The 288,358-nt window shown below is 46.4% G+C and overlaps 3 protein-coding genes and 1 long non-coding RNA gene across 13 annotated transcripts; 2 read left to right on the top strand and 2 right to left on the bottom strand.

The window, feature by feature from the left end:
- The first annotated feature begins 110,231 nt into the window (after positions 1–110,231).
- On the top strand, positions 110,232–112,385 carry GJA8 (gap junction protein alpha 8). Its single transcript, XM_002715651.5, has one exon. The coding sequence runs from the start codon at positions 110,232–110,234 to the stop codon at positions 111,549–111,551; it is 1,320 nt and encodes a 439-aa protein (XP_002715697.1). The 3' UTR covers positions 111,552–112,385.
- Positions 112,386–139,415: 27,030 nt separating this feature from the next.
- On the top strand, positions 139,416–206,874 carry LOC100358013 (Golgi pH regulator). Of its 3 annotated transcripts, none has more exons than XM_002715650.5 (14): positions 139,416–139,748; positions 147,672–147,731; positions 150,573–150,676; positions 154,523–154,629; positions 155,050–155,151; positions 162,702–162,822; positions 164,116–164,196; positions 189,734–189,843; positions 192,558–192,646; positions 193,839–193,931; positions 199,830–199,925; positions 203,957–204,046; positions 206,112–206,177; positions 206,301–206,874. In XM_002715650.5, the coding sequence occupies exons 1-14, from the start codon at positions 139,707–139,709 to the stop codon at positions 206,505–206,507; spliced, it is 1,368 nt and encodes a 455-aa protein (XP_002715696.1). In that variant the 5' UTR covers positions 139,416–139,706; the 3' UTR covers positions 206,508–206,874. The 3 variants fall into 3 exon arrangements, with proteins under 3 accessions (XP_002715696.1, XP_051713287.1, XP_008262776.1); XM_008264554.4 differs by having other exon boundaries at positions 139,589–139,777; XM_051857327.2 differs by lacking the exon at positions 206,112–206,177 and having other exon boundaries at positions 139,552–139,748.
- A 442-nt stretch (positions 206,875–207,316) lies between these two features.
- Positions 207,317–261,393, bottom strand: PDZK1 (PDZ domain containing 1). Of its 8 annotated transcripts, none has more exons than XM_051856002.2 (10): positions 245,310–245,433; positions 244,641–244,722; positions 226,237–226,469; positions 223,974–224,223; positions 221,951–222,087; positions 219,623–219,818; positions 216,677–216,873; positions 209,887–210,111; positions 208,982–209,269; positions 207,317–207,793 (listed from the first exon to the last, which is right to left on the bottom strand). In XM_051856002.2, the coding sequence occupies exons 3-10, from the start codon at positions 226,444–226,446 to the stop codon at positions 207,740–207,742; spliced, it is 1,557 nt and encodes a 518-aa protein (XP_051711962.2). In that variant the 5' UTR covers positions 226,447–226,469; positions 244,641–244,722; positions 245,310–245,433; the 3' UTR covers positions 207,317–207,739.
- A 9,428-nt stretch (positions 261,394–270,821) lies between these two features.
- LOC127493566 (uncharacterized) lies at positions 270,822–274,514 on the bottom strand. The gene is made up of 3 exons (XR_007923884.2): positions 273,467–274,514; positions 271,914–272,002; positions 270,822–271,819 (listed from the first exon to the last, which is right to left on the bottom strand). It is a non-coding gene; the product is annotated as an uncharacterized lncRNA (long non-coding RNA).
- Positions 274,515–288,358: the final 13,844 nt, after the last annotated feature.

Genomic DNA, 288,358 nt, shown 5'->3' with positions numbered 1-288,358 from the left:
ACATCTAGGAAGATGAGGACAGAGGGAATAACAACTTCTAACATAAATGTAGCAAATACGCACAGCACTTCCTACGCGTCAAACACTCCCCCTTCTTTATGTATATGCAATGTATAAATTTATGCAAGCAGTGTGCACAACAGCCTGAAGAGGTAACTCCTGTCATTATCTCCTCTTTATAGAGGGGGAAACTGAGGCATACAGCAGCTAGGCAACTTCTCGAGATTATAAACAAGGGAGTGGCAGGGCCGGGACCCCCCAGGCCAGCTCCAGAGTTCAGCTCCACCCCGCCAAATTAAATTTATTTATTTATTTGAAAGGCAGAGTTACAGAGAGAAAAGGAGACAGAGAGAGGTCCTCCAGCAGCTGGTTTACTCCCCAAAAGGCCTCAACGGCCAGGGCTGGGCCAGGCCAAAGCCGGGAGCCAGCGACTTCATGGGTGACAGCTTTTACCCACTAGGCCACAACGCCAGTCCCCGGAGTCCAGCTTCTCATGCAAGGAGGAGCTCAGAGGAACATCAGCGATGCTGTTGAAGTCTCAGAGGCAGAAGTAGCGGAGGCCCTGCTTTGTGATCCCGCAAGCCCTCGCGGGGGTGCCTGGGAGAAGCCAGCGATCCCTGGAACCTCTCTGTTTACCCTGCCCGGTTCTAAGACTCCTGGCCAAAGCTGCCATAACTGCTTTATTTGGCCCTTTTTTGATTTGTTTGTTTCTTTGTTCTTTGTCTACTTGATTGTTTTTTTTTTTTTTTGAGATTTTATTATGAAAAGCCTCAAACATTGGCAAAAGTAATCAAAATAATAAAATATCCCCCATGTACCCACCAACAATTATCAACAAATATTAGTCCCTGTGTTTTTTCAAAAACCATTTATTTCATTATTCTAAAATACTTTTCTACATTGCATAATGTATTTAATATAGTAACTTCATCATATTCTTTATAATTTATAGATAAGTAAACAAACATGGCGAGCATGTTCAAACGTGAGGCTAAAAAAAGCGTGGCTATTCGTGATCTGGGGATATAGCCAACCTGTCTGAACAGAAATAGAGGCAGACAGTCTGGGTTCAGGTTCCGGCCCTGCTGCTCACTCGCTCAGCCACTCACCCCAGTTATCTCACTTCCCTGAGCCTTGTTGTTCTCATCCATGAAATGGGGTCGTAATTCTACCTACCTCCCGGGGTTGTTGTGTTGGTCAAATGGGATCAGAGACTGAAAGACTTTGCACACGGTACAGAGTCACAAAAAGGCAAGAAATCAGAAGGGGGCACGTGTTCAGTGCAGCAGTTAATCCAATGCTTGGGCCACCTGCATCCCCTGTTGCAGGGACTGGACTTGAGTCCCAGGTCTGGTCTCCATCCCAGCTCCCTGCTAATGTGTATCCTGTAGGGCAGCGGAGGGGATGGCTCAAGCCTTTGGGTCCTGTAACTCATGTGCAAGACCTGAATGGAGTTCTGGGCTCCCGGCTTCAACCTGGCTCAGCCCCGCCTGTTCTGGGCTTTGGGGAGTGAACCAGTGGATCTCTCTCTCTGTCTCTATAAATGCGAGTTGGGGGCAGGGGGAGGGCTGTCTTGGGCACTGACATTGAAAATGGAAACCCAAGGTCAGGAAGGTCAGTCACTGACCCCAGGGAGCGCGAGAGAAGAGGCACCAGGTGGAGAATCAGCTGCCGACTGAAGGAGCCCCCGCAGGCTCTCGGGTCCCTCAGTCTCCCTCTGAACTCAGCCTCCTGCCCTACTGGGTTGTAGGGTGGCTGAGGCCCAGAGCCCGGGCTTCACTGTATCTTTTAGCCTCCCTTCTTTTCTTATCTGGATGTCTTCATTAGCTGACATCCCCCCAAAACCCTAGGCAGGGAGCTCCCTCTCAACAACTGGCTCTCCCCACGTCTCCTGGCCAGCCATGGGGAATCCAGTGACTGTGGGTTCTAGTGCTTAAACCATACGTATAGCGTGTGCCCACTGGCTGTCCTCAGGGCACTGTGTCTTGTTAGATCATTGACTCTCCTCCCCTGCCTTTCCAAGGCCACTGCAGAGGAGGACCAGAGGGTAAGACAGCACCAAGGCCGGCTTCCAGGCTCAGTGGAAAGCCACCAGTACTGCCTCCCAGGCAATACCAGTCCCACCTGCTGCTGCTTGCCCCCTTCCCCGGCCTCCCCGAGAGGGGCAGTTGCTCCTTGACAAGAGGCCCCAGCAGGCTCAGGACTGCTTCAGTTCTAAGGGCTTCTTGTCTCGCGTGGAGGAGACGGAGGGAGACAAATGCAGTACCTTTGAATAATCACAAGTCAAAGCAACAAATAAACACAGACAGCCCAGCTGCTACAGCACATGGACGCCTGGAGTAATTGAATGTGTACACGTTTTATAAGCCACTCAGAGAATATTTTTAAATTGGGATATTTCTGCCCCAGTCACCCTGGGGACTTTGCTCCTCGACGTGTCTGACGCCTGAGAGTGGCAACTTTCCAAGGAGACTGGTGTGCTGGGGTTACAAGGCCACATACTCTATGCATTTCTCTGGTGATCCAGGCCCTCAGAACCTAAAATGGCTGTAATAAGCCCACAGGGCCCTGCCCAGTTATATGCGTTTAGGGCTCTGGGTGGCCTATTTTTGCCATATTGGGACATGGGATTTCTCTGCTACCCTAAAGGGAGAATTGCATATCCCCTCAAGTATGGAGATTGTAGCCTCTGGGCTATTTGATCCATGTCCCCTTAATCGCAGGTGTTATTCTTATCTGCATATATACTTGTTTGATGCATATTTATATCTCAGGTTCTGAAAACAAAATCAGACTGAACACACATATGACAGATGGAAAAAAACAGCCTTTTAGGACTTAAACAATTAGGAGCTCCTTATAGCATGCACTACAGCTTTTAAATGTAGAATTTAAAAGTCCATCTTTCAGACTGGGTGTTAGGCTAGCAGCTAAGATGCCAGTTAAGACACCATGTTCCACATAGTAATAATACCTGAGTTCAAAACCTGGCTCCTGCTTCTTGCTGGTGCAGGCCCTGGGAGGCAGCAGGTGATGGTTCAACTAACTGGGTCCCTGCCACCCATGTGGGAAACTTGGATTGAGTTCCCTGTTCCCTGGCTTTGGCGTGGCTCAGCCTTGGTTGTTGTGGGCCTTTGCAAAGTAAATCAGCACATGGGAGCTCCCTCTGTCCATCTGTCTGTCTGCCTTTCAGACAAATAAAAATATAATATGAAATAAGTAAACAAAAGCACGGTTTCCTTTATTATCAGCAGGAGATGCTTAGTTCTCAGCAGCACAACACCCAAGCAGCGACAGCGTGAACGAGTGCCTGCCGAGGTTAGGAAGACACAGTCCAGCCATCAGGCAGCTCCTGGCCCGGCGTAGAAACAGACGACGAAGCTGTCGTTTCAGTACACAGAGAAAAAACACCGTTCTAAAGTTCTGTGATCCCCTGAACAGGGTGACCAAGCAGGATCCGGGCATCGGGGAAGGCTTCCCAGAGGAAGTAATGATTAAGGGCTGATACAATGGGGCAGGAAGGGCCGCAGGAACACCTTGTGCAACTGCATTCAAGTGAGCTGCCGGGGCGCGGGCCAGTGCAGAGGGGGCGAGAGCCGAGGTGAGGGAGGCCAGCAGAGACCAGGTTGAGAAGGGCCCGAGGTTAGGATGTGGCATCTCACCGTGCTCCGTCTCTAACAGCTGCTCGTCAGACTACCACTGCTGCGCGCTTGCCCTGCAACTGTGGCCTCAGGCTGTGTCTCCTTGGCCCCCTCATGCGGCCCACCAGAGTCCACCCTGAAACCTCTCCAGCACAGCAGCCCTGCAGTGGCCACTGCTTTCCAGCCTTCCCGGGCAGTTTCTTGCATGTGACAGGAGCCACGGGATTTTTAGCAGAGTAGGGAGCTGATTTAACCCAAAATCTACCACCCGACAAACCACCGGCAGCAGCCTTGGGAAATCCGGAACTTCAGGACTGCCCCCGGCTCCCAGGTGCCTTAATGGAAATTAGAAAAAGGTGCCCCATCCTCAAAATGCTTTGTTTCTCAGATGTCAGAAAACTATGACAACACACACTGTCGTCCTGAGGAAGATACTTTATTGCTGCCTACCAGAAAATCATCCTAAATATACAAATCCAGAATGTGTAAAATGTGAATGGAACCCCCTAAATGTGGCACCGATGCAGTGTACAACCTGCTCAGCCGTACTCAGCCATCCGACTTTGGAGAAACGTTGCTCTGCTTTCCTAAAAATGAGGCTACGGTAAACAGGCTGAGGTCCACCATGGTGGGTGGTGGGGGTATGAAGGAAAGAGACCTGCCACCTGGTCCTATCAAAAACCTCATGAGCACAGAATTTGTTTTGTTTCTCTGATATCTCCAGGGACTGAGCATAGAAGAGAGGGGCCGGCGCTGTGGTGCAGTGGGTTAAAGCCCTGGCCTAGCTACGCTGGCATCCTATATGGGCGCCGGTTCAAGTCCCGGCTGCTCCTCCTCCCATCCAGCTCTCTGCTATGGCCTGGGAAAGCAGTAGAAGATGGTCCAAGTCCTTGGGCCCCTGCACCCACATGGGAGACCCAGAAGAAAATCCTGGCTCTTGGCTTCAGATCAGTGCAGCTCCAGCCATTGCGGCCAACTGGGGAGTGAACCAGCGGATAGAAGACCTCTCTCTCTGTCCACCTCTCTCTGTGACTCTGTCTTTCAAATAAAATAAAAAAAGAAGTGAGGCTGTGGCCCCAGTCTCTGCTCCTTGCCCACTCTCACCCCTACCTCCTCACCTCCTCTGGTTTGGGCTCACATATCACCTTCTTGGATATTCTCGAAAACTTTGCTTAAAATTACAAACCCTAGCAACCCTCTTCCCAACTTCCTCTGCCTTGGACACTTTTTGGCACACTTTATGTCTGCTTTGTTTGTTACAGGTATGAGCTGTCTCTCCCCGCCAGAACCTAAACACCATGAGGGCGAGAGTCGGATGATCTCAGTTCCCTGCCGGAGCTGGGCCCTAGGAGCACTGCCTGGCCCACACGCGGCACTCAGATAGGAGCTGAATGAATTCACCGTCTTCCTTTTGGCCACTCCCTTCCCTGTCTCAGAGGCCTGCCCGGCTTAGCTTTGTTTATTCCGTAAGGTCTTGTTCTGATTCACACAGTGTGATTTGCACATGACCTTGAACCATCCTGCGCCTCCGTGGAGTAAGGTGCTGGGCCCCATGAGAATGTCTCTGGAGGAGACAGTAGGTTAAACGATGTCCATGACCAGTGCTTTCGGGTGACTAGTGGATGAAACTCCTCCCCGTAATCGTGTGATGTCACAACAGCTGTTTAGTGAATACTGTTACAATTCCTCATCTTAAACATTCAGGAGCATGCCCAAGACCCCACAGGTAGAAAGTGTTAAAGCCAGGATTCAAATCCAGAACCCTCTAAGCCCAGAGCCTGGAGTCGGCTGGCCATGCACTGTTTCCAACAGCCAACAGTGGTGCTGCCCACCAAGTAGTCACTGTGCCTGAAATCCAGAGTCCATACTAACCATGAGGGCTCGAGTTCTCTCTCTGCTGCATAGAATTCCAGTGATAAATCATTTTCAGCGACGCAGATGGTTTCTTACCCGGGGAATTGTAAGCAGGGAAACCAAAACAAAATCTGTCACTGTTTGACTTGAACTTGAGAAAAAAATTGGATGGAGTAAGTTTTAGCCATTTAGATAGTCCTTTGAGTGGATCTGCTTTTCTCTCTAGGGAAGTAACTCAGTAGAGAGCTATATTCTGAGTTGTACCTGATTCCTTAATGTTTAACCAATTGTTAAGTTAAAGAAAAATGGGGGACAGGTATGTTCAAAGTAGAAGGCACTGGCCTTGGAGAAGTGATTCACAGTGAGGCATTGTGGACAAGCTATGTCAGGCACAGCACCAGGCACCTGAGCCAAACTCATTCACTCTTTGATCAATGACGGAGATTTAACCAGAGTGCACATATACAAGAGTATGTATGCCTTGTGCAGAACCAAGTCCTGCCCAAACTCAACTCCAGAACCAGGAGTAAAAGAATCGTAGGACACACAGGATCCAGGCCCAACACCCAGAGGGTTTTGAGAACACTTAAAGCATGTATTTCATCCTTGCTAGGGGGCGAGGACTGTGTTGGCTTGACTGCATGGTAGATGGTGAGCAGACTTATATGCAGGTGCGAATCTTACCGTGGCCACCTCATGATGTCTCCCAACCTTTTTGTAAAGTATTGGTGACAACCACCTCCATTCAGATGGACCTAGATTTACCTCCTCCCTCCCTTACCCACTGACCCATTCCCACATGGTCTACTCTCTTTGTCCCAAGCATCAGCTAGGGCGGCAATCACTTCCATTTGTCACAGCTCTATTACTGTTTTCAGGAAAGTCCCACGCTCTTCCGCTGCAGTCTGGTCTGACAGCCCCCCGAGAACAGAGACTGCACCCTCACTATGACAAGGAGGGTTTTGATCCCTCTCACGAGTGTGGTAAGCCATTCACCATTACCCTTTCATGACCTTGGTTTCCATCTTTCTCTCAGCCTGCTTGTCCTCTGCCACCACACTCTGAGTTGTCCTACCTGGGAGGCGGCACTGGGTGGGGACCTTGCATGGCTGTTCTTTTTGGCAAAAAGATTCACCTACAGGTTGGTCAGGGCTCAACATAAATTCTGTGTGATCGCCACTGCCCCTTGGCTGGGGCACCCATATGGCCACGTTCATTTCTCTGACCATTTCACGACCGACAGTGTGTGGCCCGCACACGCTGTGCCCAAACTCTGGAGATACAAAGATGAGTAAGACCCAGCCCTACCCTCAAGGAGCTCGTCATCTATTAGGAAAGACACAGAGGAAGCAGGTGATGGCAATCCAAGGTGCTGAGAGGGAGATGGCTCACTGCCCGGGGCAGAAGGAAGAAGAAACTTTGAAACCGAACAGCTTGGGATGAAGACTTCTCCACCATCCCAGTTCCGCCTAAGACCTAGGGGGCTGATTGCTGCTTTAGCAAGAAGCGGTTTGTAGCTTCCGTCCCCTCTAAGCTCGCTGTTCCCAGACATCAGAAACAACACAGACTGTTCCTGGGCCTCATCTCGTAATAGTCCTGACATCTGCCTTCAGTCACTCTTTGCCAATCAGATGGCAAAGTCAGGAATGCAGACATGTAAATAAATTAAATGAGTTTCTCCATGTGGGAATGTCTCCGTGAGATGGAGGGTGAGCATCAGGACAAATTGGTTCCCAAAACACACTTGGAAAGTTGACAAAAATGACTTCAGGCCACTGAGTGGTTCTCAGACCAGGAGTAGGAGCAGTGATGACCACGCGTGGCCAGTTTCCACCTAAATCTGGTGTCATGCAAGGACGCAAGTCTAAACTCCAGTATTCTTTTTGCTTAAAAACAGATTGATTTATTTATTTGAAAGGCAGAGTTACAGAGAGGAAGGGAAAGACAAAGGAGAAGAGAGAGGGAGAGGGAAAGGGAGAGGGAGAGAGAGAGAATCTTCTATCTGCTGTTTCACTCCCCAAATGGCTGCAACAGGCTGGAGCCAGGAGCCGGGAGCTTCTTCTGGGTCTCCCGCATGGGTGCAGGGACCCAAGCACTTGGACCATCCTCTGCTGCTTTTCCCAGGCACATTAGCAGGGAGCTGGATTGGAAGTGAAGCAGCCAGGACACAAACTGGCACCCATATGGGATGCTGGCACTGCAGGCGGAGGATTAACCCACAGTGCCAGCCCCTCCAGCTTTCTCCTTAAGACAGGGGGGTAATGGGAGTAACTCTCCATTTCCTCTGCATTTCTGTAGGTGACTGGGAAATCAGAATCAGTCTGGGAAACAGAAGTTCTGCTCCTGAGCTATGTTCTTCCTTCGAGAAAATCAATCGGCCGGCGTGAGATTAGCTTGCACGCTAGGATGTTGGAAACCAGGGCCTCTCCTACATCCTTCACAGGATGCGATTGTTAGGCTGCTAAGCAAAAACTTGACGTGAAATACTTGCAGTGGGAATCGATATGTATCCGGAAATCACCTTCCTCTGCCCACAGTGCAAACGCTGGAAATGGAGGCAGCCGCTGGGGTTCAGCCGCCAGCTCTGCCATCGCCTGCCTATGTGGGCAGGTCACCCAGCATCTTTGTCCCTAGGTTCAATCACCTGTAAGGTAGCAGTAGCATTATTATTTACCAGGAAGTTTTCGTTTTAGAAAATCCCTCGTGTATTCCTCTCACATTTATTGAGCTCCTACTAAGTGCTACATCGTGAGAGGCAGTGTATTTTTGAGGCTGGGAATGAACAGGGTTCACCACAGACTAGCTGAGTGACTCCAGGCAAGCCAGCTAGCATCTTCTTGCCTTAGTTTTCTCATCTGTGAAATGGAAATAGCAATAGTACTTGCCTCACAGAGTTGATACAGAAGTATTACGTTTAAAAAAAAATGACAAGTAGAGTTATAGACAGTGAGAGAAAGACAGAGAGAAAGGTCTTCCTTCCGTTGGTTCACTCCCCAAATGGCCACTACGGCTGGAACTGCACCAATCCGAAGCCAGGAGCCAGGTGCTTCCTCCTGGTCTCCCATGCGGGTGCAGGGCCCAAGGACTTGGGCCATCCTCCACTGCCTTCCCTGGCCACAGCAGAGAGCTGGACTAGAAGAGGACCAGCTGGGACTAGAACCTGGCGCCCATATGGGATGACGGCACCGCAGGTGGAGGATTAAACAAGTGAGCCACAACGCCGGCCCAGTATTACATTTTTTTCACAGGTGCTCAGAATAGGGCCTGGAACACAACTCTACATAGGTATTAGCTATTTTTCTAAGTATTGTGCTCATGGTTGGAACCTATACTCAGTGGATGGAGGGCAAAATATAAATTACTTAGTGTCAGAAGGTGATAAATGCTGTAGGAGGAAACTAGACACAGAAAGCAAAATTGAGAGAGCGCGAGGGTGGGCCACGGTCTTTACCATCACGGTCAGCATAGGCCTCGTGGAGAAGGAGACGCCAAGGTGAGGAGGAGCTGGGACCAGAAGGTGACAGCACCAGGTGGTGCCAGGACAGCTCGTGGGCCCGCGTGAGGACTTGGACACTGAGAAACAGGGCACCACTGCAAGACTCCAGCAGAAGAGGGGCGCGGTCGGCCCTACTTTCTGGAAAGATGTTTGCCTACGATGCTGACACTAGACGGTTGAGAGCCAGAGTGGAAGCAGAACGGACAGTGTGGAAGCTGTGGCAGTGATGCAGAAGAGAGGTAACAAAGGTGCAGGCGCGGGACGGTGAGCAGTGCTCAAGGCCCGGTGTGTTTTGAAGACAGAGCCCACAGAACCTCCTGAAGGATTGGATGTGGGGTATAAAGACCGGGGAGAAGAAAAGAGATGGCTCCACAGAGAGACAGCGTTGCCATCCATCAAGTGGGGAAGCGCGAGGGTGGAACAGGTTTGTTGAGAAGGACTTGAGTTTCAGGTGTTGCTTAGATGTGCTTGTGTCAAGTGGGTCGCTAGATAGAAATATAGACGATAGAGATACAGAGAAGTTGGGAAGAAAGGTGAACGTAGTCACCAGAGAAGTGAGTGCGGAGGACAGAGGACCACATTGCTGATCTTCAGAGATCTGGAGGAAGACGAGGGAGCCGCAGAGGAGAATGAAAAGGAGGAAAACCCAAAGACAGGCGTCCTGCACGGCCAGTACAGAAAGTCTGCTGCAGCCCCATGGTCATTTTAAGTTAGACAACCACTGAGAAGTAACCATGGGATTTGGTGATGTGGAACTGCTGTGGCTTAACTGTCGTAACACCTGAGCTGAGGTGTGCCTGTCAATGTAAGCTGTTATTGTTACCCCCATCAGCAGGTTGTATTGCACAGCCAACTGTACCGGTCTCCCTGGTGATCTGCCCAACACTGAGGAGTGAGAAGCCCAGGTTTGCCCAAGAAGAGCTGCATCCAGCAAGCACTGGACCGAAAGAGAAACTGAGTCCCGGGCCCTCGGAGACAGCGGGGCAGGCTGAACTCACAGAAGCAGAAAAAGGAGTCTGAGGAAGTCAAGTTAGAGGTCAGAGGGCACGGGGTCAGACCAAAGACAAATGGAAAATGAGCCAGAGCGGCCCTGGGAGATCTAGGCAAATACTTCGCTTAGCCTTGGGCCTGGAAGGTCCCAAGGGGGCAGGGTTCGCACATGGTTGAATACTTTCAAAGGGCTAGGGGCAGGCAGATAGCGCAGACACAGTCCTCTCTGGTCCTCCCTCTCTTAAGACAGAAAACAGAATCGGGGCTGATGCTGTGATGCAGCAAGTTGAGCTGCCACTTGCAACACTGGCGTTTGACATTGGAGTGGCGGTTCGAGACTCTGGTGCTCCACTTCTGAACCAGCTCCCTGCTAATGGGCCCAGAAAGGCAGTGGAAGAAGGCCCAAGTGCTTGAGACCCTGCCACATACATAAGAGACCCAGGTGGGGGTCCTGGCTCCTGGCTTCAGCCTGGCCCAATCTTGGTCATTGAGGCCATTTGGGGAGTAAAATAATAAATAGAAGATCCTTTACTCACTATCAGTCCCTGTGTCTCTTTCAAATAAGTAAGCAAATCTTTTAAAAATTAAATGTGTGGAGTTCCACTGCATAGTTTATTATACATGATCTATTTGTCATTGGCCAAGTCATGTGCCCAAAAATAATAATGACTAACTCAAAGGCATGCTGGACCCTGAAGCCTCTCTTAGCCTCACTCGTAATGCTCAGTACAGAAGTTCTGAGGGACTGCAGCCTTAGGAGTGTGTGCCAACAGTCAGCGGCATGGCGGGATGAGGGAGCCACTGCTCACTCTGCTGAAAATCCTCTCCTACAGTTGTCTGCTAGGGGTTTCCCCTAAGACTTGGCCTTCTCTTGGTTCAGACAGGATTAACTGTAGTACCTTCCTTATAGGGTAGCTACAAGGATCAAGTGACATACGTCATACATGTCCAGTGCCTGGCACATAAGAACGCCAGGAAATGATGGTGGAGGTGCAGGTTTGGATGCAGATGTGCCTGGACCAATAAATGTACTCCTGGGGTAGAGGAAGCCTACCAAAAAGGGTCTGCAGGGGCTGTGGAGTCAGCGGAAGGGCACACAGGAAGCACTGGGGGAAAGGCTTCAAAAGCAAAACTGCTGGGGTGGTACCAGGACCTGGTCTTGCTCTCCAGTGGCCTTGGCATTTTAACCTCTTGTGTTCATACTACACCCCTCTATATAACATCTGCTGTATCTCTCCAGACCGTCTCTTCATTCCCCACTTAGACTCCAGCTCACAATTCAGCTGAACCCAACTCCTTGTGGTTCTGGGAGACGACCTGGCAGCTCTTGCCTCACGCTGTCCCTTTCCTTAGCCCGCTCCCACTTGCGCATGTCTGAAAGTCTTCTAAATCATTCCTCCCAGGCTGAGCCTTGAGCTCTCATCTGTGTGACACATCCCTGTAGTTACTGAGAGCGCACAGTCACATGATCTCTTTCCACGCTCTCTTCCACAAGGGCTGAAGACCCTCTAGCAACGTGCCTTCCTCGCCTCACTCCCCAGCCCTGGCACGGCGGCTGGCAGGCAGGAGGCCCCACTAGATGTGGCCGTGCTCACGTTTCTGGTATAAAGCAAACTACTTGGCACCTTCTGGAATGAAGAATGGGAAGGAAATGACCAGGAGAGGTTTGGAAATAACAAGAACAAGAGATTAAATTTTATCTTTTATCATTCTAGAAAGAGTTCACAGAGAAGAGAATTTTTAATAGTCATTTGGAAGGAAATGGGAGACAAAACGCTCTCTCAGCAATGGAAGTGGAGTGGAGTAGGGTTGGGGGAGGGAGGAGGGAGAAGAGAAGAGGATCACAGTCTACCTGCTTTTCGGGGGAGGGCTCAGCTGGAAAACCAAGTCCAACCTTGTACCCGAATTATTCGGGATCATCACAGGAACGTCTTGGTCTATCACTCTTTCATAAGATCACATGATGGCCGGTGCCACGGCTCACTAGGCTAATCCTCCGCCTTGCGGCGCTGGCACACCAGGTTCTAGTCCCGGTCGGGGTGCCGGATTCTGTCCCGGTTGCCCCTCTTCCAGGCCAGCTCTCTGCTGTGGCCAGGGAGTACAGTGGAGGATGGCCCAAGTACTTGGGCCCTGCACCCCATGGGAGACCAGGAGAAGTACCTGGCTCCTGCCATCAGATCAGCGCGGTGCGCCGGCCGCAGCGACCATTGGAGGGTGAACCAATGGCAAAAGGAAGACCTTTCTCTCTCTCTCTCACTGTCCACTCTGCCTGTCAAAAAAAAAAAAAAAATCACATGAAAGCAAGTGGTGTGTGGCACGCTGCCTGGGAGGCTGCCAGACCTGCAATCTGGATTTTGCCTCTTCTCTGGTTTGGGCTCCTAGGCAAGCTGCTTGACTTTGCTAGGCCCCAGCTTCCTCACCTGCAAAACCGGCCTGAGAATACCCACCCATAGGGAAGAACTGGGGCGACCATCACATGAGCTGACATTTAAGGTGTTTAGTACAGATACTGGTTATTTTGGTCAGATTGTACTACAACAAATAACTCCCAATTCAGGGTGATTGGCAAGCACAAACGTTTCTTTCTTGAGGGCCAAGGATTGGCTTTGGCTCTGCTGGATTCTGCGGGTCTCTACTTGCCCCCTGTGATGAAGGAGCCGTCATTCTCCGAGGCAAGCTGTTCTCACTGTAATCAGACTCCAACAGGATCCGAGTCAAACTGCACCATTGCATTAAAGTCTTCACTTGTCCGCTCCCTCCCCTGGCCACAAGAAGTCCCATGGCCCAGCCAAAGCCAGCAGGGCTATCTACTGCCTCCCCAGGAAGCAAGGCAAGCCCAGGGGAGAAACATGTGGTTGTCAGCCAGTAAGGTAGTCCACACCATGGCCTTCTAGTAGCCACTGCCCTTGCGTGCGTGAGTAGACCCGTGGGCACCTGAGACACAGGTGGGCTTAGGGCACAGCGGAGGTGCAGTGCTCAGAGAGTACGAAAGCTGTTCTCATCCCTCCCCGTCACCTCCCCCAAATCTACTCTATTGCTCCAAATTCCTTGCCCTGGAAACGAATGGGTGATACTGTTTTTTTCATATATTTTTTGGCCACTTGCAATTCTTTAGAAAAATGTCTGTGTAGATCCTTTGCCCATTTCTTAACCGGATGAATGTGTTATTGAATTCCTTGAGTTCCTTACATATTCTGGATATTAATGTGAAATGCAAACTAGTACAGCAGTTCTGGAGAAGAGTATGGTAGTTTCTCAAAAAAACCAAAAAAAAGATCTACCATATGATCCAGCTATCGTGCTTCTGGGGCTGTATCCAAAGGAAATGAAATCAGCATAGGAAACAGATACCTGCACTCCCACATTAATTGAGGTGCTATTCATAATGACCAAGATGTGGGACCAACCTAGATGCCCACCAGTGGATGAAGGGAGAAAGAAAGAAAATGTGGTGGTCTATAGATATAATAGAATATTACTCAGCCATAACAAAGAATAAAATCCTAACATTTGCCACAAAGTGGACAGACCTGGAGATCATTATGTTAAGAGAAATCAGCCAGGCATAGAAAGACAAATAGCACACATTTTCTCTCAAATGTAGAAGTTAAAAATATGTACATATATTTGATACATATACATAATGCTTGATATGAATGTAAAATAGTGGCAGCTAGAGGGGCGGGGGGAGAGCTTGTGTAACTACCAGCGTGGAGTCAGTGGGGGCCTGGTCCTGGTGCTCTGTGGAGGAGCAGAGTAATTGTGAGGACGGAGATGGACAGGCCAATCTCCCAAGGGGCTTCGTGTCCGCTGTGTATATCTAGTGACCTACTGCACCATACCCCATACCATGTGTAGGCAGGTCATGTAACCCAAAGTTTTTAAAATTGAGCTTTTAACAGAACACCTTTTTAAAAGATTTCTTCATTTGTTTTGAAAGGCAGAGTTACAGAGGGAGAGGGAGAGGGAGAGGGAGAGAAAGAGAGAGAAAGGAAGAAAGAAACATCCGTCTGCTGATTCACTCCCCAGATGGCCACAATACCAGGAGCCAGGAGCTTCATCTGGGTCTCCCACATGTGATGCCCAAGGAGTTGGGCCATCTTCTACTGCTTTCCCAGGCACATTAGCTGGATAGTATGGATCGGAAGGGGAGCAACCAGGATACTGGTGTTGTAGGCAGCTGCTTAACCTGCTACGCCACAACACGAGTCCAGGAACACACTTTTTTGTATGACCCGTTGGTTTATTTTGCCACAGCCAAAAGGCAAACATGCTAATGGATCTGATTTTATCATTCCTCAATGCATAATGCATCAAAACATCACGTTCTACCCCACAAATATATATACATACATATATTACTTATCAAAAAACCAAATCAAATTTTAAAAAGACAATGAAAGGAATGGGTGCAAAAGGAATTGGTTTGCTTAAAGGAGTTCATGATAATAATGTCATAAAAATTATTTTTCTTAAATGTATTAAAGTAGAGAGAACAGATTTCATGAGCTTCATAGATAGGATTCCAAGAATACAATAATACTTTCCTGTCCTCTCACTCACTTCTCACCAGCCATTCTGACATCCTAGATAGTCTGCAAACCACTAAGCATGCTGCCACCGCAGGGCCTTTGCACTTACTGTTCCATGTGCTCGAACATTCTGCCTCAGATCTTCCTGATCTAATTTCTTACTTTCTCAGGTCTCCACTCAAATGGCCCATTGTCAGACAGACCTGCCCTGGCCAAACTGCATGGACTAACACTGCTCCACCATCCCCTGTTGCCCTTGGCCTTAAATTGTGTTCTTCACAGCACGTATCACAACCTGGCATGTGACACATTTACTTATTGTTGTTGTTATTTATGATCTATCTCCCCGCTTCAGTGCTAGGAAAGCAGTGCGTTGTTCACCTCTGTGTAAGCAACACCTACTTGCAGAATGGTGAGTGATTCACAATGGGTCGTAATGAAATATTTGCTGAATTAATTCAGCAAACAAGCACCATGTGCTTTATAGAATAAATCTCATTTTAATCTTCATAGGAAGTATACACCAGGTCAGCAGCATGCAGCAGGACCCCTGCACCCTGCGGGGCCAGCAGAGTCGCACGCCCACCCAGGTTACTCTGCCCCCCAGGGCGCTAGGGAGGAGAGGTGGGGAGGCTGGTGCTGGGGGGAGGAGGAAGGGGCCACTGGCCTGTGCCCTGTAACCAGCAGGAAGAGGCTGAGCCCGGAACACATCAGCAGCACCTTCTTGACTTTTAACGCATTCTCATCACCTCTCCGCACGCGGCATCTCTGATAAAATGCCACAGCTTGTGGAATCTCCGCAGGCCTCCTGTGGGCGTCCTGCCCCCATGCCGCCGCTCCTCTGCTCAGCCCCCGAGGATACTGTCCACCGACGAAGACCTTGAAGGAGCTGCGTGCGCCCTGGACCCTCTGGGCACAGAGGGAGCCTAGGGAATGCCCCAGCAGGGCTGCCCCTTTCAAGGCTGACACCAGGTGCTTTCCCCTCCACTGTCCCCTGCAGCAAGCCCTTGCGCTCAAGCCTGGCATTGCGATGTAGCTGGGTACGCTGCGCCTCGAGTCCCAGCTATCCTGTGCTTCTGCTCTAGCTTCCTGCTACTGAACCTGGGCGGCAGCAGATGATGGCCCAAGTCCTTGGGTTCCTGCACCCACGTGGGAGACCCGGAAGAAGCTCCTGGCTTCAGATCGGCACAGCTCTGCACACTGCAGCCATTTAAGGAGTGAACCATTGGATGGAAGACCTTTCTCTCTGTCTTTCCCTTTCAAATAAACAATAAATAAAATCTTTTTAAAAATAAATAAATAGGCTGGTGCTGTGGTGCAGCAGGTTAATGCCCTGGCCTGAAGCGCTGGCATCCCATATGGGCGCCGGTTCAAGACCCAGCTACCCCTCTTCTGATCCAGCTCTCTGTTGTGGCCTGGGAAAGCAGTAGAAGATGGCCCAAGTCCTCGGGCCCCTGCACCCATGTGGGAGACCCGGAAGAAGCTCCTGGCTCCTGGCTTTGGGTCAGTGCAGCTCCGGCCATTGCAGCCAGTTAGGGAGTAAATCAGTGGATGGAAGATCTCTCTCTCTCTCTCTCTCTCTCTCTCTCTGCTTCTCCTCTCTTAGTGTAACTCTGCCTTTCAAATAAATAAATCTTTAAAATAAATAAATAAATAAATAAACCTTTAAAAACAACCTGCATTCATCCCTCCCTGAGTCCTTTCCCTTATCGGTAGCCCTCAACTGAGCATTATCGGAACAGGAGATCATGACTCCAGTTATTCACCCCATATGCCCATTGCAAACACCAGCTTGGGGCTGCCCTGGCGTCTGCAGAGCTCACAGGATAACAGGACACAGAGCACCCAGCGCTTGGACAGCCCCACGCCCTTCCTCGGATGTCAGCCGGCAGGCACCGCCCTCCCGGCCCATGCACACACCCTGCTGCAATGACCCAGATGGAAACAGCAGATCCATCCGTCCCTCGCGCTGACTCTTCACCTGCAACTGAACCGGCAGTGCCCAGAGAGCCTGCCAGGCGAGAGCCCCCAGCAGAGTTCACCCCAGGGGCAGCCCTTGAGAGGCTCGGGATGCCTGTGGCCCTCTTACCCCCTGCCAGCTGTCCTCCAACCCCTCAGAACAGTGCCTCACACACTGCAAATCACAGCCCACTCGTGAGTCATGAAATGAGTGGGGTGCGCTGCCATTAATGTGTGTGTTTGCGCACGCGCTCCGTATGGAGTATTAATTATAATTTTTACTTGGATATGACATGGAGTCCACGCACCCATTATGAGCTATGGCAGAGGGGCTTTCACAGTCGCTGCAGATCCTACCCACTTTTTTTTTTTTTTTTTTTTTTTGACAGGCAGCATGGACAGTGAGAGAGACAGAGAGAAAGGTCTTCCTTTTGCCGTTGGTTCACCCCCCAAAATGGCCACTACGTCTGGTGCACTGCGGCTGGCCCACCGTGGTGATCCAAAGCCAGGAGCCAGGTGCTTCCTCCTGGTCTCCCATGGGGAGCAGGGCCCAAGTACTTGGGCCATCCTCCACTGCACTCCCTGGCCACAGCAGAGAGCTGGCCTGGAAGAGGAGCAACCGGGACAGAATCCAGCGCCCTGACCGGGACTAGAACCTGGGATGCCGGCGCCTCAGGCGGAGGATTAGCCTAGTGAGCCGTGGCACCAGCCCTCTATCCACTTTTCAAAGGCAAGCTAGGGCTTATGAATTAGCTGTGGGCTCCATGGGGGTGCTTTTTTGATTTGAAAGTAAGAATGAGCAGAGGGTTCCAGTGGAGAGAAGACCCTTACTGCTGGGTGTAGGGACAAAGCTGAGGGGCCAGAGGCAGCTGAATGGAGTCTGGTGCACAGATTACTCCAAGGAGGAAGGCTTCCGTCAGGCTGTCAACGCTCCATACTAACACACAGCACCCTGAAAGGTACTGTGAAGTTCAAAGGAGCAAGAGGGCCCTTGGCCTGAATGCATCCACTGCACGGCAGAGCTGAACATCAAACAGACCTGAACCGCTGGGGTGTGCGTTGTGGCGCAACACTTGGGACACCCACAGCCCATATTGCCAGTCCAAGTCCTACGCTGCTTCCCATCCCACTCCTTGCTAATGCATCTGAGAAGCAGCAGATGGTGGTTCAAGTGCTTCAGTTCCTGCCACCCATGTGGGAGACCCACATGGCTCCTAGATGAAGCCTGTCCCAGCTCAGCCTGCTGCAACCATTTGGGAAGGAAGCCAGCAAATGGAAGATCTCAATCTCTCAATCTCTCAATCTCTCTCTCTCTCTCTCTCTCTGCTCTTTCTCTCTCTGTCTTCACCTTTCTCTCTGTCTCCATCATTCTGCCTTTCAAATAAATAGAAGAATCTTTACACAGATCTGAACTGGCAATGGGTACACATGTGCAAGACTGTCAAGAGTACCCCTTCTGGGTATGAACCGCAGGAGCAACAGGAGGACAGCAGCAGAGAGGGTGTGAGGGCTGGAGGGGACCGAGTGCTCACAGGGGGTGGGGTGGCGACTGAGCAGGGCGCGGAAGGATGAGGAGTTGGAACAACAGAGTGGGAAGGTGATTCGAGGCCTAGAGAAATGGAGTGAAGATGCGGGGCCCTCTGTCAGCGTTCCGTGTCCTTGGATTACACCGACATCAGCCTGGCTGGGGCAGAGGTAGAGCCTGGCTCCACGGGGGAAGGCAAGGTTATGGAGAGTCAAGGAAATGGATTTGAGATGGTAAATAAAATAAAAATCTAGCATAACCCAAATGTCAACCGCAGGGACCCTGCCACTTGAGATCCAGATAAGATAGGCTCAGATCTCCACTCTGCATCCTGTGGAAAGTTCAGTGCCCCCCGCCTCCCCTCAAAATGCCTGCACTTTCTCAGGGCACTTACATTTTTGTGGTCTCCTCTGGTTCTGGAATTAGTTCAGTTTATCAGTGCTCTCGCCTTCCGGTGCCGGCCACTCCTCTCCTTACCCAGTCCCTTAGGTGACACTCTTGAAACCTGGTGCCTTTCCTTGATACACACACACACACACACACACACACACATCTTATAAGGCCTGTGCTGACATTTTGAGGAAAATGGAGGGAGCATTTACCTTGCAGCGATGGAAATGAATTGAAGTTTAATATTAAAAAGTTTGTGTTCTTAAAGAGCCCTGCACAATTCGCTGGTTTTCTTCCCCTTACATTGCTGACCCCTCCCTTTCCTCCCTTCTCTCTCGCCTCCCCCCTGCCCAAGCCCAAGCAGCTCTCATGCATGCACAGCCCTTTACCCTCACTGGGTTTGCTCGTTTCCTGCCAGCCTCAGGAGCGCCCCTTCCACTGGCCAGTGCCTCCCCGTGGATTTTTTTTTTTTAACGTAAAGACAGCTTCCTTCCTAATAGGAATTCTGATGCCAGCTATTAAGATAATTTGTTTTATTCTTTTTCACTAAGAATGTTACAGATGAAGAGAGGCAGGTGTAAGTGACAGAACAGGAGGTAGGGATGCTATGGCAGAGGGAGAGTGGGAGAAAGGAGTGAACAGGAGGGCATGGAGATGATTTTGTGATTTTCGACATTGTCAAAGGATGGGAGAGACACAGAGGCTCGGGAAATCCAACGAAGCCACAGTGTACTCACTGGTGTTTACTGCGTTGGTGCTGCGAGATTCGGCACTAAGGCTGGTGGGAAGGAAGAGTTTGGAGAGCTGGATGACCCGTGGATACTGCAGCTCCAGCCAGAAAGTAACCTGAATTGGAAGCCGCATTCTGCCCCTAACTTGCAGCTCGATCTTGTTTAAATCACTTCCTGCTTTGAGTCTCAGTTTCTGTGTATAGCAGAACGTCAGACAGGTGATTCTTTCCCTGTTTCATCACCAGACCTTCAATTATGTTTTCAGTTCATTTTTATTGAAGCTGGATTGTTGCCTCTTTAATCAGGACTCCTCTTGACATCCCTCAAACTCAAAGACTCCCTGCTGTGTGCCCTGGGCTTCCCCCACCCTCGTAACTCCACTGGCCTATTCTTTAACACCAGGTTGCAGTCATAAAGGCCAGGTTACTAAATCACTATTTCTTTCTTTTCTTTTTTTTTTTTTTTTTTTTTTTTTTTTTTTGACAGGCAGAGTGGACAGTGAGAGAGAGACAGAGAGAAAGGTCTTCCTTTACCATTGGTTCACCTCCCAATGGCTGCTGCGGCCGGCACACTGCACTGATCCGAAGCCAGGAGCCAGGTGCTTCTCCTGGTCTCCCATGCGGGTGCAGGGCCCAAGGACCACAGCAGAGAGCTGGACAGGAAGAGGAGCGACCGGGACAGAATCCGGTGCCTCGACCCGGACTAGAACCCGCTGAGCCGCGGCACCGGCCTAAATCACTATTTCTTAAGTTGCTTCCACAAGCTTCACCACCAAGCTGCACTCGCAACTAGATGGAGACTGACCAGCTGAGCCGCGCATGCCCAGAACTGGAGTCGCGTTCCTCCGTGAAGCCAAAAACAATGGAGGATGAGCAGGGACAGAAGAGCCGGCCAGCTGTAGGAAGGAAGGGGTCTTCAGATTCCAACACGTACTCCCTGGGCCCCCTGAGAGCCCCGCGAGTCAAAAGCTGCCCTCTGGCGTGTCTGTGTCCAGACCTGCCTCTCCTGATCCCAGAAAACTTTCCGCAGGCCTCTGATGAGGGAGACAGATTTGAGGCTCACCCTTCTAGGTGCTGGCCAGTCGCACATATAGAACTTGTCTCCACAAGACCGGGAGGAAGCACCTGGCTCCTGGCTTCGGATCGGCACAGCGCGCCGGCCACAGCGCACCGGCCATAGCAGCCACTTGGGGGGTGAACCAACGGAAGACAGACCTTTCTCTCTGTCTCTCTCTCTCTCACTAACTCTGCCTGTCAATAAATAAATAAATAAATAAAAGCAAGCTTGTCTCCACAGACCAGTGTCACACATTGGGCTTGTGAGCCCTGGGGAAGGAACCCACCTCACTCAGTATCATTATCATCTTTGCACACTCTTGCTAAGGAGCCTTAACAGGAGTTCAATCATTGTGAAGGAGAACAGTCAGGACAGCAAAACTTCAGAAAATATAGAACTGAAAATATAAAATATAAACCTAAAATATAAAACTTCAGAAAATATAGAACTGAAGAGGTCAGAGTCGCTGACCGGCGCCGTCAGTTCCAACAGAGTGGTGCAGCGATTCCAGCAGAGTTCTATTTTAACAGGAAAATATGATGTTTAGTATAAATACACACTAAATGGTCTGGGACTCAGCTCTCCCTCCCTGGAAAAAACAAAGCCTGGCAGGCTAGCCCACACCATAATAAATAGGCTTCTCTGTTATCCTAGGGTCTCTTACCTCAACTCGAGATGTAGGGTCTAATGTCTACTGACTTGTTAGCCTTCGTAATGCTAACCTCTCATGGCAGAATGCTTCTCAACGTGTGTGCTGTTAATCACAAAGATCTTCTGAAAGTACAAGAAAAAAACAAAGAGCAACTTGTGTGGAAGACCAGAATAAGACACCCTAAAATATGCCTCTTTAGCATAAGGATTATTTTGAGAAACCGCAGGCATAGGGGAGGCTCTGGAGACACAGCGGAAGTTACCTTTTTGGAAGGAGCACCCCCCTGTGCGAGGCTGCTTCCCTCTTGGTACCAGGAAGAAAAGGATGCTTCTAAAACACTTAGTAAGGCTTAACAGATCTGGCACCAAAGGACGTCCAAGCGATCTTAACTTGGACTTAACCGGTCAAAGCGATTTAAGCATCAGTTGACCCAGTTGATCAGTTTTATCAGTGGAACAAGCTACCCTAGGAATAACAGTGCGATCCCACTTTAGAGCCCCTACTTAGTCTACATAACACATATCACCTTTGTTTGCCTTGCTTTTCCTGGGCATCTCCCCATAACCAGCTTCCCCAAACCCTTCCTTCCTTGATTCAGTGAAGCATGTTTTTTAAACCTGAGTTCAAAGCCACCTCTTTGAGGTTCATCTATTTCTCTGGGTATCTCTTCATGAGATATACATATCATTAAACTTCTGCTTCCTTTTCCCTTGTTAATCTGTCTTTTTCTATGGGAGTTCATGCCAACTAAACACTACGAGGGATAGAAATTATTTTTCCTCCCCTACACCTTGGGCACAGTTGAGTCTTTCTGAACTCCCACATACCCTAGGCTCATGAGACACTGCAAATTCTACACACAAACAGGGTGGCAAGAGAAGGCAAAGCCACATCCCTCCTCAGCTCCTGGGCATGCCCCATTGTCCTGTCAAATGGCACTTAAAAGCACAAGTTCAGGGACAGAAGTGCTAGATGATGACAGCAGAGTGTAAACCAAGAACATGCCTACGAAGCCAGCCCTGGCAAGGAAGCTTCTGGAAAAAGGTCTTCCACTCTTAGAATAGTCCTTCCCTCTGCTGCACATCATTGTGGCTGCACTTGGAACACATGGACTCCATTCTCCAGGCACAAGGAGAATCAGCCTGGGGACAAAGTGACAGGAGTGACGAAGGGTAGAAAGGATGGGTCTTCAAAGAGGTCATTGAGTGCCTGAATTAACCAGGTCTCGCAGCCACTTTGAGTCAGTTTTCTCTTATTTGCTTTTTTTAAAGATGTTATTTATTTATTTGAGAGTTAGAGTTACAGACAGTGAGAAGGAGAAACAGAAAGATCTTCCATCTGCTGGTTCACTCCCCAGATGGCGGCTACGGCCTGAGCTGAACTGATCTGAAGCCAGGAGCCAGGAGCTTCCTCCAGTCTCTCACATGGGTGCAGGGGCCCAAGGACTTGGGCCAAATTCTACTGCTTTCTCAGGCCATAGCAGAGAGCTGGATTGGAAGTGGAGCAGCCGGAACTAGAACTGGCGCCCACATGGGATGCCGGCACTTCAGGCCAGGGCATTAACCCACTGTGCCACAGCACCAGCCCTAGTTTTCTCTTATTTGTAGCTGAAAACATTCTAACTTGGCCCCAACCCAGGACTCCACATTTTTAACTAGCTCCTAGGTGATTCTGATGCAGATGTTCTAGGAACCACATTTTGAGAAACTCAGCTCTAGAATGGTGGCAAACATCCAGGCTGTGCTATCTCTCCGTGTATCAGACTCCCTCCATTGATTCAGCTGGGTCCCTCATGTGTGTGGCTCTTGCTTGTTTCAACTGTCAATACTGCCCTCATACAAAGTTCGCATGTCCTCTGCATTTAATAATAATTTTTTTAAAAAAAGTTATTTATGATTGCCTAACAGCCTGGAATTAAATAGCTGAAAATCTTGGTTTTCTATATTTTTTCTTTATCTTGTCCCTCCAAGGTAATGTGGGAGAATTTCTTGCTGTCTGCAATCCCTCGTGGAGAAAGTCCTCAGGATAAATGATGTTTAGAATCTCAGGACTCCCCAGGGGCTCACCCAATCGCTCAATGCCCATGCATTGATCCAAATAACCACAGCAGCTACTGCTGTGGTTCTTGCCTAACTTCCCCCCCGAGACAACAGGGGCACAGAGTTCTGACCTACACTGTCTTCATCGACCTTGGGCTGGGCAAAGGAACAGAGGCAGCCATAACTGGGAGTGTGGAGCAAATGAGGAAGAGAAATCAGCATACAGGGGTTAAAAAGAGGGCCTGTGACTCTGAGACAGACCAATTAAAGTGACCAACCCACGGTGTCTGATAAGAAAGACCTGGCCGTGGGAAAAACCAGCCCCCAGCCCCCCACAACAACAACAACAAAAAAAGCAAACTGGAAGTTGAGCTGGAAACATCCAGTCTCCCTTTAGGGGAGCCTGTGATTTCTCATAGAAGAGGAAGAACGGCACTAGATCATGTCCTGGCTACTCCACTTCTGGCCCAGTTCCCTGCTAATGGCCTGGGAAAAGCAGTGGAAGATGACCCAAGTGATTAGGCTCCTGCCATCCATGTGGGAAACCCAGATGAAGCTCCTGGCTTTGGTCTGGCCCAGCTCCAGCCATTGCGGCCATCAGGAGAGTGAATCAACTGATGGAAGATTCTCTCTCTCTCTCTCTTCCTCCCTCTCCCTCTTTAACTCTGACTGTAAAATAAATAAACAAATGTATTTTTTTTAAAAAAAGGAAGAGAAAGAAGTGTTGATGTCATTGAGCTGTTTTATTTCAGAGAAAAGGATACCACAAACTTCTCGGTAAACTCATATGTCTTGCAGCAGATCACAGATCTTCTGTATCACACATTAAAGATGACAGTCTCACTACAAGGGGCAGAAGGAACTGATAGATCCCTTTTAAGCTACACAGAGTGCTCCACGATGCACTATTTAGATTGCTATCCTACCACATCACAGAGGGGAATCACCTCCATCCCCTTGAGGTTTATGGCCTACTTGAAGGCACCAACCATATTTTACTCCTTGGTGTCACCACTTCATGGTAAATTTACAGCCCCATCGGGTGAACTGACTTGAGTTGAGCTATGTCACTTCTTTTTTTTTGTTAAGATTTATTTATTTATTTGAAAGTCAGAGATACAGAGAGAGAGAAAGAGAGAGAGAGAGAGAGATCTTCCATCAGCTGGATCACTCCTGAGATGGCCCCAATGGCTAGGGCTGGGCCAGACCAGAGTCAGGAGTCAGGAGCTTCATCCAGGCCTTTCATGTGGGTGGTAGAAGTCCAAACACTTAGACCATCTTATGCTGCTTTCCCATGGCATTACAGGAACCTGGATCAGAAGTAGAGCAGCCAGGACACAAATTGGCATCCACGTAGGATGCTGGCATCGCAGGCCTAGCCACAACACCGGCCCCACTACGCCACTTCTTAAATGAGCTATTTTGATTTTGAAGGCAATAAATGAAATCTGTGGAGGAAGAACAAGTATCACCACAAACAAGGTGTGGGCAAGTGGAGATTCTAATTCTACGCCCAGATGCCTTATTGTAGGTCACTAGTCTTTTGCAATGAAAGCAGGCAAGACGATACTAATATCGCTCCTCGTGTCCCCTAGTGTCTTCTCAAAAATTATCTCTAGAAATTCCCCCTTCCACAAGTCTCACAATGTCACCTTGGAGACTTGTTGCTTTGCATTAAGTATTGCCCTCACTAGGCCAACGTTTTAAAATGTAAATACCCCTGGGAGAAGAACACATTACATCTCTAGTACTTTTGTATAAATGCATTTAACCCAGGTGTCCCTCTTCATGGAGAGGGGGCAGGAGTGATGAAAACAGAGGAAAGCAGCAGCACTCAGAGAGCAGGCTGGATGGGGCAAGCAAGAACGCTGTGCAAATGGAACTTGGCCTCTCTCCCAATCTTGCAGAAGCCCAGCCTGAATAAAACCAATAATGGTGACTGTGGTGACTTTTATTGCTCATTATGTGAGACTCATTTCTTCTTCGTAAAACCCCTTCAACTTTAGGCTATTATCCCTTTGTAATTAAAACAATATATTGCATCCTACACTTGGGATTCCTTTGCAACAGCGTGTGCAACGCGCAACACAGCTCTGAAAGTTTTCATTCAGTTTCCCTGAAGTCAAACAGTCAGGAGAGTTTTTCTCACGGAGCTCACATGCAAGATACGGGAACACTAGGGAGATGCAAAGCTCTCCTTCTGCTGGGAAGAAGTTGCAAACATAAGGTCATCTCTGCAGCTGTCATCCGACCAAAGGTTGCGTCACCTGGGGATTCCCTGGGGGAGGAGTGAGGGCTGGGGGACCAGCAGGAAAGCAGCTCTATCACTTCTCAGCAAACCACTTTCCCTCCCCCCGCCCTTGTTGTAAATGTAATTTCTTTACAGGGACACCTTGCATAAAAGAAGTTTGGAACCTAAAAGATTCCACTGCTTGGATTTTCTTAGGGCCACTCACGGCGGCCTCAGCGTCCTTCTCCCTGAATGGGGTTAGTAGTGGCCTCCTCAGAGGGTAGTCCTGAGGACCAAATGAAGTTGGGTGTGAAGCATTGGCCGGAGCCAGGCTCCAGGGAAACACTGCATGGATATTAACTGCCTGCCCAACTTCTCAAGCTAACTGGGAGCCCAGAACTTACTTTGGGGAGCTACCGTGCCAAACCAGATCACAGTACTGACTCCTCCTAGACCGAGCTGAGCCACACGGCTGACAAGGAGCTGCCACCGCTCAGGGGTAAAACAACAGCAAGCATCTTGGTTTCCTATCTGTCTCAAAACTCTATTTCCCAAAACTCGATCTTTGTTGAGTTGCATGGCCTCATCATACAGATGGTTTCTTTCAGATATGTTAAGTCATTTATTTATGTGACAAGGTTTTCAAAGGCAAAGTAATTAGGCTACATTCAATTACGTATTTAAAGAACTATCTTTGTAAAGAATGAAATTACATCCAAAGACAGCAAATCTAGCAACAGAAAAAAGCAAAGTCAGCAAAAAACCAAACCAAAACAAAAAAACCTTGATTATCTGACACTGGGGCTGCTGGAAACACTAGAGTCATCGCAAGACTTTCTCTGTTTGCTGATCTCCGAGGGTTGTTAGAGTCAGTTGCCAACAATGCTACGTCCCAGTCGGTCATGGGTTGACCTTTCTTTGCCTAGCAGCCCGGAACATTTAGTCCTAGGTAGTGGGGGCTGCCTTCTCCTCAGTCCCCCAGACCTTGTGACACACACTCGGGGTGTTACTGAGCTGAGATGCCTGGGAAGTGGTCAGTGTGTTCAACTGATGGGAAAGAAGGGTGAAATCCTTCAAAACTAGCAACATAAACAGATGCAAGGTTGAGAACTAAGTCAAACGGCTGTACTGTTATTTTGCGTGTGGCCGTTTAATGCTGTGGCTTATTTCTGTCTCACTTCTTACATCGGTCAGCCAAAGCAAAAAGACCACTTGGTCCCTTTCCGGCCCCCTCATCTTCAGAGAGAAGCAGCTGTGTCTTCCAATAAACAGTTCAACTAGAAGACGCTCATTGAAAGAAAAGTATAGGTAATTACTGAATTAATACATTCAACACAGAAATCTAGGTAACCTGTCCAATCAATTCGCTTTGCTTAACACCATAGAGTTAGTCCTCACACCCACAGAGAACTCTCTACAGCTGCTCTCTCTTCCGCCCATGGAACAACCTCAGCTTGGCTTGTCTAAGGAGCACACTGATGCCCACCTCACCTGGTTCAAATCTCAAATTCTCCCCAATTTCTGGTTACATCTTATCTGCAACCAAAGCCAGCCCTTGACTTTAGCAAAATGTGTCTCAAATTCTTTTGTTTCTCCTATCATTTCTCACCACCACTGATTGCCCTGCTTTGGCACTTCCACCATGGCTACAGTGCCCAAGATCTTACCTATCTTTATTAGAATTAACTCTGAAGGGAATAAAATTTATATGGAATCTATACATGTAACACACACACACACACACAGCATCAGTTAAGTCCAAGGAGGTAGATCAGCTCCTGCCTCTGCATCCTACACAACAGGCCCTCAATTAACCATTTCCCTTCCCTTTTGGCCCTGTCCCACTTCTCAGATCCATGTCTGTAACAAATCACAGAGCCTGTCTGTAGAAGCATGCAGTAAATACGAACACTGTAGGGTTACTATGAGAAGAGAGATAATATGCATAAAAGGCTTAGTCCTGCCTTGTAGATGATGGGTGCTATAACGTTCTTGATTTAAACACTCTCACCCTCATGCCCTGACCTCTCCAGTCCTTGACTCTCACCTCAATCTGGTACTTAGGCTTTTTACAAGATTTTTTTAGGGGCTGGCACTGTGGTGTAGTAGGTTAAGCCTCCACCCACAGCGCTGGCATCCCGTATAGGCTCTGATTCGTGTCCTGGCTGCTCCACTTCCAAACTAGCTCTTTGCTTATGGCCTGGGAAAACAGTGAAAGATGACTCAAGTGCTTGGGTTCCTGTACCCATGTGGGAGACCTGGAAGAAGCTGACTCCTGGCTTCAGATTGGCCCAGCTCCGGCCGTTGTCGCCATTTGGGGAATGAACCAGCAGATGCAAGATCTCTCTCTCTCTCTCTCTCTCTCTCTCTCCCTCTTTAACTCTACCTCTCAAAAATATATTTTTAAGGTTTTATTTATTGATTTATTTGAAGGGCAGAGTGACAGAGCGAGAAGGATGGAGGAAGGGAGTGAGAAAGGGGAAGAGAGAGAGAGAGAGAGAGAGATCTTCCATCTTCTGGTTCACTCTCTAAATACCTGCAACAACCAGGGCTGGACCAGAACAAAGTCAGAAACCTGGAATTACATCCAGTTCTCCAATGTGAGATAGACATCTTAAATACTAGGTTAAATACCTGCCCCTAAAAGTATACATTTTAAAAAGATTTATTTTATTTATTAGAAAGAGTTTACAGAGAGTGAGAGGAGGAGAGAGATCTTCCATCTGTTGGTTTACTCCCTAAATGGCTGCAACAGCCAGCCCTGTGCCAGGCCAAAGCTAGGAGCCAGGAGCTTCCTCTGAATCTCTCATATAGCCCAAGCACTTGGGCCATCTTCTGCTGCATACCCAGGCCATTAGCAGGGAGGTGGATCAGAAGTGGAGCAACCGGGACCCAAACAGGTGCCCACATGGGATGCCAGCACTGCAGGTGGCAGCTTAACCCACTGTGCCAGAACACAGGCCCCAAAAGTATATTTTAAAAACATGATTTTGTTTCATGATCTGTGGTATATAATCAAAGTAGAAATAGTATTTGCATAGTGTACTATGCAAAAGAAACTCCAAAACGAGCATCCTTTCGCCCCTCTGCCTTGGTCCTTTGGGGCTGCTATGACAGCATGCCGCAGACTGGGTGGCTTATAAACAAATAGAAACGTATCGCTCACAGTGGGGAGGCGGGGCAGGCCAAGATGAAGGAGCCAGTGGATTCAGTGTCTGCCAAGGGCTACTTTCTGCTCCACCGTGGTGCCTTCCATCTGTGTGCACACCTGGCCAGGGAGTCGAGGGCACCCTCTGGGCCTCTTTCATTAGGGTGTTAACCCTATCCATGCGGGCTCCTTTTTTTCATGACCTAATCAGCTCCTAAAGGCCCCCACCTCCTAACGTCATCAGATTGGTCACTAGATTTCAACATATTGAATTGGGGGGGCTGGGACACAAACGTTCGTACCTGGAACCCTCCACCCTGACTCTTGTCTCTGAGTGCCACCGTATGTAAATCTGGAGCTCCCACCGACCCCCCCACTGGTCACTGCCAGTCACACTGTCGGTCACACTGGGCTAAACCTGGACTGGAGCCGCTCCCACAGCACTGTCCTGCTTTAAGGCTGATCCAAAGCTTGGCCCAGACTGAGGCAGCGCACACGGACAGTCTTTCTCCCATCCATGGGAAACCATCCTGTGGGTCTGGCTTCCCCTGTGACCAGCCACTGGGCCCCAGTCACTCCCACCATCCCAGCACCCCTTTGTCCAGTGTGTAAAGGAGTGGGGGACCCCAGCCATGAAGTCCTCTAGGTTTGGGTGTTGATGGGCTCCCATCTGCTGAGGCCCTTCCAGGCAGCAGAGCTAATCCACCCAGAAAGGACCTTCTTAAGCCAAAAAGGCCTCTCCTAGGCAGGTGGAGGAGGCCCCTTCAAGAGAGCTAAGAGACCTTCTTTCCTGTTCCGCAGCTCTCGCTACCCACCCCTCCCTCACTGAATTACCTACGGTCGCCTGCTACAACACCCGGAATCTGGAATCTGCGCACAAGGTATAGACATTCCATAGATTTTAACAACAAAGCAAAATAAAAGAACCTCCGCATGGGTGAGTGGTAAGAAGTTACCGATTGCAGACTCTCTCCTAGAATTTCACAGTAACATGCTATCGTCAACATCAGCAAGGATGAAGGCAGCCATCAGAAAAAGGGCAGAGTCAGCCTGGGAAGATGGCTCATTATCTCTGCTAATTACTTCTGTGCCTCTGTTTAAGCCATTCCCCAGCCTGGAAGGCCTTGTCCCGAACACACTCCCATCAATTAAAGTCTCACTCAGCCTTTAAAGCCCAGCTCAAATGCCACTTTCTCCAAGAAGCCTTTCCTAATCAATCCTCCAGTTAGAATTAACTGCTTCCCATCAATGTTCCTGTGACATTATATGATATTCCCATGTCATTAGAGCAACGTGTTGTGTAGCATTTATTATACGGTATCCCTATGTCATTATATTAAAATGTGATAATAAAGATAGATGGAAAATGATTAGCACACTGCCCAGCCTATAACCTGGCCTCAGCGAAGAGAAACTATTTTAAGATTATGAATTACTTTATATCTGGCCCATAAGTCAAGCTTTAAATGTACATAATGTGAGGAAAATACGAACCTCTTCAGCATCATGAATTACAAAACCCAGTTGTTCTGAGCACAAACTCGAAAGAAAATGCAGGCGTGAGGCACCCTTGCCCCTTCTTCTGTAGGGTTGTACACTTCCCTTTGCCCAAAAGTCTCAGAATTAAACAGGTCTGCCCACCCCACAGATGAGACATCACATCTTCCCACCATTTCAGCTGTGCTCAAACTCACTTCCACCCGAGGCCGTTCACACAACTTCTTACCAGCAACCGTCATGCAAACATCTGTCACTTGTGGAGCCTCTAGGTGTAGTGAACCCCATGCTTAGGGCTTTGGATCTCAGTCCTCACAGAAACAAAAGGGTAAAGTAAACTTGCCCAAAGGCATAGCTCTGAAGTGATATACTTGAGATTTGAACCAAGGCTTTCTACTAAGCTTATGGTCTTACTGTCATGCATTCCTGCTTCCTTGATTGATGGAAAGGCTTCCTAAATTTTATAATTTAGGTGGAAGCTGCCCCTTCCATCCACAGTAGTGTTTTACCGTTTGAAACTACCAAAACACAGCTAATTCGCCTTCCACTTCACCAGCTTGCAAATAATGAGAAAGATGTGGCCTAACTCTAAGACCTCAGGGTCCAGGCTGGACGTCCTTCAGCTGTTGTCCTTGCCATCAATGGGCTTCAAAACCCCCATGGCCTGGCTCCCACCTCTGCATGTGTTTCGCTTTCTCCCTGTGCTCTGCAAGAGCCAGGCCCAGAAGCAGCCCCCACTCTCCAGGTGTGGCCAGGGTAACAGCAAGCCCAAGAGAGCTCATGCTCACCCAAGCACCTCATACCCCTGCCTCAGGGTAAGTCTTCCCCAGTTGTGTTCACCTTATGCCAAGTAACCTCTAGCCTCCACATGGACAGCTGGCATTTAAGGGCTAGGAGTAAAACGTCACATTTATCCCTATTCAATCCCATCTTGTTGTATCTGGGACATCGCTTCAGTCTGCTGAGATCTCTCTGCATCCTGATCTTGTCATCCAACAGAGTGACTAACCCTTTCAGCAAATTTGATCCATGTGTTCCGTGAACCCATCCAAGTCATTAATAAAAATGTTGACTGGGACCCTGCAGCAAATGCCTAGAGACCGCCTTTAAAGTTGACACAGATTCATTAATCACCAGCCCTTGCATGTGACTGTTCAACCAATTACGAATCTGTCTCACTGTACCAGGCTCACAGGTCTCTATCCTGCTGAAACGCAGCAGCCTGGTAACCCCATCAACAAAGGAAATGAGTTTAGTCTGCCGTAACTGGTCTTGAGTGGGCTCCTGTTGTTTTATGAAGATTAGTCCGGCAGGGTGGATCCTGAACCCACACTGCTTCTCCTGATGGTGTCACAGTAACATGATAAATCACCTGTAATCACTCCTGGAACCGTAAGAGGCCTGGGCTCCCAAGTACCCACCGTAGCACAGATAACACACATGGGCCGAAGACTGGCCGAAAGCAGAGCTGCAGCGCTGAGCTTCGGTTTTGGGTCACTTCTGCCCTGAGCCCTCCCCTGTCTCGGGGTGAATTCTCTCCTGCCCAACATAAATCCCATGACCTCGGGGGCCCCTCTCGCTTCCCAAGGCTCCCCACATAGGTAATTTAGTTCATTCCTCTCCTCCCTGCGAGGTCCCAGGCTTCACAGTGAACTCTTCCTGAATTCCTCCCTCCTCCATCCTATTTTCTTCATGTACTCATCTCAGATAGACCCAAGGAAAGCAAACAACTGGATTGAAAGAATTTACATGGAAGTATGAGTGATTTTAATTGGCTGGCAAGAATGGTGGGGTTTTTGAAACAGAGGCATCATTAACCCCAGGTAATCTCTAATTGATGGATCTTGAAGCCATGTGACAAAATTTGGGTGAGGAATTTCAAGCAGAATTGGAAATCTCTTTTGCTGGGGGAGCTATTGTGTGAGTGAAGGCTCTTGAATTTCATAGAAACTTTGATTAACTTAATCAAAAAAGGGATTTAGAAAGGACATCATCAGAATGCATGAGGTAGCTTGGAAGTCAAACAGAGCCCAAGAAAGTCTGGGCAGCCAAGAACTCCTGTAGATCGTGCAACAAGAACACGCTGTCTAGAAAGCTGCAGCACGCTCTGCCATAGAGGGGCTCTCGCTTCTCACTTGACACCGAAGCCCTAGATCTAGAGCTGAATCTCTCCCCTGAGGCCTTAAACGTGTCTAGTTGCCTCCAAAGATTCAAACAGCAGGGCCGGGGCCAGCGCTGTGGTGTAGCAGGTAAAGCCGCTGCCTGCAGCACTGGCTTCCCATATGAGCGCCAGTTCTAGTCCCGTCTACTCCACTTCTGATCCAGCTCTCTGCTGTGGACTGGAAAGCAGTGGAAGATGGCCCAAGTTCTTGGGCCCCTGCACCCACATGGGAGACCTGGGAGAAGCCCCTGGCTCCTGGCTTTGGATCAGATTAGCCCAGCTCCAGCCATTGTAGCCATTTGGGGAGTGAACCAGCAATGGAAGACCTCTCTCTCTCTTTCTCTCTGCCTCTGTGTAAACTTGCCTTCCAAATAAATAAAATAAATCTTAAAAAAAAAAATTGAGGCAGGCGCCGTGGCTCAATAGGCTAGTCCTCCACCTGCGGCACCGGCACTCCAGGTTCTAGTCCTGGTCTGGAAGCCGGATTCTGTCCCGGTTGCCCCTCTTCCAGGCCAGCTCTCTGCTATGGCCCAGAAGTGCAGTGGAGGATGGCCCAAGTGCTTGGGCCCTGCACCCGCATGGGAGACCAGGAGAAGCACCTGGCTCCTGGCTTTGGATCAGCGCGGTGCGCCAGCCACGGCAGCCATTGGAGGGTGGAAAAGGAAGACCTTTCTCTCTGTCTCTCTCTCTCTCACTGTCCACTCTGCCCGTCAAAAAATAAAGTAAAATAAAATAGAAAAAAATTTTAAAAATTGAGGCCAAACAGGGGGGAAAAAAAGAGCAGGTCAAAGCCTGCATTGGCAAAGTTTGGGCCACACAGTGACTCCCCAGTGCCAAGCAACAGGAGACAAGTAGTCCCTCAACCTCCTTCCTTATTTTAGGATCCAAAAGTAGATTATCCAAGAGCATGAGAAATGTCTAGTACAAATCCTAGAACTCCTTAAGTTTTACTTGGGTCATCCTGGGTCTGCACCATGTACAGCCATTTGTTAGCACCGGGGGAACCCACTGCCTTCAAGAGTCATTGGGGATCTGAACGGCAAGATGGCGGAATAGGAAGGGAGCACACTGATAGTTCGGGAAGAGACAGTTTAATAAAAGTGGAGACACTGCAGGTTCAAGGAAGAGTAGGGGAAGAAACAGCAGAGGAAACTCTTCCAAAACTAGTGATTCACAGTGGACCTGCGTGGAGAGCGTGGGAGCCCAATGGTTTGGGACACCAGCTGCAGAATCAACACACCAGCGCTGGAACGCGAGGTGAGCCAAACCTCAATAGCCCAAGACACTGGCGGGCAAGCAGAAAGAGGAGACTAGAGGGAATGAGGCTTGAAACCCCGTGGGGAAAAGTTCACCAGGCTAACTAGAAGAGAGAGGGGGAAAAAAAACAAAAGTGACCGATACAGACATGAGTTTCTCTCTCCACTCACCTCTCAAAGGCAAGCAAGACAAAGAGCAGGCGCCATTTTGGACATATGTCATAAGCAGGGCAACCTCAGGGCTGCACCCACCCGCAGCCAAGCAGAAAAACCTGACTCTGGGAGGGGGTGAAATAACAGGAGATTAGGACCTAGTGAATGTGTGGTGCTAATGAACTGAGACTGTGAAAAAAGAGATGGTGGGGGAGAGAACTCACGGAATTCACGTGAATACTCTCCAGAGATGCTACAATTCAGGACCTTGGCAACCCAGTGGGAGACTGCAGAATTTGAGCCCACACTGAGGGCAGTACAGATTCCCTGTGTGGTCCTTGGGAAAGAGCTTCCAATCTCTGGCTCCTATGGGTATATCATTTGCCTGCTAACTACCTCCAATTCCGTTCAGCTGTGCAGAATTACTTCCCTTTTGAATCAAAAAAAGAAAGAGAGATTTGCCACGCCTAACCTGGGAGTGTCACCTTTGGCACACCCTTAACCCTGAGGAACCAAACAGAGCTCTCAGGCCACACCCATCTCAAGCCTCTAAGGCTCCTTCAAAACCAGACAGTCCACTTAATACAGTCATAGAACAACAAGAAAAAACACCACAGCGAGGGAAGAAGAATCCAAAGAACATCTCCACAATGCCAAGCAACAAACACAGAAACCGAGGAAACAAGAACAAGGAAGACATTATGACACCCACAAATGAACAACACACCCCAAGCCAAGATTATGAAGATGATGAGATGGAAGAAATGCAAGATACGGATTTCAAAAAATTTATGATAAGAAAAATCAGAAGTTTTCAAAAACAAATGCTTGAGGCCGGCGCCGCGGCTCACTAGGCTAATCCTCTGCCTAGCGGCGCCGGCACACCGGGTTCTAGTCCCGGTCGGGGCGCCAGATTCTGTCCCGGTTGGCCCTCTTCCAGGCCAGCCCTCTGCTGTGGCCAGGGAGTGCAGTGGAGGATGGCCTAGGTGCTTGGGCCCTGCACCCCATGGGAGACCAGGAAAAGCACCTGGCTCCTGGCTCCTGCCATCGGATCAGCGCGGTGCGCCGGCCGCAGCGCGCCGGCCGTGGCGGCCATTGGAGGGTGAACCAACGGCAAAGGAAGACCTTTCTCTCTGTCTCTCTCTCTCACTGTCCACTCTGCCTGTCAAAAAAAAAAAAAAAAAAAAAAAAAAAACAAACAAAAAAAAAACAAATGCTTGAGGTACGGAATTCCTTACTGGACAGGATAGAAAATCTCCTTCGAGAAAATCAAATCTTAAGGAGGAATCAAAATGAAATGCAGAAACTAGTAGAACAGGAAAGTGTGATAATGAAGAGAAATCAAAGTGAAATGAATAACTCAATAGATCAAATGACAAACACATTAGAGAGCCTTAAAAACAGAATCAGTGAAACAGAAGAGAGAATATCGGACTTAGAAGACAGAGCACAGGAAAGGATACAGTCAAACCGAAGAAAAGAAGAGGAAATTACTGCCTGTCAAAAAATAAAAAAAAAAAAAAAAAGAAATCTAAAAAATATTGTTGGGAATCTACAGGATACTATTAAAAAACCCAAACTTCGGGTTTTAGGAGTTCCTGAAGGCATGGAGAGAGAGAAAGGATTAGAAGGCCTTTTTAGTGAGATACTTGCAGAGAACTTCCCGGGTTTGGAGAAGGACAGAGACATCTTAGTACAGGAAGCTCATAGAACCCCTAGTAAGCATGACCAGAAGAGATCCTCAAAACAACACATTGTAATCAAACTCACCACAGTGAACACAAAGATTCTAAAATGTGCAAGAGAGAAATGTCAGATTACTCTCAGAGGATCTCCAATTAGACTCACAGCAGACTTCTCACCAGAAACCCTACAACCTAGAAGGGAATGGCGAGACATAGCCCACGTACTAAGAGAGAAAAACTGCCAGCCCAGAATATTAAATCCTGCAAAGCTCTCATTTGTGAATGAAGGTGAAATAAAGACCTTTCGTAGCAAACAGAAATTGAAAGAATTTGTGGCCACTCGTCCAGCCCTGCAAAAGATGCTTAAAGATGTGTTACACACAGAAACACAGAAACACGGTCGTCAATATGAAAGAAGGTAAAGGAAGGAAACCTCACAGCAAAAGATCACAGGGAGTTCAAAGCATATATTAGAAAATATTTGGCAAATGGTAGGGCAAAGTTACTACTTATCAATAGTCATATTGAACATTAATGGCCTCAACTGTCCAGTTAAAAGACACAGATTTGGCTGATTGGGTTAAGGAACAAAACCCATCTATTTGCTGCTTACAAGAAACACATCTTTCCAACAAAGATGCATGCAGACTGAAAGTGAAAGGCTGGGAAAAGATATACCATGCCAACAGAAATGAAAAAAGAGCAGTCGTAGCCATCTTAATATCGGACAACATAAACTTTAACATAAAAACTGTTAAGAGAGACAAAGAGGGGCACTATATAATGATTAAGGGATCAATTCAACAGGAAGATATAACGATTATCAATGTATATGCACCTAATTACAGGGCACCGGTTTATTTAAAAGATTTGTTAAGGGACTTAAAGGGAGACTTAGACTCCAATACAATAGTACTGGGGACTTCAATACTCCACTCTCAGAAATAGACAGATCATCCGGACAGAAGATCAACAAGGGGACAGTAGATTTAAATGACACTATAGCCCAGATGGATCTAACAGATATCTACAGAACTTTTCATCCTACACATAAAAAATTTACATTCTTCTCAGCAGTACATGGAACCTTCTCTAGGATTGACCACATACTAGGCCATAAAGCAAGTCTCAGCAAATTCAAAAGAATTAGAATCATACGATGCAGCTTCTCAGACCGTAAAGGAATGAAGTTGGAAATTAGCAACTCAGGAATCCCTAGAGCATATGCAAACACATGGAGATTGAACAACATGTTCCTGAATGAACAATGGGCCATAGAAGAAATCAAAAGAGAAATAAAAAATTTTCTGGAAGTAAATAAGGATAATAGCACAACATACCAAAACTTATGGGATACAGCAAAAGCAGTGTTAAGAGGAAAGTTTATAAGAATAGGTGTCTACATCAAGAAATTGGAAAGGCACCAAATAAATGAGCTTTCAATTCATCGCAAGGATCTAGAAAATCTGTAGCAAACCAGACCCAAATCTAGTAGGAGAAGAGAAATAATTAAAATCAGAGAAGAAATCAACAGGATTGAAACAAAAAAAACTACAAAAAATCAGCCAAATGAGGAGCTGCTTTTTTGAAAAAATAAACAAAATTGACACCCCATTGGCCCAACTAACTAAAAAAAGAAAAGACCCAAATCAATAAAATCAGAGATGAAAAAGGAAATGTAACAACAGACACCACAGAAATAAAAAGAATCAGCAGAAATTACTTCAAGGACTTGTATGCCAGCAAACAGGGAACTCTATCAGAAATGGATAGATTCCTGGACACATTCAACCTACCTAAATTGAACCAGGAAGACATAGAAAACCTAAACAAACCCATAACCGAGACAGAAATTGAAAGAGTAATAAAGGCCCTCCCAACAAAGAAAAGCCCAGGACCAGATGGATTCACTGCTGAATTCTACCAGACATTTAAACAAGAACTAACTTCAATTCTTCTCAAACTATTCAGAACAATCGAAAAAGAGGGAATCCTCCCAAATTCCTTTTATGAAGCCAGCATCATCTTAATTCCTAAGCCGGAAAAAGATGCATCATTGAAAGAGAATTACAGACCAATCTCCCTGATGAACATAGATGCAAAAATCCTCAATAAAATTCTGGCCAATAGAATGCAACAACACATCAGAAAGATCATCCACCCAGACCAAGTGGGATTTATCCCTGGTATGCAGGGATGGTTCAGTGTTCACAAAACAATCAATGTGATACACCACATTAACAGACTGCAGAAGAAAAACCATATGATTTTCTCAATAGATGCAGAGAAAGCATTTGATAAAATACAACACCCGTTCATGATGAAAACTCTAAGCAAACTGGGTATGGAAGGAACATTCCTCAATATAATTAAAGCAATTTATGAAAAACCCACGGCCAACATCCTATTGAATGGGGAAAAGTTGGAAGCATTTCCACTGAGATCTGGTACCAGACAGGGATGCCCACTCTCACCACTGCTATTCAATATAGTTCTCCAAGTTTTAGCCAGAGCTATTAGGCAAGAAAAAGAAATTAAAGGGATATAAATTGGGAAGGAAGAACTCAAACTATCCCTCTTTGCAGATGATATGATTCTTTATTTAGGGGATCCAAAGAACTCTACCAAGAGACTATTGGAACTCATAGAAGAGTTTGGCAAAGTAGCAGGATATAAAACCAATGCACAAAAATCAACAGCCTTTGTATACACAGGCAATGCCACGGCTGAGGAAGAACTTCTAAGATCAATCCCATTCACAATAGCTACAAAAACAATCAAATACCTTGGAATAAACTTAACCAAGGACGTTAAGGATCTCTACAATGAAAATTACAAAACCTTAAAGAAAGAAATAGAAGAGGATACCAAAAAAATGGAAAAATCTTCCATGCTCTTGGATTGGAAGAATCACTATCATCAAAATGTCCATTCTCCCAAAAGCAATTTATAGATTCAATGCAATACCAATCAAAATACCGAAGACATTCTTATCAGATCTGGAAAAAATTATGCTGAAATTCATATGGAGACACAGGAGACCTCGAATAGCTAAAGCAATCTTGTACAATAAAAACAAAGCCGGAGGCATCACAATACCAGATTTCAGGACATACTACAGGGCAGTTGTTATCAAAACAGCATGTTACTGGTACAGAAACAGATGGACAGACCAATGGAACAGAATAGAAACACCAGAAATCAACCCAAACATCTACAGCCAACTTCTATTTGATCAAGGATCCAAAACCATCCTGGAGTAAGGACAGTCTATTCAATAAATGGTACTGGGAAAATTGGATTTCCACGTGCAGAATCATGAAGCAAGGCCCCTACCTTTCACCTTACACAAAAATTCACTCAACATGGATTAAAGACTTAAATCTATGACCCAACACCATCAAATTATTAGAGAGCATTGGAGAAACCCTGCAAGATATAGGTACTGGCAAAGACTGCTTGGAAAAGACCCCAGAAGCACAGGCAGTCAAAGCCAAAATTAACATTTGGGATTGCATCAAATTGAGAAGTTTCTGTACTTCAAAAGAAACAGTCAGGAAAGTGAAGAGGCAACCAACAGAATGGGGAAAAATATTTGCAAACTATGTAACAGATAAAGGGTTGATAACCAGAATCTACAAAGAAATCAAGAAACTCCACAACATCAAAACAAACAACCCACTTAAGAGATGGGCCAAGGACCTAAATAGACATTTTTCAAAAGAGAAAATCCAAAGGGCCAACAGACACATGAAAAAATGTTCAAGATCACTAGCAATCAGGGAAATGCAAATCAAAACCACAATGAGGTTTCACCTCACCCCGGTTAGAATGGCTCACATTCAGAAATCTACCAACAATAGATGCTGGAGAGGATGTGGGGAAAAAGGGATGCTAATCCACTGTTGGTGGGAATGCAAACTGGTTAAGCCACTATGGAAGTCAGTCTGGAGATTCCTCAGAAACCTGAATATAACCCTACCATACAACCCAGCTATACCACTCCTTGGAATTTACCCAAAGGAAATTAAACTGGCAAACAAAAAAAGCTGTCTGCACATTAATGTTTATTGCAGCTCAATTCACAATAGCTAAGACCTGGAACCAACCCAAATGCCCATCAACAGTAGACTGGATAAAGAAATTATGGGACATGTATTCTATAGAATACCATACAGCAGTAAAAAAAAAAAAAAAATGAAATCCAGTCATTTACAACAAGATGGAGGAATCTGGAAAACATTATGCTGAGTGAATTAAGCCAGTCCCAAAGGGACAAATATCATATGTTCTCCCTGATCAGCGACAACTAACTGAGCACCAAAGGGGAAACCTGTTGAAGTGAAATGGACACTATGAGAAACAGTGACTTGATCAGCTCTTGTCCTGATTGTTGATGTACAATGTAATACTTTATCCATTTTAGTATTTTTTTGTTCTAGTACTATTGGTTGAACTCTGTAATTAACACACAATTATTCTTAGGTGTTTAAAAATTTTAACTGAAAAGTGATCCCTGTTAAATATAAGAGTGGGAATAAGAGAGGGAAGAGATGTGCAATTCGGGACATGCTCCATGGGACTTGCCCCAAATGGTGGAGTTAGAAATGTGCCAGGGGATTCCAATACAATCCCATCAAGGTGGCATGTACCAGTGCCATCTCACTAGTCCAAGTGATCAATTTCAGTTCACAATTGATCACACTGATAGGTCTAAGAGTCAAAGGAATCACACAAACAAGACTAGTGTCTGCTAATACTAACTGATAGAATCAAAAAGGGAGAGAATGATCCATCATGGGAAGCAGAATACACAGCAGACTCATAGAATGGCAGATGTCCTAAATAGCACTCTGGCCTCAGAATCAGCCCTTAAGGCATTCGGATATGGCTGAAGAGCCCATGAGAGTATTTTAGGCATGGAAAGCCAAGACACTCTGAAAAAAAAAAAAAGACCTAAATGAAGGATCTCTGTGAGTGAGATCCCAGTGGAAAGAATGGGGCCATCAAAGAAGGAGGTACCTTTCTCTGAAGGGAGAAGAGAACTTCCACTTTGACTATGACCCTGTCGGAATAAGATCGAAGTCGGCGAACTCAAAAGGCTTCCATAGCCTTGGCAACTCATGACTAGAGCCTAGGAAGATTACTGATGCCATAAACAAGAGTGTCAAATTGTTAAGTCAACAACAGGAGTCACTGTGTACTTACTCTTCATGTGGGATCTGTCCTTAATGTGTTGTCCAATGTGAAGTAATGCTATAACTAGTACTGAAACAGTATTTTACACTTTGTGTTTCTGTGTGGGTGCAAACTGATGAAATCTTTACTTGATATATACTAAATCGATCTTCTGTGTATAAAGATAATTGAAAATGAATCTTGATGTGAATGGAATGGGAGAGGGAGCGGGAAATGGGAGGGGTGCAAGTAGGAGGGAAATTATGGGGGGGGAAAGCCATTGTAATCCATAAACTGTACTTTGGAAATTTATATTTACTAAATTAAAAAAAAGTTTAAAAAAAGAGTCTACTATGGTAACACAGTCCTCTCATCTCGCCCCTTTCCCAAGCACAGCAGCCAAAATCTTGACAAACTAGTTTTTTAAAAAACAAAAACAAAATCAGACTTCGCTTTGACTAAAACACTCATACAGAAAAACACACAGATCACAGTGCGCGACACGGCAAAATTTCACAAAGTGAACACGACTCTTCAAGAAATATAAGCAGCATCCCAGGTGCCCACCCCATCTACATCAGTGTCCCTCCATAAGGCAAATTGACTCTGCTATCTAGCATAATCTATTTGTTTTCTTCACCTTTGAACTTAAAAGTAAAGAATCCTATGGTGTTTCCTTCTTAAGGCTGGACTCTTTCATTCAACTGCTTGTGGTTAAGATTCACCCACATAGTGTGAGTTAGTAGTTGATGGACTATTTTTAGAAAATTGCTGTCATGTAAGCTGGCTGTTCCTGGGGGCCCTGGAAGTTAGTAACATCGTATACTAAGATCAGGTCAGAACATAAAACCTGTAAACATTTGTTACATTCACAAGAAATTTGGACCCAACCACTGTTGGTTCTAATGAACTTGAACACCACTCTTTTGTTCTAACATGCTAAAAACCAGGTCCATCTGAGTAACAATAGTAGTGATAAGGATATAAAGAATACCTTTGATTTACAAATGTTTTATGTGAGCTTAAAATGCTCTAAGAAGTGAACTGAAATGCTTCCTGAAAATGCTTGCACCAGAAACAGAGTTCACTTTCACACATAGTTAAGGAACTTTGTTGTTTGAGAGTATGTGGAGTGCAGGGGCTGATGGACTTGTGACAGACAAGAACTGGCTGTGTCCTTGAATGTGCCCAAATTAGCCACATCTGTACTCAGAGCTGTGATTTCTAAATACTTGGGGCAAAGTAGGGTAAACTGGATTCAAAGGTAAACATGGTTGTGAGGGAGTTACTGATAGAGTGTGATGATATGAACAATTTTGGCTCCTCAAACTCATGCAGATGCTTAAACCTCAGAGTCCTATCATAACAGTTAATGGATGAATGTTAATGGATTAAGGATGGAGATGATCTGATTATGGCACCTGGGAGGTAGACCTAGTGGGAGGTCTCCCAGTCACTGGGTGCTTTCACACAGAAGGCAGCACTCTCAGGGGGGTAGAACATAGAAGACCAGTGTAGTTCCGATGTCTCTGCTTCCTGGCTTACCATATAGTTGCTCTTCCTCACAAGTTCCACCACTGCCAGCCTCCGTTAGATGCCAGACTAATGGGGCTCTTGATCTTGGACTGTGAACCTGCAAACTATCAACCAAAATAAGCCTTCTTCTCTCCTGAATGGCTCCTCTCAGGGATTTTAGTTAAGGTGATGAAAAATCTAACACGTGAACTTGAAATAATAAAAACAAGTTTGCAGGCAGACTGCTCATGGGGGTACATGGAGGATGCATTAATGGTGGCGCAGGCCATAGGCAGGACAAGGAATGCTGGATAATCAGACCTGAAATATTTCTGCTCTCCCAAAAATGTGCTCTGGAAACACAATCTCTTTGGATGAACGCCCTGAGGATCAAATTTCACCTCTCCGGAGGCCCCCACAGTCATCGGATAGTGCACTTGTGGCGTGGAGAGATCTAGAGGTGAGAAGCCAGAGGGAGGCCAGGGATGAATAGCGCTACTCTACAGAGAGGTAGAATTTTTGGCTCTCAGCTGTTTGTTCTGTAAATGGAAGAAGAAAGTACTCTGCATTCCATAGGTCTCTATGGATAAAGCCCTTACCATGAAAATGTCTCTGTGCTTGCTTCACTCATACCAGCAGGACAAAGCGACCAGTGCGTATGGGTGGGTACCGTGCAGTTAGTGAGAGACAGAGACAGGAGAGCAGTTAGAGGGGCTGGTCCTTCTCGGGCAGAACGTGTCTGCTTCTCGTTGCTTCTCATTCCCAGTCCAGTCCAACCCAGACCCAGACCCAGACCCAGAATCTTTTAGAGCGCTAGATGGTGATGGGGAGGGTCAAGCAGTGAGGAACAAGAGAAGGAAAAGAAGCAGAGAAGAAAGAACCTGAGCAAAAAAGGGAACTTGGAAAGACTGCCAGGACTATGGAGAGAAAGGATCCTGGGAGCGGAGGAAAGATGTCCTAGATGTCTTAACTCTCACTTCCCTAAAACCCACAAGTGGCCTGCAGGGAGGGTGGCAGGTGAGGGGAGGCCATGGAAAGACAGTGATGGGAGGCTGCGATACGCTGGGTGCTAAGGCTCTGACGTCACACTTCACTGCAGGTTCATTCCCATTCACCTGTCACGCTTCTTAGTCTGCTCAGGTGTTTTGAAGAGACATTAGAGACATTTGATCTTTCAGAGGGTGCTGAGCAAGTCTGTGGATGGACTGACAGACGCCTCCCCAGAAGCAGGAGCTGTCATATCCCCTGCTCTGGTCTGTTTCACATGGTAACCCATAAAGGCCATTCATACCGCAAGAAAAAAAAAAGAAACTAGATGTATAAAGTTGAATACTCTTTAAGTTAGGTCAAGATTCTCAGCAATGATCTGTATCTGTGTTATGAAGCACTATTAAAAGTTAGACGAGGGGCTGGCGCTGTGGTGTAGTGAGTAAAGCCGCCGCCTGCAGCACCAGCACCCCATTTGGGCGCCGGTTTGGGTCCCGGCTGCTCCACTTCTGATCCAGCTCTCTGCTGTGGCCTGGGAAAGCAGTAGAAGATGGCCCAAGTCCTTAGGCCCCTGCACCTTCGTGGAAGACCTGGAAGCAGCTCCTGGCTCCTGGCTTCAGATCAGCGCAGCTCCGGCTGTTGTGGCCAATTGGGGAGTGAACCGGTTGGACGAGATATGAAAATGAAACATGAACGTCTCTACTGGGGAGTGTAAGACATTTCATTAATAGCCGAAGGATGGTCGAAAATAAATAAGATTTAAGAAGCACTCCACTTACAACTGGTCTTGTTCGTTTTGCTCATGCTAATTAACAAACTTATATGTTTCAGAATTCAACTTCTGGGAGTAACTGGCCGTGCAGGGGACACAGAGACTGGTGGTGACCGAGACTGCTCCAGCTCAAGAAGCAAATTTGTTAGATGAGATAGACAGAGACTTCCAGACCCGAGACAGGCAGGGCCTGCACTACACCCCTCATAAGCAGCAGCTGTATAAGATATGGTGATTCTATGCTCTTCAACATCCCTTAGGATTAAAGCAATGGAGTCTCTGAGGAGGGAATGTTGTAGGCAGGCATGCAGAATAAAATTGATTAGGTTTGTGAGCTGGAAGGCCACGCCTTCACCACGCCCCTGTGTGACCTCATGCCCCTACCTGGCCACACCTGCGTGCCCACCTGCCAATCACTGTAACTAACCACTCCTCTTTGGAAGTGGATTAAAGGCCTGAGACATGGTGGGCCCCGCCCTTTTTCCCCTTTTGCCCTTAGACCTACTTGTGGCCCCTGTGCCTTTGGACGTGTGGCCTTCGTGCCACCGGCCCCAGACTTCCTGGCCCACGTGCTCCTCCACATGGCTGGCTCCTTAGTACTCGGTATGAATCCAGATCTCCCTCTCTCTTAGGTAGAGTCCTCGCTCTCCTATGCATTTCTCTCACTAAATAAAAAGCTTCAAACTTAAATAGAAATAAGATGGTGAGGGCCAGTGAATGGTGGGAACGTGCTTTTTAAAGGGATCAGGGGGCGTCTACGAGCAGACAGGATCTTTAAGAAGACCACTGAAGGATGGGAGGTGGAATGAGGTGTTCCAGAGAAAGAAACTCCTTAACCTACACCCGCAGGTGAAAACCCAGTGGCCATGTCTGAAGCATAACTGGTGATTCTCAAAGCTTAGAGGACTACAAGGAGGTAAGGTCAGAGGGAAGGAAAAAGTATAAAGGCATTGGAGTCTTGGAGTTTGGGCTTTATTTGGTAGGCAGTAGGGAGTCATTGGAGGTTTTTCTGCATGAGCATTCCATCAAGTTGCATTTTAAGAAGAATCATCTGCCAGCAAGGTGTGTGAGCAATGAGGATGGCAAGGAGTCCAATTAGAAGGCAACCGGGGTAGTCTCAAAGGAAGGTAACTGCCTAAACTAGGCTCTGGATGATGAAACTGGAAGGAAGGGGCAGATAATATAGACATATATATTTCACTTTTTTAAAGAAGTTTTATTTATTTACCTGCAAGGTGGAGACAAACAGCTTCCATCTGCTGATTCACTCCCCCAAATGCCTGCAACAGCCACTGGCTGGAGCCAAAGCCAGGAGCCAGGAACTCAGTTCAGGTCTCCCCAGTGGATGGCAGGAACCCAACTACCTGAGTCACCGCCACCGAATCCCAGTGTCTAGAATATCAGGAATCTACAATTAGGAGCTGGAGCTGGGAGCTGAAACCAGGCACCCCAGGGTGGGACACGGGCATCTTAACTGGCAGGCCAAACACTCATTTTATGAATATTTCATTCATAAAGCCCACACAACTTACTGTTGTAGTTGGAACAAGAGAGGAAGTAATGTCTCCAAAATCTGTGTCTAGAGATCAGAGAAGTAGATGCTGTCAATAACATAAATAGAAAAATCAGCTACCAAGAGGTGTGGGGGCAGGGGGAGGGCTTCATTTTTTGATGTATTGCAATGTCAGCAGGTTATCTAGATAAAATATCTATCAGGTAGTTGAAATACAAAAAATCAACTCAATATGTAGACATAATGACCGTCTTCCTAGCAACAGGTGTAATTGAAATCACCAACCATTATAATGCTGATGCAAAGCTAAGACCTCACTGTGTGTCAGGGAGTGTTCTAAGGTAATACCTGTACTACTTATATAAGCCTCAAAAAATGAAAAATCCCAGAAGGTGGATGATGTTATTATCTCCATTCACAGATGAGCATAACTGAGGTTTAGGGAAGCTAAGGAAAGTAAACCAGGATATGAATCCGTATAATCTGACTCCAAGCCCTACACTCTTGGGCAGCATGCTCGCCTGACCTGGAAGAGTGGTTTGCATAGAGCCAGTTTTGGAGGAACAAGGGAGTGATGGGGAAGTAGACACAGCAGGTGGAGCAAGATCACAGAACATGGCAATGCAGGACCAAGGAAGACAGATGTAGGACCTAAGCAGATTTGCAAATCTCAGCAGATCCTGAAGGGGAGCCCAGGAATGGCTAAATGGCATTGGAGAGCCCAGGAGAAGTTGGCAGGGATGACATTAGGAGGTCCAGGGAGGATTTAGCCTGGTAAAGGAAAAGAGGGACTTCTCTGGAACCAAGAAAAAGCAAAAAGGTGAAAATGCCAAGGAATTCTCTCAAAGAAGTGGCTGCCATGAGCTAAATTGTGTCTCCCAAAACAATGCTGAAGTCCTAATCCCAGTACCTGCAAAAGTGACCTAATCTGGAAATGAAGCATTTGTGATCAAGTCAACATGATGTCGTTAGAGTGGGCCCTAATCCATTATGACTATGTGCTTATAAAAGGGGGAATTTTGGATGCAGAGAAAGAGAGCCAGGGAGAATGCTATGTGAACGCAAAAGCAGCGATCAGGGTGATATGTCTACAAGCCAAAGAATGTCAAATATGATCATAAAAGTCAGCAGAAGGTAGGAGAAGGGCAGGGGATAGATTCTCTCACAGCCAACAGAAGGTTCAACTCCACAAGAACCTTGATTTTGGTCATGTAGCCTTCAGAACTGTGAGACAATAAGCCTCTCTTGTTTATGGCACTGTTTGTTCATGAGAATATAAAGAGAATGCAAATGAGTGCAGCCATTGTGGAAAACCATATGAAGATTCCTTTAAAAAAAAAAAAAACTAGAAATGGAACTAACATATATTCCAGCAATCCCACTTCTGGGTCTATATCCAAAGGAAATGATATCAGTGTGAGGTATCTCCACTCACGCGTTTATGACAGCACTATTGACAATAGCTTGTGGACACCTAGCAATGTAGATACCCATCAAAAGATGAATGGATAAAGAAAACATGGCATGTATGCACAATGCAGTATTAGTCAGTCATTATAAAGGACAAAATTCAGCAGAGTGAAACAATCAAAAGAGTGAAGAGACAACCTACAGCATGATTTTGCTAACTATTTGTCCTACAAGGGATTAATTCCAAAAATATAATAGGAACTCAAACAACTCAACAAAAAAATCAAATAATCAGATTTTTCAATGAGTGAATGGAGCAGAGGTTATGGCACAGCAGATTAAGCTGCTGCTTGGGATGCCCGCATCCCATAGCAGAGTACCTGGGATCAAATCTCACCTCCACTTCCCATCCAGCCACCTGCTACTGCGCACACTAGAAGGCAGCAGGTGAGAGCTCAAGTACTTGAGTCTATGCCAAGTATAGGAGAGACCCAGATGGAGGTTCTGGCTCCTAGTTTCAGCCTAGCCCAGCCCCCATTACTGCAAGCATTTGGGGAATGAACCAGCACATGGAAGATCTCTCTCTCTCTCTCTCTTTCAAGCTCACTCTCGCTCTCACTCTTGCTCTCACTCTTGCTGTCATTTTGCCTTTCAAAGAAATAAATAATAAATAAAATAAATGACCTGTATAGACATTTCATTTAGTCATTTGTTGCAACACAGGCAGACACTATGCTGAGTGATGTAAGTCAGGTACAGAAAGAAAAATGCCGCATGTTCTTATTCTATGTAGAACTAAAGTTGACCTCAATGCAGTAGAAATTAGAATAGTGGTTACTAGAACCTAGAAAAGGTGTGGGTGAGGGGGCAGTGGAGAGAGGATGGTTAATGGCTACAGAGATGCAGTAGGACAGGACGAATAAACTTTACTGTTCTATAGCACAGGAGGATACCAATGGGTGACAACAACTAATTGAATATTTCAAGATAATGAATAGAGGGGATTTTCAATGTTCCCAACAAAAGAAATGATAAACGTGTGAGGTGATTGATTGGCCAATTACCTTGATCCGGTCATGACACATTGTATACATGTATTAAAATGCCACAACTGTCCCCTGTAAATATGTACAATTAAATTTTTAATTAAAAATTTAAAATAGACAGCTATGTTCTCTCTAGCAGACAGCAGCCTCACAATGTGGTTAAATCATAATTTTTAGATCTGGGCTCCAGCCTCAGCTCTTCTACCTACTAACAAGAGACCTTGAACAAAAGGTGTTTAATCTCTCTGAGTTCTTTTTCCATAGCTGTAAATTAGGCATAATATTTCCTAGAATTATTCTGAGGGGAAAACACATGATTACATATGTAATAAAACTGCTTAGATTTATAAAGTGCTTAGATTTTGAAAAACAACAATGTATTTCCTATTGGAAAGTGAAAGAAATCTTAAACTTTCAAAAAGAAAGTTGTGGTGCACTGGAACCTGCTCATTGTACCCTCAGCTGCCTGCACCCAAGGAGAGTCTGTATCAGGAGGTTCCATCATCAAGACACCCGCTGTGGTCTGCAGACAGCAAGAGGATAATGACTGGTGGGAAAGGGGGATGACCTGTCCCCAAGGGGCTGGCCAAGCACAAGCAGGTGACAAAGGCACAGCTCACTGCCAGACATGTCCCTGGACACGTCTCATGACCACTGGCAAGAGCAACCCACCCAGCCGAGCACCTGCACACCACTGGACACTGAGGCCAAATGAGATAGAGCAATTTACTCGAGATCAAGGCAAATTGGAACCCAGGTTGATTGGACTCCCAATCCTGTGGGCTCAACCTATGCATTCCATGAATCAGTCATCTCTTAAGATTCAGGAACTGATTATAGAATTGCCAATTTTTGTCACAAGTATAAATATAATCTCTAACAGTCATCTCTTGTCATTCATTTATGCATTTTTTTCAATACATTTTCATTGGTGTCTACTACATACCAGGCACTGTCATAGAGATGGGGGCACAGCAGAAAATAGAGCCAATCCTCTGCATCATGTCATTGCCACTTTGTCACTTTGATGTCAAAGATGTTTTAACATTAAAAAGGCTCTTCACAATGCATTATTTTAAAAAATGGGCCTTGCAACATCATACATAGATAATAATTCTAAGCAGAAATAGTAACAACATAAAACATAAATAAAGGGATCAGAAACAATAACATCAAACATAATAAATGTACCAAGCACAGGAAAGAAGGTATTAGTTGAGAAATGGGCAAAGGACTTCAATAGACAGTTCTCAAAAGGAGAAATACAAATGGCCCACAAGTATATGAAAAAATGCTCAACATCACTAGCCATCAGGAAAATGCAAATCAAAACCACAATGAGATATCACCTCACCCTGTCAGAATGGCTAAAGTCCAAAATGCAGAGAGTGACAAATGCTTGGGAGAATGTGGACAAAGGGCAACACTTACACCCTGTTGGTGGGAATGTAAAATAGTGCAACCACTGTGGAAAACAGTGTGGAGATTTCTTTAAAAACTAGAAATAGACTTGCTATCTGACCCAGCAATCCCACTACGGGGTATACACCCAAAAGACTTGAATACAATGTATCAAAGAGACACCTGCACCACCATGTTCACAGCAGCACCATTCACAACAGCCAAGATTTGGAATCAACCAAGGTGGCCATCACCTGATGAATGGATACAGCAAGTGTGGCATAGAAACACAATAGAATATTGTTCAGCTATAAAAATGAATGAAATTCTACCGCTTGCAGCAAAATGGACTCTACTGGAGGACATCATGTTGAATGAAATAAGCCAGACCCAGAAAGACAAATACCGCAGATTCTCCTTTATATGTGGGAGCAAAAATTTTAAAAAACAGACAAAAAAAAAAAAAAAAAAGAAATGTCTGTGTGTATCAGTACTGCTGCAAATATAGTTTTGTAAAACTTTGTTTTATACTTTTATGAAACCAATGGTTAAGAATGTTACACTACTATAGTTTTAATGATCTGTGGTTAATTTAAAAATTTACTGAATATGGGTGAAATGATCATTTTTCCATTCAATTATTCTTTATAGCCATTGTCTATATTCTGACTAAACTAGAGTCTTTTTGCTTTTTACTTGTTAAACTTCTTATTCAGTGAAGTATTAAACCCTTTTACTGTAATGTAAATTTAAAATATGTTATCTCAAAAGCTAAAAAAAGACAGAAATGAAGAAGGAAGGTGGGAAGAAGAGAAGCAGAGGGAGTGAGGGAGGGAATATCATTATGTTCTTAGACTTGTATCTACAAAGCACACTGAATCTGTGAAAATCTAATTAAAATTGAAATTTAAAAAAATTTTAAAAGAGAAAACAAGGATATTTTAAGAAATGGGAAAGAAACAGAATAAAAATGGGTCTTCCCATGAGCAGACATTTAGAACATTATACCAACAAACCACAGAAAACATACAAGCTCAATTTCTATTTTATGATACTAAAGTGTCTAACTATTTGCAATTTGAAGATTAACATTCAATAGCGTAATAAGTGGGACCTATTAGACCAACTTGCTTTAGTAGCTCATTTCAAATAAACACTGCTTCTCCTATACCTCTGGAGGTAAAAAAAAAGGGGGGGGGGGCGGACATGAACTTCTCCCAATTTGGATGAAACAAACCTTCCTCCCCCTGACCCCTACCTTTATTCCCACCACCTCCCAGAGAGAAGTGGAGGCGGTGGGGGAACAGGAGGTAGAGCAGTTAGCCCTGAGGGGGCTCGGGGACCACCCATCTAGAAGCAGTCAAGCATTACTGTGAGCGGGATGCTGCAGACAGACCTGAAAGCCTTCCACCAAGACCAGCACAGCCCGAGACCATGCAGGGAAGCCTGCCCCAAATCAGTCTCCCAAAACCAGCCCACGGAGTTACTCATTTCTTTGAGGTCCAAAGAGCTTTTTCTCTCTTCAGAAGGCCTCTACTAAATGCAAATATTTCTGTAGGTGTTAAGCATATCAGCTAACACTTTTCTTATCAGTCATAGCACCTTTGTTATCAGCAAACACCTTGGCTTAAATTATTTGACAACTTTCAAAGTGTGTGTGGGAAAGAAAGACCCGGCTTTGTCCCTGGTAGGGGAAGGTGAAGGGTGGAGATAAGGGTTTGAGGAATGCAAAGTGAGAGGAGAGACTTGGTAAAGGAAACTAAAGATAAATCTCCACTAACCTGACCACTTGCTTTGCTTGCTCTGCCCTCATGGGAGAAGGGACAGAGGGAGGGAGGAGGGTGTGTGTGTGTGTGTGTGTTCTGTAAATTACATAAAAGGACTCTTGGGAAGCAGAAAACAAGTTCTGAGAAGGCCTGGCAGTTTCCACGGCTTGAGTAGAGTTGGCTCTGAGGGATGCCTGACCTGTTGCTTACACTGACTCATCAGAAAAAAAAATATATATATATATATATATATTATTACTAGCCAGCTGCTCTCCCAATAGCATATCTGCTCTTGTTTCTTTCCTAAAAGGTCGTTCAAAAATTTACCTACTCCAAAGCAGATCACTTTTAGCCCCCGGTAAGCAGTTGTACTGTAATAAGCTTGTTGACAGGTGTGAGATACTCTGTTATATGTAGCACCCGGCAGCTGGGGACCTTAAGCTATGACAGATGCAGACGTTAGGTGTCCTGTTGTGAGGAACTGACCACTGATACTAGGTCTTGCTCCCCAAACCCCACTCTCAGCTGTAAACGCATTAAGATGGCACCCATGCCTGCCCACTCTCACAATAACAGAATCAGTAGGATCTCAGCTGTGAGCTTCTCCTAGCTCTCACCATCCACTTTTCCTCCTAAATTCTAAATTCTTTTTTTTTTTTAAGATTTATTTTTTTGGCCGGCGCCATGGCTCATTTGGCTAATCCTCCACCTGCGGCGCCGGCACACCGGGTTCTAGTCCCAGTTGGGACCCCGGATTCTGTCCTGGATGCTCCTCTTCCAGTCCAGCTTTCTGCTGTGGCCTGGGAGGGCAGTGGAGGATGGCCCAAGTGCTTGGGTCCCTACACCCGCATGGGAGACCAGGATGAAGCACCCGGCTCCTGGCTTCGGATCAGCGCTGCGCCGGCCATGGTGGCCATTAGGGGAATGAACCAACGGAAGGAAGACCTTTCTCTCTGTCTCTCTCTCTCTCTCTCTCACTGTCTAACTCTGCCTGTCAAAAAAATAAAATAAAAATAAATAAAATTTTTTTTAAAAAGATTTTTTTTATTTTTCCATCTGCTGGTTCACTCTCCAAATGTCCACAATGGCCAAGGCTGGGCCAGGCCAGGCCAAAGCTAAGAATTCCATCCAGGTTTCCCACTTTGGGGGTAAGGGTCCAAGCATTCAGACCATCTTCTGCTGCTTTTCCAGGTGTATTGGAAGAGCTGGAATGGAAATGGAGCAGCCAGGTCTCAAACTGGCACCCACAGAGGATACTGGCATTGCAGGGGAGACTTAACCTGCTATGCCACAACTCTGGCCCCACTCCTAAATTCCTGTAGATATTTTCCATTAATATATTTTAATATCACTCCAGGGAATTAAAACAGCAAAGAAAACAATGACTTATTAAAAAATAATATCTTACTATTTAATGTTTCAGATAATTGGTCACAAGGATATGAAAGTTCTATGTGTAAAATATAAATTCAATGTTAACCCAATATTGAAAAAAATAAACTATATATATATAAAAAGAAAGATGGAAAATGTGCTGAAATACTTAGTTAATATCAACAATGGTTATCTCTGGGCACTGAGGTTGAGTATGACTTCTATTGCCTTTCAAATCCATCTATTTCTTTCCAGAGTCCAATCATCACCTACTCAAGTCACTATCATCTCTCACCTGGGATGCTAGATGAGCATCCTAATCGGTCTTCCACAGGTAGTCATGCCAGTTCACTTAGTAGGTAGTCAAGAGTGCTCTTTCTCATATTCAAATCTGGTGACCATGGAAACAGGATGACACACTAGCACCAGCTGCTGACTCCTCCCATTAAATCCAACCCTGGAGAGGGCCAATAAGCAAAACTGAGTGCGATAAACCCAATGTTTACTGCAAAAAATATTTATTTGTGTGTTTGTTGATTGGCTTATTGGAAGTCTGTGCAAGGACCTGGAAAACTGAAGAGACCAGGTGCCTGCCCCCAACGCACCCAGTGCACCCCACTCACAATGGTGAGGCAGGCAGAAGTTAATAGCTAGAGACATGCTGGTTCAAAACCGGGGAGGCCAGCGCTTCTCAGTTCTGGAACTGGGACAAATATCAGATTTTCTCTATTAAGTTTCAAGGCAAAGGAGCAAGTGCTGTAGCTCTCCAGCTTGTGGACTCTGCCCTGAGTCATCCGTGTATTGGGAAGGCAGCACGCGTTGGCCACTGAGTGGCTCTATTGGCCTACTTCCAGCTGGTAGCTGGGGTCCTCGTCCAAGCCTGGCAGAAAGAGCTAGAGCTGGAGGACAGTGAGAAGCACATATATTCAGGTGAGGAGATGGCAATGGTTTCATATGGGGCATTGATCAAGTAATTGACTATAGGAGTGATACTGAGGGGTCTTTGACCAGCAGGAAATGGAGTTACAACTATGGAAAATGAGAAAATTAAAATTAACTCCAATGTTGGATTAGAATTGCAGATTTCACCTTGCAATAAATATTGCTAGATACAGAATTTAATATGGAAGTAAGTATGTGTGTGTGTGTCTACATTTATTTTTTAACTCTGTCCAATGAGAGGTTCTTGAAGCAGCAACACCGCAACAGCAATAAACACACTATTATCCAGAACCTGGCTTCTAAATACCATTCTGTTCTTAAAGAACTAGATCTCCTTTGAGACCATGTAAGTTCCAGGATGGGACAGGGTAAATATAATATGAAATCTATTTTTTTTTTTTTTTGCCAGAAAGGAAGTACACAAGGAATGATAGGAATACATCAAAAGTGCACAATGCCAGCTTAAAGAGGCTGCCAATGGGCAAACTGGGAGCAATTAGAGCATCAAAATAAATAAAGTAACAGGTTATAATTCATTGAATAAAATAGGAAACCATGAAACCATATAGATATCAATAAATTAATAAATTAGAAAGTTGTTCATGATAGTTACATAGCTTCAAAGTTTTTTCGCACAAAATATTCCTTAGTTACAAAAAAATGAAGTTGTGACTGAGAACCCCTGTAGACATCATCTTAATAGAGTGACCACAGCGAACGTCAGCAGCAGCAGGAAAAACTGCAATTTTGGACCACCCGGAATAAGGCACCGAGACCAGAGCCTCGTCTCCATGCTATTCCTTCCGAAGATGAGAAGCTCAGGCGAGTCTGAAGAAAGAGCAGAAAAGCCACACTGAGAAACGCTCTGCAAAACACCTGGCCTGCAAAGCTTCGCAGGGGCGAGGCCGTCACAGAGACGGAGAGATAGGAGCCAGTCCATGGCATGAGAAAATCAGACTTGCCACATGCCAAGACTGAAGCATGTCATTCTCCAACTGGAGACCTTTGCTATAAAGAACATCATTGCACCACTGGACAAAAGTTTGAATGGCTTCTAATGACAGTAAGGTATCCAAGTTAACTTCCCAATTTTGTTGGCTGTATTGTAGTTATACAGAAAAAGTCTTTATTTATAGGAAAGATCACAAAGTTTTCAGGGTACCAATGAATCAGGGAGTGGGCATTTGGCACAGTGGTTAAGTCACCACGTGGGAGGCTCCCATCCCACATCGGAGAGCCTGGCTCGAGTCCCAGCTACTCCACTTCTGAGCCGACATCCTGTGAGGTAGTAGGGGATAGCTCAGATACTTCTGTCCCTATCACCCATATGGGAGACCTAGATTGAGTTCTGGGATCCTGAATTCAGCCTGGCTTAACCCCGGCTGTTGCATGCATTTGGAAATAGAACCAGTAGATAGACATAGACACACACACACACTCTCTCTCTCTCTCTCTTTCTCACTCCTGCCTTTTAAATAAAATGAGGATAAATAAAACTTTTTAAAAAACTGAATCAGGTTGGCAACTTATTCTCATATGGTTAAAGGAAAATAGTATCCCAACACCCACAAAAAAAAGATAAATGTCTGAATGATAAATATGCCAATTATCCTGATCTGGTCATTACACATTGTATAAATGCATTGAAATGCCACACTGTACCCCACAAATATGTATAATTACTGTATCTATTCAAATATATGAGCATTTAAAATAAAAAATCATATTAGCAAAAACAGTACTTCAAAATTTCATGGACAGTGGAATTAAAAGAAGTTTATTTTGGTGGAATACATGCATAGTTTTTTCCTTAATACAGATTTTACATGAACTTCTAATATTCATTCATAGCGTTTTTCAACTTTGCAATTCTTTCAAAAACATTTCAATAAAAGGTGTACTACAAATAAATTGGCTGTGGTTTGACTGCCCCTGGGCAGACTCTGGGTCATTTCAGGCATGGCCGGTGGAAATGGAAAGTGATGGCTTATTGCCTGTCTCAGGCAGGAGATGGGAAGGCCATTGTCACAGCAGCAGCTGCCAGAGTGACTCGTGGATTTCTGCTTTCAGTTCAGTAGCAAATCATTTTCAGTGTTCTCAAAATATTTGCCCCATCTTGTAACAGTCAGCCAAATCAAAGACCTGGATCTGGCTCTGAAATCTCTCACATTCTTTAGAGCACAAATCTCTGTGTGTCCCCGAATCTTCCTAAACCAGCCAGACATCTGGGCCTCCTCGGGAATGGATTTACTTGCTAGGATATGATGGGGAATGTGGCTGACTTTTGCAAGACATTTCCTGCCTTCTCTCAGCAAGTGACTAAACTGGTGACAGCTAATTCTGCTGGGAGGTAACCAGCTGTTTTTCCACAATCCTACAGCCATCTCCGTGAATTAATTCGGGAGCATTTAGACCCTTGAAAAGAAACAGAAGGCTCTGGTGCCTGATAGCTTTAGTAGGATTTAGCGTCCCCAGCAATGGACTGAATATAAAGAAACATGAAATCTATTAACAGCTGCTCCTGACAGCACTTGTGCAGTCCTGGGTGAGATAAAGAATCTCTCTGTTCTTATGGGCGATAAGATGCTAATACCACTAACCCATACACGTTGTCAAGGTGTGTGAGAGGATAAACAGAGTTCTGTATTAAGGGGCCATAGTGCAGGCATAGTACTGTATTTATTCTGTACTTAGTGGGAGGGGACAATCTAAAGTTCTAGCCCTGCCAAGTAAGATAAGATCTGTTATTATTCACAATTACACGTGGATGATAGCTGGAGCTTAGTCACTCATTGGCTTAGCACACATTTATTGGACATATACACTGTACTGGTCACCATACAGTGAACACATCCCCTTTGGAGATGGCTCAAAGGGTGCAATTGTGAAGAGGCACAGTCCCTGCCCTCAGGGAGCATAAAACCAAGTAGGGAGATAGGCACCTAGCCAGCACTTCCAAGGGTGAGGAGTCACAAAAAGAAAAAGCAATGGTTTTGGTTTTCGAGGAAAATGACTGTTATTATCGGGCAAGTTCTGCAAGTCAGAAAAGGACTTGAGACCCAGATCTGCTGCTTCCTGCTACGTGAGTACTTACGGGCCTTGATTTCATCGTGTTTTCTGAGAATAAGAAAAGCAACATCTACATACCCTCCTTGTGATGTTGCTCTGATGCCCAAATGAGATAATCAATGGGAAAACACTTAGGAACTCAGAGCCGTGAGTTGTTACTGTTGCAGGGGGTATTTATGCCACACTTGCAGAGGCTACTCCAGCCCGCTCTGACCACACTGAGTAGCAAATGCCAAGTTCGTTCATTTGTGGTTGCCAGGCATGTCCAGGCCAAGGGTACTGCAGGGTATGATTGTCCCCACGCAGTACTGATCCACCACGGCCTGCATGTGCCTGCTGGCTTCAGCCCTGTCCTGTCCCATATTTTTAACAATAAACTGGATGAGAACACCAGGAGATGTTTATCAATACACAGCATAAATGAAACTAGGAGCCAAAAAATACAAAGAATGACAATGTCAGTCCAAAATGATTTTGCTAGGAAACAAGATGAAATAGAACCAAGATAAAGCCCTGCATTTACATCATTCTGTTCACTGCACAGCAGCACAAAAACAAACTCAGAGCTACTTTGGCATTTCACGTATTAACAGTGTTTTGTTGTGCACAGACCACCTGCATCCATCTCAATTAATCATTTAGGAAGTTGATTTTCGTGAACCCAATTTGTTACATAAACATTACTCTGAGCTGTCCTTTTGGTTGCAAATCCAGTAGTTCCTGATTTAGGTTCATGTATGTTACCAAGTATTGCTGAGTTCTAATCCTTGTCGCACCTGAAGTTGTCCAGAGTATATATACCTTGCAGGATTAGCGAGGCTGAGGACAGACCTAAGATTACCTTCTCAGACCCAGAGTCCTGCCTTTTCTTTAATTTCTACCTTCTTTAAAAAAATCTTTGTGCAGTGTTCCAAGTTACAATTAATCATTTTATTTTCACCATATTGCCATATGCAGATGTGTGGGTAGGCATGCACACACATAGGACTGTTCACTGTCTTGAATTAGATTGTTATCCTGCACCAACCAGCCCACCCTGCCCAAACTCAACTCTAGATTATAGTCTCTTGAATGACAAGATCCATGCCTTAGCCTTTTCATATCTTCACTACTGTAGCAGGGACTTGCACATGGTGGGTCTCCATAAATGCTGGCCAACTTGAGTGGCTGTAACAGAGCACAGATTTGCAGCCACACCTGGATTCATATCACCGTTTAATTGTTCACTGAGCTACACTTAGTTCATTTTCCCTCTGAATTTTGTGGGTTTTATCTTTAAAATGGGCATAGTAATTAATGCCCACATCACAGGTCACTTCCTGAGTATCCGTAGGTTATAAATAAACATTTGTTCTCTTTTCCCTTCCACACATAACTCATTGGCTTTAGCGAGACCATGTTCCTTTAAATGGAATAATAAGAATTAAACACCCTGACACTAGACTTCCCAACTTCCTGTGCAGAGATCAGGTATCGGTGGCTTCTGGTCCCCAGTAGCCTCCAGCTCCTGCAGACCTCCCAGTCCTGACTAATCCCAGGAGCCACAGCAACACAGCTGTTCTCCAAGTGAGCCACACAGGGCTGTTGAGTAGCTTGGGTTTCTTTTCTCGGCCACCGCCCTACACAGTATCCCACGTGCACAGAACCTGGGCTCTCACAATTGTTTGCAATCCAACAAATGCTTAATTGCTTACTGTGTTCCATTGCTTACTGTGCAAAGGCCAAAGGAGATTTAAAAATTGACTAAGGCAGAATTCTACCCTTGGCCGGCGCCTAGGCTCAATAGGCTAATCCTCCACCTAGCGGCGCCGGCACACCGGATTCTAGTCCCGGTCGGGGTGCCGGATTCTGTCCCGGTTGCCCCTCTTCCAGGCCAGCTCTCTGCTGTGGCCCAGGAAGGCAGTGGAGGATGGCCCAAGTCCTTGGGCCCTGCACCCCATGGGAGACCAGGATAAGTACCTGGCTCCTGACTTCGGATCAGCGCGGTGCACAGGCCGCAGCCATGGCAGCCATTGGAGGGTGAACCAACGGCAAAAGGAAGACCTTTTTCTCTGTCTCTCTCTGTCCACTCTGCCTGTAAAAAAAAAAAAAAATTATACCCTCATGGAATTCAGTGTGCTGAGGGTTGGGGAATACACGTGTACAAGCTAGTCTCCCCTCAGAGAAGAGTGTGGTAACAGCCAATAAAGAGGTATGCACCCCGGGCCTCTCCAGGACTCCACAGTGAGAGGTCAGTTTCAGATCTGGTCAGGAAAGAATCCCCAGAACAGCGGCCTTTGAGCTGGGGAGAGGTATTACAGAGCTATGGAGGTAGAAGGGGCATTTGGGTAGAAGGAGTAACCTAAGTTAAGTCCCAGAGGTAGAAAGAACGGGAAGTATTTAAGTCACAGCCAGCACATACTTCAGGCAGAATCTAGGATAGCAGTCAAAATGCCTGGTATGGTAGGTGGCCTCGTAAATGGCGCCTCGCATCACCTGCTGATATTCACGCCCTCCCTTCCTAATCTCCTCTCAGCTCCCCCTTGAGCTGCCAGATGGAACAGCCCAATCGTCAAGAGCCAGAGCAGACTCAAAGCAACAGCCAGTAAGGAACTGAGGCTCAGGGCAACAGCCTACGAGCAGCTGAATCCTGCCGACAACCACTGGGTGACTTGGAAGCAGGTGTCACCCCAGGCAAACCTTGTACCCTCACTAAGTCTTTTGACTCCCTGTGCCGGAAGCCCTAGTTTAGCCACACCTGGAGATCTGACTCACAAAACTTAGGTGGTAAATCTGCACTGTTTTCAGCCACTCAGTTTTGAGATCATTTTTTTTTTAAAGATTTGTTTATTTATTTGAAAGGCAGAGTACAGAGAGGCAGAGAGAGAGAGAGAGAGAGAGAGAGAGAGGTCTTCTAACTGCTGGTTCACTCCCCAGGGCTGCAACAACTGGAGCTGTGCCAATCAAAAGCCAGGAGCCAGCAGCTTCTTCTGGGTCTCCCAGACAAGTGCAGGGGCCCAAGCACTTGGGCCATCTTCTACTGCTATCCCAGGCCATAGCAGAGAGCTGGATCAGAAGTGGAGCAGTGGGGCTGGTGCTGCAGCTCACTAGGCTAATCCTCCACCTGCGGCACCAGCACCCTGGGTTCTAGTCCCAGTTGGGGTGCCGGTTCTGTCCCAGTTGCTCCTCTTCCAGTCCAGCTCTCTGCTGTGGCCCGGGAAGGCAATGGAGGATGGCCCAAGTCCTTGGGCCCTGCACCCGCATGGGAAACCAGGAAGAGGCACCTGGCTCCTGGCTTCAGATCGGCTCAGCGCACCGGCCATAGCCTTTCTCTCTCTCTCTCTCTCTCTCTCTCTCTCACTAACTCTGCTTAACAAAAAAAAAAAAAAAAAAAAAAAAAAAAAAAGGAAGTGGAGCAGCTGGGACTCGAACCAGTGCCCATATGGGATGCTGGCACTGCCAGCAGTGGCTTTACCCACTATGTCGCAGCGCCAGCCCTGAGATGATTTTTTATGTAACAGTAGATAGCTAGTGCACCTGAAAAGGCTTAGAGACCACCTTCTGAAGACATTTAGTACCAGACTCATGCATCTCAACTATGACTGATAGGTGGGAACTTCAAAAAGTTCATGGAAAAATGAATTAAAAGATATTTATTTTGGTGCAAAATATCTTTTAAATCCCTACATAGTTTTTCTAGAATTCACATTTCCATAAATTTCTTGATACATGGGTTTCTTTTTTTAAAATTTTAAAAGATTTTATTTATTTATTTATTTATTTGAGAGGTAGTCACAGACAGTGAGAGGGAGAGACAGAAAGAAAGGCCTTCCTTCTGCTGGTTTTACTTCCCGAAAGGCCGCAACCGCCAGAGCTGTGTCCATCTGACACCAGGAGCCAGGAGCTTCCTCCCGGTCTCCCATGTGGGTGCAGGGGCTAAACACTTGGACCATCTTCCACTGTTTTCCCAGGCCATAGCAGAGAGCTAGACTGGAAGAGGAGCAGCCAGGACTAGAACCAGCACCCATATGGGATGCCAGCGCCACAGGCAGAGGATTAATCCACAGCATGGGCCCCAATGCACGGTTTCAAAAATGTTTTGACAAAACTTTGCATGGATTTCAAAAATATGTTGCACAAAAATAAACTTGTATTTCAAGTCTATTTTCCATGAACTTTTGTCCTCATGTATCTGGCCTGTAGCTGATAGGCAGTTGTGAGATCTTAAAGCTTGTGAGAAATGGCCATGATCAGAGGTCACTGGTCGGCGTTGGTGCCCTGCCAGAGTGGAGCAGAAAGTGAGAGACTTCCAAGTAAAGAAATTATGCAAAACTCTTGATGATCTCATGACTGATGGGAAACACAGAAGACTTGAACAATGGTGGCAATACAGGGGAGAGAGGAGTCAGAAGAGATGTAAATTGGACTCATCTGATGTTGGCTGTATTGGAAAGCGACAGTGAAGGAGGGGGATGAAATCAAAAGAAAACTCCCACAAATAAGGATTAGGAAGCTGGAAATACAGAAATGCCATTCACAGTGGTGACAATCGCAGAAGAAAAAGCAGATATGGGGGTGGGGGGATAGGAAGTCCAGGTAGGGACCTACTGAGTTTGAAGTGCAAGTGATACATCTTGATACATTTGACACTTGAGACTGAAGCTGAAACTCCAAGTATGGACATCCCCTCCATGAAGGTCAGAATTTTCCTTAATGAGGCCAGGGCTACAAGTCAGAGCTCTGGTGACCCAGCAACGACCTCAGACAGCATGAGAAGGTGAGGCTGCAGCTTGGGGATCACAGTCCTACACTTTCCATCTCGAAACCAAGGAGAGCAAAACGCAGAGGACTCATTAGCTTGTTGGCTAATGAGGCCAGGAGCCTGGAGCCTTGCTAGAGGACCTACAGCTCTGCACCGGAATCACTTGGCCATGATAATGTGTATATATTTTCTCGTATGAACATGCCAAAGACCATGCCAGATCCCATTCCAGATGAATATTCAAATCCATATTGTGTAAAGAAAAAGAGATTATTTCATAGAAACAAAGTAGCATGGTGGTTGCCAAGGACTCAAGGGAGGGAGAAAAGTAGAGTTGTTTAATGGATATAAAGTTTCCATCTTGCATGGTGAAAAGAATTCTGGAAATCGCTTGCACAACAATGTAGATATACTTCACAACACTGAAGTACACACGTAAATATCATTAAAATGGTAAATTTAATGTTAGGTGTATTTTACCACAATTATTTTATAAAGAGATTATCTAAGAATTTCTGGATATCTTATCAACAGACTTCTGGCATTATCAGAGAAAATTATAGAAACAGCTCCTATTTACTGACTAATTTCTACATGCCATGTGTTGGTAAGTTAATCCCCTTGAAAATCCAATGAGATAGGCTACTGTCAGCCTTAGAAAGCTTAAGAAATGCGCACAAGATAAACAGCTGATGAACAGCAGAATCAATATTTGGGACAAGAACTCTTTGATTCCAATAACTGCTACTACTATGCTACAATACCACTAGTCAAAATGTAGAAGAAAAATAAGCTTAAGATATAGAAGATAATGATAGGTGGGAGCATGGGACTAGGAGAATGTCACATGATTTTAGACAAAGAACTATATCTCATTCTTTATAATTTCCACAAAACCCAGCACAGTGCAATGTACATTGAGACCATCAAGAAATAATTTTGAGGACTGAGAATTTGACACAGTTAAAACTCTGCTTGAGAGGCCCACATCCCATATCAGAGTGCCTGCCTTTGGTCCCAGCTCCTCTGCTTTTGATCCAGCTTCCTGCTAACATGCACCCTGGGAGGCTTCAGTGACAGTTCATGAACTTGGATCCCTGACACCTGCCTGAGAGACTCAAATAGAATCCCTGGATCCCAGTTTCCTAATTGTTGTAGGCTTTTGGGGAGTGAACCAGAGGATGGACAATCTCTCTGTCTCTCTGCCTCTCTGCTTTTCAAATAAAATGAAAAAAAAAATTAAGTTTGAAGATTTTATGTATTTACTTATTTGAAAGGCTGAGTTACAGAGACACACACACACACACACACAGAGAGAGAGAGAGAGAGAGAGAAATCTTTCATCTGCTGGTTCACTCCCCAAATGGCCACAGTGGCCGGAGCTGAGCTGATCTGAAGCCAGAAGCCAGGAGCTTCTTCTGGGTCTCCCACGTGGGTTCAAGGATCCATGGACTTGGGCCATCTTCTGCTGCTTTTCCCAGGCCACTAGCAGGGAGCTGGATCGGAAGTGGAGCAGCCGAGACTTGAAACGGCACTCATATGGGATGCCAGTATTGCAGGTGGCAGCTTTACCTGCCATGCTACAATGCTGATGATCTAAAAACCAGTTAATCCAGAAACTTTCTCTCTATCTCTCCTTCTCTATATGTATTATTTGCCCTTCGATTAAATAAATCAATCTTCGAAAAAATTTTATATCCATTCCCTGCATTGCTGAAAATTAAAGTAAATGTTTTCTCCTGGATTTCAGCCAATCAAATAACATTTACTCGGAATTTTATAAAACCCCTGGGGACTTCCAGTCCCTGGTCCAACATGTCAGGAGCTTGGAAGTCATTACTCCCATTTTTACAATAACAAAAGTTGAAGAAACTGAAAATCAACAGCTCTTCTCAGACCCCTCAGAGGGCTGAGATCACAGAGCACTGGAGAGAAAATGGGCAGGTGCAGAGGGACTCAAGTATGCTGGAGCCAGCGCCAGGGGGAGCCCTTCCTTAACTACACTGAACAAATGGCTGGCTATTTCCTGTGGACTCCCTTGAGAGTTCAAACTTGAAGGGCTGGGGCCGGCGCTGTGGCTCACTAAGTTGATCCTCCACCTGCAGCGCCGGCATCCCATATGGGCGCCAGGTTCTAGTCCCAATTGCTCCTCTTCCCGGCCAGCTCTCTGCTGTGGCCCAGGAGGGCAGTGGAGGATGGCCCAAGTGCTTGGGCCCTGCACCTGCATGGGAGACCAGGAAGAAGCACCTGGCTCCTGGCTTCAGACTGGCGCAGTGCACCGGCCATGGCAGCCATTTGGGGAGTGAACCAACGGAGGGAAGACCTTTCTCTCTGTCTCTCTCTTTCACTGTCTATAACTCTACCTGTCAAAAAAAAAAAAAAAAAAAAAAAACCTTAAGGAGTCCCCTCAACACTCATCTGGGTTTTACCTCCAGGAATCCCACCAGATTCTCACTGGAAATTCAAGAAAAAGTTCCCTATGCTTCCAGCAGAGGTGCGGGAGTTTAAGGAAGTACCCATCGAAGAACATTCCCAGAGGTCTCTGTACCCTTCCGAAGGCCTGCCTTCAGGGGGCCAACGTCACCAGGCTCTGACCAACTAGGGGAGGAGAATGCCCAACCTGAGCCCTTTCTAGGCTTCCACGGCACCATTTAAGTGAGTCTCTAGGGAAACCCAAAGACGACAGGGGAAAGAAGAGCCAGGACAGTTGAGGCTGACCCTGCAGCCACAGCAAACACAGCCTAAATCCCAGGCTGAAAAACAAGCCTCAACCTCTACTGCACACTTCTGGGATTCTTGTTTTGTTTTGTTTATTTTTATTTGTTTGTTTTCTGGATGCATCATATGCAGGTTTCAAGAACAAGAAAAAAATTATAAGACATGCTAAAGGGGGCGAGGGCTGTGGCGTGGAAGGCTAAGCCTGTAGCACCTCCATCCCCTACATCCCATATGGGCACCAGTTGGAGAACCTGCTGCTCCATTCCAATCCAGCTCCCTGCTAATGCACCTGGGAAGCAGTGGAAGACGGCCCAAGTTCCTGGGCCCCTGCACCCACGTGGGAGACAGGGAAGAAGCTCCTAGCTCCTGGCTTTGTATTGACCCAGCTCAGACATTGCGGCCATTTTTTTTTTTTTTTTTTTTTGACAGGCAGAGTGGACAGTGAGAGAGAGAGAGACAGAGAGAAAGGTCTTCCTTTGCCGTTGGTTCACCCTCCAATGACCGCCACTGCTGGCACGCTGCGGCTGGCGCACCGCGCTGATCCGATGGCAGGAGCCAGGTGCTTCTCCTGGTCTCCCATGCAGGTGCAGGGCCCAAGCACTTGGGCCATCTTCCACTGCCTTCCCGGGCCACAGCAGAGAGCTGGCCTGGAAGAGGGGCAACCGGGACAGAATCCGGCACCCCGACAGGGACTAGAACCCGGTGTGCCAGTGCCACAAGGTGGAGGATTAGCCTAGTGAGCCATGGCGCCAGCCCAATTGTGACCATTTGAGGAGTGAACCAGTGATGGAAGATCTCTCTCTGCTCCTACCTCTGCCTCTCTGTAACTCTGTCTTCCAAATAAATAAATAAATCGAGAGAGAGAGAGAGAGGGAGGGAGAGAGAGGGAGAGAGTCAAAACAAAAGGTAAGCAATAGTCTGAAGAGACCAGGTGGGTGGGGTGGGCCTGGTGGGGTAGGGATTTGGAGAAAAGCCCCAAGGACTGGCGGGCTCCACTTCTTCAGGAGGGGCATGTCCTTCCTCATGCCTCTGGTCCTGGACAAGTTGCTATAAAGCTGGTCCTGCTGATTTCTTTCAACCCAAAGTCAGCCTCAGCCGTACTGTTCATTCCACCGCTGCACCCTCAATGGAGGTCCCCCTGAACCATTTGCATTGTTGAGTAGCCGTCTAACTGTTTTTCTGCTCCTTCCTTATGCCCCCTTCCCACCTGACACACCTTTCCTGAGGCCAGATCCTGCGTACTGCTTCTGCCCTTTGCCCTGTCTCATTCCTCTCCATTTGTCCAAGTATGGGCTGCCTTCCAGGCACAGCTCAGACTCTCCTCACCTCTGTAGCCACACCGTCCTCCACACTCCTGTAACCTCTGTTCTCTGCTCCTCATTTAAACTATATTATGTGGGGCCGGCACTGTGGCATAGCGGGTGAGGCTGCTGCCTGCAGTGCCGGCATCCCATATGGGTGCCGGTTTGAGTAGTGGCTGCTCTACTTCCGGTCCAGCGCTCTGCTATGGCCTGGGAATGCAGAAGATGGGCCAAGTCCTTGGGCCCCTGCGCCCACATGGGAGATCTGAAAGAAGCTCCTGCCTTCAGATTGGCATAGCTCCGGCCGTTGCAGCCATCTGGGGAGTGAACCAGCAGATGGAAGACCTCTCTCTCTCTTCCTCTCCTTCTCTCTCTGTGTAACTTGGACTTTGAAATAAATAAATAAATCATTTTTCTATTGTTCTGTCCTTATCTTTTAAGGAAAGTAACTTTGAAATAATCAATCCACTTTTTTTCTTTTTCTTTTTTTTTGTAATTTTAAAATTTTCTAAATGTATATAAGGTGAACAAATTTCATTCATTTCATAAAAACAGATTTAAGAGCATAGATACTTCCCACAGTACTCTCCCTCCTGCCTATACTCTGTCCTCCCTCCTTCTTCCTTGTTCTTTTAATTTTTTATTTTATTTTATTTTATTTTTTAACAGGCAGAGTTAGTGAGAGAGAGAGACAGAGAGAAAGGTCTTCCTTCCGTTGGTTCACCCTCCAATGGCCACTACGGCCAGTGCACCATGCTGATCCGAAGCCAGGAGCCAGGTGCTTCTCCTGGTCTCCCATGCGGGTGCAGGGCCCAAACACTTGGGCCATCCTCCACTGCACTCCCGGGCCACAGCAGAGAGCTGGACTGGAAGAGGAGCAACCAGGACAGAATCCGGCGCTCCGACTGGGACTAGAACCCAGGGTACTGGTGCTGCAGGAGGAAGATTAACCTAGTGAGCCACAGTAGCATATTTTCAGTTTATTTTATAATCATAAGCTTAACCTTCCACTAAGAATTTAACAAATAGTAAGAAGAAAAAAACACTGTTCCTCAACAGTAGAGACAAGTGCTGTGCACAATAATCAAATCTCAAAATGTCCATTTTGCTCATATTTATTACATGTTTTTTGTTCTCTATTAGTTGCCATAGATCAGAGAAAACATAAGACAATTGTCTTTTTAGGACTGGCGCATTTCACTAAGTATAATGGTTTCCAGTTTCATCCATTTTGTTGTGAAAGACAGGATTTCATTCTTTTTTATAGATGAGCAGTATTCCATAGTGTGTGTGTGAGTGTGTGTGTGTGTATACCACATTTTCTTTATCCATTCATCAGCTGATGGACATCTGGGTTGATCCCATATCTTAGCTACTGTGAACTGAGCTGCAGTAAACCTGGGGGTACAAACAACACTTTCATTGTGTATTTCATTTTGTTTGGGTAAATTCTCAAGCGTGGGATGGCTGGGTCATATGGTAGATCTATTTTCAGATCTCTGCGGTAGCTCCACACGGTCTTCTACAATGGCTGTACTAGTTTACATTCCCATCAACAGATTAGGGTACCTTTCCCCCCCACATCCTCACCAGCATTTATTATTCTTTGATTTCTGTATGAGAGCCATTATAACTGGGGTGAAGTAAAACCTCATTGTGGTTTTTATTTTCATTTCTCTGATGGCTAATGATCCTGAGCATGTTTTCATGTGTCTTCTGACCATTTGAATTTTATCTTTTGAAAAATGCCTTTTCAAGTCCTTTGCTCATTTCTTTCTGGATTGTTTTGTAATTGTTAAGTTTCTTGAGCTGTTTATAAATTCTGGATATTAATACTTTATCGGCCGGCGCCGCGGCTCACTAGGCTAATACTCTGCCTTGCGGTGCCGGCACACCGGGTTCTAGTCCCGGTCGGGGCGCCGGATTCTGTCCTGGTTGCCCCTCTTCCAGGCCAGCTCTCTGCTATGGCCAGGGAGTGCAGTGGAGGATGGCCCAAGTGCTTGGGCCCTGCACCCCATGGGAGACCAGGAGAAGCACCTGGCTCCTGCCATCAGATCAGCGCAGTGCGCCAGCCGCAGCGCGCTGGCCGCGGCGTGAACCAACAGCAAAGGAAGACCTTTCTCTCTGTCTCTCTCTCTCACTGTCCACTCTGCCTGTCAAAAAAAAAAAAAAAAAAAAAAAAAACCACTTTATCAGTTGCATAGTTTGCAAATATGTTTTCCCACTCTATCAGTTGCCTCTTCACTTTGTTGTGGAAAGAAGGAGGTCAAATTATCCCTGTTTGCAGATGACATGATTCATATGCAAACGAATCAAAAGACTCCACTAGGAGACTATTGGAACTCATAAGAGTTTGGGAAAGTTGCAGCATATAAAATCAACACAAAAAAAATCAATAGCCTTTGTATACTCAGACAATGCCATGGCTGAGAAAAACTTCTAAGATAAGTCCCAGTTGCAATAGCAACAAAAAAAATTTAAATACCTTGGAATAAATTTAACCTAGGATGTAAAATATCTCTACAATGAAAATTGCAAACCATTAAAGAAAGAAATAGAAGAAGATAGACAAAAATAAAGGAAAAAATTTCCATGTTCATGGATTGGAATAATTAATATCATCAAAATGTCCATACTACCAGAAAGCAATTTACAGATTCATTGTGATCCAAATCAAAATATTAATGACATTCTTCTCTGATCTAGAAAAAAGATGCTGAAATTCATATGGAAATACTGGAGACCCCAAATATCTAAAGTAATCTTAAAGAACAAAAACAAAGCCAAAAGCATCACAACATCAGATTTCAAGACACCCTACAGGGCAGTTATAATCAAAATAGCCTGGTACTGGCACAAAAATGGACATGTAAACCAATGGACCAGAATAGAAACCTCAGAAATCAATCCACACATCTACAACCAACCAATCTTAGACAACAGAGCTAAAATCAATCCCTGGAGAAAGGCCAGTCTCTTTAACAAATGATGCTGGGAAAATTGGATCTCTGTATGCAGAAGTATGAAACAAGAACCCTACCTTACACCTTATACAAAAATCAACTCAAAATGGATCAAGCGTCTAAATCTACAACCCAATACCATCACATTACTAGCGGAGAACATTGAGGAAACTCTGCAAGACATTGGCATAGGCAAAGACTTCTCAGAAAAGGCCCCAGAAGCACAGGCAATCAAAGCAAAAATAGACATATGGGGCAACATCAAGCTAAGAAGCTTCTGTGCTGCAAAGGAAACCAACCCACTTTTTATTCTTTTGTTTCTTTCTTTCTTCATCCTTTCTCCATAAAATCCACTTCTGCTCAGCCCAGTGTCACACATACACAGTTTTATGGAATGATGTGTTGCCTAATTCTGGAATCGACAATAAAGCCAATCAAATTCAATTGTTGCGGTTTTGTTCTTTGACATTATATGATGTAACTTTCCATTCACTTTGTCATTATTCAATCAACAGTCAGTCGTGGTGCACTCATTATGTACCGTGCCATACATTGTAGCATGTGTTGTGTTGTAAGAGAGCGAGAGATTAATTAGACACAAACCTAGACTTCAAGGAGCTGGGCGAAATGCATCATTTCTCTTTCTGAGAATTTTCTCTTTCCAAGCCCAGCGTAACTGTATCTGAACATAGCTAAAGACACTTCCCATCAGGTGATAAGTGCAGGAGGTCAAGGAGGGGCTCTCTCTTAAGCACTGCTATATTTTTAGTACTTTGAGCAATACCTCACACCTAGTAGTCTGAGAAGACACACTGTTTCTCTATTGGCTTACCCAACATTTCCAATTGGAAATGTGCAGGTTTTTTCACACCAAGCAATTCTCCAACTCTTTGAACACCAGCTGGGCATCCTACAATTTAATGCGATGTTGACACAAAGCATCATATCCCAGACGTGAAGGGCTCCTTCCCATGAGACTGCTCCAATTTCAGATGCCAGTCACAAGGCTGGCCGTCCTGTGCCTCTGACTGCCCAGCTGTGAGTCAGGGGTTTTCACAGCCTCCCCTTCGGAGGTGATAATTTGCTAAAAGAGCCCACAGAACTCAGAGAAATACCTTCCTTACATGTCCTTGTTTATTGTTATAAAAGATTGGGAGCTCAGCACAGAGCCAGGCGTGGGGGTGGAGGGTGGGACACACAGCATTTGCACGCCCCCTGGGGCACTCTCCCCTCCCAGCACCTCCAGGTGGACAGCAAGTTGAAAAAAGATCAAAACTCATTCAAGAGTTGCTAGAGACTCAAGCTCAGGCCCCTCTCCTCCTCCTATAGTCTCTTGGGATTCCTAGCAAGGAGCCCAGCCTGCATGTTGCTATAGACCTCATCCAAAGTGACCTCATTTGCATAAACACAGGTGTGATTGAAAGGGACTCATTCAGAAAAACAAAAGACAGTCCTGTCATTTAAGAAGTTCCACTGGTTTTGGAAATTCTGTGCCTGGAACCAGGGAGAAAGAACAAAACATATTTTTATTATTTTTAATATTTATTTATTTATTTGAAGGGCAGAGTTACAGAGAGGCAAAGGCAGAGGCAGAGAGGGTCTTCCATCTATTGATTCACTCTCCAAATGGCCGAAATGGCCAGAGCTGAGTCTCCCGTGTGGGTACAGAGGCCATCTTCTAGGCCATAGCAGAGGGCTGGATCAGAAGTGGAGCAGCCGGAACTCGAACCAGAGCCCATATGAGATGCCAGCACCACAGGCAGTGGCTTTGCCTGCTATGCCAGAGTGCTGGTCTCCATTTTTTAATATTTTTTTAAAAAGCTATTTATTTATTTGAAAGAATTAAAGGGGGGAAGGAGAGAGAGAGAGAGTTGCAATGGTTGCAATGGCCGAAGCCAGGAACTTCTTCAGGGTCTCTCACGTGGGTGTAGGGGCCCAAGCACTTGGGCCATCTTTTGCTGCTTTCCCAGGCCCATTATCAGGGTGCTGGATCAGAAGTGGAGCAGCCAGGACTCGAACTGGTGCCCAAATGGGATGCCGGCACTGCAGATGGAGGCTTAGCCTGCTGCACCACAGCACCAGCCCCTGTGAACAAGTGAATAAACAAGTGACTGACTGAAAAAAATATTAAAGTGGGAAGAGATGCAGAAGAAGAGGAGAGGGGAGAGACAAGGGATAAAGTTCTCCATTTCTATATAACAAGATTCCCTGGAGGCACTGTGCATAAATATAGCAGTTTAAAGCAAGAAGGAATTCAGTGCCATTGTGGCTGCTCAGCTGATGGATGGGAGTCAACTCGTTCCCATGGTGGCTCTCTGGCCCCCAGGGCTGGCTGATCGGCCCTGTACAATGTCCCCACTCCCACATCAGGAAGAGGAGACTTCAGATCCAGGGTTCCCAAGTTCAATAGCCTTTTCTCTTTTGCCTTAAAAAAATTGCTGAGGCATGAGATACTTCCGTTCTCCACTGGCATCTCTGCACTATGCCCAGAGAAACAATCATATCACATTCAGGAAGGCAAGGGCCTACCAGGCTGGGAAACAGGAACCGTCCCCACGGATGTCCTCCCCGGGGGGTGGCGGGGTGGGGGTGGGGAGACAGCCAGCTCCTGAGAACAAGCTCGGTGTGAAATGGAAAGCCAGATCTCACCGGGGGTTCCAGGCCGAGGGGCTGGCCCTTCCCAGCATCCAGCCTGACCCTCAAGCATGAGATCCGGGAACAGCTCAGTGTTCTCAAGCACACACACACTTTCCTCCCCAGCCCTATCTCCTCCCCTGCAGACCACCCCTCCCCCCAACACACACCAATGCTTAAATCTGACCGACACAGATTGTGTACTGCACAGCACAATTCAACTCCGTAGCCCAGAGGCCAGGCCATCACCAGAAAAGTGGCCATCTCTGAAAGCCCAGCTGTAGGCCGCCTGCTCTGCTCACTATCCCCAAACATGTGACAAGTCCAATCTCACCCTAATCCGTCCTTAATCCCTGCCACATACGCCCTTGCCTTCTTCTCTGGCGAACAGGGTCTTTCCCTTGATGGAGAGCATCTCACATAGTTACTCTCGCTTTCAAATTCCAGCAGCACTTCCTGTCCATAAATCAGTCCTTCCTCACCTTGCTCAGACCATAGGAAAATGATAACACTTTATATGTATGTAAAGCTGTTGTCAGCATGAGCAGCTGGCCCAGAGACTCCAGATGTCTGGAAGATGGAAAGATCATCGCTCAGGCCCACCTGTAATGCCTGCAAAGTCACTGTATGCATGACTAGCGGCCAAGCTCAAGTTTACAGCCCGAGTGTGCGACTCTGTCACAGGGCACTCTGCGAGCCAGCTGGGGACAAGCAAGGAGTTATGGAAGGAAGTCCTCACCTTCGACGAGTTTCCATTTTAGTGGAAGGAGTGGTAGACACCTGCATGTGGGAGTCATATTCACCCACACAATCATTTCTAGGTTCTTTATGTAACAGGAAGAACATTTCTTTTGGCACCAACAACATATGGAGGTGCAAATGCTGATTTTGCCACCCAGTTGTTGTATGAGTTCAGGTACGATGCTATCACCACTTTGACCTCCCTTTTCCCAGATGTAAAATAGGAATAATAAATACCTATCACGAGGTTGCAGGCTTCAGTCATCTTTACTGAAGTATAATTTACACACAATTAAGTTCCCCTGTGCAAGCATACGATTCAGTAAGTTTTCACAAAGGTATGCAGTCATGTAATCATCACCGCAATCAAGATACAGAACTTCTCTCATCCCCAAAAAGTTCCCTCTGACCTCTTCACAATCAATACTCACCCCCCCATTTCTTGTTGCCTGGCAACCATGGATCTAGTTCCATCACTGTAATTTTACCTTTTCTAGTTTTTCATACAAATGGAATCATAAACTCATAGTCCTTGGTGCCTGGCCTCTTTAACTTAGGACAATGCTTTTGAAATTCATTCATGCAGACGTGGTTTTGCTTCTTTTGAGGTTCTGGATGTTCAAGAGAAAACCTTATTATGAAAAAACTCTGCATGGATTTAAAAGTTTTTTGGCATCAAAATAAACTTATCTTTTAATTCCATTGTTCTACAAACGTTTTAAAGTGCCCTTTTATAAGAGTCAAATTATTGAGTTACTGAGTAGGTGCATGCTAACATTGTTTTTTTTTATATTTACTTATTGGAACCAGCATTGTGGTGTAGCTGGTAAAGCCACTGCCTGCAGTGCTGGCATCCCATATGGGTGCCGGTTCGAGTCCAACTCTCTGCTGTGGCCTGGGTAAAGCAGTAGAAGATGGCCCAAGTCCTTGGGCCCCTGTACCACCATGGGAGACCCGGAGGAAGCTCCTGGCTCCTGGCTTCAGATCAGCACAGCTTTGGCCGTTGCAGCCACCTGGAGAGTGAACCAGCGGATGGAAGATCTCTCTCTCTCTCTCTGCCTCTTTGTAACTCTGCCTTTCAAAAACAAATAAATAAATCTTTAGAAAATAAATAAATAGAAATTTACTTATTGATTTTAAAGGCAGAGTTACAGAGAGGAAGAGACAGAGAGAGATCTTCCAGTTGCTGGTTCATTCCCCAAATGGCCACAACAGCCAGAGCTGGGCCAGACTGAAGTCAAGAGCCAAGAGCTTCTTCCGGGTCTCTCACATGGTTGGCAGGGGCCCAAGCACTTGGGCCATCTTCCACTGCTTTCCCAGGTGCTTCAGCAGAGACCTGGGTTGGAAGTGTAGCAGCTGAGACTCGAACCCAGCTGTATTACTTTTCCAGGCTGGGAGTTAGTTTGCCACAAGAAAGAACAGTGCTAGGTGTGGATGCAGTGTGGCTCTTGATGGGGTCCTGCAGACAGCTCTGTGCCAACAAGGGATGAACACTGAGGTCCTGAGGAGCAAGCCTGCTCCACCTGTGCTCCCACAGGCAGCATTCAGGAACTTGAAAACAGCAGGGCCTCTCTGGCCTGGGCCTGCTTTAATTTTTTTTACTACTGGTTCCCTGTTACTCTCTATGGATGGCTTCAGTGCACAATCTGGAGACCTTTTAAGTAAAGGTATGAAGTATCAGCTCGGCCCCAGTCCATGAAGGAAGCAGTTTTGAGCAAAGGATTAAGAATTCACATTTGAAGAAATGCAGATCCTGAAAACCTGGTATCCCCTTTAACCACGGAAACATCAAGGGCTTTTATATCAGCAACGAGCATGCAACTTACCCTTTGAAAGGCAGCTGGCTGAATGCTCACGAGACAGAAAATTAAACAGCCCCACTATCAATAAATTTCTGCAAACCACACAAAAAAAAGAATTTCCAAATGCTATTGCCAAGGAATTGCATCATTTGAAAGTTTCACCACCCATGAATGTGAGTGCCAGTTACCAAGATTTGGTATCACTGATGTTTTAATTTTAGCCATTCTGATGGGCATGTAGTGATATTTTACTGCGGCTTTAATATGTATTTTTCTATACATATTTAATATATATTTTCATATACTCAACAGTCATTTATGTACCTTCTTTTGTGAAGTCTCTAATCAAGTCTTTTGCACATTCTATCTGTTAGATTATGTTAAATGGATGGTATGTATGAGTTTATATATATATATTGTATACATATATGTGAGAAATTCTTTGTCTGATATGTTTTGCAAATATCATTTTTTTCCCAGACCGTAGCTGGTCTTTCCATTTTCATGCCTTTTGATGAACATAAGTTGTAATTGTAATTCTCATTTATCAGCGTTTTCTCTTTTTGTATTAATTTGACAGTCAGAGAGACATAGAGAGAGCTCTCATCCACTGGTTCACTCCCACAATGCCCCCCAACAGCCTGGGCTGGGCCAGGCAGAAACCAGGGGCTCAGAACCCAATCTGGGTCTCTGATGTGTCAAGGTCCCAACTACTTGAGCCATCATTGCTGCTCCCAGGGTGCACATTAGCAACAAGTTGCAATTAGCAACAGAGCCAGGACTCAAACCCAGGCACTGTGATATGGGATGCGGGCGTCTTAACTGCTAGGCTGAATACCCGCCCCTTTTTCCTTTTTGTTAGTGTTTGTTATGATCTCTTTAAGAAAGATTTTCTATCCCAAGGTCACAAAAATATTTTCTTATGTTCTCTTCTAGAAGTTCTGTAGTTTTAAGTTTCATGTTTAGGTCTATGTTCTATCTCAAATTTATTTTGTGTACAATATGGGGTGAGGGTAAAGTTTTACTTCTTCATATATTTATCCAGTTATTTCAGCACTATTTAAGGAAAGATTGTTCTTTCAGCTGAGCCAACGGTTTGCCAAAAATCAGTTGCATTTATATATGTGAGTCTCTTTCTGGACTTGATAGTCTGTTCCTCTGGTCTATTTTTCTAGGCAATACTGCACTGTCTTAATTACTATAATTTTAAAATATTTATTTAATCAGATGATGGGAATCCTCCAAATTTGTTCTTTTTCCAAATTGTTTTGGCTATCCAAGTCTTTTGCATTCTGACATGAATTTTAGAATCAACATACCAATTTATATTTTTTAAAGATTTATTTATTTGAAAGGCAGTTACAGAGAGGCAATGGCAGAGAGAGAGAGAGGTCTTCTATCCACTGGTTCACTCCCCAAATGGCTGCAATGGCTGGAGCTGTGCCAATCAAAAGTCAGGAGCCAGGATCTTTTTCTGGGTTTCCCACATGGGTTCAGGGGCACAAGCACTTGGGCCATCCTCCACTGCTTTCCCAGGCTACAGCAGAGCTGGATCAGAAAGTGGAGCAGCCGGGACTCAGACTTGAACCAGTGCCCATATGAGATGCCATCACTGCAGACGGATGCTTAACCTACTATACCACAGCTCCGGCCCACTAATTTATACTTTTTATATCTGTTGACCTTTTCACTGACACTACACTGAATCTATCAGTTTGAAGAGAATGAGCACCTAAGTTAATACCGATTCTTCCAATTCAGGAACATGATATATCTCTTCATTTATCTATGCCTTCTTTAGTTTCTCTCCACAAGGTTTTGTTCTTCTCAGAACATTTTGCACTTCTATTATATTTATTCCTAATTATTTTATGTTATTGATGCTATTGTAATTATATTTTAAAATTTTCGCTGCCCAATTTTTTGCTGTTGGCATACAGAAATACAATTGATCTTTATATATTAGCTTTATATTCCATGATTTTAAAAACTCATTCATTTGGGGGCTGGCCTTGTGGCACGGAGGGTAAAGCCCATGACACCGGCATCCCCTATGGGCATCAGTTTGTGTCCCAGCTGCTCCACTTCCAATCCAACTCCCTGCTAATGACCTGGGAAAGCAGCAGATGATGGCCCAAGTGCCTGGGCCCCTGCACCCACAGGGGAGACCCAAATGAAGCTCTCATCTCCTGGCTTCAACCTGGCTCAGCCTTGGCTGTTGTGGCCACTTGGGGAATGGACCAGCAGTTGGAAGATCTCTCTCTGTCTCTGTCTCTCCATTTCTGACTCTCAAATAAATAAATATTTTTTTTTTAATTTCACTTAATTCAGTCTAGTAGTTTTTGATTCCTTAGAATTTTCTTCACACAAATCACTATCAAAGCACTTGGGAATAATGACAGTTTTACTTCTTCTTTGGCAATCTTTACACCATTTATTTCTTTTTCTTGCCCTACTGTACCAGCTAGGGCCTTCAGTACGAAGTTGAGCAGAAGATTTGCTTGTTTGTTTTAATCTCGGGGGAAAGCACCCAGTGTTCCCCTACTAAATAGAATGCTGGCTATAGAATTTTCCATAGATGCCCTTGTGTATGTTCTGCTTCTTCTCTGGGAAGCATTTTAATCATGAACAGTGTTGGATCTTTTTCAAGATTTTTTCTGGATTTGCTGAGTTGATCTTTGGCTTTTCTTCTTTATTCTATAAATGTGGTAAATTACACTGACCGGTTTTCAAATACTAACCTACCCTTCCTTTCTTTGGGAAAAATTTCAGTTGGCTTTAATATATTATCCTTTTTCCTTTATTTTTAATTGCCCCTTTTATAGGTTGCTCAATTCTGTGTGCCAATATTTTGTGGTGGTTTTAAAAATTTTTTTATTAATTTATTTGAGAGACTGAAAAAGACCAGCTGGGAGCCAGGAACTCAACCGAGCTCCCATGTGGGCGGCAGAGGTACAACCATTAGGCTGCTGTCTGCCAGGGTCCACTCCTGGCCTTGAAATCCAGGCACTGGAACACGGGACCCATCTCCAACATGAGCCACGTCTGAACCGGCGTCTCAACCACTCGGCCAGACGCACGCGCTGCCGAAGATTTCTGTGTATCTATTCTTGAAAGATAATGATCTTCAACTCTCTTCTATTGTAAAGTCTCTTTTCTGGTTTTGTTTCAGTCCATTAAAAATACTTTCCAATTTCTTTTGTGGTTTCTTCTTGGAGTCATGGGTTATTTGCAAGGGTATTACTTAATTTCTAACTATTTAGGGATTTTTCTAAATACATTCTGGATTTCTGATTTAATGTTATTGTGATCAGAGAAGACAGTGTGTAAAATACTAACCTTCTGAAAGCATTGAGAATTATTTTTGAAGAATATGGTCCATCTTGGTGAACATTCCCTGGACACATGGAAAGAACGTTTATCCTGCTGTCCCAGGGCAGAGCGTTCTATGAATGCCAATCAGGTCGAGGTGTTCATTGAATTACTCAGACCTTCTTATCCTTGCTGATTTTTTTATCTCCTTGTTCTATAAATTACTTAGAGTTATTCAAATCTCTCACCATAATAGGATGTTTGTCTGTTTGCCCCTTTAGCTCTGTTGCGGTTTGCGTCTTTTATTTGGTGCATTTATATTTAGGATTGTTATGTCTTCCTGCTGAAGTGACCCTTCTATCACTGTGAAATGACCCTCATCATCTCTGGAAATACTGCTTAAAATCTATTGATACTAATGTAGCCACACTGAGCTGCTTATATGTACTATTTAATTGTATATCTTTTCTCTATCCTTTGACTATAATATATATATACACACACATACACACACACACACACACACACACACACACACATGTTCTTTGTAAAACTGTCTCCTGTGGTGTAATAGGTAAAACTACCACCTGCTGTGCCAGCATCCCATATGGGCGCTGGTTCAAGTCCAGGCTGCCCCACTTCCAATCCAGCTCCCTGCTAATGTGCCTGGGAAAGCAGTAGAAGATGGCCCAAGTACTTGGGCCCCTACTCTCATATGGGAGACTCAAAAGAAGCTTCCAGTTCCTGGCTTTGGATCGGCTCAGCTCCAGCTGTTGTGACCATTTGGAGAGTGAACTAGTGGATGGAAAATCTCTCTCTCTCTCCCTCTCCCTCTCCCTCTCCCTCTCTCTGTAACTCTACCTTTCAATAAAATAAATAAATTTTAAAAAAATAATAAAACCTATCTCCTCTAGATGTCATATATTTCAGTCTTGATTTTGACAATCACATCTCTCTATCCTTTAAGTCTGGTATATCTTCACTCAGCTTGATTATTTAGATGGGTGGCTTAAGTCTCTTTCTGTTTCGAGGGACTTGGAATTAATACAATGTTGACTTCACAGAATGACCTGGCTGGTATTCTCAGCGTTCTCTCCTGTCTCACAATGAATCTCTCTGTTGTTCATTGAGGAGTGAAGGATTTCCCTTTTCACCAGTTCTGTAAGAAACCACTGATACGGTATTGATTTTCACAGTATCCAGGAAGACCCATCCTGCAGTAGAAGCCGGGGATGGAAGTCCCTCAGAGTTCAGATAGCGAGGCTTCTGTAGTCCAGCCCCAGGGCCGGTGTGACACCTGCCGCATGCCGGCTCACAGTGAGGTCATTTTTGTATGCTCCTCACCTCCTTTCCTTAAGAAAACGTCCTGATGAAGCAGCCGCTGCAGATAGGCGGAGCCAGGCTCAAATCCTGGCTCTGTCACTTCACTGCCTCAGTTTGGAATTAGGCAAGTTGCTGACTGTCTCTGCACCTCAGTTTCTTCTTATTAAAATTGAGTTAGTAATGTCTACCCTTAGAGGATAATCCCCAGGTCTTAAAGAGATGAGCTGTATAAAACACCTGACAGATACAAGGCACTCATCTCAGATTATAGCCCCCAGAAGGCTTCAGGGACCGTAGCCTAGTTATCTTTGCATCACTCCAAGTGCCTAACTTAGCACCTTGACCTTGCAAGAGCTTCAATGACTGCCTGCTGAATGACAACAAAGCTCTGCACTTGGAGTCGAGAAGCCTAAAAGAAACAGACGTGGCCATGTATCTGATGTATAGCGTGGGGCCCATCCTCTTCCTTGATGGGCCTCAGTTTCCTCACTTGAAAGATAGAATTAATCCTCAGATGTCTGCATCAGCCGAGATTGGGTCAGGCCAAAGCCAGGAGCCCAGATTTCAATGTGGGTCTCCCAGGTGGGTGGCAGGGACCCAAGTACGTGAGCCATCATCTGTTGCCTTCCAGGGGGATCTTAGCAGAAAGATGGAATTGAAAGCAGAGACAGGGCTTGAACCAGCCACTCCAACAAGGGATGCAGGGATCCCAGGCAATGCCTCAACCACTGCACCAAATCTTCTAACTTATTTTTTTAAATATTTATTTTTTACTTGAGAGTCAGAGTTACACAGAAAGAGGAAAGGCAGAAAGAGAGAGAGAGAGAGGTCTTCCATCCATTGGTTCACTCCCCAATTGGCCACAATGGCCAGAGCTGCGCTGATCTCAGGCCAGGAGCCAGGAGCATCTTCCGGGTCTCCCACATGGGTGCAGGGGCCCAAGCACTTGGGCCATCTTCTACTGCTTTCCCAGGCCAGAGCAGAGAGCTGGATTGGAAGTGGAGCAGCTGGATCTCAAACCGGCGCCCATATGGGATGGTGGTGCTTCAGGCCAGGGCGTTAACCCACTGTGCCACAGCGCCGGCCCCTTAACTTTTTTTGTTTGTTTTTTAAGATTTATTTATTTATTTATTTGACAGGTAGAGTTATAGATAGAGAGAGAGACAGAGAGAAAGGTCTTCCTTCCATTGGTTCACCCCCAAATGGCCGCCACGGGCCGGCACTGCGCTGATCCGAAGCCAGGAGTCAGGCGCTTCTCCTGGTCTCCCATGCGGGTGCAGGGCCCAAGCACTTGGGCAATCCTCCACTGCCTTCCTGGGCCACAGCAGAGAACTAGACTGGAAGAGGAGCAGCCAGGACTAGAACCCAGTGCCCATATGGGATGCCGGCGCCACAGGCAGAAGATTAACCAAGTGAGCCATGGCACCGGGCCCATCCCTTAACTTATTTTTAAAGTAGAAATATTGCTGGGATGGTTAGAGTTTTGGTGGCAAGAACACAAGTCTGCAACCCCCAGAGTGCTAGTATTGCACCAGATAATAGCAACTCCTCCAAGTTGCTAAGTACTGGCGAGTAACAGAGAGGCAAAATTCAGTCCCTCAACACATACACAAACTATGTGCAAAGTACTATGATAAGTTCTGTGTTGGCAAGGGTCAAGAGAGAATTGTAGGGGCCAGCACTATGGTGTAGTGGGTAAAGCTGCCGCCTGCAATGCCAGCATCCCAAATGGGTGCATGTTCGAATCCTGGCTACTCCACTTCTGATCAGGTTCTCTGCTGTGGCCTGGGAAAGCAGAAGATGATCCAAGTCCTTGGGCCCCTGCACCCGCATGGGAGACCCAGAAGAAGCTCCTGGCTCCTGGCTCCTGGCTTCAGATCGACGCAGCTCCAGCCGTTGTGGCCATCTAGGGAGTGAACAAGCAGATGGAAAACCTCTCTCTCTCTGTCTCTCTCTCTCTCTCTCTCTCTCTGCCTCTGCCTCTCTGTAACTCTGCCTTTCCAATAAAAAATAAAAATTAAAAAACAAAAGAAAAAGAGGGAGAAAGTACCCTGATGAAGAGAATATAGATTTCCTAAGAAAATGATACAGAAATGGAAGTGGCAGGATTCAACTTCTCTTTCCTTGCAGTATTGCCTTGGGCCTGATGGGGGCAGACTGATCATGAATAACTCTCCAGTTACCTCAGCTACCTAATCGAAGTTCTTGTTATTGTTATTCATTTTTCCTAACACAAAATGAGCATGAAAAGCCAAGTATAGGCCGGCACTGCAGCTCAATAGGCTAATCTTCCACCTGCGGCGCCGGCACCCCGGGGTTCTAGTCCCGGTCAGGGCGCCAGATTCTGTCCCAGCTGCCCTTCTTCCAGGCCAGCTCTCTGCTGTGGCCCGGGAAGGCAGTGGAGGATGGCCCAAGTTCTTGGGCCCTGCACCCCATGGGAGACCAGGAGAAGCACCTGGCTCCTGCCTTCGGATCAGCGCGGTGCGCCGGCCACAGCACGCCGGCCGTGGTGGCCATTGGAGGGTGAACCAATGGTAAAGGAAGACCTTTCTCTCTCTCTCTCTCTCTCTCTCTCACTGTCCACTCTGCCCATCAAAAAAAAAAAAAAAAGAAAAGAAAAGAAAAGAAAAGAAAAGAAAAAAAAAAGCCAAGTATAGTACAACCCTTTACTACTGAGCTGAATATATGACTGACTACATGAGAGCCTTCTGGAAAATTCATGTTTGAAATTAACATCATTGAGACTTCTTTGTGTGGTAGACCAATTTGTACAAATTAGTTCATTTTCCAAGAATAACTAGGATATCTGGATTTAAAAAGTGAAAGGAAAACATTAATTTGAGGGCTTTGAGAGCTACCAAGGCAGTAAGGACTGGAAAACAAAGATCTGTGACAAGGGGAGGGTGTGTAGAACATTCCATCTCACTCTTCTCCTAGGGACATTTGTTGACTCTTAGGTGGTATCTGGGAGTCTGCCTGCCAGGGTGTGCATTAACAGGAAGCTAGAATCTGAAGCAGAGCCAGGATTGAACCAGGCGCTCCAATCTGGAAAGCAGGCATCCCAAGCAGCGTCTGATACACTGCACCAAAAGCCTGCCCTGGAAATTTATTATTTATTTATTTATTTTTAAAGATTTTATTTATTTATTTGAGAGGAAGAGTTACAGACAGTGAGAGGGAGAGACAGAGAGAAAGGTCTTCCTTCCATTGGTTCTCTCCCCAGATGGCCGCAACGGCCGGAGCTGTGCCAATCCGAAGCCAGGAGCCAGGGGCTTCCTCTGGGTCTCCCATGTGGGTGCAGGAGCCCAAGGATTTGGGCCATCTTCCACTGCTTTCCCAGGCCACAGGAGAGATGCTGGATTGGAAGAGGAGCAGCCGGGATTTGAACCAGCAACCATATGGATGCCAGCACCGCAGGCAGAGGATTAACCTATTGCACCATGGCGCCGGCCCAGGAAATTTATTTTTTAAATTAATAGAAGTGCTGCTGGGATGGTTGTAAATACTTGCAATTTAATTAGAAGAATTCTAAAAATGAATCTCGTCTAAATTTCTCATTTTGTAGAAAATGAAACTGAGACCCAATTCTGTGAAAGTAAAATTGGAGGCAGAGTCCACCAAGGAGAAGGCTCTCAGTTAGGACTTATGGAAGGCTCCAATTAGGAGAGAACATGAGCTAGAAATAAACCAGCCCTCAAAAGGAATAAGGCTCATCTTCCAATGAACTCAATCATATATTGGATTGAGATAATTTGCCAGCACCAATTATCCAAATGCAGACTTTCCTTTAGGCTAGAATTAGGCACAGTTTTGACTATGAAATTTAGGCTAATCTGGTGTGCAGATCTGCTGTGCAGCACTTTCATTTTTAAAATCTAGTATGTCATCGGCACTCCATTGGTTAGCCTGTATCCTAAATACCCAAGAGTTAGTGGAACAAATGTTGATCCCCTTTATTGGTTTATTTATACATTTTGTTGTCTGACTTTCCAAGAAGTTCAAATCATTGCCTGGTGATGTTGAGTGAGACAAATTATATTTATTCACTCACTCAGCAAACACTGTTTGAAAACACAGTGTAGTACAAGCCTGCAACGGCAATATATTGGAACATAAGTCACCAGGAGATTGGCTCCCATCCTCCACCCGGTCCCCATTCTGAAATGTAGCAAGCTAAATTTCTTCTTATTTGAGGGAAGAGAGACAATGTGGGAAGGAAGAAGGATAGGAAAAAAATAGAGAAAACATTAAATAAATTTCTCCTTGGTAGCTGGGAAGTAGAGGGTAAATTCTAGTACCCCCAACATTTTTCTGGACTTACCTATTTGAATTGGGCTGACAAATAACAACCACTAACCAAAAGATTTCTGGAATCGCTGTTCTTGCTCCGGGAACCCCAACAACAGGACAGCAGACGCAGCCTCATTACTGTTTCAGTGCGAGCAGACATCTGCCACGAGGGTTCCCCTAAGACAGCCAAACGGTGGTGAATTTTGAAGGGGGTCCCTTGGTGACTGGCTGACCCCAGTTATTTCATGAAGCCATTGAATTTGACCTCTTATTTCTTATTATTGAATTTTTGGATGTTGCTTCATCAATAATCAGCCAGATTTTATTAGTACTAATTTCGATTACTATGCTCTTGAGGAGCTTACATTTTGTTGCTAGAGCCAGCCAATGTGACCAGTAAGTATTATGCAGTTTAATAAAGTCCATAATAGAGGTGTGGACAGAATGGGATCATCCCATTAAACAGAGGATCAGTAACCACTTTTCTTTCTTCACACCCCTCAGGAGACTAGGTTGTGAACCACGGGATGGCCTGAATGGCAGGTGTTATAATCTTTGTTGGATCAACCACCATCCCCTATTGCAGTACAATTTTCTTTCGTTGAGTATGTTCAGTATTATCATTATCGTGGTTGTTATCTCAGTTGTTCTTGAGTTAAAGGTAGAGCTACATAAAGTCTATTCTTAAACTAAGCTAATTAATTCGTAAGCAGGTATAAACATGAACTCCACTTCACTATGCCAGTGGGAAAAAAAGCAGTTAGTTTAAGGACATTATGAAAATCATTAAGCTTAAAACTAACATGAGGGAGAAAAAAAAGATCCCTTTGCAACCAAATCTTTTTTGTTTCCAAGAATGGAACAAATGGCAATTGTCAAACCACATAGTTGAGAGTTTAAGACAGCTGGAGAAGACCCTGAGGAGAAGGCTACCCAAGGTTGATCCCTGGGTGCTCCATTTTCTGTCAACTTGATTAGACTAAAGGATGCCCAAATCACTGATAAAGCATCATTTTTGGGTGTGTGGGGTGAGGGAGTTCTGGGAAGGTACTGGCACTTGAATCAATAGACTGAGTAAAGACCAGTCCTCCCCAGGGTGAGTGGACATCATCCAACCCACCAATGGCTCAAACAGAACACAAAGAGGAGAAGAAAAGGTCACTCCTCCCTTTCTTCCCAAGGTAGAACATCCATCTTCTCCCACTCCCAGACCCTGGAGCCTCTGGCTATTAGGCCTGCACACTCCCAGATTATACCAGCACCCTACCTGCCCCGTTCTGAGGCCTTCAGCCTCGGACTTGGAATTCCACCAGCAGAGCCCCTGGCTCTCAGGCCTCCTGACTTGAACTGAGCCACACCACCACCTTCCCTGGTTCTCCAGCTTGCACAGGGCACATCGTGGGAGCTCTCAGCCTCTGCATTCATGTAAACCAACTCCCATAATAGATCTCCCCTCGTATATCTCCGTATATCCCATTGGTTCTGCTAGAACACTGACCAGCGCAGGCTCTTATGAGCAGTACAAGATGAATGAAGATCTGAGAGCAGAAGCCCTGATACACGATTCTTCTCGACATCCTTACCTTTCTCTGTCCGCACAGTTCTTCCACTGCCTCTGCTCCCTGTGTACGTTAGCAATCAACCAAACAGCAGCCAACGGGTCTGGTTGTAAGGGAATTTCCCAACCCCAGAAATGGTTACAATAGGGTTTCAGAAATGCAATTTACAAGCATGAATTTTCAACAGGAAACATGAAAGGAACTGGGTTATGCATAAACCATGAGACATGTCTGCCGGGCCTCTCTTCCTTAAAAGGTTGGATCCAATTATACAGGGCTACATAAAGGGGCTGGGGTTAGTAGGAATGACTCCCAGATTTCACATTATCAAAACTAAGGAAGAAGGGTTAGGGTCTGGCTTTCACGTATCTCAAACAGGAATAACTCCAGCTTGGTGACAAGCCACGTGAACCTCTTCTCTGTGATCCTTGGGTCATGGTCCCTTAGATGTGCTTTTACATTTGCTGGCTATGTGTCTTTTTACCCAATTGTCCCCTCACTGATTCCATTTTATCTTCAACATTAATAGGCATGCAAAAGTACAGAATCTTCCACCATCAGCTCAAAGCAGACATTGGATTTCCTAGATGTTCATTTCAGGGCTCACCCAATAGGAAGGGCTGATCTTAAAATAATATGAGACCTACTTCTATTAATCCCCAGTTTAAAGCTCAGCATTGTGGTAAAGCAGTAAAGCCACTGCCAGCAACACCAGCCTCGCATATAGGTGGAGAGTTACAGGCACAGAAGGAGAGACACAGAGAGAAAGATCTTCCATCTACTGGTTCACTCCCCAGATGGCCGTGACAGCTGGAGTTAGGCTAGTCTGAAGCCAGGAACCCAGAGCTTCATCTGGGTCCCCCACATGGATGCAGGGGCCCAAGTACTTGGACCATCCTCTGCTACTTTCCCAGGTGCATTAGCAGGGAGCTGGATCAGAAGTGGAGCAGCCAGGACATAAACCCATGCCTATATGGGATGCCAGCATCACAGGCAGCAACTTTACCTGCTGCACCACAGTGCCGGCCCCATTAAATCTTTTTTTTTTAAGATTTATTTATTGATTTATTTGAGAGACAGAGCTACAGACAGAGAGAAGGAGAGACACAGAGAAAGGTCTTCCATCCCCTGGGTCATTCCCCAAATAGCTGCAATGGCTGGAGCTGGGCTGATCCAAACCCAGAAGCCAGGAGCTTCTTCTCAGTCTCCCATGTAGCCTTTCCAGGCCATTAGCAGACAGCTGGATCAGAAATGGAGCAGCCAGGACTGGAACCAGTCCCCACACAGGATGCTGCAGGCAGAGGCTTAACCTACTACACCACAGCACGGCCCCTCCCCCTTAATCTTAAGGAAAAAAAGTCAGTTGTATACTCTCTCTTTCTCACCTGTTTATAAAGAAAAAGAAAAAAAAAATGCTACCAGGGCCAGTGCCGCGGCTCAATAGGCTAATCCTCCGCCTGTGGCGCCGGCATCTCGGGTTCTAGTCCTGGTCGGGGCGCCAAATTCTGTCCCGGTTCCTCCTCTTCCAGTCCAGCTCTCTGCTCTGGCCTGGGAGTGCAGTGGAGGATGGTCCAAGTCCTTGGGCCCTGCACCCACATGGGAGACCAGGGGAAGCACCTGGCTCCTGCCTTTGGATCAGCAAGGTGCGCCGGCCGCAGCGGCCATTGGGGGGTGAACCAACTGGAAAGGAAGACCTTTCTCCCTGTCTCTCTCTCTCACTGTCCACTCTGCCTGTCAAAAAAAAAAAAAAAGTTACCAGAGTCTTGACCGCCAGCTGCTGTCTCTTTCTCTACTTTCCAAAGATGAGGTACCACTCAATGATGGGAAAATAAAGTTTTTAAAGTCCAAATGCGCTTCAGTATAAATCCCGATGCCGCCCCTTCTTACAGCACTATAACCTTGGAAAAGTGAATTGGTGTCTTTAACTTTACTTCTCTATCGATAAAATGGGTTTAAAAGAGCTACTCTATAAGGCTTATAGGATGATTAAATGAAATGATATATAAGGCTATTTCAAGAGATTCGTGGAAATATGTATAATAAAAAAAAACACTTGTGCATGGATTTCAAAAACAATTTTGCATCAGAATAAACATCTTTTAATTTCGTTTTCCACAGACTCTCTGAAGGTGCTGGCTATATAATGTGTATCTAAAAAAAGACTCTTCAATTTTCAAAATAATATGGGCATTCACAACCACACGTGCCCATTAAGAGACAATCGTGTCAGTCTCTGTGCCGTGAGTGATGGACAGCAGCACACCTTCCTGCTTAGAGGTTTTTTTTTTTTTTTTTTTGACAGGCAGAGTGGACAGTGAAAGAGAGAGAGACAGAGAGAAAGGTCTTCCTATTGCCATTGGTTTACCCCACAATGGCCACTGCGGCCGGCGCGTTGCGCTGATCCGAAGGCAGGAGCCAGGTGCTTCTCCTGGTCTCCCATGGAGTGCAGGGCCCAAGCACTTGGGCCATCCTCCACTGCACTCCCTGGCCACAGCAGAGAGCTGGCCTGGAAGAGGGGCAACCAGGACCGAATCCGGCGCCCCGACTGGGACTGGGACTGGGACTGGGACTAGAACCCGGTGTGCAGGCGCTGCAAGGCGGAGGATTAGCCTATTGAGCCACGGCGCCGGCCCTGCTTAGAGCTTTGATCAAGCAGTTACTCTGCTCCCTTATTTTTTGTCAGATTTCCAAGCAAAACAGTTAAGGAAGTGATAGGGCTGAGCCAGTGTCCCTGCTCCTGTTTCTGATGGAACCAGTCCACAGCCCACTCCCAGCCAACCTGGGGCCTCTCCGTCTGTCAGTAGAGCTTTGAGGAGGAAGTTGACCAAGTTCCATAACACCCCATTCCCACGACACCCTCTCTGAGCACCACCATTCTCCTTTCTTCCTCAATGAATCTAACGTCGTCAGATTCCACACAGCTGTGAGACCCCGCAGTGTTCGTCTTTCTGTGCCTCTCATACCTCACCTACCAAATTGTTTCTGGATCCATCCACCTGGTGGCAAATGACAGAAATCCCCCGCTTCTCAAGGGTGAATAGTAGTCCTTTATGTAGACACCACATTTTTTTTTCTATTCATGCATTGATGGACATATCTCGATCAAAGGGTACAGAGTTTCAGATAGACGGAGGAATGAATTTTGAGAGCCATTGTACAGCAAGGTGACTGTGGTCACTAATAATGTACCATGTACTTCAAAAGAACTGAGAGTGTAAATTTCACAGGTCTCACCATAAAAAATTATAGGTAAGCAAGGTGATGGTTGTGTGTTAATTATCTTCATGTAATCATGCAACATGCCTTAAACTTTCTTTTTATTTACTTGAAAAGCAGAGAGAGAGAGAGAGAGAGAGAGAGAGAGAGAGAGATTCCTCCTGCTATTTCACTCCCCAAATGTCTACAGAAACTGGGGCTAGGTCAGGTTGAAGCCAGGAGCTGGGAACTCCATTCAGTCTCCCATGTGGGTGGCAGGGACCCAGGCACTTGAGCCATAACCTGCTGCCTCCCAGGGTGTGCATAGCAGGGAACTGGATCAGAAACTGAGGCAGGACTGTCTCAGGCACTCCAGTGTAGGACGGTGCTGTCCTAAGAAGTGGCTTAACTGTGCCACAATGCCCACCCCAATCATGCCACATTATACACATGTATCAGAGCATCACAGTGTGTCTCATAAGTGTACACAGCCGTGATTTGCTGATCAAAGATAATATTAAAAATAACAAAATAATTAGAGGGGGAGAGAGGGAGTTCTGGTGAAAACAACAGTCCAGGCCTCGGGCAGCAGCAATCTTGTGGCAATTCAGAGACTCACTACAAATCCAGCCAAAGCCTGGAGCAGAGGATCGCTCCATCTACCTAGCACCTAATGGTTGTCAAGGGACTTTCATATCTTTTTTTCTTTTCTTTTTGTAAAGATTGATTCACTCCCCAAATGGCTCCAACAGCCAGAGCTGGGCCAATCCAGAGCCAGGATCCAGGAGCTTCCCTGGGTCTCCCAAGTCAGTGCAGAGGCCCAAGCACTTGCGCCATCCTCTGCTGCTTTCCCAGGTGCATTAGCAGGTAGTTGGATTGGAAATGGAGCCACCAGGACTCGAACCAGCAGCCATATGGGATGCTGGCACTGCAGAAGGTGGCAGCTTTACCTGCTACACCTCAGCACTGGTCTCACATGTTTCTAATCCTCTGGGCAAAGCCAACTTTTTTTTTTTTTTTTGCCAGGCAGAGTTAGTGAGAGAGAGAGAGAGACAGTTATATACAGAGAGAAAGGTCTTCCTTCCATTGGTTCACTCCCCTAATGGCCGCCACTTCCAGCGCTGCACCGATCCGAAGCCAGGATCCAGGTACTTCCTCCCAGTCTCCCATGCGAGTGCAGAGACTCAAGCATTTGGGCCATCCTCCACTGCCCTCCTGGGCCGCAGCAGAGAGCTGGACTAGAAGAGGAGCAACCAAGACAGAATCCGGCGCCCCAACTGGGACTAGAACCCGGGGTGCCGGGGCCGCAGGTGGAGGATTAGCCTAGTGAGCTATGGCACCGGCCAAAACCAACTCTTCATTCTTTGCATACCTAGCCTTCTATAAGTGCCCTTCATTGTGACGACATTAATTAAACAATTACTTGTGTATAGTGCTTCTTCCATGTCCATCCCCAGGAGGCCAGGGGCCATGTGCAGCCAGCTCTGCCACTGTATTCCAGCTCTTAGCCCAGTGCCTGCGCCAGGTGCTCAGCCAATATTTGCTGGATGGGAAGAAGTTATAGCAATCGTGCCCACCATTTCTAACAAAATATTTTTAATTCACCTAATAAGTTTAATTGAAAATTAATCTACTCCCAAAGCAAACATAATGATATTTTCCAGAGCCCAATGTAAATGCCTCTTTGGATGGCCCATGTGCAATCAGGAAGAGACTTCAGGTACCCCTAACCAGCAGAGTAGCTTCTTCCCAATTCCTTGTCATTGGTTGTACTTTACTTAAATAATTGTCAACCACGGTACATTGTTTTTCCCAATTAATCCTTGTTGCTTTTTCAGAAAGATGGATAGTACATCACTCTCATTCTCCTCTTTCTACTCTTGATTTTTCAAGATTCTGCTCCTTGAAGACTGTGGTAAGAATCAGAGACTGGCTTATCAAAGTGGCCCAGGACCTAGAATTCAGAATGTATATTGTGAGAATTTTAGAGGAAAAAAATCTGATTTTTCTAGATTGCTCTTTTCTGATTCCTATCCACAATTTTTTTCCTTTAAAAATTATTTAAGACTTATATATTTATTTGAAATGCAAAGTGACAGAGTGGGAGAGAGAGAAATCTTCCACCTGCTATTTCACTCCCCATATGTCTGCAACACATCCAGACCCATTTGAACTAGGAGCCAGGAACTCCATCCGGGTCTCCCACAGGGTGACAGGGGCCTTAGTATTTGGGCCATCTTCCATTGCTTTCCCAGGCATACTAGCAAGCTCAGAAGTGAAACATCTCCCCGGGGGGAGGGGCGGGGGCAGGGAGCTGGTGCTGTGGCATAACAGGTAAAGAGCTGCCGCCTGCAGTGCCGGCATCCCATATGAGTGCCAAACATCCCAGCTGCTCCACTTCCAGTCCAGCTCTCTGCTATGGCCTGGAAAACCAGTAGAAGATGGCCCAAGTCCTTGGGCCCCTGCACCCGCGTGGGAGACCTGGAAGAAGCTCCTGGCTTCTGGCTTTGAATTGGCACATCTCTGGCCGTTGAGGCCATCTAGGGAGTAAACCAGTGGATAGAAAACCTCTCTCTCTTTCTCTGCCTCTCCTTCTCTCTCTGGGTAACTCTGACTTTCAAATAAATAAATCTTTTAAAAAAGAAAGAAAGAAAGAAAGAAAGAAAGAAAGAAAGAAAGAAAGAAAGAAAGAAAGAAAGAAAAGAAAGAAAGACCTGGAATTCAAACTGGCACTCCAAATGTGCTGCTGGCACCACAAGCTTAGCCTGCTGCCCTACAACACTGGCCCCTAACATTTTGTTGTTGGAGACTAAAAGCAAACAGCCAGTCAGGGAGAGGTAACCAGTCCTAGCCTTAACCTAGATCCACTACGGCTGTGCCCACGGCTCCTGACATAGTCGTGGACATGTGGAAAACACTGTCTGTGACCTCTCTCTCGTTCGGCAACGTCAAAAGCTGCTCTAGGGGCCGGCGCTGTGGCCTAGTGGGTAGAGCCGCTTCTATAGTGCCAGCATCCCGTAAGGGTGCTGGTTCTGGTCCTGGCTGTTCCACTTCCAATCCAGCTCTCTGCTAATGGCCTGGGAAAGCAGTGGAGAATGGCCCAAGTGCTTGGGTCCCTGCACCCATGTGGGAGGAAGCTCCTGGCTCCTGGCTTTGGCCCAGCCCAGGTCATTGTGGCCATTTGGGGAGTGAACCAGTGGACTCACTCTCTGCCTCTATCTCCCCCTGTCTGTAATTCCACCTTTCAAATAAATAAATAAATCTTTTTAAAAAATCTGATTTAATCATTTTGGTTTTTTTTTCTTTTTAACTTTATTTTCCTATGTGGATGGCTTTGTCTCTTGTTCTCTTTCAATAATTTTTTTTAAAATTACTTATTTTCACTTTATTTGAAAGGCAGGGAGATGGACAGAGAGGTCTTCTATCCACTGGTTCACTCCCCAAATATCCACAACATCGGGGCAGGGCCAGGCTGAAGCCAGGAGCCTGGAGCTCAGTGTGGGCGGCAGGGACCCAAGTACTTGGGATCATAGTTGCTTTCCAGGCTGCACGTTAGTAGGAGACTAACATCAGAAGCAGAAGCAGAACTCGACTCAGGCACTCCGATTTGGGATGCAGCTGTCCCAGGGGAGTATCTCCTGCACTGAATATCTACCCTAATGTTTATTTGCAACTGCAATTGGCATGCGGCTGAAGAGCCTGCCCTTGCAACCTTGGGGTAGGGCACATCTCTTTTATTTTTCACCAATTTCTCCATTTGCAAAACTGGTGTGATGATAAAAATCCTGCTCCCCAAATTGATACACAGCAATCGATAAACTCTGCAAGACGGCAGGTGGCAAGTACCTCAAAGGGCTTCATTTCTGGGCCTCCTGGAGCATCCCGTATCTCTCACAAGTCTCCCTCGGCCACATCCTGAGCCCCGGCCCTTCACATGAACCAGCTGTACACGCAACAAACACAAATTTCATCTTGGTGCAAACTAAATCCAATGATAAAATAAGTCTTCTGCAAAGAACACCATCGCAGCATACCAGAGCCTAGTGGGGAGATCAGTTTTGGATAATCCAAGCCACAGCTCCACAGGCAGTGTCAGCTGGGCCTAACTTGGGTTCTTGCCTTGGCCCCTAGAACTGTTTCCAGTGTTAGAGGTGCGGGAGCCACGCTGTCTCAGCAAGAACGCTAGGACGCGGGTGCTGTGCTGAGCTGCATTTGAATGTGAGGAAACCAAGGCACCGGGCGCCCGGACGGCTTCCCGGAGAACACAGCCAGGAGGTTTGCATCACTCGGCTAAGCCTTCACACTGTCCTGCATTTCATGATAGCCACAGCCACCCAAGTCGCAGTCACCAGGCCAAGTGCTTTACATACATTCCCTCATTCACCCTCACAATGATCATCTATCTCCATCTCCACGCGCGAGAGCGGGAGGCGAGCTGGCAAAGCAGCCCCGGAAACGTGGTCATACAGTGAAAAGCACCCCGAATTCAAGCCCTTCCTGTCCCCTCAGCCCCTGCCGTGTAGACCACGTTCGTCCACTCTGCCGAGAGAAAAAGCGTTCCCCGGCTTTCCCTGGCAGACTCAGTGGTGGTCGCTCCTTCGGCCCACAGGCCCTGGATGCGTCCAACACCCATGCATGGAGCAAAAGAGAGATGGCACCGCCCCCTAGTGGCGCAAGGCCGACCTCGGCGGTGTTCTGGGCGCCTCAGGAGCAGGAATTGATGGAGAGGAATTGAGAACCCCTGGCTGTTGCTGACTGATACCGCGTCGGATGCTGAGGTTTCCAGAGGGCGGCACCCGGATCCCTCTACCGCCCCGCCAGCCACTTTTCCACACAGATAAGCCACACCTGTGCACAGTGTGTTTTGACGACAGGTTGCCCCCACAGGAAGACTCCTGGTTTGCTCAGCAGCTTCAGGGCTGGGGAGGAAGAGAGCTCTGATGTCTTTGTTTCCATTTCAGTCCATTTTGCCAAACTGCAGCAGATGGATTTGCATTCGTCATAAATCCAATAAATGCATACATAAATAAATAAGCCTCTCACACTAAGCACCATCACATATGTACCTCTCAGGGATAAACAGTCACGTTTGCAGGCAAAGGAGAGAAAAGACCAGAGACACAGTGAGTGGTGGAGGCTGGGAGTGGATTGTGTCTACTGAGTACAGGGTTTGCCCTCAAAAGCCGTAACAGGCGCATGGAGCCTCTGCTGCCCAAGTCATTGCTGTTGCCCCTGGAGCCCAGGCAGAACACCATCCCTCTGACTGATACTAATTGAAGGACCAAGGACTGAGGCCTTGCCACCATCCTGAGCTTTCGCACCCCTGCTCACCCCGGCTCTCCCCTGCCCTGGGAAGAGGAGGTGAGAGGAAGGTAGCCACAAGGGGGTGGTCAGGGCATGGCTGAAGCAACCCCTACAACCGAGTGCAAGGCTTGGATTCCAGACCCATCCTGGCCAACACAGAAGCAAGGAGGCAGAGAGGCAAAAGGGACTGAGGAGCCAGCCTGTTTCCATAGATACGGATTTCAGTTGCATTTTATGACAGCCGGGCCAGGCTGCCTGGAGAGGCATTGTTTGGATGTCTGGGGACCCGCTTGAGAGGAAAATGAAGTAAGAAATGATTTTTTAAAAATCCAAGCGGCTTCCTCCCAGTTTCCGGCCAAGAGCCCCTCTGCCCTCTAGCCCCATGGCAAGGGTCAGCTTGATAGGAGTCTTGCCTTTGAGTGAGGCCTGGGCAGCTCCAGACCCCACCCCACCCCAACCTCGGGCCCCTGAAGGTCACCGTCAATGTGACTGGCAGAAAAAGCCACTGTTAACGTTTCTCTCACAACCGCTCCATGGCTGGGGCTTTGAGAGGAGCGGGCTCACCCTGGGCTCCTATGGGGGCACAGCCGAGAGCCTGGGAGAGCCTCCCCAGCCCGCAAGATTCCAACCAGCTGCTCCTCAAAATATTCATTTGCCTTCCCCACTTCTACGTCTTTCTCTCCTGCCGTCTCCTCTACCTGGAATACCTTTCTCTCTGCTCAGCACTCTTTCACTCATCAAAAACCCAGGTGCTTCCGTTTCCCAGGCCCTCGTAAAACAGACCTAAGGAAGACACATTCCCCCATACTGAGAAATCACATAGACGGGAGAAGAAGACAGACGCCAACTGGGCTCAGCCGGGGGTAGCTGGAGCAGAGGAGTCAGGTCTGGGGGAGAGGAAACCCCCAGGAGAGGGGCTGTGTGGGTGAAGGCAGGGCAGCAACACACGGGAAGGGGTACCCCAGGAACTCAGTAGAACACCTAGGCTGAGAGGCAGGTGCGAAGCTATGAGTGGCAGTTGGGCTGGAGTGACAGGCAGGCATCAGACAGCTGGTGGCCCTAGAGGCCATGTGAAAGGCCCCAAGCTTCATCCTGCAGGTTTTGTATTGTTCGTTTATTTGCTTTGGTTTGTTTTTTTCCTCCATTTTATTTGAAAGACAGAGAGACACCAAGAGAGAAGGACAGACAGAAGTCTTCCATCAGCTGGTTCACTCCCCAAATGGCTGCCATGGCCAGTGCTGGGCAAGGCTGAAGCCAGGAGCCAGCAACTCCATCTGGGCCTCCCACGTGGGTGTCAGGGACCCAAGTACCTGAGCCATGACCTGCTGCCTCCCAGGATGCACATTAAGAGGAAGCTGGCCCAGAGGTAGAGGAGCCGAGACTCAAATGAGGCCCTCACACATGGGATGCGGGCTTCCCAAGTGGAGTCCTAAGCGCTAGGCCCAACACTGCCGCCTGGAGTAGAGTCTGGAGCGATTCTTGAGCCTTGCTTCAGGGAGCTCCAGGGCTTCGCAGGGATGCCACAGGGTAGGACCAGGGCCTCTTGTTCTTGGCCTGAGCGGCTTATTTTTAATTCACTTATATATATAATATTTTATATTCATCACTTATATATTATATATTACATTCACATACATAGCATTATATGATAATAATAATAAATTAATTATTAATGATAAGTTAATGCTGATTAATAATGATAAAATTAAATAATAAAAGGATGATTGATAATAATTAATAATGTGTTACATTCACTTATATATTATGCTCATTTACATATAAATACTGTATAATATTTTATAGCCACTTATATATAGTCACGGTTTTCAGCATGGGAAGCACATGGGCCAATGTGTGTTTCAGGAAAGCCATCCCAGCCTGCAGGCCCACACCCAACCACCCCGCCGCGGTCCACTCCCTGAGGAAAGCTCTGACGGTAATGAGTGATTCACAGCAGAAGTGAGAACTTCGGTGCATCTGAGATCATTGCTGCTGTCAAACGAACCCCATCCGGAGAGGAGACGAATGGGGATCCCCTTTCCGCAGGGCCGTGTAGCCCGCTGGCTGTGTTGATGTCGCCATCTAGCGGTCAGAGTGTAGCATGGCCCCGAGAGGAGTCCAGCTTCCTGGTGTGTGGCCATTTATTCCTCAAATTCTATACTTTTTTATTTAATTCCCCAAAGAACTGAGCAAGATCTTGGTTATATCCATGTTACAGGTCTGGAAGCTGGAGGGGTGAACGGGAAACCATGTTTGTTTTAGGTACCTGTGGGCTGGCCCGCGTGTTAGATGACAATTGCCACTACCACCACTTCAAAGATGGAAAAACCGAAGCCGTTGGTGATAGAGAGCGACTATGCTAAGCTATGGACATGAGCACCCATCCCTCCAGAACACCCATCCATGTTCTTCCCGATGAATCTTCTACTTGGGTCAGGACGAAATCCAAGTGGTAAAGGACTAGGAGGAGGCACACTTTTCTGCAAGCCAGGGTACGTGGCCTACACCACGGCCGTTTTCTCTATCAGGAGTGCTAACCCAAGGACAGCTCTGGATGAGACTGCTTACAGGAAGCAACCAGAATGTCTGAGGGAGAGGAGTCTGCAGGCCTGAGGCCCTTCGATGCCCAACAGGGCACACTCCTGAAGCGTGCAGGGCCACTTGCAGAGACACACTCCATCCTTAGTGCCAGGAACAAATTTATTTATTTGAAATTCAGAATTACACACAGAGAGAAGGAGAGGCAGAGAGAAAAAGAGAGAGAGATGTCTTTCATCTGCTGGTTCACTCCCCAGCTGGCCGCAATGGCCTGAGCAAGGAGCTTCTCCCAGGTCTCCCACGCGGGTGCAGGGGCCCAAGGACTTGGGCCATCTTCTACTGCTTTCCCAGGCCATCAGCAGAGAGCTGGATCAGAAGAGGAGCATCCGGGACTTGAACCTGCGCCCATATGGGACGCCGGCACTACAGGTGGCAGCTTTACCCACTATGCCACAGCACCGGCCCCAGCAGTCATTTTCAAGCCACACTTCATGAATCTGTGGTGGTCAGGCTTGCTGTCCTGCGGGCCGCAAAGCTCTGTGTGCCGTGCAGGGGCCTCCTCCCGATGTTGTGACAGATGGCCAGCAGCGTCGCAGCTCGCTCAGGGCCATGCAGACCGGTTCCCCAGCCGGGCAGGTCAGAAGTCCAAGACGAGTCTCACCAGGCCGAAATCGAAGTGTCAGCAGGGGTTTGTTCCTTTCTGCAGGCTTCAGGGATGCCAATTTTCTTGCCTTTTCTGGCTTCTAGACGCTGCTCAGCTTCCTTGGCTTCCGCCCGTTCCATCTTCAAAGTCGGCGATGAGCCGGGAGCATTTCCCATACTGTTCTCCCTCTCCTGGCTCCCTCATTCCTGTTCAGGGTCCTTTCTGACTATACTGGGCTCACTTCGAAGAATAAGCTCCCATCTCACCTGGTTAGTCAGCTGAATTCCATCGGAAAACCGGAGCTCCTCTTCACTGTGTAACAGGGAATAGGGCGTGGCCATCTTTGGGGGCCATTATTCTGCCTTCCACACACACAGAAGACAGAAGAAACCAGGAGCTATAAGAGGCCCATCCCAGATGGGCCATGGAACCTACAGTGTTGCTTCTGAGTGACAAGTGACAGAGCATAGTAACAGCCTGATCCATCCATAAAAGAGACAGCAATTTAAAAAAAAAGAAAAAGAAAAATCAAAAAACCTTCCTCCCCATAAACAGAGTAAAACAGAAAATTGCCTCTGAAGAAAGCACCAGCACTCTTGCTCTCTTTCTCACCCACCACGCTACCTGAATGCAAGCACAAATCAGGCCCTCGGAACCTTGACAAGACACAACCAAAACACCAGCAAGAAGCAGAAATCCACAGATGATCCCCAGTCAGATGGGCTAAGGGTGATGATGGTGAAATGTGTTACCAAATGCACCAAGATGATGAATCTATATATTTTTATTCCTTTATTGGTTTTTTTAAAAGTTGGTGTCTTTAAGAAAAAAAATCTACAAATTAGGAGTGGCAGGTGTTGTGGTGCAGTAGGTTAAACAGCCACTTGGGACACCTGCATCCCATACTGGCATGCCTGGTTCAAGTCCCAGCTGCTCCACTTCTGATGGAGCATCCTGCTTGTGCACCTGAGAGGCAGCAGAAGATGGCCCAAGTGCTGGGGTTCCTGCCACCCTTGTGGGAGATCGGGATGAGGTTCCTGGCCTCCAGCTTCAGCCTGGATGAGCCCTGACTGTTGTGGATATTTGGGAAGTGAACCAGAAGATGGACAATCTTTCCCCACCCCCTTCAAATAAATAAATATATCTTTTAAAAACACAAAAACTAGGAGGAAGAGAACCAGCAGTATTCATAACGCTCAGATAATTTTGTTTTTTAAGGATCAGGGCCTAAATGCTGAACTGAAAGAGAAACCACTCTGGCAGATTTTTTTTTTCTAATTGGTTTCCTGCATTTTAATGAAATGTCAGGGCCTTTCCACAGCAGGCACAAAGTCAGGAAGCCATCAATTTTTAAATGACAGATTTGATTAGATAAAAGTACAAATTCTCTGGACAGCAAAATACACTAAAAGCAAAGTTACAAGACAAGCGATCATTTGGAAGTTTTACAACATTCGTAGCAGAGGAATCACAACCATGATCTGTAAAAAGAGCTTATAAATCAACCAGGAAAAGGCACGTAACCCTCCCACCCCACTGGACAAGGCTATGAGCAGGCGATTGAGAGGGGAAGATGCAGACATAGATGGCAAACAGGAAGAGTCACTTCATCTCTCTAATAACCAGGAAAGCACAGACTAAAATAACAAGGTCATTTCTGCCTATCCCATTACGAGAAATGTAAAGACAGACAAAAGGTAGTGATGGGAAGAACTCCAATTCAGGGCCCCTGGGAATTCGCCTAGTCTGTTTGGAGAATTGGTGGTACCAACCAGTGTTCCGATTTTACATCTTTTGAATAATCAAGTGTACCTACAAGAACACATCCTCCAGAAATATTTCCACATGTACTCAGAATATCTTCACGGGGCTGGCACTGTGGCGCAGTGGATTAACACTTGGCCCGAAGCGCCCGCATCCCATATGGGAACCGGTTCTAGTCCTGGCTGCTCCTCTTCTGATCCAGCTCTCTGCTAAGGCCTGGGAAAGCAGTGGAAGATGGCCCAAGTCCTTGGACCCCTGCACCCACGAGCTCCTGGCTCCTGGCTTCAGATGGAAGACCTGTCCTCTCTCTGTCTTTCAAATAAATCTTTAATATATATATATATATATATCTTCCTAAGGAATTATTCGTTTCAAAAAATCATAACAAGAAAAAGACATTCAGTTGAAGAACATGGAACGAATCTCCAGGATGGCGGCCTTGCTGTGGAATGTAGTGCAGACACACAGGTGTCAGGCCCAGATCAGGCCCAAAAAATCATTTGGCTTGGCACAGCCAAGGCAACTGAAGGTAGGATTAAAATTCCATAACCCTAGAGCAGGCTGATTTTAAGCTGATAATTGGTGTAGCCTGCAAATGATGTTATAAGCATCCAAGTGGCCCTGGGCAGAAAAAAGGTTCCTCACCTGTGCCAGGTTACCTGTAGATACCACAAAGATCACCACTGCAAAAAAAAAAAACAAGCCACAGGGGCTGGCGCTGTGGCGTAGCGGGTTATATCCCTGGCCTGAAGCGCCGGCATCCCATATGGGCACCGGTTCTAGTCCCGGCTGCTCCTTTTCCAATCGAGCTCTCTGCTAAGGCCTGGGAAAGCAGCAGAAGATGGCCCAAGTGCTTGGGCCCCTGTGCCCACGTGGGAGACCAGGAAGAAGCTCCTGGCTCCTGGTTTTGGATCAGCTCAGCTTCAGCTGTTGCGGCCATCTGGGGAGTGAACTAGTAGATGAAGACCTCTCTCTCTCTCTCTCTCTCTCTCTCTCTTTCTGTGTGTGTGTGTGGTGTGTGTGTGTAACTCTGACTTTCAAATAAATAAATCTTTAAAAAAAAAAAAGCGACACAAATAATACGCGTTGTGTTGATCTCATTTGTATTTATGGCCAGAAAGAGGGCCTGGAAGCACACAACGAACCGTTAAGCAAGGTCACAGTGACGGTGGCAGAGCAGGAAGGGGGAATGAGAGCTCTTTACTTTTTTACCCTACCTGCTTCCATATTGTTTGATTTTTTTCATATGAAAGCATTCGTGCCATACATTTGTTAGTTTTAGAAAAATATGGATATCTGCAAATTGAATGACCCTATTTAGAAAATGTTTACAGCTGTATTGGTTTTTTCAGAGAAAAAAAAACGATGCTAAGCACCCCAAATGTTAACTGATTAGCGCGAAGACCAGGGCCCCCAGATGCTCTGAAAGTCAGCACTGCAGAAAAGAATCTTGTAATTAAAGGAGACAGCGTGGGCAGCCCCAGAGCAAACACGGCCTTTGAAGTCAAGCAGACCCCGGTCCAGCCCTGGCCTGGCCTCTCTCTGTGACCAAGAACTAATTACTTAACCTCACTGGCTCTCAATACAATGGAGACAAAAGTGCACACCCCCTCCAGGAGTGTACAAGTGCTTTCTCTCCTGATTTGTGATATCCTGTGCAGGGTCTTCACAAAGTTCATGGAATATGGGTGTTACGGGAAGATTATGCATGGATTTTAAAAAAAAAAAACAACACCAAAATAAACTTATCTTCTAAGTCCGTTTTCCCACACTTTTTAAAGTACTCTCAGGTATCTGGCATGGCAATTAAGACGCCACCCAACTCAGAGTGCTGGGTTCCAGTGCCAGCTAGGCTGCCAATCCGCCTCCTGCTACGGAGCACCCTGGGCGGCAGTGGGAGACAGCTCAGGTACTTGGGTCCCTGCCACGCACATGGGAGAGCTGGATGGGGCTCTTGACTCCTGGCTTCAGCCTGGCCCAGCCCTGGCGGCTGCTCACATTCGGGGAGTGAACCACTAGATGGAAGATCAGTGTGTGTGTGTGTGTGTGTGTGTGTGTGTGTCCCTTTCACATAAATAAACAGAAACATTTAAAAAAATAAAGAAGTACCCTTGTGTGTTGGACGGGCCACTACAACAGAGGAGAGACTGTAGGGAACTCGTCAGAAGAATTTTTTACCCTCAATGGATCTAAAGAAATGCTCTGGGGCTGGCACTGTGGCACAGCGGGTTAAAGCCCTGGACTAAAGTGCCAACATCCCATATGGGCGCCGGTTCTTGTCCCGGCTGTTCCTCTTCCGATCCAGCTCTCTGCTATGGCCTGGGAAAGCAGTAGAAGATGGCCCAAGTGCTTGGGCCCCTGCACTCATGTGGGAGACCCAGAAGAAGCTCCTGGCTCTGGCTTCGGATTGGCACAGCTCCAGCTATTAGCGGCCATCTGGGGAGTGAACCAGCGGATGGAAGGCCTCTCTCTCTGTTTCTACCTCTCTGTGTAACTCTGACTTTCAAATAATAAATAAATCTCTTTTAAAAAAAATGCTTCTAGGGAGGGCCCTATCTTGGTGGCAGAGGGTCCATGCGTGGGGGAAGGCTGACGCCAGTCGCTGGGGCGGCTTGAAGCAGGGGTTCTCAGATTTGCCCTCAAACTGCCCAGCGGCCCTGTTAAGGCGGCTTGCTGCTCAGGGGCTCTGAGTGGGCCTGGAGGAAGGCTTGGGAGCTTTCCTTCCTAACCGGTTTCCAGGCGAAGCTGCTGGCTGCTGGGCCGGCGCCCCACGCTCGGACACCTGCTGACCCAGAGCATTCTCAACTCTTCCCACTTCACCGAGTTTTCTGCTGCTGCAGCAGCTGCTTTCTCCACCCCTTGTCTGGGACATTCCGCCTGGGGTTCTCCACCAAGACTGCCAGGACACTCCCTGAGCTGACCCCGGGCCGTGCCCCATGGCTGCAGTCTGTGCGAACGCCGTGGGAGGCGAAGGGCAGCTGAGAAAATCCAAGACTTCTTGTCGAGGGGAAACAGGTCGGGGGGCTGCTGAGAGCCGGACCCGACCCGGGCCTGGGTCCTGCCTGCTCTGTGTGCTCAGCACAAGGACAGGAAGTGAGTCCCCTTCTGCCTAAGCAGATTGCAAAAGATAACTTTGTTAGCCCGAGAAGCCTGGGCCCAGGGGTCGTGCTCTATAGAATTGGCACAATCTACTCTCACGCATGAGCTGCTCCGCTCAATAGAGAGCCCTGCCTTGCCCTGACAACTCGTCTGCACTGGAAATCCTCTCTCGGGTGAAAGTGCCCCCAGCTCCCCTCCAGCCCACCCATTGCCCCTCGGGGCACGGGAGCCCTTGAACCCCAGCCAGTGGCTGTGCTGAAGAATCTGTGGCTCACAACCCAATCAACAGGGCAGGAGGCACGAGGAAAAGCAAGTACTGACCCTGTGCTGGTGAAGCAAAGAGCCCTTGACCTCTCTCCAGGGCTCTCCAGCCTTGGTCCTGATCGTGGTCAGGGCATTTACCACTCACCGAGGGCTTGCTCTGCCAAGCCTTGAGCTCAGGTCTACACACACTGTTTTCTTTCATCACTACAGCTCTTCGAGGCGGACACTGCTGCCCGCTTCTCCCAAAAGAAAGTGAGGCTGAGATGAGGCAAGCCGCGGGCAAGGTCAGCAGCTGGCAAGTGGGGAAGCTGCGGCCATCCAGCGCCAGAGCCTACCCCTGACCACTTGGCTGTTTGGGCCCCCCACCACCACCAAGATGGAGGCTCCCAGCTCTAGGGCTAGAGCCAGGTTGCATGGTGACAGCAGGGACCAGATTCCCTCACCCTGTTACCCCCTCGATGGACAGGAGACCCCCTGCACACTCCCTGGGCTGGGCATTGCCTCGGGGACCGTGTCTTCCCCACCTTTGTGTTCCCAGCACAGCGGCTGCTTAACTACAGACAGGAAGGGCGGCGTTGCACATGGGATGCTGGGCCGTCGGTATTTAGAAAACGTGCAGGTGAACAAACCATCCCTTGGTAAACAATCGAGAACAGAAATTACATTTCCCTCGTGTGTTTGTCCTCACCACTCTCTTTCAATCCTTCTGGCCTCTGGCCTTTACCCTGCACTATTCCTCCCTGCCCCCAAGTCCCCCTGCCCCACACCCTCACGGCTCTTTCCTTCACCTTTTTTATTTTTGGGATATATGTATTCATTTGAAAGAATTAGAGAGAGAGAGAGAGAGAGACAGCATGTCTAACAGCTGTTTTACTCTCAAAATGGCCACAACAGCCATGGCATTGCCAGGCCAAAGCCAAGAGCCAGGAGCTTCTTCCAGGTCTCCCACATGGGTGCAGGGACCCAAGGACTTGGGCCATCTTCCACTGCTTTCCCAGGCATATTAGCAGAGAGCTGGAGCAGAAGTGGAGCCGCCGGGACTTGAACTGGCACCCGTATGGAATGCTGGTACTGCAGATGGCAGCTTAACCTGCTGCACCACAGCATCGGCCCCTCCCTCACCACTTTGAAGAGTGCTCACTTCTCACCTTGTCAGTGAGGTCGCTGAGCACCACCACCCCTCCACAGCGCTCCCTGTTTATTTCTGGTAGCACTTAGCCGTTTCTGATGTAGTATATAATTCACTTACTTACTGTGTTGAATGCCTGTTGCCCACCTCCCTACCACAGCACAAGCTCTGCTGTGGCAGGGGTCTTTGTTTTATTCAATGATGTGCACATACACATCAAAGGATGGGAGCTCAGTAAATATTTGCTAAATGAATCGTCAAACACTTCCCACTAGGTCACAGCTGAGCCTGAAATACTCAAGGAGTGAGCTGACACAGCACTGGCGCTATATCTGCATGGACCCCCCAGTGACCGGAAGAGACAGACTTGGCATCCCTCAGTCCACTCACCACAGGGACTAGCTGAGGATGGTCCCCTTGGCCCCACGGACCTCTCTGCCCTTCTGCTCATTCTCCCTACAGAGCTTCACTGCTCGGGTGAGTCTAGGCCTCAGCTGTGGAGGCTCCTGGAGCCATGAACAGCACAAGGCCCTCGGAGCTGCTGCCCGATTCAGGATGTTGTTTCCACTCTGAACTTCAGTTTCTTCATCTGGGAAGTGTTGGGGCCCATAATCTCATCTGCTCTTTCCTAGTTCTGACATCATCCCCATGGGAAGGAGGGAGCATGTGACAAATAAATCAACCCCTGACCCTGGGGCACAGAATACGACCGTCCTTAGAGGGGAAGTGATCCTAGCAAACACAACGAATAAGTAAACAGTGATTCACAGTATCACACAGTTAGGTCGGTAGCCGCCATCTTGTTTTCACAAAACAAGAAAAGCACTTATTATTAACTCTGTTTCACAGATGAGATCATTGAGGTTCAGAAAGACCAAACAGAGGTGGGTGTTGGGGCACAGGGGGTTAAGTCACCACCTGTAATCCTGGCATCCCTTATCTGAACATGGGTTCGAGTTCTGGCTGCTCTGCTTCCAATCCCGCTCCCTGCTAATGCACCTGAGTAGGCAATGGATAATCACCCAGTACTTCATCCCCTGCCACTCATGTGGGAAGCCCAGATGGAGTTCCTGACTCCTGACTTTGGCCTGGCTCAACCTTCGTTGACGCAGCCATTTGGGAAATGAACCAATGGATGAAAGCTCTCTCTCTCTTTGTCTCTCCCTCTACCCTGTTGCTCTGACTTACAAATAAATAAGTAAATATTTTTTTTAAAGAAGAGCTTAAGGGTTGGCATTGTAGTGTAGGAGGTTAAGCCTCCACTTGCAACACCTTCATCCCACATGGGCACTGGTTTGAGACTCGGCTGCTCCACTTCCAATCCAGAACACTGCTAATGCACCTGGGAAAGCAGCAGAGCACGGCCCAAGTCCTTGGGCCCCTGCACCCATGTGGGAGACCTGGTTCCTGGCTTCTGAGAGGTCCAGCCATTGCAGTAATTTAGGAAGTGAATCAGCAGATGCAAGATATCTCCTCTTTCTCTCTTTCTCTCTCCCCTCTCTCTGTAACTCTGCCTTTCAAATAAATAGAAAATGAATCTTAAAAGAAAAAAAAAAGGCTGAACAAGTGCTCATAAACAGGAAGCAAAAGAGCCACACCCAAAGCAGGTCTTCTGACTATAAATTCTGGCATCTTTCCACACAGAACTGCTTCACTACTTCCAAAATGCACCCTTGTAGACGAATGACATCACTTGATTATCCAAGTGTCAAAAACCTAATCATCTGGTCTTTATCATTATTGGTATATCATTGAGATTTGCATTTGAATGTGGTTATGTCTCATGTTCTAAAAGTTTCTTTTTTATCAAAAAATACAATCCAGTCACATCCCTCTGAAAGACCTGAGAGACTGACTGGTTCTTGGCAGGAATCAATAACTCATCTCTCAGTGACAGCTAAGAAAGCCTCTCATCTCTTCCAAAACTTTCCCCAAGAAATAGTGATTGAGTGTTTACATTTTCAAGGACTTTCCAGATGTAAACCGAAAAGGCAGCAACAAAAACAATTCAGGGGATTATTAGTAAAGTGTCTGCTATGTTCCCAGAGTAAACAAGCAAAGAAAGTGCTCAATTAGAAAGGTAGAGGGACTGTAAGTGGTTCTGTGCTGATGTTCCAGACGCAAACACACCCTTGCTACACTTCTCAGAAAATGATGGCAAGTGATAAGGCCACCCACCACATGGGCCAGGTCAGACCAGAAACTCTAAATGGGGAGAAGGTCATTTTGAAGAGAAGATTTGTAGGTTCTAGAATACCTCAGGGAATACACAAGCCTCAGGAATCAACCTGCACTGCATGTTCTTCAAAGAAAGGGTGGTTGAGTTTCTTCCTTTCCCTCCTCTGACTTCTTGCCTCATTGATAATTGGGGAGACGACCTTGACTTTCTAATTTTAGCGGTATTCCCTAGAGAGCATTGTTTCAGTCAGTGTGGATCTTCAAACTTTGAAATTCTAAAGAAATAAGGTGATCAAGATTGCTGGTGAGCATTTTAATAAAAATGGGGACTCATACAAACTTGGTACCCAAATGCCGCCATTAAAATGCAATGTACCAGGGCCAGCACTGTGGCATAATAGGTTAAGCCTCCACCTCCAATGCCAGCATCCCATATGGGCCCCAGTTTGTGTCCTGGCTGCTCCTCTTCAAATCCAGCACTCTGCTATGGCCTGGGAAAACAGTGGAAGATGGCCCAAGTCCTTGGGCCCCTGCACCTGCATGGAAGATTCAGAAGAAGCTCGTGGCTCCTGGCTTCAAATCAGTCCAACTCCAGTAATTGTGGCCATTTGGGGAGCAAACCAGCAGATGGAAGGTTGGCCTCTCTGTCTCTCCCTCTCTCTGTCTGTAACTCTGCCTCTCAAATAAATAAGTAATCTTTAAAAATTAAATTAAATTAAATACAGTATATCCATGACTCCAGAGAGGATAGGAAATGGGGAAAGGTAAAGCAAATGTTGATGATGATGATGATGATGATGATGATGTCTGGTTTACCCTTAAACTTGCCTTCCATTTAGTAATCATACATTTCATATTTCCTAAAACCAAGTTTCAACTGTTTTTGCTCCACTGTTTCCACAAGTGTACTTGTAGGGTAAAACACTGCCATTTTTGGTTTGGAAAATGTGGTCAAAACAACCATTTTTTATATGAGCGCAGTAGTCAGTCCAAACAAGGGGAAGGAGGTGGGCCTCAAAGGGTCTGTGTCTGTGCCCTCCAAGCTGGCTCCCCACACATCACCCCTCACTAAGCCACACTGTCACCTCATCCAACAGCCAAAACTTCAGACCCCATTTTATAGAAAAATACTAGCTGATGTTGCCTAATTCCCTCCATTCAATGGCAGCTTCTCAAAAATATTTGTAATCATGAGCAGGAAAATGGCAGAAGATGCTACCACCAGAATTGCAACAGCACGAGAATTTCTGGAGTACCAGGGCTCCTTTTGAAAGAGGGAGACTGCCCTGCAGAAGGCTTCGAGAAATAAGAACAAGCACCAATGAAGGGTGAAATATGGTCCTTTGAAAAGAACCCAGTGCTCTCTCTCAGTCTGATTTGTGCAGAGATGCACACGGGTGCCCTCTTACCACATCACAAAAATCTCCAAGGCCCTGGGAAAATACGCCTGGGCTCCTGCCTTCTGGACAGAAGTCAAAGGTCCCTCGTTGTAGAGGACCAGTCAGCTGCAAAAAGAAACTTTGGGAGGTGGCAGAAGCCACATCGAGGCTTTCCCAGATTAGCTTTCGCCCATCCTCCTCCCCTCGGTGCCCAACACAGCTCTCCCATTCTCTCCCTCCTATTGTTTCCCAAACATCCCTCCCTTCATAAAAGCTGTCTGGCTGGGAGCTTAAAATATTGCTGGACAGTAAACCCTACCCATCAGGGCCAATCCAGTCATATGTGCTCAGTCGTGCAGCACGGTAGGGGCGGGGTAGAGAAGTGGGAGGTGGGCTTTTAGGTGGCAAAGGAAAGAAGCCAAAGTTGCCATTTTGCTGCTGAGCGCCCAGAGAGGACGACAGCGCGTAGTTCTCCGTGGGACCCTACTCACATTGGCAAGTGTTGCTTGGGTGATACTAGTTTGTAGCCCCTCCCCAGACCACCCCCTTCTTCTTTCACAGCCTAATCTACAAATCATATCCAGGCTTCTCCAAAGGGAAAAATGCTGCCATTAAGGTTCAGTCCAGGGCTGGGATGACTGGACTTTAGGGTACAACTCAAACCCCTCTTGGAGTTAACCTAAGGGTTGGGAGAAGCTTGAAAGGGAGAGGAGTACTGGAATGTTTGGATGGATGGGGGAACAGAAATGTTCAGATTCTAACTCCAACTTGACTTCTTAAGGTCTTTGCACTTTTCAGAATGAATAACATGCCTCCAGGAATCCTGAGGGACCTCAGCCAAGCAGTCAATGTTTATGAAAGAGTTTTGCACTTTTTTTTTTCACTCAGACTTGGCAATAAGAGTAATCGCCATAATTCTTGAGTGCTGTGGATGTAGGTGAAACTTCACACAGGGTGTTTCTGACATTAGAGCATTTACTGCAGCACAGGAACAAATCCGGTTAAGGACCATAAACCCCTTCCCGGGAGAAGGTTCTGTTCTCTGCTACAAGAGCTGCTGGTTAGTGGCTGCTCTAGAAATAAGAACAGAAGCACACACTTACCACTCTGTTACCAGCCGGAGTGGCAAGTGGCCTCTAACGCTTTGGGGGATTTAACGCCAATGTGCGTAGGTCGTTGTGCCTTCCCAAAGCCAGGAGAAGCTGGTGCCGCATTGGAAATCCCCCCTGGGCTCGGAGCTGGAGGACCAGGGCTCAGCTCCCGGCTCAGCCCTCAATAGCTGTGCTGCCTCTGGAGACGCATAGAACCTCCCAGCCTGTCTCTCTCTCAGGGGATGGGGTTGGATAATGCCTAAACTCACTGGTCCTCAAACACCCATCTGTGGATGAAGTTTTCGGGGAACCCGCGACAAAACTTTGACAGTGATGATGGAAACAATGTAGTGCATTTCCCACTGAATTAGATCAAATTAGAGGACTGTATTTTATTCAGAAATGATTTGCTTTCTAGTTTTATGTTACTAAAATCCCCTTTTATGAAGCGATGGTGAAAACAGACACAAGTCATTGGTAATTATTTAACAAAGGTCTTGTTTTTATGGCAAAATAAAGAACTGGCAGTCTTATGTTGCTCATCCTATTTTGTTGTCATTATACTGCTCTGTGAAATCCAAGTTTGAGACCCACTGCCCTAGTACAAAGCTTGTTATGAGGACTGAAATAAGATACAGGGACATGCATCGCTTATAAACAGACACAGGCTACCCAAACTTGGGTTAATTTCAATCGTTACCTCTAACCATCATTCTCCAGTTGGGTATTCCTGGGAGTATCTGGATGCCCTGTGTTGAAGTTGAAACTCCACAGGTTTATTTTCCATCTGTATCGATCTGTTCACTACATTTTCACAAGCAAAATAAAACAGACTTATTTCCTTGAAGGAAAGTAGAGAACTATTCTTCCCTTGGTTTAGATTTCTCTCTGCCTCAGTGGAATAGCTGCTATCCTGCTCTGCCTTCCTTTAAGTTTTTATTTCAGAAGGCACGAATCCAAGGCACGAACCCTTAGCACCTCTAAAGTCCATCACAACAGCGGGTTTGGTCTGTTTCAGTATTGGGACTGGAAAGATTTTGCACCAAATAACAGTGGGTGTTTTTTTTCTTCAATTAGCATAAGACACTTTGTAACTGGACATTAAAAAAATAGTCAAACGACCCTAGCATCATAGGAAGAGGTGCAGAAGGACACAGCCTTGTCCGGCTTTGGTTTGGAAATTTCGAATGGGGTGGTCAGGAGGCTCTTGTGTCATAAATGTCTATCGGGACACTCAAGTGGCAAGAATCGCTGGTCTTCCGGTTTATATTTTTGATCTTAGAAAAATAACAAGCAGGTGTGCTTTCTTTTCTCCAAACAGCTGGTTTTGAATGTTTTCTGTCCTTTTTGGTATTTAGTATTTCTTTGCAAATTCTAATTCTCCTTACTGCCGCCACAGCAGAGGGACTGCAGTTCCTGGCCGCTGAGGAACACTGGTTCCGCAGGCATGCAGGGACTGAGAATTTCAGGCTTCAAAACGATTACGGTTGCCCTCATCCACTGTGTCCAGGGAGCTCCCACTCTCTGAAGGGCTTTGCTCTGTGTGGAGACGGTTCACAGAGGGTGATGTCAAAATGGTCCCTGCCCTCACAGAGCTTTTGATCTGAAATGGGGGAAGCCAGACTGGCGACGTACAGTTCTAAGAGCATCCATGCAAGTGCATGACTGAAGTACAAACTCAGAAACACTAATATGGAACAACTGAAATAAGGCTGTCCTCCAACAGTTCATGGAAATGCACATGATGAGGAAATTAAGTGTGGATCTTGAATTTTTTGCATGCAAATAAATACATCTTTTAATTCAATTTTCCATGAACTTTTGGAAGCTCCCTGTAAGATACTAGCAAGACAATGTTAGATACTATTAGCAAGATGAGTAAGGTATTAGATTTGGAGCACACTGGCACCAGATTTGGTCTGATAAGAGTAAATTATGCTAACTATTGTTTTAATCGATTTCAGATGAAACTGATAAGAAACATTTTTTTTTCTGGCTCTGCCACCAATTGCCACTCTTTACAGGGCAAGCACTAGATAGAACTGTAGCTTGAGAAGATTCAAAAGCAGGTCTGTGTGGCTGGGATTATGAGCTGCTGGTACTGAACAGAGGATAGAGGACCACTCGTACCCTCAAGTCCCCATAACTGCAAGAATCTCTTCCATGAGTGGGGGTGCCACAGCTGCTCTTGCCTTCCCAGGGAAGAGACGCAGCTGTAAGATGGTCTACCTAATTGGGAGCTTCTGGGGCTCCAGAAGAAGGCACGCCGTCTGCTCTTCAACAAAATGCAGAGAGCGGACGTGCATAGGCATGCATATGCTGTAATCACAGGCTGGGCATTGTCCATGCCTACACTTAGGACCCTGCCACCACGTACTGCCTTCCAGGGCTCCAAATCTCGGGGTGGGAGGAAGCTTTAAAGTGCCATTCTGGTTTCCCTCTCTTAAAGATGAACATCACACCTAATTTAAGACTTTTCATCACCCTTTAAAGTGTTCAACACATATTGCTGTCATTAAATACAGCAGGCATAGAGTTGGGTCTTTAGCCTAATAGTTAAAATGCATCCCACGTTAGAGTACCTGGATTTGAAACTCAGCTCCAGTTTCTGACTCCAGTTTCCTGTTAATGCAGACCCTGGCAAACAGCAGGGGATGGCTCAAATAAGTGGGTCCCCGCCACCCACACAGGAGACTAAGATTGCCTTCCAGGTCCTGGCTTCAGCCTGCTGCCTATTGTAGGCATTTAGGGAGTCAACCAACAGATGGGAACTCCTCTCTCGCCCTTGCTTTCCAACTCTGTCTCTCAAAAAAATATACTAATAATTGTAAAAAAATTTTTTTAGAAAGCAATAGACATATCACTTCGGTTGCATGGGATCCTAATCCTATGGGGGATGGGGACAGAGCAGGATCCTCCCCCATGAGCTCATGGTCTGGTCTGAGGGCAGCCATGAGCAAACTGCACAACTCTAGGGCTAGTGAATCTGGAGGAAGAAGTGTCCTAGGATAAGGTGGAAGTTTTTATCAGTCTTTCATATGTTACAGGTTTGCACTGGATGAATGACCCAGTTTGTATACATTCTCCCTGTCAGTTCAATCCCGTTTCCATTAGCCATTGCTGTGCTGGGGGCATTATTTACTATCATGTTATTGGGATCCTTTTTCTATAGACCAAATCTCTAGCCCTATTAAAACAGCCACGTTATAGACCTTGACACCTTTTCTGCTGGACACTAAATGTGTCCTTGCAAACCTTCCTCATCCTGTACCATGCGTCCTTCCCAAAGCCCTCTCTAGCTCCTTTGGATTTAAAAGAGTAATAATAAAAATATACTGCCCTCAATTGGTAAAGCTATTAAGAAGGGTTTCCAGATTTCAACTTAGAGAAAGGAATACATAAATTCAGAGCAGCGGAGTCAGAGAATCATGTAGCTCTGATTGCAGGCAGTGTATCTCAGTGGCGTAGTGGAAAGAACCCAGCATTAAGCATCAGGCAGACAGAACTGCTGCTAATAGGCTCTCTAGTCTTGGCCCATGGCCTTGGCCTCTCTGAGCCTCAGTTTTTGCGTATGTTGGAATTAAGTTAGTTAACGCTTAACTTAGCTTACACTGTGTGCTGGGTTGTGGGGCAGGTACTGAGTACACAACCATAAATAAGACCAACGTGGTTCCTTCTCATGGTGATTGAAGGATCAAATGAGAATTAAAGAATGTATGTCAAAGGTCTGTCCCCAGGTAGATGATCAATAAGTATCGGCTCCTTTTCACTTACCTTTAAACACATGTTTACATATTCCAACATAACAAACGTAAGGTGGCTACAGACAATCACACACATACACACATTGTGCTGGAGGCCCAGACACCCACAGAATAAAGAATTTTTTCAGCAGTATGTCTTTTGGACCCTACATCAGCTGATGGTCTGGATTTAAGTCCACGTAACCATGGATTTTTATTTATGGTCAACAATGAATTCTTATTTTTTGGTGGAGTTCAAGGAATAATAAAGCTATTGCCTTTCAGAGCTTTTGTGAAGAGAATGAGAACAGGTATTACTATCAAATCCGTTCTGCCTATGAATAAGCTAATGGAAGCAGTTTCTTTCATGCCTCTTTTGTCCCTAGTCCCAGCCTACACAGAGGATGCACTCAATAGATACTGTTTACATGTTGGCTGTTTCAGCAATGCAGAAAGGCGCTGTATCCGAAGAGTTAGCAAAAAAGGGAGTGACCCAGGGTTGCACTGTGGCCGCTGAGCTTTTGCCTTCTTCCTCCTCTAGGTGGGTGAGAAATGGGTGACTGGAGTTTCCTGGGGAACATCTTGGAGGAGGTGAATGAGCACTCCACAGTCATCGGCAGGGTCTGGCTCACCGTGCTTTTCATCTTCCGCATCCTGATTCTCGGCACAGCCGCAGAGTTCGTGTGGGGGGATGAGCAGTCCGACTTCGTGTGCAATACCCAGCAGCCCGGTTGCGAGAATGTCTGCTACGATGAGGCTTTCCCCATCTCCCACATCCGCCTGTGGGTCCTGCAGATCATCTTCGTCTCCACACCGTCCCTCATGTACGTGGGCCACGCCGTGCACCACGTGCGCATGGAGGAGAAGCGCAAGGACCGCGAGGCGGAGGAGCTGTGCCAGCAGTCCCGGGGCGACGGGAGCGAGAGGGTGCCCATCAGCCCCGACCAGGGCAGCATCAGGAAGAGCAGCAGCAGCAGCAAAGGCACCAAGAAGTTCCGGCTGGAGGGGACTCTGCTGAGGACCTACATCTGCCACATCATCTTCAAGACCCTCTTTGAGGTGGGCTTCATTGTGGGCCACTACTTCCTGTATGGTTTCCGGATCCTGCCCCTCTACCGCTGCAGCCGCTGGCCCTGCCCCAATGTGGTGGACTGCTTCGTGTCCCGACCCACTGAGAAAACCATCTTCATCTTGTTCATGTTGTCTGTGGCCTTTGTGTCGCTCTTCCTCAACATTATGGAGCTGAGCCACCTGGGCCTGAAGGGGATCCGGTCTGCCTTCAAGAGGCCTGTCGAGCAGCCCCTCGGGGAGATCCCTGAGAAATCCCTCCACTCCATTGCCGTCTCCTCCATCCAGAAAGCGAAGGGCTACCAGCTCCTTGAAGAAGAGAAGATCGTGTCCCACTACTTCCCATTGACTGAGGTTGGGATGGTGGAGACCAGCCCCCTGTCTGCCAAGCCTTTCAGTCAGTTCGAGGAAAAGATCAGCACTGGACCCCTAGCGGACATGCCCCGGAGTTACCAAGAGACACTGCCTTCCTATGCCCAGGTGGGCGCACCGGAAGTGGAAGGGGAGGAGCCTCCAGTAGAGGAGGCCGCAGAACCGGAAGTGGGAGAGAAGAGGCCGGAAGCTGAGAAGGTGACCGCAGAAGGGCCAGAGATGGTGGCTGTGCTGGAGGCGGAGAAAATAGAGCCCCCTGCTGTGGGGAAGGAAGGAGAAAAGGAGGAGCTGCAGGCTGAGGTTGCCAAGCAAGGGCTGGCGGCTGAGAAGACGCCTCCGCTGTGTCCGGAGCTGACCTCCGAAGATACCAGACCTCTGAGCAGGCTGAGCAAAGCCAGCAGCAGAGCCAGGTCAGATGATCTAACCATATGAAATGGTGCCAAAGGAAGAAAACCTCCAGCTAATATAGGGCAAAGCGAAAAGAAAAGGTACCAACATGGCTTGAGGCTTCCGCTTCCTCCCCTGACTCTCATCCCTAATTGGACAAATGCTGCAGTGGCACAGTGCATACTGGACAACTAGGAAACTGCCCATCCCCAAAGTCAGGGCCATCCAGCTAAACCTGTTGGCCCCTCGAGCTCCCAGTCTCATATCACTGCCCTGTGCCTCTATCCCCATGGCTGGGGGGAACACTTTTTATCCCCATTGCTCTATAGATACCCTTCAGTCAGAACTGTGGTTGCCTCACAGCCCTCTACCAGACTTAATCTCACTAACGCAGCCAGATTCTACCACCCTACCACTTCCTTAACTGATGCTATGTGACCATACTGTAAGGATTCCATACTGCAAAGCCCACAGGATCCAGACAAGTGATTGAAATTGGGGAAATAGGCTGCAATGGAGAGAGGGAGGGCTGTGCCAGTTGAAGAGCCGGGCTGGCTGCTGCTCGGTTCCAGGCAGTGACGACCACACAGTGTTACCTGGCTTCTGATTTTTCAAGAGAAGCCAGGAGTCCGAACTTTGAATTGAAATTTTCAGAAGTTTTAATGTTAGCAATCCAAGTTTAAATATGACACGTGGGCCAAAGGAAACGCGTGCAAACCAAATTTAACCTGTTTGGCTCCAATGTGTGATGTCAGTTTGCTCTGATGAGCTGACTCGGCTTTCCTGCGGAATTGTCATTATTATTTACAATCTGTTTTTTGTGGCTTCTGAACTCCATTTGGCCACCTTGAGGCATTTAAATAATAAGTTCAGAAGATATCCAGATTTCTCGCTGACCATTCTTTAGGTTCATGCCACTGAACCTCCTGGTTCTGAAGCAACAATACACCCTGTGTTGGTAGGCATTCTGCCCCTGGCACCAAAACCTCTCCCTGTGAAATTACAAGGCTTTGAGGCCTGGTCACGGTTTAATTCCTTGAAGCAAAGAAGATCCTCTTCTTTACTTTCTTTACCAACATCAGTGTTCAGCATAAAATCTGTACCTCCTTTCATTGAAGGTTGGGAGCAAGCCAACTTCTAAGCGGGAGGATACTCACAGGCCTTTTGCTGAAGAGTTAGCTCTCAAGCCAAAAGAGCCATCAGGGTGACACTAGGGGGAGCCTCTTACAAAGTAGGTATCCAAACAGCGAGGGTCCCAAAGTTCAGTACTAGGCCAAGCTTCATCCCTGGAAAGGACATAGATGTTAAAGGGAACAAGAAGAATCTCAGAGATCTCTGCTCCTATGCCCTGGCAACCAACCCACCTCAAACATACAGTCCAGTCAGGGGAAATCCTGAAATAAGTGCAGGTACATGGTTCACACCAGGAGCAATCTTACCCAGAGTCACTTTCCAGAGCAGAGAGTGAAACAGTAACTAAGTTGGTTTGTCTAAGCCAAAGCTATATTTCATAGACTGAAGTGCCAAGGGCAGGGTAAGAGGTATAGAAACCAAGTTGATTTGTCAAGGATCTGGACAGGACACCACTAGGAGACTCAAAAGAAGTATCCACAAATGCTGCCTGTCCACCTCACCAGCACCATTCCAAAGTGCGCAAGGCCCTTTTACTGCCCTCTGGTTAGCAATTTCCTTTTAAGATACTCATTCTAGATATGTCTTTCTAAAGCAAGCCTTCTCCAAAGCTATTCCTCTACTGTGACCGTATTCCCATTCCTTGGTGCCCTATTCTAAAGCAAAGAGGTCTAAAGATTAAATTCATTCTAAAGTATGATTGATATTTACTCCCGGGAAAACTTGCATTTAGCAAAGAAGCCCTAAAACATATGAGAGCATGTCCGAAAGTTCATGGAAAAAATGAAGCTTAAAGATTTCTTTTGGTGCAAAAAGAAATGGAAATCCACATATAGTTGTTTCATAGTAAATATTTTCCATGAACTTTAGGAAGACATTTCATATTTTATCTAGGTAACCCAAAATGACAAACCTTCAGTGGAAGAATGTATCAGGCAAAGACAAGTTGAACAGAAGAAATATTTATCTTGTATAATGCGATTTTCTGGATACTGTTTGACTCTAACCCTTTTTAAGCAACACTATTCCACACAACCTTATCGTGCCTAGTGAAGGAAGAAACAAAATTCTGGGCCTGAGAACAAGAGAATGCATCCTTGACCCCAATGGCGACACTATTCCTCCTACAGTTTTGCTATTGGTGACGCATTTTAAAAGATCATTAGTAATAGCTTTATCAGTACCAGAATAAAGCATCTATTTCAGCCAGGACCCTAAGCAACAAAGAAAAAAAAACATGTATTATCCCCAAGTTAGACTGCTGGGGCTGTTTGGAACCAACTATAAAGCTGTAGGTGAGGGCTGCGGGTTTCCTTGTCTTGAGCGGGACATAGGTGTATCAGTGCTTTCCCTCGGATGAAGCAGCATCCTGCTCCAATGTCCACACCACTCTGCCACCACGTAAGTTAGCAGTTTTTCTCTTAGTCTTCCCAAGAAGAAGAGTAAGCCTATTTTGGAAGAAACAGATACAGGCATCAAGGGACCAGGATTTTCTATTTCTGCCATTTAGTTTCTATGTTACTATTGTCTTTTTTCTTTCTTTCTTTCTTTTTTTTTTTTTTTTTTTTTTTTTGGACAGGCAGAGTGGACAGTGAGAGAGAGAGAGACAGAGAGAAAGGTCTTCATTTTGCCGTTGGTTCACCCTCCAATGGCCACCACGGCTGGCGTGCTGTGGCCGGCGCACCGCGCTGATCCGAAGGCAGGAGCCAGGTGCTTTTCCTGGTCTCCCATGGGGTGCAGGGCCCAAATACTTGGGCCATCCTCCACTGCACTCCCGGGCCATAGCAGAGAGCTGGCCTGGAAGAGGGGCAACCGGGACAGAATCCAGTGCCCCGACCGGGACTAGAACCCGGTGTGCGGCGCCGCTAGGTGGAGGATTAGCCTATTGAGCCGCGGCGCCGGCACTATTGTCTCTTAACCTCTCTGTACCTCAGTTTTCTGTCTACAAACCAGAGATGGCGTTTACCACCTACTACCTCCAGGGATATCCTAAAGATGAACAAGTTGGCTGCCAAGCCTGGAGCCTGCAAAGTAGTGCCATTTCCTGAGAGAGAATCTAATGGCAGTAAGAGTGGGGAGAAGGGCAGGTAGGTGGTTTCCATCTGACCCTCCCTCTTGCCTGGCGTTACCTGGTGAGAATGTGGAATAGGCAGTCTGAAGATCAGCTGTCTCAGAGAAGAATCTGACCCCACAGGCTTCGTAGGAGCCTGAGGTTCTATGACCTGAGGAAATGGCTGGGGGCAGCATGGCAGTTGCTTCCAGCCTCTGAAATAGGACGCTGCTTCTTGAGCTGCTACGCAGTTGCTGCCAGGATCCCTTCAGAGGCAGCTGTGTGTCTGTGGTAGCTCCTAACCTATGCAGCAGCATCCCTCAGCTTCTATTCTGAGACAAATCATTATGACTGACTCTGGACTACAATCCCCCTGGGCTGCCATAGATCCAGCTCGAGTTCCTACTCCTAGTACGTCCCTTGTTAGATAAAGCTTTAGTGCTCGTGGACCTCCCAGTGGAAGCAGAGGAGGGCAGGACATCAGAAGTGCAGCTCCCTCCAGAGGCAGTGGGCTGATCACTTCGTAGCAGTTGGAACACCTCTGTCAGGGGAGGTTGGTGATCAGGAGGGATGAAGTCACTCAAAGTTCAGCTAGAAAGTTTTGAGTCTGGCTGTATAATCCCTAGCTAGCATTTGGAGCACTGTAAAAAGGCTGTGACTTCATCCCTTGACACGTGTGTGAAGTATCCAGCATAGCACCGGACAAGTATGCCCACCAGTCAGTGTGGCCTGGAGGGAGAGCCACAAGGAGCACTAGGAGTCAAGCCAGGAGTATTGGCTGCCAACTACTCTCCTTGGGGAGGCCGAGATCCCACCGACCTGCTCTCCATGACAGCTTTCTCTAGGTTAGTTGGGGCTAAGTTCTTCTTCATAAAGAAGATGTTGTTGCTGTTTTTAAAAACTTGCTAATTGGAAAATGAAAGGAAAGGTGGCCTTATCCAAATTTGGAAGTCTGTGTTCTGAAATGTACGCTGAAGCGATGACAGCCGTCACTTTGGAATACTGCCTAGATTGTTAAACTAAGATGACGATGAACAGTGAGCCGAAAGGTGAAGCTCCTGTGTAGAGGCGCCAGCTCCTGAGTCAGCCTCTGAGTCTGGGCGGGAAGCAGTCCATGGACACTGAAAGACCCTCACGCGGGAACTCTTGGGTGTGCACCATGTGGAAGGCCTGGGGCAAGATGAGTGCAGACTTCTGCCCCTCTCTGGTTCCTGAAGAGGGTCCTTAGGCATGCCTGGGTAAGAAGGAACACACACACCCTTATCCATTTCCCATCCCTCCAACCTCCTCCTCTCTCCTTCCCTGGCCCCGCAATTACATCTCTATGCACATCATGTGCCAATAAAGCACAACCCAGTTAACAAAGTTTCCATGTAAAAGATTTGCCTGGTTGGACAGAAAACTTCTCTGAGTGTAAATACAATCTGCAAAATCTAGTAAGTGTGTGCCTACTAGTGATAGTGAAATAGGGAGACTTGGAGAATGGAGGAGAATAAGGAAATGAAATTCTAGGTTCACCAGTTGGATAAGAAGAAAAACTTTTATGAAAGACAATTCACTCTCTACTGTCCTAGACAGTGCAACTCTCAAAAGAAGCTGGTGTGCAGCCCAGGCAGTAGCCACCAAGTAGCAGGGAGGCATACTCCGGTCTGAAGTGCCACTGCTTTCTGCAAGTTCTTCAGGGAACACCAAGAGAATTCTAGGAGAACTCCTTAGCTGCCTGGAAGGAAAAGTGGATGGTTCCATTGCCTTTTGATGCAGATTTTTTCCATCTGTGAAACAGCATAGCAAAGACTCAGCTAAGAAACTCACTCAGAGCAAGCTTGCTCTGGCAAAAGAGAGAGGCATTATTGGGATGGCGGTCCTCTGTTCTCCAATTCTCTACAGCCTTACGTCAGAGCTAATAGTCACATGTTAGACTGTTACAAAATGAATAAAACTAGCGTGACTTTTCACCATCTTGGTTTTTGTCTTTTGGCCTGTCAGGCAGGTGGACTGTGGAGAGACTGCCTCATTTTCTAGCTTTTCTTCCTTTGGAATTGAGGGCCTGGAAAATAAGGAGGTTGAGGTGAAGGTGGCGAGGGGTGGGAGGTGTATGTTGGTAATGAGTGAACAGCCAACTCTCTCCAGGGTAAAGAAGTGCTGGCCTACAGTGTTTGTCAGTTTCCTTACTATGAATTCTCCTACCAGTACCAATTTTAAGCCACCAACACAATGTCACTGAATGGAGAGCTGGCAGCAGTACATTATGGAATTTTCCACCATACAATGGACATGCACTCTACAATAGAAATAAATAATCTCAAGAGCATAGATAATACTAAAATCATCAGGAAGTGGTGAGCTTTGAGTGCTAACTCTGTGTTCCATAATTTTTAACCTTAAGCTTCTATACTTTAATTGGTAGTCATGTTTATACTTAACAACTGGCTCACTAATTTCCTGAAAATTTAGCAAATCACTCTTGCCAGCCAGCACAAGCCAGCTCCCAATACCTTTGAGGGGCATGACGGAGAGTCTGATTCAGGAATAACATAAAGACTCATAACCAATTCATATTGGTCAGTTTTGTCTTCTCTATTTCTGTGCACAAACTTCAAGAAATAAATAAAAGATATACTTGGATGGCCTATGGAAAGAGGCAACAGTATCATATTCTTTTGTGTGTCAATAACTGTAGCAGGAGTTACACTTGTTCATTATAGATAAAAATAAGTTGATAGCATAAAATTAGCAAAATTTCTGCCAGGGAGTTATCTTGTCAGTTACCTGCTCAAAATACTTCAATGGCTTTTCTTTGTCTACCTAATAAATTCTAAACTCATTAACGTGACTTATAAAGTCTGTTAAAATGGACTCCAATTCATGTAGGGAAGATTTCTGGTTTTACTTGCCCAGGAACAATTCTTCCTTCTTTTATAATCACATCCCCATTTTACCTATGAGAAACACCCAACTTGAATATAATCATGATGTACTCTTAGTCATGTTTATCTGATTTCCCATGGTCAAAAACCAGGATTTTTTACATTAATGGGCCAGTGACAAACTCTCCCTGGAATATGAATGTTTGTTTATTTGTTTGAAAGGCAGAGACTAAAAGACAGAGGTCTCCCATCCACTATTTGACTTCCCAAATGCAAGAGCTGGGCCAGGAGGCTGGAACTCAATCTGGGTTTCCCACATGAGAGCCAAAGAGTGGCTCTCAGAGTGTGTATTAGCAGGAAACAGGAATCATAAGTGGAGCTGGTACTCAAATCAAGCATTCTAATATGGATGCAGGCATCCCAAGTGACATCTTAACCACTATGCCAAACAGCTACCCTGAAATGTGAATGTTGAATAGAGTAAGAGAGAGTAAAAAAATGATTGGAATGTGTTGTTTAGCAGAAATCCCCTGAAGAGGGCCGGCGCTGTGGTGTAGTGAGTTAAGCCTTCACCTACAGTGCTGGCATTCCATATGGGTGCTGCTTCATATCCCGGCTGCTCCACGTTCAATCCAGCTCTCTGCTAATAGGCCTGGGAAAGCAGTGGAGGATGGCCCATGGGCTTGGGCTCCTGCACCCACGTGGGAGACCCAGAACCTCCTGGCTCCTGGCTTCAGATTGGCCCAGCTCCAGCCGTTGTGGCCAAATGGGGAGTGAACCAGCAGATGGAAGACCTCTCTCTCTGTCTCTCCCTCTCTCTGTCTATAGCTCTGCCCCTCAAATAAATAAATAAACCTTTCAAAAAAAGAAAACCCTGAAGAACCCACAATCAGTTCTTGCTTATCCATATTTCTAATAAATGCTTGGTATCTCCTTTGGCATATCATAATTATTAAGCCTTCCTTCAATTTGCTAGCAGCCCCAGGGTTCCTTTTTTTTTTTTTAACTTTAACATTGCCAAAGTCATCTCTACAGCTTTCCAGACACATCCCCTAACTGATGTACCGCCTTTACATCCTCATCTGCCCAAACGTGCATGTACCTCAGCCTTCAGAACCATTTGCTGATCCCCAGTATGGACAGTCCTGGCACATAGCAATGTCTCACTGTTTTGTTGGGTCAGGACTGTGTGCTTTGTCTTGTCTCTCCCCCACCCCCATTGCCAGTTGCTTCTTATTCCTCAGAATCAGCTATGTTATTTTCTTCTTTATGCAATTTCACCAATTTCCCAAAACAATTTAGTTGCCCCCTCGGTTGTGGTCCTTTAGTATTTGTGCCCCTGTATCACAGCAGTTTTAAAATTGTTTCATTTATTTGCTTTTCTCCCATCTGAATGCAAAGAACTTCTGGCATAGATTTTATTCTATATGAGGATACTTCAAAAAGTTCATGAAAATGGAATTAAAAGATAAGTTTATTTTGGTGCAAAACATTTTTAAATCTATGGGTTTTCATAATATGCATTTTTCCATGAACTTTTTGAAGATCTTTACATAACACTGACTATTCAGTACTTAGCACAGTGCCTGGAACCAGAGGAGGAAGGAGATAATTGGCCAAGTGTTGTCCGACAACAGAGCAGGCTGACAGTACATCGGAACAGACCTGAGGAAGAGGTCTCCTGAAAGTCCCAGGGGTTCCAGGCCTGAACACAAGCATATTTTCCTTGTTATAAATAAAAGAAGGAGGGGCCGGTGCTGTGGCCCAGCAGGTTAAAGCCCTGGCCTGAAGCATCGGCATCCCCTATGGCACCGGTTCCCAGCTGCTCCACTTCTGATCCAGCTCTCTGCTATGGCCTGGGATAGCAGTAGAGGATGACCCAAGTCCTTGGGCCCCTGTACCCACGTGGGAGACCCGGAAGAATCCTGGCTCCTTCCTTCGGATCGGTGCAGCTCCGGCCATTGTGGCCATCTGGGGAGTGAACCAGCAGATGGAAGACCTCTTTCTGTCTCTACCTTTCTCTGTAACTCTGTCTTTCAAATAAATAAAATAAATCTTTAAAAAAAAATAAAAGAAGAAGGAAGAGGTCTTCATATGAACTGCCAGATGTCATCACGCAGAACAGCCTCAGGAGCCACATGTTGAAGATGACAACCGTGTGTTGAAGGTGCAGTCACACAGGCAGTCTTGGAAGCCATGTGAGGGTGGCAATCTTTGAATAGAGCAAAGGGCTCCCCACCCCAACCAATTCCCACTCATTGGACTTTGGGACTTGACCTTAAATAAAAAATAAATAGTAGCTATCATTATTCTCCTTATTTATAGAAGTTGGCACATCAAAATTGGCCATAACAAAATCCTAAAATATGTGGCTTTGCCTCAACAATGAGTGGTGAAGAAACAAAACTCGTAAGTCCAGCCCCAGCCCCAGCCCCAGCCATTGCATCTGTTTGGTGAGTGAACCAGCAAATGGAAAATCTTTCTCTGTCTCTCCCTCTTTCTCTCTGACATTCTGCCTTTTAAATAGATTTTTAATTAAAAAAAAATCAGTATCAGAAATTCTCCTAGAATGTTAAGAGGAAAAACAAAAAGATGAAAATTATCAGAGAGAAAATAATGGATATGGAAGAAAAACCAACCAAACAAACAAAAAACCCTTGGAGCCAGCACTGTGGCATAGTGGGTAAAGCCACCATCTGTAGAGCCAGCATCCCATATGGGCACCAGTTAGAGTCCCGGCTGCTCCACTTCCCATCCAGCTCTCTTGCTATGGCCTGAGAAAGCAGTGGAAGATGGCCCAAGTCCTTGGGCCCCTGCACCCGCATGGGACCCGGAAGAAGCTCCTGGCTCCTGGCTTCAGATTGGCCCAGCTCTGCCATTGAGGCCATTTGGAGAGTGAATCAGTGGATGGAAGATATCTCTCTCTCTACCCCTCTATAATTCTGCCTTTCAAATAAATAAATAAATCCTAAAAATAAAAAAAAAACTCAACATCCAGATACTGATGCTACTGGAAAGAGGATGAGAGAGACACAGCACAGAGATAAAATAGGAAGTTTCCCAGAGCTGATCAAAGGCCTAAAATTGCGCATTGCAAGGAATTCATTATTTATCTTAGGAAATCTAGATAAATCTTCATTTGCAAATATAAAGACATTATTCTCCAACTTAGAACTATAAGACAACAACCCCTACTATGATCTGTGTACTGCTATTGAACAGTTATGCTTTTACATTCTTGTCTACTTGAGAACATAGGTTAGGGCCACACCCCTGCCAGTAGGAGGTGAGGCTTCCTTTGAAGAGAATAGAAAATCTTGAAAAAGAAATGATTCAGGGCTGGTGCTATGGTGCAGTGAGTTAAGCTGCCACCTGCAGTGATAGTTCAAGACCTGGATGCCCCAATCCAGCCCCTTGCTAATGGGTCTTGGAGAGCAGCCAAAGATGGCCAAAATGCTTGGGCCCCTGCTACTCATGTGTGAGACCTGGATGAAGCTCCTTGCTCCTAGCTTTGGCCTGGACCAGCATGGCCATTGTGGACATCCAGGAAGTGAACCAGCAGATGGAAGATATCTCTCCCTCTCTCTTTCTCTTTGTCTCTTTCTGTCCCTCCATCCCTTAACTCTGAGTGTGCTTAGTACATAGTAACCACTATCAGCTATCATCATCATTATAATACTGTCTTATGTGATTTAGTTATTATAATTTGCATAGTCTTATTATTAAATAATGCACCTTAGACTCAACTAGGATATGGAGATTTAAGGAACGAGTTTGTACACTTGATCTGAAGGAAGACAAAGGCCAGATTCTCCTTTCCCTCCAAGACCACTGTTGGTCATGGTCAAAAAGAAGAAAGAAGCTGAGAGAAGGTCAAGAAGAAAAAACTCATGGCTGTTACTGTGGAGGTTGTGCTTACAGCACCAACTCTGTGTGAACAAGACATCTATCAAGTTACCTACAAAGGGAGAAAGTATGCAGCATCATCCTCCATAGCTCATTAAATTTCATAAAACAAGAGAATTTCTATAGAATACTGAGGTTGAAACATTTAACTCCAAAACAAACGAAATTTCATTCCTGAATAAAGGAAATGGAAAGACACTGTCAAAATGCAAGATATTTACAAATGCTTCTGGAATGAAAAATATAATCCATGACACACACAAGCCAAAAGAAAAGAATATTTCTTAAAAGAATTTAGAAAAGTAGGGATAGGCATTGTGAAAAAGCAGGTAAAGCCACCCCTTGTTTTTTGTTTTGTTTTGTTTTAGACAGGCAGAGTGGACAGTGAGACAGAGAGAGACAGAGAGAAAGGTCTTCCTTTACCATTGGTTCACAGCCCAATGGCCGCTGCAGCTGGCGCACCGCGCTGATCCGAAGCCAGGAGCCAGGTGCTTCTTCTGGTCTCCCGTGTGGGTGCAGGGCCCAAGGACTTGGGCCATCCTCCACTGCACTCCTGGGCCACAGCAGAGAGCTGGACTGGAAGAGGGGCAACCGGGACAGAATCCGGCACCGTGACCGGGACTAGAACCTAGAGTGCCAGCACCGCAGGCAGAGGATTACCCTACTGAGCCGCAGCGCCAGCCTAAAGCCACCACTTGTGACACCAACATCCCACATGGGTGCTGGTTCAAATCCGGGCTGCTGCTCTACTTCCAGTCCAGCTTCCTGCTAATGCTCCTGGGAAAGAAGCTGAAGATGTCCCAAGTCCTTGGGCCCCTGTTTCCATGAGGGAAACCTGGAAGAAGTTCCTGAATCCGGGCTTCATCAGACTGGCTCCATCATGGCTGTTGTGGCCATTGGGAGAGTGAACCAGCTGATGGGAAGATATCTCTTTCTCTCTCTCTCTCTCTGTTACTCTAGCTTTCAAATAAATAAAATAAATTTAAAAAATATATTGGTTAAACAACAATGGCAAAACCATATGATAGAATAATTTTGAGTCAAGTAAAATGTAAAGTCTTTGGCATAAGAAAAAGTGCAAGAAGTATTTCCGAGTGAAAAGTATACGACAGACTATTATGCTCATTGTCAGTTCAAGTTACTAGGACAGTGGCTTAAAAAACAAACACTTATTTCTCACAGGTCCCGATGCTAGAAGTCCAAGATCCAGACGCCAGCACTTCTTGGTAAGGGCCCTGCTCCTGGTTCACGAACAGCTGGCTTCTCACTGTGTCCTCACAGAGTAGGGAGAAACAGAGCGAAAGGAGCACTATGCTGCTGTAACCTCCTTATAAAGGCACTTACCACACCCTAGGACCTCATCTAAACCCGGTTACCTCCCAGAGGCCCCATCTCCAAATACCATCACATAGGTGCTGAGCGCGTCAGTGCATGCATTTTGGAGGACATAACTTTTCAGTGCCTTTGCACTAACACGGATCATTTTTGCAAAATGAAAAGGCCCAGGGGTGGCCCTAACAGTCAGCATCAGCATAACTTGTGCCTGGGCTATGCTGGAGGAAAAAGAATGTCATGACCTGGGGTCAAAAACGCAGAAAGCAGATTTTCCCAGCCCTTGCCGAAGTTTCTACTGAGACACCGGATTCGGACAAGCCATGATAACATCAGCAAATGGTCTCAGGGAGCGTTCTGGACATGCCAGGAGATAAAATTACACTTCCTCTTGCTCAAAGTTCCTGCTTCTTGCACAATTACCTCCCTAATAAAATGCTCTGGGGTCTGGCTGACTTTGCTCCACATCGATGAAGTCCTCTTGACTTGTGTCTGCATTCCCTCGGCCGAAAGCAAGCTGGACGTCCCTGGCAAGTGGCGGCCAGCGTGAGGCTAGGTCCGGACCAGAAGGAGTGCCGAGAGGACCGACGGCTTGAAACGGAAAGAGCTTTCAGGGAGCTCCGGGGCAGCCGGTAAGACAGGGAATTCCGTGCTTTCGGGTAAACACCCACCAGGGTAGCAGTGGAATGGTCACTCTCTTTCACTTTATTTACAGAAGTCCAACATCAGACATGTACACGAAGTTGCCCAGTCTTTATTACTCACCTTTGGCCACACTCTGGATTCCTGCCCTCTCCCTGAAGGCAGCAATGCTGCCGATCGCCTAGTGGCCCTCTCTCAATTGTAACAGCTTGTGCTTCTCAAGAGCTCTTACATCAAAATGCCAGGGCCTTAATGCTGCCTGTGCCTTCTCCTGAACTCACCAGGAGGTCCCACCAATTGTGGCCTCTTGCACAGCTATCAACCTTTGGGACCACAAATTCCTCCTCAGGGGGTCAATCCCCAGGGGCTTCAGCCCAATCAAACTTGGCAGATGGATGTGTAAACATTGCGGGATCTGATACAAATGGAATATTAGCAGAAGTTAAAATAGGTGCCTTGAAGACTGGAAAAACAGTCAAACAAAACCGGAACACTGCCCGAGTCAAAAGCTCCACGTGTTTTTCCTTCTGTCCAAAAACATTTCAAGAAACACGTATGGGGAAAACAAGAACCCCTTGGTAGTGGTTCTGGATGCAGCCATAGCACTGCTGTTGTTGAGCACATTGGTTTAGGCAAGGAAATATCATGCTGTGTGCATGTGCTTGGGTGCAGGTATTTTTAACAAAAATGAGATGGGGCTTTGTCTCGAGGCTCTTGTGCCTTGTGGCCTTGGGCCGTCTGGTTCCACTTCTCTTTCTCGCTTTAATTCTTTCCTCAATTCTTTCAGCTCCTCTGTGTCAGCCAGCCCCGTTCACCAAAGACGTTCCAGCAAGTGGCACGAGAGCAGGGACCGGACACAGTGAAGGGAATCACGACTGCCCAGTGAAGCCCAAGGTTAAGACCTTTCCGGTGGGGAAAGTTGCCGAACGGCCAGAGTGACATGGGACAAGGTGAAAGTAAAAATTCTGAGTATATCAAGTTGCTGAAAACCTTGCTGAAACCGTCAGGAGTGAAAGTCAAAACTCAGACTTTTCGAGAGCTCTTTACTTTTGTTGAAAAGCATTGCTATTGGTTCCCAGCTCAGGGAACGGTTGACTTATAACAGTGGCATGAGGTGGTTAGATGTTTGCGGGTTGCTCACCGGCAGGGAGAATTTATTCCCTTGTCCCTGTGGTCCTTGTGTAATCTGATCAGCTTGGCTTTGAAGTCCTTGCAAGGTGAGGAGGTGACGTCCTCTGAGTCAAAAGGAGAGCGGCCGCGGCTCACTAGGCTAATCCTCCGCCCTGCGGCGCAGGCACACCGAGTTCTACTCCCGGTCGGGGTGCCGGATTCTGTCCTGGTTGCCCCTCTTCCAGGCCAGCTCTCTGCTGTGGCCTGGGAGTGCAGTGGAGGATGGCCCAAGTACTTGGGCCCTGCACCCCTGGCTCCTGCCATCAGATCAGCACAGCGCGCCAGCTGCGGCAGCCATTGGAGGGTGAACCAACGGCAAAAGGAAGACCTTTCTCTCTGTCTCTCTCTCACTGTCCACTCTGCCTGTCGAAAAAGAAAAGGAGAGCGAGGCTGAGGACCAGGGTGGGTGTGAGAAGCCGAGATTCAAGGACCGTCCCCCTCCCCGATCTAAAAGTTCTGGGTCAGTGAAACAGCTAAAAGGACTGCCCTCTCCTCCTCTAGCAGTAATGAACTTATCTCACCCTGAGCAGGAGAAACCTGCCCCAACCGCCTCTGCTCATCCTGCTTTTGATCGCAATGGTAGATGCCACCAGAGTGCTTTGCTGAGAGGCATCCGACAAGCTCAGCGGAGTGGGGACACGGAGGCCTATGGGGTGAGGCCTTGGTCGCCCCTCTGACTGTGACCTCTTTGGGCCCAGATGAGATCCCTGAGTTTCCCGAAGGAGGACAGCATTCTGTTTATAAAGATTTAAATTATGATACAGTGAAGCAATTGAAACGGGCTATCAGTCTCTATGGTTTACGGTCTCCTTATACAAGAGAATTTTTAGAAGCATTAGTGATAAATGAGAACTTCATCCCAATCGTGCTAAGTAGGACTTGTTTATCCTCAGCAGAATTTTTGCAGTTTAAGACACGGTGGGCTGATGCAGCAAGACAGCAAGAGATGAGAAACCAAGCAGCTGATCCTCCTGTCCCCATTACTGCTGAACAGCTCACGGGCACAGGACAATGGGTTGGCTTTCACAATCAACGGCAATTTACCCTGCGAGCTGTGGACCAGCTTCGAATGTGTTGTTTAAAGGCTTAGGATAAGATTATCCCTGCAGGAGAAACTATTCCTCCTGTCGCTCAAGTTAAACAAGGGTTAAATGAACCTTATGAGGAGTTTATTGAGCGACTGAATGATAACCTAATAAGAACAGTGAATGAACCAGGTCTAAGAATAATATTGTTACGAATGTTGGCCTTTGAAAATGCAAATAATGAGTGTCAAAGAGCCCTGCTTCCCATTAAGCTGAATAATGGAAACTTGGAGGACTATATCAGAACTTGTCGTGATGTGGGATCCCCCACATATAACGCAAACCTATTGGCTGCTGCTCTTAAAAATTTAAATTCAGGGAAAGTTAAAGGAAATTGCTTTCACTGTGGAAAACCTGGACATATGAAAAAAGACTGTCGGTCTGAAAAACCACCTAGTAACCCTCATTCTTTGGACTGTGATCCAGGCACTAGTTCTAGCCATAATTCTCAAAATCTTGTCCCAGGAATTGGTCCCCAGAGCGAAAAAGAAAAACCTTGGGAGAATCAGCGTCATTCTAAATTTGATAGAGAGGGCAATGGAGCATCCTCGGGAAACGGGAAACAGGGCCCAGCCTCAGGACCCAACAAACACAATACGAGGCTCATTCAGCAATGTCCCAGCCAGACACACAACCAGCCAGGCCGCGAATGGTCTCCGATCTCTACCCTGCAACCTCAGGAAGTGCAGCCCTTGATTTAAGTATAGCTGAGAATGTTTTGCTTACCGCCGCTGCTGGGGTTCAAAAACTTCCTACAGGAGTCTATGACCCCATTCCAAAGGGAACCGTGGGTCTGATAATTGGACGAAGCAGCTGTACCCTCGAAGGAGTCAAAGTTCATCTAGGGGTTGTTGATGAGGATTATCAAAGACACATTCAAATCATGGTCTCCTGCCAATACCCTTATCAATTAGCAGCTGGAGATCGCATAGCTCAGCTACTATTACTGCCCTAAGTAAAGATGAATTCCTCTCCACATCAGAGGACTGGTGGCTTTGGTAGCACCAACAGCCAAATCTGGTATAATACTGTCATTCAGCCTAACAGACCCACTTGCTCTTTAATAATTAATGGAAAATCCTTCTCGGGATTAATTGATACTGGAGCCGATGTTTCCGTCATTGCGAGGAAACAGTGGCCCTCTGCCTGGCCTTTGAAGTCTACAACCACATCTTTGTCCGGCGTTGGCTCCGTAGATAAAGTCCATCAAAGTCGATTTATTCTGAATTGTCAAGGGCCTGATGGACAACAAGGTACAATACAGCCTTATCTATTAGACATGGCCTTAAATCTCTGGGGACGAGATTTACTTAGTCAATGGGGAGCTTTCCTACATATTCCTCAAATATCCCCTTCTGTAAAAAATATTACGTGAATATGAATTATGATCCACAGAAAGGGTTAGGAAAAAGGAGCAGGGGACGATAGAAAGTGTCAACCTCAACCTCAACCGACACCAGCGTCTCAGTATCCAACTGGGGCTGTTATTGCGCATCCATGACCCATGACATAAAATGGTTGATCAAACCCCCATTTGGTGAGATTTATGGCCCCATTTAAAGAAAGTTGGATGCCTTAAACAATTAACTCAAGGACAATTATTAGCAGGATATACTGAACCATCCACAAGCCCCTGAAATTCTCCTATTTTGTAATTAAAGGGAAATCAAGAAAATAGCGAATGTTAACAGATTTGAGGAAAATAGTGCTGCTGTTTAGCCTATGGGTTCATTACAGCCTGGACCTCTATCCTGCTATGATACCCCAAGACTGGCCTTTACTTGGTATTCACTTTAAGGATTGTTTTTTAACTATATCCTGAGCTGGAAAGATAGAGAAAAATTTGCTTTTCCTATACCCTCTGTTAATATATTGAGAGATCCTGCAGATAGATTCCAGTGGAAGTTCTGACTGCAAGGAATGCTTAATATCCCTATTATATGTCAATCTTTTGTTGCTCAAGTTAGCCCCGTTTAGAAAATTTTCCCTTGTGTTTATATTATGCAATACATGCATGGCATCCTCATATCTGCCCCCTCCGAGAATGAGCTACAGCTATTATTTAATCAACTCCAAGGGTATCTGTCTCAGGCTGGATCAGTTATATCTCCCGATAAAGTTCAGTCTCAACTTCCTTATTCACACTTAGGTACCAAGATTATAAATAATCAAATGGCTCCTCAAATTTACAAATATGAAGAGATTTTTTAAAATACTCGCAATGATTTTCAAAAATTACTAGGTGACATAAACTGGCTTCAACCATCACTCGGGATTCCCAAATTTGCCCTCTCCAATTTATTTAACATTCTAAATGGTGATTATTTTAGTCCATGTCACTTAACTCCTAAAGCTGTTCAGAAACTTGAATGCAAAGTCATGTTCATTATGCCAACCTCACCAAATTGATACCAACCTCCCCATCACCCTATACTTTTCCTCATTATACAGTTTCTAGCAGGTTTCTATATCACAAGTTGAAGATAAATGGATTGACTGGATATTTTTACAATATGTTCAGCAAAAGAAATTAGAGACTTATTTAATCAAAGTATTCATAAGGGAAGAACAAGACTAAAGATGCTCATAGGTTTTGATCCCCATATAATTTTTCTTCCTTTTTTTTTTTTTTTTTTTTTTTTTGATAGGCAGAGTGGACAGTGAGAAAGAGAGAAAGGTCTTCCTTTGCCGTTGGTTCACCCTCCAATGGCCGCCATGGCCGGCGCACTGCAGCCGGCGCACCGCGCTGATCCGATGGCAGGAGCCAGGTGCTTCTCCTGGTCTCCCATGGGGTGCAGGGCCCAAGTACTTGGGCCATCCTCCACTGTACTCCTGGGCCACAGCAGAGAGCTGGCCTGGAAGAGGGGCAACTGGGACAGAATCCGGCGTCCCGACTGGGACTAGAACCCGGTGTGCCAGCGCCGCAAGGCGGAGGATTAGCCTAGTGACCCACGGCGCCGGCCTCTTCCTCTTTTTAAGGGACACATTGACAATGCTTTTATTGAAAATATAAATTGACGATTTGATCTCTCATTACTTAAGAATCTTAGATTGTCCTTATCCTAAATCCAAACTTTTTACCTTCCTTGAAGAAACTCAAGGGATACTGCAAAAAATAATCACTCTCCCTTAGATAATGCAGCTACTTGTTAAACAGATGGCAGTTATGGTAAAGGTGTTTATTGAGGACCTACCAAAAAAGGTATCTCAACATTCTACAAGTCTGCACAACAGGGAAAGTAATATGCTGCAAAACTACTACTTACTATATTTCAAGAGCCATTAAATACTATGAGTGATTCTCAATATATTTGTCGAATTCTGTCATTTTTAAAAACTGTTGCCTACCTTTTAGAAGATTCCATTAGTATAAGTTTATTAGCAGATGCTCATTGAAAGCTAGAACTAATCCTTTTTAAATTATACACATTAGGGCACATACTCAGCTACCCGAGCTATGGTCTCTGGCAATGCTCAGGTTGGTAGTTCAGTGGCCACTTTATTACCAGATGATTTTTGTTGGCATGCTTTAACTCACTGTAATTCTAGGACTTTACAGAAAAAAACTTGATTTAATGAGAAAACAAGCTCAAGGAATTATTAAACAATGTAATTCCTGTGCTTCATTAACAATATCCTCATACTCAGAGGGAATAGACCCAAAGAGACTTCAAGCTAATGATTTATGGCAATGGATGTTACTCATATACCAATGTTTGGTATGCTGGCTTTTGAACATGTTACTATAGATACATATTCAGGGTTTCTGTGGCTACTCCTCTGGCTGGAGAAAAAGTTACTCATATTAAAACTCATGTGGGCCGGCGCTGGGGCTCAATAGGCTAATCCTCTACCTGCGGCACTGGCACACCAGTACTAGTCCCAGTCGGGGCACCAGATTCTGTCCCGGTTGCCCCTCTTCCAAGCCAGCTCTCTGCTGTGGCCCGGGAGTGCAGTGGAGGATGGCCCAAGTCCTTGGGCCCTGCACCCTATGGGAGACCAGGAGGAAGCACCTGGCTCCTGGCTTCAGATCAGCGCGGTGCGCTGGCCGCAGTGGCCACTGGAGGGTAAACCAATGGTAAAGGAAGACCTTTCTCTCTGTCTCTCTCTCTCTCACTCTCCACTCTAGCTATCAAACAAACAAACAAACAAACCTCATGTGTTGTCTTGCTTTGCTGTAATGGGATTAACTAAAGAAATTAAAACGGATAATGGTCCTGCCTATACACTTTCTGCCCTTCGATGCTTTTTTCAACAGTAGAAGATTAAACATATTACTGCTATTCCAATAACCCCCAGGGACAAGCTATTATTGAAAGATCACAGTTAACATCAAAACAACAATTATTCAAACAAAAAGGGGGAAAGAGATCAAACATTATTTATTCTGAATTTTCTAAGTTTAAAAGATGATCTTCACAGTGTCAGAGCTACTGAAAACCACTGGGCGAAGGAGAGACCTGTGTGTAGGCAACCTGTGTGGTGGAAGGGTGAAGTGAAAGGAGAATGGAAAAAGGGAGATGTGGTAATGTGGGAGCGAGGATATGCTTGTGTTTCCTCAGGAGAGACACCAGTGGTTACCTTCCAGACTGGGAAGCCTGGATATGGCGAAATGGGTGCGATGCGACTGTGACCCACCGGTGGACAAAATGAGGAATCTGACTCTGAGGATGGCTGTCAGCCCCACACTGAGACCCAGACAGGCTCACCCTCCGACTTGGGGACAACTGAAGAAGCTGAACCAGGAAGCCGATAAAATCCTTGTTAGGATGGGAAAACCCAAGACTGCTGTTACCATGTGTTTAGCAATGCTAGCTGTGGTTGAAATGAGTGTAAGTGTTGCTGGTAATCATGTATATTGGACTTTTGTACCAAACCCTCCTTTATTGCAATTTGTACATTGGCATGAACCCTCTCCTTTACTGTTTGTGAATGAAACATCTTGGTTGCCTGGTCCATGGGATCCCAAAGGACCGGAGCATGTGAGCGAAGAAGGAATGCCCTTTAACGCTACTATTTGGCCTCAGGGTCTGCCTATATGTTTTGGAAATAATTCAGATTGCTTAAGTTTAAATTATCAAGCCTGGATGACCGCTTCATCTAATGGTACTCAAAAACCTATAATATTACATGTGCTATCTGCTTATTCCTTTCAGTACAGTTATAATCATTAATCAATTATTCTTATCCTTCTATGCCTTTTTGTCAAGTACGTAAATCGAATATTGGAGAAAATTGGATCAAATGGGAAAAATGCCGAGGAAGAGAAGCATTTGTGCTACTTAATACCTCCTATGGAAGGGTCATTGATATCAGCCCCAAAGGGCAAGCATGGAGCCATAACCACCCCCTCAAATGGCAAATTGAAGACAATAGCAACACAATTAGTACTTCAGCAAAAGAGAGCTTTAAATGGCATGGAGTGGGAATGGCTGCTCCTTTCCCATTTCTTGAAGGGTCTCTAGGCCAATCCCAAATATGGAAAATTCCTGTAGCATTAAAACCTTTACATGGCTGGAATGCCAAATATACTCATGCAGGTAATTATACATTGACCCTCACTAAAAATGCAACCATCTTGGTGTGCACCTGCGTACGACCTCCCTATGTCTTCTTTATTGGAAATGTCTTGGGAAATACATCTTTCAATTTGGTAGGAAGATTGTTCATGTGTCTCAACAGGTCTACTCCTTTTAATCATAATCAAGATTCCATTTATGTTCTCAGAAGCTGATCGTCTATCTGGATTCCTACTCAATTACATAGGGAATGGCAACAGACGGCTGTTTTATATACAGTTAAAGAAGTGCTTACAAAATTACTGCATAGAGCTAAGAGAATGATTGGTATCCTCATTTCTCTTATTGTTGGATTTATTATGATTTTGACTACAGCGGCAGCCGCTGGGGTCTCCTTACATCAGAGTGTACAGACTACTCATTTTGTGCAAGATTGGCATAAGAATGCCAGTCATCTATGGAGCACTCAAAGCCAACTGGATAAAGAAATATTATCTGAGCTAGCTGACTTACAACAAGCCGTTAGGTGGTTAGGAGACCAACTTATGGTGGTAAAGACATGGGGCAGCTTCCCATGTGATTGGAATTATACTACTATCTGTGTCACCCCCTTTAAGTACAATCATAGTAATGAAACATGGGACTTGATAAAAGACCATCTAACGGGATCTCTCAATACTACTGCACTGATAAAACAGTTACATGATAACATTGAGCAGACGTTTTCAAATCCGGTCTCAATGATAGGGGGTGCTGGTGTCCTAGAAGGGATGCTTGCTGGGATAACTGATCTAAATCCTTTAAAATTCATTAAGCCTTTGGGTGGAGGGATGCTCTTTTTAGCATTTGTACTGATCTGTGTTTGCTTATTATTGTGCCTAGTCTTCCTTCAAGCAAGAAGAAGAAACCAATGGGAACAGCGGCAGTTGAACTAGGCTGCTCTATTTACAGTTAAAACTGCTTTAAAGAAAAAAGGGGGAACTGTTGGAGTCTGATACAATGGAGAAGTTAAAGTATGTGCCTTTAAGACTGGAAAACCAGTCAGACGAAGCCGGAACACTGGCTGAGTCAAAAGCTCAACGTGCTTTTGCTTCTGTCACCAGTCCAAAAACATATCGAGAAACATTAATGGGAGAAAACAAGAACCTCTTGAGAAGGCAGTTCTGGGTGTATCTATAGCACTATTATTGATGAGGACATTGTTTTAAGCAAGGAAACATCATGTTGTATGGATTTGCTTGGGTGCATTTTTCTAATAAAAATGTGATGTTGCTTTGATTTGGAACTCTTGTACCTTGTGGTCCTGACCCCCTGGTCCCACTTCTCTTTCTCTTTAATTCTCTTCTCAATTCATCCAGCTCCTCTGTGTTGGTCCAGTTCACCAAGCATGTTCCAACAACACATATCCCTTCCTGATCTCACTGCCCTACATTCACGTCTCTATAGTCACTTACTCTAAGATACTTCATGGCACCCTTCTGAAGGGCCAGACCACTGCTCATGTCACCACCTATTGCCTCACTGCATTCGCCTCTCTTGGATTTCCACAACAAATTAAGACTGAGAAAGGCTCTGCTGGGTTTGGCACTGTGGCATAGCAGGTTAACACCATGGCCTGAAGCGCCGGTATCCCATATGGGCGCTGGTTCGAGATCCGGCTACTCCACTTCCAATCTAGCTCTCTGCTATAGCCTGCGAAAGCAGTGGAAGATGGCCCAGGTCCTTGGGCCCCTGCACCTGCATGGGAGACCCAGAAGCTCCTGGCTCCTGGCTTCTGATCAGCACAGCTCGGCCATTGCGACCAATTGGGGAGTGAACCAACAGATGGAAGATCTCTCTCTCTTTCTCTCTCTGCCTCTCCTCTCTCTGTGTAACTCTGACTTGCAAATAAATAAATAAATAAATCTTAAAAAAAAAAAAAAGGCTCTGCTTATACCAGCATCCATTTTCAACAGTTTTGCACTCTCTGGGGGCATCAAACACATCACCGGCCTCCACTATGATCCTCAAGCTCAAGGAAGCATTACAAGAGCTCATTCAGCTCTCAAGCTTTTGCTACTAGAGACAAAAAGAAGGAGCAACTGGAAGGCTCAAGTTACATCAAAAGTGGCGATGTCTCTTAACTTTTCAATTTAGGCCTGGATGGTCTGACCACTGCCCACAGATGTGGGAGCCGTAACTCTTGTGAAAAGCTTCGTGCACAGGTTTTATGACAAGAGCCTCGGGGGGGGGGGGGGGTCCGGAGGAGGGACTAGTGTCTTTGTCAATGAGGGGCCAGGATATGGTTGTGTGTTGTTGGAGAATTCTTCTCAGCAGCTTCCCACACAGTGTGGAAAGCCTTATCGTGACTAAGACACCGGATCCTCCCTTCCAGAAGCTTCAGCTCTAGGAGACCTACGAAGCCAGCCTCCCAGAGCCAGCCCACCCCCAATTCAATCTCCAGGCCTTCCTCAGACTCAGACGACCACCAGGAACATGGGATGGGCAGGAGGGAGGGGGGCTGAAGAAGCTCTCCCATCAAGCGTTTGCTGTCCCAGAGAAGACGGAACAGACTAAAGTTCTATACCACCTCCTTCGCCGTGTTAGTGGTCATCTCATTTCATTATATTTCCCTGCTATCTCCTGCACAACTTACTGGGCCCTTGTTCCAGACCATTCCTCTGTGGGAACCAGTTACTTGGAAGGAGCCCTCCTTTTTCCGGTGTTCAATAACCATACCAATTATTTAGGGTGTGTAGAGCCCCCACCCATTAGTTCTAAGCAACAAACACACGCTGAATTTTTGTCCAATCTGACATAGTGTGCTTCCACCTGCCCATAAGTGTAGGGATAGATCCTTTCTGCCTCTGTCTTAAATCTCAATTATGGATTCAGTTTGAGCATCATACTGCAAACGTGGTTGTCACTGATAGTTATAAGCATGGCAACATAACCACCAGTCAATCCCACCACTGTGGGGAGCAACTCTGGACTAGACTAAGTTACTGGAATTAAGACTTATTCTATGCATCTGCTCTCCCACAATATGGCGCTGGGAGAGGAGGAAACAGCTTCTACACAGCTGCCTCCAGTTCAACCAATAAACAGCAGGACCTGCTCCTGATTGGAGGAGAGCAGCGTACTCGGCGTTGTGGGTAGCAGAGTTGGGATTGGTGGAAGAGGACTATAAAGGAGGAGAGAGACAACATGCACCAGGAACATCTATCTGAAGGAACACCTATGCAGCCCCCGAGAGAGCCGGCTGGCGGTGTGCCGCTCCCCTGCGGAAGTGGGGAAAGTGGCAGGGGGCCCGCCCCTCCACGGAGGTGGAGGGACGGTAGCCAACCCGGGAAGAACCAGCAGCAAACCCGGGGAGGGCCGAGCAGACAAAAGAACAGCGCAGGGTCCTGTGTCGTTCCTCCACGAAGAGGGGGAGCGACATAATGGTGCCGTGACTCGGATATGAAGCCTAGGCAGGGTTTAGTGTCGTTCCTCCACGAAGACGGGGAGCGACATAATGGTGCCGTGACTCGGATATGAAGCCTAGGCAGGGTTTAGTGTCGTTCCTCCACGAAGACGGGGAGCGACATAATGGTGCCGTGACTCGGATATGAAGCCTAGGCAGGGTCTAGTGTCGTTCCTCCATGAAGAGGGGGAGCGACATAATGGTGCCGTGACTCGGATATGAAGCCTAGGCAGGGTTTAGTGTCGTTCCTCCATGAAGAGGGGGAGTGACATAATGGTGCCGTGACTCGGATATGAAGCCTAGGCAGGGTTTAGTGTTGTTCCTCCACGAAGACGGGGAGCGACACACCACATAAATCTTTTTTTATGTGCTATTCGTCAACATTTTGTGAGTCCTATCAGGAGGTTCTTGGTACGGTTGTCATAGTCCCATAGGCCACCTGACTCATGTGGGTATAATGGGTCTATTTTTTGTGTTAGACTGGGACCAAAGCCCGTGGCTTCACAAAACTCATAATTATACTACAGGAATTCATACTAATCATGGTATAGCCCAGTGTTCTTGGGTAAAAAGTAATGATTCTGTATTCCTTGTGAAGGAGGCCTTTCTACTCCTCAACCTTGCTGCTTTAATTCTTCAGGCCCTCCAGTTTGGCGATTGGGTCACATTTTTTACAATCTTTCCTTTTGGCCCACTCAACAGTTCTATTACCCTTCATTTTTTGATCAATGCATCTTACCCAGTTTGAATCTGGACTCCACACCCTTATTTGTTTCATCTTGGAAATGTCTATATTATTTACAATCAGTTCCTATTCCAAATTTCATGTTCAAACTATTCATATGCTGCTTAGACACTTCACATTCCCATGTAAGTGTTCTCTCATTTTGATGTAAATCTTTTGTAATGTTATCAGTTAACCTCACTTGAGAATGCAGGCCTATACTATCATACCTTAGTAGTGTTACAGCAGGCCCTATCCAATTTAAGTACAACACATTTTCTGGGAATGCTCATTGCAGTATCATGGCATCAATCATAATTAATCATTACCTCTGTGACTGCTGCTCTGGTTGTCTTGACCCAATCTGTTTAGATGGCTTCTTACATCACTGATGCTATTGTTAACATAACTAAAGCCCTTACTATTCCATTTGATATTGCTAAGAAGATGCTAATGCAATTGCAATTAACTGAGTCTGCTATGGAATATATACAAATGCTCAAATTACAAGAAAATCTCCTATGTGATTGGCAACATAAGGCTATTTGCATTACTAAAACTCCCTGGAATAATTCCCTTCATACCTGGAAACAGATCAAACAACAGCTACAAGGCGCCAAGACAACGTTACCATGGATAGTCAATCCCTCACTACTGTCATACAACCAACTTTACAATCCTCTGCTGAAAAATATCAAAATACCCAATGATATCAAAATCTTCAATCTCATCTTTCTTGGCTGGACCTTAATGACATGGTTCTCTTCTACCTGGCATTCATTAATTGAAATTCTAGTTATTTTAATCCTTGTTCTCTTTTCCTTTTGTGTGGTCAGAGAAATTAGATTGAAAGCTTTGTCTCAACAACAACGACAAACCTGTATTTGGTTCATCAACCAACTTCTTCTAGAAAAACAAAGGTGGAGATATGGGATTGGGTATCAGCAACAGGGCACCTTGTACTTGGTCTATGCCTGAAGAAATGAATGCCAGATTGTTCCAGCCCTTGCAAAAGTTTCTTCTGAGATCCCAGAGTTCAGACAAGCCATGATAATGTCAGCAAGTGGTCTCAGAAAACATTCTAAACATGCTGAGAGATAAAACTGCACTCTGTTTTCTCTAAGTTCCTGATTCTTGGCATATAACCTCCTTAATAAAATGTTCTGGGTTCTGGGTGCCTTCATATTGATAAAGTCCTCTGACCTTTCACTTCAATCCTGCACCCTGTTTTGTGTCTTCATTCCTACTACTGAAGGGTAGCTGACTTCCCCGATACCTAGAAATATGTACACTGATGCAGGTATGAATGAGAGGAACTAAGCACAAGAACAAATATCCCAGACTTCGGAAATATGACTATACTCCATTCCTTTCTAATTGTCTTAGCAGAATCATGATAGTAAACAACAGCCCAGGACTGAAGGTGAGGACTTCTCTAAAACATGTCAATGTGCCTCTGTTAGTCATCCTTAAGAAGTTAGTCCTAGGGCTGGCGCTGTGGCATAGCAGATAAAGCCGCCGCCTGCAGTGCCGGCATCCCATGTGGGCGCTGGTTCAAGTCCTGGCTGCTCCACTTCCAATCCAGTTCTCTGCTGTGGCCTGGGAAAGCAGTAGAAGATGGCCCAAGTCCTTGGGCCCCTGCACCCACATGGGAGACCCAGAAGATGCTCCTGGCTTCAGATCGGCACAGCTCCAGCCTTGCAGCCAACTGGGGAGTAAACCAGCAGATGGAAGACCTCTCTCTCTCTCTGCCTCTCCTTCTCTTTCTGTGTAACTCTGACTTTCAAATAAATAAATAAATCTTTAAAAAAAAAAAAAAAGAAGAAGAAGAAGAAGAAGAAGTTAGTCCTGGAGCAGGAAGTGGGAAGTGATGGGACGGTAGGGAAGGTTTTCTGCTCCCCGCTTCTTCTCTGGATCCAAAGGGCAGGAGTCCAGAAGCTCAGAGAAGCTCTTATGGTAAGAACATGAACACTTTTACCTACTTTGGAGCATGAGGCCGGTGTTGTAGTCTAGTGGGCTAAGCAGCTGAACATCATCCCATAGTGGAGTGCTGGTTAAGTCCTGGCTACTTTGCTTCTGATCAGCTTCTTGCTAATGAGCCTGGGAAGGCAGTGGAAGATGGCCCAAACGCTTGGGCTCCCGCTCATGTTGGCGACCAGGAGAGTTCCTGGCTCTTGACTTCAGCTTGTCCTCACCCTGGCTGTTGTGGCTATCTGGGGAGTGACCCAGTAGACAGAAGATCTCTCTCTGTCACTCTGCCTTTCAAATACAAAGAAACTAAATCTTAAAAAAAGTAAATATCTGGTTGCTCTGTCAAATTTTCACCACTATAATAAAAAACCGTAAGAAGATATTTATGAAGGAAAAAGATTTATTTTACCTCACAGTTTTAAAGGTTCACAGTCCAAGACCAGGCAGACCTATTGGTCTGGTGTCTGAGTATGGTAGATGGTGGACCATCTGCAGAGGAAAGATCACACGCAGGCCAGAAAGCATAGTCTACCATCTATGTGGTCTGTTTTGATAAAGCCAGCAGGATTTGATAATCTGGGTGCCCACCCTAACAACCTAATTCAATCTCATCACTTTCCAAGGCTCCACCCTCAGATGCTATAACCGGATTGAATTCCATTTAAAATTATTAACATAAGACTCTGAGAACCAAGCCCTTAATACATTGGCCTTTGGGTGACACCCAAACTATTACACAAACCATAACAGTTACCAATTATTCAAATTGAATTGAAAGATTAATGTTTGTATGTCTCCCATATTTGGAAAAACTCAGTGGCACTATTTCAAATATGTGACATTACAATTTTTTGCATTTATTATCATGCAGAATTAGTTTGATCCATATAACTTATGAACAAAAGGGAAGAATATATAGAGATGAAATTTAAAATGGAATATATAAATTGAAACTTGGGGAGTGAACCAGCAGATGGAAAATATCTCTGTCCCTCCCTCGCTCTGTAATTCTGCCTTTGAAATACGTAAGTCTTTTTGAAAAGTTTTTGCACTAAAATAAACATCTTTTCATCTCATTTTTCCAAGACCTCTTTGAAGTACCCTCATATATACTTAAATTTATTAATAATGAAGAATAACTGAGTGTAAACTGATAATAATGATAATGGATAGAAATTGTTGCATATAAAGTACTTATTTAATTGAGGGTTTTATGTGTTACTTATTTTATCCTCATACCTTATGAGATATCGTAATGTTAGTATCTTTCTTTTTTTTAAAGATTTATTTATTTATTTGCAAGTCAGAGTTACACAGAGAGAGGAGAGGCAGAGAGAGAGAGAGAGAGAGAGAGAGAGGTCTTCCATCTGATGGTTCACTCCCCAATTGGCCACAACAGCTGGAGCTGTGCCGATCCGAAGCCAGGAGCCAGGAGCTTCTTCTGGGTCTCCCACACGGTGCAGGGGCCCAAGGACTTGGGCCATCTTCTACTGCTTTCCCAGGCCATAGCAGAGAGCTGGTTCTGAAGTGGAGCAGCCGGATCTCAAAGCAGCTCCCATATGGGATGCCGGCGCTTCAGGCCGAGGCTTTAACCCGCCTCACCAAGGCATCGGCCCCCATCCCTATTTGTTTTAGATGTTGGTAACTGAGGTAGAGATCTGGCTTCAGATCCTTGAAGGTCCGGCCGTTGCGGCCATTTGGGAAGTGAACCAGAAGATGGAGGACCTCTCTCTCTCTCTCCGCCTCTGCTTCTCTGTAACTCGCCTTTCAAATAAATAAAATAAATCTTTTTTTAACAAAAGAAATGTACTTGGTTAGCTATATTTGCCAACATCTTATCTGCCTTTCCAGTCTTCCTTCACCTATAGCTGAGCAATTGTGTTTATACAGCCAGGTTAAAAAAAAAATTGTAACATTTAGAACAAAACATTTACTTATGGCCTAAGTTATTATCATAATCATTATTCACTTCGTCTTACTAGGTAGAATTAGAAAATGGAATTACCACTTTAAAACTACACGCTCGCTCTCAGGGCCCACCTCCTGCAGCTACGTTGCATTACGTCTGTTTTTGGACTTTCAGTTCCAGTATCACACCCGCTCTCCCCTCTTAGCCCGCAAACCTCCAAAGCCGCCCAGGCGCTCCGCCCCGCCCGCTCCCGGCCTGAGGCGGGAAGCACTGAAACTTGCCGCTGATTGGCTGGCTGGGGCGCAGCTTGATGGCGTAGCGCGGAAGAGCCGCTCTTCCGGGCGCCGGCCCCCGGGTGAAGGCCGCCTGTGGGAAGGGGCCGGTGGCCCCAGCGTGCGGTGGGCTTGGGGCGTTGTAAGTGGAGGCATGAGCCCTCCTTACGCTTCGCCATGAGTTTCCTGATCGACTCCAGCATTATGATTACCTCCCAGGTGCGTCACCGCCCTCCGCCACGGCACCCGTAAGCCTCCCTTTTCGGAATCGCCCTGCCCGGGCCTTGGCTGTACGGGCTGCCCGGGGATCTCGCCTGTGCTCGCCACACCGGTACCCAGAGCACTGGGAGGGGGTGTGGGATTTGCTGCGCCCGGTTCCCTCCGCCCTGGTTGTCGGAGGCTGCCCTGTGGCCGCCACCCCCGAGCTCTCCAGACCCCTCTTGGGGGAAGGTTCAGCTGGCCCCAGCACGGGCCGGTGCCCCGAGAAGGCAGAGGTCCCACAAGCTCCCCGAGCCTTCCCGACAGTGCCAGCGAGCCGTGGCGTGGGCAGACGGGTGGTTGCGGGCGCGGCCTGTGCGGCGCTCCAATCAGGGCGCGATACTGGGGACACGTGGGGGCTTTGCTGCTAATTGTCAATTCCTGAATCCGGGTGCTGCAGTATTTGCCGCCAGTACTTGAAGGTTTAAGGTTTCATTTGTGCGGTAACCTCTCTCATCCTTTGTCCTCTTGTTTGCCAAACATTCTTTGCGGAACATTGGCCCTTGTTGCTTCTTGATTTACCCTCATTTTTTATTGCAATCCACAAACGTTTGTGGGTCAATGTAAAGTTCTGAGGTACAAACATACAGGAGACACCTCCTCTCTAGAAGCTTCCTTGAGTGAGCCTCTTACCGTGTCTTCCGTTGTTACTCTGTTTTTTCTTCCTAGCATTTGTCACAGCACTGCTGTCATTCATGTATTTGTTTATGGATTTTATTTTTGAAGCTCTGTTTGGCCACAGCTGTGTATCCACTTTCAAGTGCAAGCACCAATAAGTAATTGCTGCCAACTGTTAACATTTGTGGAGCTCTGAATACTTAATTTGGCTTATAGGGCACCCATATGGGATGCCAGCACTGCAGGCGGCAGCTTTACCTGCTGCACCACAATGCCAGCACCATGACCATCTTTTTATTAAATTACTGTTATTCAAAAGAGAATTTTCAATCCAGAAGTCATTTTTCATAAAAGCAACTGTTATCTGCCACGTATGTTTTGAGCCCACCCACCATACAGTGATAAGACTTATCAGTTCCAGAGTATACTGTAAGTCTCAAGATTGAGGCTGTTCCCTGTACAATTCTCAAAGTAATTGTATTTTTAGAGTAAGAAGATGTATGACTTACGTTAATTTTCAAAGCTGTTTAAAATTGCTATTTCTTTTTTTTTTTTTTTTTTTTTTTTTTTTTTGACAGGCAGAGTAGACAGTGAGAGACAGAAAGGTCTTCCTTTGCCGTTGGTTCACCTTCCAATGGCCACTGCGGCCGGCGCACTGCGCTAATCCGATGGCAGGAGCCAGGTACTTATCCTGGTCTCCTATGCGGGTGCAGGGCCCAAGCACTGGGGCCATCCTCCACTGCCCTCCCGGGCCACAGCAGAGAGCTGGCCTGGAAGAGGAGCAACCGGGACTAGAACCCCGGTGTGCCGGTGCCGCAGGCGGAGGATTAGCCTATTGAGCCGTGGCGCTGGCCGCTATTTCTTTCTGTATATATATTAAATTCCTCTATAATTTTGTCAGAATTAAGATTTTTGCTTCTTTACCCTTCTTCGTCCAAAGTTTCATTTTGGGTTGTCTTGCTGATGTTTTTGTTTTGTTTTCATCTACATCATACATGCCACTCCTTATCTTAATTGCCCAGCTTCTCCACGTTCACTCAAGGTATCATCAGTTTTGAGAGTACTTTAAAATGTTTATAGAGGGGCCAGCACCGTGGCTCACTTGGTTAATCCTCCGCCTGTGGCGCTGGCATCCCATCTAGTCCCGGTTGCTCCTCTTCCAGTCCAGCTCTCTGCTGTGGCCCGGGAAAGCAGTGGAGGATGGCCCAGGTGCTTGGGCCCCTGCACCTGCATGGGAGACCAGGAGGAAGCACGTCGCTCCTGGCTTCAGATCCGCACAGCTCTGGCCGTAGCGGCCATTCGGGGAGTGAACCAACAGAAGGAAGACCTTTCTCTCTGTCTCTCTCTCACTGTCTATATTTCTACCTGTCAAAAAAAAATGTTTCGGCTGGCGCACCACACTGATCCGAAGGCAGGAGCCAGGCGCTTCTCCTGGTCTCCCATGGGGTGCAGGGCCCAAGGACCATCCATCCTCCACTGCACTCCCGGGCCACAGCAGAGAGCTGGCCTGGAAGAGGGGCAACCGGGACAGAATCCGGCGCCCTGACCAGGACTAGAACCCGGTGTGCCGGCGCCGCTAGGCGGAGGATTAGCCTAGTGAGCCGCGGCGCCGGCCATACATAGGCTTTTTTTATACTTTGCATTTTCAATGAACTTTTTGGGGTTTTGGGGTGTTTTTTAAAGATTTATTTATCTGTTTGAAAGAGTGACAGAGACAAGAGAGATGGATCTTCCATCTGCTGGTTCACTCTCCCAAATGGCTGCAACAGCCAGGGCTGGACCAGGCCAAAGTCAGGAGCCAGAAACTTCATCCTGGTCTCCCACATGGGTGGCAGGCACCCAAGTACTTGGACCATCATCCACTGCTTTGCAGGCACAGTAGCAGGAAGCTGGATTGGAAGCGAAGCAGCCAGAACTCAGACTGGCGCACCAATGTGAAAAGGCAGCATCACAAGCAGTGGCCCACCCCACTACACCACAATGCTAGCCCCAATTCTGTGAACTTTTTGAAGACCCCCGCAAATAAATATGACCTTTAAACTCTGAATCTAAATGTTTCCTGGTAAATGTTTATAACAGCCAAATGGTCTCCTTGATAGTCTAGGCGTATTTTCTCCTAATCTATTTGCCCTTTTCTAATTGATCAGGATTCATAGATCCAAAGTTCTTTCTCATCCCTCTTGTTCTTTTGTTTTCATATAAAAATCCACACTAAGATCACCATTATAGTTTGTCTACTCCCAATGCAGGGGTCTGAAGGCTGCTGTAGAAAACCACACAGCTGTGCAGGTCACCAGTGCCATGAGTTTAACCTTCAGCCCATTGGATCACTCTTTCTTGACTAATCAGCTACCTGTTCTTGTAGTTTCTCCCCTCATACTTTCTTTGATTCTCCATCACTCTACTCAGGCCCCCTTTTTTTCAAGCTCACCTCTCTTACTACTACCAGAGTAACTTTTTTTTTTTTTTTTGGACAGGCAGAGTGGACAGTGAGAGAGACAGAGAGAAAGGTCTTCCTTTACCGTTGGTTCACCCCCACCAATGGCCGCTGCAGCCCGCGCACCGCGCTGATCCGAAGCCAGGAGCCGGGTGCTTCTCCTGGTCTCCCATGTGGGTACAGGGCCCAAGCACTTGGGCCATCCTCCACTGCCCTCCCAGGCCACAGCAGAGAGCTGGGCAGAAAGAGGAACGACCAGGACAGAATCTGGCGCCCCGACTAGGACTAGAACCCAGGGTGCTGGCACTGCAGGCAGAGGATTAGCCTATTGAGCCGCGGCGCCGGCCACTTTTTTTTTTTTTAAGATTTATTTATTTTAAAGAGTTACAGGGACTGGTTCCTGCAGTGCCAGCATCCCATATGGGTGCCAGTTCATGTCCCAGCTGCTCCACTTCCTATTCAGCTCTCTGCTATGGCCTGGGAAAGCAGTGAAGGATGGCCCCAGTGCTTGGGCCCTGCACCCATGTGGGAAGACCAGAAGATGCTCCTGGCTTCGGATCAGCACAGCTCCGGCTGTTGCAGCCAATTGGGGAATGAACTAGCAGATGGAAAACCTCTCTTTTCTCTCTCTCTCTGCCTCTCCTCCTCTCTCTGTGTAATTCTGACTTTCAAATAAGTCTTTAAAAAATGTTACAGAAAAAAGTTACAGAAAAGGGGAGAGAGATCCTCCATTCACTGGTTCACTCCCGAATGTCTGCAGCAGCCAGGGCTGAGCCAGGCTGAAACTAGGAGCCAAGAATTTCATCCATATGTCCCGCATGGATGCAGGGGCCCAAACACTTGGGCCATCTTCCACTGTTTTCCCAGGCACATCAGCAGGGAGCTGCATCAGAAGTGGAGCAGCCAGGATTGGGTGCCAGTGCTGCAGGTGGTGGTTTAACCCAATGAGCGACAGTGTTGCCCCTTCTCAGGCCTTTAACATATCTAAAAATGAACTCTTCTCCATTTTCCATTCCCATTCCCAACCCTCCTCCTTCTCTAATATTCTTTACATTAATTGAGTGGCTTCATTCTTCATCTTGTTCTAAACTCTTCGTCCTTGACACTTCCCTGCTGCATTTACCTTCTGAATAGTTCTCATATCTGTTGCCTCCTCTTCTAACACCAATGTCTTAATTCAGGACCATATTTTCTCATCTGGACCTTTGCAACATCCTCTGATAATGTTTGTCTTCCTGCTATAGTGTTTTCTTCAGAAGTGGCTTCCACATAGCCTCATGGTGGTCTATGTAAGACAGATCTGACCATGTTATTTCCCTACTTATATGACCCAAATCACTTATAGACTAGAATCCAAGATTCTTTGGGTGACATTCAGGGCTCTCAGTGGTCTATTCATCTTTAGTCATATTTTTAACTACTACTTTGAATTTTATATTCCAGCTGCAGCAAATTCTGTATTGTCCTATGTGTGTACTCTGCTATTTCTTATTCCTGTGCCTTTACTCAAGCTCTTTGCTGTCTGGAAAGCTGTTTTTCAACCTCCCACCACTTCTTTTACTGCCTAATTCTTATTTATCCTTTAAGAGAGTGGTTTTTAATATTTTAGGGACAGTATGGCCGGCGCCGCGGCTCACTAGGCTAATCCTCCGCCTAGCGGCGCCGGCACACCGGGTTCTAGTCCCGGTCGGGGCGCCGGATTCTGTCCCGGTTGCCCCTCTTCCAGGCCAGCCCTCTGCTGTGGCCAGGGAGTGCAGTGGAGGATGGCCCAGGTGCTTGGGCCCTGCACCCCATGGGAGACCAGGAAAAGCACCTGGCTCCTGGCTCCTGCCATCGGATCAGCGCGGTGCGCCGGCCGCAGCGCGCCGGCCGCGGCGGCCATTGGAGGGTGAACCAACGGCAAAGGAAGACCTTTCTCTCTGTCTCTCTCTCTCACTGTCCACTCTGCCTGTCAAAAAAAAAATAAATAAATAAATAAATAAATTAAAAAAAAAAAAAGTAGAATATTTTAGGGACAGTAGAAGTATGTCATCAGTATTTTAGAACTTCTGTTGAAAAATGTACATAATCCCAACTTTTTCTCACAAATCAGATTCTTTTTTAAGATTTATTTTATTTATTTGAAATACAGTGTTAGGAAGAGAGAGAGAGATCACCCATCCTCTGGTTCACTCCCCAAAATGGCCACTGCAATGGCCAGGGCTGGGCCAGGCCGAAGCCAGGAGCTTCTTCAGGTCTCCCGCTTGGGTAGCAGACACCCAAGCACTTGGGCCATCTTCTGCTGCCTTCCAGGTGCATTAGCAGGGAGCAAGATTGGAAGTGGAGTATCCAGGACTCTAACTGGCACCCATATGGTATACCAGCATTGAAGATGGCGGCTTAACCTATTATGCCACAGTTCTAGCCCCCCACAATTCAGATTTTCAATACCACATTAAAACTTTCATTTGGCATGGTGGTTAGGTCACTGCTTGGAAGGCCTACATCCCATATGGGGGTGCCTAGGTTTGAGTGTGGGTTACTCTGCTTTCAGTTCAGCTCTCTGCAAATGCTCCTGTTGAGTTCTGGGCTCTTGGCTTTTGGCCTGGCTCAGCCCTGGCTATTGTGAGCATTTGGGGAGCGAACCAGTAGGTAGAATATCTCTATCTGTTGCTATGTTCTCTCTGCCTTTCAAATAAAAATCAAAATAAGATTTTTTTTTTTTTTTTTGACAGGCAGAGTAGACAGTGAGAGAGACAGACAGAAAGGTCTTCCTTTTACTGTTGGTTCACCTTCCAATGGCCACTGCGGCCAGCGCACCACACTGATCCAAAGCCAGGAGCCAGGTGCTTCTCCTGGTCTCCCATATGGGTACAGGGCCCAAGCACTTGGGCCATCCTTCATTGCCCTCCTGGGCCACAGCAGAGAGCTGGCTTGGAAGAAGGGCAACTGGGATAGAATCCGGCGCCCCGACCGGGACTAGAACCCAGTGTGCCGGCACTGCAGGCGGAGGATTAGCCTAGTGAGCCGTGGCGCCGGCCAAAATAAGATATTTTTTAAATTCTCCTTCAGCTCAAATATCTCTTCCAGAAAATCTGTACAACCCACTACAAATTGATTTAGTCTCCCTCTGATAATGTTTTTACTGTAACATGTACATATTTCAGTCATTGTATATCCATATTACATTGTGATTATTTAGTGTCTTTACCACCATATATGAGCTCCTTGAAGGTAGTGACTGTATTCCTCATCTGTTCTCTTAGCTAGCCCAGCACATAGAAGTTAATACCAGATAGAAGTTAATACAAAAACTTGAGATTGAATATTGCTGACCATTTTAGCCATTCTGCAAACATTTATGGAAAGCTCACCCAGGCACTGCACTGGGTACTGAGGATACAAATATTACGATAGAGCTTATAATCTAATGTCTAAAAAAATTAAATTAGCTGTTACAAATGTATTTTTGCATGTATAAGGGAAGTGCAAGGTACAGTAGAATTATATATTTTAAAAAGCAATTTCTCTTGCTTGGGAAGACAATAAAACCTTCCAGACGGAGTAACATAGAAGTTAGGACGTGTAGGATAAATGGGAAAGGGCTGGAGAGAAGTTTGTCAGAGGACAGCATCTACAGGGGTTTTAGTACATAGTAATGTATGCCGAAATAACCAAAACTCCATGTGGCTGAAAGTAAATTTGACAGACGGGAGGCACAGGCAGGGGAGGCTGGAGTAGTTTGTGCTAAACAGTGCTTAAGAGTTAACATTTGTTCTCAGAGTCAGGAGAAAGGCATAAAAGAATTGATTCATAGTTACAGTCCCAGCCAGTAGAAGAAGAAAAGAAGAGTTATGTCAGCGTGTATGTGTGTGTATATAGTTAGAAGGTTCTATTTACTAGTGGAAAAACGAACCAGCTTTGTCAGCTGTCATGTGGCTACTGTCTGTGATGCCAGTTTGAAACAAAACTGACAAAAGTGGATCCTGCAATCTGTTGGCTTTCCACCAAGATAGAAAGCACTTTATAGAGATTAGGCAGGATGGTGAAGAAGCTGGGAAAGCTCTCTGAAGGAAACACATAATGAAAAATATTAGTCTTTCTATTACTCCCTGATTTTTTTGTCCGATTTGTCTGATTTCTTTTCCTGTGAGGTTTCAACTTTTTAAATACTTGCAAACAAGGATTACTTAGAAGTAACAAGTTTCATTGACTCATTTTTTTATTTGCTAATTTCTGTGACTCACACAGTGATTATCACAAAACTATGGGAAAATATGTATGTACTTCCATGTTTGTCTAACTTAGAAACACATTTTGTTTTTTAAAGATTTATTTGTTTGAAAGGCAGCGTTACAGAGAGAGGGAAGGAGAGAGAGTTTTTCCATCTGCTGGTTCACTCCACAAATGGCTACAAGTGCCAGAGCTGAGCCAGTCTGGAGTCAGGAGCTTCTGGGTCTCCACGTGGGTGCAGGGGCCCAAGCACTTGGGCCATCCTCCGCTGCATTCCCTGGCACATTAGCAGGGAGCTGGATCGGAAGTGGAGCAGCCAGGTCTCGAACTGGTACACATATGAGATGCTGGTGTTACAGGTGGCTACTTAACCCACTACACCACAGCACCAGCCCCAGAAACACATGCTGTAGCACAGATAATTTTAAAAATCTAAGAGCATTTAAACATGTTTTCAGTGTTTGAACTTTAATGAGTAGCTGTTGTGAGTAGACCTCATATTTAATCTCTGAAATAAATTAACTGTCTAATTAGCAGACTTTAGTCATAAAATAGTTTCTTATAAGGCATTTCTCAAAAGATGTATTTTGACATTTTGTCTTTTTTTTCCCCTGCAGATACTTTTTTTTGGATTTGGGTGGCTTTTTTTCATGCGCCAATTGTTTAAGGACTATGAGGTAAGATGAAATCATTGTGTTATACTTTATGAATTTAGATTGTTTTAATATGAAACAAGAAAAATGCCTCCAGTAAAAAATGATCATGTTCACTGGCAAGACAGGAGTTTTGTCAAATGACTACTGGGTAACCATTAGATTGGAGAATATGATGAGGTTTTATTGATTTCAAAGAGGGAAAAAAAAAAAAGGCAAGTCCAATGTATTAGTCCAGAGTATGCATCAAATATAAGATAGTTATTTAGTAAACAATTCATTATAAAATCTTTTCATTTTCTGTCAAGTTCTGAATTAACCAGTCTTACATTATACACTAACACCAAAATCCCAAAACTCTGATTCTTTTTTTTTTATTATTTTATTTTTTATTTTTTGACAGGCAGAGTGGACAGAGAGAGAGAGACAGAGAGAAAGGTCTTCCTTTGCCGTTGGTTCACCCTCCAATGACCGCCGCGGCCAGCTTGCTGCGGCTGGTACACCGCGCTGATCCGATGGCAGGAGCCAGGTACTTCTCCTGGTCTCCCATGGGGTGCAGGGCCCAAGCACTTGGGCCATCCTCCACTGTACTCCCTGGCCACAGCAGAGAGCTGGCCTGGAAGAGGGGCAACTGGGACAGAATCCGGCGCCCCGACCAGGACTTGAACCCGGTGTGCTGGCGCCGCAAGGCGGAGGATTAGCCTAATGAGCCGCGGCATTGGCCAAAACTCTGATTCTTATATTAAGCCTGGATTCCCCACCTTAAGAACAAGCATTTGGCTTAACTGTTAAGATGCCCAAGTCCCATATTGGTGTGGCTGGGTTTAAGTTCTCGTTCCAGCTCCCAATTCCAGATTCCTGCCGATGCAGACTCTGAGAGGCAGCAAGTAATCACTCAAGTGGTTAGATCCCTGCCACCCACATGGAAGAACTGGATTGAATTCCCAGCTCCCAAATTTGGCCTGGCCTAGTCCTGGCCATGGAGGTCATTTGGGAAGGAAATCAACAGACTGAGAGTCTGGTTCACTCCCCAAATGGCCGCAGGAGTTTCTTCAGGGTCTCCCACACTGGTGCAGGACCCAAGCACTTGGGCCATCTTCCACTGCTTTCCCAGGCCATAGAAGAGAGCTGGATTGGAAGTGGAGCAGCCGGGACTCAAATTTGTGCCCATATGGAATGCTGGCACTGCCGACGCTGGCTTTACCTGCTAAGCCATAGCACCAGCCTCTCCAAGTGCTACTTCTTCTTCTTCTTCTTCTTTTTTTTTTTTTTTTTTTTTTTTTTTTTAAGATTTATTTATTTGAAAGACAGAGTCACAGAGAGAGGTAGAGACAGAGAGGTCTTCCATCCGCTGGTTCACTCCCCAGATGGCTGCAACGGCTGGAGCTGTGCCGATCTGAAGCCAGGTGCCAGGCGCTTCTCCCTTGTGGGTGCAGGGGCCCAAGGACTTGGACCATCCTCCACTGCTTTCCCAGGCCATAGCAGAGAGCTGGATCAGAAGAAGAGCAGCCGGGACTAGAACTGGTGCCCATATGAGATGCCAGCGCTTCAGGTCAGGGCTTTAACCCGCTGCACTACAGTGCCGGCCCCCAAGTGCTACTTATAATCTGTCATTTCATCTTCCTGTGCTTTAAATTCTCCATCCACAAGACAGTGTTGGTAGTAGTCACCCATGATTTAAAAGTGCCACCACTTCGATCCATTTCTTTAGTTCCAAGCTAGTTGTGTTGGTTGCCTTGTTTCCAATGCCTTGAGAATTTCTTAAAAATTTTGTGACTTGGAACCAGATTATTGTTTCAGTATTTCAAACAAAGGAAATGACTTCCAGTCTATATGTCTTTTTTTTTTTTTAATTGTTTTATTCATTTTAGAGACAGAGTCACAGAGAGAGAGAGGTCTTCTGTCCACTGGTTCACTCCCCAAATGGCCACAACGGCTGGAGCTGGGCCCATCCAAAGCCAGGAGCTTCCTCAAGGTCTCCCATGCGGGTGCAGAGCCCAAGTACTTGGGCCATCTTCCACTGCTTTTCCAGGCCATCAGCACAGATGCTAGATCAGAAGTGGGACCATCAGCAGAGATACTAGATCAGAAGTAGAGCAATTGGGACTCGAACAGGCGCCCTTATGGGATGCCAGTGCTACAGGCAGAGGCTTAACTTACTACGCAACAATGCTGGCCCCCATTTTTTGTTTGTTTGTTCTTTTTTTTAAGATTTATTTATTTAAAAGAGTTACAGAGAGAAAGACAGGAGGGAGAGAGATCTTCCACCTGCTGGTTCATTCCCTAAATGGCTGTGACAGTTGGAGTTGGACCAAGCTGAAGCCAGGAGCCCAGAACTCAATCCAGGTCTCCCATGTGAGTGCAAGATTCCAAGGACCTGGGTCATCCTCCACTGCTTTCCCAGGCATATTAACAGAGAGCTGGATCAGAAGTGGAGCAGCCAGGAATCAAACCAGCATCCATATGGGATGCCAACATCAAGGTGGTAGCTTTACCCATTAGGCCACAACACTGGCCTGCTATTTGTCTTGTTTTTAAAGATTTATTTGAAAGACAGAGATACAGAGAAAGATAGAAGATAGAGAGAGGTCTTCCATCCACTGATTCACTCCCCAAATGGCCACAACCCCCAGCACTGAGCCAATTCAGAATCAGGAGCCAGGAACTTCTTCCAGGTCTCCCTTATAGGTTCAGGGGCCCAAGGACCTGGGCCAACCTTCAGCTGCTCTCCAGGCACATTAGCAGGGAACTGGATGGAAAGTGGAGCAGCCAGGACTGCAACCAGTACCCATTTGGGATGCTGCAGGCCAGGTCTTTAACCTGCTGTGCCACAGCCAGCCCCACCCTCTACTTGTCTTTTAACAGGTGCGACAATATGTTGTACAAGTGATCTTCTCTGTGACTTTCGCGTTTTCCTGCACCATGTTTGAGCTCATCATCTTTGAAATCTTAGGAGTATTGAATAGCAGGTGAGTAAAATTACTGAATAACTCAACTCTTGGAATTCTTTGCTACTTTCTTTATGGTGGAAAAAATTACCTGAATATCATAGCTGAAAAAATCCACTGTGTGGATACTTTAGTCTTTTATTTGAAAGTCAGAATTACACAGAGAAGAGAAGCAGAGAGAGGTCTTCCATCCGATAGTTCACACCCCAATTGACCACAGTGGCCAGAGCTGTGCCAATCTGAAGCCCGGAGCCAGGAGTTTCTTCCAGGTCTCCATGCGGGTGCAGGGGCCCAAGGACTTGGGCCATCTTCTGCTTTCCCAGGCCATAGCAGAGAGCTGGAAGGGAAGAGGAGCAGCCAGGACTAGAACTGGCGCCCATATGGGATGCTGGCACTTCAGGCCAGGGCGTTAACCCACAGTACCACAGCGCCGGCCCCGATACTTGCCTTAATAATTGCAATGATCACAGCTATGGGTCCCAGCTACTAGTAACCCTTTTTTGAAAATACTTACGAATGGGGATTATCTATAAAAATAAGTTTGACTGTTTCTATTTACTGATTTCTTGAGGGGGCACTAAGGTGCCCATATCCCATGTCAATATGTAAATAATAAACTTTTTTTTTTAAAGATTATGGTCCAGGAGAACTTACAGAGAAGAACTTACAGAGCATGAGACCAAGAGACTAGGTCCAGGCTTTGCTCTTAGAAACTTTCTTGCCACCAGGTGTTCTCTGAACCCTTGTAATATAGCCCTTCATGTTGTTCTGCTGATTGAAAATCTACCTGAAAGGATTAGAATTCCTCAAACCTCCTTAAGAACCTCTTTAAAGACTGAGTTCAGTCCTTACTTGGTTGTTGATTTTACAGGCTTAGTTGAGTTTGATTGAACTTAAACTACTTTTTAAAACATTTTTTAAAAGTAACTCTACTTTTTTCCAAATAATAGACTTGTTCAATAGATGTCTATCCAGAATGTCACTTTACCTGCAGCTCAAAAGACTAGTCAAAACACATGATTCACTTACAATTGGCAACATGGTTTATACTTGCGGTTACACTTGTCATTTCAAACCCACTGCCTCCCAGTCTCTTAGAATCTTCACTAAAATGGTATTTAGGACCACCATGATAGGCAGGACTGCCATTAGATAGGATGATGTGCAGTTTGTTTGTCTCTAGATGCCTTAACATGGGTTAATCAAACAAGGGAAAAGGCGTCAGTTTATCTAGACTAACTGGTACTGGCCTGTAGTCTTTGCTGAATGATTCTGAATGATGCCTGCTATCTGGATTGAATGAGAGAGGAACAGTAAGAGTATTTTCTTATTTCCTGATAGAACTATGATTTCATCTAACTGATCAAATTTTCAGTTTCACATCAGTCATTAGAAAACATAAAGCTAGGCCGGTGCCGTGGCTCAATAGGCTAATCCTCCACCTTGCGGCGCCGGCACACCGGGTTCTAGTCCCGGTCAGGGCGCCGGATTCTGTCCCGGTTGCCCCTCTTCCAGGCCAGCTCTCTGCTATGGCCAGGGAGTGCAGTGGAGGATGGCCCAGGTGCTTGGGCCCTGCACCCCATGGGAGACCAGGAAAAGCACCTGGATCCTGGCTCCTGCCATCGGATCAGCGCGGTGCGCCGGCTGCAGCGGCGGCCATTGGAGGGTGAACCAACGGCAAAAGGAAGACCTTTCTCTCTGTCTCTCTCTCTCACTGTCCACTCTGCCTGTCAAAAAAAAAAAAAAAAAAAAAGAAAACATAAAGCTAACTTTACCACCTACTCATAGCATGTTTCCAGGACTCTATTTTGTAATATCCATCAGACTCAAGCCAGTGTTTTACTTACATTTTATCACTGTTGTTCCTTTCTCTCATATTTTCTTATAATTTATTTTGTCATCCTGTATTTTATACTCATAAGCCGTTTAACTGTTTAATGCTTTTTTGAAATAAGGCCTAAGTAAGTTTAAAATAATACTACAAATACAAAGCACACCATTAAGAAAAGTAAACAGACATCCCAGAATGGAAGAAAATGACCTATCTGATAAGGAACTTACATTTAGAATATATAAAGTGCTCACAATTCAATAAATAAGATAATGTAATTTTTAAATGTACGAAGGATCTAGGGATTTCTTCAAAGATGATATGCACATGGCCAGTAAGCACATGAAAAGATGCTTGATATCTAACCACCAGAGAAACACAAATCAAAAGCACATATATCCACACCAAAATTTGTACACATATGTTCACAGTTTGCCATTTATAATAGCTAAAATGAGAAACAACCCAAATATCTATCAACTCATGGATAAACAAAATATGACATATCCATGTAACAGGATAAATATTCAGCCACAAAAAAGAGTGAATTATTTATAGATGTTAAAACAAGTAAACCTCACAAACATTATACTAAGTGAAAGAAGCGAGTCATAAAAGACCACATATCACATAATTTCGTGTATATGAAATGTCCAGAATAAGCAAACCCATAGAAGTAGAAAGTATATTGGTGATTTCCTAGAACTAGGGAGGTTGGGGGAAATGAGGACTAACAGGTAATGGGAAGAAAGTTTCTCCTTTTTTAAAAAAAAAAAAAAAAAAAAAAAAGGAGAGGGGCAGAGCTGTGGTGCAGCAGATTAACCCTATGCCTGCAGCTCTGGCATCCCATATGGGCCCTGGTTCTAGTCCTGGCTGCTGCTCTTCTGATCCAGCTCTCTTTTATGGCCTGGGAAAGCAGTGGAAAATGGCCCAAGCGCTTGAGCCGCTACACCCATGTGGGAGACCCAGAAGAAGCTTCTGGCTTCTGGCTTTGGATTGAGCCAGCTCCAGGTGTTGTGGCAATTTGGGGAGTGAACCAGTGGGTAGAAGACATTTCTCTCTGTCTCTCCCTCTCACTGTAACTCTATCTCTCAATAAATAATTAATTAAAAGAAAAAAAGATTTATTTATTTGAAAGTCAGAGTTACACAGAGTAAAGAAGAGACCTACAAAGAGAGAGACCTTCCATCCACTGGTCCACTCCTCAAATGGCCACAATGGCTGGGGTAAGGTCAGGCTGAAACCAGGAATCAGGATCTTCTTCTGGATCTCCCACATGGGTGCAGGGGCCTAAGCACTGTGTCATCTGCTGCTGCTTTCCCAGGTACATTAGCTGGGAGCTGCACAGGAAGTGGAGCAGCCAGGTCTTGAACTAATACCCATATGGGATGCCGGCATCACAGGTGGTAGCTTTACTCGCCATACCACAGCACTGACCTCAGAAGTTTCTTTATGAGTAATGAAAATGTTCTAAAATTGTGGTAATGGTTGTACAATGCTGTGAATATATTAATAACTATTGAATTGTACACTTTAAATGGAGGAATTATATCTGCAAAATGCATAAAAAGCAATGCTAAAAATTTTAATAAAACAAATTTTATAAACTAATAAAAGTGGTCATGCAAATCAAATGCTTAATTATATTTGAGTCTTTATAGCATATTTTACTGTTAACATTTAGTTTCCTTTATTTCTTATATTAGAATAAGATCCCTAATGGTAAGTGTAACCAATCCATTCTGCCAATAAAAAATATGTTGATAAATGTTAGGGTACACATTGCCTAAGAATATAGCTAAAGCATTAATATAGCTAAAGCATTAATAATTCTTACTTTCTTTTAATTAGTGAAATTCTTAGGTTAAAATTGTTATATATAACTTTTCAGAAATCTTTACAAGTGAGTAGATGCTAATAGTATTGTGCTAATGCACAATTGAATTCATAGAGTAAGAGTCCTTTGGAAGACTAAAGAGGATGAAAGTTGGTTTTCTGTTCCCACTTCCAGTGATACTCTTTAACATTGATTTCAGCTCCCGTTATTTTCACTGGAAAATGAACCTGTGTGTAATTCTGCTGATCCTGGTTTTCATGGTGCCTTTTTACATTGGCTATTTTATCGTGAGCAACATCCGACTATGTGAGTATTATAGCCTCTCTCTCAGCACGTAAATGGAGATGATTATTCTTGGGGATTGAGATTATGAAGGCCTTCATTTCTATGGTATTCTCAGTGGTTACTGCTATCAGGAACTACCTTACAACATTTTAGAAAGGTCACAAAATAAATGTAGAATTAATGATTTGATTATTTTTCCTACCACAATTTATTTATTTCCACTATAATATTTCTATTAACTCCATATACATCTTAATTTCAACCAAGTTTCTCTTATGGTGTGTTAAGAATGCTTTCACTGAAAACTGTATTGTTCCATCACTCACTTGCCAGATAAACTAGCCAGTTAAATGTTAATTAGCATGCATTCATATTTTTAAGTAGAAAAAGGTCTTTACCATGTATTTATTTTCCCTAACAGTCTTGTCTCCTCTATTGCAGTGCATAAACAGCGACTACTTTTTTCCTGTCTCCTATGGTTGACCTTTATGTATTTCTTCTGGAAACTAGGAGATCCATTTCCCATTCTCAGCCCAAAACATGGTGAGTGTACATTGGAAGTAGGGGAGAGTAGGCACAGAATTTGATTTTCTTTCTTTTAAGATTTATTTATTTGAGAGGTAGAGTTACAGACAGAGAGGGAGAGACAAAGAGAAAGGTCTTCCATCCACTGGTTCACTCCCCAAATGGCTGAAGCACCCAGAACTGGGTTGATCTGAAGCCAGGATCCAGGAACTTCTTCTGGGTCTCCCACTTGTATGTAGGGGCCCAAACACTTGGGCCATCCTCTGCTGCTTTCCCAGGCCATAGCAAAGAACTGGATCGGGAGATGAGCAGCTGGGACTTGAATGGGTGCCCATAGGGAATACCAGCACTGCTGGCAGCAGCTTTACCTGATACACCACAGCGCCAGACCCTTGATTTTCTATTTTGAACAAAAAGAATTAATGTTTAAAACTTCTGACTGTTGGAAATATAGCCAAGTTATTTATCAATAAAATTTCTGATTTTGAAACCAAATTCTCTCTTTGACCCTAAGAGATACCAAATGCTGGTTTGGGGACAGACTTCCATCATTCCAGAGTATGGAGTTTTGGACCTTAGTTTAGTGAATAAACTTCAAGAGTTTAAGGGACAGAGAAAGGGGTTCTTAACTTCAATCTCCTGGTATTGTACACAGAATTATGGGAGTATATTTGTATGTGTATTTGGAGGTGAGTTTTCAACAAGTTTTTTTTTTTTTTTTTTTTAAGATTTATTTTATTTATTTGAAAGTTACACAGAGAAGGAAAGGCGGAGGGGTGGGGTCTTCCATCTGCTGGTTCACTCCCCACTTGGCCACAATGGCCAGAGCTGGGCTGATCTGAAGCCAGGAGCTAAGAGCCTCCCCCCCAGGTCTCCCATGCAAGTGCAGGGGCCCAAGGACTTGGGCCATCCTCTACCACCTTCCCAGGCCATAGCAGAGAGCTGGATCAGAAGTAGAGCAACTGGGACTCGAACTGACACCCACATGGGATGCCGGCACTGCAAGGTGGCGGCTTTACCTTCTATGCCACAGCGCCAGCCCCTCAAGTTTTTATCAGATTCCCAAAGGAGTCTGTGACCACTACTTATGTGATGATAAAAGTTCTCTTTAGGTAGTATATATGTATTTTGGGAAAAGAGTTGACATTAAAACCTTTACAATTAGTGTATTAAGAAAAGCTTTCCAAAAGTCAGTGTCTTTTCTCTGAAGAATAAATTCATTTATTGCAAGAAGTTGGGCAGAGCCCTAATCTCTATGCAGCCAGGCCAAGCCAGAGGGAATGTGAAGACGTCTATTGTATCTTTCATCCATCTTTTTTTTCCAAATGTATACAGATATTGGTCTTCCTTTACCGTTGGTTCACTCTCCAATGGCCGCTGCGGCCAGCGCACCACGCTGATCCAAAGCCAGGAGCCAGGTGCTTCTCCTGGTCTCCCATGCGGGTGCAGGGCCCAAGCACTTAGACCATCCTCCACTGCCCTCCCAGGCCACAGCAGAGAGCTGGCCTGGAAGAGGGAAAACCGGGACAGAATCTGGCGCCCCGACTGGGACTAGAACCCCGGTGTGCCGGCACTGCAGGCGGAGGATTAGCCTATTGAGCCGTGGCACCGGCCCTATACAGGTATTTTTAAAAGAACTTTGAACTAGAAAAGCTAGGGAGATATTTTCAATTTTAGTCTTTTCTTCATGCTTCAATAAATAGGCATTTGAGTTTTATGCCTGAATGTTGAGATGTCTTAATTTAATTAGCCCTCTCAGAGAAATGAGAAGGAGGAAAGTTTAGGCAGTAACTGAGAAGTAGCCCGATTTAGACTGCCTTCTTGGCCAGGACTTTCCCAGTAACTTATATGGTTTATTAATATCTGTGAAGACCTCAAAAACTGTAAGACCTCATCCTTACCTGTACTGAAAAAAAATTATTAAAATATTCCTGCAATGCTTGAGTCTCAGGAGGCTGGAAGACATTCTCTGGTGGGCAGGAGTAAGAGAGCCTTAAGAAAAGACATCAAAGGGGCTAGATGGAGCCTGTGTGAGCAGTGGCAATGGGGAGCTGGCCTGCGAGTTGCCTGTTCATCTGGCTTACCATTTATCAACTGGTAAACAAGCTTGGAAGTGACCAACTCTTTCTTCATAGAAATGCTTGGATTAGGCAGATACTTTCTTGAAGAAAGTCATTTAATGAAAGGGCACCAGGTTAAAGGGAATGAAAATAAAGGGGTTTGGGTTTTTTTTCTGTGCTTTTTTTGTTTTCAGAAACCTGTACAATGGGCATTTCAAAGAGTTTATGGAAAATTGGGTTAAAGATAAGATTATTTTGGTGCAAAAATTTGTAATCCATACACAATTTTTTCATAGTATGCATTTTCTATGAGCTTTTTGAAAACCTCTCTCATTAATCTGTTTTGTTTTCAAGAGATACATGGAAAGTAGAATCAACATAATCCGGATGAGGATTTATTCATTCACTTAGCATTCTGCAAGTATTTACTGAGTATCTTTAGTTGCTAGAGACAGACCAAAAATAAGATAAACTTGGTTTCTACACTCCTGAAACTTTGTTGTGGGGCCCTGCGCTGTGGCTCAGCAGGTTAAGGCCCAGGCTGCGGCACCAGCTTCCCATGTTGGCACTGCTTCTGATCCAGCTCTGTGCTGATGTACCTGAGAAGGCAGCGGAGGGTGGCCCAAGTGCTTGGGTCCCTGCATCCACACTGGGGACCCAGAGGAGGCTCCTGGCTTCAGCCTGACTCAGTCCTAGCTGTTGGCAGCCATTTGGGGAGTGAACCGGCAGAAGGAAGATCTCTGTCTGTCTCTGTGACTCTGCCTTTCAAATAAATAATAAATCTTAAAAGAAAAAAAATAACTGTTTTGAGTGAGACTAAGCAATAAAGAGGTAAATATTCTAAGTAATTGCCATTAATAATCATTGTTGTCAAGAAGTGAACAGGTTGTTGTAATAGAGAATGCTGCACAAGAAGGATATCAGATTTAGTGCAGGTGATTAGAATTAGAACCTTTGTGAGGGAGTTATAAATCTCACTTTTAAAAACCTGAAATTTAAGGATAGACCAAAAACACAGCAAGACGGCACAAGAAGACTGCACACAAAGCCCTGAGGTAGAAAGACCTTCGTATATTCAAGGGGAGGGAGGTTACGATGGAGAATAGTTCTAGAGTTTTTGTTTTTTTACTTTGATGTCCAGATAGTTTATGATGCCATTTTCTAAGATAGGTAATGCAGAGGAAGGAACAAGTTGAGAAGGAAGATAATTTCAGTTTGGGATTTGTTGAATTTGAGTTGCCTGTGCACATCCAGGTGAAATTCAACAAGCAATTGGATACACAAGGCAAGTGCTTAGGAAAAAGGTATGGATGCATCAACCCTTGGGGATGTGACTCCAGGAATCTGAAAAATTATCAACCAGATGCTACTAGATGACACTGGGGGAATGGGTGTAATTGCCCAAGGGACAATATACAAACTGAAATAAAAGAGACAATTCTTGCCTGTGGAGTGCAAGAAGATACCAAGAAAAAGTAACAAGAGAAATTAAAGGAAAAATGGTAATGTGGATGCCAAGAAGGGAAAGTGTTTTCAAACAGGAAAAATTCAGTGTCATGAAAGAACCAATGAAATAATGACTGGAGGGTCCAGCGTTGTGGCACAGCAGGTTAAGCTGCCACCTGCAATGTCAGCATCCTATATGAGCACCAGTTCAAGTCCCAGCTGTTCTGTCTCTAATCCAGCTCCCTGCTAATGCACCTGGGAAAGCAGCAGAAGATAGCCAATTACTTGGGCTCCTGCCACCCACTTGCATGAGACCCAGATGGAGTACTAGGCTCCTGGCTTCAATCTGGCTAGTCCCAACTGTTGTGTCCATTTGAGGAGTGAAACAACAGATAGGTCTTTCTATCTGTCCCTCCCTCTCCCTCTCCCTCTCCCTCTCCCTCTCCCTCTCCCTCTCCCCCTCCCCCTCCCTCTCCCTCTCCCTCTCCCCCTCCCCCTCCCCCTCCCCCTCCCCCTCCCCCTCCCCCTCCCCCTCCCTCTCCCTCTCCCTCTCCCCCTCCCTCCCTCTCTTTCTCTCTCTCTCTCTTCCTTTCAAATAAATAAATAATTTTTAAAAAATGATGATTGGAAAATGTCGTTGAATTTTGTAACCAGGATAAAATTGATAACCCTAGTGCAGTAATAGTTAAGGGCACTGTGGAGCTATGCTGGACTTGAACTCTGACTCTTCCACTTATCAGTTGTGTTTCCTTGATTTAAATTATTTAACCTGTCTGTTTCCTCATCTGTACAATTCAGTTTTCAATAATGGCTGTCTCATTGTGGTGGTATGAGGATTAGATGAGTTAGTACAAATAAAATGCTTAGAATGGTGCCTGTAACATAGTAGATGCTTGATGAATGTTACCTATTATATTACCATTACAATTAGAGCAATTTCATCCAGTGTCAAAGGATGAAAGGAAAGCTGGATTGCAACCAATTGAGGGATAAACTGGAGGTGAGGAAGAGGTGACAGTAAGTGTAGGTTTCCTTTTTTTTTTTTTTTTTAAGGATTTATTTATTTATTTGAAAGAGTTACATAGAGAAGAGGCAGAGAGAAAGAGGCCTTCCATCTGTAGGTTCACTCCCCAACTGGCCGCCACGGCTGGAGCTGTGCCGATCCAAAGCCAGGATCTTCTTCTGGGTCTCCCACGTGGGTGGGCGGCTTCTTTCAAGAAGCTTGACTATTAATGGGGAAGTAGATAGAGATTGATAACCAAAGGTAAATTCAAAACCAAGAGCAGACTTTTTCTTTGGGAAAGAGATTTAAAGCTGAAGGGAAAGAACTAGCAAAAAAGATTGAAAACAGGAGAGAGAGGCAAATGATGGAACAACAGTCTGGAGAAGGTAGAGGGAATTGAATAGGACCCACAGCACAAATAGACAAGTCCTAACTTTGGACACCATCTTTTTCTGAAGGAGACAAATTGGGAGGACGGGGGCCGGCTCTATGGTATAGTCGGTAAAGCCGCCACCTGCAGTGCCAGCATCCCATATGGGCTTCCGTTCATGTCTTGGCTGCTCCACTTCTAATCCAGCTCTCCGCTATGGCCTGGGAAAGTAGTAGAAGATGGCCCAAATGCTTGGTCAGCCCCTGCACCCACATGGGAGGCCTGGAAGAAGCTCCTGGCTCCTGGCTTCGGATCAGCACAGCTCTGGCCATTTGCAACCAATTGGGGAGTGAACCAGCAGGTGGAAGACCTCTCTCTCTCTGCCTCTCCTCTCCCTCTGTAACTCTGTCTTTCAAATAAATCTTTTTTCATAAATATTTATTTTATTTATATGAAAGAGTAACAGAGAGAGGTAGAGACAGAGAGGTCTTCCATCCTCTGGTTCACTCCCCAGATGGCCACACAGCTGGAGCTGAGCTGATCAGAAACCAAGAGCCAGGAGCTTCTGGGTCTCCCACATGGGTGCACGGGCCCAAGGATTTGAGCCATCTTCTACTGCATTCCCAAGCCATACCAGAGAGCTGAATCGGAAGAGGAGCAGCTGGGACTAGCTGCCCATATGGGATACTGGCACTTCAGGCCAGGGTTTTAATACGTTGAGCCACAGCGCCGGCCCCAATAAATAAATCTTAAAAAAAAAAAAATTAGGAGGATGATTGCAGATGTATATATTTATACTAGAGTGAAGATAGTTTGTGGCTGCCTTTTTTTTTTTTTTTTTTTTTTTGACAGGCAGAGTGGACAGTGAGAGAGACAGAGAGAAAGGTCTTCCTTTGCCGTTGGTTCACCCTCCAATGGCCGCTGCGGCCGGCGCACCGCGCTGATCCGATGGCAGGAGCCAGGAGCCAGGTGCTTTTCCTGGTCTCCCATGGGGTGCAGGGCCCAAGCACCTGGGCCATCCTCCACTGCACTCCCGGGCCACAGCAGAGGGCTGGCCTGGAAGAGGGGCAACCGGGACAGAATCCGACGCCCCGACCGGGACTAGAACCCGGTGTGCCGGCGCCGCAAGGCGGAGGATTAGCCTAGTGAGCCGCGGCGCTGGCCCGTGTCTGCCTTTTTTTAAAAGAATATTTATTTATTTGAAAGAGTTACAGAGAGAGAGAACAAGGTCTTCCATCTGCTGGTTCACTTCCCAGATGGCTGCAACGGCCCAAGCTGTAACAGTCTAAAGCCAGGAGCTAAGTGCTTCTTCCCAGTCTTCCACACAGGTGCAGGGGCCTAAGGACTTGGGCCAGTTTCTACTGCTTTCCCAGGCCATAGCAGAGAGCTGGATCAGTAGTGGAGCAGCTGGGATTCGAACCAGCGCCATATGGGATGCCAGCACTGCAGGCAGTGGCTTTACCCACTACACCACAGTGTCGGCCCCTATGTCTTTCTTAGTAAGGGCATTGGCTAAGGAGATGGATAAAGGTGGATTAAATGAATTTAAGAGTAGGTGCTGAGGAGAATAGAGAGAGATGGCTGCCAGGAACCAGGTAAGGTTTATTCAGTGTTGGGTGAGCTCTGTTGATACTGTAGACCATAAATCTGTGATGCACCAATATCAGAATGTGTTCTAGCAATTTTAGATAACTTGGGCATGGGCAAAGGGTTAGGGGTTTGTAGGATCAGTGCCTCAGCAAGAGGAGAGTAGGGGATTGAGGGTCCTGCTGAGAGAGGTTGAAGCAAGTAAGCTTAGGGCCCAAGCTAGGTGAAGGAGGGGAGGAAGCAAAAGACTACAGGCCAGAGAGGGCACTGAACTCTACAATGCGTGTAGTGGAAATAAAAGAACAAGAGACCTTGAAGACTAGAAGCAGAGGGCAGTGATCAGAAATGGAACATTGGAATTTTCATTTCAAAGCTGACAGAATTCACTAACCGCAGCTGAATGCATTTGGACCTTGGGAGTGAATGGCTGAAGTGAATTCTGTCCTGGTAATAGGAAGTGAAAACAAACTAAAATTAATTTTTTTCCGTGGTACCAAACTTCCTGAGTTATTCTTCAGCAATCCTTTCTCATTCCAAATATATCACCCAGGAGCATTTATTTTGACTCTTCAGTTAATTTTTAGCATTCTCAAATGATAGCAATTGAAAAGTAGAATACAACTGATAATCTGAAACTATTTTTCTTTGAATTGTTCATTCATCTGTAAATTCAGCCTGTTTATTATATGTATAATGTGTTTATTGAATGAAAAAAGGGATAAGATATAATCTTAAAAGTATGGCAACAGGGAAATACATGTATCAAAGGTAACTAGCATAGTGCTATCTGCTATTGATGCCTTCCTAAAACATTTAATTTCCTCACTTTATTTACCAAAACTTTTAATAAAAATATTTTATTTTTTATTTACAGTTTTTTTTTAACTATTATCATCACCCAATAAAAGAGATGACACAAGTCCTATGGGATAGGAAGATAATCAGTAGAGTTTTATAGACTTATAGATTCCAAATTAATAACTAAAATTTGGCTAAGTTAAGGTATATGTAATGGTTGATGTTTTCAGTCTTTCCCTTTGCTGTACGGATGAGAGCCGTTTTATCTGTATTACCTGGCATTAATGTTCTTTGATGTTTTTAGGGATCTTATCCATAGAACAGCTCATCAGCCGGGTTGGTGTGATCGGAGTGACTCTCATGGCTCTGCTGTCTGGATTTGGTGCTGTCAACTGCCCGTATACTTACATGTCCTACTTCCTCAGGTAATGAACACTTTGTTCCTTTTCCTCACTCTTGACTATATGTATGTCATATCACACACACATCTTTAATATTTACTTACATATTTGTTTCTTCTCTGTCCCTATGGCTGTTCACCTAGGAATCTCTATAAATGTCTTATCTATTTGTCACTTCCATTACTTCTCCTTGTTATTTGTCCTACTTTTTTTTCTAAGAGAGATCTTCCATCTACTGGTCTACTCCCCAAAATGCGTGCAAGTGCCAGGAATGGGCCTGACCAAAACTGGGAAACAGAAACTCAGTCCAAGTCTCCCAGTGGGTGGCAGGAACCCAATTACTTGAGCCTTTATTGCTGCTTTGTAGGATTTGCATTAGCAAGAAGGCTGGGGTTAGGAGCTGGCAACAGGTGTTGAACCCAGATACTCCAATATGGAATTTAGGCATCTTAATGGTCAGGCTAAATGCCAGTCCTCATTGAAATGGCAACACCACAAGCATACTTTTTCAAGGCACATTTTTAGTGGATGGCATTATGTATTACTCCCAACTTCAGTAAATCTGTTCCTTGTAGAAGCAGAATGAAAGAATACTGGTGTGATGGCGTAGCAGGTAAAGCCACCACAAGGAAGGAAGGAAGGGAGAGAGGGGAAGGAAGGAATGAAAGAAAGAAACAAGGAAAGAAAGAAAGAAATCTTTTTTTAAAAAAGTGCTAGGGCCGGCACTTTGGTATAGCGGGTAAAGCTGCTGCCTGCAGTGCCAACATCCCGTATGCGCACCAGTTCGAGTCCCAGCTGCTCCACTTCCAATCCAGCTCTCTGCTGTGGCCTGGGAAAGCAGTAGAAGATGGCCCAAACCCTTGGGCCCCTGCACCTGCATGGGAGACCTGGAAGAAGCTCCTGGCTTTGGATCGGTGCAGCTCTGGCTGTTGCAGCCACCTGGAGAGTGAACCAGCAGATGGAAGACCTCTCTCTCTCTTTCTCTGTCTCTCCTTCTCTCTCTCTGTAACTCTGACTTTCAAGTAAATAAATAAATCTTATTTAAAAAGAAGAGTGCTTTAACATATATCCTAAATGTTACTAAATCAAGGCTAAGAAAGACTGTAAGAGAGCTATATACTTGCCACTGCCCTGAGATCTTACAAAAATTTTAGCAACAAAATTGTTCTAGTTTAGTATAATAACTTTAATATTTTCTAGAAAAAGACAGGTCCTTAAATTACCAGGGAACAAGTGAAGTGTATATGTTTTTTCAGATGCTTTGTATTATACCCAAGGATGGAATCTCAAAGCATTAACAGTTTATACTTCTTGTAGGAATGTGACTGACACAGATATTCTAGCCCTGGAGCGACGACTGCTCCAAACCATGGATATGATCATAAGCAAAAAGAAAAGGTAAGCCCTGCACATGAAAAAACTTGGACTGTTAGAAATTCTCAACAAGAAAATTCAGCTATGAATTGATGCTCTCAGAAAATTTCTTAGGTAAAGTACCATTGAAGATTCAGTGTCTAGACTTCTGGAATTCAACCTTATTTCCTGAACTTAAATATTAAAGTTAACAATTTAAATTGTTAGAATAGCTTTTACATTTGGAAGATGAATATTTTAAGTCTATTGTCCTACAGTTTCGCAAATTTTTTCATGCTTGTCTTAGATCTTTTCAACTTCTTTTCTCCAACTACTCAAAACATTTCAATTCTTTTAATAGTCATTTCAGTATTTAGAAGTATTTTTTAAATGTACGTTTTCAAGGTGGCATTTCATATAATTGTATCACAGTGGATGAAAGCATAGGCTCTGAAATCAGAGTATCTGAATTTGAATCATTGGTATATACCTTGCAATGTGACCTTGAACTAGACACTTTATGCATCTGCTTTGGTTTCCTCGTCTGTGAAGTAAAGATAATAATGTTATAGTCCTTAGAATGGTGAACCCACACTTAGTGAAGTATAACTACTGAATTTATTAATGATCTTTGCAGGACAGTCATTTGTTTTTCATCTTTTACCTTTTTATTCATTCATTTAAAAATTTTAGAAAACCTAATTTATGCCAGGCCCTGTTACTAGATGCTGGTGACAGAATGATGAATAAGATAATTATTTCTTACCTTCATGAAGGTAAGAATTAGTCTGAATCTTCGACAAAATTATGATTACACATATGTAAATAGTAACATAAAGATTTTGAATTGTACAAGTATTTCCCTATTTCTCTGTCTTTACTGGGGTATCAAAGGTAGCCACACAATAAATATACATTTGTCTTATCTACATTCATTATAGATGGTTTATTTTGAATGTATATAAATGCAGATTTTTAAAAATATAACTAGAGCAGCATTATTCATGAGAGAGAATTATTTGGGAGCAGTACCATTTTGATTCCTAAGGTTATTCTCCCTTGTACTTTATTCCTTTTACTCATATAAAGAGATGAATATATAAAAATGCCATCATGACCCATGTCAAGTGTGGATATATAGTTTAAGCTACTTCATACTAGTTGTGATTGGGAATTGGCTCTGACCTATAAACACTATAGCCCAGTTCCCCTGTAAGACTCTGTTGGAGCTGATGTTGTGGTGTAGCAGGCTTAGCCACCACCTGCAACTCCACCATCCCATAAGGACACCAGTTTGAGTCCAGCTGCTCCACTTCTGATTCAGCTTTTTGCTAATGCATCCGGGAAAACGGTGAAAGATGGCCCAAGTCCCTGGGCCCCTGAACCCATGTATGAGATCTCCATGAAGCTTCTGACTCCTGGCTTCTGCCTAGCTTAGACCCAATCCTGGCTGATGTGGCCATTTGGGGAGTGAACCAGCAGATGGAAGATTCTCTCTCTCACACACTTTTCCTCTGTCTCTATAACTCTGACTTTCAAATAAGAATAAATAAATCTTTCAAAACAAACAAACAAAAAAGACCCTGTCTAGTCAGGTCAGAGATGGTTTTTGGTTATATAATAGGTCTTATTAATTTGAGTGGCCCTCAGAAGTATTGTGAGGAGATAGATAAACTAATAGGCAGTTAGGTCAGGGCCCTGTTGGAATGAGAAAAGGAGAGTCCCTTTAAGAGTAGACAAGATGTATGCTGCCATTAGTAAGACAGAAGTGCCCATCCCAACCTTCTGAATTTCTGGTTTTAAAATGAGAATAGAAAAAAGTTACCTATCCTACCTTTCTGATGGCTTTTTTGTTTTACCATGAGCAGGGTATGCAGGATTATAATTCCTGCCTCTGATGGGTTTTATCCCCACCCTTTGATTGTTCTCCAAATTGTGTTCCCCAATTTCTGGGGTCTTCCTCTCTTGGAACCCCCCTACTGGCTACTGTGGCAGGAGATTTCTGGCTTCAGTAAATCTTGCTTTGTTCATTGTCTTGTCCGCATGGAAATTCTACGTGAGGCAGGAACCGAGGGTCACCATTTTACTTGTAACTGCTTGGCGCTGTGACTCAGATCCAGTTCAAATTTGACTCTAGCCAGTGTTGGATCACCTCGCCGGATGGGTGAGAATGCAACTTGCTCTTGCTTCTGTCTCTCGGAGAGCCTCATTCTCCGTAGTAATTCTCACTCAAGAACACTGGGTCCCTGACAGCCAGTTAAAAGCAGTTAACACAGCTGCCAGACTTAAGACTCAAGGGTTAGACTTCCTGATGAGGTTGAAACAATCCCCTGGAGCTGAGACTGTTCTAACCTCTCTAGTGTGGATGGCCCTTAGCAAGGGATGGGAAAAGGCCCTAAGATGACTGTAAAATTTTGGCTAGGGCACACCCCAGTGTTTTCCAAAAATTTCTTGGCTGGACCCCAGTCCTCAACCTGCCCACATGGGCACTGGACTGTGAAGTGCACTTTGCAGGAAACAGCACCACTGAGATATGGCACAGTTTGGAGTGAGGCCATGGGCTCCGTGCCCCAGTGACTCCATGCTTTACCTCAGACTCCAGTGCTTGTTACCCACCTTTCTGGAGTTCTCATGAACGTTGAAGGCTCCACCTTTCGTTACTTCTCGTCTCAGCTCTGGGAATGTTGGCCCTGTCCAACTTAGTTTCCTTTCGTGGGGATTGGCATATCATGTATGCCTGGGAGAAGGTCTTGGAGTAACTTCCAAATTCAGGCCAGGGCCACTCTGGTTCTTTTCAAAGGCTCCTTGACTAGACACCAGACTCCATCAGCCTGTTAGTGTGTTGGGCCGAAAACTGCATTCTCCTCTTCCTTCTTTGGGGATCAATTTGTCAGTGAGACTGGGTGCAGTTTGGAGTGAGGCCATGGGCTCCAGGCTCCTTGCCTCAAGAATCTTTTCTTTATCCCTGACCCTGACAAGATCTTTGTCTCTTTCTCTGCTTGTCATGCTCTAAATGCTCTCCTTACCTCACTAAATCTCCTTAATTCCTATAAACCTGAGTTTTTCTGGTCCCATTAGCTAGTATTTCCTAGATATCTCCTTAGTTCTGGATCAGGGTTTAATTATCTCTTGCAGATAGACAGCTTTTCCATCTAGACTTTGCATCGAGTATAGATCCCCGCATGACCTGAACTTGTGGAAACAGGTCCTCTAGCATGTCTGTGGTATCCCCTACCTTCCTTCTCAGGTCTCCCTCTTTTAGGTCCCCTCTGTTGGGTCCCTCCTTTAAAGCCCATACCTCAGAGGAAGCTAACTGGGGAGGATTTTTATTCCCCCACAATGTTTCTTTATCCCTTCACCTGCCTAGTCACCAGCCTAAGTGGTAGCCAGGACTGGTACCCTCTCTCCAAACTCTAGCTCAAAACACCTTTGCTAAGGCTATTGTGAAGGTTCATTATGGAAATCAAACCCATTGGATAGGACTCAAGGTTAAGAGGCATAGAACAGCTGTGTTTCTTCATATAAGAGAGCAAAGTGATGGTATATATTTGACCAAACAAGATGCTCAGTTCTGAGTTTCTCAGGCATGGAAAGCCAAGACACTGTGGCAAAAAAATGACCAAATTGAAAGATCTCTGTGAGTGAGATCCTAGTGGAAAGAATGGGCCATCAAGGAAGGAGGTACCTTTCTCTGAAGGGAGAAGAGAACTTCCACTTTGATTATGGCCTTGTCTAAATAAGGTCAGAGCTTGTGAACTCAAGAGGCTTCCATAGCCTTGGCAGCTCATTACAAGAGCCTTGGGGGATTACTGACATCATAAATAAGAGTGTCAGTTGTTAAATCAACAACAGGAGTCACTGTGCACTTACTCCCCATGTAGGATCTCTGTCCTTAATGTGTTGCACTATGCAAATTAATGGTAAAAATAGTCTTCAAACAGTACTTTGTGTGTCTGTGTGGGTGCAATCTGTTGAAATCTTTACTTAGTATATACTAAGTTGATCTTCTGTATATAAAGATAATAAAAATGAATCCTAATGAAGAATGGGATGGGAGAGGGAGTGGGAGATGGCATGGTTTGCGGGTGGGAGGGTGGTTATGGGAGGAAAAGCCTCTATAATCCAAAAGTTACTTTCGAAATTTATATTTATTAAATAAAAGTTTTTAATAATAAAAAAAGATGATCAGTTCCAGTAGAGAACTAATCATTCTGTGTATGCTGTGCTGAAAAATATATGACAAATACATATCCTGGGTCACAGGCATGGTAGGCTGAGTGAGCTTGAGTAAGAGTGCTAATCCCACCCTCACCTTCCTCCCTTCCTCGTGGGCTTCAGTGCATGTCTGGATGCCACAGGCAGTGAGAGTTTTGAGAATTGTCTCAAACTCAAGAGAGATAAGAACTGAGGGATGCTTCTGCATTTATCTTCTCATTCTAGCTGGGAAGCAAACCATCTACATTAGGCATTCTTTTGGGATGCATCCTTAGACTTTAAGATTCTTTTGACCCCAGAGCTTAAAGAAAAAATGCCTGATCTTTTTCTGCACTGCTACCTGGCCTGGTTACAAACTAGAGGATGAAGAAGGTTAGCCTGAGTGGGTTTAGGTTCCTTACGTCCAGGCTTTCTCTGTGCTAAACTATCCTTGATAGGGGCCATAGGAAAATCAACCACCCTCCCCCACTTTCTTAGAACATTTGAGGGAGACTTTTTAAAGAAATATACCCCCATTAGATCCTGATTCCGTAGAAAGACAGGCAGTTTTAAAAGATTCCTAATAGTCATCCCTAGACATTGGGAAAAAGCTCCAGAGATTTGCAGTGGGATCTGAGAGCACCCTGGACAACCTCTCAAAGGTGGCCACTGTGGTCTTTTATAAGAGATCGGGAGGGGACCCAAGAGATGAAGGATAAGAGGAGGGTGCACTCCTGATGATGTCTCAGCTCCAGTGAGACCCCAGAGACCTCCCAAGTGCCTTCGCTGCAAAGGCAGTGGACACTTTGCCAAGGACTATCATAAATGACCACCACCCCCCGGGCCATGTTCTGTCTGCAGAGATCTTTGGAGATATGACTGCCCCTGAAGGCCAAGAACTCCAGGGTCAGGCATTTCCGATAGACCTCCCACATTGGGACTGAAGGGGCCCAGGGCTCTTCTGACAGGATCCAGTGACGCATCAGATTAGCACCCAGGAGCCCTAGGTGGGTCTCACGGTGGAAGGAAAGCCTATACATTTCCTCTGGACACCGGAGAGCAACTTTCTGTTCTTTGCTCTAGCTTTGCCAGCCCTCTCATATAGTGACCATAAAGAGTGTCTCAGGAGTTGCCCCACCCCAACCAAAGTTAGATATTTCACCCAGCCTTTGAGCCGAGTCTGGAATGATCTAATGTTTACTCCTTTTTGATCATACCAGAGAGCCCAGCACCTTTACTAGGTAAAGATCTCCTGTCCCAGATGTTCTTATAGGAGCACAAGAGACTTTGCCTCCCTCTGACAGAGATAGACATTAATCTCAAAGTTTGGAGTGTGCAGGGAAAATTTAGTCAGGCTATAACTGCTCAGCCTGTCCAGATTTTTTTTTTTTTTTAAGATTTATTTATTTGAGGGAAAGAGTTACAGAGAGAGGGAGAGACAGAAAGAAAGTTCTTCCATCTGCTGGTTCACTCCCCAAATGGCTGCAATGGTCTGGAGCCAGGAGCTGCTTCTGGGTCTCCCATGTGGGTGCAGGGGCCCAGCTCTTGGGCCATCTTCTGATTTCCCAGGCCATTAGCAGAGAGCTAGATCACCAGGGGAGCAGCTAGGACACTCACCGGTGCCTATGTGGGCTGCCAGTGCCACAGGCAGAGGCTCAACCTAGTATACCACAGTGCTGGCCCCTATCCAGACTCAGCCTCCTTTCCCCGTCAGAGGTGGTATCCATTAAAGCCTGAGACCTGGAACGGACTAAGAGGCGTAGTACACAACCTCAAGGTGTGTTTCAGCCAAAGCCTCTAAGCTACACTCATGCAGGAGTACCTTAAAAGAGGCTTAGGCCTAGTTATTCTCTCCACCTAGGCCCTCCTGACTTTGCCTTGCCTGAAATGCCCACGGAGGGTTCACTACCCCCTCCCTTTTGTCTCAATCCTGTCTCAATCCTCAAGAAGTGTTTGAGGGGAAGGATATCACATCTGTTCACCACAGCCCAGCACCTAGTCTCAGTCGACCCTCATTACTAAAGATGATACATATCTCATTTTCCTTACCTCCTTAGTCACCATTAGTCACCATTTTGAAAAGACCTCATCCAAACAGGGCTCTTTCAAACTGCTGTGTTTTATTTTGTTTTGTTTTTAACCTACCAGACTCCCTGCAGGGACTCCCTATAATCTCCCCTTTAAATTTTCTCCTAGATTGGCAAGGCTGGGCACCCTGGCTGCTCTAACTCAAAGCATTCACATTTTCTTGTTTGCTGAATTATAGAAGTTTCTCTGCCCACCTATTTAAGATTCTTCCGTTCTCCACTTGTCAGCATATGCCTTGTTAAACTATAGAGCTCTCTGTCACTGCCCTTGAAAGGCCACCACAAAACACACCAAACACCAGAGTTAAAGGAGAAATTTATTGCCGACAGGGAGAGAGCGGGTGCAGACAGACAAGCTAGAGGGAGAGAGTGGAAAAAAGAGGACCTGTGCAGGAAAGCAGGTCTTGTTATAGCCTTGCAGGGATAAGGAAGTGGGAACAGCGAATCCCATTAGGGTAGGAGCGGAGTTGACTCTTTTGGTTGGGCTATTAAGTCACCTGACTTCTAGTAATCAAGGCTGGATTTTGGAGAGGCAGAAACTTATTGTACAAGATGGTGACTGGGCCAGAGCCCAAGATGGTGCCCAGGACTGAAGATGGTGCCTCTGGTAAGATTGCACCAGTTTCACTAACATTCCCCCTTCTGTTTTTTCTAAAGCAAGTGTTGTATGGGATTACATTGGCCTGAAAAGCCCAGGAGGGGTGGAGGGACGATGATCTGTCTTCTAGAGCTACTTCCTGCTGACATGGGGCGACGGGTCACTCTCCACCAGTTGGTGACAACATCTCAAGTTGTGATCCTCCTGGGTGAGGGGCTGAGTATACCCCTGTGGTAGCATTTGGTTGACAGCCCAGTGGTGAAGGCTTCAGTTTGTTTTATTATCACTTCCTGTAAGCACTTAAACAGACGAGGTAGTATAAAAGCCAAGGTGAGAATAGCAACCAATGGTCCTAGGAATGGCATTAACCAAGTGATGAGAGGACTCCATAGGGAGGGAGAGAGAAGTTCTCTGGACCCTAGGGCAGATTGTTTAATAGATGTGGCAATTTGTTGGAGGGTTTTAACATTTTCTTCCACCTGGCTGTATTGATTAACATAATAGCAACATTGTTCTCCCAGGATACAACTTCCCCCTTTTTTAGCTGTTATAAGGTCTAAAACTCCTCTGTTCTATAGTACCATACCTGCTAGAGAGGTGATTTGGCTTTGGAGACCTCAGATGGCATCAGCTGAGGTCTTAATGGATTTAGATTTAGTGACCTCCTCTTGTAACTGTTAAAGTTGTCTTTGGAGTCGATTGAGATAAAGTTGTGGCCCAAAGCTGTAATCACTACTGAGGACAGGAAGACTATGAAGCTGATTCCAACCAACGCTGGGAGAAGAGTTGCTGTCTCTTGCAGGTAGAGGGATTTGGTCTAAAAAAGGAATTCTGAGTAGTCATATGATGTTAGATGGGAGGAAAGGATTACCAATACACATGGACTGGGTGCAGAAGTGTTGACACAAGTGTGTAAGGTGTAATTATAAAGAAATGAAGCTCTAAGTGGGCTAGAGAAGGAAGCTGTGGAAGTCACTGTTATATTGATGACACGGGGAATGTTAAATGGCATAAACTTGTTGGGTTGTTCTATTATGCTGGTAACAGAGCATGTTGCATCATGTCCTCCAGAATGTAGAGGAAGGTGACCGGCGATTTTCTGAGGATTGGGAATACAGGAGTTTATAGAAGCAGAAACATTAGTGAGTAGGGTAGCTGCAATGGGAGGTTCCCAAAGGGGAATACATATAAAGCATTGTTGGTAAAGGGCTGAGGATAAAGTAGAATTGGGTAGTTGATAAAGTAGGGTGAGGGACAGATTGATGAGTTGCAGCCACATTAAGGGAGGTTTGGGTTAATTAGTTGGGACAGGTGTTTAGAAGACTCCTTTATTATATCAGCCACCATATCTATGGGAGCTGTTGGGAGCGGAGTGTAGGCCCTGATAATTTTTATGGTTCTGTGGGGACCTTGCACGTTAGAGCCCATATATAAAGTGACGGATCCCTTGACTCCATCTTGCCATACCTGAAGGTAGGGATCGGCTATAGTGAAAGCTAAAAAGGGTTGGACTCAGTGGTCTTTGTCTATGGCATCCAAGCCAGAGTGTTTTTATCTTGGAGCAGGACCTTAGAGAGTTGTTTTCCTGGGAGGCCATATCTAGGTCATTACAGTAATACTTACAGGACCATGATGAGCAGCCTTTCCAGTAAGCATCGTTACATGAGCCTGTGTTGGCTTTAGTTAGGCAGAGATAATACAGATGTGTTTCAAATAGAGATAAAATATATCTAGTCCAGTCAAAACAATTATGTGAGCAGGCCTGAGCGAAATTGAAGTACAGAGTGATAGGGCCTGAACAGCTCATTTGGGGCAGAAGGTAGTGTCATTTAGCAGGAGCGGAAGTGGTATAAATCTGAAACTGCCAAGCATAGTGTGTTCCTGGGGCTAGTGTGGATGCAGGACAGACACAAAAGAGCAGAAGAGATGAGATTATCAGGACATTCATCATGGTGTATGGAAAAGGGAGTGAGACAGTAAGAGAAGGTGTGGAAAAAGTGTAAATCTCAAAGGGAGTGAAGCCTGAGAAGATTCCCTGGAGGTGTAAATCTTCAATACCCAAAAGGAGCTGGGAGGAGTTGATGGGCAAGGAATGTATTTGATATTCCTCCCACAGAAGTTGTAGAAAGAGCTGATAGTGGTATAAGAGAGGATCAGCACTTATCTGGTGTTGAAAATGGTAGGTAGCTAGGTGGTCACCATTTCTCAGAGGTGGGTTTATCAATGGCAGAAGGACTTGGGTCTTTAGACACCATTGCCAGCAGAGCTCAGGGCCAGATAAACTTGGCTGTGAGTGGCCCTGTGGGAGTAATGTTGTAAAGGGAAGGTGGGGGAGGGATGTTGCAGGGTTTAGACTGCAACGTGGCGAGAAAGATAAGGGTGAGTCTACTAGGAGAGCATGTAGGATCTGGGCCCTGGAAAGGGAAGAGAAAGAAGGGTCTAATGGCTCACTAGGTCTTGGAGGTTATGCGGTTATATGGGAGTGAGATAGGGAGGGGCCCATGGTCAAGACAGGGTTCCAGTAGAAGGTGGCTTCTTGAGGGGCTGCAGCGCCACCTCACAAAAACTCCATTTGAGGTTCCTTGTGCATGATCACCTAGGATCTCATTATTTTAAGTCTTTAGGAAATAGATCTATCAAGCAGGGTCCAAAACAAAGGACAGATGGTTATTAGAGGACCTAGAAAAGGTGTTGTCCAAACCAGAAGGGAGTTTTTTATGAGAGGCAAGCAGAAACCGACAGGAGGGGCAGATTTTAATTGTATGTTAAAGAAAAAATAGATAGCTTTTGTATTTAAAAAATTTTGTTCTATAACCTTCTATGACTTTCTCACACCTTCTACAACTGACTTAAACCCTCTTAGCTCTACATTTCAGTCTAGAATAAACTAGCCATTAGGATAATTTCTTATCAACCTTGTCCTTTCCTCATTTAAAATTCTCTTTCTGTCCTAACCTTTTTTTACTGATAATACACTTTTATGCTTGAGCCCAATGTCCAGTTACAGCTGAGACAAAATTTTATGTATGAGGTTATTATTTACCATTATGTAAGGTTTAATGGGGGAGAGCATCCATCAGAGTAGATGGACACCCCTCTGGTTGGAGAGAGATTTTTAAAGAGGAGAATCTGGTAGATGACAGAATAAGAGGCAATTGTCTGAAAATAAGGAAAAGGAGGTATGTCTGAAAATAGTAATTAAACCAGAGAGCATGCTGTTTTGAAGGGCCAGTAGTCTTAATTATATAGGCTGGAAGAAATATTTTAGGGTGATGTCTTAGGAGGGGACTTTGTTTGTTGGGGGAGGTGTAGAGCACCACAAGCACTCTGGTAAGGAGGGTGGATGGAGGCTGAGAGGAAGGCTCTTTGGTGAAGTGTACAATGTATTGTTTTAACAGTTTGGAATGTCCCAGGCACAGGATCAGTATTTTTGTATACTCAGGAGGAGAGTGGTAGAACAGAGGAGGAGGGTTTAGGAAGAGAGGGGGCAGTTTTGGCTGTTGCAGAGAGGAAGGAAGGATGGAGATCTAGGGACAATCAGAGGGGTGGGGTTGTAGACAAAAGATCAAGGTGGAGTCTAGTAGTGGTGTGAAGACTGAGACTTTTAGTTTGGAGAGGTGACCTCTGCCTATTAGGGGCATTGGGCATTGTGGTATCATGAGGAAGGCATGGGCCAGAGTCAAGGAGCCAAAGGTGCAGGGAACTAGTTGGGGTGAGCTTTGTTTTGATGGGGATGTTTGAGTCTCCTTTAATGGAGATGCTGGAGTCCAGAGTGTGGCCTGAAAATGTCAACAGAGAGAAAGAGGCCCCTGTGTCCAGGACAAAAGAAACAATCTGTACAGGAGGATGATGAGCTGTTATCGTGGGGTGACTTGTGTTCCATACCCGTGGGTTGACAGTGGCCGGGGGCCTGAGGTGGGCAGAGCATTGTCCTGAGAGAGCAGTAACAGAAGGGAGGCAAAGGTGGGCTGGAGGATGGGGCCAATGGCCAGAGGATGAAAAAGATTTTTCCTCCACCCTGACTGTGGAGGTTGGGGCAGCAGAGGTGGGCCCCCAGTAGTGGATGAGGACTGAGAAATTTCCCCCTTAATAATGAGGAAAGAAATTGGCCTACCTGCTACCGTCACAGTTACCCTGGGCTCCCACGGGGTGATGGTCGTAGTCAGGTGGCGGGAGTCTGGGCTTCTTTAATCCTCAGTTGCCAGTCCTAGAAGGTCAACTCAGGTCATGGGTGGAGTGGATGGCCTACTTACCCAGTAGACGAGGGGACAGTCCACAGCCCAATGGCCCTTTTGGTGACATACAGGACAAGGACTCTTGGGTCCCTGGGGTTGGGGCACATTTTGGCTCAGTGGTCTGTTTGGCCACATTTAAAGCACAGACCCGGAAGGACCCCTGTGGTCAGCAGGGCTGCTGGAGGCAGCAATTTGTTGAAAGGCTTTGGCCAGCATTTGAAATTTGGCCTTTTGGGCTTTCTCATGCCTCCCATTGTGTACTTTAAAGGCCACCTCTACAATTTCTGCCTGTGGAGTTAATGAGCTCCTCTCAAGCCACGTTAGCTTTGCTTTGATGTCAGGGAAACTCTGGGCAAAGAAATGATTCTTGAGAAGGCTACAACCATCAGGAGACTCTGGGTCTAGGTTGGTATATTGGAGGAGAGTCTGTGTAAGGTGCTATAAAAAGGCAGGAGGATTTTTTTTGTATGTTGAATGACTTCTCCCAGTTTATCATAATTTACAGCCTTTCTGGTAGATTTTTTGAGGTCAGGTAATAAGCAAGTTATGAAATGACTCCTGGCTGTTATGCCGTCAGAAGAGTGGTAATTCCAATTAGGGTCCTGTTCAGGAACTGCGTTTGCTCCTATGGGATGGGCAGGGTCAGTCTGATGAGTCTCATCAGCGTGGAGATGGGCCTGTTCCCAAACTCACCTTCACTCCTCTGGAAGGAGGATATTGGAGAGGATCATAAAGACATCATGAAAAGTCAGATCATAGGACTGGGTTAAATATTGAAACTCCTTCATGTATGACTCTGGGTTAGAGGTGAAGGAACCAGTTTTTATTCCATTTGTGAGAGCTCAGCAAGTGAGAAAGGAATGTGGATCCTGACTGTACCCTCTGTTCTCGCCACCTCCCCTAGGGGTAACATGCAGGCAGGCTCAGCAGAATGTGGGGGATAAGAGTTGGGGCGAGAACTGAGTTTGAGATAAAGGCAAAGGGAGCAGGGGGAATAGGAATGGACAAGGGCTGGTTTTAAGATAAGGGCAACTAGAAGACAGGGGGAGTAGAAACAGATGCCACCTCCTGAAATTCCTGGGCAGAAGGGGGAGGTGTCACCAAAACAGTGAGAGCTGGATCAGGTGGTGGGCTTGGAGGTGGGGGCTCATCTGCAGGGTCAAAAGTAGAAGAAAGGGGTTTTGGCTTTTTAGTGGGAGCTTTGAAAGTTAAGAGAACACGAGATATAAAAAAGTTTAGAACAAAGATAGGAGAAGACTTAGACATAGGGAACCTCCTCCCACTTTCCCAACGCTCACATAAAGTGATAGAGATCCCAGATAACGTCAGGGTCAAACATGCCATTAAGTTGGCCATTTGGACTGGTTGTCAAGGTCATACATGGGGCCGGTGCCGCAGCTCACTAGGCTAATCCTCCACCTTGCGGCGCCAGCACACCGGGTTCTAGTCCTGGTCGGAGCGCCGGATTCTGTCCCGGTTGCCCCTCTTCCAGGCCAGCTCTCTGCTGTGGCCAGGGAGTACAGTGGCGGATGGCCCAAGTGCTTGGGCCCTGCACCCCATGGAAGACCAGGATAAGCACCTGGCTCCTGGCTTCGGATCAGCGTGGTGCGCCGGCCGCAGCGGCCATTGGAGGGTGAACCAACGGCAAAGGAAGACCTTTCTCTCTGTCTCTCTCTCTCTCACTGTCCACTCTGCCTGTCAAAAAAAAAAAAAAAATTCATACATGGGCCACACCTGATTACCAAGAATGATGAGGTGATGGCATTTGAGACCCAGGGCCAACTGGAGAAGAACAAGATTCTTAAGGAAACAACTGAGAGGAGAGTCGGACAGAACGTGGGATGAGGAGGCTCTCATAGTGACATGAGTGATCTGACCAGCGGATAGCAGTCATCCCCAAGATCACAGCAGTCATCCCCAAGATCACAGCAGTCCAGTGAGGAGAGCAAGGGAGCAGAGGGTGGGGGTCGTCACCCACACCCACTGTTGCCCGAGATGTAAAGTCCTTGGAGGTTGTGGTGTCTGGTACCAGGACTTCAAGATGAAGCAATGTGGAACCACAGTCTGAGGTAAAATGGGAGTTTCCCATTCCCCATCTTACTTCAGGGTTTTAGAGGGCCAGTGTGTGGTTGGAAATCACAGAGCATATGGTGTCGAAGGACGTCCAGGGGGTAGTTATGTGGTTGGCAGAAATCCAGGATCTCAAAGCAGCTCACATCCCCGAGGGCAGAGCAAGGTCAATAGGAGAGCCTGGATCTGAGTCACAGCACCAATGAAAGGCAACTACAAACACACCAAACACCGGAGTTAAGGGAAAAGTTTATTGTCAAGGAGGGACCAAGAGGCTGGAGGGAGAGAGCGATAAAAAGAGGACCTGTGCAGGAGAGCAGGTCCTATTATAGCCTTGCAGGGATAAGGAAGTTGGAGCAGCGAATCCTGTTATGGTGGGGGTGGAGTTGAGGCTTGTGGTTGGGCCATTTGGTCACCTGACCTCTAGTAAGCCAGGCTGGATTTTGGAGAGGCTGAAGCTTATTGTACAAGATGAATACTGGGCCAGAGCCCAAGATGGCACCCAGGGCTTAAGATGGCGCTTCAGATAAGATGGCACCAGTTTCACTAACAGCCCTGAAAACTAAAACCTAAAAAAACAGAGGTTTGTGAAACTCTGCTATACTTCTAGGATGCTATACTCTGAGTTGTTATTGTAATTATAACTATTTTAAATCTTTTGCCACCCACAATGTGAGTCTCAAATATTTACGTATGTATGTTAACAAAGAATTGTTGTACTATGTTTAATGTCTTGTGTTCTAGCTAAACCTTTTCCGGAGACTTCTAGGATTTGAAACATTTTGGTGCAATATAATTGTGTAAAAACCATTTACCTGTTTCCTACCTAGATTCAAAAGCTGCTTTACTATTTTCAAAATTCAAAAAACTGCTTTAAAGTTACTGTGGTTTAAATTCTGTTTTTTTTTTTTTTTTTTTTTTTTTTTTTTTTTTTTTGGTAAAGATGTATTTATTTATTTGAAAGTCAGAGTTAGAGAAAGGGGCAGGCCGGCCAGAGCCACAGCTCAACTAGGCTAATCTTCCCCCTGCGGCACCGGCACCCCGGGTTCTACTCCCGGTTAGGGCGCTGGATTCTGTCCCGGTTGCCCCTCTTCCAGGCCAGCTCTCTGCTGTGGCCCGGGAAGGCAGTGGAGGATGGCCCAAGTGCTTGGGCCCTGTACCTGCATGGGAGACCAGGAGGAGGCGCCTGGCTCCTGGCTTCAGGCTTCAGATTGGTGTAGCGCCTAGCCGTGGGCGGCCATTTCAGGGGTGAACCCCAACGGAAGGAAGACCTTTAAAAGAGAGAGAGCTTCCATCCGATGGTTCACTCCCCAATTGGCCTCAACGGCCGGAGCTGCGTCGATCTGAAGTCTCCTACGTGGGTGCAGTCTTTGGGCCATCTTCTGCTTTCAAAGGCCACAGCAGAGAACTGGATTGGAAGTAGAGCAGTGTGGACTTGGACCGGCGCCCATATGGGATGCCAGCACTTCAGGCCAGGGCATTAACCCGCTGCGTTCCAGTGTCGGCCCCTCTGGTTTTTTGTTTGTTTGTTTGTTTGTTTGTTTTGACAGAGTGGACAGTGAGAGAGAGAGAGACAGAGAGAAAGTTCTTCCTTTTTGCCGTTGGTTCACCCTCCAATGGCCGCTACAGCCGGCGCATTGCACTGATCCGAAGCTAGGAACCAGGTGCTTCTCCTGGTCTCCCATGCAGGTGCAGGGCCCAAGGACTTGGGCCATCCTCCGCTGCACTCCCGGGCCATAGCAGAGAGCTGGCCTGGAAGAGGGGCAACCGGGACAGAATCCGGCGCCCCGACCAGGACTAGAACCCGGCGTGCCGGCGCCGCAAGGCGGAGGATTAGCCTAGTGAGCCACAGCGCCGGCCCCCTCTGTATGTTCTTTTAAAAGCTGTATTTTTCTTACTTTAGAGGGTAGTTCTAGCATGTGAATTGAAAGAACCAGTAGGTAAGAAAGCTGTAAGCATAAGGATGTGTCCTTGGTTACAGAAGGTTAGATTTCGGATAGAAAGAATTTTTTAACAGGAACTGAAGGAATAACTGCATATTGTAGGAGGCCTGTGGAAATTGAAGGCTGTATGAGATTAGTTTGGATAAGATTAGAAGGAAATTTAAAAGCTCTTCTAAAAGGCCACAGGGGGGCGGCGCTGTGGCCAGCAGGTTAACGTCCTGGCCTGAAGTGCTGGCATCCTATATGGGCACCAGTTCTAGTCCCAGCTGCTTCTCTTCCAATCCAGCTCTCTGCTATGGCCTGGGAAAGCAGCAGAAGATGGCCCAAATCCTTGGGCCCCTGCACCTGTGTGAGAGACCCAGAAGCTCCTGGCTTCGGATTAGCACAGCTCCGGCTGTTGCGGCCATCTGGGGAGTGAACCATTGAATGGAAGACCTCTCTCCCTCTGCCTCTCCTCTCTCTGTGTAACTCTGACTTGCAAATAAATAAATAAACCTTAAAGCAAAAAGACAGCAGGATTACTTGATTCTCTACCTCTCTACATGATATATGTAATTGTCCTAAGTGATGGGTTCGTATGCTGAAATCACTTGCTAATCTTTTTCAATCAGTGTTTTCCTGTGTTTTGTAACTGGCCTAGGTAACAAGTTTTATGTGTCTCAGGGATGTTCCATGTATTTTCTGTTGCCTTTATTGATTTTACCTGATTTAAAAATTTGACTCTTAAAGGAGTTAGCTTTATCTGATTAGATCTGATCAGATCTGATCCACAGCTTTGGTTGAAATGCTCAGGTTTTACTTTGACCAAATGGTTTCAACCTGACAATTCTTTTACATCTGAAGCTCCAAAACTGAGTCTTTGACCTTGAGGCTTCTGGCTGGATCTGTGGAACTCTCAGAATAGGCTCTCAATTGGGAGAGATAATAACTGCCTTATGTTTTGTGTTATCCAGAATTAAACAGTGCCCCGGAGGAAATCTGCATTCTACCAGGGATCCTAGATCAACCCCCAGAAGAATGCCCCATTGCTGTCCCTCAACAACGCCCCCTTTCAGCATGAAGCTGCCAGAGCAGTCGTTACCCCCTGTCCCTAACAGCAGTTAGAGTCCATTCTTCTGGAGGTGGGGGGGGGGGGGGGGCAATATGAGACAGTAGGTGAATTAATACACCATTAGGTCAGGTCCCTGTTGGAATGAGAAGAGGGGGAGTCCCTATAAGAGTGGACAAGATTCATGCTTCTCCCCAGAAGCTGCCTTTAGCAAGACAGAAGTGCTGGTTCCACCCTTCTGAGTTTCTAGTTTTACCATGAGAATAGAAAGAGGTTACCTCTTCTGATGGCTTTTTTGTTTTATCCTGAGCAGCCTAGGCAGGATTACAGTTCCTGCCTTCTGATGGGTTTTGTCCCCACCCTTTGATTGATTGTTCTGGAGTTGTACTGTTCCACCAGTTTCTTGGGGTTTCCTCTCTTGGAGCCCCCTCCAGCTGCTGTAGCAGGAGGTCTCTGACTCCAGTAAATTAGTCTCCATTTTACCTTTAACAGTATCAGCCTTCCAACCCAACCCCACTAGCCACAACACTTCACCCAGCAGAACAGGGCAGATAGACAGCTAACATTTTAACGCTGGGGCCTTTGGAATTTATATAATGCTTTTGCTACTTTCCACAATTTACAAAAACTGGTTTGTTAGCACTTGTAGCTAGGGAGGAGTAGTGACCAGAAAACCATCTTTCGATTTAGCAATAGAGGGCCATAGTAAAGTGACATACAAGAAAAATAACATCCAATCTGTACAAAAAAGTTAATGACTAAAAATGGGGAGAGGGATGAAAGAAGCACACATCTTTTCATTGGAAATACTGGAGAAAAAAATCTTAACCTTGTATTAGATTTTTCCAGGACCTCTTTTTGAAATTATGAAGGGATAAGGAAAATAATACATTGAATGATGAAATTTCAGCACCAGCTACAGCTGATATTAAATAAAGTAGAGAAAAATTCTAGGAATGGCAGTTTAAAAAATGCAAGCAGTTTCTTTTTCTACAGAGTCAAAAATACTAGGGAAATGTTAAAAAAAATTGAGATCACTGAGAAATGAGCACAGTCAGATAGCAGTTTTGTTACAGGGAAAACAGCAACAAAGACAATGACCTTGGTTCTTGTCTCACATAGAAGAAGAATTTCCATGCAGAAAAGGCATTGAGTAAAGCAAGATAAATTGGAGTCAGAAACCTCATGCCACAGTAGCCAGGAGGGCAGCTCCAAGAGAGACCAACCTGAGAAGTGGAACAGTCAAAGGAGAGAAACAAAGCCCATAAGAAGGCAGGAATTGTAATCCTGCCCAGCATGCTCATGATAAAACAAATTTCACTAGAAACTCAAAAGGGTGGAATTGCTCCTGCTAAAGGCAGCTTCTAAGGAGAAGCATGCATTTTGTCCATTCTTTTTTTTTTTTTTTTTAAGATTTGTTTATTTGAAAGGCAAAGTTACAGAGAGGAGGAGAGAGATCTCTTCCATCCACTGGTTCACTTCCCAAATGGCTGTGACGGCTTGGGCTGGGCCAGGCCAGAGCCAGGAGTGTCTTCCGGGTGTCCCACACAGACACAGGGGTCCAAGGACCCAGGCCTTCTTCCACTGCTTTCCCAGGTGTACCAGCAGGGAGCCAGGTCAGAGTGGAGCAACCAGGACATGAACCACTGTACACATGGTATGCCGGCATTGCACTGTGCCACAGTGCTATCCTTCAGTGTCCAATCTTAAAGGACACTCAGTTTCCTCATTCCAACAGAGACCTTACCTAACAACCTAGTAACCCATCTAACTCATCACAGTTTGAGAGGAGCATCAGCTGGCTGTTACACATTTGTTCCTGTCTTTTTTTTTTTTTTTTTTTTTTTTGACAGGCAGAGTGGACAGTGAGAGAGAGAGAGAGAGAGAGGTCTTTCTTTTGCTGTTGGTTCACCCTCCAGTGGCCACCGCGGCCAGTGCACTGCAGCTGGCGCACCGCGCTGATCCAAAGCCAGGAGCCAGGTGCTTCTCCTGGTCTCCCATGCGGGTGCAGGGCCCAAGGACTTGGGCCATCCTCCACTGCACTCCCGGGCCATAGCAGAGAGCTGGCCTGGAAGAGGGGCAACCGGGACAGAATCTGGCGCCCCGACCGGGACTAGAACCCGGTGTGCCAGTGCCGCAAGGCAGAGGATTAGCCTAGTGAGCCGCGGCGCCGGCCTTGTGCCTGTCTTGCTCCTCAGCCACCACCCACCCAAGTGGACAGATTGAGAGTTCAGATTGAGAGTAGAGTAACTGGGAATTTAAAGGAAAATTTTGAAATTGAGAGAGATGCCACAGGACTGAGTCAGAATCTAAGTCTAAACTCTACTCAGATCCCTTCCTCTTCACTAAACACAGCATGTACACAAGGAGCGCCAGAGAACCTGAGGAAAAAGTTGGCAGGGACTAGAAGGAAATTTACCCTTGAAAGACAAAATTGCTTTCTGGTGAGATTTGCAAATACTGTGCCTTTTATTGCATGTGTTGCCAGAACTATGTGCAGATTGGGCACACAGCTTGATGACAGAAAATGAAAGCCTTACTTGGCTTGAAGTGTCAGAAGTTAGAACTCAGGACTGGCCAAGCAGTTTGAAATTTAGAAGATCCCTAGAAGCAAAGGAACCATGAGGTCCTATAGTGAGTATAGAATCTACCCAAATTTATACAAACTGAGGCTCAGAGAAGAACATCAGAGATGCTAAAAAAAAAAACCAGCTGGAAGCTGAACAATTGAAAAGAAACAATTGCTGCAGCTATGATAGTTTTCACGGTTTGAGTCTAGGTAATTTCGCTACCTACTACTACAAAAAAACCAACAGTCACGTTATCTACAATATCAAATCTTCCACCAGAATTTACTAGGCATGCGAAGAAATAGGACCATACTCAAAATAGAAAGGAGTCAATAGAAATTAACTCCACATGGCTGTACATGTTAGACTTAGCAAACAAAGACTTGAAAGTAGCTGTTACAAATACAGTCAAATGAAGAAAAGGACTGGCATTGTGGTGCAGTGCAGTAAGATACTGGCTGGGACCCCCTCAGCCCATTTCATAGTGCCTGGTACAGTTCCCAGCCACTTCACTTCCTATGCATCTTCCTGCTAAGGTACCTGGCCAGACAACAGATGATGGCTCAAGAACTTGAATCCCTGCCACCCATGTGGTAAATCAGGTTAGGTGCTTGGCTCCTGACTTCAGCTGTTGCAGGTATTTGAGGAGTTTACCAATGGATAGAAGGGGTCTGTTTCTGTCCCTCTCTTTCACTCTTTCAAATAAGTCAATAAATAAATTTTAATAAAAGAAATGAAGAAAAGCATATTAGTGAAAAGAGGGAATCACGTTAGAAAATGGAAATTGATAAAAGAACAAGATGGGAATTCAAAAGTTGACAACTACAGTAACTGAAGTAAAATCTTACAGATGTCTTACAGAGGTGGCAGAAGAATCAGTGACTTACATGATGGAATAATACAAATTAATCTGAAGAATAGAGAAAGGATTAAAGAAATATGAATAAAATCTCAGTATGCAAGCAGTCAAACATACTTGGAGTCCTATAAGAGAAGGAAAGGGTAGAAAAATTATTTGAAGGGGCCAGCACTGTGGCACAACGGCTTAACGCCCTGGCCTGAAGCGCTGGCATCCCATATGGGTGCCGGTTCTAGTCCCGGCTGCCCCTCTTCTGGTCTAGCTCTCTGCTATGACCTGGGAATGCAGTAGAAGATGGCCCAAGTCCTTGGGCCCCTGCACCCATGTGGGAGACCTGGAAGAAGCTCCTGGCTCCTGGCTTCGGATCGGCGCAGCTCCGACTGTTGCAACCAATTGGAGAGTGAACCAGCAGATGAAAGACCTCGCTCTCTCTGCTTCTCCTCTCTCTGTGTAACTCTGACTTTCAAATAAATAAATAAATCTTTTTTTAAAAAAAGAAAAATTATTTGAAGAAATACTGATTAAAACCTTCTAAGATTTGATGGAAAACATTAATTTATAGATCCAGGAAGCTAACATAACTCCAAGTAGGATAAACACCAAAGAAAACTACACCTAGCCATATATGGTGAAACTGCTAAAAGAGAAAATCTTTTAAAGAACAAAAGAAAAATGATACATACAGATGAATAAATGAAAAAAGTATTGTATAATAAACATAAAAAAGTCAATTGTATTTCCATATACTAGAAATTAACATGGATATTAAAATTAAAACCATAATCTCTCAAAATGAAATGTTTAGGGATAAGTGTAAGAACACATAAGACCTGTGGGCTGAAAACTAAAACTGCAGTGAGGGGCTGGCGCTGTGAGTGAAGTTGTCGCCTACAGTGCCAGCATCCCATATGGGTGCCCAGTTCAAATCCCTGCTGCTCCACTTCTGATCCAGCTCTCTGCTCTGGCCTTAGAAAGCAGTAGAAGATGGTCCAAGTGCTTGGGCCCATGCAGCTATGTGTGAGACCCAAAAGTAGTTCCGGGCTTTGGATCGGTCGAGCTCCAGCCATTGTAGCCATTTGGGAAGTGAACTAGCAGATGAAAGACTATCTTTCTCACTCTCTTCTTGCCTCTGCCTCTCTGTAACTCTGCCTTTCAATAAATAAAGCCTTAAAAAAAATTACAGTGAAAGAAATCAAAGATCTAAGTAACTTGGAAGGCATCATGTTTATGGGTTAGAAGACTATATAGCAATGATGTTAATTCTTCCCCAAATTTATATTCAAGTTTAGAGGAATTCATTTCAAAATCTCGAGCTTTTTGTACATGATCATATATATATATATGATTGTCATATATATGACTATTCTAAAATTTAATCTCTCTCTCTGCCTCTCAAAAATATTTTTAAAAGGGAATGGGTGTTTCGTGTTGGTGCCTGCATCACAGTGCCTGGCTTCAGTTCCCAGCTGCAGCTTCTGGATGATGCAGACCATGGGAGGCAGCAGTGATTGCTCAAGTAATTGGGTTCCTGCCACCCGTGTTGGAGATCTGAATTGAGTTCCTGGCTCTAGCCCAGCCATAGCCATTGCAGGCATTTGGGAAGTGAACTAGCCAACCCATCCCTCAAATAAATTTGGAAAATAATATGGAAATTTAGAAATAATATAGAAAAGCAAAAGGATAAACAATTTTGAAATAGAACAAAACGAGAAGAATTGGTCTACCTGGTTTCAAAACGTATTATTTAGCTACTGTAGTCAAGATCACATGATATTGGCAGACAGATCATTGGAACAGAATAGAGGACTCTGGAATAGATTGAAATAGGCCCAGCTAATTTTTGACAGTAATGCAAAAGTAATTCGGGAGGAAAAACCTTTTAACAGATGATGCTGGAGCAATTAGATATCTAGAGGCAAGGAAATAGTTCTGAATCTAAGTCTCACACCTAATATAAAAATTCAAACAGATCACAGACTTAGATGTAAAACATAAAACTTTCAGGAAAAAAGTGACAAAGTCTTTGGGATTTAGAGCTGGGCAAGGAGTGTGTGTGTGTGTGTGTGTGTAAAGATTATTTGAGTGACAGATGAGATCTTTATCTGCTGTATTACTCCCTAAAGGCCCACAATAGCCAAGGCTGAGCCAGACCAAAGCCAGGAGCCAGGAACTCTATCCTGGTCTCCCATATGGGTGGCAGGGACCCAAGTACGTGGACCATCATCTGCTGCCTTCCCAGGTGCATTACCAAGGAGCTAGATTGGAAGTAGAGCAACTGGGAGTCGAACTGGCACTACAATAAGGGGTACCAACTGCACCAGTGATGTCTTAACCCGCTGCACAAGGTCCACCCCCAGTTCCTAGATTTGACATTAAGGTACACTCCATAAAAGGGAGAATTGATAAATTGGACTCCATCAAAATTAAAAACATTTACTCTGTGAAATATCATGTTAAGATGATTAAAGATAAGCTACAAATTGGGAGGAAGTTTCTGAAACTTACCTGAAAAATAGCTAGTATCTGGAATTTAAAACTTCTAAAACTTACCATTAAAAGAAAAAAATACAACTAGAAAATGAGGAAAAAACATGACCTGACAGTTGATTGTAGAGGATATGCACATGACATATAAGCATATGAAAAGATGTTTAACATTATTAGCCATTAAGGATATGTAATCACTACACACATCTATTAGGATGGCTGAAGTAAAAATTACTGACAGCACCAAATGCAGAATGCAGAACTGGCCCACTCATTCATCACTGGTGGTGATGTAGAATGGGTCGGTAATTTGATAGCACAGGTTTGCTATTTCTTTAAAAAAGTAAACATGCAAACTCTGGACCCCAACAGTTACATCCTAGGCATTTATCCAGAAAAATGCAGATTTAAATTCATATAAAACTTGTGCACATGTGTTTACAGCAGCTTTATTCCTAGTAGCCAAAATCTAGAAATAGCCCAGATAGCCTTTTTTTTTTTCTTTTAAGACTTATTTATTTATTTGAAAGGCAGAGTTACAGAGAGGCAGAGAGAGAGAGAAAGAGGTCTTCCATCTGCTGGTTTACTCCCCAGATGCCCGCAACTTCTAGAGCTGCACCAATCCAAAGCCAGGAATCAGGAGTTTCTTTCTAGGTCTCCCTTGGGCGTGCAGGGGCCCAAGCACCTGGGCCGCCTTCTGCTTTCCCAGGCCATAGCAGAGAGCTGGATTGGAAGAGGAACAGCCGGGACTCGAACTGGCATCTACATGGGATGCCGGCATTGCAGGCGGCAGCTTTACCCACTACGCCACAGCACTAGCCCCCAGATATCCTTTAATGGATGAACAACAAAATAAACTGTAGTACATCCATACCATGGAATACTACTTAGCAAGAAAACAATACACACAAAGAACCTGCATGAATCTCCAGAAAATTGTGCTGAATAAAAAAAGTCCTCAAAGGATACATACTGTATGCTTCTGGTTATATACACATTTTTTTTTTAAGTGATGAAATTACAGAGACAGAAAACCAGTTGGTGGTTGCAGGAGGTTAAGGAAGAGTTGAAATGAGAGGGACATGGGCTGTATGCAGACAACACAAAATGACACATGTAGCCGGCGCTGCGGCTCAATAGGCTAATCCTCCACCTGCGGCGCCGGCACACCAGGTTCTAGTCCCAGTCGGGGCACCAGATTCTGTCCCGGTTGCCCCTCTTCCAGGCCAGCTCTCTACTGTGGCCAGGGAGGGCAGATGGAGGATGGCCCAAGTGCTTGGGCCCTGCACCTGCATGGGAGACCAGGAGAAGCACCTGGCTCCTGGCTTCGGATCAGCGCGATGCGCCAGCTGCGGCGGCCATTGGAGGGTGAACCAACAGCAAAAGGAAGACCTTTCTCTCTCTCTCTCTCTCTCTCTTTCTCTCTCTCTCTCTCTCGCTCGCTCGCTGTCCACTCTGCCTGTAAAAAAAAGAAAAAAAGACACATGTGGTGGAAATATGTATCATGGCTGTGTCAATGTCACCATCCTGTTTGTACTGTAGATTTTTACAAGTTATTTCCATGACTGAAATTGAGTAAATAGTACATGAAATCTGTTTCTTCTTTAAACTGCATATGAATTTACAGTTATCTTATAAATTAAAAGTTAATTAAAAAAGAATAGTAATGGCTAACTACATCCCACAATAGTGAAGACTGAAAAACTGAAGAATGGTATACTCATATTTAAACTATGGTAGTCACTTTTTTAAAAAAGATTTATTATTTATTTGAAAGGCAGATATACAGAGGTCTTCCATCTGTGGTTCACTCCTCACATGGCCACAATGGCTGGAGCTGGGCTGGTCCAACACCAGCAGCTTCTTTTGGGTCTCCCATGTGGGTGCAAGGGCCCAAGGACTTAGGCCATCTTCACAACCTTCCCAGAGGCATTAACAGGGAACTGGATCAGAAGTGAAGCAGCTGGGCCTTGAATTGGTGCCCATATGGGATGCCAGCACTGGCAGGTGGAGGCTTGACCTTCTGTGCCAAAGTGCTGGCCCCAGTAGACACCTTTCAACCACTCTTCCCTTGAACCCTACCACCAAACCTCAGCCAAGTACATACTGTTTTTCATATTATGAATTTTTGTATTCATAAATTCATTTATGAATTTTTATGAATATTTATTTGAAAATGTTAGTGACAGACATGAACAGATCAATCTTCTACTTCCTAGTTCATTCCCCAAACTCCTACAACTGCCAGGCTGGAGCCAAGCTGACACCAGGAGCCTGGAACTCAATTTAGGTCTCTTGACTTGATTGTCAAGGACCCAACTACTTTAGCCATCATCTGTTGCCCACTAGGATGCCCATTAGCAGGAAGCTGATTGGAAGCAGAGGAAAACCAGGACTCAACCCAAGCACGCTGTTAGGGCATGCAGGCGTCCCAAGCAGAGTCTTAATCACTATGCCAAACATCCACCTTGATCTTTTTAACTTCATGAGGACCCTGTTCTTAATACCTTTGTTTTGGGCTAGAGCATGCCAGCAGCTACCACTGGGTTAATGGGGCCTGTATAGATGGAGAAGAAAAAAAACAAAAGGGTATCATGGATGTCCTGCTGATTTATTCAGCAATGAAACAGATTACGATGAGAGGAGGGGCGTGAAGTTAGAGGGAAACTGATGTTTCAGAGGAGAGCAAGTTAATATGATTTTGCTTTGGGTTTTTTGTTTGCTTTATTGAGTTCCTACTCTACCTGGTGCTTTATCTTGATGTACTATTTTATTGTGTCCTTAAATGTAGCCATTAATAAGTGTATAACACTTTGTAGTTGACAGTATTAGTTTTTTTTTTTTAATGTAAGATTTTATTTATTTGAGAGGTAAAGTTAGAGAGGGAGAAACAGAGAAAGAGGTCTTCTGTTCGCTGGTTCACTCCCCAAATGGCTGCAACGACTGGAGCAGGGCTAATCTGGGGCCAGGAGTTTCCTCCAAGTCTCCCAGGTAGGTGGAGGATCCCAGGCATTTGGCCTATCTTCTGCTTTCCTGGGCCATTAGCAGAGAGCTGGATTGGAAGAGGAGCATCCGGGACACAAACTGGCACCCATATGGGATTCCAGCACCAGGGGCAGAGGCTTAGCTTACTGTGCCACAGCACCAGCCCCAACAGTATTAGTTTTTTACATACTATTTCAGTGATCTTCACAACCCTCCAGAGATGAGGAAATGAAAACTCTAGGTCTCACAGCTTCTAAGTGGCAGAGCCAGTCCCCAAATTTATTGTCTACTCCAAATTCTGTGTTCCTTCACCAAATCCACATTGCTTCTGGGAGCGTGTAGTTCCCCCTCAGTTGTAAGTGGTGGAAAGTGGGACTCCAGCATCAGTCTCCTTCCCTGAAGAGCTCAGCCAATGAGAGAAGCAGTGTGAGACTATGAGGTAGATGAGACTGGACTGTAAGGGTCCATGCTCCCTTGCTGAATTTTTATATTTTCTCTCATTTCAGGATGGCAATGGCACGGAGAACTATGTTCCAAAAGGGGGAGGTGCATAACAGACCTTCAGGATTCTGGGGAATGATAAAAAGCGTTACTGCTTCAGCACCAGGAAGTGAAAGTATCCTTTATCACTCTGCTGATTTCCTTTTCTCAACTCTGGACCAAGGGCAGAAGAAAAAAGTAGTGTTGGGATAGCCCCTTCAAAGGTACCTGACTGCATCAGAGTCCAAACTGGCCAAACAAGGCTTAGGAAATAGAGTGTGCAGAATCATCTTTCCAACACCCATTTAAGATTATAAAATCATTGTCTTTGAATTAAAGAGCTTCTAAAAATTCAGTCTTTCCACTTTACAGATGAGAAAATAGTCCCAGAGAGGTTAAGTCACAAAGTGGGTTTGTGGCAAAACCAGGACAGAACTATGGTCTCCTCTTCATAGTTCTTTCCACTACACTATTCCATTTCCCAACTCTTGAAAAACCACCACAAAAATAATGACTGCCTAAGTGGATGGTTTGTATATGGGATGGTAAGGGCCCATTTCTAAAGTGATTAGCATTCCTAAACAAATTTTAAGTAGCTGTGCTTGGCTAGTAACTTTGTGGTTTAAAAAAAAAAAATCAAGGTACTAGGTTAATATTATTCCTGGCCCAGCTGGATATGGTGTTGAACTGATTCCCAAAATGGGTAACCAGATCTCTGTGTGACTCTTAGGCTATTAGGTCAGAACTATAGAGGACTAGGCATTAGATAACATAGTCCTGTTTCCTACTTTGGCCTGTGCTTCCATTGGAGAAAGCTGTAGTCTGTGACTGTGAATTATGACTTACATCCTTCAAATGTCAAATGCAGAAGAGTACGACCAAAGAAAGGCAGGATGCTAATGACAGAGGAAGAAAAATGATTAATTTAGATTCTTTTAATCAAGGACCATTTATTTCATGTCTAGTGTTTGGATGCAAAGTACTGAGGGGCAAAATGATGAATAGAGTGTAGCCTTCCCCCTCAGGGAGCTTACCATCTAATCATGGGAGAGTTGATACTAGTTAAGTTGTGTGTTTGATGGCCTGGACCATGCCAATAGCAGCCACTATTGAGGAAGGAACTGAAGGCCACTTACTGATTTAGGTAATTATGGGAAAAGTCAGAGGGAGAAGGGAGAATTTGGATTAAACTTAATGCTTTAAAAAAATTTATTCATTTATTTGAAAGAGTTACACAGAGAGAGAGAGAGGTCTTCCATCCACTGGTTCACTCCCCAGTTGGCTGCAATGGCCGGAGCTGCGCCAATTCGAAGCCAGAAGCCAAGAGCTTCTTCCAGGTCTCCCATGCAGGTGCAAGGGCCCAAGGACTTGGGCCATCTTCTGTTGCTTTCCCAGACCACAGCAGAGAGCTGGATCAGAAGTGGAGCAGCCAGGACTTGAACCAGCGCCCATATAGGATGCCGGCACTGCAGGCAGTGGCTTTACCCGCTGTGCCACAGTGCCGGCCCCAATGCTTTTTGTCGCTCCCCGTCTTCGTGGAGGAGCAACACTGAACCCTGCCTAGGCTTCATATCCGAGTCACGGCACCATTATGTCGCTCCCCCTCTTCGTGGAGGAACGACACAGGACCCTGCGCTGTTCTTTTGTCTGCTCGGCCCTCCCCGGGTTTGCTGCTGGTTCTTCCCGGGTTGGCTACCGACCCTTCCACCTCCGTGGAAGGGTGGTTCCCCCTGCCACATTCCCCACTTCCGCGGGGGAGCGGCACACCGCCGGCCGGCTCTCTCGGGGGCTGCACAGGTGTTCCCCTTAGATGTTCCTCTTAGATGTTCCTGGTGCATGCCGTCTCTCTCCTCCTTTATAGTCCTCTTCCACCAATCCCAACTCTGCTACCCACACGCCGAGTACGCTGCTCTCCTCCAATCAGGAGCAGGTCCCACAGTTTATTGGTTGAACTGGAGGCAGCTGTGTAGAAGCTGTTTCCCTTCTCAGCGCCATATTGTGGGAAAGCAGATGCATAGAATAAGTCTTAATTCCAGTAACTTAGTCTAGTCCGAGTTGCTCCCAGTTGCTCCCCACACTTTTGTTTTAGAAATAACTATCCTTTTATTACTTACAAATCCATGAAGTCCAAAAGTGTGGGTTTAAGCTATTTTAGTGATAGTAAATCAGTAAGTTTATTAGGAGTTTTTTAAACCTCTCTGAGTCTCTGTTTCCAAAGTGGGCAGAATAGTAACCCTGCCCACTGAGTCTGGGAAAATAGCATAGCTTACTGGAAAGAACAGGCCTTGGAGTAGGCAGATGTAACTTTCCATCCATACCTATTAGCTGTGGGACTTTGAGCAAATTATTTAACTCTCTTAGCTTCACTTTCCTTATCTGCGAAATGGATAACACGTGTTCCATGAGGGCACTCTATGAATAAAGGAAGATGATGTCTGTAAATCCTAGCTCATGTGAGAACTCAGTAAATGTCAGTTCCCTTTCCAAACAGATAATGTAGGAAAATATGCCCTATTATAGGTGTTATGATTATCATGAAACCATTTGAGATCTTGAAGATTACAGTAGATTCCATTTAATTAGATGCCTAAAAAGAATCTAAGACACTTGAACTTGGAGAAACTGAGTGGTAGATTTGGTGGTGATACTCTTGGTGCAACAAAGCTTTTCACGCTTGTGTTGGATTGGGAAAAATGCTCTGAAGTAGCACAGCTATTTGTGAAACAGGAAATTGAAAATACACGTAATTCCTAGGATCCACTAAGGGAAACCAAAAGCATATATGCTTTCTTCATTGCTATATTTTGAAATTTCTGTGTGATTTAAACCTTGATGCCCATTTTGTACCAGATCTTACTCTTATTCAACAGGAAGTGGATGCTTTGGAAGAATTAAGCAGGCAGCTTTTTCTGGAAACAGCTGACCTCTATGCTACCAAGGTACAAAGCAAGAAACTGAACTAAGTATGGTTTTTGCCAATATGATTGAAGGGAGAACAAAATTAAATGTCTTTAGTGACCACAGTAGCCAGTCAATGCAGGAAACATCTCACAGATTCAGTATCAGTCATGAAGCATTTAGAATGACGGGTGTGCACTCTTCATGAAATGCATCTCTCACTGGCAGAAGCCTTAATGGTGTACACGCAATAATAGAAATGGATAGGATAGTCAACATCTAGGGAAGGGCATGCACCACTTCTGCTGACCCTTGATAAAGATTCCTTGTAGTTCCCTTTTATTCCCTTACAAGTTAATAACACAAGAGCACTAGATATCTGTCTGCCGTGGTCTAGCCTTATTTTAATGGTTCTAGATCAAGAAGTATCCTGACTACAAGAAGTAACTGACCTTTGTACACCCAGAATGCAATGTAATTTAAAAATGCAAAAATCTGGGCTGGCGCTGCGGCTCACTTGGCTAATCCTCCACCTGTGGCACTGGCACCCCAGGTTCTAGTTCTGGTTGGGACGCCGGATTCTGTCCCAGTTGCTCCTCTTCCAGTCCAGCTCTCTGCTGTGGCCCGGGAAGGCAGTGGAGGATGGCCCAAGTGCTTGGGCCCTGCACCTGCATGGGAGACCAGGAGGAAGCACCTGGCTCCTGGCTTCAGATTGGTCGGCCAGCGCTGTGACGGCCATTTAGGGGGTGAACCAATGGAAAAAGGAAGACCTTTCTCTCTGTCTCTCTCACTGTCTAACTCTGACTGTCAAAAAAAGAAAAATATTTTATTGAAGATAACTTCCTAGGCATGGCCCCATAAAACAGAGGTTAACATAGTCTTTGGAGACAAATTTGAGACTACTCACCAGCTGTGTGACCATAAGTTATTTAGCCTCTCTAAGGTTCAATTTTCTCATCTGTAAAATTAAAATAATAAGACATATGAAAAAAAAAGATATATGAGTGTTGATGAAGATTAAAGTAGGTGATGTATATAAAATGTTTATCCCAGTCTGTGGCTCAAAGTAAGCTTTCAGTATGTTGCCACTACTAGTACTAATAGCTTCATATTATTACTACAGCGGGAAGTTTTGTTGACTCAGCCTGAGCCAGTGGTGTATAGAGGGAGGAATATTTTTGCTGAAATGAATCTATGCTTGACTAACCATGTTTTGTGTTTGTTTTCCCTCAGGAGAGAATTGAGTATTCCAAAACCTTCAAGGGGAAATACTTTAATTTTCTGGGTTACTTTTTCTCCATTTACTGTGTTTGGAAAATCTTCATGGTAGGTATATTATTTTTAACTGTCAGGGTGTAGGTGATTTTTTGCAGTAAGAGTAGAGAGAAGAGTGATTTTGATTGATGCATTGAACTAAATTCCAAATTCAATTGTGTCAGCAGAGAACATGATCTCTCACATCTCAGAGCTGCACTCTTTTTACCCCCCTCTCCTTTTCACATGACCTAGAAGGGGGAGGTTCATTTTTCTTTCAAAAATCATTAAGAAATATTACTCTTTGTGGCTCTCCCTTAATGTACTATTCTTTATGTGAATTTCAAGTACCTCATTTATCTTTACTTCTGACTCATCTGCAGATATTAATGGATTCAGTGTGGTTATAGAAAAGGCTGATTTGACTTTCTGGTTTGATGACTTTCCTACTGGGGCTGTGTTTACACAAAGAGGAGCTTTGTCAGCTTGTTAATTTTGATCGGTGTAAATGAATGTGGGATTTTGAATTTAATGGATCTAATACTATAATAAATTGATGTCAGTACCACTCAGATGACATTTTTAAATCTTCATTCACTCAGTGGGAGAGGATGAATGAAAAACACTGTGTTCATTCACTAAGCTACTAAAAGGTTTCTTCCTGAGATGCAACCCTTAGGGGAGCAAATAGTTTATTAATAACTTTATTAAAAGTATAATTGATATACAGGGAGGGTACAATTTGGTAACTTTGGACATATTTGCAGCAAGTAATACCATATCAAGTTAAAGAACATACCCCAAAAGTTTCCTCATACCCCTTAGCACTAATCAAGTTTCTGTCATTATATATTAGATTGCATTTTTTAGAATTTTGTGTAAATGAAACCCTATGTGTATCCTTTTCTATCTGGCTTAAATTACTCAGCATGATTATTTTTAATTTTCTATTGTGTGTATTAGTGATTTATCCTGCTTTATTGCTGAGTAGTATGTCATACTATGGATGTATGCCAATGGTTATCTATCCACCTGCTGGTGGGTGTCTGTTTATTTCCAGTATGGGGACATTATAAATAAAGCTCCTGTGAATGTTTCTGTCTAGGTCTGTATTTGGACATATGTTCTCTTCTCTTTAGTAAACACTTAAGGGCAAAATGTCTGGTTCATACGGCAGATGTATGTTTAACCTTTAAAGAAACAGCTAGACTCTACCAAAGAGATTGTGCTATGGTCCTTCGTGCAATATATCTGAGTTTCGGTTTCTCCACATGCTTGCCAGTACTCCCTGTGGTTAGGCTTTTTAATTCTAGAAGTTCTGATAAATATGAGGTGGTATTATGTGGTGTTTTTTTTTTTAATTTATTTTTTTTTTTTTTTTTGACAGGCAGAGTGGACAGTGAGAGAGAGAGACAGAGAGAAAGGTCTTCCTTTGCCGTTGGTTCACCCTCCAATGGCCGCCGCTGCCAGCGCGCTGTGACCAGCGTACCGCGCTGATCCGATGGCAGGAGCCAGGTACTTATCCTGGTCTCCCATGGGGTGCAGGACCCAAGCACCTGGGCCATCCTCCACTGCACTCCCTGGCCACAGCAGAGAGCTGGCCTGGAAGAGGGGCAACCGGGACAGAATCCGGTGCCCCGACCGGGACTAGAACTCGGTGTGCTGGCGCCACAAGGCGGAGGATTAGCCTGGTGAGCCGCGGCGCCGGCCATGTGGTGGTTTTAATTTACATTTCTCTCATGGCAAATAATGTTGAGCATCTTTTCATGTGCTTATTTGCCAGCTGTTTATTCTCTTTGGTGAATTATCTATTCAACTCTTTTACCAAATTTGTAATAAGGCTATTTTCTTTTTATTGAATTGGAGTGGGATGTATACTCTAGAAATCCTTTATCAAATAAGTGATTTTCAAATGTTTTTATTCTCTTGGTAGTACTTTTTTTCCTTTATTTTGGATTGTGCTTTTTTGATTTTTTTTTAAAGATTTATTTATTTATTTGAAAGGCAGAGTTACACAGAGAGAGATCCTCCATCCACTGGTTCACTCCCCAAGTGGCTGCAATGACTGGGCTGGGCCAGGCCACAGCTAGGAGTCTGGAGCTTCTTCTGGATCTCCCACATGGGTGCAGTGGCCCAAGCACTTGGGCCGTCTTCCACTGCTTTCCCAGGTACATTAGCAGGCAGCTGGATCAGAAGTGGAGCAGCCAGGTCTCCAACTGGCGCCCACATGGTTGTGGGCATCCCATATGGCGTTCTTACCCACTATACCACAGCCAGAGCTGGGCCAAGCCAATGCCAGGAACCTAAAATTCCATCTGGCACTCCCACATGGTTGGCAGGGGCCCAACCACTTGGGCCATCTTCCACTGCCTTCCCAGGAGCATTAGTAGGGAGTTGAATCAGAAGAGCAGCTGGACTCATATGGGATGCAGGTATCAGAGGTAGCAACTTAACCCACTGCATCACAATGCCGGTCCCTCATTGTTTTGATTGTTGTTAGCATATAGACATGCTGTCGATTCTTATATTATTGAATTTATGTCTTGCAACCTTGATAAACTCTTTATTATTAATAGATGCTCTTTTATAGGTTTAATTGATTTTATAGATAGACAAATCAGGTCTCTGAAAATCAGAATAATTTGCCTCTTCCTCTCCAGGGTGTATGTCTTATTCCTTTCTACTCTCTTCTTCTTGCTCTCCTTCCCCCCCCCCCCCATTGCCTTCCCCTTTCCTTCTGCTTACATCCCTTCATTTCCCATCTCCTCTTGCCTTCTTCCTCCTGCTGCTCCTCCTACAGTTTTATTGCACTGGCAAAAACCTCCAGTACAAAGTGGAAGTGGTAGCAGTAGTCATCCTATCCTTGATTTAAGAGAGCAAGCATCATCTAGTCTTTCACCATTAAGTATGATGTTGACTGTTTTGATTTTTCTACATCTCTGTTTATGAAGAATATCAGGCTCTGTTCTGGGTTTGTTGTTGTTGTTGTTGTTGTTTTTTACAGGCAGAGTGGATAGTGAGAGAGAGACAGAGAGAAAGGTCTTCCTTTTGCCATTGGTTCACCCTCCAATGGCCACCGCGGCCAGCACGCTGTGGCCGGCTCAGCGCACTGATCCGAAGGCAGGAGCCAGGTGCTTCTCCTGGTCTCCCATGGGGTGCAGGGCCCAAGCACTTGGGCCATCCTCCACTGCACTCCCTGGCCACAGCAGAGAGCTGGCCTGGAAGAGGGGCAACCGGGACAGAATCCAGCGCCCCAACTGGGACTAGAACCCGGTGTGCCAGCACCACAAGGCAGAGGATTAGCCTATTGAGCCACGGCACCGGCCTTTTTATTTATTTTTTATTTTTTAAATTACTTGCAAGGCATGGTTACAAAGGGAAAAGGAGAGGAAAATAGAGCTCTTCCAACCACTGTTTCACTCCCCAAATGGCTGCAACAGCCAGGGCTTGGCTAGACCAAAGCAAGGAGCCAGGAGCTTCTTCCAGGTCTCCCACGTGGGTGCAGAAGCCCAAGGACCCAGGCCCTCCTTCACTGCTTTCCCAGGCCACAGCAGAGAACTGGACCAGAAGCAGAACAGCCGGTTCTCAAACCAGTGCTCATATGTGATGCCAGTATCACAGGTAGCAGCTTTACCTGCTATGCTACAGCACTGGCCCCTCTATTCAGTTTTGATGTCTAGGTGTAACTTTAGACAACAATTGAGAAGTATTGGTTTTCTCCTAATTAACAGAAAGATTTGTATAGAATTATTTTCTCCTTGTTTGGTAAAATTTACCAGTGAAGCCACCTAAGCCTTCTGTTTTGGCAGAAGGATTTTTAGAAACTATCAGTTTCTTAAAGATAGAAGGTATATGGAGGTTATCTGTTTCTTCTTGAGTGACCTCTTGTATTTTTATCTTTCAAGGAGTTTGGATCAGAAGTGGAGGAACAGGTACTCAAACCCAGGTGCTCCAATATGGGGTACAGGTGTCCTAAGTGATGTCATAACTGCTACACCAAATGCCTGCCCCACTCTCATATCATTTGTATCTTCTCTTTGTCAGTCTAGTAAAGATTTTTTTATGTCATTAGACTTTTTATAGACTAGCTTTTGGATTGATTTCCTCTTCTGCTTTCTGTTCCACTGATTACTTTATTATTTCCTTTCTTCTGCTAACCCAATTCCATTTTCCCTACAAGTTTGTATGATTTAAATCTAACAACATATTTTTTATGATTTGAATCTTTTAAATTTTATCAAGATTTATAGCTTATCCTAGAATATAGTCAACTTAGTGCAACATAGTAATGTACTTGACTAGAAAGTGTATTTTGCTGTTCTTGGCTGGACTGTTCTATAAATGTCATTAGGTCAGACTGATTAATAATGTTATTAAAATCTTATGTATGCTTATTGATTTTCTGACTATTATTTAGAGAGGACATATTATACTTTTTTATTTCTATCAGTTTTTGCTTCATGTATTTTGATATGATCCTTTTAACACCTGGTAATATTTTTTGCTCTGAAATTTACTTTGATATTCATATGAACGTCCCAGCTTTACTTTGATTAGTGTTATCATAATATGTTTTTTCCATCCTTTTGCTATTAACCTGTTTGTATTTTTATATATAAAGTGGTTTTCTTGTTGGCAACAAAAACAGTAGTAGGCTATTAATTTTTTATCCAGTCTGACAGTCTCTGCCATTTCATTGCCATGTTTACACCTAGGATCAGCAAATAGGTCAAGCCCAGCCCCTGCTTGCTTTTGTAAATAAATGGTTTTTTAAATGTTTATTTATTTGAAAGAGTGACAGAGATCATTTATCCACTGGTTCACTCCCCAAATGGCCACAAGATCCAGGGCTGGGCCAGGCTGAAACCAGGAGCCAGGAACTACTTTCAAGTCTCCCACATGGATGACAGGGGCACAAGCACTTCCCAGGCACAAATACTGGGAGCTGGATCAGAAATGGAGCAGCTAGAACTTGAACTGGCACTCTGATATGGACATAGGCTTTGCAGGCATTGGCTTAACTGCACCATAGCCACCCACTGTACCCTAATACCTGCTGTGGGACATAGCCAACCCCATTCATTTATGTATTATTGTCTTTGATTACTTTCACAGAACAGTGGCAGTTTGTTGATCTATGATTTATCCTATTTAAATTTAATGTGATTATTAATATGCTTAGCTTTAACACTATTATGTTGCTGTTCTTTGTCCTTTTTCCTTTGTTTAAACTTCCTTAAGGATTAGTTGTAGCTTTTTATTTAAAAGATTTATTTATTTATTTGAAAGTCAGAGTTACACAGGGAGAGGAAGGCAGAGAGAGAGAGGTCTTCCATCCGCTGGTTCACTCCCTAATTGGCCGCAACTGCCAGAGCTGCGCCTATCCGAAGCCAGGAGCTTCTTCAGGTCTCCCCTGCAGGTGCAGGGTCCAAGGACGTGAGCCATCTTCCACTGCTTTCCCAGGCCATAGAAGAGAGATGGATCAGAAGAGGAGTAGCTGGGTCTCGAACTGGCGCCCATATGGAATGCCGGCGCTTCAGGCCAGGGCGTTAACCCGCTGTGCCACAGTGCCGGCCAAGTTGTAGCTTTTATAATTCTGTTTGATCTTCTTTGTTGGCTTATTAGCTGTAACATTTTTATTATTGTAGTCTTTGTTCAAGTATTCACACAGAATGATCCTGGAACTCCTTAACTATTTTCTGCTAGAATGTTACTTTTCTGGCTCCTGAGAACTTAAAGCATATATGACATAGCTTTATTCCCCTTATTCTTACGGGATAGGGACTTTCGTCTGCCTTTGTGTAATCAGCCAAAACAGATTTCCTATATATTATGTGAATTGAAAACATTTGTATTTTTAGAAACATTGTACCATCAGATATGTTGTATGATCAGTTCATTAATTTTTTAAACACTTTTTGAAATGGTGATTATTCAGAAGCTCTGATATAAAGATCTGTGTCTTTGTAGGCAACCATCAATATTGTTTTTGATCGAGTTGGGAAAACTGATCCTGTCACAAGAGGCATTGAGATCACTGTGAATTACTTGGGAATCCAATTTGACGTAAGAGTTATATCAAGATCCTGGCTTGTTATGTTTCTTTCTGTTTTATCTGCTATAATTATATGTAATATATAATTGTAATTATATAATTTTTTATTTTAGCTTTTATCATTTTTAACAGATTCAAATAGTTCATAAATACAATTCTAACAATAAAATGGTATTCTTTTCCTCACTGCCTTTCCCTTCTGTCCTTCTCACCTTTCCTCCTTCCCCATTTCTTTCTTCAATTTTTGAGATAACATTTTTAACATTTTAATTTACATTAATGCTTAATGTTCCACTTAATGTAGAGTTCAACCATTAAAAACCAAAAGACCCTAGTTTATCATAAATATAGGTGTAATAGCATAAATATGGTTTAGTGTAAATATAGGCAAGGACTATAAATAATAATCAAATGGAAAGATGATCATTTCACCCACATATCGCAAATTTCAAATAATCTCAGGTCATTAAAACTATAGTAGTATAACATTCTTAACCATTGGGTTGACAAAGGTATAAAACAAAGTTTGACAAAACTATATTTGTGGGGCTGGCACCATGGCATAGCAGGTTAAGCTGCCACTTGCAGTGTCAGCATCCCATATGGGCACTGGTTTGAGACCCCGCTGCTCCACTCCCAGTCTAGCTCTCTGCTATGGCCTGGAAAAGCAGTAGAAGATGGCTCGTGTCCTTGGGCCCCTGTACCCACATGGGAGACCTGGAAGGAGCTCCTGGCTCCTGGTTTCGGATCGACGCAGCTCTAGCCTTTGTGGCCATTTGGGGAGTAAACCAGCGGATGGAAGACTTTCTCTCTGTCTGTAACTCTACCTCTCAAATAAATAAAAATCTTTTTGAAAAAATTATAAATGCTATATATGACAAACCAAGAACCAATATCATTCTAAAAAGGGAAAAGCTGAAAGCACTTCCCCTCTGTAGACGTTACCACTTTACCAGTTTCTCACCACTAAGTATTCAGATACCTCTCTCTGTCATATTTAGTGAGCTTTTCAAACACATAACTCACCTTTGATTCCCCTGATAGAAACTTACAAATTAGAGCTAAAATAGTTTTAAAATTGGCACTGAAATTATTTCTGGCATAAGAAATTATCTTTTTTCAATTCATTCATATGGACCTTTGGCTAAAGATAGTAACTGTCCACTGTGCACAAGTTGGGTTTGTTTGTTTTTTAAAGATATATTTATTTATTTGAAAAGGCAGAGTTAGAGGCAGAGAGTGAGAGAGAAAGAGTATTCCATCTGCTGGTTCACTCCCCAAAATGGCCACAATGACCAGAACTCTGCCAATCCAAAGCCAGGAGCCTGGAGCTGCTTCTAGGTCTCCCACATGGGTGCAGGGGCCCAAGGACTTGGACCATCTTCCACTGCTTTCCCAGGCCATAGCAGAGAGCGGGACCAGTAGAGCAGCCAGAATTCGAACCGGTACCCATATGGGATGCCAACACTGCATGCGGCAGCTTTACCCACTACACCACAACACCTGCCCCATTGAGTTTATTTTTTAATCATCTACCTATTTCGTAATGCACTGTCATAAACACACCCATGTCCCAATTTAAGTTTAGCGTCTTTATTCATGCAATAGTATATTTTTCAGCTGTGTACATGACCAATAATAATCCTGGCTGATTAGCACTTTGGTATTAAGACCAGTGTCTCTCACTGTTAGTCCTGTGGGCTTTTTTGTTTTTTGGACAGGCAGAGTTAGAAAGGTCTTCCTTTTTTCCGTTGGTTCACCCCCCAAATGGCTGCTACGGCCGGCGCGCTGTGCTGATCTAAAGCCAGGAGCCAGGTGCTTCCTACTGGTCTCCCATACGGGTGTAGGGCCCAAGCACTTGGGCCATCCTCCACTGCCTTCCTAGGCCACAGCAGAGAGCTGGACTGGAAGAGGAGCAACCAGGACTAGAACCAAGCGCCCATATGGGATGCCAGCGCCGCAGGCGGAGGATTAGCCAAGTGAGCCGTGGCGCCGGCCATCCTGTGGGCTCTTTAACTGTGCTGTGACCCTAAACACAAATTCACAACATGCACCTTACCTCAAGGGGGTAATTGAAAAAGAACAAGAGTACATTGAACTCCAGTCCTTTAGAATTAGCTCAGAGTACATAATTTTTTTTGATGATAATCACTAGTGTCTCCTTTTTGCCTGTGAAAGGAACATGGTATCTTTTTTAAGTAATATATAAATTATATTGTTTTTTGTTTTTTTTTTTTGTTTGTTTGTTTGTTTTTTTGTTTTTGTTTTGTTTGTTTTTTTTGACAGGCAGAGTGGAAAGTGAGAGAGATAGAGACAGAGAAAGGTCTTCCTTTTCCGTTGGTTTACCCCACAATGGCTGCTGCAGCCAGCGCACTGCGCTGATCCAAAGCCAGGAGCCAGGTGCCAGGTGCTTCTCCTGGTCTCCCATGCGGGTGCAGGGCCCAAGGACTTGGGCCATCCTCCACTGCACTCCCGGGCTACAGCAGAGAGCTGGACTAGAAGAGGAGCAACCGGGACAGAATCCGGTGCCCTGACTGGGACTAGAACCCAGGGTGCCAGCGCCGCAGGTGGAGGATTAGCCTATTGAGCTCTGGCACCTACATAAATTATATTGTTAACTCTGCTTTTCTCTTGTTGTATATGTTTTCCTTATTTAAATTTTTTACTGGACTGAATATTTAGAAATGTTTTTCCTTATTAGTTCTCTCCTATGCCACTCACGTGCTGTCTGTATATTCCATCTGTAATTCATCTACATATTCCTCCATGTTTCATCCTTCTGAATAAAAAGATTTTAGACACCAGTAGCAGCAGCTCTCCCTCACTTTTCAGAACTGAATCAAGCACAGGGCCCCAAAATTCTCAGCATCAAGCAATGTAGGAGGAGAAAAAGGTATCATCATGTGTTTCAGATGAAGTTAAGCTATTTTGTAGAACTTAGCTGGGAATGTCTATTATAAAAGTTTTAAGTGATCAGAGAACTATCATTCATAAATATTATAAGTAATCAAGCTACTGTTGAGTTAGTTTCCTTTTAATTTTTATACAGTGAAGCTGCATCATTAGGTCTGAGTATTTTCTGATTTATTAGTGTTGTCATCACTTAACTGTACTTGTCTTCTTTTGCCCTTTAGTTCAAACTGCTAATTAAGATTGAAGTTTTCCTGTAGGTGTTTTATTCACCATTTACTTACTTTCCTCCACCCCTTTAAAAAACAAAAATAGCCAAACAAAAACTAGATAGGTACTCTCATGAAATTGTATTTCACAGTCACATATGTAATTAGAATACATCTTAGGGGCCTGCACTGCGGCACAGGTGTGTTAAACTACCATCTGTGGCCGGCGCCGCGGCTCACTAGGCTAATCCTCTGCCTAGCAGTGCCGGCACACCGGGTACTAGTCCCGGTCAGGGTGCCGGATTCTGTCCCGGTTGCCCATCTTCCAGGCCAGCTCTCTGCTGTGGCCAGGGAGTGCAGTGGAGGATGGCCCAAGTGCTTGGGCCCTGCACCCCATGGGAGACCAGGAGAAGCGCCTGGCTCCTGCCTTTGGATCGGCGCAGTGCGCCAGCCGCAGTGCGCTGGCTGCGGCAGCCATTGGAGAGGGATCCAACGGCAAAGGAAGACCTTTCTCTCTGTCTCTCTCTCTCACTGTCCACTCTGCCTGTTTAGAAGAAAAAAAAAAAAAAAACCTGCCATCTGCAGTGCTGGCATCCCATAGGACACTGGTTCAAGTCCCAGCTGCTCCACTTCCGATCCAGCTCCCTGCTGATGCACATGAGAAAGCAGCAGAAGATGGCCCAAGTGTTTGGCCCCTGCACCCAAATAGGAAATCCAGAAGAAGCTCCTGGCTTCAGCCTGGCTGAGCACCAGCCATTGCAGCCATTTAAGGAGTGAACTTTCGTGGCTGGAATGATTCTCTGTCCCTCCTTCTGTCGCTCTGCCTTTCAAATAAATAAATCTTTACCCCCCAAAAAAAAAAACTTTCACACGTCACTCAACAGAGGAGATTTAACAGATTTTTTTCTTTGTTATGAGCACAGGTGAAGTTCTGGTCCCAACACATTTCCTTCATTCTGGTTGGAATAATCATTGTCACATCCATCAGAGGATTGCTGATCACGCTTACCAAGGTATGTTTCTATCAGAACGTTGAAAAGTACTTCTCATTTGTTGAATTACATGTAGCACTATGAGGTCATTTTATCTAATTAGGATTTCTACCTTGTGAAGTTTTAAAGATATTTTTTTTTTGAAAGGCAGAGAGATAAAGAAAAAAAGATATCTTCCACCCACTGGTTCAACAATGGGCAGGGCTGGGCCATGCCAAAGCCAAGAGCTTCTTCTGGGTCTCCTATGTGGATGCAGGGACCTAAGCGTTGGCTCCATCTTCCACTGCTTTCCTGGATGTATTAGCTGGGAGCTGGATTGGAAGTGGATAGCCGGGACTCCATCTGGCACTCATGGGATTCTGATTTCATGAGTGGTGGCTTAACCCGCTGTACCATGACACCAGCCCCCAGAATTTTTCTCTTTTTTTGACAGAGTGGATAGTGAGAGAGAGAGAGAGAAAGGTCTTCCTTTTGCCGTTGGTTCATCCCCCAATGGCCGCTGCGGCCGGTGCACTGCAGCCTGTGCATCACACTGATCCGAAGGCAGGAGCCAGGTGCTTCTCCTGGTCTCCCATGGGGTGCAGGGCCCAAGCACTTGGGCCATCCTCCACTGCACTCCCGGGCCACAGCAGAGAGCTGGACTGGAAGAGGAGCAACCAGGACAGAATCCGGCGTCCTGACTGGGACCAGTACCCAGGGTGCTGGCACCGCAGGCAGAGGATTAGCCTAGTGAGCCGTGGCACCGGCCAAGCCCCCAGAATTTTTAAAAAGTTAAACTACTATGTAAATTAATAATAGTGTATTTGCTAGGCTGGCGCCGTGGCTCAATAGGCTAATCCTCCACCTTGCGGCGCCGGCACACTGGATTCTAGTCCCGGTCAGGGCACCAGATTCTGTCTCGGTTGCCCCTTTTCCAGGCCAGCTCTCTGCTGTGGCCAGGGAGTGCAGTGGAGGATGGCCCAAGTGCTTGGGCCCTGCACCCCATGGGAGACCAGGAGAAGCACCTGGCTCCTGGCTTTGGTTCAGCGCAGTGCGCCGGCCGCAGTGGCCATTGGAGGGTGAACCAACGGTAAAGGAAGACCTCTCTCTCTCACTGTACACTCTGCCTGTCACAAAAAAAAAAAAGTAGTGTATATGCTAATCACAGATAAGAACATTTACCAGAGATAATAGGATAAGTATCTGTTTTGTTCACTTGTATGTCACCAGCATCTAGAATAGAGCCTGGCACATGATATAATGGGAATAAATGAATGAGACAGATATTTGAGATTAGAATAATTATAAAAGCCCAGTTTTAGAGAAATAAGGTCACAGTAGAATATTCAGCTATTTTCTGATTAATGTAGGCAGGCTTCATTGATGTGGAAGAGGTAAAAATCTCAAGATGCAAGAGCTGTTTGAAAGAGAAGAGTTTGAGGCCAGCGCCGCGGCTCACTAGGCTAATCCTCCGCCAGCGGCGCCGGCACACCGGGTTCTTGTCCCGGTTGCTCCTCTTCCAAGCCAGCTCTCAGCTATGGCCTGGGAGTCCAGTAGAAGATGGCCCAAGTGCTTGGGCCCTGCACCCACGTGGGAGACCAGGAGAAGCACCTGGCTTCAGATCAGCTCGATGTACCAGCCGCAGCGCACCGGCGGCCATTGGAGGGTGAACCAGTGGCAAAAAGGAAGACCTCTCTCTCTATCCACTCTGTCAAAAAGAGTTTGAGACAAGAAGGGATCTCCAGATATATAGCGTGATTGCAGAAAGAGCTCAGAAATCTAGAAACACCTACAGATGGTTAGAATGGCCTAGAGTTGTGTGTTAATGTTTTACAGGAATGTTAAGATTGTTTCCCATCAGTTTCTGAAATTTGATAGTGAAAGGAATTTTCATGTTACAATGTAATACTTAATTTCCCCAAGAGGAAGTTGGTGGTTTTAACTTTCTCAGTCATCCATCTCTTCTTTGTAACCCTGATCATCTGAGTTCTATACAGGATGTGGCATGCAAGAGACACTTTCAGTTAAAGGTTAACCATGTGACTTATTGCCCATGACACAGGAATCTAGTACTACACGAGTTCATCTCTCTTCCCTTTCTTGACAGTTTTTTTATGCCATCTCCAGCAGTAAATCCTCCAATGTCATTGTCCTGTTGTTAGCACAGATAATGGTAAGTTTAATGCACTAGCTTTGTAAAATGCCCCAAATGTGTTCTAAAGAATTTAACAGTTCCCCTGGACCTGCCCCACACTACGTTCACCGTAACTCCTGTATTAACTTCTTTGACTGCCAGGGCATGTACTTCGTCTCTTCTGTGCTGCTGATCCGGATGAGCATGCCTGTGGAATACCGCACCATAATCACTGAAGTCCTCGGAGAACTGCAGTTCAACTTCTATCACCGCTGGTTTGATGTGATCTTCCTGGTCAGCGCGCTTTCCAGCATACTCTTCCTCTATTTGGCTCACAAACAGGCCCCAGAGAAGCATATGGCACCTTGAACTCAGGCTGTTACTGATAGTGACCAATAGTATCAGAATTTGGATTGAAGAGGGAAAGTGGAGAGGACCAGGACTTAAACAAGATGCTGCGGCAGCATAGGTTTCCTCCAGAGATGATACTGAGATCGGGAGTAGCATCAACTAGGCCTTGAGTAGAAGTAACTCCAGGCAGTCCTCAGCAGACAGCGTTCTGTGTGGATTTTAGCCTCAGGCCAGGTGGGAGTGAAGGTTGGGGGGAAATACACTGGAACTCTGGGGCAAGAGATGTTTGTGGTAACTGGGCCAAATACGTTGGATTTCTGTTTTAAGTCAGTGCTCACATGGAGTAAGTAGGCTGTGGCTTTCCCATTAAAATCAGATTATGACACTTTGGTCCTACATTCATTTTATCAAGTACACATCAGTATTAGTTTGTGTTACCCAAGTTAGCATCCCACATGTATTCCCCTGTCAGAATAAGCAAGAACTCTTTCTGGGAGAGGGATGGTATACAACTGAAGTAGATTCTACAAATGTCACTTTTCTGGATTTCATTTTCTTTGCCACCTCATGCTATGGAGTAAAATAACTGGAATAAGACTTCTCTATCCTAGAATGCATTTTCTTCATCTAGGTAGATGCTACGAAGTTTTTATAATGTTCAGAAGGATGGTTTAAGAAAATCCTGAATATGGTTCTCTCGAAGGCTCCTCTTCCTACTAAGGTCTTATTCTGTGTGTTATTGTGTTTTTGAAGATTAAAGCACAAAGACATTGATCCAAACAAGAGCTCCCTTTAGGTGATACCAGTCAACAGGGAAGTTTCAAGCGTACTTGGAAGGCATCTTTAATAGTATTTATTCTAGTAACCACAACATTGTTACAAAAGCATAATTTTACTGAACTTATCTGCTTAGATACCTTAATTAGCAGTTCTCACAGATTTACAAATCATCTTTGGTGCTCGGGGAACTCAAAGGTAAGAGATATCATCATACAAAGAAAGGAGGTTAAGTTGAAGCTGGGAAGAGATCACATGAAAAGAATCTGGCTCCTGCCATAATTCTTCCTAAGTTACCCATAAATAAGCCATCTGCAATAGCAGCACCTCAGACAAATGAGAGCAGAAGACAATCCAATGTGATGAGTGGTTCCCAGAGGAGTTCTCTAACAAACAGGTGGCAGCTCGTTCCTTAAAGGATTTTTATTGAATATCCAGAAACAGCTATCAGCCAAAGCCATAATCTGTTCTCATTACAGCTCGGTATCTTCAGAATTGGAAGAAGAATTTGAAGCTGTACTGTGCGCCTGTGCAAAAGAAAATAAAGGATTTATAAGTGTGACTACCTTAAGAGGAATGACCTGAACTGGGCTTTGTTTCCAACTTGCACAGATTTCTTACTGTGGACATAGTAGCACGATACTATAATTGACAGGAATTATAAATCTTGAAAGGCAAGTGTTATATGCTGGAATGCTTAAGATCAGTAGCTGTTGTGTGTGTTCATTAAAATGAGCATTTGTTATATGTAATATATATATATCAGAATATAATGGAAGAATATTGAATTAAACTTTTAAAATCCTGGCTTTGACATAAATGTCCCTTATGAACTTGGATAAGACAGTTCACTTTTGGACCTCAGCTTCATCTATAAGAAGCTGGACAAAAATACCAGTCAGTCTGAGGGGCCAGCATTATGATGCAAGTTAAGTCTGCCTGTGACACTGTCATCCACTAGTGGAGTGTTTGTTAAAGGCCCAACCAACTGCTCTGCTTCCAGTCCAGCTCCCTGGTAGTGTGACTGGGAAAGTAGCAGAAAATGGTCCAAGTATTTAGGCCCCACCACCCATATGAGAGACCCTAATGGAGTTCTAATACCCTAGCTTCAGCCTGGACCAGCCCCAGCCATTGCAGCCATTTGGAAGTGAAGCAACAGAATGAGCGGTATCTTCTGCTTTCCAAATAAAAATCTTTCGAAATATCAAACTGAAGTTTACCAAGGAATTTATATAATCTATATAAAGATTTTATTGATTAGAGAGGTAGAGATCTTCCATCTGCTGGTTCACTCCTCAGATGACCGCAACAGCCAGAGCTGCACTGATCCAAAGCCAGGAGCTTCTGCCTTGTCTCCCACACAGGTGCAGGGTCCAAAGGCCTTGGGCCATCTTCTGTCAAATCACTGATAGCCTTAATATAATCCTGCTAAAACAACTTATCCCTGTTTTATAGGTGGGAAAGCAGAGAGCAAATAGAGAGTGATAATATGACAGAATTTATAGCTAGATGATCTGATTCAGGTTCTTTTATAATTTGATAAACTTATCAACTCTAGGCAATTGCTGTCGACTGCATGCTATGAAAGTGGGAAATTCATTGTATTTATACTGTCTCTTCTATAATAACTTATCTTTACATAGTCACAAATCTGAAACAGATTTATTAGGGGCTTTGGAAAGTTAGATCACTGAGAGAAATGTGTCACCACTCACTCGTTCTTTTGCCTCGTGCAAGTTGTATTCCAATTCCGCCAACATTCCTTGAGAATCTGCAGGTATAGCCAATGGAAGAGCCATGGAGGAAACAATAGGGATTTTCTTAGCTTGGAAATATTCGTAGGCCTTCTTTCCACAGACTAATAATGTGACATTGTCCCCACTGCTTTGGATTCTGTCCACCACCTTCTCATAGGGTTCATCCAGCACATTCACCCCATTTACTTCGATGATGATATCCTCATCCTCCAACCCAGCCAAGTCAGCAGGGCTGCCCTTCTGTACCTGTGAAGAGATGTGCCAAGTTACCAACGCCTAACATGGAGAAGGGCATGTGAGAGATGAACTTTCCTTCAGATAGACCCATTCAAGAATTTGCTCATAACCATGGAATTACTTCCAAAAAGATGTTCTAATACTTTTCTACCCATGGAAGCCACAACTTCCATACCTGAATAATCAGTGTTACAAACAGTGATTGAATAGCATGTTGTATGTCTTCTAGGCTGGCAGCATTAAGTTTGAGGTCCCCCTTTCACACTGCCAGCCTTTACAGCTGTAGGGATAATCCTCTCCCTGTCAGTGCCTCCAAAGTGGGGGCATTACACCAGATGCACAGAAGCAGCAGGGAGGGTTGACAGTGAATGTCAACTAGTCATGTCAACTCACTCTTTGGGTTAAATGAGTCTAGAGCGACAATGAGGTGGACCAGATGTTTGAGTAGCAAAAGCTCTCACAGTGCACTCCTAGCTAACTTAAGGGGTACGAGATAGCATTTTTCTGACCCAAGTGAAATTTGGGTCTCCAATAAGCTTTTTACTAAGCCATCAATGGGGAGTAGAAAATGAGACTACCCCAATTGTGTCTGTGTTCTTTGTGCTGCTGGAACCAGATTACCATACCTCTTTGACGAATGAGCCTGGCAGGCCCCGGATCGCATTTAAGTGAAAGCCATAGCCATTTTCCCCTTTATCCAGCCTGCAGAGTTTAGGCTTATGATCTTCTACTTCCTCTGTAGGATCTGGACTTGAGACCTCCGGAGGAACAGGGGTAGGAGCTGCAACCTCCGTGACTGAACCATTAGGCAGTTCTTGACTTTGATAGTAGAGAAATGGAGAAAAATGAGCCTTTTGAAAATAAAGGGGGAAAATTGACTTAATTGTAAGTATGAGTAGACTATTAGACATGCTGGCTTAATTTATGAAGGTGTCATACATATTCTACCCATCTTCCAGACAAACCTGATTATGAAACTGCCCACCACCTCAGCCAGGGGAAGGAGAAAAGTTTGAGCTCTGTCGTGGAGTAATACGCACAAAAGAAAAACAGTACAGAATATACTGTCCACTGCAAAGAAGTCTGACAGAACTAGCTAGCTTCTTCTGGCTCCCCGACAGTGAACAAGACCCTGAACAACGCACTTGCAACCCCCTTTTGGGAGTGACAGGAGCCCAGGAGCTCCTGCAGAGTAACCCCTTCTGGCCCCTCCTGTTCAGTACTATGGTTTCAGAGCTCCTTACCACAGAGGATGTAAAACATTTATCACTGAAGACTCAAGACAGTAAGTAGAGACCAGCCTATATATAAGGGTAATTCTTAAAGTTCATGGGAAAATGAAATTAAAAATTATTTTGAAAACAAAGTTGAAATTCATGCATCATTTTCTTATAGTACACATTTTCCATGAACTTTCTGAAGACCCCTCATACTCTAATAACTTGGGGAGGGCAGCCATTACCATATGGTCACATCTTAAAAAAAACACCAACTTACTTCTTGCCATCGCCTCTACCCACTCCAGTCCTGAGATCTGTTGTACTCATTTTACCATGTGTTATAAGCAGTAACTATGTCAAACTCGCCACCATTTTCAAGTGCTTATCCTAACAGAGCTTCCACCTGAAAACTACAATGATCATAATATATAAACAGGACACATAGTTGATTTTTTAAAAATAGAGTGGGGCCAGTACTGTGGTTCTGCAAGCTAAGCTGCTGTCCACAACCCCAGCGGTCTATATTGGAGCCCCAGTTTGAGTCCCAGCTATACTGCTTCTGATCCTCCTCCCTGCTAATGTGCCTGGGAAAGCAGCAGAGGATGGCACAAGTACTTGGGCCCCTGCCACCCATCTGGAAGATATGGATGGTGTTCCAGGCTCCTGGCTTCAGCCTGGACCAGCCCTGGCCATTGTGGTCATTTAGGAAGTAAGAGAAAAAGGAACAATGAAAGGACTTACTTTAAAAAATAGCTTAGAGACTGACACTCTGGCATAGTGGGTAAAGCCTCTGCCTGCTGCACCAGCATCCTGTTTGAGTCCTGGCTATTCCACTTCCAATCCAACTCTCTACTAATGGTCTGGGAGAGCAGAAGATTGCCCAAATCCTTGGGCCCCTGCACCCACATGGAGACCCTGAGGAAGCTCCTGGTTCATAACTTCAGACAAGCCCAGCTCTGGCCAGTGTCCATTTGGAGAGTGAACCAGAGGATGGAAGATGTCTGTTCCTCTCTAACTCTGCCTTCCCAAGAAATACCTAAATCTTTAAAAGAAAATAAAGAGCTTAGCTGGGCCAGCACTGTGGCACAGCGGGTAAAGCTGCTACCTGTAGTGTCGGCATCCCATATGGGCACCAGTTCAAGACCCCGCTGCTCCACTTCTGATCCAGCTCTCTGCTATGGCTTGGGAAAGCAGTAGAAGATGGCCAAACCCTTGGGCCCCTGCACCCACGTAGGAGACCCAGAAGAAGCTCCTGGCTTCAGGTCAGCACAGCTCCAGCCATTGCAGCAGTTCAACTTCCGAGTGAAGCAACTGATAGAAGACCTCTCTCCCTGTATCTCCTCTGTGTAACTCTCAAGTAAATCTTTTTTTTTTTTTTTTTGACAGGCAGAGTGGACAGTGAGAGAGAGAGACAGAGAGAAAGGTCTTCCTTTGCCGTTGGTTCACCCTCCAATGGCCGCTGCGGCCAGCACGCTGTGGCCGGCGCACCGCGCTGATCCGATAGCAGGAACCAGGAGCCAGGTGCTTTTCCTGGTCTCCCATGGGGTGCAGGGCCCAAGCACCTGGGCCATCCTCCACTGCACTCCCTGGCCACAGCAGAGAGCTGGCCTGGAAGAGGGGCAACCGGGACAGAATCCGGCGCCCCGACCGGGACTAGAACCCGGTGTGCCGGCGCCGCTAGGCGGAGGATTAGCCTAGTGAGCCACGGCGCCGGCCATTCTCAAGTAAATCTTAAAAAAACCTACTGGCCATGGAATTCAGTTGAGAGGGTCAGAGGGTAGATTTGGGTGCCGTGTGATCCTGGGCCAGCAGTTAAATCTCTGCCCACCATGTGCAGGACACGGACTTGTTAGGCAGTCAAGCAACGGAAGGTGAGCTCAGTGTGTGCTCTTCAAATCACGCTGCAGCAGCCTAAAATTAGATCTTGGGTCCTCTAGTTAGCGTCTGTCTTGCTAAACCGCAAGACCACATCTCCTGTGGCAACAACAGTACCAGCACAACCTCCGTTACCCTGTTCAACTAACTTCAGACCTTTCAGCAATATACTTACAAATGTTCCATACTGGAGTCTTTAAAGTGTGGAGAAGTATCAGTGACTCGTCATATACCAAAGTAACAGCCCTACCTAAACAAGGAAATCCACTAACAGCAGCTGTTCTTGATGCAAATTACAGTAACATCAAAGTGTGAACACTCGAGACTTGTGCTGTGGCCCAGTGGCTAAGCCGCTTGTTTGCAGTACCAGCATCCCATATTGGAATGCTGATTTGCATCTTGGCTGCTCCACTTCCAATACAGCTCCCTGCTGCTGTACCTGGGCAAGCAGTGAAAGATGGCCCAAGTGCTTGGGCCCTTTGCCAACCATGTGGGAGACCCAGATGGAGTTCCTGGCTCCTGACTCTGGCTGTTGCAACCATTTGTGGAGTGAACCAGTGGATGAAAGATTCTTTTACTGTGCTTTTCATATAATATTTGAAAAAAGTAGCAAGAACATTAAAAAAAAACTTCGGACATTTCATGAGTTTCTGTTCATTCTTCATTTGAATACATATCTAGTGTGTGCTAGGTATCTCCTACTAACCGATACATCTCAAGGGCCGACCCCCACCCCCAAACCTATGACTCTTACTTTGGGAAGGGAACAAGAAGAGGATGGGCAGTTATCTTCATGGAACAAAGTTCACTATTAACAACACCAGAAAAGTTACAGTTTTAAGTCATTCTGTGATCATACTGTTGTGGTATTAGGAGTTAGAAAGGAGTTGATGGCAGGATCCCTATTAGAACACCTGGAGCAGTGGCCACCCACTTCTGCTTGACATTTCTGCCCACTGGGAGGGAGCTCACCACTCTGCAGAACTGACTCATCCCATTTCTGGCAGCTTCCGTTGTTCTTAGCCCAAAGCTAACTCCCTATAGCTTCTCCATTTGGCCCAGCTGTACTGTATAGAAAATCAACAAAAAGAAATCTCATATGCAATAACCTTTCAAATACTTGAAGATGCTCTCTTCTCCAAAGTCCATGTTTATTCAAGCCAAATATATTGCAGTTTCTAAAACCTCATCCCCTGGTTACCTTGTCACTGGCTCTCCAATCAATATTGTGTCTGCTTCTGAGAACTTTAACATAACATGTGTGAGGCATTCTTCTGTAAGCTCTAAACACTGACTCATTTAACTTTCACAGCCACTCTTTACAGTAGCTACCCCCATGTTACAACTAAGGAAACTGAGGCACAGTGGCTAACTTGTCCAAAGTGACATTACTACTAATTCCAGTATAATGTAGCCAAATCAGGAAAGTCAGATGATTATTCAGAAGCCACGTATCAATTGATATAATTTTAAATTGCTTTTGGGGGAGGGGGCATTGTGGGACAGCAGGCTAAGCTTCCCCTGGGGAAGCCCTCATCCCACACCAAAGTACCAGTCTAAGTCCTGGCTACTCCATGCTTCCGATCCGCCTTCCTTCTAAGGCATCTGGGAGGCAGTGGATGACCATCCAAGCACTTGGGTCCCTCACACCCACTTGGGAGACCTGGATGGAGTTCTTGGCTCTTGGCTTCAACTTGGTCTAGACCCAGCTGTTGTGGCCATTTGGGGAATGAAGCAGTGGATGGAAGATCTCTCTCACTCCCTCTCCTTTCACACTGCCTTTCAAATACATACATAAATCCTTAAGTAAGTATGTTGCCTTTTTTGGGTGGGGCTGCTACTTGGAGTATCATTAAGCTTCTGGTCCTTATCTGTAGTCTCCAGGGCTCACCATTTGATTCTCTTACAACTTGCTTTTAAGTTAGTATGCTACTTCAAATGTACCCCTATTTAAACTTCATCTTGTGGGTTTTATTCTTTCCATCCTAGATATTTTGAATATTATACTGTCCAAAGTATTTTTGTCTGTCAGCATTTTATCCATAAGTAGGTTCAATACATTCTCCATGTCTCCATTCAAATGTAATAAACTGGTTTAAGATAGAAACAAGTGGCATACCATTGGAGACTTCTCTACATGGTTCCAATAACAGCTGTTCTCTAGGAATGACTGCTCAGCTTGCTGAAAACCCATTGATTTTTCTGTCATCCACTTCACTCTTTTCATCTTGCTTCCACAATCACCTTGAAATATCTTATCAAAATGTGCCAAGGAGTATGGTATAAGGAACTAAAAGTCCAAGAACTTGGGTTCAAATAATGGTTTCAGTCTTTACTAAGCACATCACTTGGTCGCTCTAAGTTTGTTTCCTAACCTGTGAAAAGGGACTAACCACCACCCACACCGTTCCTCCTTATATATCATCTAATGTCCTTTTGGAAGCTTCTATGACTATAGCACCTAGAACAAGAACTTCTTATCTTGTTCTCATCTCTATGACCAACACCCAGCAGGCAGATGGTGCTTAAAATTCCCTCCAATGATGATTAAACTAATCTGAACCTCAGTTCCTATGGGAAAATAAGTGCTGTAAAACCTTAAAATATGCAAATAGTAGGTGTTATGATTAACAGTTGCTAAGAGGGGGCTGGCATTTTGGCACAGCAGGTTTAAGCCACCACTTGCAACATTGGCACCCCACATCGGAGCGTCAGTTCGAGTCCTTCCCACTCCACTTGTGCTTATGAGCCTGGAAATTCAGCAGGTGACCCAAGTACTTGAACCCCTGCCATCCATGTGGGAGACCCAGTTGGAGTCTCAGACTTCTGGCTTTACCTGGCCCAGACCTGACTGTTGCAGTCATTGAACCAGTGGATGAAAGGAATCTTTCTCTTTCTCACGCACGCATGCGTCCCCTTTCTCTGTCACTCTGCCTTTCAAATAAAATCTTTCAAAAAAGTTGCTAAGAGGAAGTAAAAATAGTTTGAGTCAACTTGGTCTTGAGGAATCTTTTTGTTCCTTTCTTTTGCAAAGGATTTATAGCCTGTTTAATAATTCTCTCTAGTCTCTTCAGAGATTGATGGAATTTACCGATCTGCAGTTTAAAATCTAATTATTCTCTACTTTAGGAAGTTAAGGCTATGTTTATTCCCAAGTTCCTATTATTTAAAAAAAAAAAAGAAGAAGAAGAGGTTTATTTGAAAGAGTTACACAGAGAGAGGGATAGAGATAGAGAAAAAAAATCTATCCACTGGTTCACTCCCCAGATGGCTGCTGAGCCAGGCTGAAGCCTGGAGCTTCTTTCTGGTCTCCCATGTGGACTCAGGGGCCTAAACATTTGATTCATCATCTGCTGCTTTCCCAGGCCATCGGCAGGAAGCTGGATTGGAAGAGGAGCAGCCAGGACACAAACTGGTGCCCATATGGGATGCTGGCGCCACAGGCAGTGGCTTAACCTGCTGTGCCATAGCACTAGCCCTTTAAGTTCCTGTTCTCCATAGATTTTTCTCAGATCACCAAGAGTAACTTTGGCAGTTATATTCACAGATTAATAAATCTTTTTAAAAATGATTTTGAAAGAATCTATTTATTTGAAAGGCAGTGTTACATAAAGATACACAGAGATCTTCCATCCACTGATTTATTCCCTAAATGGCCACAATGGCAAGGACTGGGCCAGGCTGAAGCTGGGAGCTAGGAGTTTCTTCCAGGTCTCCCATGTGAGTGCCGGGGCCCCAGCAGTTGGACCATCTGCTGCTGCTTTCCCAAACATGTTAGCAGGAAGCTGGATTGAAAGTGGAGCATCCAGGACTCAAACCAATACCCATATGGAATCCCAGTGTCACAAACAACGGCTTAACCCACTATGCCACAACACCCCCCCAAAAATGTTTGAGAGCTCCCACCCACTAGTTCACACCCTAGATGTGAGAAAGGGCTACAGTTAGGAATGGGGTCCAGGTTTCCCACATGGCTGGCCAGAACCCAAACACGGAGGACACCACCACTGTCTCCAGGTCTGCAGCAGCAGGAGTCTAGAGCCGCAGTTGGTGATCATACCCAGGCACTGATACTGGACACAGGCACTTAACTGCTAGAACACCTGCTCTTTCAAAATCTTAAGTCTAAACACTTAAAATCCATCTACCACTCACTTGGCATTCTCTCTCCAGTACCAATTTGAGCTTCAATTCCGCCTTAAGGATTGTTATACCCCTTCCAATGTAAGGTACAAGTTAGGAATTCATCATCCCAGAGTTTGAGCGTATGAGTGGGCCCAGTCCTACTGCGTGAACATGGGATGGGGCCTGAATTACTTACCAGTCTATACATGCTGTCCGCCTCTTTGTCCACCACCAACAGTGAAGTCTGATCTCCACCCTTTTTAATCAGCTCCACCACACCGTCATGATCAAGGGCTTCCACAGACTTGCCGTTGACAGCAATTACCAGGTCATTGTTCTTCAAGCCAGCCGCCTCTGCTGGACTTCCAGAATCTATGTCCTTGATGATTTGGCCTACCCTCCCCCATACAAAAAAATAGATTATCAGAAAGTTTTTGCCCCTAAACAAACAGATTTCTGCTAGAGTCCAAGGCCCTGATGAAGTAGATGTAAAACACATGCAGAGGGCAACTGCTGCCCCTTCTTCCTGCAAGCAGCTCCATTTCCTGCTCAGAACTCCCTCCAGGAGCACACCCAGCCAAACAGTGAGAATGTCATCTTGTCCCTAGAAGTACCTGACATTCAGTCTTGACTAAATAGCAGTAAGTATCAGGGGTCACCAGATTCCCCAGAAGTCAGTTGGCAAACTTGTAGCCACATGAGGAGTCTCCAAAACTTTCATGAAAAGCACCTGCTATCAAAAAGTATGGATAGGGCTGGTGCTGTGGCGTAGCGGGCAAGGCCACCATCTGCAGTGCCAGCATCCCATACGGGCGCCAGCTGGAATCTCAGTTGTTCCACTTCCGATCCAGCTCTCTGCTGTAGCCTGGGAAAGCAGTGGAGGATGGCCCACTCAGGTCCTTGAGCCCCTGTATCCATGCGGGAGACCTGGAGGAGGCTCCTGGCTTCGGATCAGCGCAGCTCCAGCCGTTGCGGCCAGATGGGGAGTGAACCAGCAGATGGGAGACACCTCTCTCTCTCTCTCCTTGTGTAACTGACTTTCAAATAAATCTTTAAAAAATAAAGTATGGATTTCAAAAACTTTTGCAGCACAATAAACTAATTCTGCCTTTCTAACTTTATGATGTACCCTTTTAAGTCTTATAAAAACTGAGCTGTAAAAAGGGGGGTAAGGACAGTTATAATGAGCTGAAACCAAGGGACATGAAAATAGAAAGCAATAAATATAGAAACTGAGGGGGAAACAGGCAGGGGGAGCAAAGAATGCAGAACAGAACCAAAGACTTCAGACTCTAGGAAACCCGTGCTGGCGTATTAAGAGCAGTCAACTGTTCAACTCTGAATGTGTTTCGTGAGCACCCTGCGTGGATGCGTCTTTAGCCGACTTCAGCTATCTTTATCAATGCTACCATACTTCTTAGACTTTCTTGTCCTTCACACTATATTAACAAGCTCCAGCCTCACTTTCCCAGCTGGTGGCTATCTCCAAAAAGACACCTCATCAATCCCTCTGATGTAATGTCTTCAAATGAAAAGCCACCTCTGCCCTCTCCCTGGCCACCTGTTAGCGGAACACCATCTCCCTGGAGCACCCACACTTGGCACCCACCGCCTGTAACTGGTCAGCTGCCATGTCCATCAGTGCTACCCTGATACTCGGTATGTCTCTCCCCTAGTGCCCTTCCCTCCAGCCTGAAGGCAGTTGGTGTTAGTTCCTGTGTAGAATCCCACCTGTCTTGCTTCTTACCACCCAGTTCTTCCCAGCACAGATCTGCCTCCAGATCCCTTGGAGGCCATGTCCGACCATGCATTCCCAGAGCAATAGAATGAGCATGGGCTTTGCAAATAACCCATCCCAACTGGATCCCACAGCAACTGGACATCACATAATCATCACATCTCTCCCCAAGCCCTCCATTTCAACGATTCTTGCAGACGTGTTCATAGTAATCGAGAGGTTGGAAACCCTCAAGTCACTGAAGCTCCTTTTTTTTTTTCCTTCCCTCTCACACTGTTCAAAACTTTTAACTCCTTACCAACTCAGGAGCCAATTCCCAACTCCTCAACCTGACATTGAGGCACCAAAGTTCCCTCCATCAGCTTTCTCCAACCTCCCTTTCTAACTCGGACCACTGCACAACACATCAGAGGCCAAACACCTGGCCCTGTGTATCCCCGCTTGGCTCACTCCTACCTTCCTGGAATGTCCTTGCTTGTCCTGGCTCCATCTGCTTTGCCAAATTGATCCAGACTACAAAAGCACAAGTTCAAGTGTGACCTCAACCATGCAGCCTTCCAGTACCTTACTGGTAGGAAAAGTCTGCTCCAACCTCAGCTCCCTCGGTACTTTATCTGCCCCCCCCCCATGAAGGTACTTATCTGTCTTCAGTTATGGACATACGTGTCTTATCTCCTGTACTAAATAGTAGGCCCCTTGACTGAAGAATTTTTGCTTTATTCACTTCTAAGACCTTGAGTGTGTTTTTATATAATATGAACAAAATTAATATCTGATGAATTGATATAAAGCATAGATAGAAAAAAACTTCTAGCTGAATACCAGCTCATATGGTCTGACCTGCAGTCTATTACATATTTGCCTTCCCAGAAAGGGTCTTGGTTCTTTTGTTTTTAGTTACAAGGAAGCAGAAAGACTACTTTCCGGCCATGTTTGAGTCCCAGACCCTGACCCGCACTTCTGTCGCAGATCCAGGGGCGTGCTGGGGCTAGCACACTCACACCAGCTCACAGGAGCCAGTATCGGGCAACACCTCAATTCTGTGTTCAGTGACAGCATGTTGGTAGCTTGAAATCAGACGCAGCGAGAGGGGAGTATTTACAACACGAAAGTCAATAAGCATCACACATCAGGACTTTCCCCCAGAAAGTCAATTTACCAGCACGCTTACCCCCATTTCCCAAATTCTGCCTTAGCACCCACCTATGGACATTTTGAGAGGCCCAAAGTCAGGCCCCACTATGTGATGGAGAAACCAAGCCAGCTGTGCTTCCTAGTTTCTTGCTAGGCCCCGTCATGTATCTGGAAGGGAGCTGGGGGCCTAGCAGATCGCTGCGGTCAGGTTGGGATGAAGAACTAGTTGGTTACACTGCCAAGTTTGGGGCTCCTCTTCTAGCGCCTTACCTCTCTGTTCTGGGCCTGCCTTCAGATAGAAACCATAGCCACTGCTTCCCTTCTTCATCTCCACAATGCGGGGCTGGTGGGGCAGCAGCTTCAAACTGGCCGCTTCTCTCCTGAACTCTATCTTCTGCTCGCTGTGCCGTTTCTCAGTTTCTTTGTCTACCAGAAGGAACATGATACGGTTTCCCGACTTCTTCACCTGCAACCACACACACAGACGAGGGACAACATTAGCCCCCAAGGATGATGCTGGGGAACAAGAGAATTGCCATGGAGACGCACTCAACAGAAACATGAAATCAAGTCTTGCATTTAAGCTGTTCAAGACTATTTCTTGGGGCTGGCGCTGTGGCGTAGTGGGTAAAGCCGCTGCCTGAAGTGCCCGCATCTCGTATGGGCACCAGTTCTAGTCTCGGCTGCTTCTGATCCAGCTCTCTGCTCTGGCCTGGGAAAGCAGTAGAAGATGACCCAAGTCCTTGGGCTGCTGCACCCGCACGGGAGACCCAGAAGAAGCTCCTGGCTTCAGATTGGCGCAGCTCCGCCCATCGCTGCCAATCGGGGAGTGAACCAGTAGATGGAAGAACTGTCTCTGTGCCTCTGCCTAACTACCTTTCAAATAAATAAATCACTTAAAAAAAATTTTAAAAAAAGACTATTTCCTACCCTTTAGCTGGTTTGTATCTACCTCTACTCCTATAGTTGTTTCTCCCTTTGTTGAGTGTGCCCTCACCCACACAGATGCTGCCTGAAACCTGGCAAACCAGAAAACCCAGAAAGGTGCATAAACAAAGCCTGGAACAGGAGTTTGGGAAAAGAAAGATCATTCTACCAAGAGAAGAGGTTGATTCATTTTTAAGGCTCCATATGATACCCCCCACAAAACCAAGTGTTTTCCACGTGTCATGGGACCAGGCTGGGACATTCGATTTGGAGTGAGGCCTGTCCAGCATCTTCCATCTGTAGCTCCACGTGGTAGCCCCTCCACGTGGCAGCCCCTCCTTGTCTGTGGTTTCACGACCCATGATCAACCATGGCCTGAAAATGCTAAGTATTGAAATTCCAGAAATAAACTACTCATAAGGGTTTGTTTGTTTTTTGTTGTTGTTGTTGTTGTTTTAGTAAGCACTATCCTCTCTTTTAACTTTTCATTTAATTTGAAAGGGAGGCAGAGCGAGAGCTTCCATCAACCACTTCACACCCTCTCCAAATGCCCGCAACATCCAGGGCTGGCCCAGGCTAAAGCCAGGAGTCGGGACTCAATCCAGGTCTTCCGCGTGGGTGGCAGGGACCCAGCTACTTGACCCACCATCTGCTGCCTCCCAGGGTATACATTTACGGGAGGCTGGAATCAGAAGCAGAACTGGGATTCAAATCCAGGTCTCCCAATATAGGACGTGGACTTCGCAAGCAGAGACTTAACTAACCACAGTGTCCAACACCCACCTCAATGCATAAGTTTTAAGTGACATGCATTCTGCATAACATAATGAAATCTTATGCCATCCCACTCCATCCTGCCTGGGACATGAATCATCCCTTTGTCCTGCAAACCCACGCTGTGGGACTACCCACTCAACCACCACTTGGTAGCCACCTCATTTATTAAATCAGTTCTCATAGCATCAAAGTACTTGTGTTCAAGGAACCCTTCTTTTACTTAATGGTCCCAAAGCCCAAAACATTTTATTATAGTACATTGTTATAGTTGTTCTAATGGCCTCTGATTTTATTAATAAATTCAGTGTTGAGATGATACTAAAATGTTTTACTAGGAACTAGAAGGTAACCAGCATGGTGAATACAGCTACTCCCCATTATCAGAGGTGAATGTGTTCCCCAAAGTATCCCACAGATGCCTGAAATCCCAATAGTACAGAAACCTATATATATAGTTTTCTTCATATACATCCATACATACCTGTGGTGATAAAGTTTAATTCATAAGTTATACATAGTACGAGATAAACACATATTACAAGTAGGCAATTATATAAAAGTTATTTAAAACATTCTGGAATTTTCCATTCAATGTTTTCAGACCACAATCGACCACAGGTAACTGAAATGAGGGAAAGCAAAACTACAGATAAAGTGGGACTACTGCCTCAGTAAGATCCACAAGATAAAGATAGGCCTCTTGATGTGAAACTAGCAAAGGGTTTATTTCAAAACACCATATTAACATGGCTACGACACTAGTGAGTATATTCACACAGTAGGGCAACCCCACTGGCCCACAAGTTTAGCTGGCCCCTACCAACCCTGTCTTTCCATCCCTTCCAGTGAGGGTAGAATCAAAGGAAGGTAAGAGAAGTCCCCCGTGGGGCCCACCTTTTCAACCACCTCCTCGTGACTGGCATCTTCTACATTCTCTCCGTTCACTTCAATCAAGTGGTCATCAGCCAGGATGCCAGCCTTCATAGCCACGCTTTGAGGGATGATATCAGTCATGTACACGCCCTTTTTACCTGGAGGAGAAGAGGATGAATTCCATTGCAGAGAAAACTCGAAGTCCCAATAATGTGAAAACAGAACTTCTCATCTTAGAGCTAACAAACAGCCCTTGGCTTGTGATCTAGAGTCACAGCTGTAGCTCCTAGGGCAAAGCTTGACACAGCCATTACCCATGGGTATCCGTTGATCAGAACAGAATTTCTGAGCCCAGCTAGATGCAAAGAAGGAATCCCTGATATCATTGGCCTCTTGAACCTGAAAGCACCAAACCACGCCCATGCTGGATCCTGCTGTCATTCTTTGCCTTTGTAGACTTATAAAGGCTCCATTCCCTCATCTTTGGCGCCATCACTGACCACATACCAGCGGAGTCGATAAAACTCGCTAATGCAAGGACAGAGGGATGGAAGGGGAGAAAAGCATGCATTTAGGTGGTGCGATTTGAGTGCTAGAAGTGCTTGCCAGTTCTTCCAAGATGCTCCTATTTCAGCTAGACGAGAAGTAGCCTCATAACACAAATCAGTTGTAAGAAATAATAACTTGAGGGGCCAGCGCTGTGGCACAGCAGGTTAACGTCCTGGCCTGAAGCGCCAGCATCCCATATGGGTGCCGGTTCGAGACCTCGCTGCTCCACTTTCTGTCCAGCTCTCTGCTGTGGCCTGGGAAAGTGGTAGATGGCCCAAAGTCCTTGGGCCCTTGCACCCATATGGGAGACCTGGAAGAAGCTCCTGGTTCCTGGCTTCGGATTGGCACAGCTCCAGCCATTGCAGCCAACTGGGGAGTGAACCATCGGATGAAAGACCTCTCTCTCTCTCTCTCCTCTCTCTGTAACTTTTTTTTTTTTTTTTGATTTATTTTTACTTGAAAGAACTTGAAGTCTGCTTCCTTAACCTTTAAATTTCTTTGGCTACATTATACAATTGTCATGAAGAAAACGTTTTCTTCATAAAGCCAGGCTAAACTACACCTTCGCACCAGAGCCAGATGAGAACACAAATGCTTCTTTTTCACCATTCTATCGATCGTGGACTTCTACGAAATGCCAGGCTTCCCTTGGCCACCTACATCACTGTGTTTAATGACCAATGGACTAGAGAAACGCCTCCCAGCTAGTTTACATCTCTTTCAAACAATTCAAAAATTTCCTGCTGCTTTCCTCCTTTATCCCTTAGTGAATTACGGTAAGTCACTAGTGCCTCTCCAGTGCTACAAGGAAGGCGGACACAGGCACTGTAGAAGATGGAACCCATCAGCCAATGCGGCTCCTCTGCCTGCAGCCCACGTCCCAGGTCTGTCTGCGCTTCTGAAGTTGCAGACATAGGCCCTAAAATACATCTGGACAGCCAGGCTCTCCCAGCACGACACAGCTCTCAGCTAGAGGTCGGGGTACACCTCAGGGCAGGCGGGACGGGGCCACACTGAGGACTCTAAATGTCACCAAAGGGTGCAGATTTTTTTGCCATCTCCTTAGCAACTTACAACAGCATCACATACATCAATGGATGCTCACGAATTTGTTGAATGAGTGAGTGACCATCCGGACACTCAGAGATGAAAAGTACGGTTCCCACTCAAAAGTTCTGTTATGAAGAACCCCTTGCTTCTCATCTCCCATCGTCCCCTGCACCTTCACCCTAAGGAAGCAAGAAAAGAATGACAAAGACCTCTGGCCTCGAAGGGTCAGCCTAAAGGACACTAGGAGAGAGGCGTGCCCAGTGTCCCTCTCCCCAACCCCACCCATCCCCTGTGCAATTGTACAGGTAAGAGGGGGCAGGTAGAAAGGGAGAGACATGACGGTCCTACGAGGCTTTACAGCAGCTGAAAATTAGTCACTAACCAGAGCAACGTGTCCCTGCTGGAAGGCCGTGCACCGCTCCCCCCCCCCCCTCCCAGGGCTCACCTTGGACGGTTTTCAGGGAGAAGCCGTAGCTGTTCCCCTGCTTCTCCAGGTAGCAGAGTCGCGGCTGCGTCCAGGTCTCCACTCCTCCATTCATCACAGGGGCCACGTTCTCGTCACGCAAATCCGCCTCCTGCCGACTCTGACCCAACTCTTTCAAATCTACCTGTTTTTTCACAGCTTTCTCATAGGAATTCCCATCCAGAACTAGTAAAGTCACTGCATTGCCACTCTTTCTCACCAGATCCACCACCTAGGAGAAAGAAAAAAGATGATATTGTAAGTAATAATTCCTCTCTCAGCTGCTCCCCATCTGGCCCTGGAGATTCTGACTGCTAGCCTCTGACGCCCAGTAGTAGCAGACAGTGTCCCCGTCACCCTCCCTCCCTGGGCGAAGATTAGGTTGGGCCCCTGGCCCTTTTGGGATCTGGAATGTAGAGTAACTCCCACTAGGACTGCTTCCTTCGAGAGAGGAGTGCTGCCCCAAGTGTGTGGTGACAGCATGGTGCGTGACCAGCACCCGCCTAGATTATATTAGCAAGGTCCCTGTACTTAGTTTTCTCACCTGTGTTGAGATGAGAAATTAACAAGGTGATGCCTGACATAAAATTGCCTAGTGGGGCTGGCGCTGTGGCATAGCAGGCAAAGCCACCACCGCCTGCAGTGTTGGCATCCTGTATGGGTGCCGGTTCAAACCCCGGCTGCTTTACTTCCAATCCAGCTCTCTGCTATGGCCTGGGAAAGCAGTGGAAGATGGCCCAAGTCCTTGGGCCCCTGCACCGGTGTGGGAGACCTGGAAGAAGCTCCTGGATTCTGGATTTGGATTGGCCCAGCTCTGGCTGTTGTGGCCTTCTGGGGAGTGAGCCAGCAGATGGAAGACCTCTCCTCTCTGTAACTTTTTTTTTTTTTTTTTTAAGATTTATTTGAAAAAGATGATACTACAGAACTACAGAGCATCACTCAGATGATTTTGAACAGGATGGGAAAACTAGAGTGAGATAATGACTGAGAAGCAGCGGCAAGACAGAGTTCGCTTTTGAGACCCTTGAAGACCATGGCTGTGGGTCAGACTGTCATTTAGAAAGACCACACCGTGAATGGTCATGACTATGAAGTGAGGCTGAGGTGGTGGGGGTCATGGTGGCCGTGGGATGCTTACAACGGGCATGGTAATGATGGAACCAATTCTGGAGGCAGTGGAAGCTACGATGATTTTGGCAATTATGACGATCCACCTTCAAATATTGGAGCCATGAAGGGAGGAAACCTGGAGGTAGCAGCTCTGGCCCCTGAGCTGGTGGTGGACGATATTTTGCCAAACCACAAAATCAAGGTTACTCTGGCGGTTCTAGTAAGAGCAGCGGGTAGAGCAGTGGCAGAAGGTTTTAATAACTGCCAGGAAACAAAGCTTAACAGGAAAGGAGAGCCAGAGAAGTGACAGGGAAGCTACAGGATGCAGCAGGTTTGTGAATCCAACCGCGTACAGTGGTGGCAAGGCCCAGCTGCTACAAAGAAGACAATGCCCACGTGTATGGGCAAAAAAAACTCAAGGACTATATTTGTGACTAACCGTATAACAGGTTAGTTTCTGCTCTGTGGAAAGTGTAAAGCATCCCAACAAAGGGTTTTAATTAGTTTATTTGCACCCTAGTTCTTGATTGCCAAATGCAATATCATGGTAAATCACTAGTAATAGTCTGATCATGATGCTGGCTAAATGCATCTTTTCCAAAAAAAGTTTCCAAGCACAGTTTCTGGCACGTAGTGTACACGCAGTGCATGTTAGATCTGACACTATTAAAATCTAAGAATAGGGGCTGGTGCTGGAGCATAGCATCCCATATGAGCACTGCTTTGTGTCCTGGCTGCTCCCCCTTCTGCTCTACCTCCCTGCTGATGGCCTGAGAAAACCAGCAAAAGATGGTCCAAGTGCTCGGGCCGCTTCCACTCACATGGGAGACCCAGATGAAGCTCCTGGCCATTCCCCCCTCCCCCTCCCTCACTTTAACCCTTTCAAATATATAAATCTTTTTAAAACCATCTAAGAATATTTTTATAGTTTTTATATAATTGTAGGGATTGCTTATCAGCCTTTTGGTTAAGATCAAGTATATAATTGTAGGGAACTTGATTTTCCAATATAAAATATAATAAATCCTCGTCCTCGACAGCCAGAACTGAGCTCTGCTGACCCCCAAAATCACCACCAGTAGAGCAGATGTGGAAGCTAACAGGGCCCTGAAAGCACTGCCCCCGTCTCGCTCACCTGCATATGCTCTTCCTTGTCCACGAAGACCCCGTTGATCCTGAGAACGCGGTCTCCATCCTGCAGGCCGGCCTTCTCCGCAGGGCTGCCCTTCTCAATCACCCGGACCAAGTGGCCCTCTGTGTCTTTCTCGATTCGCAGGAAGAAGCCATAGTTTTGCCCTTCTTCCTTGGACAGTTTGCATTCTCGGGGGTTGAAGGTGGAGGCCATTTCTGTGAAGAAAAGCAAACGGACTAATCCGTGGGAAAGAAAATATAATTAGAGTGAGAACCTTGTCCTCTATCTGTAATGCTATTCTTCCAATCACACCAAGTCTAGACTGTTTGTATTGCAACACTGGAGTATGAACCGCCTTCCGGGACTTGCTCAGGATTTCCAAACCTATCTCCCCAAGGATGACCTTTTTATTTGAGCTCCAGATCCAAATTCTCAACTTGTTCCTGGACGCAGATGACTCAATTTCAGGATCTCCAATAGAATTCATCTTTGTCCCCTAACCCAAAGAAATCAAGTCCAAATACAGGACCCAACAAGGTCAAGAAAATCTTGGAAGAGTCTATCAAGCTCATGGCATGGCAGATAAACATGCAGACAAGACAGACCCACATTTTGCCTCTCATAATCAAGGAGAACATAATTACATTTTTACAATATCATGAGGAATGTTATGCTGTAGAAAAACAGAGTGAGAAGGAAGAACCTAAAATGGGTCTCGGGAACAGGGACAGGGGAATTAAGAACGGCTTCCTGGAGGAATGATTTTTCCAAGAACTGAAGGATCGGTAGCAGTCGGCATATTGGCAGAACGATGAAGACCAGAAACAATTTAAATAGGAGGTGGGCAACGAACCAATAAATCCAGGCCTCATGGCCGGCCTGATAAGTTGGAGAGGCAACGGAAAAGGTGGTCTTACAGCGCCCTGAAGTGTCTGTCCGGAGCCAAGTAGGGTGCCCAACAGAGAAAGGCGTCCGTGGCCAGGCCAGGGCTCTTGGTCTGGACGCAGCCTTTGTCTCCATCCATCCCGCCCCCTCCTCTTGCAGGGCCCTGAGCCCTGGGCAGGCAGGCCCAGTGTGAAAGCCAGCAGCTGGGGCCTTGGTACCCAGTTATTAAGGGGAAAGCTCCTGCCAGTTCTCCCAACCCCTGCTGCCTTCAAGGGATTTTGTTGTTGTTCTTGTTTTTTCCATAGAATACTGCAGCCAGAACAAGAGACTGGTCGGAGGGCAGAGGCCCCAGCGCAAGGCTGCAGTCTGCACTTGACACTGGCTGCAGGGTGAGACCTCACGTTCCTTCTTCACAGTCGCCTGTCAATCAGACAACGACCCATCTGTGCCTTCCCCCTACAGGCAGGGGTGGAGAATGGATAGCACAGGGCTCCAGCCTCCCCCCACCCCACCCCCCCAGGAGCCAGGCCCTGGTGATTAGAGATAACCATCTCTGACCTTTGTGCCCACGGAGACATCCAGTTCCAAGCAGCCAGAGGCCTCCCACTGCTCCGTGACTCAGCCAGCCCACGTGGTCCCAGCAGTCTGGCAGCCCGACTGTCACAAAGGAGGAGGTAGCCAAGCGAACAGGAGAAATTGACTCCCCATCGAGGAAGAGGAAAGCAAAGCTGTGTCCCCCTGTGGTCATCACCCAGGGCAGCTGGGCAGCCCTGCCACACCAAAGACACAAGCAGCCACTGGGAAGAGCCACGGCAGGAGACGGCGGGAAGTGCAGGGCATGGCCAGTCACGCAGGCACCTGTTCACGGCCCCTCCTGACTCCCCACTCGTCACCCAGCCTGACGTGGGCATCACTTCAACTTTCAACCTGAATCCACACCAGTGTTCAAGCTCACCTCTATATCCCTGGCGGCTCTCAGTTTCGCAGGACAGGAAAGCCACGAAGGAAAATCAAGAAAGCCTTCTGAAACCACGGGAGAGTTACTAGAAACCCTCGGCCAAATCCCACCACACTCAAAACATGTCCTTAAAATCAGAAAGAAGGCCACTAGGCAGAGCTGTCTGCAACCAACCTGTGCCTGCCTGCCTGAGGCACCTGCTACACACCCTCTGGTGTCAGCCAAGGATGGGGAGCGAGAGCACCTCCCCGGCAGGATGAGTCCTGCGTTTGGGAGAGAGGAAGGGGCAAAGTTTTCCTGGGGCTCACTGAAGACTCCGAAGCCCAACGTGCAAGGAAACACAAGTCAGCATCTCTGGGCAAAAAAGCAAAATCTGTTTGGCTGACATTTCAAGCAGGCAGACACTAACCACGGAGACCTGCACCCAGGCTCTGAAGCCTCAGACATTCAAGGTCAGTTTCTTTGCACACTTGTACTTGAATCTAGAGAATGAGAGCTGGGTCAGACCAGCAGAAATAGGGAGACACTTCCATCCTGGAAGGCCAAGTGCTACCTTCTGAGCCCCAGCTGCCTCCCGCCCCCATCTATGCCTTCCCCACAGTTCAGCTGCCAATGGATCAATGCTGATGTCCATCACTTGGTGGGTGCCCAGGCCAAACCAGTGAGATGTGTAGGACCCTTGGCCTCAGCAACGGAGAAATGCTGGCTGGAGCTCCGAGCGCCTGGGCTTCCTGGGACCCCTGGAACCCTGACACCATTGATTTCTCCCGCCATCTTATAGAATGATGATCCACCTGGGACTCAAGAGGCTGCACTGCGTGTGTGGACCACATGCTGACCCCTGAATCAGGGCTGGAGTCAGTTACCTTAGCAAGGTTTTCACTGCTGCACGACGAGGGGGGCTGGGACTGCAGAGCACAGGGCCTTCCCACGTCAGGATCCTGCTTCTGTTTCTCCAGCCCCCACCCACCTGCTGCACCTGCAGAAAACCAGGGCTCAAACCACTCAGGTGGACAGACTAGTGACTACCTGTGGATCTGACTACTGCACCAGCACCAGCCACCACGACGTGTCAAGCCTGCAGATTTTAGCCCCCACTTCAAATAGTCCAAATAAGGGAGGAGAAATGAAAGAAAGCTATAACCATTGCTGAACTCTGGGGGAAAACAGTCAATACTTGGCAACAAAGTCGCTTATGCGTGGGAAAGAGAACAAAGCACTTGCCGGCAGACAGGAGAGGACCAGGGGAGAGTGCCAGAGACTTTTCTCAAGCTTATTTAATCATGTTAATCATACTCAGACCCCACTTTCTTCCAAAAGGCTTAGATTGTTGCTACCAGGAAACTGAATAATATACCCATGATCAAAAGAGAAAGCAGGTGCATTCAAAGGGTTAGGCAGGCTGGATAATGACCATGGAGGAGGGTAGGTGGCACCCTGGATGTGGCCAGAGTACACAGAGCTGAAGCCACTGGACTATTTTCCAGAGTAGAGAAATCACTGTGGGCTCCAGGGGACTTCTTCCAAGCCCAAAGCAGCCCATAGTTTCTCAGCCCCTAGCAAACACCAGCACAGTTTGTCTCATGATCCTCAGTCGACCTTCAACTCCTCCGCCTGGGGGCTGGGAGCTGTTCCTGAGGACATCACGACACAGCCAAGTCAGCCAAGATTGCAGGAAGCCCATTGCCCCCTGTTTGTATGCCAGGCGGCAAGTTGCAAGACTTTTCTCAACAGGGCTAACTGGGGAAAAAAGAGGAAGACCCCAACTCAACTGATTCCATTATCTTCAGGCCTTGTAGCAAAACACACCTGCCCAAGGCCATGAAGATAACTTATCTATGGAACTGTCTACTAAACACTATCATGGAAGGGTGGGTGGGCATTTGGCAGAACAGTGAAGATACCACTTGGGGTCCCCACATCCCATTTTGGGGTGTCAAGGTTCAAGTTCTAGTTCCAACCCGATTCTAGCTTCTCGCTAATGTGACTCTGGGAGGGAGCAGGTGATGACCCAGGTAGTTAGGTTCCTGCCTCCCACACGGAGGACCCAGACGGAGCTCTGGGCTCCTGGCTTTGACCTGGCCCAGCTGCAGCTGTTGCAGGCATTGGGAAGTGAAGTAGCAGATGGGAGCTTGCTCACTTGCTGTCTCTCTCTGCCTTTCAGATAAGAATTCTTAACTTCAAGAAGAATTATCATGGACATGAAGACTCATAAGCCCAACAAAATAAGGAAAAATGGGTATGGGGATTTTAAAGTCACTTGTCAAAACCCTGGGATGTGTCTACCTTTGAAAGATCAGTGGGAATCTGAAAAGAACACAAAACATTTCCCAAACACAAAAGTGAACAAGGAATTCCTTGAAGTATTTCCTGCTCAAAAGCAGTGCTATTCATCCAACTCCTATGAGCCTCCCGTATTATTTCGAAAAGGAATGTTGAGGCAGCTGAAGACAAAAACAAAACAAAAACAAAAAATGACCAGGGAAAAGTAAGTTCTACTCCTAAGAAAAATAAATGGCAACTTGTTGAGAAGCGATGTAAGCAAGAATTGCAGGCTCTTCCTTCATCTCTGAGCCCAGAGGCACCAGCTGGCTTCCTCCGAGTGATTGGCTATACGTGGTTGCAACAGTGCAGAGCTAAAGACCACCTGGTGATGCTGGTGATAATAAACCACACCACTGTTTGCACATGCTCTCAGGTGTGGCCCATTATCTTTCAATGCCCACAATCACAAGTTTGATTCTCAATCCTAGTTGGCTCTCAGAAGATAAATCCAAGTAGGTGCTTGAGCCCCACCTTGGATCTACTGATGTAGAATCTCTGGGCTTGAAAAAAAATCTCACACACACACACACGCCCCCATTTACTCCTCCTCTCTCCCTTCAACCTTGGGATAACTCCCTCCTAGGTCACAGAGGGATGTTAAGGTTGAATGGACTATTAACTGTCACCTTGACAAACTTGAGAAGCCAAGGTGGCAGCCTGAATAGGAGGCCCTTGGACTCTATGCAGTCTTAAGCGCTCAGCTCTGTCCATAATCAGTGCCCCAGTCAATTATATTAGGGGCAATCTAAAGTCTGTGCTTGATGCCTCTCTCCCTAAGTTTTAGTTCCGAGTCAGACAGATGTAGAATCAAGTAGATGAAAACCTTTTAACAGTTCTCATAGGCTCTTCATGCTCAGACGTAATTCAGAGGGACTCCCAAGTGTGATGACACTTAAGCTGAGACCATTCCTCTTGTCCTCTCCCCCACCCTTCATAGGTGGGGTCCCAAGCTCCACTCAAGCCCGAGGCTCCACCGGTCGTCTTGTGAACCCCAAGTAAGACTGGTGATTGCCAGCACCACTTCAGCCTCTTGCTCCCCACCCACCTCTTCCCTCCCCACAATTAGCATGCTGGAACAGGTGAATTTGTGCAGGATCAAGAAAGTTTTCCACTAAGACACAACTACCCTCACCTGATTTCAATGGTTCATGCCAGATGTTCCCCTCATACTCCTATGCAAAACAATATTAAATGGTAGTTAGGATACAGAAAAATACCACCCCTATTCTCAAGGGACTTTATAGTTGGATCAGGTTAAGGACAAGCCTTAGTACAAAGCTAATCACCAGTATGAGACTATAAATGCTATACTACCTAAAGCATCAGACAGATTAAGGAAAGATTCACCAAATAGGTAGGGTTTGCTTTGAGGCTTGACAAAATGGGTGGGACTTCCACAGGCACAGAATAGGGAACAACCATGTCCAACACAGACAACGGTGTGGACATTAAGGCACGGGTAGAAGGTTCTTGGGCATGGTGCATGGTCAAGGTGTTAGAAGAGTTGCAGATTTGTCTCCTCCGTGTGGTACCAAAATGTTAGAAAATTAAGTGCAGAATAAAAAGGAGGCAGTGTATGAATTTACAGCCAGACAGAATTTATTCAGAAATAAGTTCGTAGAGGTGGGTGACCAACTGCCCATGTGCACATTGACAGAACACGTGGCAGAAGGCCCCAAACCCTAGAGGCTGGGTCTTTTTGTATTTTAGGAGGACTAGGGATGGGGGTGAGGGCAGGGGGCAGCAGGCAAAGGTGAGTTCCTGGAACTGGAGCAACTGGTTTTTCAGGTGGCTGTGGGGGGTGGGGTTTGAGGGCAAGAGGGTGTGAGACCCAACTGAGCTTCAAGGGCAAGGAATACATTCCAATGCTTATCTATCTTTTGGGCAATGAGCAAGAATGGCTGAGGCTATGTCCTTGTTCTATCACAAGGGAGAACTGAAAACCCAGTGGTTGAAGGATAGCCAGAAGATAAACTGTGCTGACAGACTAGAAAAGCCTAGACTACCAGCCCAGAGTATCTAGGCTTAGTTAGGTAGACACTGGGCACCACTCAAGGATTTTTTATTTATTTTTTATTTATTTTTTTTTTTTTTAAGATTGAGACAGAAAGATCTTCCATCTGCTATTTCACTGTCCAAATAGCCACTCCAGCTAGGGAACCTGACCCAGCATGGTAACCATGAAAACAGAACACAGGTGACAGAGGGGGAGGAACCAGAGAGGACTAGGTGACAGAGTATTAACTCTGACCCTGTTCCGTCAGATTTCTCCACGCAGAGGTGTCAAAGTGAACAGGTGCACCAGCACAGATGTCCAAGACACGTATTTCCATTGCCCTTGACCAGCGTCCAGGAGCGGCAGGCTCCTGCTCCCCTCCCGAGCGGCTGTCTACTGCCTTCCACACAGCTTTCCTGTGGTGGTTTCACCGTCACAAGGAAGGGTTCCCTGTAGCACAGAGCAGAACGTGCACAGTGAACACAGCTGTACTTTTGGCTCCTCCTAGCCTGGAGTTGCAATACCCTAATTCTTCAGCAACCTCCTTACTCTGCGTGCTTCTCTGTAACGTGCAATTGTAAAGCTGCAACGTCGTGACCTCAGCCCAGTGTTGTCTGCTAACCAACACTGATACCTTCCCCTACTTTAAACCCTGACCTTTCCTCTGTTACAGACTGAGTTGTGCCCTCTTGGCCACCACCCACTAAATCCATACACTGAAGTCCTAATTTCCAATGGATGATCAGAGAAGGGTACATTAAAGAGGCAATTAAGGGGGTGGGGGGACAGTGCTGTAGCACAGCAGGTTGGGCCATTGTCTGCAGTGCCAGCATCCCATACAGGTGCTGGTTCAAGTCCCAACTGCTCCATTGCTGATCCAGCTCCCTGCTAATTCACCTGGGAAAACAGCAGAGGATGGCCCAACCCTTTGGGCCTCTGCCACCCACGTGGGAGACCTGGACAAAGCTCCTGGCTTTGGCCTGACCTGGCCCAGCCCTTGCCATTACGGGCATTTCAGGAGTGAGCCAACAGATGAAAGATTTCTCTTAAATAAATATTTAAAAAAAAAAAAAAGAGGCAGTTAAGGTTAAATAAGCTCTTAAGGGTAGAGACCTCATCCAAGAGGACTAGTATCCTTGTAAACAGGAAGAGACCCCAGGGACAGACTCACGCAGAGGAACCACACCTGCTGACCCCTTGATCTTGGGCTTCCAGCCTCTGGAACTGTGAAAAAAGAAATGTCTGAGGAGGCCAGCGCTGCGGCTCAATAGGCTAATCCTCCGCCTGCGGCGCCAGCACCCTGGGTTCTAGTCCCTGTCGGGGCTCCGGATTCTGTCCCGGGTGCCCCTCTTCCAGGCCAGCTCTCTGCTGTGGCCAGGGAGTGCAGTGGAGAATGGCCCAAGTCCTTGGGCCCTGCACCCCATGGGAGACCAGGAGAAGCACCTGGCTCCTGGCTTCGGATCAGCGCGGTGCACCGGCTGCAGCGCGCCCGCCGCAGCGGCCATTGGAGGGTGAACCAATGGTAAAGGAAGACCTTTCTCTGTCTCTCTCACTATCCACTCTGTCAAAGAAAGAAAGAAAGAAACGTCTGAGGTTTAAGCCTCCCAGTCTGTGTTACACAGCCCTAGCACCTTCTGAATAACGCTTCCTACCGAGGCTGAGTGCTGCCCAAGGAAGCCAAGTTCATGTCCAGATGACTTGCAGAAAGCAATGTCCTGAAAGTACAGTGTAGTCATGAGGAATGAGAAAGCAACATTAACTGATGGTGGGTATAAGTCAGAGGACATGGCTGACATTACATGCAGTTCAAGAGATGTTGGACGAGAGTCCAGGTTTAGGACCAAGATAAAACTCCAGGTGACACCAAAAACAAGGTGACAAGAAGCTGAAGAGAAATGAGCAGAAATCAGAAAGCCAAGAATTACAGTGTCTGAGGCCAGCATTGTGGCTTAGTAGCCTATGCCTCCAGCTGTGGCACCGGCATCCCCTATGGGCACTGGTTGGAGTCCCAGCAGCTCTTCTTCTGATCCAGCTCTCTGCTATGGCCTGAGAAAGCAGTAGAAGATGGCCCAAGTGGTTGGGCCCCTGCACCCACGTGGGAGACCCGGAAGAAGCTCCTGGCTTCAGATCAGCCCTGCTCCGGCTGTTGTGGCCATTTGGGGAGTGAACCAGCAGACAGAAGATCTTTGTCTCTCCCTCCAACTCTCTCAAATAACTAAATCTTTTTAAAAATTAATTATAGTGTCATCAAAACTTTAAAAATTTCAAGATAGTCAGCAATGACGAATGACAACAAGAAGTAAGAAGTAGAGAAAATGCCACTAACTTTAGAAAGGAGTGAGAGGCAGGGGCATGGTAATGCCAGAAGCAGCAAGTACAGACACATCGCGGAACAGATGTGGGAGCGCCGGGACGCAGCCCGAGCAGAGTGGGGTTGATGAAGCCTTTTATTTTTAGCATTAAGGAAGCCATGGGGGGGGGGGGGTGCTGACATCTCATCCAGAGATTAAGATCCTTGTTTTCCACATCACAGTAAGGGTTCAATTCGCAGCTCCAGCCCTGACTCTGGCCTCTGGCTGATGCAGACCCTGGCAGGCAGACGTGATAACTCAGAGTTGGGTTCCTGCCACCCACGCGGGAGCCCTGGATTGAGTTCTCAGCTCCAGGCTTCAGCTGCAGCCCAGCCCCAGACATTGCAGCTATGGGGGGTAGCATGAACCAGTGGATAAGAGATTCCTAGTCATCCATTCTCTTAACTCTAGTTACATTTTAAAAAGAAAACTTTGTAGATCAGGGGTGATATGGAGGAGACTGGGTCACCACCATGTTGGGGGGGGGGGGGTCCCTTCTCTTCCAGGCCACGAGGGAAAGTGTGGGGGTGTGGGTTAAAGGAGAAATAAAGTCACTTACCACAGCTTCAGTATCTCCTGTGAAGCCGCTGACAACAATCAGGACCTCTGAGAATGCGGAACGAGAGCTCCAAATGCGCCCTGGGGTGAGGCCGGCCAGTGTCAGCCGGGCGGGGGAGGGGGGATCCCAGGGTGAGGGGCTTGGACGCCTGCGCACCAGATCTTCCGGCCTCTCAGGAGGATCTGAGATCTAGGTTTACAAAGAGGTCCCCATTTTTGAAAACTGACACTTCTTTCAATTATTTCAGAAACTCCATGTAAACCAAAACAGAATGGAGCCTCTGGGGTTGGCAGTTTGTAACCACTGGCAAAAAGGGTTTCCAACAGCAGCAGAGTTGCTCCCCACCCCCACCCCCCCGCCCCATCCCCCCACCCCCATCTCTCTCGCTCACACACACACAGGGACTTCAAAAGCTCATAGAAATGAAATTTTAAAATGAACTTATTTTGGCCTAAAAAAGTCTGAAATCCAGACATATGAGGAGTCTTCAAGGAGTGCGTGGAACACACATATTACAAAAAAAACTACACCTGGATTTCCAAATTCTGCTGCACCAAAACAGATCTCATTTCCAAAAACTTTTGAAGTACTCTCTCATGTGTTTGTGTGTGTATAATTAATTTATAGCAGACCAATCAGCATGGTCTCTCATGGCTTTTTTTTTTCCCTCACCATAATATGTGACAGAACCTCAGTTTTTCAAATTCGAGAAGGAGAGGGGAGAGAATGAGATGGTGAAAGAACGGGAAAGAACACCCTCCCATCTGCTGGTTCACTCTGCAGACACCCCAGCAGCTGGGGCTGGCCCAGGCCAAAGGCAGGAGCCAGGAGCCCACCCAGAGCTCCCGTGTGGGTGGCAGGGATCAGACTTGACCCATCATGTTACCTTCCTGGGTGTTCATCAGTAAGAAGCTGAAATCAGGACTTGAACCCAGGTACTCCAACGTAAAACGCAGGCATCCCTACTAAGCCAAACACCTTCCCTAGAATGAGTATATTTTCACCAAAAAAATTAAGATTTGCTTATTTATTTACATGAAAGGCAGAGTTGGGGCTGGCGCTGTGGCACAGCAGGTTAACTCCCTGGCCTGAAGTGCCGCCATCCCATGTGGGTACCACTTCTAGTACCGGCTGCTCCTCTTCCGATCCAGCTCTCTGCTATCACCTGGGAAAGCAGTAGAAGATGGCCCAAGTCCTTGGGCCCCTGCACCCACATGAGAGACCTGGAAGAAGCTCCTGGCTCCTAGCTTCGGATTGGCGCAGCGCTGGCTGGGGAGTGAACCACCGGATGGAAGACCTCTCTGTCTCTACCTCTCTAACTTTTTCAAATAAACAAAATAAATCTTTAAAAAAAAAAGAAAGGCAGAGTAACAGAGACTAATAAGAGAGATCATCATCTGTCCACTGGTTCACTCTCCAAATGGCCACAGCAGTCAGGGTTAGACCAAGCTGAAGCCAGGAACTCCAGGAAGGTCTCCTACATGGGCACAGGGGCCCTAGCATTTAGGCCATCACGCACTGCCTCTCAGCATGCATTAGCAGGAAGCTTGATCAGAAGGTGAGGAACCAGGACTTGACCCGGTGCTCTGATAGGGGATACACTCATCCCAAACAGTAGCTTCACCTGCTGAGCCACAGTACCTGCCCCGTAAAAAAATTTTAAAGTCCATGGTCTTTTTATAATGTGCATGTTACATGAAATGTTTGAATTCTCCTCATACAACAAGAATAGAGTGGTAACTTTTCTCCTATATTGGGGTTTGGTGTGCTTAAAAAACAGGAAGTGAGGATTTCCAGATTTATAATGAGCCCAGGGCTGGAATTTCAGACTACGGGGCCCACATACATTTGCAGAAAAGAGAAGCCAGGAGGATAGGCCTGGGAAGAGGAGACATTTCAGGAACAGCTTCAGCAGGATGAGTGACGGAAGGAAAGCAGCAGCCACTGAGGAAGCAGTTGCAAAAGTTAAGGGATATGGGAAAATCAACTTTTAAGAAAATCCTCAGAGGGGCCAGCACTGTGGCGCAGTGGGTTAACACCCTGGCCTGAAGCACCGGCATCCCATTTGGGCGCTGGTTCTAGTCCCAGCTGCTCCTCTTCCTATCCAGCTCTCTGCTATGGCCTGGGAAAGCAGTGGAAGATGGCCTAACTCCTTGGACCCCTGCACCCATGTGGGAGACCCAGAAGAAGCTCCTGGCTCCTGGCTTCGGATAGGTGCAGCTCCAGCCGTTGTGGCCAACTGGGGAGTGAACCAGCGGATGGAAGACCTCCGTCTCTCCTCTCTGTGTAACTCTGACTTAAGTAAATAAATCTTTTAAAAAAATCCTTAAACAGTCACTCCCAGTAATGAAAGTTCGAAACAGCCGCATGAGCATGTTGCTAATGTAAAGGGAGTCTGTTTTCATTTCCATTTTCCCCAGCTTTCTACTTCAGCAAAGCGCATTAGAAAGAACAAGGTTCTAGAGCTAAACAGAGCTTCTAACCCTAGTTTCAGACTTGCTTGTTGTGAAAACATGTGTGAGCCGAAGGTGTGAAGGGGAAGTAGGTGTGGACCACTTCAGGCAGCAAACAGGAGGCTCCACCCAGGCACGGCACCTGGAGCAGAGAGGCCCACACCTTCCCTGCCCTCTCGCGGGACCCCCAGTGCAGTGGGAATCCCGTTTTCTAGGAGAAATTTCATCGGTGTTTCTCGTTTTTCTCTTTGAAGCTCACAAGAGGAGAGAATGGCACAGGGACCCTTGGGCACCTTGATTACCAGGCCTGGAGTCCTTCACTCCCTCCAGGAAACCTCTGCAAAGCTAATTTTAGCTGCTGAAGAGTCAGGGCGAAAGATTCCGCATGCAACAACTCTCAACTAATGAGCTTGGATTTCCCTGGACCCGCAAGTTTCATGTAAGTCTGAAAGCTAGAGAATTACAAAATTTAACCAAATGCTATGCATCATGGAGCTATAAGAATCCAGATAGCTTTACCAGAACTTCAGGATGAAGCTGTCCCAAGGGTCCCACCACGTGCTCACGGCAGGGAGCACGAGGAACCAAAGACACAGACCAGGCTGGAGAAAATACGGTAAGGGCAGCGTGACCTTCTCCACGGAGACCTGGCCCACACGTGGACCATGGCAGCCAGGGAGCAACTAGTGAACAGACCCCCCACCACACAGCATCCCTGAACGTCCAGAAGATTCGGGAAAGGAAGTGGGATACGCAGCATCCTTCTTGGAGCAGAAAAGCAGATGGCAGCTTGGTGGGTGGTGGTCAGCTGCAGCGGCCACCATCAGGAAAGACCAAGCCCAGTGCCACTGTCCTCCCCTAGCTCCCGATGTCCAGAACACCTGGTATTCCATAAATACGGGAATCTACAACCCATCACCTTATCTAACAGTAATTAGGAATCAGTTATGCAGGCAGTGTACAAAAATAGCAGAGCCTGTCCCACAGGGCATGCGACACCATGAAAAAACCTCAACAGTAAAAACTTCGCAAGACAGCCGGTGAGAAGCGTTTAACGCCAGCTACCGCAGCTATGAAAGGATTTGCAACCACTGAGTAAAACATGTTTCACTGAGTCATAAGGGGAAAAGGGGGCAGGATCTCTCCAGCAGCATTCAAGCTAGATGTCATTGGCCTTCCAATAACTGAACTCCATGCTCGTCTGTAAAACACTTGGAACTTCAGCAAAAGGGCAACATCCCCCGGAGTTTGACCAGGTGCCTCTGCATGGAATGCTGCTCCTCCAGCACGTGTGTGCTCCATGAAGAGAAACAGCAAGGAGCACCACACTTTGGTTAGGAAAAGACAGCTGGTGGAGACTGTGTGCTGTGAAGTCTGCAACCAGTGGCAGATTGAGAGCTCCCTATAGTCATCAGCCCTGACACGAGGGCTTCACACCCTCCGCCAGCCGTGATCTTACAGAGTCTGCCAGAAAGCCCAGGCATGCACTGTTTCTCCTAACACTATAAAAGAAGTATTACTGGGGCCGGCACTGTGGCATGGCAGGTTAAGCCACCCCTTGCAATGCCTGCATCCTAGATCAGAGCACCAGTTTGAGTCCTGGCTGCTGCACTTCTGGTCCAGCTCCCTGCTGATGCACCTGTGAAAGCAGTGCATGATGGACCACGTGCTTGGGTCCTACTCCCCAATGTGGGAGACCTGGATGAAGCTTCTGGCTTTGGCCTGGCCCCACCCTAGCTACTGCAGCCATCTGGGGAGTGAATCAGTGGATGGAAGATATCCTCCCCTTTCCCCCACCTTTCAAATAAATATTTTTAATAAAAAATGAAATCCTACTACAGGTGAGCTGGTACTGACAGATGTCTCTAGCATGGAAGATAAAGGCAATTCAACTTCATCTTTTTCCAACATGTTTTACCTAGAGCAGAGCCTGCATTTTTGATTCAGATAATACTTCAGGCCACCTGAAGTTCTACTTTGAAAAGCAAAACCAGTGGAAATTCAAACACCGAAGTATATTTAAGTATCAAAAATCCAAAGATAAGCAAAGCCCTAAAACAGGGATTTCCTATACTTCTCCATTATGATAGTCCCTGTTTGATCTTGGCCAAAGACAGATATCAAGTGTGGGAAACTAATGGCATGTATTCCATCGAGAATTATCTGAAAAGGCGCAAGTCCCAGGTCCAGTGCTTAATTTTTTCTCATTTATGATAAAAACTGGAATCTGCTTATCCCAAACTTCATTTGGCTTACTGGTACCAAGTACCCCACCCCCACCCCCACCCCCGCCACCATGAAAAACACTTCACCCTATATCACAGGACTCCGGGCGAATGGCCACGGCCTTTCCCACTTCTGTTTCTTCTCTAGACATTTTAGGAGTTTGGAGAGAGAGAGGGAGCCAACATAGTGTGGAAACAGAGGCACCCATAGGAGCTATCGACCAGGAACCTGACAACAGCCAAACCACTCTGAGGAGTGGCTGAGGCTGGGACTTCCCCCAGATTAGCATCTTGCATTACAAGACACTTGGAACTTGCTTTTCTAGCCTCTCTCTCCTTTCCTAGGTCTGGACTCCCACCTGAAGTCCTTCCCAGTCACTGCCTCCCAAAGTTCCCAACCTTGTCCCTGAAAACTGAATTCAAGGAACAGAAGCCCAGACCACTTGCTCAGCCTACCCCAGTTGCAGCTCATCTGCCTGCTCCCCAGCATGCAAACAGAGCTGTGTGCAGCCACCCACAGCCAGGCTGCCCTCTGCTCATGCCACACTCGCTGCCTGGCGGATGGTCCCCACTTCTGACTCATTCACAGATTTTAAGATTTTATTTACTTGAAAGTCAGAGTTAACAGAGAGAGGAGAGATGGGGAGGTGGGGAGGGAGGTCTTCCATCCGCTGGTTCACTCCAATTGGCCGCAACGGCCAAAGTTGTGCTGATCCGAAGCCAGGAGCTTCTTCTGGGTCTCCCACACAGGTGCAGGGGCCCAAGGACTTGGGCCATCTTCTGCTTTCCCAGGCCACAGCAGAGAGCTGGACCGGAAGAAGAGCAGCCAAGACTCGGAATGGCCAGAGCTTTAACCCACTGTGCACAGTGCCAGCCCCTCACAGTGATTCTGAGCAAACATTTTTCCAAGTGAATAAGTTTAAGGCTTACCCATTTAAAGCTTAGTTCCATTTTTAGGTTCACATGCACAAAGCTTTGCACGGCCAACACAGTCTGAAGGTATCACAGCTTCTGAATTTCAAGAATCACCTATTCAAGTTATATTTAGGACCTGCTGCAGGACAAGTATGAGGGCACAATCCACATCAGACAGTACCCTGCCCTACAAAGAGCCTGGAGCCCAGTGAGGAGACTCAAAACCCAACCATGGAATAACAGCACAGGTGTTTGGATATTTACATGAAGATTCTGTTACACACATTGACTGAGCTTCTGCTGGCCTCCAGGAATCAGCCCAGGAACTCTGAGTCCAATTTAATCCTCATGGGTCATTTTACAAGGTGGGGAGGGGAACTGAAAAGTTCATTTCTCGTGGCTCTGTGGTTAAACAGATCCTGGATTCAAACCCAGATGGGTCCAGGCTTCTTTCACTATCTATCCTGCCTCCCAGCTGTGGGAAGTCATTCGACCTGGGAGAAAGAAGGCATTCCAGGCAGAAGGGACAGCACAAGTTACATTTGTGCAATGGTGACTGTGCAGAAAGCCCAGAGGGCATGTCGAAAGGATAGTCAGGTGAGAATGAAGCACCTTACACTAGGGTTTATGTCTTGCGTCCCCATCAACTTAAGTTCCCTTAAAAGCAAGGGTCCGTCACCCCAGTCTGTATTCTCACCCCCACCAGGTATGCACTCAATACAATTGGCAGAAAGACCATGGAATATTCTGGGTCTGATTATGTTCCTAATAGGACTTCATGGTTCCTTCCACCCAGCTTCGTGAATCCAGATTTGTGCCTCTAACCAGACTTGGTGCCTCAGAGGTTGATGGCTGGGGCTGGTGCTGTGACACAGTGGGCTAAGCCTCTGCCTGTGGCACCAGCATCCCATATGGGTGCCAGTTCATGTCCTGGCTGCTCCTCTTCTGATCCAGCTCTGCCGTGGCCCGGGAAGGCAGAAGATGGCCCAGGTGCTTGAGCCCCTGCATCCACATGGGAGACCCAGAAGCTCCTGGCTTCAGATCAGCCCAGCTCCAGCCATTGCAGCCATCTGGGGAGTGAACCCGCAGATCGAAGACCTTTGTCTGTCTCTCCCTCCATCTGTAACTCTACCTCTCAAATAGATAAAATCTTAAAAACTTGGCGGCCATCTCAAACCAAGAGCAGCTATCAGGTGGACTGGAGACCATCTTCCTTACTTAATCCAACTCCTGCCACGGCCTGGATTCCTCCACTCCCTGGGATTAAGCATATCACACAGCCGTCCAATGTTCATTGGAACAGCAGGCTTAGGTTGCACCAGGCACTATATGCATCCTCCCATTTAACCCTTATAACATCAGGTGCTAGGATCTACTGTGTCCATTTGCCCGATAAGGAAATAGTCTTATTATGTGTCCCAGGTCTGGTCTGGAACACAGCTTTCCGTTTCCAACACCGACACTTCTAACTGTGAGGCAAAGAGATGAAGGGAATCTGGACGGTGACTCATGAAAGTCTAAGGGGCCGGCGCCGCGGCTCACTAGGCTAATCCTCCGCCTAGCGGCGCTGGCACACCGGGTTCTAGTCCCGGTTGGGGCGCCGGATTCTGTCCCGGTTGCCCCTCTTCCAGGCCAGCTCTCTGCTGTGGCCAGGGAGTGCAGTGGAGGATGGCCCAGGTGCTTGGGCCCTGCACCCCATGGGAGACCAGGAAAAGCACCTGGCTCCTGGCTCCTGCCATTGGATCAGCGCGGTGCGCCGGCCGCAGCGCGCCGGCCGCGGCGGCCATTGGAGGGTGAACCAACGGCAAAGGAAGACCTTTCTCTCTGTCTCTCTCACTGTCCACTCTGCCTGTCAAAAAAAAAAAAAAAAAAAGAAAGTCTAAGGGAAGGGGTCCCGGAGGGCTGAGGGAAACACCTTCAGCTCCAGCTCACTACTCAAAACGTGAGGCTCATTTAATCCAGGTGGGACCAGCTGAGCCCCACCCAGGTGACCACATACCGGGGCAGCTTATCAAACAGCCTGTGGCTATTCTTCCAGGTCCTCCCCTGCCACAGTCATTTCCTAAACTTCTGTTCAGTGCCAGCTACTGTTTGAAGAGCAGGGAATGCAGGTTACCCACAGGGCAAGAGTCCTTCTCTCCTGAGGCTTAACATCTGGCAAAGGGGACAGCAGAAAGCAGGCAAGACCGCCTCTGAGGATAAAGGCCGTGAGTGACAGACAGCGGTGGGCTGGAGGAGGAAGCCTGTCCTTAGAAAGTCCTTCCTGGGGCGGTAACACTTGATCAAGCCTCCAGGATGTGCCCGAGTGGTTATCTGGGTGCACTGAAAGGACATCAGTGGTCATGTCAGCTCACCCCTTTATTTGCAGTTGAGCACACGGAGGCTCCTGGAGACTGAAAGCCTGGGACAAGGTCTCCTCACTGCCTGCAAGGCTGTTTCTTGCCACTGTTCTACAGATCCAAACATTCAAACGTAAGCATCTTCTGTTTGTGCTTTTCATACCCTCAAACACATTCTTCTAATTTTATTTTCAGTACAACCTTGGGGAAAAGCCGAGAGGCCTTCCTGTGGCTCCTATTGGTTGAGCGACTTGGCTAATGGCCAACAACAGAATCCAAACCCTGGCCATTTGTATTCCAGGTCGAGCTCCTTTCCCCCAGGTGCCCAGCAGCTGTCTAGCAGTGATCCATGAACCTAAGATATCATTCCTAATGACTGCATATTTCATGGTGCAGAGAATGCACAAAAGAGTCCAAAGCAAGAACAATTTCCTTGGCCATCCATCATAAAACTCCAAGTCCCCAGGTTCCATGCTGGGGAAAGACTGACTCCATGCGCCTGGACAGCTGAGGGCCGAGACAGTCAAACTCACCCCCCCACACACACACCTGGCACTTCTGGCTGCAGAACCAAAAACCTGGGTGCCACACTGCAGAGATTTTAGTAAATAAGGAAGAACTCGTTCCTCTCGCGGAGCAGGCCCAACCGTGTTCCTCACTGGATCCAACCCAGACCAGGAGTCTTGCTGGCTGGTGAACCCTTAGTAAGAGTAGTCTTTAAGTCCCCTGCCCCCTCTGCTTAGCAAATGAGCCCCTCGTGGCTCCCAAAACTGCCTGCATGTCACAATCATTGGGGGAGAACTTCAAAGTCACGATTTTTTTCTCCCGGGGGTCACATTAAACCAGGCAACTTCTAAACTACTGGGCAGATAGAGCCTGGGGGTGCTGTGTTTGACAATTCAGCTGGCCTAGGCATGCTCACTTCCTAGCCCTACAATGCAGTACAGGGACAAGAGGTGCCCGCTTTATTAACCAGCGGGAAAGGGAAGTTAACTGTGTCCTCTAAGATCTGCTTTCAGAAGGAAGTCTTCCCTAACACTCAAAGCCCTGGCACAGTAGAAAGCTCCTGGGACTGCGGCTTTGCTCCCTCTGGCTGCACATCCAGCGCCCACACAGCCCCGGGAGCTTTTTCTCACCTCAGTCTACCATTCCCTCCGCCACGCAGCCCTGACCGTGTAGCGGGTAGGGACATCTCCAGCAGAGAAAAAGAAAAATTCTCTGCGTGTGGACAAATCCCCAGCACCCCCACCCAGGCCCCCCAGCCCCAAAGGGCCTGGCTCCCTCCCCCAACCCCCAGCCTCTCTTCTGCCCTCAACAGTCAGCTACTCACTGAGCAAAACAAGGTCGCCTGGCCCGGGGGGCCAGCACCCTCGGCCCCGGGGACTGGGAGCGCGTCCTTACCTGCGTCTGGAACGAAGAGGAGCCGCTCTGTTCGCTCGGGAACTCTCTCTGCTGCTGAGCACTAGTCTTGGAACTCACTGGACTTTGAACAAAGATTGATTTAAAAGCTGATGTATTTAACAGGGACTTGTGGTCCGATGCAGGTGACCTCTGTCCTGCTCCCTGCCAGCTGGCTGCGCCCCGGGCTGCGGAGCCTGAAAAACCCTCAGCAAACCCAAGGCTCTCGCCCACTTGTCCCACCACGCTGGATACTGCTTCCGGCCTGCACCTCCCAGAGGTGGGGAGGGGAGAGGGGAGTAGTGGAGGGAGGGGCAGCCAGGGAGGAGGTGCCTCTGCCTTCCTTGGTTGTCCCTCTGGTGGGTGCCTTGGTCACACTCAACCAACACCCTGTCAAGAGCCTCTACTGCCCCCAGAACCAAGGTCAGGGCCAAGGCTCATCACCAGAGCATCCTCACACACCAAGGCCTTCCTGGGGAGCAGGGGCCTGTGCAACCCTCACCCAGCGGAAGGCCAGGGGGCCAAGAAGCCCTCAGCTTGGTCATCCTTCCTCCTCGCTGCCCTGGAAGTTCTTACTTGCCTACCCCCCAGGACTTCAGCGGGTAACGCACGCACGTGCTCTTAGCGCCCAGGCTCCCTTCTTATACACTCGCTTCCTTCTCCCTTTCTCACCTGAGCTTGCTGCTTCCCGTCTCCAATCTAGCTGATCTTTTGTTCCGCGCGCGCAGCGCTGCGCAGGCAAGCCCGGTGGAGCAGGTGGGAGGCATTTGCGCCAGCTCCTCTGCCCCGCTGCCCCCGCTGGGCGCCAGTGCCGTGCTCAGCCCCGGGATCTGCAGCTGACTCCTGTCAGCGGCACCCACGCAGGCAGCTCCAGCACCAGCTTCTCGCTGACCTGGATCCTCAACCCACACTGCAAATCAGGGCAAGAGACTGCTCCAGGCTGCGAGGCAAAGCAAAGGCAAACGAGGGGCCTCGCCCCTCCCCCTCCCCTCCCTCCCCTCCCCCCCCCATACTGGAAGGGTCACTTGTCAAGGCTCTACCCCCCACAAAGACATGAGCTGAGCCAATGGGTGAACGGCTTAAACCGGCAGGCATCTGAGGTGCTTCCTCGTACCAGGTCATCTTCTACCTGGAGGCTAGTGCCCTCTCGGCAGCCTGTTGTCTTCCAACGCAGCGAAGAGAATGAGAACACCTGGGTTGAGGAGCCACACACCCGGATTGCAATTCTGGTGTACCCTATCCCACGTGTTTGATGTGAAGTGATTCCTGCTTAACTCTCTGCCTCTCCCGCTCAGGGTTGTTATTACATTGTTTTCAGAAGTTTGTTTCTTAGGTTAAGTTAAACCACCCCTCACCTCCACCCTGTGGGCAGCACCTGTTATGTCCGCACACAACAGCTCTTCACATGTTTGAGCGCTGGTGCATCGATCCCACAGGCCTTCCTTTCTCCAAAACTCAAGAAAAGTGCTTCACCCTGGGAGATGGTCTAGTGGGGCTGTAGAAGGCCCCGTGACATCACTTGGTCTAGCCCTGCCAAAGTAACCTGGTACCACGGATGAGACTCGAAATTCAATAAGTCTCTAGCAGGCTAATTTTTAAGTTGATCACTTTGTATGGCCTATGAGTGACGTTATAAATATCCAAATAGCCTTTGGCAGAAAAAAGCCTCCCCCCCCCCAGAAGTCACTTAGTGACTTCAAGACTTGTTACATGATTTCCCAGCTGATATGCAAATCTTCTGAAAGTCACCAGGTAACAAGGGAAGTTTTAAGGCCAGGGCTCGCTCTCCAATGTGCAGATGGATGGCTGCCCACCTGCTTCATCAAACTACATGCCTAAAATAGATGAATCGTCCTGCATGTAAATAACAAATACCTTAAGGTTTTCAACTTAATATTTTTTGAAATAACATTTTTAATTTTCATTATATTTGTTTTAATTTAAAAAATTCAGCAGGAAAATAGAGCCTAAACCAGTAAAGTGTATTTTAACACTCCCCCCCAAAAAAAAGAGTGGAAAAAAGAAAAAAAGGCTTCTCTACCCCGTCCCCCTGTGGCCACCAGCCTTCCCTGTGCTGGTGCTGTGCTGGTTCAACACTAAGCAAAAGTGGGCAAGTTCTGGAAACAGCCAAACCATTTCCATGGAACACTCAGCTGAATCATAGTTGCCCTAACTTTAGATTTAACAAGGTCTGGGGTGGCTCTTAACTGATTATGGCAAATCAGAGTAAGTCTTTTTATTGACTGATATTGTTTATAGACCCAGACATCAGTGAGGAGGGAAAATAACTACCTATCTTGTGCCAGGTAAGCCTTGATAGCCGTTATCTTGCTTGACCTTCATCACAAACCTATGAGGTGATACCCCTCCTACAGATAAGAAAGCTTAAATTCACCTGGTTGATAATCCTGCCCGAGGATTGCAGAGCCAGCACTGCCCGGCCTGGCTCCTCAGGCAGTGTTTTGCCCAACTGGAGCAGGTGAGCTCTTGGATCCCTTCCAACCCTAAGTCTCCAAAATTCTAAATACCGTGTAAGGCAGCCCTATCCTTGAGGGTGCGTGGCGTTAAGTCCGGGTGTACCCGTAGAGGGCACATAGCTACAAGTTATGAACAGATTCTGTACTGAATCCGAAATCTCCCATGAATTGCTTTGTTTTGTTTCCTTGGGAGCTCAAGCTGGTTTGAGCTGTAGCAATGGAAGCACCTGGCAGCCTGGGCAGAGCCTTTTGCTTTTGTTGGGCAACTGGGCTGGGACCCCTGGGATGGGGAGGAAAACACCACAGCCTTGGCCAACGGATGTTCAACACTTGCCCGGGTGTTCCTGGATCACGCCAATAATTACCGTTGGTTACAGCCCAAGCATATCTCAGTCCAGACCTACAGCTGCAAATCTGCAGGAAACAACTCTTTTTTTCCCCCCTCCCACAAGCCAGACCAAGGTAGGAAGTAATCTCCCTGACCCCTTTTTCCCTGTTTTTTTTTTTTCTTCCATAAATATATCCCCTTTTAGCATCCTCATATGGTGTTTATTGATTATTTTCTGTCTCTCCCCTACCAGAATGCAAATTCCCCCAGGGCAAGGATTTGTATTTTTTCCATTGTGTCCGGAGTGCCTGGAAGATAAGCCTGGCCTAGAGTAACTTTCTGAAAGATGTTATTGAATGAATGACTCTCTTTGCCCACAGGACTTGTCTTCAGCCCACACTCTCGCTGAGAACAGACTTGGAGGGCCTCAGCTCTATGCAGGTTCTTAGTTCCTAGGTCCGATCTCCTGTTCCCAAGTAACCTGATGAAAATAAATTGCTTGGTTACCGGTTTCACCTTTCTCTTCATTTCTGGGCTTAGAGATTTCTTTTCCTTTCTTCTAAGCTCAAATAGCCATATGAAAAAAAAATTGATGTATTTTACCCAGTATTCCTATGAACTTTACAGAGGGAGCATTTTCAGATTACCTAGTCTGCCAGAAATGGTTCTACCACTTAATCGTTATGCTGCTTTCCAAAGACCCAGCTTTGGGGAGGCAGCCATTTAGCCTAGTGGTTAAGATGTTGGTAAAGATCCCTGCAGCACCCAACAATGCAGTCCTTGGGCTCAATAGCGGGAAGCCCAGCCCAGCTTCCTGCTAATGCAGACCCAGGGAGGCAGCAGTGATAGCTCAAGTAATTGGATCCCTGCCTACCACGTGGGAGGCCTGGACTGAGTGCCTTGCTCCTCCTGGCTTGCTGGGCATGAACCAGTGGATGGGATCACTGTCTCTCTTCCTCTCTGTGGCTCTCTCTCTTTCTCCTCCTCCTCCTCTTAAACACACACACACACACACACACACAAGAATTTTGGGTGTAAACTAGAGCATTGGATTGATCTCTCTCTCACTCTCCCTTCTCAGGGGGAAAAAATATACAAAGATCCAGCATTTCCCCTGCAAAACATAGATAATACTGACCACCTCAGAAAACTGCTCAGAGACTTAAGTAGGAAGACATTGGTAGAGGGTCGGTCCAGGCCTGGTAATGGCCCAGTATGTAATAACATTATTATAATTTCTTTTCTTTCTTTCTTTCTTTCTTTCTTTCTTTCTTTCTTTCTTTCTTTCTTTCTTTTTTTTTTTTTTTTTGCCAAGAATAAGCTCTCTTAATTTATGGGCACACATTGTTCAGACTCATGAAAACAAATGAGCTAGGAGTACACAGTGGGCAACTCAGGAGTTTAGAATGTTTGAGGGCAGCGTGGACAGCATTCTTACAACATCAAGTTTCGTGCAACTGGTCAAAAATGGAAAACTATAAAGACTTCTCAACGCTTCCAATACTCTTCCCATCACATCACACATAGAAATTGATCAGAATTGTACAGGTCAGTAGGTTAAGCAGAGGCAGTTTTTCAAAGGTGGAGTGACTTGGTTAGGGCCAACTACCCGATGCTGTCCAGACTCGTTCACCGAAGGTTGAAGGGATCAATATTTTGGCATACCTGTAGAAAACTGGAAAACATCTACAAAGAAACCTAAGTGAAGATCGTACACATTCAGGGATTGAAAACTTCAAGACTGTAAAGATATCAATTCTCTCCAAACTGATCTACAGATCAAAGTATTCTCAATCGAATTTCCACAGGATTTGTTTACTTTGCTTTTTGGTAAAACTTGACAGGCTAGTTTGAAAAATAAGAAAGAAGGAGTTGCTGTACTGGACAAGACAGTAATTATTACATCATGATATTGGCACAAGACAATGAACCAATGGAATAGATCAGAAAGCTCCCAAACAGACCCATACATATATTAATAGTTGACTTATGACAAAGAATAAAAGTAAATGCTAAGGATTTTTGAAAGGCCTAGAGAAACAGACAGAGTAAGATTTTCCATCTGTTGGTTCAATCTCCAAATGCCTGCAGCAGTCAGGGCTACATCAGCCTGAAGCCAGGGTCCTAGAATTCAATCCCGGTCTCCCACATGGGTGGCAGGGACACAACTACTTTGAGTCATCATCTGCTGCTTTCCATTGTGCGCATTGGCAGGAAGCTGGAATTGGAAGCGGAACCAAGACTCAAACTCAAGCGTTCCTATAGGGGATGTGAGTAGCCCAAACAGAAACTAAACCACTGTGCCAAACACCCACCGCTGATTGTTTTTTTTTCTTTTTTTTTAATAAAATGTCATGTATGTGTATGTCTGGTTTGTTTCATTCAGTTAGATGGTTGCGAAATTTACCTGTGTTGCCATGAATATTTGTAGTTCATTTGTCTTCATTGTAGGATTCCATTTGTACAATGTCCAAATGCATAGCAGGACTTGGGGGGATGCCTGCCTAGAAGGCGACCCTTTTGGGATACTAGTAAGATTCTAATTCCTGGTTTCTCAGTGTTTATGATTAATTATTGAGCTATGCATTTTCTTTCTAAGCACTTTTCTCTGTATATGTTATGCTTGACAAGGAGGCTAAGAAAGTAGACATTTTCAGCATTATAATATGTGTATGGTGGGAGTGACCTCCCTGAGGGTTTCAGCTGTGCTTGGCTCTGCCTGGTCCATTCAACAGTGGAAGGGATCCGTATCTTGGCATTCTAGTAACCTACCCACGGCACTCCAGAGCCTCTGACTTTTTTAATTATGGCAACATATAGATAACATAAAATGTACCACTTCAACCACTTTCAAATGCACACTTCAGTGGCATTCAGTGTTGTCATATGGTTGGGCGGCCATCATCATTGTCCAGCTCCAGAACTTTTCCCTCCTGCAAAAAATGAAACTCGGAACCCATTCAACACTGACTTCCCACTCTTCCCTCCCCCAGACCCTGACTTCTTGTCATATTCACAAGAAAGTGGATCAGAGGTGGAGCAGGACTCAAACCCAGGCACGCTGACATGGAATGCAGGCATCCCAAAGAGCATCCCAATTCCACCACCTTCTTCCACCTTTTTGGCTATTGTACATAACATTGCCATGAACACAGATGTATAAATGGGCAAACGGGTTCAACTCTCTGCTTTCAATTTTTTGTGTATGCCTAGAAGGAGAATTGCTGGATAATATATATTTTTTTAAGATTCATTTATCTATTTTAAAGGCAGAATAACAGAGAAGGAGAGACAGACAGAGAGAAAGATCTTCCATCCTCTGGTTCACTCACTTTTTGCCTGGAATAGCAGGGGCTAGCCCAGGCCAAAGGCAGGAGCTCAGAACTCCATCTGCATCTCCCATGAGTGCGGCAAAGACTCAAGCACTTGGGCCATCATCCAGGGCTTCCCAGGCACATTAGCAGGAAGCTGGATTGGAAGCAGTGTAGCCAGGACTTGAACCAGCACTCTGATATGGGATATGGGCGTCCCAAGGGGCAGCTTAACCCACTGTGCCAAATGTCTGCCCCTTCATATATTTAGTTTTGTAAGGAACTACGTACTGTTATCCACAGTGGCTCCACCATTTTATGTTCCTACCAGCAATGCAAAAATGTTCCTATTTCTCCACTTCCTTGTGAACCCCTGTTTTCTGGTTTGTTGAGTTTTTGTCAGCATCTGGTTATGGGTATGAGATGACACCTCATCATGGTTTCGATTTGTATTTCCCTGAAAATTTATGATGTTGAACAGCTTTTCATGGACTTACTGGTCACTGATATCCTCTGTGAAGAAATGTGTATCCTTTCCTCATGTTAAAAATCAGCTTGCTTTTGTTGCTATTGAGTTAGACCACCCCAATCCTTTGACTGTGAAGCAAAGACCACAAAGGGGAAGTAGCTTAGCCAAGGTTATCCCAAGTTCACGGCAGAGCCATGGCTGAACTCTGTACTTTTGCTTCTTTGGCCAGCACTCTTTCTGCTCTACCTATCTGCCTGGCTCGGAAGAGACCATCCCTGAACTCCACAAATTCTTACTCCTACTTCAGGTACGATAGCCCCGGTCCTACCTTGCCTGTTAGTCGCTCATTAACTTACTCTGGGCCCAGCTTTTCAAGCTCCAGTGGTTCTCTGTCCCTGTCCAGAGTCAATGTTTATGACAGTCAGCCTTTCCTCCGCCCTGTGTGACTCCAGCCTCATCCACCACCCGGAGAAGCGGCCAGGGAAGTCTGCATTCCTCTGGAGGAATGTATTAGTCCAGGGTCCAGATGCAGGACTGAGATAAATGTTTTACAGCAGGGCAAGGAGATGTGTGGGAGGAGGGACACACATGGTAGCCCCACATGACTGTTGAGTGGAACTCAGGGGTCCAGGACAGGGAGGACCCCTGGGGAGCTGTGAATTATTAACACAAGCAAGTTGGCTGCAAAGGATGTTTATATAGTCTCTCTCTCTCTCTCTCTCTCTCTCTGTTCTCAGCTAAGGAGTCAGAATGCATAACTCTTTCCTACCAGAAGAAAAACTGAGGAATGTGGTGCCAGCATGTGGTGTAGTGGGTGCCAGTTCGTGTCCCAGCTGCTCCTCCTCCAACCCAGCTCTCTGTTTATGGCCTAGAAGGGCAGTGCAGGATGGTCCAGGTGCTTTGGGGAGTGAGCCAATGAATGGGAGCATGCTGGCTCTCTCACTTTCTCCGCCCCTGCTCCCCCCACCCATCCCTGCACCCATGTGGGAGACCAGGAGGAGGCTCCTGGCTCCTGGCTTTGGATTGGCCCAACTCCGGCTGTTCCTGCCATTTAGGGAGTGAATCAGCAGATAGAAGACCTCTCTCTCTGTCTCTCCTTCTCTCTATCTGTGGCTTTGCCTCTCAAATAAATAAATAAAATCTTGGGGGGAAAAAAAAGAAAAAGAAAAACTGAGGAGCAGAGAAAGAATCTGCCAGGTTCCTGCACGTCCCCAGGTCTGGGAACTCTTGGAGTGTGGATTACCGGGACTCCACTTGCCGCTTCTGAGAGCTACAGGAACAATCAGTGGCCCTGGGGAAGTTTGAATCTGGGGGCTTCTCAAGGTCCCCCAGAGGGACAGGCTAGGGAGCAGGAGAATTGCAAGGAAAGCACCAGGCATCTCGAGGCCACCGCCTCGGCCTGCCCCACCCTGCACTGGGACACCAGGGGTGATTCCCTGCAGAGGTAAAAGGCCAGTGAGAGAATCAGGAACCAGGAGCAGCCCAGTGGCCCAAGTCCTGACTGACTGATTAACTGATTGGTTTGGAGGCCGAGAGACAGGGAAAGAGATAAAGACAGAGATAGAGAGATGAATAAGAAAGAGATGGCTGGGGGCGGGGAGCAGGGAGAGGAGAAAGTGAGAGAGACAGTGTGCTCCCATTCACTGGCTCACTCCCCAAATGGCTACAACACCCAGGGCTGGGCTGGGCCAAAACCAGGAGCAGGAAACTCAATCCAGGTCTCCCAGGTGGGTGGCAGCAACCCAACTACTTGAACTATAACCTTCTGCAGCCCAGGGTCTGCATTAGCTGGAATCAGGAACTGGAGCAGGGATGAAGCCAGACACTCAGTATGGGGTGTGGGCATCCTGACCAAACGCCCACCTGTGGCCTGCTTGAAAAGCCGCCCTGCCTCAAAGCACCGCTCCGTGCTATGAGAGTGGCCCCAGTGCCTGCTGACTTTTGTTTGTTTTGTTTTGACAGGTAGAGTTATAGACAGTGAGAGAGAGAGACAGGTTTTCCTTCCATTGGCTCGCTTCCCAAATGGCCGTTGCGCCAATCCGAAACCAGGAGCCAAGTGCTTCTTCCTGGTCTCCCACGTGGGAGCAGGGGCCCAAGCACTTGAACCATCCTCCAATGCCCTCCTGGGCCACAGCAGAGAGCTGGACTGGGAGAGGAGCAACCAGGACTAGAACCCAGCACCCATATGGGATGCGCCGCAGGCAGAGGATTAACCAAGTGAGCCACGGCGCCGGCCCCGCCTGCTGACTTTCTAGCTGTGCCCACAGTGTTTCCCCACTGCTTAGAATTCATTTTTTTAAGAGTTATTTTATTTATTTGAAAGGCAGAGTTACAGAGAGAGATAGAGAGAGAGAAAGAAAGAGATCTACTATCTGCTAGTTCACTCTCCAAATGGCCACAACAATTGTGGCTGGGCCAGGCTGAAGCCAGGAGCCAGGAGCTTCTTCCAGGTCTCCCACTTGGGTGCAGGGTCCCAAGCATTTGGGCCATACTCTATTGCTTTCCCAGGCACATTAGCAGGGAGCTGGATTGGAAGTGGAGCAGCCAGGACTTGAACCAGTGCCTATATGGGATGCTGGCACCGCAAGCAATGACTTTACCCATTGAGCCACAGCACTGGCCCCGCACTGCCTGGAATTCTAACCCACCAGCAAAGAGACAATGCTTGCCCTCTTCCCCTACTTTCGAGTCACAGGATGAGTATGGTCGCTGCTGACTTGCCTCCGGGTGGAGTGTGGTCTCAGCAGTGGGTCCTGTGCTCAGCATGGTCTGCTTCTTTCCCCTGGATCAGACTGGAAACACCCAGGAAGGCAACTCATGGAACTCAGGACATCCCTGCATCAAAGAATCAGGCATAGAAAGGCCTGCGTCTTTTTTGGAATCTCTGGGAAGGCTAAGAAACACAGATGTCACAAAGTGTAGGAGGACAATTTTCCCAACTCCTTCGGCCAAAGACAGAGCCGGGGAGAGTCGGGGAGAGAGAAGCCCAGTGGGGGATTCACCAGGTGCAGCTCTATGGGAGGGGGTCTTCTGCTGCTACCTTGGTGTCCAGGAGGGAGCTCAGCTGGGGAGAGGAGCATTCTCTTTGTATTTCTTTGTATTTATTTGAAAAGGAGAGAGAGAGAGAGAGAGAGAGAGAGAGAGATGTTCCATCTACTTCTTTACTTCCCAAATGCCCACAACAGCCAAAGCTGGGCCAGGCCAAAGCCAGGAGCCTGGGATTCCATCCGAGTCTCCCATGTGGGCGGCAGGGACCCAAGTACTTGACCCATCACCTGCTGCCTCCCAGGATGGGCATTAGCAGGAAGCGGAACCAGAAGCAAGAAGAGCGGGACTGGAAGCAGGCACTGTGATACGGGACATGGGCGTCCCAGGCAGCAGCGTAACTTGCCGCCCCAGGATACACGCCCTCCCCCAACCCTGCTCCACATTCTCCTTGTTACTTCACACAGCAGCAGGTGGCCTCGCAGTGGTGGGCGAGGCGGGCCCCAGCCATTGCTGCAGCCATGTCTGCCATGAGGCTGCTATGTCCTGGGGAATCTCAGGTTGCTCCACGGAAATCCATTTGCGGAGCAGGTGGCAGTGTTGCTGCTGCCACACTGGCCCCACGGGCCGGACCTGCCTTGTGCAGGAGGCCTGGCTGCAACCAGAGGCCGCATCCTCTGTGGCCAGGGAGGAACACCTCAGTAGCTCAACCGGGTTTTCTTGTCCTTTTATTAAAAAAGAGCTTGAGGACTAAATTCCAGCCAGGACTGGACAGCAGAATCGAGGAAGAGAGATGTTCTTCCCAGGGCATGCCCCGACGCCCAGAACCCAAACCCTCACAACCACCGTCTGTCTCCACCATAAAAGAGTCCTGACTCCCTTCTCACATGACACTGGGAGGACTCGGGGCTGAAGGCCAGCAGTGACAGCACTGGGGGCAGGGTGGGGGAGGGGCTGAAATGCCTAGGCAGCTTTGTTCCCAGTGCCCTCTGGCCTGGAGCCTTGGTTTCCTTCCAGAAAGCTGCTGGCTGTGCCCGGGTGTCAGGTCGCCATTCTCCAGGGGAGAAGCTGGGCCTCCCTCTGGGCTCCTGGAGCTAGCGGGGGCTTCAATGCACCTCTCAGCCCTGCTGACCTAGCCCCAGGGCCATCACAAAGCAAACAGGAACCCCAAACCATGCCAAGCGTCAGAGGTGCTCTCGCAGCCCACAGAGTCACACACACGAGGAGCCTTGGGTGGGTGCAGCCCAGGCAGCCGCATGGGGAAACGTGGCCGAACAGTTGGTGTAGTATTTACTCTCTGCATGCAGGCACAGGCTCTGGCTGCTTCAGGGCCTGAAAGTCCAATACGGATGAGTTAACCATGGAAATCAGTCACAAAAAGCTAAAGTGGTTGGGGTTGGTGCTGTGGCATAGTGGGCTAAGCCTTTGCATCCCATATGGCCACTGTGGCTACACCACTTCCAATCCAGCTCTCTGCTGTGGCCTGGGAAAGCAGTAGAAGATGGCCCAAGTGCTTGGGCCCCTGCACCTGCATGGGAGACCCGGAAAAAGCTCCTGACTCCTGAATTCGGGTGGGCTCAGGTCTGTCCAGCCATTGCTGCCATTTGGGGAGTGAATCAGCAGAATCAACAGATGGAAGACCACTCTGTCTCTCCCTCTTTCTGTCTATAACTCTAACTCTCAAATAAATAAGATCTTAAACAGTGGTCTAGGGGTGGCCTTGTAGCTTGTGAAACTGGCATAAAATATCTGAGCCCTGGTTCAAGTGCCAGCTGCTCAGCTTCAGATCCAGCTCCCTGCTGCTGCACCTGGGAGGCAGAGGATGATGGTCCAAGTACTGGGGCTGTGCTGTCCACATAGGAAACCCAGGGTCCCGGCTTGGTGATCATCTGGGGAGTGAATCAGCAGATGGAAGATGGCTCTCTCTCCCTCCCTCTCTCTCTCTGTCATTCATCTTTTTTTTTAAAAAAAACTGCTAAAGTGATCTTTGATTCTGAGCTTGGGCAGGTGGCATGTCTGAGCCACACACCTGGTAAAGAACTTGATGACCTGGACTGTGTTCGTGACAAGGACACGTGGAAGGAGCTGGGGCTATGTGCCCTGAAAGGAGAAATGTTGGGGAGAATGATTAACTTTCTCTAGTGACTTCCAAGTAGGAAAGGAAACCCAGCTGATGATACCAGCGACATCTGCTGAGGACTTACCAAGTGCCAAGCACCAGGCTCAGTGTTTTATGTTCTTCGTTTAACCGCAATACCAGTCCGATGATGGAAGTGCTATGATTATTCCCGTTCTGCAGATGGGAAAAATTCAGAAACGTGGAGTGACTTGCCCACAGCCACATGGGAGTGGTGGGATCCAGACTGGAGCCCAGGCGGTGGGCTCCCGTGGCCATGATGGAACTGCCGTCCGCAGACGTGTTCCTTGTGGAGCCCTCAGCAGAACTGGGAGCATCGCTTGGAAGACAAAGGAGGCGGCTCTGAAGACAACATGGGCGATGAATTGTTAAATAACCGGGAGTGTTCCACTCAGGACTATGCAGGCAGATGACGCCAGAGGTGTTACAGGGGCAATTTGCAGGGAGTAGCAGAGCGGCAGTGGCGGTGGCAGCACCTGGAACCTGTTAGGAGCTCATAGCTGGCCTGGGCCCCACTGCCTGCATTTTAACGAGCCCTCTGGGTGATTCTGATCAGTACACTCAAGGTTGAGGAGCACAGAAGATTCTGCACACTGCAGGGACTGGACTGGGTGATAGCTACAGCCGCTCCCCATTCTGAAGCCCACAATTCTACAGCAGTAAGACAAAAACGGGGTTTAGCATCCACTGTAGCATCTTGGAAACAATGTATTATTTGCTAAATTGTGTTGCTGAAATTCAGGTACCTTGGATACTTAAAAGCCCTCAAAATAAATACGTGGGGGCCTGTGGGTGACCAGCTGTAGGGGCTGGATTCTAACTATACCTCAGTTGCTTCGCTGGTTTCCAAACAAGCTGTGCTAAGTCGTTGTTCCACCATGCTGGCTCCTCTTCTTTCTATACCTGAAAAAACCCTGGACTTTCTTTCAAAGCTTAATTCAAATCTCATTTTGCCATGCAGTGCCCAACAGTGTGGCCCACAGGCATTCTCCCCTCTTTGCCTCCTTCCTGGGGTTTCTCTCGCTTACGGGGCACGCACAACACTAGGTGTCTCCTGCCTCGTCTCGTGCAGGTGCGGGCTCACTGTTCTCAAGGCCACGAGCACACACCGCCACTCAGCGAGGCGCCATCCCACACAGCATGGGAAGAAAGCTATGTTCAGCTCTCCGCGGGAGGGAAGGGCACCGCAGGGCTGGTGAACCGAAAGCCCGCAGTGAATCAATTTCCACCTCTGAAGGCTGCAGAACGACAGGGTGCAGGCACTAACCAGCAGAAGTGCGCATGTCTGCACGCGCTCGGCCCAGCCCAACCACTGCCGCAGCCCTGGTTCTCTTCAACGCTCTTGACCTCTTGACGTTCGAAGGGTCATGGTTTTACAGCCCCTGGCTGATGGAATGCTGAGTGTCCTCACAGCCGGCCTGCCAGGCACCCACCAAGGCTGGCCGGAACAAGTCTCCATTTTAGCAAACACAGCTCCTGCTTTTCCACTGTCACAGAAACAGCAGAGAAAGATCTTGGGACCCCAGAAACCAGGCTTTCTTTAATGCAGTTAAGTAGGGGCAGGCACCCTGGTCCCGGGACCACGGTGGTGGTGAGAAACCCCCATCCCAATAAGAGTCCCCATCCCCCGAGGCCTGGCAGGAGAGCGAACCGTGCTGACGGGAGATCACCTGCTGTGTGATGGCTTCAGCAGCTCTCACTGGGAGGACCTCAAACCCCTGGGCACTTGACCAAGCAGCCAGTAGGGCCACCTGGCACTCACATCACAGCAACACAAGGGTGAGCCTGATGCGGGATTACTCACGCAAGATCTCCCCGGCCCACTGCTCACAGCACCCCTGAGCTCCCGCTTAGTCCTGGCGCTGTTTGCTCCTGAACCATGGGACTCTTGCTGCGTCCCCTCTGGCTCAGGCCCTGGGCCAGCCTTGCAGGGCTTAAGAGCCTAGAAAAGCTTCAGACCAGGGCCCTAGCGCCCTGAGTGCCCAGCCCGGGAGCGCAGCAGTGAGCACTGCAGCTCCCCCAGCCGGCAGCGACTCCCAGGCAGGGGGCAGAACAGAGGGAGCTGCGGAAGTGAGGTCAGTCACCCTCCCAACCTCTTGTTGGGGACTGCTTTGGCTACCCTTTCGCTCCACATCTCCCCTGCTCTCCCTCACTCCAGCCTCCTCCACGGCTCCCTGGCACCTCCTGTACTTAGAGCTTCTAGTCCCCAGCGCGTCTACTCTCAGTTCTCACCTGTTGGGAATCAAGTGACCAAGCTCCACGCCTCAAGGTACAGAAGATAATTTCAAGGGTGTTTTTTCTCAGCCCTCTCGGGATCTTAGTCTATTTCTAATGCAAAAATAAAAAAGAGGGGCCGGCACTGTGGCACAACAGGTTGAGCCTCCACCTGCTTGCTATATGGGCGCAGGGTCGAGTCCCAGCTGCTCCATTTCTGATCCAACTCCCTGATAATGTACCTGGGAAAGCAGTGGAAGATGGCCTAAGTGCTTGGGCCCCTGCACCCACATGGGAGACCCAAATGAAGCTCCTGGCTATGGGGGAGTGAACAAGCGGGTGGAAGACCTTGCTGTCTTTCTGTTTCTCTCTGTAACTCTTTCAAATAAATAAAAATAAATCTTAAAAATAATAAAAAGGAGGGGGGATGGAGGAGGAGGGGAGGAACTGGAGGCTGAGGTGGAGGGGAGAGAGGAGGTGAGTCCTCAGTGGGGGTGGGGGAAAGAGAGGCAGGAAGACCCCTGACTGCTAAAACCCGGTCTGTGGTTTTCAAAGACTGGCGGTGACAGTGATGAAGGCCAGCGATGACGGAAGTGGGGAGATGGGGCTTAAAAGACCAAAGAGTAATTTGAGGGCTGAGAGCTCCTTCAGCCTGAGCCCGGAGGCGGAGAGAGGGAAGAAGACTTCTGTTCCGAGGTAAAGAGGCCTGGCGGGGACCCGGGGTCGGAGCCGCGGGGTGGCTTCAGGGAGGTCCCCGGGAAAGCTGCTTCTTGAAGGGGAAAGTTCCCTGCCCTCCGGAGTCCGGGGGGACCAGGGCTGCCTGTGAGGGTGGCCGGTGCCATGTTCTTTGTGGACTCTCTGGCCCATCCTGAGGTTCCTTGAATGGTGAGCGGCTGAGGGAGCGCGTGGAGGAGTCTTCCCACTCCTCCAGGCACTTTGTTCTGCTAGGCGCTGGGGAGGGGCAGGTGAATGTCAAGGGGTCATCTTTTTGTTACTACAGAGGAGATGAAGGAGAAAGAACTCCAGGGGGGAAAGTTACCAAGATTCCAAGATTCAGATCAACCCTCTACCAGATCAACCCTCCAGACCTGGGCTGGGACAGTCCCACCCTCAAGGCTCCGTGGAGCTTGGAGGTGGCCCTGAGGGGGACCTAAGATTGTGTGCCCTGGGGATAGATACAGCAAGGCAGGCTCCCAGCCACTGGAGTGTGTGTAGCAGAGTAAACCCAGACATTCTGGGCTGGGGGAAAAAAAAACGGCTTAGAGATAATTTCCCTCAAGTTCCAAAGACCTCCTCCGAAGAATCAGGAGGCATGGTTGCCTCATTCCCTCTCCCCCACCCCCGCCCTGTGCCACCCGTGGAGCCTGGACCGCAGCAGTTCTTAACTGAGAATGACTCATTCATTCATCCTTAACCATAAATACATTCATTCCTGGGCTCTGTGAGTTTGGGAGGAAAAATACATCTGTATTTTCACCTGTCTCTACGTGAAAGGTAGCAGTTGCTTCTATTATGAATGTAGGCAATAAATCACAGTAGAATTTGCCGTTGATAGAAATCGCAGGTATTTTCCAATCTCATTAGAGTTCATGCCGAGTTCGCCAAGCATCATTCATGCTCATGACTCCTATGAAATTACTGGAGTAACTGGGCCAGCACTGGGTCTTAAGAAGCATGGATCTCCTGGGTCACTCGTGCTTCTAACGTCTTAAGACGATTTGCTTTCTTTGTTATCCTCTGTATTTTATTTCATGAATTTTCAAATGTTATTCTGAGAGGGGGGCTCCACGGACTTCAACAGACCACCAGAGGGACCCCAGCCAAGAAGCCCCACTCTGCTGTGTTGAGAGGGGTCAGGGCAGAAGCTCTGTTTGCTCACAAGCCTGGTTCTACTTGGGTTATGGAGGGTGGCAGGGTGGGAAGTCCCTTCACAGCTGCAAATGAGATGCGGACTCCGGGAGGTGTCCGTGGAACTCAAAGCTGACCCCCGGCTCCTCTGAGAGGCTAGATCCAGGCTTTGGTTCCAGGGGGAATAAGCTGCTTTCTCACTATCTTGTCGCATCAGACAGTCCACACTCTGCACAAAACCTTGGGCAAACCTCTAACTTTTAACCACCTCGGAAGTCCTGCCAGGGAGCTTCAAACACAAGCTGAGCCTGGTAAAGTAACCCGTCCTAGATCACGTGAAGACTCCAGGACCAGTACGCAAAGGGCTGGGGGAGGGGGCAGTGTGCTGTCCTCTGCAATCTCCTGCCCAGCTGCCTCACGGTTCTGAGAGCCCATAGCCCCTTCAACCCCTCTCTCCCTCATCCAAAGCAGTTCAGGGGCCCCAAGGAAGACTCAGGGGTGAGGATGCCAAGTTGATCGGCACCCTCCTTCCCGCTCCAGGCATCGCCACCTTCTAGGACGCAGGGAGCTCAGCAAGTTCCCAGACTCCTTGGCCCCCTCCCCGCCCCACTTCAGAAAGCCAGTTCCCTCTGGCTGCATCCCCGGGACCCACCTTGCTCACACACACCCCCTCCCCGCGCTCCTGGCCGCTGACCCGCGCGGGCGCAGGTGCAAGGTCGCGTCGGCTGCGGCTGGAAGGCAGCGCCCTCTAGCGGTCAGAGTGCAGAAGCCGCGGGGCCCGGCCCGCACTACCGAGGCGTGCTACCGCTGCGGGGCGCCAAGGTCACTTCTTGGAAGCGCACCCTGGCCCCATTGCCCCCGGCTGCCCCCAGCCCCGAAGAAGGGCCCACGACGGCTTACACGCTCCGCTCTCCCTCGGCCTTAGGTACCGCGAGGCCGGGCCACGCCGCTGAGTGTCTCGCCGCATCCGAGCCTGCGAGCCGAGCCGGCTCCCGCGTGCGCTCTTGGAAGCAGTCCCTACCCCGCGTCACCCCCACCCCCATCCCGCTGCACCAAGCCCTCAGGAAGCTCGCCCAGAGAAGGGACATGACCTTCTCAGCGCCTTCCCGGTGCCAAGCCAGTCCTGGAAGCCAAATGCCCCACTCCCCGCCTTGCGTCACCCACCGAATCCCGTTCCCGCACGCCTCATTCAGAATTTCCCCTCTCCTAGTCCTGAGGATTATGCTTCTGACCTGATTGCTGCTACTACAGCTCTCCTGGGTGGCAGCTCTGGGCGAGGACAGACACCAGACTCCAAGATCAAGACTCTCCTAACCTGGCTTAGCATCCTAGCTCCTGCGCGGAGCAAGTGTGATTTTTGTGAAGTCACAAGATCTCTCCTAGCCTCTGTATGCTTAGTACACAGGATAAATTAAATAACAGCTCAGTGCTTTCTAAGAACTAAACACAGTCGTGTATGTGGATGTACCTGGGACCTTGTATATTCCTTTCAATGTGAAGAACCCCTATAAATCATCAGGCTGGGCCGACGCAGTAGGTTAATCTCCGGCCTGTAATGCCTCCATCCCATATGGGCGCCGGTTCGAGTCTCGGCTGCTCCTCTTGGAGCAGTTCTCTGATATGGTCTAGGAAAGCAGTAGAAGATGGTCCTAGTGCTTGGGCCCCTGCACCCTTGTGGGAGACCCAGAAGAAGCTCCTGGTTCCTGGCTTCGGATCTGCCCAGCACCAGCCACTGCAGCCATTTGGGGAGTGAACCAGTGGATGGAAGACCTCTCTCTCTGTCTCTTCCTCTCACTATTTGTAACTCCACCTTTCAAATAATAAATTCTAAATAATAATAATAATAATAATAATCATGGCTAACTTTATTTTGTTTTTGAGCTCTGGCTGTGTGCCACTCTGTTACCTAGGTGACCTCTCGTAACCCCCACAATCATCCCAGGAGGACAACACTATCACCATTTTATAGATCAGCAAACTCGTTTTTGGAGAGGGCACTACATCTGCCCAGGGGTACCTGGTGTCAAGGCTGCTGTTCCGACTCTAGAGACTGTATCTGTCCATGACAGCAGCTGAAGACTGTTCTAGTGATCTCCCTCTGCCCTGCCATGCCTAACCTGCCATGGGTGCTCACAAAGCACTGGCCAAATGTGTCCGCCTATTAAGCGCTGGGCATTGTACCTGGCCCAGGAGCCCGAGAAACTCACCCAGGTCCCATAACTGTTTTTAGGCCCAGCATTTGGACATAAGCAGTCTGGGCCTAGATCAGTGCTTTTTAACCATGACCCTGGGCTGAGTGAATCCTGGCAATCCTTTATCCTTCTCTTCAAATCAAAGGGTGCTTTGTAGCTAGCCACAAAACGTGCTACTCGACATCCATGCTTGGTTGCAGGAGTTACTAGGACGTTTCCTCAGAGATGTGGTGCACCTGCAGGTGTGACAACATGGGAGACAGGGCAAGAGGTCCAGCTAGGGAAGGCACTGGGGCCTGCTGTGGTTTGTCCCCCAAGGGTTGTTTTGTTGGAGCCTTGGTCCCCAGTGTAGCAGTATTAAGAGGTGGTGGCACCTTAAAGGACCGGAGGCTAGCACAAGAGAAATAAGGTCCCTGGGTCATCCTTGGACTAGATCAGTGCTGGGGCCTGGAGGTGCTGGCGCAGCAGGTTTCAGGGGCCATACCATGTCGGAGCCCGGTTCAAGTCCTGGCTGCTCCGCTTCCCGTCCTGCTCCTGGCTAATGCGCCTGGGAATGTGCGTGAGTTGGAACGGAGCTCCTGGCTCCTGGCTTCAGCCTGGCCCAGCCCCGACTGTTGTGGCCGTCTTGGGGGTGAACCAGCAGATGGAGGGTCTTTCTCTCCCTCTCTCTTTCTTACTCTTTCAAATAAATACGTCTTCCTTTAAAAAGGAGAAGAAGAGATTAATGCTAATCTCACAGTGTAAAGTAATTCTCAGGACAGTGGGTCAACATAAAGTGGGCCCCAGCTCCCACAGCCCGCACTCCCTTCTGCAAGTGGCTGCCATGCTATGACGTGGCCAAGGCGCCCTCATCAGAGGCCCAACAGATGAGGCTGCCCAGTCTGGGGGTTCACTGAACCCCTCTTCTTTGTACTATCCAATTTCAGGTATTGTATTAAAGCAACAGAAAACAGGCTAAATCAGGCCATCTCACTTGGCTGCTGCTGGGAGTTCTTGTTAGAATTGTATAAACTTACAGATAAATGCACGGAAAGCTAACAATTGTCTCTCTTAATTTTCTTTTGATATTACTTTATTTAATATTACTTTGACTTTTTATCCTAAAGGTCCTATTAGAAATCTTGGCACATTTTTCCTGGGCATTTTATGGGAGCATTTTTTGTTGCTATTATGAATGGGTTTTTTTCTTCTATCATATTTTCTGACTTGTACTTTTGTCTAAGGAGGTTAAGGAGGTTAATAACTTATGTAGTCACTTTTTAAGTGAACACTTATTAAGTTTTACTTGTAATTTTATACACATTGTAATGACATAATATTCTGTTCCAGGGATATATCATAATTTATTCAACCATTCTCTTACCTGCTCCTAAACAATTGTATCATAAACAATGTTGTACTGAAAATTCCTTGTATATGGATTTTTTTTTTTTTGACAGGCAGAGTGGACAGTGAGAGAGAGAGAGAGACAGAGAGAAAGGTCTTCCTTTGCCATTGGTTCACCCTCCAATGGCCGCCGCTGCCAGCGCGCTGCGGCCGGCACACCGCGCTGATCCGATGGCAGGAGCCAGGTACTTCTCCTGGTCTCCCATGGGGTGCAGGGCCCAAGCACTTGGGCCATCCTCCACTGCACTCCCGGGCCACAGCAGAGAGCTGGCCTGGAAGAGGGGCAACCGGGACAGAATCCGGCGCCCCGACCGGGACTAGAACCCGGTGTGCCGGCGCCGCTAGGTGGAGGATTAGCCTAGTGAGCCGCGGCGCTGGTGTATATGGATTTTAGCACATTCATGCTTTTATCATTGTAAGATAGAGCCAAAGGTACAGGACTTGTACATTTAAAATTTTAATCTGTAATGTGTTTATTTCTCCAAAGCATTCATAACAGTTGTATATCTCTACCTAGAGGAATGATTTTACCTATTTCCTCATCCCTACCAGAATTAGGTTTTTCAACCTTTTAAATTTTGTTCATCTAATAGAGGTGCTTCTGAAATTCTGAATTTTTGTTTAATTTGCACTTCCCTAACTACTTGTGAGACTGAACAACTTTTCATTGCATTTCCTCGTCAGCTGCCTATTTGGATACTACACTCTGTACTATTTCTAATAGTTGTTAAATCTCTTGGGCTTTCCAGGTGGAAGTCATATCATATACAAATGAGAGTAACTGTGTCTCAAGATTTCTAGTGTTCACACCCTCTACTTTTCTTTCTTATCTAAAAGTAGTCTCTAGGGGCCAGCATTGTGCGATAGCCAGTTAATCTGCTGCCTGCAATGCCCTATGAGTCTCGGCTGTCCCACTTCCGATCCAGCTCCCTGCTAACATGTCTGGGAAAGCAGTGGAAGATAGCCCAAGTGCTTGAGCCCTTGCTACCCATGTGGGAGGCCTGGAAGAGATTCCTGGCTCCCGGCTTCAGCCTGGCCTTTGCAGCCATCTGGGGAGTGAAGCAGTCGGTGGAAGATCTCTCGCTCACTCAGTCTCTCTAACTCTGACTTTCAAATAAATAAATATATCTCTAAATAAATAAAATGGTTAATACTTCCAGAACAATGTAAAATAATAGAGATAACAGGAAGCATCTTTGTTTTTCTCCTAATATTAGCAAAGATACTATATTTTACCATTAAATATGATGCTGGAATTCTTTATAGATACATATTTCTCTGTTTTGTTGAGCAGTATTCATTCATTACCATTTTACTTAGGATTGTAGTGCAGATGACTGTAAGTTTTTTTCAGAATATTGACTTCCTTCTTCAAGCTATTAGTATATTAATTACTATTCATTGATTCCCTAATATCAAATCAACCAAGAGCTTTTTTTTTTTTTTTTTTTTTTTTTTTTTTTTTTTTTTTTGACAGGCAGAGTGGACAGTGAGAGAGACAGAGAAAAAGGTCTTCCTTTTGTCGTTGGTTCACCCTCCAATGGCCGCCGCGGCCGGTGCACTGCGGCCGGCGCATCCCACTGATCCGAAGCCAGGAGCCAGGTGCTTCTCTGGTCTCCCATGCAGGTGCAGGGCCCAAGCACTTGGGTCATCCTCCACTGCACTCCCAGGCCACAGCAGAGAGCTGGCCTGGAAGAGGGGCAACCAGGACAGAATCCAGTGCCCCGACCAGGACTAGAACCCAGTGTGCCGGCACCGCAAGGTGGAGGATTAGCCTATTGAGCCGTGGCGCCGGCCTCCCTCTCTCTTTTTTTAAGATTTATTTATTTGAGAGGTAGAGTTACAGACAGAGAGAGGGACAGAGAAAGAGGTCTTTCATCCACTGGTTCACACCCCAAATGACTGCAATGGCTACAGCCAGGAGCTTCTTTTGGGTCTCCCATGTGTGCGCCCTAGGACTTGGGCCATCTTCCACTGCTTTCCCAGGCCATAGCAGAGAGCTGGATCAGAAGTAGAGCAGCCAGGACACGAGCCAGCACCCATATGGGATGCCGGCACTGCAAGTGGAAGCTTAGCCTATTACACACTAGTGTCTGTCTGTCTCATTCTCTCTCTCTCTCTTTTTTTTTTTTTTTTTTTTTGTTCACTGGTATTCCCATAGAAAACTATTTATTTCAACTAGCTTTTCTAAGTTTTTAACACAGACTAATTCAAAAACGTCTCATAATTTTTGGTTCCACTTATATCTATGATTATGTTTCCTTTCTATTCTGAATTTTCACTTTCCTTCTTCATCCCTGGATTCAACTAGTTCTTTGATTTCATTGTGGTTTTGCCCCCTAATAGGACAGAGAGCTGAAATTTAAGGGATGACAGAGTTTATCTGGGCAAAAGGAATGCAGGCATCCCCGAGTCAGTGATGTGGGCGGCAACCTGCAGCCATAAAACAGCTGCGGTCTGGGGTGAACGGTACCTTGGTTTGGCCACAGCATAGTGAAGAGGCCGGGGCAGCGAGCAGACACTGGAGTATGAAGGAATCCCACAGCGGGATTGTCCCTGTCACCTCATGTTTCAGCATGCCCTCAGGACCAAAGCACCCCAGGGACACCTAACTAGCCCAAGCCCAACTTCCAGAGGGTAGGGAGAAGATGGCCCCTCGGGTTCCCACACAAAAATCAGGGCTCTGCCTTCTCTTAGCGCATAAGGAGAGAGGTGGGACTGCTTCCACTGGGTAGCCCGGAAGGCTATACACTGCAGCACAGTATGCAGTAAGCATATAATACACAGAAGTAGACACTGTATACCCTTACTCCTCTCCTTCCCTGAAGTGACCGCCCTACAGCTCAGCACTTTTAATGCTTTCCATGTAATCCCTCTACTGATTAAGGTTATAATTGTTAATCACATTTTTTTTCTCTCTCTTTTTTTGAATGGTTATGCAATTTTCTTTCTTTTAAGATTTTATTTATTTATTTGACAGGTAGAGTTACAGACAGTGAGAGGGAGAGACAAAGGTCTTCCTTCCATTGGTTCACTCCCCAAATGGCCGCAACCTCCAGAGCTATGCGGAGCTGCACCAAACTGAAGCCAGGAGCTAGGGACCTGTGCTTCTTCCTGGTTTCCCACGTGGATGCAGGGGCCCAAGGACTTGGGCCATCCTCCACTGCTTTCCCAGGCCACAGCAGAGAGCTGGACTGGAGGAGGGGCAACCGGGTCTAGAACTGATGCCCACATGGGATGCCGGCGCTGCAGGTGGAGGATTAACAAAGTGAGCCATGGCACCGGCCCCCATCTCTCTCTCTCTCTCTCTCTTTCTTTCTTTTTTAAGATTTATTTATTTATTTGAAAGTCAGAGTTACACACAGTGAGGAGAGAGAGAGAGGTCTTCCATCCACTGGTTCACTCCCCAGTTGACCACAACTGGCCGGAGCCGCGCCGATCCAAAACCAGGAGCCAGGGGCTTCCTCTGTGTCTTCCCACTCAGGTGCAGGGGCCCAAGGACTCCGGCCATCTTCTACTGCTTTCCCAGGCCATAGCAGAGAGCTGGATTGGAAGTGGAGCAGCTGGGATTTGAACTGGCGCCCTTATGGGATGCAGGCAGTGGCTTTACCTGCTATGCCACAGTGCCGGCCCCTAAAGATTTCTATAATGAGTGCCAGTTCAAGTCCTGGCTGGTCCACTTTCTTTTTAATGTGCTTCTGCCTCTCTGTAACTCTGCCTTTCAAATAAATTAATAAATCTTTAAAAAAAAGTTTATTTAAAAAATATAGTAGCTGACAGTTCATGAAGAATAGTAGCTGTGTCCTTTTATTCTCCTGGGTTTATTTTCCAGACAGTCTCTGCCAACTCTTTGAGATGTTTTATTCCTAAAAAATATGCTCAAATTGCCACTTCCTAATAACAGAGTGTAGACATTATCTATTGACTTTCTGTTATAGTAGATGAAGATATGGTTCTACACTTCCACTCACTTTCCTTCTCCGTATCCTTCCAAAAATAATTATCATGATTTTTTTTAGGTTTGTATATGATGTGCTCTCGTTTTCTATGGTGTCGTAGTGCACATATGGGCACTGAAGAAGCGGAACATAACCCAGAGCACCCTCCACCCATGGACCCCTCTCCCGCACCAGCCTACTGACAAAGTGTGACAGGCAGAGAAGACGAGCTTACGGAAACTAGGATTCTCAAAAATGTATCCTTTTTGTTTTTGACATCTAAGCTAATTGCATTATGACAGGGAACATGGTATTTATCATACTGATTGCTTTATTGGCTAGTACTGATCTATTTCATAATGTTTCCACATTTATTTGAAAAGAATGTATATATATATTTTTTTAACTTTTATTTAATGAATATAAATTTCCAAAGTACAGAATATTGATTACAATGACTTCCCCCCATAACGTCCCTCCAACCCGCAACCCTCCCCTATATATATATATTTTTTAAGATTCATTGTATTTATTGAAAGACAGAGTTACAGAGAGAGCTAGAGACAGATAGAGAGGCCTTCCATCTGCTGGTTCACTCCCCAGATGGCCGCAACGGCTGGAGCTGGGCCGAGCCAAAGCCAGGAGCCAGGAGCTTCTTTCAGGTTTCCCACATGGGTGCAGGGGCCTAAGGACTTGGGCCATCTTCCACTGCTTTCCCAGGCCATAGTGGAGAGCTGGACTGGAAGAGGAGCAGCTGGAACTAGAACCAGTGCCCATATGGGATGCTGGCACTTCAGGCCAGGGCTTTAACCCACCCCACCACAGCGCCGGCCTCAAGAATGTATATTCTTGGATGGTTCGGTGGAGAGACTTCCATATATTTGTTAGATGAACTTGTTTATTGTTACTTAAGCCCTCTCCCTTCTATGTGTGTCTACTTGATTTGTCAGTAATTGAGAAAGACGCTATTATTGTGGACTTTCCTGTGGTTTCCATTCCTTACCATAGTTTTTTCAAATTTTGCTTTACATTGTTTGAGGTTACTTTACATAACATATACAAGATTATGAGTATTATATTTTCTTTGTTAACTGAATCGTCTATCACTTCTTAGTGATCCTTTCTAGTTCTAAAAAGATTTTTTTTTTTTAATTTGACAGGCAGAGTTAGACAGTGAGAGAGAGAGACAGAGAGAAAAGAAAGGTCTTCCTTCCATTGGCTCACCCCCCAAATGGCCGCTATAGCTGGCGCACTGCACCGATCTGAAGCCAGGAGCCAGGTTCTTCTTCCTGGTTTCCCATGCGGGTGCAGGGCCCAAGCACCTGGGCCATCCTCCACTGCCTTCCCGGGCCACAGCAGAGAGCTGGACTGGAAGAGGAGCAACCAGGACTAGAACCCGGCACTTATATGGGATGCTGGCGCCATAGGCGGAGGATTAACCAAGTGAGCCACGGCACTGGCCCCTCTAAAAAGATTTTTTATTTTTTGTCTGATATTAATACAGGTATGCAATATTTCTTTTTGCTTAATATTTAACTCATCTTTTCCCATTCCTCTATTTTTTAACCTTTCCATGTCCATACTCTTTTAAGTATATCAAATAATATGTGTCTGTATGTGTGTGTGTATATATATATGTATATATGGATTTCATGAAATTTGTTCTTACAATTGTCTTTTATTTATTTTCCTTTTTATTTGAAAGGCAGAGAGTCCAAGACAGAGAGAAAAATGGAGAGAGATCTTCCATCCACTGGCTCACTCCTCAGATGGCTGGCACAGCTGAGGCTGCTTTAAGCCAAAGCCAAGAGCCTGGAACTCATTCCTGGTCTCTTCCAAGTACTGGAGCCATCACCTGCCAGCCCCCAGGTTGTGCATCAGCAGGAAGCTGGGCTGGAAGTGGAGGAGCCAGGATTTGAACCAAGCACTCTACTGTGAGCTGCAGGCATCCCAAGCAGAAATTCAACCTTAGCACCAAATGCCCACTCTGCAGTCTGTCTTTCCATTGGCAAGTTTAGCCTGTTTAGATTTATATATTTGGTGAATATATTTGAATTTGAATTCTTTTTTCTTATCTTTTTTAATTTTACCTCTCATACAAATAGGTGTATTATGATATGGAGTATTTCTAAAATACCCCAACATACATTTGTTCAATAAAAACAGTAAACTGAAATTAGAGATTTTTAAACTTCCTAGAACCACAAAGTACAAATATTTTTTTTTTTTTTTTTTTTTTGACAGGCAGAGTGGACAGTGAGAGAGAGACAGAGAGAGAGAAAGGTCTTCCTTTGCCGCTGGTTCACCCTCCAATGGCCGCCGCTGCAGCCGGCGCACCGCGCTGATCCTGGTAGGAGCCAGGAGCCAGGTGCTTTTCCTGGTCTCCCATGGGGTGCAGGGCCCAAGCACCTGGGCCATCCTCCACTGCACTCCCTGGCCATAGCAGAGAGCTGGCCTGGAAGAGGGGCAACCGGGACAGAATCCGGCGCCCCGACCGGGACTAGAACCCGGTGTGCCGGCGCCGCAAGGTGGAGGATTAGCCTATTGAGCCACGGCGCCGGCTAAAGTACAAATATTTTTAAAATGTCCTCTTTTTAATACATGGTTGTCCAACAGTCTATTTTGGTAAACAATTATTGAGCATAATATTTTAACCTGGTATGCACTCTTAAGGTGATAGGCTGGCTTTTTAAAAATTTAGTTCCATATGTGGACGAATATTACTTTCGCTGAAAAGGTTTCAGCATCCATTATATTTACATGTAAATTTATATTTACATGTTTGTGTTGATAATGGTCAAGTGGATGAGAATGAGAGAAAACAACATTTTCAGTAGCACTATCATTCTTCGAACTGTGTCACACAGCAGAAATCACATGGCGACCTATCATAAAAATATATTTAATGATCAGTTTGGTTATTTTTAGCTGACCTATTTGTTAGGTACAGGCAAAGCTCCCATAACAAAGAGGCGAGGGGAAAGAGAACTTAGTTTCTCTCTCAGGGAATAGCCCTGGGCTGTCTGGGACTCGTAGGATATTTTGCTGCATGAGGTTTCCCAGGAGTGAGGTTCCTCCTAATGGTGTTGCCTTCCCATTTCTTACAGTATCTCCCTCAGCTGAATGGCTGAAGCCAGTTTCCTAGCACCTTAACTAAACTCCAGACTGCGGGAAATGGAAAGGAGAAAAGGGACGAGTACCCAATCATTTTGCTGCACAACATCCACCCAGACCTTGTTGTTTTAAATAAGTCATGTGCTAGTTCAGAATTCTGTGTTGGGCAATCTGGGCGGGGTCAACAGGTCCTTCCACCGACCTGCCCTGGTCTCGATCATTTACCTGTAGTCAGTTGCAGGTGGGCTGGGTGCCCGATTGGTTGCAGATGGACTCTCTCAATGTCTGGTGCTTGAATGAGCGGTAGGGGAAGCTGTGTCACTGTCTCTGGGATCCAGCACGCCAGCCCGAAGTTCCCAAAGCAGTACCATAGTAGCTAACATCCCATGAGCTAAACCAAGTTATGTAGCTAAGCCTAGACTCAATAGACTGAGCTGAGTGGCAAAGCCACATTGCAAAGGGGCATGTATTCAGAGAGAGAAGGAATTCATGGCAGATTTTTGTTGTTCTTGGGGGACTTGGGGTTGTTTGCTTTTTGTTTTGCAATCTATAACCAACAAGATGGATGACAGGCACATATCACTTTCCTTTACTGGCATGGAGAAAAGCTTAGCCATACAGGTACACCCCATCCCAATCAGAGGTTAGGCAGACCTGTGTCTGCTGAAACTCAGTAGAGGGGGGCAGGAGGGCGCAGTACAAAGGGAAACACAGTACAAGCAGACGCTGAGGGATACAGCAGTGGATCTGGTAACTAACACTTCCATTCGTGGTTTCTTGCATCTGTTAGACACAAAGAATAAGAAGGCACTTGGTTTATGAAAGGATTTTTCCCCCCTCAAGTAAGCCTCATATTTCAAATTGTTCCGCTGGTTACCTGCAGGTTTAACACCTTAAGATAAGCTCCACGGTGAGTCAGGATGTGTGAGAGGTCCGCTCCTCTCTGTTACACGCAGGACAGGTTGGCTGGGGGAGGTGGGGAGCAGACTTAGTCAGGGGCTCCCGCAGAAGCTCCATCTCATGCAAATCACTTTCAGGAAGGGATCCAAATTGAAGTTAAGGATCTAGAAATTAATTCATTTAATCATGCCCACATAGACCTCTTAGGAACTTTTTAATGCCTCCTCAGTTTTAAGGCAACTATATCAGAATGTTTTAATTCTGGGGCTGACGCACTGGCATAGTGGGTAAAAGTCCCCACCTGCAGTGCTGGCATCCCATATGGGCACCAGTTCCAGTCCTGGCTGTTCCACTTCCAATCCAGCTCTCTGCTATGGCCTGGGAAAGCAGTAGAGGATGGACCAAGTACTTGAGCCCCTGCACCCGCGTGGGAGACCTGGAAGAAGCTCCTGGCTTTGAATCGGCCCAGTTCCAGCTGTTGTGGGGAGTGAACCAGCAGATGGAAGACCTCTCTCTTTCTGCCTCTGCCTCTCTGTAACTCTGCCTTTCAAATAAATAAATAAAATATTTTTAAAAAAGAGAATGCTTTAATTCTGATTGCCTTCTCATTTCTTCTCCTATGCTAATTGTCCTGCATTTTTGTTCTGCTTTTTATTAATCTCACAGATACATTTTTTATTTTGGCCTCACATTATAATTTGTTTTTCCTTTTAATATTTATTTTATTTATTTGAAAGGCAGAGTTACAGGGAGGGAGAGAGATCTTCCATCCATTGGTTCACTCTCCAAATGGCTGCAACAGCCAAGGCTGGACCAAGCCAAAGCCAAAGCCAGGAGCCAGAAGCCTCATCCTGGTCTTGCACATGCGTGCAAGGGGCCCAAGCACTTGGGCCATCCTCTGCTGTTTTCCTAGGCACATTAGCAGGTGCTGGATCAGAAGTGGAGCAGCAGGGACTCGAACTGGTGGCCATATGGGATGCTGGCATTGTAGGCAGCAGCTTATGCCACAATGCCAGCCCCACATTAGAGTTTGACCAGGTGTTTTCTTAAAGTTGCTATTATAAAAACACACATGTATGAATATAGTATACAAAACACGTAATGGAATTCCCTTTCCCATTCCCAAGGTAAACACTACAATTTGTCTTATTTCCTTCCAGGTGTGCTTGTGGGCACACATACATGCAGGTGCACGCAGATGTGTACACAGACATAAATGCAGACACAGGTACACACACAGACACCATATATTCTGTGATCAATTTTTAAATTGTAAAAGTATTATAGCTTCATTGTTGCAAGTCAAACAATTTAAAATGGTAAAAAATTTAATAAATAAACCTACTCCCATCACAGTACACCCCTCCGAGGTGAACAGCATCGAGCAGTCCCCCGTCCCTTGTATGTTCCCGAACTCCCAGCGGGTGCCTGTAACTGGATACTCTATTGAGTATGTTGTTTCCTATACAAACACAACTACGGTCAAGTTTAATTTATGAATTAAACGCAGAGATTAACAACAAAACTTACTGGAAGTCTAAGCAACCTGAGCATATATTTTCTTCCTTTTTCACATCAAGAACTTTGACCTTTTCCCTTAGAGGGCGCACTTCAGGGCTTCTCTGTGGTGTATCTGAAAGCCAGCATCTACTCTTGTACTTTTGGGCCACTGTCCGTAAGATAAGGGTTACCTGAGCATAAAGAATACTGCAAAAGTCACTCTGATAACCAATAAGACTACTAAGTGACTAATGGGCAGGTAACCCATACTGTGTATCTGCCCTGGACAAAGGGGTGATTCATGACGTGGCTGGGGACAGAGCAGGAAGTCACAAAGGTTTATCACACTCGTCAGAATGGTGCGCAATGTAAGACTCTAGAATTGTTTATTTCTGGAATTCTTCCTTTAGTATTTCTGGTCCATGGCTGAGAAAGTGGAATGTAAATTGGGTGGGAGGGAGGCTACTATAAAGCAATTTGCTCTGCTTCTGCTCCTTTCCCCCAATCTATAAATAGATACAGTAGAATTCTTTAACTGCGGTGCAATGAAACCAGAGAAGAGACTCCACCACCCAAAAACTGCAAAACACTGTCTTGGTTGAAGGAGGAAATAAAAGATAAATTGTGAATGTCTAGGAAATAATGCTAAATGAAAAGCCATATTTGTCATAAACTATGGGAATCAGTTACAGCAATGCAAAGATGAAAATTCAGTGCTTTTTATATTAACTAATAAAAAAAGAAAGTATCTCACTCAGGAAGTTAGAAAATGAAAAACTAAGAAAGTAACAGGAAGAAATTAGTAAAATAACATTTGGAAATCAGCAAGTAAGAAAACAGAAAATGGTAGAACCTTTAGTGAGAGAACCAAGAACTGTTTATTCAGGAAAAGCAAGCAAAAAAATAGATAATTAACTAGTGTGATGGAGAAAAAAAGGAAAGAAAAAACAAATACATGAGAAATAAAGAGAGAAACAGCTACAGATGCAGAGGAAAGTTACAGAGCCTACAGCGATTTCTCAATTCTATGAATAGAAATTTGGATAAAATAGATGGCTTTCTTTTCAAAACTACAATGAGCTAAAACTGGTTCCAGTAAAAAAAAAAAAAAAAGCTTAGTAAACTAATATCCACTAGGAAATAGAGAAAAATTATCAAAGTGTAACTTCCCCACAAAAGCTTAGGCCTAGATAGTATCACTAGAGCATTCTACTAAACCTAGAAAGAGCAGATTATTCTGATGCTACTGAAATTGTTCCTGAGCTTAAAAAAGAAGCCACTTCCAAATTGTTTTCATAAAGTACACATAAAATTCTTTCCAAAGCCCAACAAGAGTAGAAAAGAAGTCAATCTTGTTTGAGAATATTGAAGCAAAAGTTTAAGTAAAATACTATGGAGCAGGGGCACCGGATTCTGTCCCGGTTGCCCCCTTCCAGGCCAGCTCTCTGCTGTGGCCAGGGAGTGCAGTGGAGGATGGCCCAGGTGCTTGGGCCCTGCACCCCATGGGAGACCAGGAGAAGTACCTGGCTCCTGCCATCGGATCAGCGCGGTGCGCCGGCCGCAGCGCGCCGGCCATGGCAGCCATTGGAGGGTGAACCAACGGCAAAGGAAGACCTTTCTCTCTCTCTCTCTCTCTCTCTCTCTCACACTGTCCACTCTGCCTGTCAAAATAAATAAATAAATAAATACTATGGAGCAGAATCTAGCAGCACACTAAAAGACTAATAAACTATGACCAAATGGTTATGGTTTTTTGTTTGTTTGTTTTGGATTGTAAGGATGCACCAATTTTAGGAAATCTAGTAACATTTATTACCATACTAATATATCTATAAAGAAAATCATATGATCATTTTAGTTGATTAAAAACAATTAACATTCAATATCCACTCTGGATATTTTTAAAACTATTCATAGAAAACTGTATATTCCTCCTTAAGATAATAAAATATATTTCCAAAAATAAAATAAATTTCCTCTGAAAGCTAGCGTAATGCTTAATAAGGAAACAATTGAAACAACTCTCATTAAATTCAGAAAAATGGCAGATTATCACTATTATTATTTAGTATTTTTTGGAGATATTAACCAATGCAATTAGATAGAAGGAAAGAAATGAGATATAAAAAGGAAGTACTTACCATTATTTACAGATAATATGATTGTATGACTGAAAAATCCAAGAGTCAAATGAGAGATTATTTTAAAAAAAAGAGAGTTTGGGGGCCAGCACTGTGGTGTAGCAGGTAAAGCTGCTGCCTGTAGTGCAAGCATGCCATTTGGGCACCAGTTCAAGTCCCAGCTGCTCCACTTCCGATCCAGCTCTCTGCTATGGCCTGGGAAAGCAGTAGAAGATGGTCCAAGTCCTTGGGCCCCTGCACCCGTGTGGGAGACCCAGAAGAAGCTCCTGGCTCCTGGCTTCGGATTGGCACAGCTCTGGCCGATGGAAGACCTCTCTCTCTGCCTCTCCTTCTCTCTGTGTAACTCTGACTTTCAAATAAATAATTAAATAAAAAAAAAATTGTGTAAGGAAAGGTAGCTGGGTATGAGATTAATACATAAACAACAATAAAGTACAACCTACAGTGGGTGCTCATAGGCTCCAGCTCCTGGAACCAGAAACCAGAAAGCTGACAAGCCCCCAGACGGTTCCTTTCCCTCTGTGTCTCAGAGGCAAGGCAGCCTTTCATCTCTGCCTAGCTCCCGGATGTTACACATGCTCTCCCCGCTCAGCCTAAATCTCCCTACTCCTGCTCAGCCTTCTAGGACTTTCTCAAGTCATGAGAAGTCCCCGAAGGAGAGTGACTCTGTGTGTTTCTATCTTCACAACAGAACAAGCCTTGAAAATTCTAAGGTGAAATATAACCGAATCACATGATCATTATATTTTGTAAAACACTAAATATTACCAAAGCAACACAGAACATAACTTGACTATGCAAAAAATAACATTTACAGAATTTGAATTATGGAAACATTATTAATTTAACTGAAATTCATGATATGGGGCTGGCGTTGTGGTGCAGTGGGTAAAGCTGCCACCTGCAATACCAGCATCCCATATGGGTGGCAGTTCAAGTCCTGGCTGATCCACTTTTAATCCAGCTCCCTACTAATGTGCCTGGTAAAGCAGTAGAGGATGGCCTGAGTGCTTGGGGTCCTGCACCCGTGTGGGAAACCCAGATGAAACTCCTGGCTTCAGCTTGGGCAAGCCCAGGTGGTTGCAGTCACTTGGGGAGTGAATCAGTGGGTGGAAGATCGATTTCTTTTTTGCTGTAAATCTTTCAAATAAATAAAATCTAAAAAAATTCATGATATGATTATTTTGGAAGGATGCGGAGAAGGAAAGTAAGTGGAAGTGTAGAACCATATCTTCATCTACTATAACAGAAAGTCAATAGATAATGTCTAAACTCTTATTAGGAAGTGGCAATCTGAACACATTTTTTAGGAATAAAACATCTCAAAGAGTTGGCAGTGACTGTCTGGAAAATAAACCCAGGAGAATAAAAGGACACAGCTACTATTCTTCATGAACTGTCAGCTACTATCTTTATTTTTTAAAAATAAACTTTAAAAAAGATTTATTAATTTACTTGAAATGCAGAGTTACAGAGAGGTAGAGGCAGAGAGGGAGAGAGAGGTCCTCCATCCACTGGTTCACTCTCCAGATAGCCACAACGGCTAGAGCTGCACCGATCCAAAGCCAGGAGCCAGGAGCTTCTTCGGGTCTGCCATGCGGGTGCAGGGGCCCAAGGACTTGGGCCATCTTCTACTGCTTTCCCAGGCCATAGCAGAGAGCTGGATTGGAAGTGGAGCAGCTGGGACTCGAACTGGCACCCATATGGAATGCTGGCATTGCAGGTGGCAGCTTTACCTGCTATGCCAAAGTGCCTGCCCCAGCTACTATCTTTAAGCAAAATAAATATATCTCTCCCAATTAAAACCTAGCCCAGAGCCTTTTAAGACATGTTTTGGACATCTCCCATGGTAACAGTTAATCCCAATGTTTTACTTCTTTCCATGCTGATTTATGTTTTCTCTCTTGCTTCCTGGGGTTTTCCTATTCTACCTACCTACAGCATTCAGCACTTCTGGCCACTCTGTGGTCAAACTCTTGTCTCTTTTGGCTTCTGTGACTCTGTACTCCCCCGGTTCTCCTTGGTTCCCCTTTCTCTATTTGTTTCTATTTCCTTCTGCTTCCTATTCCCAACACAAGCGTCCCTGACTCACCCCTCATCCCTTCAACCTCTTCTACCCTCTCCCAAGTTCTCAGCCACCCCCGTGACTTAAAGCTGCACCTCCTTGCAATTGCCCCATCTTAACCTAGCTCTAGCCTAACCTCTTTCCTCAGTTTACACATTTCCACTGACAACTGCACGCCCAGCTCCTAGCTGCTCTTCCATCCTCCACAAACTCAGTCAAACCTGTCCTCCCAAGACCTTACGTCTGCCCCCGTTTCAGTTAGAACCTTGGTTGCTCTTTCTCTTAGCCATCATGCGGTTGGTTCACTAAGCGCTCTTAGTTCTTTCCCACACTTCCTCCTCTTTCAAAGGTGTCGGCCAGGTCTTCTTCCCAGTGGTCTCCTGAGTCCCTTGAGATCCCCGACTGAGTCTCATCCAATCTGTCTCCTTCACCTTCCACAGGGCCTCGCACTGCACCGAATAAACTGTCCGTGACTTCAAATACTTTTCTGCCTCCAATCCATTCTTCCCTGTTTCTAGACTGACCTTTCTAAATGCTAGCCCACACAAGCCACACCGCCACTCACTGGGCTTACGTGGCCTCTGGCCTCTGTCTTTAGGATCAAGTCCGTGTTACTGTAGCCTGGCACTGGGGACTCTGTGAAATTTTGTTCTATTTATGTGACTCCCCTGCCCCAGAGGAACTTCCTTTTTCATTCACCCACAAAATATTTAGTGTGCATCCCGGGCACAATGCTAAGCCTTGAGGTACAACATAGCCCTTATAATCTGGGATTCACACTGACATGACCTGAATGTTTCTTTAAAAAAAAAAAAAATAGATTGGGGCTGGTACTGTGGCATAGCGGGTAAAGCCGCTGCCTGCAGTGTCGTCATCTTATATGGGTGCTGGTTTAAGTCTCAGCTGCTCCACTTCCGATCCAGCTCTCTGCTATGGCCTGGGGAAGCAGTAGAAGATGGCCTAAGTCCTTGGGCCCCTGCATCAGCATGGGAGACCTGGAAGAAGCTCCTGGCTCCTGCCTTCGGATCAGCGCAGCTCTGGCCATTGTGGCCAACTAGGGAGTGAACCAGCAGATGGAAGACCTCTCTCTTTCTCTCTGCCTCTCTTTCTCTATGTGCAAATCTGACTTTCAAATAAATAAATCTTTAAAAAAATTAGAGAGAGAGAGAGATCTTCCATCTGCTGGCTCATTCCTCAGATGGCCACAATGGCCAGAGCTGGGCCAGACTGAAGTCAGGAGCCAGGAGCTTCTAGGTCTTCCATGTGGGTGCAGGGGCCCAAGGGCTTGGGCCATCTTCTACTGCTTTCCCAGGCCATAGCAGATAGCTGGATTGAAGAGGAGCAGCCAGGACTAGCACCTGCATCCATATGGGATGCTGATGCCATAGGCAGAAGTTTAGCCTACTCTGGCACAGTGTCAGCCCCCTGAATGTTTCTACTTGTGATGGTTCTCCCTAAGACAGCCTTTTTAAGCATATTTAAGCATCAGAGTCAGCACATTTAGATGATCCCCAAATGTGGTTATAAGGTTCTTTGTCAGGTGAAACTAGTCATAGACAGGTGACGGGCAATATTAAGAAGCAGTGTCTGGCACTGACTGTTTCCAGTGTGCCGAGCAGTAAGTGCTATTTCATTTCATGTCTATGGCCTTCTGAAGTAGGTACTATTACTGTCCTGTGACAACTCAGGCTCAAGGATAATTGGTCTAAGCAAATGATGGATAAAAATCCAGCTCCATTCCAAAGTCCAAGATTTCACCTTACACTAAAAGTTGCTTGCCTCTCTCCAGTAAATGGCTTGTAACTGGATCTTGAGTATAAATGATGAGGCTACTTCAGTTGTCTTTCGGGCAAAACTCCAATTCCTTGAAGTCTATGTGCAGTTAGCCCCAGTGTCTGACACCCAATAGGTCCATCACCCTCATCACCCACAAAGGTTAAAATACTTGGGCAATGAATTATGCTGGGAGATACCCTGGGAGGTCATAAAGCGATGCTCTGAGATGATGCGAGAGGAGGTACTGATGATTTGTGACACCCTCCCCTGACCCATGCTTCTCTCTGAACCAGAGACAGGGAACTACACAGTGACAGGCCTGAAGCCCAGTCAACACCCTGCGTTCAGCCACAATGCGGGTGTTCCCAGGACAGGTTTCCTGCCAGCACAGATCTGCATGCTGCTGCTCACCAGCCTGGTGGTCCCTCAAGGTAGGTGCGGAGGAGCCATCAGCCCCAAGCGATGCCAGTGCCACACCTCTGCCACCCTGGCTCTTCTCCTGGAGGGAAGACTGGACAAGGGGCCCAGAGGGAGAGGCAAGTGAGTACAGCGGCCTCTACTCATGGGGGAGCCAATGGCTGCCAACCGGGGCAACAGGTCTGTGGCCAAGACGAAAGAGGCCAGAGACATTCTTGGTCTGCAGGTGGGTTCTGGACAATGCAGCTCCCCAACAAAGGCCGATGAGGACATCAAACACTTGTAGCTCAGGCCCCCGAGCTCCATTGATCAGTCTTCCCGTTACAAAGCCAGAAAATCGGAGCTGCCAATCATTTGCCATTATGCTCTCGCATGTAACGAGAACCTGATGCCGGCTTTTGCCTGCCCTTGGCATTCTAATTCCATGTGACTTCGGCATTCCTCAAATCAGGAGCTGCCTCTACGTGAGTGCCACCAGAAGACAAGCTCGAAACGCAGGGACTTTCGTCTTGTTTGACCCAGTAAAGACAGGACCAGCTGTACAGTAGGCTCTCGTTAAAGAACTTGTGAGTTGGATGCTTTACACAGGCAAATCTTTTTTTTTTTTTTTTCTACAGGCAGAGTGGACAGTGAGAGAGAGACAGAGAGAAAGGTCTTCCTTTGCCCTTGGTTCACCCTCCAATGGCCACCGCAGCCAGCGCGCTGCAGCCGGCACACCACACTGATCCGATGGCAGGAGCCAGGTACTTATCCTGGTCTCCCATGGGGTGCAGGGCCCAAGTACTTGGGTCATCCTCCACTGCACTCCCGGGCCATAGCAGTAAGCTGGCCTACACAGGCAATTCTAACCTCAGACAACTCTTCTAAGCAAGTACCCCCTTACTCACCACGAAACGGGCACGTAGCAGCGGAAATGCTGCCCTTCGCGGGAATACGGGTCCTTCCCGTTCCGACAGCTTAGCTCCCTGTGACTCACTCTGTATGCACAGCCCCTCTCCCTCCCCCTTCACTCCCTCCCATTTCCAGAAACAGAACAGCAAAATGACCCCTTCACTGTAATCCTCAGAACAAAGCAGAGCCCTTGTCTGGACCTGTCAAAGGTAAAAGGGTTCCACCTTTCCTTGGGAAACGCGAATGTCAAGCAGTCTGACCCTTTAGGCTTGATTCCTTTCTGTTGAATCTACACTCCCTTAGGCTGTTGTTTGCAGGACATCTTAGTTGTCCATGTATAATGAGAACTGCAACAGAGGGGAGGAGGCCGTCCGGCCACACAACCTGCTACCCGGCACCGCGTCTGACTCCCAAGCAATCCTACGGCCGCATACGCATATACATCTGAGCTTTTTTCTTTTTCAGGCAGGTGAAAAGAATGGAGTTCTGACTCCACCTATTTGTTTTCCCCGCTATTCAAGCAGAGTAAGAAGAACCCGAGCTACCTATCTGATTACACAGTTCTCAGGAGCCTCCTTTCTGTCTTCCTCCTCGAGGCTTTTAGTCAAACCACGCAAGAGGCAGTGTGAGGAAAAAAAGTCCACGTTTTCTCAGGCCCAGAGAGACCACACGAGTCAGGTTATCATGGTTTCATGTGAGAAAATCGAAGGCGTCCCCTGGATCTCTGTGCTGCCCCCGGCTCATGAAAGCGGGGTCCATCCACCAGCTTTGCCCTGCCGCTGTGCCAACCACACAGGGCCACAGGTGGAAAACCGACCTCCCACTTTTTGAGTGGCACCTATTTCTTCTTTGTCCCACCTTACAGCAAGGAGGTGTCCGAGGCTGGCTCCCGCCCCACTCCCTTCAGGGTTAGAATCGCCCAAGACTACAGCCCAGGCTTGGGCCATCGGAGCCAACACACATCACCTGCTCCTACCTTCCTCTCCCATGTCTCCTTTACTCACGCTAGCCTCTCACACACCAGCCCTGGACAGGGCAGCTCCATACCACATCAGGGATTTTATTGCTTTCCAAGTTGTGAAGCCGTAACCCAAGCTTTTCTTTTTCTTTCCAGTTTTGTAAGCCTTGAGTCAAAAAGAAACTTTAAAACAAGCTAGAGCCAAGATAAATATGCCTCTGTTTAACTTGGAGACTCCTCTACGGCAACACGCCCAGAAAAGGAAGAGGAGACGTGGGCACACCAAGTGGGGTAACCCCCCCCCCCGGCCTCCGCGACCACGCAGGCGCACCCCGCCGTCCACACCCCAGCACGCACGCGCTTCTCAACAAATTCCGATTGTTTTCTGTACTGCGCCGCTTTGCCTCCTCCCCAGCCGCTTGCCAACAAAGCCAAGTCAAACAAAACGAGAACACCAATTTGTGTATTTTAGTTTTTGGAAGACATTTTTATTTAACCCTGTATAGGAAAAGAGAGAGGAAACAAGCAAAGCCAGGGAGGAGAGTAGTGGAAGAGAGCCGGCGCCGGCCACTGACTTGGTGTGAGACCTCGGGGTTCAGCAGTACCCACACAGCACCCACACAGCACCGATGGAGGAAGATCCGCGCGGAACAGGTGGCCCCAGCTTTTAACTGCTTCAACTGAGGACGCCCCAGCTTTCTCTGATCATTTGTCTTTGTTTAAATAAATGCCCACAGCAGTATCTGCAGCCTTTTATCGTCCCTCCTGAACTCACAAACCCTCCTGTCTTTGGATAGAGGACCTCCTGTGATAGTGAGATAGAGGAGGGGCCACATTCACACTGGAGACCAAGGTATTAATAAGAGAGGGCGATTTAGGCGCAGTTAAGTGGCAAGCCATCAAAAGACCTCTTCCCAGTGCTGCTTGGCCAGGATTCAGTGGGGGAGCTGGGGCTGTGGGAACCAGCAGAGAGAAGGCTGGGACAGCTGGGATTCAGTTTGGCTTGCAACCTACCAGCTCTATGTCCTTGGGAAAGTGAAGTTTTCAGATGCCACTTCTGCTTATCTATCAGTGAGAGAGGCTGTCACCTCCTGTTTTCTGTGTCCACGGGACGGTTCTGAGGGTCAAATGAGATTCTGGGTCTAGGACCCAGAGCCACGTGAATTTGGACCTCTGGGTCTCCAAAGCTGTCTGCTGTTTCACATTCCCTTCAACCTTTCTCTACCTGTTATGAACGTTAGATTGTTTCTAACTAAATTACACTCCCATGGGTAGAGATGTCTTTTGCATTTTACTTTCCAGTCTTCTGAAACTACTGAACATTACACTATCATTGGAAGTCTGCCAAAGAAGACAGATCCAACTACATGAGAGGTTTCACCCATTGGATATACTAATCATAGTCTACATAGAAAAACCTGCAGAAAGGACGCACGAGCTAGGATACATCTAAATGTCATTTAGCGGCAAAAATAAAGTTGGTATAAAGTATTATGAGTTAGATAGGCATAAATCTTTTTTTTAAAAAGAGGGCTGGAAATGTGGCGTGGAGGGTTAAGCTGCCGGCGGTGAGGCTGGCATCCCACAGGGCTGATCCAGCTCCCTGCTCATGCACTTGGGAAGGAAGCAGAGGACAGCCCAAGTGCTTGGGCCCCTGTCACCCACCTGGGCGATCTGGACGTACTTCGGGCTCCTGGCTTCAGCCAGCCCAGCCCCAGATCTTTCTCTAACTTTGCCTTTCAAATAAATAAATAATAATAATAAAAGAAAATAGAATTGAACAGGGGCCAGTGTTGTGGTGCAGTGGGTTAAGCTTCCCCCTGCAAGTCCCAGCTCCCTGCTAGTGTGCCTGGAAAAGCAGTGGAAAATGGCTCAAGTATGGGTGTCTCTGGCACCGAAGTTGGAGACCTGGATGGAGTTTCTGGCTCCTGGCTTGGGCCTGGCCCAGCCCCTGCCATTGTGGCCATTTGGGGACTGAATCAGCAGACTGAAGAATAATTCATCTCCACCCCAAACCCCTACCCTTCTCGTAACTCCTTCAAATAAATAAATACATCTTTAAAAAAATTTGAAAAAAAAAAAAAAGTTTAACGCCTGTAATTCCACTTGTCTGTGGCAGGTATGAGAGACCAAAACTTTAGAACATCATCTGTATCAGACAAGCATGCTATTTCAAACACTGGGAGCAATCCTATGGCTCCCAGCTGGAGGGCTAAAACACTGACGTTCCCACAAGCTAGGATTCATCCCACAGGCGAAGCTTACATCACCTTTCCCCAGCTCCCTGCATCAGAACGCACTAGATTCACTTTGGACGCTCTCAGTAAGAGCTCTGAGGGGCTGGTGCTGTGGCATAGCGGGTAAAGCCAGCATATGGGCACCAGCTCGAGTCCTGGCTGCTCCACTTCCGATCCAGCTCCCTGCTAATGTGCCTGGGAAAGCAGTGGAAGATGGACCAAGCACCTGGGTCCCTGCACCCACACGGAGGACCCGGATGAAGTTCCTGGCCTAGCCCTAGCTGTTGCAGCCATCTGGGGAAGTGAACCAGTGAATGGAAGACATCTATCTTTTCTTCTCTAACTCTGCCTTCCAAATAAATACATCTAAAAAGAAAGAACTCTGCTGCTGCCCTCCCAAATTCCCAAGGGATATTCTTGTACACAGCACTTACTGCCCCACATCTCTAGCGCAGAGGTTCTTCCCTAACAAAGTATCTGTCTGAACACCAGTCTGCTCCTTCCCTTCCTAAAATCTCCCCTCCTCAGGCATCAGCAGCCTGCCCTGACCAAGCTGCCTCCGGAACCAAGCGTGAGGTAACCCCACCCTCTAACGCCCCCAAGGCTGCTCAGCTGTCATTTAGAGGAGACACAGACCACGCCTCTCTGCTGAGTCACTTTGCTAAGACTAGTATATTTAATATGTGTACTTGAGAGAACAAAATGGCTGGCACCTGGAAATCAGGAAGAAGCTGAAGCATGCAGGTCACAAGGATTCAATTTTGTATCAACCAATTTGAAAAGGGGCAGGCACTGTGGCCTGGTCTCTGGCTCCCGGCTTTGGCCTGGATCAGATCTGGCTGTTGCAGCCATTTGGGGAGTGAACCAGAGGATGGAGGATCTGTCTCTATCCCTCCATTGCTATGCCTTTCAAATAAATAAATAAAGTTTTTAAAAAGAAATAAAAAAAAACCCACAATAGCTAACTGTGTTTGAGTTCAACTGCTATAATTTAGAAGGAAAATACAACCTTTCCTTAAACTCATTTATTCTTCTTCTTTTTTTTTTTTAAGATTTATTTTATTTATTTGAAAGAGTTAGAGAGAGGTAGAGACAGAGAAGGAGGTCTTCCATTCTCTGGTTCACTCCCCAGTTGGCTGCAACGGCTGGAGCCAAGCTGATCTGAAGCCAGGAGCCAGGAGCTTCTTCCAGGTCTCCCACTTGGGTGCAGGGGCCCAAGGACTTGGGCCACCCTCTACTGCTTTCCCAGGCCATAGCAGAGAGCTGGATCAGAAGAGGAGCAGCCAGGACTAGAACCGGCACCCATATGGGATGCTGGCACTTCAGGCCACGGCACTGGCCCCAACTAGTTTATTCTTAATCCTCCAAAATGACTAGATTTCTACCTCCCATGAGGATCTCTTCACCATGGACAACAGAACAGAGCACTGGCCTGAGCCAACAGGCCCCAGCACGGGGAACTCCGAGAAACACAGGTCCTGAAGCCACGTACAGGAGAATCCGACTGGGAGGCTCCAGCCCTCCTCTGGGCCCCTGCTCACTTAATCTTGGTGTCCACCAATACCTCTTCTTCCTCCAGTGTGAGATGTGCACGTGTACTGCCTGTAACCTACAAATACAACATACACACACACACACACATACACGTGCATGTGCAACATAAAGACATAAGCAAGGAATATTTTTCTTAATAATTTTTTTTTTTTTTTTTTTTTTTTGGACAGGCATAGTGGACAGTGAGAGAGACAGAGAAAGGTCTTCCTTTTTCCGTTGGCTCACTCCCACAATGGCCACTGCGGCCGGCGCACCACACTAATCCGAAGCCAGGAGCCAGGCGCTTCTCCTGGTCTCCCATGGGGTGCAGGGCCCAAGCACTTGGGCCATCCTCCACTGCACTCCCGGGCCACAGCAGAGAGCTGGACTGGAAGAGGAGCAGCCGGGACAGAATCTGGCGCCTTGACCGGGACTAGAACCCGGTGTGCCAGTGCTGCAGGCGGAGGATTAGCCCAGTGAGCCATGGCACCGGCCAATAACTAGTTAAAGTGAGGTGTCCTGGGGAAAAAAGTTCTCTCCTCAAAGGTTCCTTCCAGCTTGAGAACCAATTATTGGAGCAGAGCACTCCTCAAAGAACACATCCAAGAAGTACTCCCTCAACTGTTATTCGGCAAATTTTGACAAACTTTATGATGAACTAAGTTGTTCTTTAATTAACAGCCACAGGGTTGGCATTGTGATACAGCAGGATAGGCTGCTACCTGTGATGCCTGCACCGCAAAGAGTGCTGGTTTACTGAGTCCCGGCTGCTCCAATTTCCATCTGGCTCCCTGATAACATGTCTGGGAAAGCAGAGGTAGATGGCCCAAGCGCCTGGGCCCCTGCACCCATGCAGGAGACCTGAATGAAGTTTTAGGTCCCTGGCGCCATCGTGGTCATTCAAGGAGTGAACCAGTGGATGGAAGATCTAAGATAAATCTTAAAAAATAAATAGGCCAGCGCCATGGCTCACTAGGCTAATCCTCTGCCTGTGGCGCCGGCACCCCGGGTTCTAGTTCTGGTTGGGGCACTGGATTCAGTCCCAGTTGCCCCTCTTCTAGTCCAGCTCTCTGCTGTGGCCCGGGAAGGCAGTGGAGGATGGCCCAGGTCCTTGGGCCCTGCACCCGCATGGGAGACCAGAAGCGCCTGGCTCCTGGCTTCGGATCAGTGCGGTGCACCAGCCGTAGCAGCCACTTGGGGGGTGAACCAACAGAAGGAAGACCTTTCTCTCTTTCTCTCTCACTAACTCTGCCTGTCAAAAATAAATAAATAACAAGTGTTTCGACACCCTGTAATTACTTTTTTTTTCTTAAGATTTATTTGGAGCCGGCACTGCGGTGTAGCAGGTAAAGCCACTGCTGCAGCACTGGCATCCCATATGGGCGCTGGTTCAAGACCTGGCTGCTCCACTTTCGATCCAGCTCTCTGCTATAGCCTGGGAAAGCAGTAGAAGATGGCCCAAGTCCTTGGGCCCCTGCACCCACGTGGGAGACCCAGAAGAAGCTCCTGGCTTCGGATCGGCACAACTCCAGCTGTTGCAGACAACTGGGGAGTGAACCAGCGGATGGAAGACCTCTCTTTTTCTCTCTCTGCCTTTCCTCTCTCTGTGTAACTCTTTCAAATAAATAAATAAATCTTTTAAAAATTTTGAAAGGCAGAGATACACAGAAGAGAGATCTTCCATCTGCTGTTCAATCCCCAGATGACTGCAATAGCCTGACCCAGGCCAAATCCAGGATGTAGGAGCTTCTTCCAAGTCTCTCACATGACTGCAGGGACCTAAGCACTTGGGCCATCCTCTGCTGCTTTCCCAGGTGCATTAGCAGGGAGCTGGATTGGAAGTGGAGCAGCCAGGACTCAAACCAGTGCCATAGGAGATGCTAGCACTGCAGACAGGGGGTTAACCCTCTGTGCCCGCCCCTAACTATTTCTTATAAAACAGTATTGTAAGGAAGGAGTCAAGAAACACAGCAAGAGAGACAAAATGTCATTTTAGAGTCCCCAGGTTTCGGGGCAAGCACTGTGGCATAGTGAACTAAGCTTCCACCTATGGTGCTGAAATCCCATATGGGTGCAGGTTCAAGTCCCAGCTACTCCTCTTCCAATGCAGCTCTCTGCTATAGCCTGAGAAAGCAAAAAATAGTCCAAGTGCTTGGGCCCCTGCAGTCACATGGAAGACCCAGAAACTCCTGGTTCCTGGCTTTGGACTGGCTCAGCTCCGGCTGTTGCAGCTACTTTGGAAGTGAACCAGTGGATGGAAGACCTTTCTATCTCTACCTCTGTCTATAACACTACCTCTCAAAAAACTATATATAAAAAAAAAATTTCCCAGGGCTGGAGCTGCGGCTCAGTGGGTTAATGCCTTAGCCTGAAGTGCTGGCATCCCATATGGGCACTGGTTCTAGTCCCGGCTGCTCCTCTTCCGATCCAGCTCTCTGCTGTGGCCTGGGAAAGCAGTACAAAATTGCCTAAAAGCTTGGGCCCCTGCAACCACGTGGGAGACCTGGAAGAAGCTCCTGGCTCCTGGCTTCAGATCAGCTTGGCTCCAGCCGTTGCGGCCAACTGGGGAGTGAACCAGCAGATGGAAGACCTCTCTCTCTCTCTGCCTCTCTTCTTTCTGTGTAACTCTGACTTTCAAATAAAAAAAAAAATAAATCTTAAAAATAAATAAATTCCCCAGGTTCCTCTATTCAGAGAACTGGCCATAGGAACTTTAAGGAAAAAACTAATTTTTAATTAGAGGATTATTCCTTTCTGTGGTTCCAAGTCATGAGCTCTAAAACTTTAAAGACGTTGGAGGTACCAGCTCCCCCTCCCAGCTCCCCCTCTACCTCTCCGTCCTTTCCATCCAGCGCTGCAGCCCTGTCGCGCTGAACTCATGGAAAGATGGGTTAGGAGCACCTA

Source organism: Oryctolagus cuniculus, chromosome 7, assembly GCF_964237555.1.
Source record: "Oryctolagus cuniculus chromosome 7, mOryCun1.1, whole genome shotgun sequence".
In the NCBI taxonomy this organism is placed as follows: Eukaryota; Metazoa; Chordata; class Mammalia; order Lagomorpha; family Leporidae; genus Oryctolagus; species Oryctolagus cuniculus.
Note: the sequence above shows the minus strand (reverse complement) of the source record. Positions and strands in the feature narration are given on the sequence as shown.

Excerpts from the sequence above, each read along its gene's own strand:
- LOC100358013 (XM_002715650.5), top strand. The coding sequence starts at position 139,707 with ATGAGTTTCCTGATCGACTCCAGCATTATGATTACCTCCCAG. Across the intron at positions 162,823-164,115 it reads TACATGTCCTACTTCCTCAG|GAATGTGACTGACACAGATA; the intron begins GTAATGAACACT and ends TACTTCTTGTAG. Across the intron at positions 189,844-192,557 it reads TTCAGCACCAGGAAGTGAAA|ATCTTACTCTTATTCAACAG; the intron begins GTATCCTTTATC and ends ATTTTGTACCAG.
- GJA8 (XM_002715651.5), top strand. The coding sequence starts at position 110,232 with ATGGGTGACTGGAGTTTCCTGGGGAACATCTTGGAGGAGGTGAATGAG.
- PDZK1 (XM_070076638.1), bottom strand. The coding sequence starts at position 226,446 with ATGGCCTCCACCTTCAACCCCCGAGAATGCAAACTGTCCAAGGAAGAA. Across the intron at positions 210,112-216,676 it reads CGGACAGCATGTATAGACTG|GCTCATTTTTCTCCATTTCT; the intron begins GTAAGTAATTCA and ends TATTTTCAAAAG. Across the intron at positions 209,270-209,886 it reads CAGGCTCATTCGTCAAAGAG|GTACAGAAGGGCAGCCCTGC; the intron begins GTATGGTAATCT and ends ATCTCTTCACAG.